General features: G+C 41.0%; 9 protein-coding genes and 1 long non-coding RNA gene across 23 annotated transcripts; 5 read left to right on the top strand and 5 right to left on the bottom strand.

Moving 5' to 3' along the window:
• Positions 1–1,329: 1,329 nt before the first annotated feature.
• On the bottom strand, positions 1,330–4,724 carry LOC145444305 (uncharacterized). Its single transcript, XM_080322248.1, has 4 exons — positions 4,282–4,724; positions 3,457–3,722; positions 2,902–2,985; positions 1,330–2,173 (listed from the first exon to the last, which is right to left on the bottom strand). Exons 1-4 carry the CDS (start codon positions 4,611–4,613, stop codon positions 1,392–1,394), a joined length of 1,464 nt encoding a protein of 487 aa, XP_080178374.1. The 5' UTR covers positions 4,614–4,724; the 3' UTR covers positions 1,330–1,391.
• Positions 4,725–5,709: 985 nt separating this feature from the next.
• Positions 5,710–7,066, top strand: LOC145445379 (uncharacterized). Its single transcript, XM_080323570.1, has 2 exons — positions 5,710–6,191; positions 6,255–7,066. The coding sequence occupies exons 1-2, from the start codon at positions 5,905–5,907 to the stop codon at positions 6,325–6,327; spliced, it is 360 nt and encodes a 119-aa protein (XP_080179696.1). The 5' UTR covers positions 5,710–5,904; the 3' UTR covers positions 6,328–7,066.
• A 986-nt stretch (positions 7,067–8,052) lies between these two features.
• On the bottom strand, positions 8,053–18,344 carry LOC145445314 (5-hydroxytryptamine receptor 3A-like). 3 transcript variants are annotated; one of them, XM_080323505.1, is made up of 11 exons: positions 18,014–18,344; positions 17,743–17,924; positions 16,031–16,145; positions 14,881–15,068; positions 14,582–14,734; positions 14,250–14,312; positions 14,079–14,177; positions 13,733–13,894; positions 13,476–13,671; positions 10,881–11,085; positions 8,053–9,969 (listed from the first exon to the last, which is right to left on the bottom strand). In XM_080323505.1, the coding sequence occupies exons 1-11, from the start codon at positions 18,171–18,173 to the stop codon at positions 9,615–9,617; spliced, it is 1,878 nt and encodes a 625-aa protein (XP_080179631.1). In that variant the 5' UTR covers positions 18,174–18,344; the 3' UTR covers positions 8,053–9,614. The 3 variants fall into 3 exon arrangements, with proteins under 3 accessions (XP_080179631.1, XP_080179633.1, XP_080179632.1); XM_080323507.1 differs by having other exon boundaries at positions 8,056–9,969; positions 18,187–18,339; XM_080323506.1 differs by having other exon boundaries at positions 8,058–9,969; positions 14,079–14,162; positions 18,014–18,342.
• A 4,463-nt stretch (positions 18,345–22,807) lies between these two features.
• Positions 22,808–23,870, top strand: LOC145445564 (uncharacterized). Its single transcript, XM_080323750.1, has 2 exons — positions 22,808–23,461; positions 23,546–23,870. Exons 1-2 carry the CDS (start codon positions 23,310–23,312, stop codon positions 23,664–23,666), a joined length of 273 nt encoding a protein of 90 aa, XP_080179876.1. The 5' UTR covers positions 22,808–23,309; the 3' UTR covers positions 23,667–23,870.
• Positions 23,871–26,858: 2,988 nt separating this feature from the next.
• Positions 26,859–78,637, bottom strand: LOC145444856 (uncharacterized). Its single transcript, XR_013916809.1, has 2 exons — positions 78,226–78,637; positions 26,859–27,002 (listed from the first exon to the last, which is right to left on the bottom strand). It is a non-coding gene; the product is annotated as an uncharacterized LOC145444856 (long non-coding RNA).
• On the top strand, positions 32,698–136,417 carry LOC145444853 (dynein axonemal heavy chain 1-like). 3 transcript variants are annotated; one of them, XM_080322891.1, is made up of 78 exons: positions 32,698–32,929; positions 33,450–33,548; positions 34,919–34,991; positions 37,287–37,464; positions 40,075–40,364; positions 41,172–41,333; positions 44,031–44,166; positions 45,282–45,404; positions 45,479–45,636; positions 46,217–46,320; positions 46,381–46,491; positions 49,007–49,346; positions 50,054–50,258; positions 50,531–50,629; positions 51,429–51,654; positions 52,839–53,041; positions 81,777–81,918; positions 82,363–82,518; positions 84,544–84,742; positions 85,513–85,661; positions 86,823–86,972; positions 87,426–87,593; positions 88,865–89,029; positions 89,109–89,230; positions 90,498–90,603; positions 90,663–90,876; positions 91,513–91,697; positions 92,383–92,579; positions 92,985–93,222; positions 93,465–93,635; positions 95,145–95,234; positions 95,313–95,424; positions 95,943–96,164; positions 96,779–96,951; positions 97,243–97,382; positions 98,393–98,525; positions 99,292–99,465; positions 99,999–100,118; positions 100,211–100,267; positions 101,458–101,616; positions 102,748–102,873; positions 102,976–103,116; positions 104,370–104,501; positions 105,482–105,668; positions 105,949–106,122; positions 106,968–106,997; positions 108,251–108,432; positions 109,008–109,136; positions 109,499–109,603; positions 110,145–110,341; positions 111,210–111,554; positions 112,187–112,356; positions 112,508–112,704; positions 113,271–113,390; positions 113,456–113,632; positions 114,921–115,082; positions 115,147–115,307; positions 116,153–116,310; positions 116,996–117,198; positions 118,622–118,843; positions 118,914–119,087; positions 119,237–119,397; positions 119,721–119,946; positions 125,088–125,283; positions 125,346–125,461; positions 126,206–126,358; positions 127,443–127,607; positions 128,354–128,575; positions 129,287–129,418; positions 129,943–130,113; positions 130,328–130,507; positions 130,983–131,159; positions 131,949–132,119; positions 132,183–132,313; positions 134,016–134,289; positions 135,608–135,685; positions 135,747–135,922; positions 136,062–136,417. In XM_080322891.1, the coding sequence occupies exons 1-78, from the start codon at positions 32,780–32,782 to the stop codon at positions 136,240–136,242; spliced, it is 12,801 nt and encodes a 4,266-aa protein (XP_080179017.1). In that variant the 5' UTR covers positions 32,698–32,779; the 3' UTR covers positions 136,243–136,417. The 3 variants fall into 3 exon arrangements, with proteins under 3 accessions (XP_080179017.1, XP_080179019.1, XP_080179018.1); XM_080322893.1 differs by lacking the exon at positions 100,211–100,267; XM_080322892.1 differs by lacking the exon at positions 106,968–106,997.
• On the bottom strand, positions 53,383–68,307 carry LOC145444854 (uncharacterized). 3 transcript variants are annotated; one of them, XM_080322895.1, is made up of 13 exons: positions 68,009–68,307; positions 64,817–64,992; positions 64,051–64,165; positions 62,400–62,587; positions 61,854–62,006; positions 61,738–61,785; positions 60,544–60,597; positions 59,060–59,116; positions 57,439–57,525; positions 57,038–57,199; positions 56,781–56,976; positions 55,371–55,647; positions 53,383–54,612 (listed from the first exon to the last, which is right to left on the bottom strand). In XM_080322895.1, the coding sequence occupies exons 1-13, from the start codon at positions 68,172–68,174 to the stop codon at positions 54,198–54,200; spliced, it is 2,094 nt and encodes a 697-aa protein (XP_080179021.1). In that variant the 5' UTR covers positions 68,175–68,307; the 3' UTR covers positions 53,383–54,197. The 3 variants fall into 3 exon arrangements, with proteins under 3 accessions (XP_080179021.1, XP_080179020.1, XP_080179022.1); XM_080322894.1 differs by having other exon boundaries at positions 59,033–59,116; positions 68,009–68,306; XM_080322896.1 differs by lacking the exon at positions 59,060–59,116 and having other exon boundaries at positions 68,009–68,302.
• LOC145444855 (14-3-3-like protein) lies at positions 114,310–154,583 on the top strand. Its single transcript, XM_080322897.1, has 8 exons — positions 114,310–114,319; positions 139,175–139,311; positions 143,454–143,569; positions 145,437–145,628; positions 148,124–148,256; positions 149,352–149,515; positions 151,474–151,572; positions 154,026–154,583. Exons 2-8 carry the CDS (start codon positions 139,299–139,301, stop codon positions 154,074–154,076), a joined length of 768 nt encoding a protein of 255 aa, XP_080179023.1. The 5' UTR covers positions 114,310–114,319; positions 139,175–139,298; the 3' UTR covers positions 154,077–154,583.
• Positions 154,584–162,164: 7,581 nt separating this feature from the next.
• Positions 162,165–165,334, bottom strand: LOC145445381 (L-proline trans-4-hydroxylase-like). Its single transcript, XM_080323572.1, has 6 exons — positions 165,199–165,334; positions 164,086–164,211; positions 163,818–164,000; positions 163,612–163,763; positions 163,384–163,513; positions 162,165–162,367 (listed from the first exon to the last, which is right to left on the bottom strand). Exons 1-6 carry the CDS (start codon positions 165,202–165,204, stop codon positions 162,239–162,241), a joined length of 726 nt encoding a protein of 241 aa, XP_080179698.1. The 5' UTR covers positions 165,205–165,334; the 3' UTR covers positions 162,165–162,238.
• A 10,086-nt stretch (positions 165,335–175,420) lies between these two features.
• LOC145445274 (protein phosphatase 1 regulatory subunit 12B-like) lies at positions 175,421–219,342 on the top strand. Of its 8 annotated transcripts, none has more exons than XM_080323448.1 (24): positions 175,421–175,711; positions 177,258–177,388; positions 179,380–179,498; positions 181,154–181,328; positions 181,396–181,540; positions 182,505–182,620; positions 186,122–186,440; positions 187,493–187,568; positions 188,259–188,362; positions 189,016–189,101; positions 189,525–189,632; positions 189,954–190,046; positions 191,507–191,914; positions 193,836–193,892; positions 196,585–196,712; positions 198,966–199,066; positions 199,483–199,684; positions 200,632–200,774; positions 204,169–205,098; positions 205,420–205,479; positions 212,399–212,575; positions 214,387–214,581; positions 215,752–216,739; positions 218,182–219,342. In XM_080323448.1, the coding sequence occupies exons 1-23, from the start codon at positions 175,466–175,468 to the stop codon at positions 216,598–216,600; spliced, it is 4,968 nt and encodes a 1,655-aa protein (XP_080179574.1). In that variant the 5' UTR covers positions 175,421–175,465; the 3' UTR covers positions 216,601–216,739; positions 218,182–219,342. The 8 variants fall into 8 exon arrangements, with proteins under 8 accessions (XP_080179574.1, XP_080179573.1, XP_080179576.1 ...); XM_080323447.1 differs by having other exon boundaries at positions 193,833–193,892; XM_080323450.1 differs by lacking the exon at positions 191,507–191,914 and having other exon boundaries at positions 175,422–175,711.
• The last annotated feature ends 11,279 nt before the right edge of the window (positions 219,343–230,621 follow it).

The raw sequence follows: 230,621 nt of genomic DNA, 5'->3' as shown, positions 1-230,621 counted from the left end.
CTCGAAGCATATTACGTGATTCAGAATCGAATCACTCAGGTACTCGATTTTGCCCAGCCCTAATAAACACCCGATCTCTTTCGAATATCATCAGACTCATTTTATTACGCTACCCGACGTACCTATCTCTGCTGCACTGCATCCGCACCGCGTGAAACTGTGGGTTAAGTAGTCGCCAACCTAAAGACAGCCAGCAGTCGCCAGTTCAGCTACCTGTTGCTCCAGACACGACACAGCCTTCAGTTACACCAGCGACCGATGAATCGATATTGGGGCTAGCAAGAAATGTTGCTATCTGAAAGACTATCTCATCCTAAAGATTGATCTTGTTGGGACGTCTTGTGCCGTTTTCTAAGCGTATCGGTCTTGGCAGTGTCTGGGCCACTGAACGTGCACGTCGACGCAATACGCTTCTTGATATTAGCTGACTCTCCATCGATGGAATGCTGTTGCCATCGACGAAGCCGTTTCGGCTAGTGTGGAATAGTGTTGTTCGGCACAGACGAACAGCTCATTTTGAAACAACAACAATAGTAATATGGAGCTGAAATCTATTTCATCATTTCAATATGCATTATTTCGCGTTCTTCCAAAATCACAAATCAGATCGCCGGGCGCGAAAACGTTGACCCCTGGTGTAGTACAAAACGAGCCAAGCTTGGTGTACAGACGTTAGCCTAATCATTCTCATGGTTATCGGAAAGCATTGTGATTTGATATGAACTGATTTTAGCTGTATTTATTTCCCATTCACGATTTCTTTCAATTTCGAAGTTTCTGCGAATTCAGTAATTATTATTATTCTAATGTAATTTAAAAAAAACAACTGTGTAGCTCTAATTTTAATCTAATTTGAAAAAAGCTGTGTAGCTCTAATTCCAATCTAACTAGGAAAAACTTCTATAGCTCTAATTCTAATCTAATTTGGAAAAAAACTTTATAGCTCCAATTCTAATCCAAATCTAATTCAGAAAAGCTCAAATTTTCCTAGTTGTCCAAGTCTGCTCCAAAAGGCATGGTTAGTGTTAGGTGATTTGTATTTGCTTGGCTCATTAACTAGGTTACCATATTTTGAGATCTGCAAATTGGGATACTTCCGCAAGTCCGAAAAGACGAAGTATCAGCCATTAATACAGTAAATTTTACTGAACATATTGTCGGGTTGACTAAAAAATGGTAATTTTTTCCTACTTGACGACTCGGGCATGAAAAATTTGATTAATCCGTTACAATTCTAACGCAAAATCCCCTCTAAGGGGGAATTCTCTCCGGTTGGGAACCATGACACTGCACTAACTAAATACTTTAATGATAACTTACACATCGGGCTTGATTCTATACATCATATCCTTTATACATTTATGCATAGCCGGATATAGATATGGAACACCCTAAGTAGGCAAATTTGTGCTCGATTTCGGGGTGCTGAAATAATTGAATGTTCTCCGCGTCGTTGGACAGGATAGCGACTGAGGAAGTAGTGCAATTGGTATTCGATGAGGAGTATGCGGGCCACGTGTGACTACCTTCCTCGTCAAAACTTGGTCTCTCCGTGGCGGTGCACTTGTGATTCTCGCGTTTGACCGATACTCCTTCCACGTACATCGCTGGATCATGATAGCAGCTACTTCCTTCCTTCTCAATGTTGATCGCAGTGTGGCGAACTCGACCAGCTGTTTCTTGCGAAAGCTCGTCAGCTTCCCGGATAATTGTCGGTCTTCCAATCCGTCTCTGTCAACCTGGTTCCATTTAGCCACGCTTGACCCCTCAAATTCATTAACATCCACTATGTTAACGCTGAGCTTGTTACGCACCATTTGTAGCATCTTCAATCTTATCTCCCGGCTTGTCAGGCCGTTTAGTAAAGGATAAATTGCGTAGACCGCTAGCCAAGTCACGCATAAAATATATTCCAAAGCTGGATGGTTAGTGCTCTGCGAAGACGAACAAGTAAACGTGCTGCTAACTGTAATGACAAAGGCTGCATACGGTCCGTTGAATACAGAGAAAATACAAAATGTCGTAGCAACGGTGATCAGAGCTTTGAAATTATGTGCTGGAGACGAAGCCGTCCGCTCTACCCTCGTTCGCATTGCTTTTTTGATTCGTGTTGTCCTGTTACGCTGATTTGAAAATGCGCCCACGTTACGATTGCGGCCTCGGACACGAACGTCTGAAGTGAATATTGCAGAATAAGAGATAGAATTCGTCATGTAGTTGGATCATTATTTTTTGTCTTCTAACCATACTTGGCCTCCACCGTCTATATTCGACGAAACACTACAATAGGTTTATCTAGGTTCTTCCTCGCCACGTGATCCGCATAAGCGGTTGTCTTATAAAAACGCCTAGGCGTGGGCCGCGCTACAAGTCGGTAAATACAGAATCTAAAATAAAGTATATCGGCCTGGTTTAAAAGGACCAATGTAGTCGAAACACCATGAATATGATAACAAACAGACAATGTTGGGTTACCAGTTACAGTATTTTGGAATCGGAAAAGGACTCAAGGAGGACACTTTTTCAAACCAGAAAAGTTATTTGACCGAAATTGAAAAAATAGAGTTTGGAATATTTACTGGAAATGTTGTTGTGTTGAAAAGGTCATCACTTTGACGCAAATCCCGAATTACCCTTTTTACTGTACGTATCTGGTGTTAACTAAAAAAAGGTCAGTTTTCAGATTTTACTACCGTGTAACCCATCGTCTATTTTTTTTGGCCAAAATTTAACGTGTTTCGCATTTTAGGCTAAAAATGAGTATGAGTACAAATTGTCAGAAAGGAGGATATTTGGGCGAAGGGAGGACATTTCTTCGAAAAGGAGGACAAATCCTCTTGAAGAAGGACTTATGGTCACCCTAGTCGGCCCAGTGTAATCTCCATACTATATCTATCTTACTTTCTGTAACTTGCACGTTGGCTGGCGCTACATGAATTGGGTGAACGACCGAATGAGACAGTTTGCACGAGATTGTCAACATGCCTGCGAAAGTAAATATCTATTTAACGTCTTCGTCAGTCGTTTCAAGCCCGGCTGAAACAATATGCGATTCCGCTATGGACTTAAGAATCTCTAAATCCTATTCACAAGCAAAATTGTGAATCCACCATGCCCAGAACAATAACTCACATCGCCTGTATGCTATACAACATATATGCAGGTTTCGGCCTACAGAAGTTTTCAGGCGGTCATGGGTATCCAGGATTATGGCAAGCGTGAGGCAAATTCAAAAAACAATGTTGGGGACGTAGTGAAATAGATATTTTATTGTATATTAAAGAATATTATACGTAAATGTACCGGGTCAGTTATCACGTGGATATCAGTTGAATGGTGAGGATCTGGGAGTTGACTTGACATATACAGGTAGCCAATATCAGAAGAAATTGCTACATTTGCTGGCTATATTTGTCTATCTCTATCCAATACAGGAAATGGAAATAAGCAACATACCAACTCCAGCGCATATCATCACGATCCAGGGGACAACAAATGTCAGGAAGACGTCCACGTAGCCAATAATAACAAGAGCTGTCGTCTTCGGAAGTACCATGCAAAGCGGGGCGTGGGTCAGCGGCCCATATGGTATCGCAATAACAAAGAAAGGACTGATGGATAGTATCACGGGCAGCAGTATGGTAATCGCGCGCCACAGCTTGGAAAGTTTGGTGGTGTCTTTTGAATACCGCAATTTCATCGGATGTGCAATCGCTTGGTACCTGTAATAAGAATTAAATATTCCATAACAATGGTTATAAAAATGCCAATGGATATTATTAGCGGTCTGTGATCATATTGGTGGAGACGGTGATGAAGAACTTATAACTGCTCGTAATTTTCCTTGATCATATACCATGTGTTACTGCGACTAAACTTAAGCCAATACCAGAAAGTACAACAATCACTTCTTTTAGGTAACATATATAGGAATTTGAGACGGGCATCTTTCAAAGCCGTTGGTATAGAAGGGAATCATGAAACATTGGGATGCAATACAGATTTTACCCAAATTCTATATAATCTGCGCGACAGACAGCCTAACAGCCTAACAAGATTGTCCTCATTACTGTTCACTACCGATTTTATAAATAAAGAACACATGATACCATAAAATTGTTTTGAAAAAATCTCAAATCAGTATTTCAATATTTTCGTCCAAATATCTGGCAAAATTCCCCAAAATATACGATGTATTCCTCCGTCGAGGGTGCGGCCACTGCACCCCTACCCCTATATATACACAATAGGTGATATTTTTCTGTCCAATTTATATCTTACCTTTCATAATTTATCGCACAGACGTTGAGCATCGAAGCACCGTGAAGGGAATTCGTAAACACGCCTGATAAACTGCAAAAGGCATTATTCGTGGCGACTTCACTCCAGACAGAGATAGCAAGCACCATCGGTATGACAACCACGCCAGCAGCAAGATTAACGCAGCACATTACTTTCAAGTGACCGTTGCGATCCAGGTGACTATCTTTGAAGACAGTCACCAACATTGTGAGGTTGCACGCAACCGTCAAAACGATGCAGACAATGAGAAAAAGCGGCAGAAAGGCGTTATCTTCCGAGTACGACTTGTAGGATGTCGGACAGGATGTCATCTTATTCCCAAAACGTCCAATAAACACTTTCACCCGGTTGCGAACCTGTATTGAATCTGTATGCTGCTTATTGCTTATCCTAGCACAAAGAAGATGGGTTAATGACGCGATGAAATGTAACGTCTGATAGTGAACGCATTTGCTATTGATTATATATTGCGTTGTAATAACAAGCATTGAGCAATCGTTTCTGTAGTTAGTAGAAATCTGACCTGTGTTTATATCTAATTCGAAACGAAGAATTTCAAGAAATCGATGAACGTTGAATTGAAAGCAGACGTGCGATATTTCGATTACGAAAAAAACATGTAAGGTTGGTGCGTAGAGGCATATTTTGCACTACTACAGGGGGTATAGGTATTAAGTATATGTAGTGTAGATGACGAACTCACATTCCCTCATCATATAACTATGGAGCAGTGATTCCCAAACTGTGTGTGCCGCCACGGATTCTCAATTGTGCCACGAATCTTTCTGTAATTTTGAAAATTATCTTCAAAAGTTTTAAAATGGGGCATGCAGGTGAACACTGAACATGTGCGACTTGAAAGCACTCTAACTGCTTCATGGCTGATAGCTATACGAACATGTGACCATTGCAATGGAACTGGTCATGACATTGCCTATGAGTTGGCTGATTGCACGTCATAATTGGGACGCTAACAGTCGAAGAAAGTCTTTCATTCGTTTCGCGCTTCTAATGAATCATCATCATCATCATCATCATTGGTTTATTAGCAATTTTATCAGTTCAATACACCACAAAAAATGCGATACAATGAAAAGACAGGAAGATGTCGAAGCGACAAGGAGTAGTCTATGGAAACTGACACCCACCTTGGCCTAGGCGATGTAAAGAGGAGGCATGCACACTGAATGAAAGTAAAGAAGATAGTTGTAGTAGCGTGACTGACGGTCTGTCTAATATACGAGACGTGAGTCCTCAAGCAGCCATGTATTCAGTGACGACCAAGCACCGAAGCACCTGCGATGTCGTCACACCCTAGTGGCGCCATAGAGCTACCACTACATCTCCCTTCTCGGGACAAGCACAAATGCTTATAAGCAGCACAAACATATACGACGAAAGCACAGAATGAAGACAATAAACAATCCGAATTGAGGCAGTTAGCGGTACAAAGGTATGAAGCAATTGGCAGGCAAGAGGTGAATGAAGAACACAACATATTTACACACACTACTCCTATAACTACATCAGTATTCAGTACTCCTCGATGTATCTGCGAGGTGCGGTTCTGTTCCGATCCGACCGTCGGACTATCGCCGCCTCATGATGGTCATCACGATCGACACTAGTAGCGCTCGAACTGCTATCTCCTCCCTGATCGGGAAATTTGAAGAATTCAGCTGCCTCACTGGCGGTAATGTCGACGCCTTCTTGCGGGGCATTCTCCGTCTGGTATCTCCGCACCATTCGGCGATTTCTTCTGAAGGTGCCACGCCCAGTTCTGATAACCAAGGATCTGGGTTGAGTGTCAGTGTCAAGTTTTTCCACAACACCTTGCGATTTGCAGTCCGGAATCCAGACGCGATCTCCCACCTTGAACTCATCTCCAGGTACTACTCTGTGTCTTTTGTTGTAATCACGATGAGTAACTCTGCGTCGGTAATCTGCTTCAGCTTTCTTCACGGCGGTTCGGTCGACAGACTTGGGCAGAAGATCGTCTGGATGACACGGTACTCTTGTTCTTAGTTTGCGGCCCATGCTCAATTCTGCCGGCGAGTAGCCGATAGCCAATGGCGTGTTGCGGTATGTGAGTAGCGCCAGATATTCATCGTCACATTTTCGCAGAAGGTTTTTGATGGTCTGAACGGCACGCTCAGCCTCCGAGTTCCCCTGTGGATATCTAGGTGAGGACATGATATGTTCAATTTTCCAGCTTTCGCAAAATGCCGCAAAGTCGCGGGAAGAGAACATAGGTGCTCCATCGGTGACCAAAGTCTCGCAGATGCCATGCCTACAGAAAATCTTCTTGAATTTCAGAATCGTCTCTGCTGCGTTCACTGTTTTGGAGACTATGCAAATCTCAATGTCCCTGGAGTAGTAGTCAACGGCTAGCAGGTACATGGAATTCTGGTATTGAAAGAAGTCGGCACCAACACGGAACCAGGGTCTCTCTGGGAAGGATGCTGACAGCATCGGTTCAACCTTTTCTCGCTGATGCTCCGTGCACTTTTCGCAATTTCTGACGGTTTCTTCAATGTCCTTAGAAATTCCAGGCCACCAGCATGACTGTGATGCATTGAGTCGGGATTTTATCACCCCTTGGTGAGCATCATGAAGGTATCTTAAAACGTCTTGTCTCAGCGTACAGGGGATCACCAAGCGATTCCCTTTGAGCAGGAGTCCTTCATAAGTAGATAAACAGGCTCTATCATTCCAGTATGGCCTTAGTGGGCCATGCAGCGTCTCTTTGCATTTCAGCCACCCTGAGGATTTAAAGAGTATCAGAAGAACCCATGCTGGCATGAAGCGCCCAAGGCTGTAGAACAGGCCGCACTTCGGTGATAATTTAGTTTCTAGGGACTGAATATGACTCTTCCAGGACATGTTCGAGTCCAGTAAAACTCCGAGATATTTGGCATTATCTGTGTTGGAAACGGGCTGACCAGCGATATTAACGGTTAGGTTATTTTTTGAATTTACTGTCAGCAATTGCGATTTCGAGGCGTTTATGCAAAGGTTGTTCTGGGCCGTCCACTCATGGACTTTGGGCATTTGGTCACCAGTCAGGGCATCCAGCTCTGCCGTCGAAGATGCGGAAGAGAGGAGGTGAGTATCATCAGCGAACAGTGTGGTGTTCAATGAGGAGGTTTCAAAAATGTCGTTGACATATAAGGTGAAAAGGACCGGTCCAAGTACTGAGCCCTGAATCAACTCATAAACAAAAATTACTCCGCTAAACACGAGGTCACTGACTGGACCTTCCAGGATTTGTTGTTCACAACTTCAGACGGGTATGTTAGTCCATTTGGAAGCAACGAATCAAGCAATCTTTCTCATTGGGCTAAGAAACGTCCCGCTTTTAATCGCTGATGGTTCCCAAAAAATAATGAAGTTTTGTGTGTCTCCTTCAAAATCCTATACCATGATAGGCACAAAGGCACGAATTTAATTGCCACATGCATCTCTATGACTAGGTGAACATATTTTTTTGGCTGATATTTGAGCCTGTACACGAGAGAGACAGCTTGGAATTGACGACGAAATGCGGGTCTGTTTTTACCAATGCAACCTCGTTGCACGTAATAATAAGAATAGCCGTCTCACTACCGCGTAAATTTTACTTTTATGAGCAACTTTCTTGTGAGTGTGCCGTGAGTGTTTTATTCTTCTGCTATAGCAGTGGTATCCAAAGTGGGTGCCAGCTCCCCCCTGGGGGTGTTCGCGAGCGGGAAGAGGGCACTGGCCATGAAACGGGCGATTAGGGGCGCTGGATATAAACTTAGGTGGTAGGGGGCGGTGTGAGCAAATGAGGCGGTGTGGGTTTAGAAGGCAACTGCTGCGTGGTGTAGAAACGATTGATAAATAAGCAGCTACATTCGCAGTAAATAGGCTATGCAGAATCGATTCAGCCAGGGCAGTTTAGTGTCGTCTGTCTATTTATTCAGCTGTACAGGAAGAGTCCATTGTTACTTAACGATGTTGATCCTGCCGTTCAATGAGCTAATTTAGCAGTCGGCAGTAGTATCCCTGAAAAGCGTGGTTCATTGCGTGCTGTGGGAACTACGAAGTATTTAAGCAGTTATTGGTCACCGCAAGGTGTGATGGCTTTTTACGAGAAACTGTCTTGCGTCATTTTATTCTCTGTTTCAAACGATTGTGGATTTTCCACTGCGCAGTGCGCATTCGACACGGCACGACATGAGGCCTCCGACACGGCGTTCTTGTTGCGAGAAACGATATCGCTTCTACTTGAGGAGCATATTTTGCAAAATTTATGAGTAGAATATATCCGGTCATAGCAATGATGAAACCTGATGAAGGTGAAAACGGCACTGTCGGGATTCAGTGATGTTTTGCGACACGTGAACTGCTCGAACTCTCAAGCTTGCATGAGCTATCGGTCCAGCTCGAATACCCGATTTTGACGGAGAAACATATATCAATTATTTCAGAAAATTGAACGATGATATGGTGATTTGCTTCCAGGATATATTCCAATTAGAAATTCCTCATTGGATAATGAATCTATTCTGTGAAGTTCCCGAGCACGAAATGATTGAGGAGCTGATTAGATTGTAGCGTAAAACAATTTTGAGTTAAACCCGAAGTTCTATGTCTCCAATCATTCGTACCGGATGAGTTCCATCCCGCCCGTACCATAAGCATATAGCTGCACTGAAGTTACCGGAGTTTTTGCACGGGCATTAGGCCTATATTCTAGTTCAGGATGGATAAGCTACGGCCTGCGTTCGAAGCAATTTAACAAACGAAAAGTCGGAGATTGATGCATCGATCTCACCAATAAATTGGTATTTCTCCCACGGAAGTCTGAGATAAAGAAATATGTTGGCTATAGTTTGACCCACAAACAGATTCAGATTCAGCCGTCCAGCTGAAATTATGCACTCTCCCGTACCTCGTAACATTCTATATCTATAACCTATCACTTCTCTAAAAAGTTATCGCATATTCATATCAATATGTATGGCTCATTTTTACGGCGTCTTTACAAAAAGCCCAGAGATAAGACCCGATGAACGACATATAGACATGGAATCGGACGAAAAACGCAAGGAAGAACGTCTAAAGAAGGACAGCCGAAAGATCAAGATCGAATACTGTGACGTTGGGTACTAGGCCAAGAGACCGCAATTGGTCGTTTCAACATCCTCTAATCTGTTCATTATATAGCATTTTATCTTGTGCATCGCATGTTACATTTTGTGTCTTGAGCAGATGAGTATTAAATGAAATAGGTTTGCAATTGACTGTTTGCATGCATATATCTAGCTGTTATAGATTCATCCCGATAGTCATGCAACACCCGATGCCAGATTGTTATCTCCGCAAATGGCAACTATGCCCAAACCGACATAGCTCGCCAGCAGCATGAAGATGTACACTCTGAAGAACAATTTATCGACCATTCTGGCTACACTTTTCCACTCTTGCCGTTCTTGTTTCAGGCTATCTTGATATTCTTGATCGAATTCCTTCTGCGCCCTGATGTCTTCCATCACCTTGTCGACTTGTGATCGAAACTTGCCAAAAGCTTTGTGTACTGTTGTTTTTTCGACTGTCGTTGCATTCGCACCTTCGTCAGTTACTACGCCAGCCCGTGCGTCTGTGGGCCGCTTGCCAAGACCCTCGGTCACATAATCCAGATCACTGCAAAGTATAGTGAATCTACTATGGTACTGTTCATATCAAAGAAACGTCACCGAAAGGAAAGTACATGTCATGCAAATATCATCCATAGGGGATCACGATTTCGCTGGTGCTAGACTATGAAATAGGAATAATAACGTAGTGGTTTTTAATCAGCAGGCAATGGCCCACTGGTGGGCCATGGGAGCTTTTTGGGATGGACCACCGCTACCGCACCATATTTGAAAAATGACGTAATTAGTTATGTTTGTTCGCCGTGCTGTAGTAGCGCAAATTTCTATGGATCTGACCAGGAATGTGTTTCGTTATGGTAACACAACCGTGATGAAGCCACCCGTATGGTAGGGATTCGCGAAGGTCTTGATATAAGGTTGTTGTTTTGGCGACTAGCGGGTAACAGCTGTGCGGTGTGCAATGTGCATATAGACAGAGCGCCATCGTGAAAATCACGCTTACAGACACAGGACGTGGATACATGAATACTTCTCACGGTTTATTCTTCTACTTAATACCAAATATCGAATTGTTTTCAAGTATCAGAACGAATTCGCAGATAGTCCTAATCGCGTATATAGCAGGAATAAGAGGTCGACTCAGCGAAATGCCGCAAATAATCCACGATTAATCCATGATTATAAATTGCACTAGTTGACTATAAATATTACTTAAATAAACCTAAAGGATTGGTGACCCCGAAACTCTTGTTCCGGTTTAAGGCAAGTCTTGACTTGTCCGTCTTACGTCATAAAGAGAGAATTGCTTAAAATATTTTGAATGTTTCGAAGAGAAGTAGGTGGCCGTGGAATATTTTCCCAGTGGAAAGTGGGCTTCAACTACAAACCAGTTAAGAAACACTACATTAACCGATATTGACAAGCTGGCAACGGTCGTCCACTTAACTCTGAATTAACCTGTTTTCGATCGAAGTCTTCATCATCGCTTCACCATTACTTGTACCAGCTTTGCGATCTGCTGTTCCTTCGTGAATGCTATCAGGGTTTGAAATCGGTAACATCCAAGCAGCTTCATCATCCGCCACACCGCATATTTTTGAAAGAAACTGCAGAATGCGGCGATATCGCACAGGTATTAGACTCTCTCCCTCAAACGTTTCCCCTGGCGAACGCAAACGTTTTGTATTTGAGATCAGTTTGTACGGGACCATTAACATTCCATCTTAGCGTCAAGCAAATCCAGGAAAATGCTATATATCAGCAACGTTTTCACGGAGTTTACTGCGTGTTGTGGAGCTCTGGCCCCTTCTCTCTCCTATCTGTTATGGTAATGCTATATCACGTGACTTATCGCTGGTATATCACCTAGCGCATATCGTATAATTCAGTGGTTCTCAACCTTTTTCACCTCGCGGACCGGTAAAATTTCAAAAAATATTTGGCGGACCGGCGGACTTTTAAAAATTGAAATTAACCCAAAATGTAATGTATTCAACAGTTTTTGCAAGCATATGGTGCTAGAGAGTGGCATATTGAAAGTTTTGATCGTACTTAATTATGTTCGTGGTGGTATGCATATGATTGTACGGTAGTGATTCTGCTGAGTCGAGGTAAAATTACCTTGCCCAGATAAACGTGCTGTTGCCGAAAGTCGTTTATAGTCTTTCGCGCCGAAGGTCGTGGATTTAACCGACCACACTAATTCGAATAAGATTCTTCTCTTCGACAATAGCGAGAGAAGAATTGTTACGGAGTCGAAACAAGCACCTTGTCGTGGTACCTTGATTATTGCCCACTGCCACCAGTCGTAGGCTACTACGAATACAATGCATCGCATGAAAACACCTGGCAACAGCTATGCCTGGCCATCTGTAAATTCAGGGCCAAAATGCACTTTGTCAGTCCCCGAAAAACATTGATCTTGGACCACCCATAGGGTGATAAACCAAATTTGTGGGGGTTTCCCCAAAGACTCCACACTCACAGTTGTATGGATGTTTTCACCAGTACTTGTGAGCACATTCATTCTACTCATACTCTGCCTATAGGCAGAGAGTCTATGTCACCTAATCGCACCGAGCGTGAAAATTTTCTATAATTCGTGACTGAATCGGTCAATAGTATTGATAATTGCATATATGCTGCCATATTTTTTTTATCCTTTCAGAATTATCAAATGTTCCGATACAGCTGAGTGAGGTGTTGGCTTCGAAAATTTAGGGTGTGTAATTATTTATTAAACATATCCGGGAGGGCCTGTTATTATTTCGTGGCCTGCGTTATATGGTGAATAGATATTGAAATTCAGTTCTAAGCTAAAAGACACACGCGATTCCAAATTGCTATTTCTTCACTATAAAATAATTTTTTTCTGTGGTATGGCATTTGTCCTGTGGGACACAGATTGCCAGTCGGCGAGATTCGGCGCCAGCCATTTAGGCGAAGTTTTCGGTCAACAAAGGTCAGTCGTTTTAGGCCAAGGTTTTCTCGCTGCCGAATTTTTGGCACACGTTTAGGAGTCCCATGTCATTCTAAACTTCATTATGTGTTGGTGCGTCGTGGAGCGGTAATGGATTACGCTAAAATTCTTATTTCTATAAATCATGTGTACCGTATTTCTTGGAGGAAGGGCACCCAATAATGAAGACATTTTGTGATACTAAATGGCGCAAAGCGAGAATTTTTTAAAGTAGTAGAAAGTTTCAAAAGCTACTATATAATTTATGTTCATTCACGGATTAATTTTGGACCCCTTCAAACACGGTCCCGCTCCAATTGGGGGGTTTGGGTGCGGCAGTTACTGTCCCGCACAAAATGAATTTATCGAAAATGAATAATTGTGCAAACTGCGCGATTTGGTGAATCAGCTCATACTAGTCGCTTACATGTCGTCAAATGACGCGGCTCGAACTTCAAGTCAAATCGAACATGTTTCCAGACCTAATATGCAACCTCACGAAGCTCTGAATCAGTTTAAAATTTGATGTTTTATTTATTTTATAAACGGCTTGTCCTTCAACATATTTCATCTTGAAATTAAGGTATAAAATTGCAATATACCTGGCGGACCGGCGGTTGAGAACCACTGGTATAATTGACTCATATTGAAGAGACTCATGTACGCTGTACTGTACTTGCTGCTTTAAGTATCCTAATTACTATCCATCGTACAATATATCTGGAAAAGGCAATTGTTGTCGTCTATTGAACTGCAGTCAACAACTACACAGAACACAGGACGTTCGTGTCAGCTACGGCGGAAGTGCCAGTTAAGTATAAACTGTAAGCTGATATATCCGTAGACTACGGACTTGCCGTATACTATCCCAGACTAACTGACTAACCCTATCGCAGTGTATAGCCTAAATCATGTTTGAAACCGTCTACTACTACTACTACTACTACTACTACTACTACTACTACTACTACTACTACTACTACTACTACTACTACTACTACTACTACTACTACTACTACTACTACTACTACTACTACTACTACTACTACCACTACTACTACGTTTTGAGTGCGAGAGAGGCTATTATTACACACCTCCCATGATGAACCAACGCGATCTTTGTGACATCCACGTCGACTTATTTCTAACGCATGGCTTGAAATGCAGGTGCAGTACAAAGATCGTCATTGCGATATTGACTCCAAGTTGAACCATACTTATTACGAAGTAGACGCCTATGTATGGACCGGTAGACGCCGGAAACATTTCTCCGACAGTCAGCAAGAAAACCTGCAACAGACTATATATTCTTAGACAGGTATTCGTTGGAGTATTGTCGATAAAACATCACCATGAACGTCAGCAAGATGATGATTTGAAGACCAACTCTCTCGCCGGAATTGGGAGGTAAGTAAAATCCGAATACCGCGACAGTTGTGAGTGCTACGCTGGGAAAGAGCATACTCTGCAGATACAGGGATGGGTTTCTTCGAAGCATTACCGCGAACACCAACTGGAAGATCAACAAATGCATAACCGATCTACTAAAATCCGCCGATATAATCAAGTAATGCACTATGGGACATGGTCCGTGCCTACTGTCTATGACTCTATATGCCAATGCCGATCCAATTAATTAATTCAACGTAGGCTAGCCTACGTTGTTTGCAATTCACACTGCGTATTTTTATATTTACCTCGGCGTACATATTATGAGTCAGGTTCTTGCCAACATGAGCAGCAGTAGTTCTTTGGGTAGGTGGCATCTTTGCATAGGATTTCTGAAAAGTATAAAACTATATGTCACTTGATACACATGTAATATTAAATATATGAAGTCGGACAAAAGCCAGTTTAGTTCAACTCACTTCTGAAACTTCGTTCCCCGGAGATTCGCCGGCGCGTTGTATGACCGTATAGTAGGTTGCAATCTGTGAAAATAGCTATACCCTCACATTCTTGAATACATTCAAATGTTTAACACACATTGAGGAACAAAGCATGTTCATAGGACAAATCCACTGTATTCTTATTAATTATGTTTTTAAAATTTAATTGTCTAACGGACGACTAAAAACAAAACTTGGGTGTTGATTTTTGCACTCGAATGCTACTTAATTATCACGACATCGTTTGGAAATACCGGACTGTTGAACACACACACGCGCGCACACACACACACACACACACACACACAAACCTGCTTCGTGATCCAACATCTTTCAAGAACCCATTCTCCGCTATTAATGAAAAGTTGACGCGACTCGCTGTCCAATGCTTCCGATTTTCTCCTGGCTCTCACGTCGATGTTCTTAACGGTTTGCGTCCACGACACAAATGTAATGTAACATATCTGGGATATAGAATGATTCAGCTAACGCCTGTCTATCATTTACGCAGAGGTAAAGGCCAAGAAAGATATCAAATCATCGTCAGTTGCATCACAAACATATCACGGTATTGTCAATTTTCTAATACGTATTAATATATATTATATACCTGAGTGTCGAATGGGAAGAACGCTGTGTTCACGCTGCATGATGTTTCCAAGATAGTGGGTTCAGCGAACATTATTTCCCCGGTGTGTAACACACGTACGAACGGCAGTCTGGGAGTTAAATTCCTGGCGCTGACTTCTTCGTATACAGCTATGTCAGGCCGCCATATTTTCGTTGCTGGTATGCTGACTAAAATGCATTGGCAGAGTTTACCGTGATTACTTGATCGATTCAGCATTCGTTTATGATCAGTTTCACGGATTCTAAACATCACAAGATTGCGATGCAACTAGCAGATGAAGGAGTCGAAGTGACTTGGTGAAATCAATCAATGAAATTTCCAATTTGGCCTGTAATAAAATGGACGAAAGTGTTGAAAACAGGCATGCACTTGCACACTCAATGAGAATTCGCTAACAGTATTGCCGATAGAAAAGGACTGCCCTTATGCTGACCCAAAACTTCGATAATGTTTAATTGTCCGTGCGCCTAAATGGCTGGCGTCGAATGTTCCTGTTCTGGCGATCTGAACCCAACAAGACAAATGCCATACCACAGGAAAAATTAGTAGCCACTAAAGAAATAGCAATATGAAATCGTGTGCGTCTTTTAGTTTATTAAGTTTGGGCGATTTCAATATCTTTTGACATGGCAGATAGGAGGTCACGAAATAGCATCATGTAACGAAGTCATTATACCAACGGATCCGCCCGAAGATGTTTAATTATTATTTAGGGGTCTTACTTTTTCCAACACACCTTACTCAGCTGTATTACCGCTAAATCTGATTAAGTGAATAGAGAGAGGATAAAAAATTAATAGCTGTATATACGCAATTCTTGATCATATTGACCTATTAAATCATGAATTTTAAGAAATTTTCGCGCGTCGTGCATTTATGCGGTATCAGCTAACAGATTAAACAGTACTCCCAAGTCCCAATGTCGCTGATAAGTAGCGACAAAAAGCGTAGAGCCTGAGGGGGGTCTGGGGGCGACAATTTTGTTGCAAAAGTTTATTCTTCATCGGCATCGCTGTTGAGTATTGAGTAAAATGTTAGATTGATAGCCTTCTTGGGTGTTTTAAAATCATAATAGTATAAACAATCCGGTTTTGATAAGAGAGATAGCATATAGATACAGAAACTGTACCGTGCTTTATTCCTTCATATTCTTTCGGTTTCCACTTCAAGTTCGCGTCTGTCCAGTATTGCCGGTACCAGATCAAGCTTTTCAAGACTTGATTTTTCTCATTCATATCGATCACCTAAATTATGCAATGTCTTGATTTCAGCGCTAATTCAATCATCGCAGAACGCATTGGAATTTATGAGTCTATAAGAGTAAGGGTGTACCCAGGACCGTAACTCCCGCACCCCAAACCCCCCAATGCGGGGGGGGGGGGCTGGAAGGGGGCCAAAAATTATTTCGTGAATTAGGATAAATTATAGAGTATTTTTTTAGTAATCTATGCAACTTTTCAAAATTTTCAAAACGTTTCCAAATATCTTGGTTATTGGGTGGGTACTCTTCCCCCAAGAAAATATACGCATGATTTATAGAAATGGGCGTTTCGGCGTCGGTCATTACCGCGCCATGACGCACCAAGACATATAAAGTTTTAGACCTTGTAGCACGCGACTCAAAGAAGTGTGCCAGAACGATTAGCAGCGATTAAACCTTGGCCGAATAGGACTGCCCATGCCCATATGCTGATCGAAAACTTCAATATACAGGCTACATGTATGTTTAATTGTCCAATGTCCAATGTCCATAGGCGTCTAAATGGCTGGCGCCGAATTTTCCTGTCCTGGCAATCTGAGCCCCACAAGATAAATGCCATCCGCAGGGACGAATTAATTGCCAGTGAAGAAATAACAATTTCAATATCTTTTGATATAGCAGACAAGAGGTCACGGCATAGCATCATGTAACGAAGTCATTATACCAATGATGGGTCCGTCCGCCCGAAGATGTTTATTGTTTAATTATTATTTACGGGTCTTGTATTTCCAAGACTCACTCACTCACTCAGCCCTATCATACCGGTAAATCTGATTACGTGAGTAGAGAGGATAAAAAGTTGATAGCAATATAAATGGTATTCGCGATCCTATTGACCAATTCAATCATGAATTATTGAACATTTTCGCGCTTCGCGCGCTTAAGCCGACTCACCAAAGAGGACAACAAATCTTGGTGATAAGTAGCGAGAAAAACGAACAACCGAATAGCGGGTCTGTGGGGTGAAGCCCCCTAGATGTTCGGTTTATTACCCTATGGGGGCCCATGACTAACGTTTTTTTTTGGGGGGGGGCTGACGAAGTGCTGTTATTACGGTACTGGGTGTACCTCCATGCTACATGGATCGGTTGATTCAGGATCAAATTTGAATGGGGAAATCTATGATGTCAGATGTACGGAAATAGGAACACCTCTTACCAAATATCAGCGTCATGAAATTTGAGCGGCCGAAATCATCATTGGCGCCCCTGACAACGTCTTCGTAAGAGTAACAGTAGTTTACTGATTTGAAAATAATTCTGAATTATTCAGTCTACAAAAACGTAAATGCTATTTAGAGAGCCTAAGTGTTAAGCGGCTAAGATAAGGCATGCTAGTCATTTAATCCCGAACCCGAAGTACCGGTAATGTACTGATTTAATCCTATTCTGGAATTGGGCTATGAAAGAATTCGTAGGGTTCTCAACTGCTCAACATGCATTACCAACGGATAAAGCTTCATATGATAAAGCAAATCGCACAATGTACGACGTACGTGTTGTATATTGTACGAATAGAGGCCGATAAGATGCAATGTATAGTTTGAGATTGCATAATTTCGGCGTGAATGTAGCTGTCACCTGTCTGTACGTGAGATCAATTTGAATGTCAATGTCATCTTGATGGTTTAATATGGGTGGCGTATCTTTATCGTATCCTTTGAATAAATCACGAATCAATCGTTGAAGCACCGTGATATTTTCTGCGGTATTGACTTCGTCGACCCTGTCTTTAGTGTATATCCTGCTGGCATTGTTGTGATCTGAGCAGAGTAATAATGTTGAACTGGTTAAAATATACAGACAAGCACAATATACACACAATAGCACAATATATTATTGTAACTCGTACCATATCTTTTAGTTGTGATTACTGGCTCGTCAATAGTATCATTTCCAATACTAGCTTTCTCACTTTCCGCCGCGACATGTTTGCGGTATAGCAAAGGCTGAAGGAATATACTAAGGTACATCCAAAGCACAAATCGGTCTCGGCCTAACTTGACTTTCATTGCTATTGCTTACCGCTGCGGCGAAAGAAATTTGCAACTGCTTGTTAATCCGAAACTGAAGTACATATACGTACTACGCGTATACAAGGGAAATGATCTAGGAAGTGCGAATCAAATCTTGAGTTAGTACAAGTACAATCTTCTACTGGTATTCATAAGGCATTGAAACACAGGGTTACGCGTAAGCATAATACCCTACATCTGTTCGTATGTTATCGCATGCCCATTGCACAGTGTCGCCTACTGTCGAATTATGTACTCGAAATTAGATTACGGATCGATGTATTTGTGATTGCGACGGACTAAAAACCATGCATTCGCATTCGCTCAGTTATTCGGTAGTTATGCCACATCTGACCCGAGTGCAACTAACATAGTTATGTGCGGGAGTATTGCATAATACATTGGTTACTCCCACGTACGGTAGTACGACTTACTGAGTTGTGTCTAATCATTTGGTTTAATTTGATTACGATACCCACCATAATTTGTGGCATCACATTGCAACCGGGGATATATTTATTATTGATAAGATCTTGCCCTTCAGAGTTTCTTTCTGTTGTTTCTCCCTTACCGCGGAGCGTGATGACCGGAAAAATGAGAATGGAACATTCGGTTGGATGACCTTTTACATCATTTCTAAATGTTACGGTTACATGTTATCGCGGTGACTAAGGTAAAGGCATCGAAACGACATTCTAGAGTGAAATACCCGATACCATCTTCCTGCGATTGTACGAAAACCCCAAAATGTAGGTCCTGCGGACAACAGACATGCACGTTTGCAGTTACACAAAATCGAGCCAATTAAGTCGTAGCGTAGCCGCAGTGCTTCCCAAACGGTGGTTCGCGAGGCTCAGGTGGGTCGCGAAGAATGCTTAAATGTTAAAGTTTATTACATTTGCCAAATGCTCCAGACACTTATCTTCTCAAGATTAGACGAGCAAATACACGTTCGTCTCTAAATTAAATTGCACCCAATCACCCCAAGGTACGTCCCTGTGCTCGCAATAATTTGTGTGCCAGGTTTACATGACAGTCATTTTGTCTGATTTGTCGTTATAATCAGCAAACAATTGCCGCGACGCAAGCTACTCACAACCACTTTGTGTTCGATGTAAAAGACAAATTGCTGATTGGATAAGCGCTTTCCCGTTTCTTGTTGTTTGTGGTATTCATGATGCTTTACGACTACAATGGTCATTTACACCAGGCCTATATTCTTTATTATGAATCCGCATATGCCGACTGGGAGCACGGCTCACTTCCAGGCTTCTTTAGGACAATGCTTATACGCAGGCCGGATGGCGAGGAGGAGCCTAGAAATACCGTCCTCGTTTGTAATCATATGTTCCATGCCGCGCCACATACCGAAGGGGGTGTCAAAATGATCTATTGAATCAACATAAATTATGGGGTATTTGTTGGAGTAATATTCAACTTTTTTAAAATTTAAGTCGTTAGATGTCTTGATTTTAATACGGGTACACCTGCCCCTAATGAAAATTACACATAATTTATAGAAATAGGCATTTCGGTGTCAGCCATTGCAACGCCACGACACACCAAGACGTATGAAATTTGCGACAAATAATCACTAACAACGGGCCCGCCCGAAGATGTAATTATTAATAATAATTAATTATGTTCCCGGAATTTTAAAGACATCACCTCCTTCTTCAGCTTTACCGGTAAATCTGATCACGCGGGCGGAGAGGACAAAAAACTATAGTAATATATGCAATTGTCAATATCGTCGACCAGATTGAATCATGAATTCCGGAAAATGTTCACGCTGGCCGCGACCAGATAACTGACAACATAAAAACTAGACCACACGAGCAGTGGTTAAAACGTGAAAGAGGGGCCTATTGGGTCAATGGTACAATTTGTATAATAAATTATGTTACCACAGGGGCTATTATGCGCAGCAGCTGGTCTGGCAATTCACTCACAAAGGCGATGTAATCATACGTCGAAACTACTTTTTATTTTACAAAGTACAGATTCTGAAAAAGTAGCTAGTGTCGCCTACACTAATCTGTTAAAAGTATAGAAATGCCTAAAAAGCGAATCACCTAAATAAGTATCACAAGTAGGCAAAACCTACTTGAGTACTCCTTACTGCCATACAGACTTTTAGACGAAAAATAATTATCTAGTGTTCTAGAGACTAGACGGAAAGATTCCGCCAAGATCGGGTTGTCATTTTTGCCAAGGTATTATAGAGTCAGGTATAGTTTTGGCAACGCACTCAATGACGTCGCATGTTGACCGAAACTTGGTGCGATAAGAAAATGTTCAACGTTGATCCAACCAATTCGAAACACAGTAGCGTATAGCAGCCACATGTAGGTTCTGGCTTTACGCCAGGGGCGGCAGGCTGCAAGGGGCGGCAAAATGAAGCTGCACAATGCACATCTGCAGATGGCTAATCACGAGCTAATTTTTTACGATCCAGACTGGAATCGGAGTTGGCTGTGGAAATTGACAGAATTAAGAGGCTGGTGCGAAGCAGTGACATCACGTTCGATCGTAATGCAACATCGTTTGATGTTTTACAGGTAAATCACACCTACTAGATTCGACACCATATTTATGCCTGTGTCTGACACGTTATCTTATATACCAATGGTGTTTCCATTGCGAGCTGTGAGAAGAGTTTATCAAAGCTCAAAATGATAAAGCCGTATTCAATTTACCATGAATGATCAATGAGCATCGGCTATCAGCTCCATCGATTCTTTCTATAGAAGGAGATTACGTTCAAAAAATTGTTTTTGGGGATATTATTGCGGGTTTTGCTTCGGCGAAAGCTCGAAAAGTTCAATTTTGAGGCGGCTATTGATCTTTTATTTGTCTAATACATTTTTTTCCATTTTTTGTCATGTACTTTTGGCCTCAATATAAGACAGTGATGCCTCTTTCTCAAGCAATATAGAACTTCTGATGCTCGGTACATTATTTGTATATATTTCTATTGAAAAGATTGCTTGAACATGAATTTATTTCAAAATTTACTGCGGTCTACTCAGGACGGCATTTTCAACGAAAGCCAGGGGCGGCAGCACATGCTCCCATACGCCACTGACCAAACATACTTCGTTTGTTTGTTTGTTTTATTAACACAATTGTCGCTTATCAACACTTGGGTCATTTGCGCCCGCACAGTAATTTCATAAGTTCGCGTCTTTTGAGGTCTTTTTCCGCTTTCTTGCGTCCTTTTTCTGGTCTCTGCTGCCATCTCCTTGAGTTCGGCTCTCTATTCCTTCTGGCCTTTTGAAGACGCTGTATTTCGGCCTACAGCGGGATCGGCGATGAGGAGCCCAGATAAACCTCCGACACATAGAAACATGGCAGAGCCGAGACCAAACATACTTGATTTATCTTGATTTGCGACGTAAGTTTGGAAATGAAGTAAGGTTTGCAGTTGTAGATTTTTAGGGAACAAATAAATTCAATATGGTCGTGTGGTCCATGTTCATTGTTCAACTATCGATTACATCACGCAACGAATACAGGCTACTACAATTACCAAGTCTGAAATTGGATGAGGGCGGCAGAAGCCTTACGCACAATAACAAGATGATATCTTCCATTTTGTCAAAAACTCACGGTGTTCATCTACCTACAATGTAGATCCTACATGTATTTGCTTGGCAGTGAATTTGACCATGCGACATTCCCATGTCATTCTACGTTCGAATAGCAGAAATTAAATCGAATATGTTGGCGAGAAATGGGTAGCGTCAAACTGTAAACATGGTGCCTTCGCTCTCGGTACGACGATCAGTATAGTTAATAAGTCAAACCTTATTGGCTATCAATAATGATCTGGATCTGTTAAAAGGATTTTCCCTGATGTACTGCTAGTAAACATATATGTTCTGCAGCGGCAATGATATATCATTGGTATCGGTAACAACTAGTCAACAGACAAATTTGCTTTCGAAACGAATGCGGTCAAACCCGGCTTATTTGGTGCTGCTGATCCCGAATATCAACTTGAAACTCACATATATGCATCCGGTGTCCAGAAATGCATAAGAATCAACTGTTTTCCTATCAGAAGCAAATGACGTTACAGTGTAATCTTTCGCTAAATGGTCGGTCGCAGTTAATCAATAATCATGAATATTCGGGTTACTATCGCACAGTGCCCTTCATCGCATTGAAGCACATTGGTCATTGGTATGGTAGGATTTTATAACATACGCCACACGGGTTTGAGAAACCATCGGTATGGGTAGCGAACGTAAGTATAGATATATTAAGACATGTAAATATAAAAAGTATAGAAGCGACGTATCATCACGTCACCAAATCACGTAACCATAATAATGAAGGAGTTTTCGGTGTATCTTTAAAATGTATCAACATTGCCTGCTATATTAGATCATCCAGTCGCACTCTCACTCCACATTCTACAATCCATATTTAACCATCAGCTTCAAGCAGACCTCACCTGATGTCGCAATGCTAATACTGTATCGCATGGTCATTGTTTAAACTCATTGCTCAGTATTGCTCACCGAAACATTTGTAGGGGCGGGGAACGAGCGACGGAATTGATTGGCCAATGTTGACTGGTCAGATATAGTGCATATAAGATAATAACAAACTGCGTGCACTGTGCAGTGTGCAATGTGCACTGTGCCCTGAATCATCACATCAATCACATCTGGCCACTAACGTATTACAACGCAATACATCGATAGAGAATGGCGGCGAGGTCGATAGTGTTGAACAAAAATGAACATGGGTTAAGTGAGAATGAAGACTGTAGTGGATATTCTCATGGATTTGAGTAGGCTAAACAGTACGCATACACGAGATATGAATGAAATATGGCGAGGCCCCAAATGATGTACAGAAAATGAGCCGGAACGGCGGATACTATTAGGATAATATCAAAACCACAATGCGAGTCTAGCAAAGGCAGCAATCATTTCTTCGTAGCATTGGCTACCTTGGTCGGCCGTGGTCTTGCATGGAAAGAGTTATTCATTAACTCGGCCCGCTGAATAGACGCATATAGCATCTATTAGGCGCATAGTTAGAGCTTATAAGCTCTCGAAAACTTTTGTCAGGGGTCGTGCAATTGTCATATGTATCAAATATAGCCTATAGTTCAAGATGTCGCTGTTTGCATCATATTATGGATTTATTAATATCGCCTACATGTTACTATTCATGCATCGCTACAGAGAAGGGCAGATTGTAGTCACAGATTACAGGGCTACGACAAATATTTTGCTTCTTTTCCTACTAGTGCAGCCGCTCTGCAGGTAAGTTGACAATCCTAATCAACTGACCTTGTCTACAATTCGATTACGCAGCACTCGGACTGTAATCTGTTTGGAAATTTTCAGAGTAATTGGCGGATTCGTTGGAGTCGCACTATTTGCAGGGAGCTGCATGTCGAGCATTATTCTCATACCAACGGCTTCTGGCGATAGGCGAGAATCGGAAAGACACGCAAAAGCGGATTAATGACACTGGAATGACAACGAACTGAAAAAATGAAATTAATGAAGCAGCGATACTGCCGGGGGCTTAAAGATTTTTTTACGCAAAAGCACACTGGCCCGATTTGTCGAAGACATCGGCTGATGATATGAAGATGGCAATTGATGAGTTATAGATCTATAATTGTATATGGTAGGCATATACATAAAGAGAGTGTGATGTGTATAATCAGGTCACTATCACTGTTCTTGGCTACCTGTGCTGAATTTTCTTACAACATGTAAGATGCAAGTTATGTAACGATGTTTTCCCGTAGATATATGTGAAATATTCACGGATACCAAATGGTACAGCTAAATATACGTTTTTATTAAAAAACGGGTGTCTTACTTCTAGGGCTGGCACGATGATTCGAGTACTCGAATATTAATTTTAATGATTCGAGTCGAGTTGTACAGTACAATACATCTGAACAAGCTACACATACAACTTACAATGCAATGTAACGAACAGATAGGAGGATGTCGAACGACACGCATCAGTAGCGATCCTTTACTCAAACATTCACCTCGGCCTAGAGAGAGAGAGAGAGAGAGAGATATGATATTCTTTTTCGCCTGCACCATCGAGATGCTTTGACGACGGAGTTGCGATACGGCCCCATGAGGTCATCTAGTCTGCGCCCCCGTTTTTTTTCTCCTCCATGCTATCCGTGACTGCTGAGCGCCTAGCAGGATAGCTGCGGATACCATTTTTTCGAGTCTTTGGTATGACCCGGCCGGGAATCGAACCCACGACCTACCGCTCGAGACGCTCGAGAAGCCGGACGCATAACCATTACACTATCTCGCTCGGTGAGTGCCCGATGTCACAGTTCTTTTTGTATGATGATCTTTTTTGAAGCCGTGGCCCTTTCTACTAGTTATTTCCATTCTTTGTCAGTGCTTTCTTTGTTCAGGTCTTTTTTCTGGGCTTTTTTGTCGCCATAAGAACGGCGACAGCGGGGGAAGAGGAGCCCAAATGAACCTCCGACGGGAATCGAACCGGGAAGACGATTTTTTTCGAGTACTGAAATTATACGCTTCTCAGCACTGAAGGTTAATTTATCAACGAAAATTATAGTTTCGATACTCTTTTCCACTGTGCAGTGTGCAAGCCTTGAAACCTTGATTACGCGTATCGCAGCACACGAAACATACCACAAAGCTGCCAACGTTACTGGAGATAACACATTTCTGAAGTCATGATCATCCCACAACCTTGTCACAAAGTAGGCCTACAATAAAATCGGTATGGTCGAAAAACATTAAAGTACTTTTAATGTGATGGATAAGAGGCATTATATTTTTTGGGTGGCATAAAAGGTACATACTTGAACTTTCCATTTTGCATTCTGGTATGACGTCATTATGAGTAATACTCAACTCGACTCGAAGCATAATACGTGATTCAGAATCGAATCACTGAGCTACTCGATTTTGCCCAGCCCTACTTACTTCTTGATCAAGTGTAGTCGAACTCAAGGCTTTGGAGCCGGAGCCCGGAAGCCGTGCATTTTTAACGGGGTTGGAGCCATGAGTTGTACGTGAAATTCAAATGGAACTACCGTGGTAACTGCGGACATTTGTTTGAAAAATAACTCCGGCTCGGATGTATTTCACAAGATACTATGCTACTATATAAACAGGGTTGCCATCGACATGGGCCCCAAAATAAGGACAATCGAAAAATTAGATTTGCATTAAAAAGCGTTTTTGCACATACGTTGTATTTATACGAGCCGTGGCATATCACATCCCATACTTTTCGCCAGAAACAACCTGCTCGAGCAACTCCTTGTTATTAGAAAGTGTTTCATGGATCTCTCGACAGCTCAGGTCTAGGTTTACATTTGCTCTGGGCCAAAACAGCACCTTGGCAGCCCCTCCCCAAAAAAACACGATGGTCTTGGGTCCCCCATAGGGTGACCAAACTTTTCACCAGGTTTGATACCTTTGAATTCTCTCCCATAATCGCCGCGAAAAACGTTTGTACGCCTGCTCATTTTAACTAAGCAGATTTAGTCTTATTAGTAGCTAAAGCTATATGTACAATATCATTTAGATAAATTTATCAATGATTTATAGCTTTACTACTTTTCAACTCAAGTGTCGACTGCACTGCGCCCTTTTTCAGTTATACGCAATAAATGCTGCCTTCCCCACCGCTTATTCTGCTTCAGAAACCTGGTACTGCTGTTTACTGCTAAAATGGCGTCCGCTGCGATAGCTTGGTACAGCCAAAACTGCTACGCCATCATGCACATGCCCTAGCTATCTATCTCACCACTTCGAGGTCAAAGCCTGTGCTGTGTACGCCATCGGAGCTCCTTTCATTTATGATGTCATAAAATATCGACGTAAAAGCATAATTTTATAATATTATGCAACACAGATACTGGGCAACGATCGAAGTTTTATAGTTGTTAAAACTAAGACAAAATAAGGACGCAAGTCGAAAACAAGGACATTTCTTAGAAATAAGGACAGTTGAGTTTTCTAAGATGTGGCCCTTCAAAATAAGGACAAATCTTAGAAATAAGGACGGTATGGCAACCCTGTATATACAACTGGGTCTCAACCAAGTCACAAGTCAAGTCGGGTCATTTTCAATTCACCACTGAGTCAAGTTCAAGTCAGGCAACAATGGGTCGTGTCCGAGTTCCAGTCATAGTGTTTACTGCTACGTTTCTAGTTTAATTCATGTTCAGCTCACTTCTGTGAAACTCGTAAGTGATACCGAAGTCCTCGAATTCATGATATACTGAATTCTCCAACTCTAAACATGTTGATTCAAACAGATAAAACACAGTTTCAGGGACTATTTTTCAATTATCCTAATACGTACAAGACTTGAATAAGTAATACAGGTTGTGTCGAGTCATATGTCTTGATAGAGTCATGAGCAATGACTCTAGTACAGTGGTTCCCAACGTGGGCGATATCGCCCCCCAGGGGGCGATTTGGCGGTCTAGGGGGGCGAAAATAACGAAGGGGGTCGGGACCGTAACTACCGCACCCCAAACCCCCCAATTGGGGGTGGGGCGCCCGAAATCGAAGGAAGCCCAAAATTATTTCGTGAATTAACATGAATGATAAAGTAATTTTTTAGAAATTCATGCGATTTTTTCAAGAATTTTTCGCGCCTCGCGCGATTTCACATCTTCATGTATCTTCATGTTGGGGTCCCCGTCACCCAACAAAAGTACGCATGATTTATGGAAATGGGAGACTTCGGCGTCGGCCATTACTGCGCCACGACGCACCAAGACATATGAAGTTAGAGGCCATGTAACATGCGACTCCGAGAAGTGTGCCAGAACTATCATCAGCGAGAAGACCTTGGCCGAAAAGGAATGCCCGTGTGCTGACCGAAAACTTCGATATATATACAACATATATGTTTAATTGTCAATAGGCGCCTCAATGGCTGGCGTCGAATGGTCCTGTCCTGGCGACCTTAACCCTACAGGACAAATGCCATCCCGCAAGGAAAAAATTATTTGCCAGTAAAGAAATACCAATATGAAATCATGTGCGTCTTTTAGTTTGACGATTTCCATATCTTCTGACATAGCAGATATAGGAGGTCACGAAATAGCATCATGTAAAGAAGTCAATATAACAACGATTCCGCCCGAAGAAGTTTAATTATTATTTAGGAGTCCTACCTTTTCCAACATACCACATCGACCATATTGACCGATTCAAACATGAATTATATAAATTTGTCACGCTTCGCGCGCTTAGGTGAAATACGGTGACTCACCAGACAGTACATGAAATAGGGTATAGCTGATATGTAGCGACAAAAAGCCCACTGACTGAGGGGAGTCTGGGGTTTGTTTTATCACCCTATGGGGCCAAAGACCAACATTTTTTTCAGAGAGGGGGGCTGACGAAGTGCTGTTTTTCGGTTCCCAATATTTGGGGGGCGATGATCGGTGTGGAGCTTCAAAAGGGGGCGATGAGTCGAAAAAGGTTGGGAACCACTGCTCTAGTACAAGTCGATTTAATGCAAAAATTGAGTAGAATCGAGTCGAGTCATTTTTCGTTTTTAAGAAAATGACTCGAGTCAAGCTGGGTCAACCAAAAATTGCTACTCGAGTCATCACCACCCTGTTATACAATTGGCTGAGTTCACATTATTTAACAACAACCCTCCAAAAAGTTAACAATTGTTGCCTATATTGACGCCAACTTTTCTAACTAATCGCGTTGCTGGGGCCTTCCAAATTGAGCGTTCACTCTTAAATCTATTATTCAGACCTGTTCTAATGGTCAGGTGTGGCACTGGTACGGACAACAGGACAGTTACAAATCAGTCTATAATAATGTCTATGAGACATTGAGCACGGCTTGCAATGTGGCCTGCTCCGGGCATTATTGGACTCGAAAGGCCTACCATACAGTGTTGGGATGACTCGAGTCTTGACTTGACTCGCGTCAGATTCGGGTGGCAATTTTCGGTGGACCCGACTTGACTCTAGTCTTTTTACTGAAACTCCACAAATAAATTGACCGCAAACGAAGTAATTGCAGCTCACTACGTACGTTGTCATTAACTAGTAGGAAAGCAATGTAATAGCAATTATCATCCTGTCTGTTCTTTAGACTGGTCAGTGGTCATGATGCCCGGTGCTCCCCCTAACCAAACCTCTTGTATGATTTAAATTGAGTTCGAAAATAGTTTATATTACTCGTCAACCATTGACACATGCTTAAATTGCAACCCATGGACATGCCGGCCTACTTAGGTAGTGCATTACATAAATTCGTCTCAAGTATCTGAGGTTTCGTATTCTGTATCATTGGTTTATTAGCAATTTTATCAGTTCAATACACCACAAAAATGCGATACAATGCGATACAATTTTGGAGGATAATAATTATCATGAGGGTTACTTACGTAGTTTAGCAATTCTACGCAAGCGTGAGCTATTATGCGTGAGCTATTATGCGATTGGCAATTTACGTTGCGTTCAGATTGCTGAGAAGTAATTCCCTCCGAGCAAGCAAGCGTGACGACGGGTGTTGCGTATCTATCCGTAGGTTAGTTATCTATAGTTTGAAGCTAGTCCGTGCTCAAGATTACCGGACCACGACCTGACCCATCGATCTCGCCTTCCGTGACATGCCACTCCTTTTTTGTCGCTTGCTGTTTTCTGTACTATCTTCTTTTACTTTTCATTCAGTGTGCATGCCTTCTCTTTACATCGCCTTGGCCAAGGTGGCTGTCTGATTCCAAAGACTACTCCAAGTCGTTTCGACACCTTCCTATCTTTTCATTGTATCGCAATTTTGTGGTGTATATTGAACTGATAAAAACTGCTAATAAAGCGAACCGAAGCTTCATATAAGGCAGGGGCGGGCAACTTCTCCAGTCGGCGGGCCGGATATAGGAAAATTAGGAACTTGGCGGGCCGGATTGCTGAATCGATACATTATTCGCCCATTTATCTACATATACAAGGAATAAATCGCATTTAATGAATCTATTTTAACGATAGCAATGTAACTTTAAAGCCATTTCTCGCCAATACTGACGAGGACAATGTGGATTTGAGAACAGCATTGTCATACATGCACTACCATGTCTGCTTCTCTCTGATCAATCAACACACGGTGCAATTCTTAATTAAGATTTCAAGGCGTTCGATAAGCCCGGTACCCCAAATTTACCAAGATATCAATTCATTAGGGTTTAGTAGGTGACGAGATAGCGTGGTGGTTTAACTATGTGGCCTATTTTATCTCGATAATGAATTCATGCGACCTGCAGCCTCCACGAATTTGAAAGTGGTCCCCGACCCGTTTTGAGTTGGCGACCCCTGGCATAAGCGGTGTCTTACAGAAGCCTAGAAGTGTGCCGTGACCGTGATACAACTATACAAGTCGATGGTTTCGGAATTAAAATAAGAAATATCGGCCAGATGTAAATTACCATGGTAGTCGACTTACACCATGATTACCACAAATGATATTAGGGTTGAGTACATTGTAAATGCCGATGACGCAATAAGTCTTCTCGCTTCGACGAATTTACGCGTAAGCTTCACCCTCGGTCGCTGCGCAGTGCGCATACATGTGTGTAATGACTAGGGCAATTCTTTTTTGACCTAAAAAACGGAAGATTTTGACCTAAAAAATCAAAATTTTGACCTTTTTTGACCTAAAAAAACTGAAATTTGACCAAATTTTGACCTCACGTATGCAAATTAGGTGTTTTCGCCTATAATGTTAAAATTGTACTACTTATCTTCATTTCTGGTTGGAACTGTCTGTCCTTACAAAGTAGATTGGCCTGAAAAAACGTTTTTGGCTCAAAAACTGACAGATTTTTACATGAAAAACTAGTATTTTAACGAAATCTGGCCCTATGAAGAATTCCAGTAGTTACATTACGTATTCTGGTGGAAATAATAAAAATTTGTTGTAGTACAACGAAAGATCCTTTCCTACATTCTCGGGTAGAAAGTGTCTGTCCTTACTACGTAGCTTGCCAAGAACGGAGAAAGAACGTTCAACAGTAGCATTTGTTGGCTGACAACACTCAAGTTGTGTGCACACTGCTGGTGACAAACCGTGTTGCTTCATTCTGACAATGTTGTCTATATCACAATTTTTCAGCTTGCGCTTCTTGATATAAGAACCATGCAATGTCCAAGCAGTCTTGCTTCAGCTAGGATATTGCGGTACGTTGACCATAAAACCATGTCACTATTTGTTTCATTTGACCATTTATGATTCACAATGAGCAGACGATGGTCCGTTTACAACTGTAGGCCTATAAAGTAGGCTACAAGCTGCAAAATATCAAATGACAAGTTCACTGACAGCGCAAAATCTACGATACAAACGAAATGCAGAGGTCAAAAAATGTTTGACTTTGTAAACAATTTTGACAAATTTTGACCTAACGCTACAATTTTGACCTAATTTTGACTTTTTTTGACATGTCAAAAAAAAATTGCCCTAGTAATGACATATATAGTCACTAAAATTTGACGTATGTAAGCAAGTAGTGGGGAATCTCAGAAGACTGTGGCCGCGGGCCACACTATCATGTAAGACAGAAAACTGTCCGCGGGTCGGACAAAATCCGTATGTTGCCCGCCCCTGATATAAGCAGCACCGTAACTGCCGCACCCCAAACCCCCCAATTGGGGGGGGCCCGAGCTCAAAGGGGGCCCAAAATTATTTCGTGAATTAGCATAAATCATAAAGTATTTTTTGAAAATTTATGCCAATTTTTCAAAATTTTTTCGCGCTGCGCGCGAATTCAAGAAGCCATTTATCTTTATTATTGGGTATTAGGCCATTACCGCACTACGACCCACCAAGACCTACAATCAAGTTTTAGGCCGTATAACATGCGACTCCAAGAAGTGTGCCAGAACGATCGGCAGCGAGAAAACCTTGGCCGAAAAGGTCTATGCCCTTATGCTGACCGAAGACTGCGTTCTATATATAAAATACACATAGGTTTAATTGTACATAGGCGCCTAAATGACTGACGTCATGTTCCAGTCTTTGCAATCTGAACCTCACAAGACAAATACCATCCCGCTGGGAAAAAAATTATGCCAGTGAAGAAATACCATTTTGAAATCGTGTGCGTCTCTTAGTTTAGAAGCCTACGTTTGGGCGATTCTATATGTTTCGATATAGCAGACTGGAAGTCACGAAATAACATCATGTAACAAAGTCATATCAACGGGTCCGCCCGCCAGAAGATGTTTAATTATTACTTACGGGCCCTCCCGTTTTCAAGACACTTCACTCAGCTCTACCGGTAAATCTAATTACGTGAGTAGAGAGGAAAATAAATTGATAGCATAATATATATGCAATCGCCGATCTGATTGACCGATTTTATCATGAATTATCGAAAATTTCCGCGCTTCGCGCTGGCTCACAATACAGTACAGATGATTTCGTGACAAACGCGAACAACGTGATGGGGGAGGGTCATTTTATCATCCTATGGGAGCCCAAGACCAACGTTTTTTGGGGCCTGACGAGGTGCTGTTTCGTTCCTGCCAACGGGTATACGCCTGAAGATGTTTAATTATTAATGGAGTGGTCCTACCTTTTCAAACACACCTCACTCAGCTCTACCGGCAAATCTGATTACGTGAGCAGAGAGAAGATAAAAAGTGATAACAATATAGGCAATTCCCGATCATACTGACCGATTCAATCATGAATTCTGGAAATTTTTCCGCGTTTCGCGTGCTTTGGCGACAAAATCTGATTCACTAAACAAACTCCTAATGAATATGATAAATAGTGGTAAACAGTGTATCGCCGGAGGGGGGTCTGGGGGGGGGAAGCCCCCCATAAGTTAGGTCTATAACCCTATGGGGGGCCCAAGACCAAAGTTTTTTGGGGGGGGGGGGGCCTGACGAAGTGCTGTTACGGCCCTGGATATAAGGTAATGTGAATATTACTGGAATTGAATAGTATATTCAAATTGAAATGAGCCCGAATATTTTCGGCTGACACTCGTCAGGGGTAATCGTCAGCAACTAGTAGAGAATTCAAAAGAACAGCGTATATCAACAATCGTAACACAAAATATTACTGGAAATGAAATATTGTATCCTATGGCCAAGGTGGGTGTCTGATTCCAAAGACTACTCCAAGTTGTTCGACAAATTCCTATCTTTGCATTGTATCACAATTTTTCTGGTGTATTGAACTTATAAAAATTGATAATAAACTGAACCGAACCGAACTTATCGCAGATTCATCCGTTTTGCTTTTGCTACTTCTCTTGCTTTCGCTATATTGCCACCTAGCGTACGACGTAGCGTATTCAACAGTCCAATAGAGCGCGTGTTTACTGTTTCATTGATTTTAAGATTGTTATGGAAACCAAGCTATGCCCGAGCAGTGACAAACGTTTGGAATTATGTGTGTAGTGTTCTGCACCTCAATGCTGGGTTGCGAAATTACAGTGGGATAAATAATGGCTGTCAGATGCTTTTCTAGCGGTTATTGGATAATATAATCTCTCGGTACGCTTGCCAATTTAATCCTAATTATTTGTAATCAGGGTAGGTTGATATTAGCTGAGAACCCCTTCGCCTTACAATGAGCGGAAACTTCAACGGATATCCTAACGGGTATCCAGGAGGAAGCAGTCATGGCTTCCGTACTCCACACCCACCTCGGACTTCGGCAGAAAGCCGGAGAAAGTTACAATCGTCCGGTTCACAACACACGTCCAGAACGAGAACTCAAGTAAGAGAAACTGGGTTTTCCTATTTTTAATTGAAAGATCTTAGCTTTTGCAAAAGGATTAAAATGCAGATCGAGTTGCTATTTATTCTGTATCGAGTAAGGAATAAAGAGTTAATTATACATGTTAAAGAGCTTTTATTGCCAAATGCCAACTAAGACATAGAACTGCTAAACTACAGAGGAAACTGTAGGTACTGCCTCAACATTCATCCAAAATATAGGATAGAATATGAAACCTAAGAAAGTTGAAGCCTGCACCATTTGTTGACGAGTAATATTAACCCTTGTATAAAACTACATCCATTTGATTGGTGTTTTGAAATAATGAAATTTCTAAATAAACGAACAAACAAACTTTACATCATACAAAAGGTTAGTTGACTTGAGCACTTGAATCAAGTCTAGTCTTGGGACAAAATCTTATTGAGTCAGACTTGAGTCGTCCCAACACTGATAATAACCATCCAAGAAACATCCCAATCATTCAGGTTCACGATAAATTATAATTCCTCTTTTCCAGACGGCCGCGACCGCAGACCAAGCCACCAGATATTCTATGATGAAACAAAGAGGTTACTATTCCGATGTCATCAACCCTGGCGCTTCTGATCAACTGATGGTGAGGCTAAAATCCAGGGCCGTAACAGCACTTCGTCAGCCCCCCCTCCCAAAACGTTGGTCTTGGGCCCCCCATAGGGTGATAAACTCAACTTCTGGGGGGCTTCGCCCCCCAGACCCTCCTCCGGCTATGAGCTGTTTACCGCAACTTGGCATCTACCTTGGGTGTGCGTTCAGGGGGTTAGCTTTACTGGCCTAAACGCGCCAAGCGCGAGAAATTTCTTTAATTCATGACTGAATCGGTCAATATTATCGGGAATTGCATATATATTGCTATTCATTTTTACCCTCTCTCTGCTCACGTAATCTGGTTTACCGGTAGAGCTGAGTGAGGTGTGTTTGAAAAGGTAGGAACCTTCAATAATAATTAAACATCTCCGGGTGTATACCCGTTGGCAGGAACGAAACAACACTTCGTCAGGCCCCCCAAAAAACTTGAGTCATGGGCTTCCGTAAGGTGATAAACCGTCCCCCATCACGTTGTTCGCTTTTGCCGTTTCGTGAGCCAGCGCGAGGTGCGAATATTTTCGATAATTCATGATACATCGGTCAATAAGATCGGGAATTGCATATATATTGCTATGAATTTCTTGTCCTCTCTACTCAGATTTACCGGTATAGCTGAGTGAGGTGTCTTCGAAACTGTAGAGCCCGTAAATAATAATTAAACATATTCCGGCGGACAGACCCGTTGGTATGACTTCGTTACATGATGGTATTTCGTGACCTCCTGTCTGCCATATCAAAAAATATAGAATAGCCTAAACGCATCAAACTAAAAGTTCACACGATTTCAAATTGGTATTTCTTCACTGTCATATAATTTTTCCCTGCGGGATGGTATTTATTGTCTTGTGAGGTTCAGATTGCCAAGACAGGAACATTCGGCGCCAGTCATTTAGGCGCCTATGGACAATTAAACCTATATGTATTTTGTATATATAACGAAGTTTTCGGTCAGCATAAGGGCAGTCCCTTTCGGCCAAGGTTTTCTCGCTGCCGATCGTTCTGGCACACTTCTTGGAGTCGCATATTACATGGCCTAAAACTTTATATGTCTTGGTGCGACGTGGCGCGGTAATGGCCAACGCCGATTTGCCCATTTATATAAATGTTGCGTATTTTTTTGTTTGGGGAAGAGTACCCAATAATAAAGATATTGGGCAACTCTAGATCTGAATTTTTTTGAAAAAGTTGCACAAATTTTCAAAAAACACACTATAATTTATGCTAATTCACGAAATAATTTTGGGCCCCCTTCGAGCTCGCCCCCCCCCCACAATTGGGGGGCTTGGGGTGCTGCAGTTACGGGCCTGCTAAAATCGATGGACTATCTTTCAGACTGGAATTAACATTTCAATTGCAATTTAGGATGTCGACAGCGGACCCACTGCATATCAGGATTTGCTGTGGAAGAGTCTTACCAGGAAGCACCTTCCAGATAGTAAGTACGGACTAAATAATGGTGCATTAAGAGGAAAACATGGTGATAGGGATACTTGTATATAAGTAACCAGAATCATAATAGGATTGGTGATGCATCCAAGCATTGTGGTTTAGGTGTCCTTGATTTCAATTTATCTAAACTTGTGAGCTTCTCTGTACTAGAGGGAAGACATTTATGTGTTGTTAGGGCTGTGGAGTCGGAGTCTGGGTAATTTTGGCTTGATGGAGTCGGAGTCGTGGGAAAAATACTGACTGGAGTCGGAGTCGGAGTTTGTGAGAATGACCCTGACTTCGACTCCGACTCCGACTCCAACTTCTCTATCATGAAAACATTTGCTTTCAAAGAATTTTCAATAGAATTTTTATGTACCACCAATCACTGCTATTAATAACCATACAGATCAGGTGCGGCCAGCCCGTGGCGTGCAGGCCAAATTTGGCACACGAGAAGGTTAGGTGTGGCCTGCGAGGTAATTCTCGAAATTATTTATGACATCAGGTGCAATTGCAAGGCCAACCAAAATTTGATTAGCAGGACCGCGAAATTTGATGATGACTGAAACAACAGTTCTGACGCATTGACGTATTCAGGGGCCAGCCACATTTATCCCAAATCTTCGTATATATGACCATAAAGTAAAATATTTTATTTGACTTGAAATTTTTCTCGGTACTTCGCATGATTCATTGTCACTAGATTTCTTGCATTCAGTATTTGAGCCCCTTTCTGAAAATTATAAATACATATTATTCACAGAATTGAGTCTAACTATATTCGCAATTAGGAGATAACGTGTCGTCCAACATGCGGCTTCGCTTGTGCACTCGCAGCGAGATCGTCTACAAAACATTTGCACAAAATGATAGAGGCATGTTCACTGATACCGGCGATTTTGCCATGTCTAAACGTCGAATAATCCTGTCCTTGCCAAATGAGCCCAGTGGTATACAGATGCGACCCCCAATGTATGTTAGCAACATATTTATTGATATAATTCAGTCATTATCTTGCAAAAAAATTTCGCGCTTTGCGCGACCAGGGCCTGATTGCACACTGCACAGTTGCATGACATGTTGTTATCTATTTTAGAGCGTATTAATGTAAGTCTTGTTTGAAATGTTACCTAATTCGGTTCGCTCCTATCGGACGACTAAAAAAGGTTACCAACATTCCAGTTGCCTGCGCAATGGTTCGTAAATCTCATGTGTCCCTTTGGCCGAAAAAGTTGCCCACCCCTGATATAGATAAAATTAGACATTACTTGCAAATTACAACTCAGTTGCACAGGGGCAGAAAATCGCAATATGCGTCTTCGCGATGCAGTCAAAATTGATGCAATTTTTGGAATTATACCATGATACTGTGACAGAGAAAATGCATCGGCTGGTGTTGTAAAATTGTAAAAATGGTGTAAATTTGACCAAACGATGCTTCCCACTTGACAAAATTAAAAATATTATGTAGTGTAGCTTAGCTGTTTGGGCCGAACAAATGATTAAGAAAGACTGCAAGTCCCAATCCTTGAATACTTGATTAAGTACATGTAGACTAGACAATGTCTAGTAGACATAGGCTATGGTCTTTGACTACTTAACTAAATTCCATTTTATGACCAATGTATATTAGTAGTAGGAATGTGTGTGCTTGTAATCAGTATAGTGTGCAATGACAAATTAGTAGGTTCAATCTCTTTATTAGTTGCTGACTCATACACAAGAGCTACACTTGAATTTTTTATCTACATTTTTATTATATAGGATTGGATATCTGCCATATTTGAATGATTCATACATTTCAGGATATTAGAGAGTCCATGTTATAAAAACCTGAAAAAGGAAGGATATTTAGGAAATCTTTCTGTCATGTTAATTGCATAGTGGATAATTCCCTCTGTGCCACAGTGAAACAATTTAGCATGCCACCGTTAATCATATGTTTGCATATGTTTAATGGTTGTATGATAGTCATTCAACCGACAATTTGACATATAACTTTCGAAGTAAATTGGTAATAATGCTGGAGTCGGAGTCGGTACGTTTAAAGACTCAGGAGTCGGAGTCGGTATATTGAAAATGTGTGGAGTCGGAGTCGGAGCCTGAGTCGGTGGTAACATTTACCGACTCCACAGCCCTGGTAAGTAGTCCAAGTAGCTGTAAAAGCTTCTTCAGTACTCTGAAAAAATACTTCATTGCTGACCAACTCTGCTACTGAGTTACAGAGCACCTTCCTATGATAGGCTACTATCGATCCATATGATCTATGGCCATTGGGTGATATTGATCATCCTTACAGCTGCAAAGTTTGAAGCCGATGATGAGGAGTTCGATCGCCAGATCAAGAGACAGAAGTACGGACCAACAAGCGAGCTAACTACCAAAACAGATTTCCCCGTGCAAGCATGGCAACCCAAAGTGCAGACTCCGTATTATGTCCCACCAGGACAAACTCCACGCAGAGTAGAAATAGAAAGGTATTACTAAAAATTTCAATACATTTGTATTCTGTCTTGCATTATATCAAATCATTCGAGCGATTGGTCTTATTGAATTTTTAATTCAGGAATGTTCACCTGATTTAGTGTACCGAAATTTAATGTTAGATGAAATAGTAGTGGTATGTTTGTTAGATCATTTGTCGTGATTTTTTGAGTGAAACATGTCCATTTTAATTTCAACTTCAAATCGTTGTGATTCAAGTACTAGGACGAAGTAACAGCAGATTTCATATCTTTTCAAACATTATTTAATTAGTCTCACAAAATTGTTATGATATGAGTAGGGCGATTTATTGTTACCTTAAAAATGGAAGATTTTGACATTTTTTGACCTCATGTATGCAAATTAGGTGTTCTCGTTTGATTGTACTACTTATCTTCATTTCTGGTGGGAACTGTCTGTCCTTACCAAGTAGCTTGCCTGCCAAGTCAGTCAGTATGCTTTATTCATCTCACCAACAAACACATGTAAATTGGTATAGATTGGGAGACGACGGGGGACCGGTAGGTCTTAGATTCAGTCGCCACCCAGCGGAGTTATAAATGAGTAAATATGGCAAGATCAATACTAACGATAATGACAGTTAACCAATGGACATAAAAATAAACAAAAGATAAAAGTCATGAAAAATCAGCAGTAAGCATCCGAGCATAGTACTGGTATACAATACACAGTGTGCACAGCAAAAATATGCAGCAAAGCAAGGACAATGAAGACGAACCAAGTGGAACAGTATTACATCACAGTCAATGCAAATCATGGACCATGACAGTATTTTTCAACAACAACAACAACGACAACAGAGGAAGGTGTAGCAAGTGGAACAGTATTACATCACAGTCATTACAAATTATACCTATTTCAGTATTTTTCAACAAGAAAATTGCGGTATTTGATCTTGAACTGGTTGAACTGCATCGATCTATATTCTTCTGGAAGGTTATTCCAGACCTTGGCACCCTTGAAGTTGAAACTGTTTTGTGACAATTTCTTAGAAACTTGAGGTAATGTTATTTTACCTTGGGAGCTAGATCTAGTGCCATATGAGTGAACCGAAGAAAATGTATGGAAATAGTTCTTGAAAAATTTCCTATTAGAGTAGTATATTTTATGCATCATTTTGGCTAGCTCGTAGTGATATAGATCATTCAGTTTTAGAATGCCAAGTTTTTTATAGCCTGGTGACAATCGTTCACGTCGACCAAATCCACAGATGGCTCTAACAGCATGGTTTTGCAAAACTTCTAGAGGTCTAAGATAGGATTTACATGCTGAACCCCATACACAAATTGCATATTGCATATGACTATGGAATATAGCAAAGTATACTAGCCGCAGAACATGACAAGGCATTAGTTTTCTCAATCTATATAAGACACCCACAGCACCAGACAGTTTGGTACAGAGAGCATCAATATGAGGTTTCCATGACAAGAATGGAGAAAGAACGGTCATCAGTAGCAGTTGTTGGCTGTCAACATTGGTGACACACTGTGTTGCTTCATTCTGACAGAGAGAGAGAGATATGATATTCTTTTTCGCCTGCCCCATCGAGATGCTTTGACGACGGAGTTGTGATACAGCCGTGAGGCGCCCCCGTTTTTTTTCTCCTCCATGCTATCCGTGATTGCTGAGCGCCTAGCAGGATAGCTGTGGATACCAATTTTCGAGTCTTTGGTATGACCCGGCCGGGGATCGAACCCACAACCTACCGATCGAGAAGTCGAACGCATAACCATTACACTATCTCGCTTGGTGTTGTTTATATCACAATTTTTCATCATGCGCTTCTTGATGTAAGAACCAATGCCCACGCCGTCTTGCTTCAGTTAGGATATTGCGGTACCTTGAGCATAACACCATGTCAACCTATTTGTCTCATTTGACCATTTATGATTCACAATGAGCAGACAATGGGTCGTCTACAACAGTAAGCCTATAAAGTAGGCTACAAGCTGTAAAATGTCAAATGTCAAATGATAAGTTCACCGACAGTGCAAATATCTACAATAAAACGAAATGCAGCTTGCAAAAAATTTTGACTTTGTAAACAATTTTGACAATTTTTTGACCTAACGCTACAATTTTGACAAAATGTCAAAAAAAATCGCCGTAGATATGAGGGATATCGAAGTATGTTATATATAGATAAGTTACAATACAATACATTGGGTTATGATTTTCATCTGGACAAGCTACACACAATGTACAAGGCGATAAGACACAATGCAATGTAACGAACAGATAGGAGGATGTCGAACGACACGCATCAGTAGCGATCCTTTACTCAAACATGATCATTGATTATAACAGGGGTACACATCAGACTTTGCTTCCAATTTTATAAGTTTTCTACCATTATTAAATTTCTTTTTGATTAACGTTTTTTAGAACCAGATCATTTAGAGACAGTCTACTTGTTTATTGCAGATGTGATCTGAGTAGTTGACCTTATGGTCATATTGATCATTCCCATCATATACCGAATACTGTACATACATTTTTTCATATAATTATTATTGCTGTCTGTTTGTTATCTATTTCGGTTTGATGAAAATAAAGATTCTCTCCCTCTCTCCTATCAGGCAAAAGAGAAACTACGGAAGACAGCGACTCGCAAGTCTCCTATCCAAAGAAGGCATAGACAGCCACAAACTGATGCCCCAAAGACAGCCCGAGGATCACAAAGTGATTCTCAACAAATCCCCGGACCCGGCTCCGTTTCCCCCCTTTCTGCCGTTGCATATCTTCGACAACTCGGAATACGACCCGAGGACGCCACACGAATGGCTGTCGCTCGGATACGACACGCCCACTTTGCGGCATCCAATCCCAGGGAAAGCACTCTTGCCTACTGTGGACAAATATAATCAAGGTAACAAAACTGAAGTTTTAAAAATACTTGGGAAATTTCAAATTTTGTCGTAATTGTATAGTATATTCATATTCAATATGAATATACTATTCAGTTGTATATTGAAGTTCTGTACCTCCAAGAAGCTCTTCAAATTTTGTCGTGTGGAAGTAGGTAATTATTGGATATATGGGCAGTTGGGGATGTGCAACATTTATATTTTTATCGACTCCTTTGAAATAGTCACGGCGGTTGAGCAGTATATAATATACGCTATATTACAGCACATAAATGAGTTTCGAAATGAACCGTTTTCAACGACATTCTCTATTCTGGATATGGTCATTGGTCATGGTATATTGCAATGTGGCAAAATAATATCTGATAGTCTGGTGCTATCCCAATCTACTTTTTAAAGGTCAATTTCCTAGATACTTCACAAGCCGCTGATTTTTCAGACTCGATTTAAAGTCGTTTTGCCTGCCACAGACGACACTGCTTGCACCTTGATTTATTTGTGATGATATAATAGATTCCCCTTCTCTTATACTTGAATCAATTTTTATCACACTTTTACTGGATAGCATCTGGTGTTATGGAAATAAAAAGGTATTGCCTGAAATGTCCATACCCTTGTATTCTGCCTCGGATTATATTCACTTATTCAACTAGGTAATGCCGCAGACATCATTACTGGTACTTAGATTTATATGCGGTGATATAATGAATTCTTGGGCGACCTCTGACCACACCCAGGGGATGTTATATAGACGTCTTTGTAACATTGTTACGGACAGGAGGGCTAAACCAACTTATGATGTTTTGTAGAGGACCCAAAAGACCCAAGCATTGTATACAAATGGTTTAACGTGGGCGTCCTTGATTACGACGAGACGTCAGAGTTATGGCTTGTGCAAAAACTGGACGATGACGGCAGGGTGCTGGATGACAAAGCTCAACCGATTGTGAATGGAGGAATCAGAAAAAATGGTATTCATCACCCCTTGCATGCAACACTATTATATATAATTGTTGTGCATACTGCATAGTGGTAAATCATGCGAATTACGACACGGCGAACTGTTCATATCTTGAATTCTACCTGAAGATATTGGAAATCCCCCCTCCACCATTATATGTGTGTACTGGGAACGTGTTAGCTTAGATCAGGGGTTCCCAACCTTTTTGTCTTCATTCCCCACTTCAAATTTATTCCGAGCCTTCATTCCCCACCAGGACGGTAACAGCACTTCGTCAGCCCCCCCTCCCCCCCAAAAAACGTTGGTCTTGGGCCCCCACAGGGTGATAAATCCAACTTCTGGGGGGCTTCTACCCACCATAACCCCCCTGAGCCTGTACGCTTTTTTACTTTTTACATTTTCTACTTATCAGCTACATTGGGTCTACTGTTTAGTGCGTCGCCATAATTCGACTAAATGCGCGAAGCGCGAAAAATTTATATAATTCATGTTTGAATCGGTCAATATGATCGGGAATTGCGTATATTTTGCTATCAATATTTTACACCCTCTCTGCTCACGTAATCAGATTTACCGGTAGAGCTGAGTGAGGTGTGTTGGAAAAGGTAGGACCCCTAACTAAGAATTAAACATCTTCGGGCGGACCCGTTGGTATATTGACTTCGTTGCATTATGCTATTTCGTGACCTATATCTGCTATGTCAAAAGATATGGAAATCGCCAAAGCTAAAAGGCACACACGATTTCAAATAGGTATTGCTTTACTGGCAGTAATTTTTCCCTGCATGATGGCATTTGCCTTGTGGGGTTCAGATCGCCAGGACAGGAACATTCGGCGCCAGCCAATTAGCCGCCTATGAACAATTAAACATATGTGTATATTGTATATATATCGAAGTTTTCGGTCACCACAAGGGCATTCCTTCTAGGCCAATGTCTTCGCGCTACTGATCGTTCTGGTACACTTCTCGGAGTGGCATGTTACATGGCCTGTAACTTTGTATGCCTTGGTGCGTCGTGGCGCAGTAATGGCCGATGTCGAAGTCTCCATTTCTATAAATTCTACGTATTTTCGTGTGGGAAGGGTCAGGGTGCCCAATAATCAAGATATTCGGCAATATTAAATCGCGCCAGCGCGAAAAAAGTTTGAAAAAGTGGCATCAATATACAAAAAAATCTATAATTTATGTTTATTCACGAAATGATTTTGGGCCCCTTCGAGCTAGTGTGGGTGCGGCAGTTACGGTCCTGTTCCCCACTACCCAACACTTTTGTCATCACAGAGCAGCTACTTGCTGGTTTGACTACACAAGACACACATCCACACCAGTACGCAAGACAATCGCCTATAACTGCAACATAAAACGTATTGTGAACCGATACCAGTTACGCTGAAAATTTCGCGAAAGCGTTATTCCACGTCTAACTAGTCGTGCCGGATGCGTTTGTGACGCCATCATTGACCATCCAGAGTTACAAATGAGGTTTTGTAAACCACACGAAATATAATTATCGATACGTACATTGCAGAGCAGTTAACTGGTAACGATAATTACGCATGTGTCTCCGTGAATATGTAGAATGTCCTGTATATAATTTTGAACAAATATGTCTATTCCCCACCTGAAACCATTGAATTCCCCACCAGTGGGAAATTCCCCACCGTTTGGGAACCACTGGCTTAGATGCATGGAAAAAGAAAAAATTCCTATAGTGCTGCAAAGCAATCACTATGATGTCACTATTACCTATAATATATTCAATCATATGTATTTAATATAGTAATATTCAAACTCTATGCAGCTACTCGATATTGTTGTGCAACTTCTTTATCATACGTATTTGGTTATTTATTTATTTTGATATTATCTTGTGCATATGACTACTCATAATCTGCTATTCTGATAACTTATCAATTTTTCATAGTAACACTACAATTGGAGATACCATACACACTACACAGGTAGCCTGTATGGATACTTCCAGGCCTGCATTGTTATATTATGTTACTGTTTTTGTATATTCGTGAAAGGACGAACTGAGTTCTAATGTATTCATCTAATTTAAGTGTTAACTCACATCACACCAGATTCGACTGGAGGTGCGTCTAGATCAGTTGTTCCCAACATTTTTCGACTAAACGTCCCCTTATCAAGCTTGACACAAATTTTAGCCCCCCCCCCCCCCCCGCAATATTCATGGAGGACATATATACAGGAAAGTTATTCACCTAACCCTGATCGCTGGTGAATTGACTAAAAAAAGGTCATTTGTCCGAGTAGGTGCTCGGAGAACCGGTTTCCGGGTCTACTTTCAGTTGAGTTGACCAACTTTTCGAGTGATGCAGAATAAGCCGTCTTCACGTACATTTTTTGGCCATGGTAATTAAATATGTTTCACAAGACGTTTCTGCCACATATCTCCCCCTTTGATATTTTCGCCTCCTTGTTTCTCAAAATCGCCCATTGGGAGAGATATCGCCCACGTTGGGAACCACTGGTCTAGATGTAGAGTACTAGAGTAGGGCTGTTTATTTACCGAGTTGGGTGTCGTACGACAGCTAGATTATTGAAAAAAGTAGGTACAATATGACAATGGTTAGTATTTCGATTCATGTATGAAAAAAAACGATGTAAAATAGAACATTTGAAACATGGGACTTATCCCGTGTAACAATTTCACACCGTTGTTTGTCAACATTCGATAGGCGAACGGATCAACGTTTTGGGCCAATACTGGGTTCCGAGAATCAGAGTGATGTTCCGCGCTGAAGATCCAGCTGTCTTTGCTCATCGCGTTGCGGAAGCTTATCGTTTACGGAAACACACCGAGGGTTTGATCAGGTAAATCAGGATTCTCAGATCCTACGTCAGCTACGACGCTGGTCGTGATTAAGATTGCCAACTCAAGCGATGCTGTTCAGTTCAGTTTATTAATAATTTCATCAATTCAAAACGCCACAAGATTGTGATAAGTTAGAAAAACATTACTAAGTCAAAACCATTCAGAATAGTTTTCAACCAAACTCCTACATTGGCCTGCATCTGTTATTAAAAGATCATAGAAATCTTAACCGCTGTTCCATGTGACTTCATGACTCTTGATTTTCCTAATTAGAAAGTAGTTTTTTGATGAGTTTGCTTCAGTTTTTTGAATGAAATTGTCCTACGAACCTCATGAAATAGCCTGTGTGTTATGATAACTGGATAAAGGAATATATTTCAGATAAATCTACCTATTTGTAGTTGCCTATTATTAGCCTCTTTTGAAAGTAGTACTGCAACAAAACAGAGTTATTGTTCCTGGGAGTAGAAGTATAGCTAACCAAAGTATGATAGGTTTAGCTGGCTGACTACTTAACCTGGAATCCTGTATCTTGGTGAGATCTTCTTAAGATGCAGATATACACAAGACATACGAATATATTTCAGACGTTGATACCAGTAGGTTTAGCAAATGAGTCTGATTCTCTTGAATCAGGAGTTTTATACTATAGGCAAATTACTCTAGGACAGGATGTCTCTCGGTTACGAGATATACATTTCATGGTTGGACGATAACAGGGATCTCCTGCGCACTCCCTTCATTTAAAAGGGGAAGGGAAAGGGGAACAGGGATCTCCTGCAGTACCAGCGATTAACTGTTAAAAATATGTGACCTCTCAACCAATCAACTTTTAGAAACTACTGACTTGAGTTCTTTCCAGACCTTTACTTTTATTTTCCAAATTGAAGTAGTTTTGACGTGTCTAGGGGAATTGCTACTCCTACTTGTAATTGAGAAGAAATTGACAGTGTTTTTTTCTACTTGAATAGCAACACTGACTACTTTGCCAACCTCTACATGTAAATGTGATTATTGGCTATAACTCATTTCTTATGGCTTAGAATGGGTGTATGGTATACCTGCTGCATAGACGCCGGGCTGTCATTTTTTAATCGCTGCGCACAATTTACAGATACAATTTATATGTTGACTGTATGCCTCTGGATAACAATGTCCTTGACTTGGACGAGAGCATGTTTCAAGAGATGGCCAACCGGGCACTGTCCACACCGTTGCTACGTGCCGACGATCCTGTGTGAGTTTGTGCATGTGCATTGTGCAACCTTTGTTTCGTCACAAAATTGGGATGTATTGCGTTGTCGTTTTTAGAGTGCTGGAGTGCGTCGATAATCTGAAGTCTCAGGTGAATGTGGACTTCAAGCGTACCATGAATAAATTGGTGTTTGATAAAATTGTTTCGAACAACGAGAAAAAGTATGCCTACATCACAACGCCGGAAGTTGAGGAAGAAGTCGTTCCGCTCAAAGGTATGTGACAATCGTTACAGGTATGTCATAATCTCTGTAAGATAGCCTACCTACTGAATTTCACTGGAAAACCTAACTACCATTCATGCTCTCTACCTTGTACATTGTATCATCTTTATTTTATATCTAAAGAGTTATGTGTTTCTTTAAATAGATTTCAGAAACAGTTGTTCTTTTTCAACAAAGACGATAGAGATATTTTGTGATTATATGTAATTGTATCCTTTCTATTGTCTTGATTTGAGCTATATGTCGTCATATCATTCGCAGCATCGATTATTGTGTAATCAAATATAATTAGGTAAATTATGTGTCATTATTTATGAAATGAGTGATAAGTACATTTTAAGGTCTGTGTATATTGCTTAGTATTTGAATTTATAAATTTTAACCCTTGATAATGTTTGGCTACATTAAATCTTTATACACACAAAAATTACAAACATCAAAAGTGCAAAAAGTAAATATTGGCAAAGACTATATGAAAACAGTACTTTGTTACTGACCACATATATGCCTGTCTCTTATAAAGCAGTATATACTATAAATTAGGTATTTAGATATAATCTTTTGCATTTAGGTTGTGTTATCGATATCCCCGAGTACGACTTTGAGGACCAGCGTGACAGCTTTGCGTTCAATTCCATATGGACCAGAGTAGAAGCCATAGTCGCGTCCGGCAAAGTAAGTATCTCGTTAGACTGGCCCACGTTGTCGATAACATCCTTTCTCAATTACGTACAGGTGCATACGGAATGCAACAAGGTGAAAGTGATGTCTCTTTTTAACACAACGTTGACAAAGTCGCTGAAATTGGAAGAATTTGAGCAGACTCAATCGCAAGCTTACACCCAGGTGAGGTTACTTATCAGGGGGAAACCTGGAAAGTGGACGCCGCAGTTATTTTGTAATCGGAAAACTGTGCTGACTTGCATTATTTTGCGTTAAACTTATGGGTTAACCTACTTAGCTTATGGAAAGTTTGCAGACATGTTGATGTACTCTTTACTTAATTATTTGATTCCGTCTCATAATCATATCAATTTGTTATTATGCCACTTGCCTACGAATTGTTACTCGTTCTGCTGCCTAGAAACAAAATCCTATCCGGCTCTTAGGTTGGATCCTAGAATTGGGCGCAGCTTAACCAGGAAAGGGCCTTACTACCACGACTTGACTACAATCCGGGTTTGGCCAAAATTCTTCAAACCCAGTCTATATCCACTCTGGCTCCGGATGCATAATAAAATATATATGATCTGACGTGATATGAAAATGAATATTATTATAGTGCAGTGGTTATTAGCCTTTTTATAGTCGAGGTCCATTTTGAAGTCGCGCCATTTTCAAAATAGTCGGTAGCAGAGTTGGATCAATTACATTATTTCAGTTCAATTACAATTACAATTACAATTACTTTCATGCATGTTTCAATTACATTACAATTACAATTACTCCATGCTAAAAATATCAAATTACAATTACAATTACAATTACTCCTCGCAAGCTTCAATTACATTACAATTACAATTACAATTGCTGCTGTTGAACATGTAATTGAATAATCATAAATTCAACCGTGCTCCTTGACAACCGTAGCATCGTATTTAACAACAATTCAAGTCTAGTTCAGATTGTGTAGTAATAAATGCGTTTATGTGCGTACATTGTATGCTATGTAAGGTGTCATTGTGACGTAATATAAGCGTGTTTTGTATGCTCGGTAATTATGGCTCACGTAATTGGAAATGTAAAATGTTATTTACCTAATTTCCCATGGGTTAGGATTAAGGATAGGGTGCAGTATGTCGTTGAAAAAGTATTATAATATATACACGTGTTGGATTTGCGTATATAGTATATACTTAAAGAAATAATATTATTTTTATCGAGGGACGTAGGAATTAGGATGAGGAGTAAAAACAAAACCGTGCTTTGTCAGATAAGACGTTATATAATATCCAGTGGTCTGGTTAGTTAGCCAGACGAAGTAACGATGCAGCATCGTGATCTGAAATCGCATTGTAGATTGCCAACCCACGGATAGATGCGCAAGATGTGAGTCACGGATGAACGACCGACGAACGTACTGCAGAGCCGGCTAAAAGCAGCAAACTTTGTAGTGCTAGAGCTGGCGATCCATGCGTCCGAATTTGATGCATCTGGTCTTTATCGTAAGCTATTGATGTACTAATTCCGAAAATACAAAACAAATTCTTGTCAGGGCAATGTAACTGGTCCAAAATAGCCGTTTAAGGCCGACTGTTCTGAAAAGTGAGAGCGCTGCAGCAGCATGACCACAACAATTACCAATTACGCCCAGCGATGGTTCAGAACAATGCCGATTCCCAGACTTTCACGACTATTTTGGGGTGGTACCACTGCCTGGAAATATACTTTTATTGCGGAATCAGTGCGACACTAGCTTCCGATTAGGACCATTCAAATCAAATTTCCACGCTTGGATCGCCAGCTATGGGACTATCAATTCTGCTGCTTTTAGCCGGCTCAGCAGTTCGCTTCTCGGCGTATTCAATCGTGAGTCTCGTGTTGCGAATCCATCCGTTGGTTAGTAATCTAAAAATTGTATACAATGGCAGCCGAGGCCAGCATAGCGGTAAAAATGAAAAAAAACTTCGCCCGCAAGGGCGCAGTCAAGGGCTTCCGCGAATGGATCCACCAAATTCCTTGTCGACATTTAAAGAGAATGCATTATAAGTCAAATATTTTATGTTGTGCTTGTCAGGTCTCAATAGCAATTTAATGTAATTGAAATTGTAATTGAGCAAAATTTTTGTCAAATTACAATTACAATTACAATTACACAAAATAAAAATGCTTCAATTACAATTACATTACAATTACATTGAAAAATGTAATTAATTACATTCAATTACAATTACAAATTACAATTGATCCAACTCTGGTCGGTAGCCCACCTCGAAATACAGAATAACTATGTTTTGTGATGAAACAGTGAACGGTATAGCACCTACGACCAGTAGAATAGCCTATGCAGTCCCAGGTCCCGTAGAATTTCTTCCAGTTGCTGTTAACCGTGGGTTGTAATGTGTCATTCACATGACCTTGTGTACATGTCATAATTTCATCACATTCATCTTTCGCTCTCTACATTTATTTAAGTTCGCCCGTAATGTGAGTCAGCCGTAAAGCTTAAAGTAGAATAAATTTGACAATATCAATATATATTTTTACGTATCCAAATTTCAATACTTAAATGCTCTGTGGGCCACCAGTGTGCCATGACCCATCGGTTAGAAACCACTGTTATAGACATGTAAGTAGAAGGTCGACAATGGTTCTGCACCACAACTTTCATGGCTAAAACGAGTCTCTATTTTCCACCTAGGTCCAACTCTTCTTGAGGGACTCGTGGATCTCCACCTTACGAGCTGCGGTGCGAACGAGCTTCCAGTACGTCGGCAAAGGATGGTTCAACCTCCACGAATCCAACTGGGAAGTGTACCGCATTTCCAAGCTCCGCAAGTACATGGAAATGGTGAAGTTCTGCATGCAGGACTCTTTGCGTTATCTGGTGCAAGACTCGCTCGTGAGCTTTACGCAAATGGTGCTGGACGCTTGCATTCAAGTGATGGACTGTGCGGAGGAGATGGATTGGGGGAAATCGTTGACCGTTTCCGAATATAAGCCGAAAAAGTATCCCCTCTTTGTAGTTGATCTTCTGATGGGTGAGTCAAGCTTAAGGCATGATTACTCGCTTAACATAGGGCGTACTCATTTCACGAAGTCTTCTTTCACCCATACAGGGACTCAAAATTTTTATCAACATTCATTCCCATCAATTTTTAGATTAGGCTAGTTTGTGCACGAACTGTTTTATTGCTTAGTAAGTGATAAAATCATCCAATAATTATGATAGTCTGTTTTAATGCTTCTACTTCCTATTTCTAGCAAGTGATTTTGTTTTAATTACGGACTCAGACTGGTCAAAAATCTTCCATATTTTTATTTTATTGAGTAGCTTCATTGCAAATAAGAACTCATCTTCTCTTTAAGCTTCCATACAATATTATCACAACAAACAATACGTTCATATTTCCATATTTATTCTACTGGAAGCTTTACTACTGACTCTCATCAGTGTGGTTAACAAAATTTAATAATGACAAGCACACAAACTCCTAAACCGTATGTAACAACGAGCAGTTACATTATAACAGATACGAATTTGGTTGTAGAAATAATTTGGTTAACTGCATTCACTGACGTTTGCTCCTGTTGAGAGTCAGCTGAAAAGCTTCGAGTGGAGTAAATTTGGCAAGGAGAACGTTAGTTGCGATTTGAAATTTTGTACCTTCAGACACCTATTTAAAAGATTATCACAATATATAACATATATAACCTATAACATGTGCATAACTTTCCTGTTTTGTAGATGGGGAAGGAGTTCATTACAACACCTCTTACGACTCGTTCGAAGCGGTTTTAGTACGCCTTTTTGACAACGCAATCGGATCCACACAGCACGTGCCCCAGTTAGAACGGTTTGTGCTGTTGGAGCTGTTCTGGAAAGGTACGTTGCTGCTGGAATCTGTTGGTGCACACGAGCCCCATGTCGAAGAATTGAGAGACACAGTCAGGTGAACATGCTCATCATTATTGAAACTATTGGTAAAATAGTCTTTGAGATGCAAACTTTGACTGGTACGTTAACCCGATTCTTGATACCACTTCTTGAAACAACCTATATTTGAGTATAGCTCCGGATGTTGAGTTTGTATACAGATCAGTATTCAATGTCAATATTATTCGATCAATAGTGTATATACTTTCAGAATTAGAATAGATCATTGGACTCGTCTATTTATCGGCACATTATGGAGTTTAGATGACGATATTTTCCTGCTTTTAGAACCGCCATACGGAAAGCGTTAATCCCATTGCGAGCATACGCAAGCTGCTACATCCCATATTTGGAACTGTTCAACCTCGATATTGAGAAATACATCGCGTAAGTATATATGCTTAGTGTTTACCCAAGAGATAACCTTGCGTTGATCTTCTGACTGTAAATTTTCATAATTTCCATGGAAGTCCTAAAATTCATCATGCAACTGTGTTGTGGGCTTGTTTAGATAGTTTAATTAAAAATTAGGTTAACTAGTAGACCGCCATTGAGTCTGCACGTTTGTTATGAATATCGAAAGCTTACGTGCTAGTGCCAGGTGTACTTTGTCATCTCGGGGCCACATTTACGTATTTTCATGTCTTCGCGGGCCCACACAAATTTATAGGTGTCAATAACAAAGTACTTCTCTGGTACGGAGGGCTTAAGCAGTTTGGTTTACTTGCACAATTTACTTACGTACTATTGTAAATCTACTTCTACTTACAGGTTTTGTAGCCGAATTAAATACTTTTCACCATGGATATATCCCTACTTTTGACATTTTAAATTGTTTCATGTACAAAGTAGTGTTTGGAGGGATTTTCATCACAATTTCAGAACAGCCGGGTGATGTAGCCGATACTAGAATATAATTCCAAAATCTGCATCATTTGCAATAGTAGTCATTTTTATTCAGTAGCAAAGATTGATGGTTGCAATTTTGTAAACTGTCAACCATATCGACAGTCCCTTTTAGAATTTCCTACTCTGCAGTCATATGCTCTTACGCATTGTGGAACTGAATTCGCTATAATAAGTTAATGGAAAATTGAATATCTGTAGCATGCGTAGTGCTTATTTAACCACTCGCCACACCATTGGAAAACAATATTAAGTACACTTACACAACTTACTTTCAAAGTGAGTTTGACGCCCAGGAGCATACCGCTGCTCAAGTGAAGGCCGAGGTTGACATGCATTTGGCTGAGAAGGAAAAATTGGAGACCACTCTTCCGTCCAGCATTATCATCGGGGCATTTCATGTGAACACTGAAAATGTACGGCAGACGCTTGCCAAGAAACGGAAAGCTCTTGCCAACGCAGTTTTGGAATTGCTCGCGAAGAAGCTGAGAATTCAAGCCACTGAGGTAAGGCATCTCAGATTTCAGTTCGATAGGCCTACCTAGTTAAATGTTAAGATAGATGAGATAGCGTTATTGTGGAGCATATGGCTTCTCGGTCTGTAGGTTGTGGGCTGGAGCCACTACTGGGTCAGACCAGATGTGATCAAAGTATTCAACTACTCAAGCGGAAGTAGAACTAACATTTGGAATTTCAATCAGTTACAAGTAGAATCAGCAATTCAATCACTCAGGTAAAAATTGAACTAATGTCATAAATTTCACTCATTTCAAATAGAAGTAGCATAATGGTGGAGCGTCCGACTTCTCGATCGGTAGGTTGTGGGTTTAATCCTCGGCCGGGTCAGACCAATGACCTGATTAGTAAAAATGATATCATGACTTCCCGCTTGGCGCTTGGCATATCCCAAATAGCATGGAGGGATGGTGCAAGATTTAGAAAGCCTTACAAGGCTATTTCTGCACCTTCCTTGACCTGCGGCACATGCACATCATTCACTCATGGTATGCATATGCACAGATCGTGTGTATGTATATCATGAGTTGGTGTCTACGTCGCAAAGAAATCAAGGAAAATACTTTATAACGTCCTATTCCTGTGTGCAATTTACGAAAATATATTCAGTTACATTGATACAAGGGCTCTTTCGCCCAGCTGTCATGATAATTTAATCCATAAAACTGATGCAGACATATTCCAAAAACGACTTTAAAACTACTCTACATAATCTAAAGTATAAAAAGTGTGTGTGGATTTGTCTGAAAAAAATGTTGAGTAGAAATGAGAGTAGCCTAAAATATAACCACTCGAGTAAGAGGTACTAACAGGCAAATCCTACTTGTGTAGTCAGAGAAAGTAATCATACTTTGTTACTGACCATCCCTTGGTTAGACCATAGACTCGCCGGTAAAACTGGCATTTGCGGGTTTCCCTGCTAAGCTCTCAGTACTCTGGCATAGCATAGAGAGAGAGAGATCATTGTGCATATGTGTTTGGGTATTTTATGTCTGTATTGATATTAATATTCCGGTTGACGAAGCAATAAAATCTCTCACTCTCTCTCATAGAAAGGAAAAATGATGGCACTGAATCGATCATTCAACTGTTACTTCTCAACTGCAATGCGCGACTGCGCAGGTGAAAATAATCTCTCGGCCCTCAAAAGTTGAGAATATTGCACGTTTTCCAGGCATGCGAGGAATGCAAGCTCATCAGCAAAAGGCTCTACGACAAACCCAACAACATCGAGGATCTCGCCGAGATGCGTGAATGGATGAAGACTGTACCGGAACAGCTGATACACCATATCGACGTGATAGAACATGCCACTGTGGATTATGAACTGATTGAAGAATTCAACTATAACCTCACCCAGGATGACTTTGTGACCAAGTAAGTGAATGTTTTCTGTTCATATCTGATGGCAAGAGGAGAATTCACCTTCAGAGATTTCAATTGCCCCTTTATGTAAAGCTATTTATTCATGCCTTTTCTGATCACTTTTAGCCATCAAATTGAGTGTTTTGTAATACATGGTTTCCAATGCCACAGGTTTCCAATCAAAGGTTGTCATCTACGACACAGTCCCTAAATGAGCTCACGAACTTGCAAGGTGTTTGAATGTGTAATGATATAAACTTTTTAACTCCGCATGTTCTTTTTGAGAGAGCGATTGTCATATATTCATATTGAGGGATGATGCTTTTAATCATGACACTGCATTGCTAGGAAAATTACAAAAAGAGAGCTCTTTTATTGACGCGTTAAAGTCTCTTCGAAAGGTAAACATAGATGGTTGCAAAACTGATAACAAGCGAATAGCAAAGCGCATTGAAACATTATGCGGAAAAATATCTACGTATGCAGAATATACAATAATATGATGTGGCTGTGCGACTTGTAATCTGGTAAGGAATGGTCTGTGCCCTCATAAAATGGTGTCATAAAGGCCAGAAATTGGAACGCAGTGCTTGAGTGCAGCTTATGATACTAAGCAGAGCTTGGCACTGTGATTTGAGTACTTAAATTGTACTCCAATTTCCAGTTGGAGCCACATTATCGACAAAAATTATAGTTTTGATACTTCATTTCCACTGTATCACAGCAACGGAAACACGTAGTAATATCTATGTATGTTATTGGAAATAGTATTTCTGTGAAGTCATGATCAAGTAACAACATTGTGACAAAGCACTATGAAATACCTAAAGTCAAGATCACATAAAATAATATTTGGTGTGGTGTTACTAGCATTATAAAGTTGCATGTATTTGAACATTCCAATTAGCACATCATGATATGATGTCATAATGAGTGACACTGGAATACACGGCCGGAAGCCCGGTGGCCCAATAATACGTCTTGAACCTTGAGAGTGCAACAGGTTGGCGATATAACCGAGACGTAAGCTGGTGGTAAATATTACGCGAGGGATAATACTGATATTTAATGATTCAAACACAATTTTTATTGCTTCAATCACGGTTGATGGGGTATTTGCAATTGAGGTATCTCGTGGCACGGCTTATTTGCGATTCCGTTGTTGCTTCTAATTCTCTAAATCAGACATGACTTCGGTGCGTATGGCGACTCCGGCGAGACTGACGTAGCTGACTACCATGATAAAAAGATACAGTCTGAAACATAATTTATCAACAGCCCGTGCCACGCTTTTCCATTCCTCCTGTTCCTTTTCCACGCTCTCTTCGAATTCTTCATCTAACTCTTTGTCTTTGCGCTTTTTCATCTCTTTCATCTGACTTTTGAAGCCGTGCAACATTTTTTGTATTTCCTTCGTTTTTGATCTTTTCCTCGGTTTGTCGGTTGCGGAAGGCACTTCTTCACCTGCATCTGGTGGTGCCGGGCTCTTGCGGCGTTTTGCAAACTTGGAAGCGAACACCGCTACTTTGGGATCCAAATGTTTTTCTGATGAAGGTGGTTCGTTTTCGTCTTCCTTGCCGTTACTGTAAAATTTTTGAATGTAACGTTGGCGAAAGTAAATAGTATTGCAAGCTCAAGGGAAATTTCGAAGCCTGCAGACTCTGATAATACTATGCTGGAATAGTTTACTGTAGTACAAATGGAGTAGTTCTTCCTGAGGCATGCCGTAATAATTTCGAGTAGATATAAATGCGAGGGTTTTGAGAAATACTCAATTCGAGTAAGTGGCTTGGAAAAGCAGGCTTGAAGGTGTGTCCTGAATACCTTATGTCAAATGCCTAGCATATGCGGTAATGTGTGGAAATCTTTTCATGGTACAGGGTTGACTTGTCCGGCGTTGGTCACGATTTCGTTCATAAAACAATGAGAATTTATCCACAAATTACTTAGTAATTGACTAGTTTGTGTTGTTATCTTTCATAATCATCAATTGATTCAGAATATGAAGCATAGCAGTGACAATTCTTTAACTATATCCAAAGAGTGGCTTTGATTTAAAGTGTCACGTTTGAGAAAATATTTTTGCAAAATCACACGATATCATTTCAAACATTATACACCAAGTTTAGGTGTGACACATTCATCATGAGTTGGACGGTCGTGATTGAGGAGTGTCAGCCGAAAATATTTGGGTTCATTTCAATATGAATATACTATTCAATTGTATATTGAAGTTCTGTACCTCTAAGAAGCTCTTTAAGGTCGTAATTGTATTGGAAAAGTTAGGTTCTCCTATCCCTCTGATTTGAAGTAAGATTTTAATGTATTTTGGCGCAATTACCTTTCAGCTAATGAATCTACAGACGGCGACAGTTGTCCATTGGTGCTGCTGGTCGACTCAGTAGCTTCCTCGTTTTCCTCCAGTATAGAATCACATTCGGGGCCCTCAATAGCGGTAGAGGGTCTTTTGCTGGTTTTGTGGCTTTCGCTTGTTTCCTGGTCTGAAATTGGCCACATCCACACCGCTCCGTCGTCGGCGATGTTGAAGTACTTTGCAAAAAATTGCAAAACTCTACGGTAACGCACCGGTATCATACTTTCGCCTTCGTAAATTTGACCTGAAAATGGTTGTAACAATAATAATTTCCACTAGTGGTCAGTATGATGTACGTCCTCTGTTTGGAGTACTCAAGTAGGTTTTGTATTTGTGTTTTATGACTACTTCTGTAACTACTACAGCTTTTTTTAGGCAAAACTACATACTTTTTAGTCTTTTAATTTTGTTAAGTTTACTAGTTTTGGGATGTGTCCATCACGTTTATGACTGAAATTATAACAGCTACTGGGCTAAATATCAGGGTGTAACCAAGTCACAAGGTTCCGAGTCACAAGTCAATTTAACTTTTATCGTATTGACTCGAGTCAAGTCGAGTCATCTTCAAATCACCACCGAGTAAAGTCTGAGTACAAGTCAGGGAGCAACGGGTCGAGTCCAAGTCCAAGTCATGGAATTTACTGTTCAGTATCGAGGTCAAGACAGGTTCAACTCACTTTCTGCAAAACTCTACAGTGGTATCGTAGGTCTCGAATTCATAATATACTCATTTTTCTCACTCTAAACAGGTTTATTCAATCAAATAAAAGACAGTTTCTAGCCCTATTTTTCAATTGTCGGTCCAGATATACGAAACTTGAATAAGTCATGTAGAATGTGTCGAGTCATATGAATCAGTCGAGTCATGCGCAATGACTTGAGTACATGTCCGAGTCAATACACAAATTGACTCGAGTCGAGTCATTTTACATTTTTAAGAAAACGACGAGAGTGAAGTCGAGTCAACGAAAAATCGCAATTCGAGTCAATTTGACTCCAAATAGCCCCTGTATCGTACAGTAACTGAATATATTTTTGAAAATTTCCCAAATGTGTAGTTTCATTAGTCATTTTACATTTATCTCAAAGGTCCGCCATGCTATTACTGTCACGAACTTCAATTCTACTTCTTCTTCAAATCTTGGATAATGCTAGTTCTACTTGTAATTGAATAGAAATTTACTGCATTATTTCTCTTTATACTTGAGTACTTACAATGACTGCTCTGACCACCTATCAAATTTTTCCTCAAGCATAGTTGTTCGGGTAACTTTGCATGATCTACAGATCTGTTCATTTGTATTTGCGGGCAGTCTATATTGCTTAATTTGAGCTGATTCTTCATTCTTTCAACTTCAAGAATATCTGCCTTCTTACCTGCAACAGTGTACCATTGCGGCCTTTCCGATTTCCATGTCGATTTGTCCCTAATGCATGGCTTGAAGTGCAGGTGCAGAACAAATATCGTCATCGCAATATTCACCCCCAATTGCGCCATACTAAGTACAAAGTATATGCCGATATAAGGCCCGGTAGACGCTGGGAACATTTCTCCTACTGTCAACAAGAAGACCTGGAAATTTGCAGAGACATTTTAAAATTGAGTTTAGCTCCACGATCTAACCCCGGAGTACCATGAAAGTTAGAAGAATCGTGATTTGAAGGCCCACACGTTCACCGGAATCAGGAGGCAGATAGAATCCAAACAAGGCAACCGTTGTGAGTAGTATACTTGGGAACAACATACTCTGCATATACAGCGATGAATTCCTTTGTAGTATAATCGAAAACATGACCTGAATGAAAGAAAATAAAACTGTGAATTTTGTAATATCTGTTGTACAAGAGATGAGGCTAACATAGCACTCTGTGGATGGCCCTCGGTCGAGTGTTTGAGGTTTACCCATCTTAAAAAAAGTTTTAGTGGACGATTTGGACTGCGTTATTCACCGACTATCAATGTGAAAGGTAGTGACTTGTTATCAGCACTTGTATGTGCAGTTGTAAGTAAGATCTTTGAAAATGGAATACTCACCTCAGCATACATCTTGTCTGTCAGTTTCCTGCCAATCTCTTCTTCTGTTGTTCTATGGGTGGCAGGTATCACAATGTATGATCTATCCTGTCAAATGTTTCAACGAATTTAGAATTCTCTTGTCACTTTGAAAGACTTCAGTCCTGTTGCTGTACTATTTGACGATGATGACGACGACAAATGTCTCGACAATGAGTATATTGTACACTGCGGTCCATGCCATTCACCCTTGTCTGATCATGCACTAAACCTACACTGCGTTGTATGAAGTATTATTTAAATCTGATTGGCGCCATGCATGAAAACCCACATTTAGCTCGGTCACAATCGATTTGCTTGAATTTAAAATTGCAACCTATTTTTTCATAGGTAATGCATTTTTTATACTAAATCCGATCCGATTGTAGGCCGTGGAAGTTTTAGTCTGGAGCCATCGATTCACAATGATGACAACATTGACGTGTTGTCATTTGTCCATGAATAATGAATTAAAATGTATGGTTGAATAACGGACCGTTTTTTGGGTTGATATTCTCATACCAAATTGAGAAGTTGATTCTATGTACCGGTACTTAATCTGATGCAGAAAACGATGTACTAAAAATTAACCAAGATAAAAGAACATGCAGTTATTAACATTGTCGCACTTGAGAAAATATTTTACTCCTCTGTAATAATATACATGCCAATATTCCTAATCTCAATTGCACCATGCACCTGTGTGATCATGCCGATTATATAGATCAAAATCCCTAAACTGTTCAACGTTATACAACCGGTTTCTACTCAGAACCTAGTACCTGTATAGAAAAGCAAAAAAAAAATTGTCTAGCCACGGTTCTATAAGTACTAGTTGGTTTGGCAGGCTAGATCAAATGGCATAATTTATAGTAAGGTCAGTTTCAGTGTAAATTCAGCACAGCTGCATTGTTTGAAAAATATTTGACCCTTCCAGGTCAAACATTATAGGGAGTGTACAATTCCGAGATGGGGAAGAATTGACAAGGCGAATATCTCTTAAAAATTGAAAGAGAGAGAGATATGATATTCTTTTTCGCCTGCACCATCGAGATGCTTTGACGACGGAGTTGCGATACGGCCGTAAGGTCATCTAGTCTGCGCCCATGTTTTTTTTCTCCTCCGTGCTATCCGTGATTGCTGAGCGCCTAGCAGGATAGCAGCGGATACCAATTTTCGAGTCTTTGGTCTGACTCTGCCGGGGATCGAACCCACGACCTACCGATCGAGAAGCCGGACGCATAACCGTTACACTATCTCGCTCTTAAAAATTGAAGGTGTCTAGTGTCTAGTGCATAAAGCATTTACCAATATAACCGGATTATAATGACAAATATCAATTCACAGGTCGGCATTCATCAAAACGTATATAGATGAACGAACCAATGATAGTCTTGCATCAACACCCTTGTCCGACAGATATTTTCCATGCGATGACGTGTTAGTAAAGCTATGCAATAAACAAATCCATGCTAAGACTTATAATTATTGCATGAGTTCACCGAGGCAGTAGCATGCAACATTTATATCCTCCAAAACAGAAAATTAATCATGCTTCGTCTTGGGATTAGTTTACCCCAGCGTGATTGTTTTGTATTAACACCTCATCGTCTTGAGCTTCTGGCACCTGAGCTTCTGGCACGGTACCACTTGTAACATTCTAAAAACGAACCACAAATGATGAATGCCTGAAGAGGGAGTTTTTAATAACAGTGGTGTTATATACCATGGTTATAAAATCTTGTGCATTATAGCTATGGCGGTACACATGCTCAGAATGAATGATTTGCGCTCGTCATTGTGCTACATCTACAACTGCATTTACGCCCTTATTTTCTGAGTGTCCTATTCTATGTTTATAATTGATGAACGGGATGTTGAAGTCGGAACCGTTCTACTGGACATGAACGTGAGAGCTAATCGCAGTTAAATGTCAGGAAGAGGTCAAAATCCCAAGAAAAAGTACTAAGGCGTGTTGCATTATTGATTTGATAATAAAGATTCAGGCTGTCTAGCTATTGGTTTTTAGAATAGAAAAGACATGTTTGTAATCTTTTCAACTTACAAAATCCTTGAATAATATGTTGCTGGACAGAGGTGGTCAGTGAAGAAGTATCTTCTTTGTGTACTGATATATGTTTCAAATGACCACTTCACTATATTAGTGGTTCGGTTTTTAACTACTACCACTTTTGCTTCAAGAGATTTTGAGCAATACTCTGTTTTATTCCATTTGAGATTTTGTCAATTAGAAAGTAGGCTACTATTAGGATAGATTCATGATATATAGATATCTTTCGTGGGTGAAATTGCTGTATCAACTTTGTCATATAATACCTGTAGTACGATAATGGAATATCATGTTGAAACTTTCACCTATTTGTGGCTCTATTAATTATTCTGCGTTAGTCGCAAAGATCGATCTTGCAATTTTAACAGCTGTTGCCGCCGATTCACTAAGATGAGTCTGTGGCCCCTATCCGCCGTCATCTTGAGGAATTATCATTCCTTTAACGTTCTATTTCTAGTAGTTTTATATCTTGAAAATCCATACTAATTAGATTTGGCAACCTCCTTGACCACATCTACTGCTAGAGTAATCGAACTTATTTGCACGCCGAAAAGCCCTTCGCTGCTTTGACTTGTTACGGCCAACTGTCAGTAACTATCATGTTAATCGTATGGATAAACGAAAATATCCAATTAAATTCGATAAAGCAATTGAAATTTAGGAATGATAATCTGACTACCGAACATTCTACTGTCTACAGTTTATTCGTCACAATACAGGGATGAAGGAATATAGAAGTTATTCTCTCAACTTCATTCTTTTCAACAGATCCTATACATTTACGGCTTTGCAGTACCATATGGGCAACTGGCATGCAGATATACCAAAAAACTGCAATATCCCAGCATAGTACTTTTTACATCCAAGTTTACATGAAATACAGCTCTGAATCATTGTACATCACATCAATCACCTGTTGGTGATTGGTGACACCACCATGCCAGCATATTAGTAACAATTTGAGAAGCAATGCACTAAGTGATCATGGGGAATACCGGTTACAAATGAGAACTTACATTTAAAGTGTCCAAGTAGTTAGTAACATTTGGCATGTCGGTTGAGGCTTCATCCTGAAATGCATATAGGGATTGAATTTCACAAAATATAACGGCTGGAGGCAATAATCGTTCTTCTAAGGAGGTGAGAGGAAAAATAATACTAACTAGAGGGGACATAATTGTCTATTAGATAAATCTCTATATGCAGAGAGTGTATATATACCTAAAATTCATTGATATTGGCTTGAATTCTATTAGGTAACTAAAGATAATTTTCGCTAATAGGACTCCGACTGAAAAATGACTTTATACATTCTACGTGCGCGAGGTGAAATAGATCTAGAATATTGAAAATCCTCAATTTGTAATTTTGCATTAACTACTTTTTTTTTCACCATCAATGCAAAATCTTAAATTGATTTAGGAATTGTTTACCTTACAGATATTGTGAGATGTGCACTGCAATAATTCTGTGGAATTTGCAAATGTAAATTTTCAGCTGGTGTATGGTCGGTATTTAAGAATACAGGTATCTGACTTATAGCAGAGATGCTTAATTCGATATGATGGGACAATTGGTTTCAGTGTAATTCATTTTCATAAAAACCTGGATGTGCATTGTGCAATGGTGGTAATTAATTCAACGTGGGAATCGCTATGAATTCAAGTGTAAAAATAAACGATTCTATTTCAACATGAATTATATAACTTGTCATGAAATTTAATTCTATTGCAGTGTAAGTTGAATCTTCTTTCTTCAATTGGGATTGCAATGGTGTAGGCGTATTGTGTTTTAACCGTAAAAAAACACTAGTAAATGTAACTTGATGCCGTTCCACTTAACATTTGTTTCTGCAACTCTTTATTTCTGTAGAACGACATCAGTCATCATAATTGGCTACTATTTTTGGTTAACATCATATTCAATCAGTTGACAATAGTTTTGATCACATTACAATTTGATTAGATGTGTTCCAACTATGCCTAACGTTTTATTTCTTAACTGAAGTGATGTCAGGCAACTTTAGCTCCTATACCTCGTTCAGTTCAATCAATTCAAAAATTTTGTTCATTATACCAGCTTTCCGAGCAATGTTCCTCTGATTGATTTATCTGCTAGATTCACAGATCTATTTCCAGTGCAGCTGGTTTGGTATTTAATTACTCAATAGAAAATTGTAGATGTTGACGACATATCATTACCGAGCTTACCTCATACGAGTCGATCTCAACAACTTGGATTGTATCGTATGTTGCGATCTGAAAGTTAAAAAAGTTGACGCCACAATTTTGCATGATGTATCGCATCATTGTGATCTTTCACTTACCCGCTTTTTGAGGCTAAATTTTTTTAAAACCCACTCTCCAGTGTCAACGAAGTAGTCCAAAGACTCCCTTTCCAAAATCGATTCGTCCCTTTGAGCCCGCAGATCGATATATTTCACCGACTGTGTCCATGACACGAACGTTAGAGTGCATTTCTAAACACATGATTGTGTTTAAGTTTGACGCTGTGCAGAATTACTATTTTTTTATGATCAAATTTCTAATATCTACTTGGGGAACATTTACGCTTCAAATTTGAGCACAGTTCAAGCAGGTAGTTCTGTCAAATCAGAATCAACATTGATTGGAGGGTAAAAATGACATTTTCTGCTGGTGTATAAGGTACCATGTTGTATGGTTGAGTCAACACATCAATTCAAAGCAGCATTCAATATATTTTGGTTTAATTCTTCAGCTTGAATACATCTCACGAAACTCTAACAGAGCTAACAGTAATACCAAAGGTACTGGATTCTTTTAATTTCTTTCTCCAATCGAGGTCATTTTATGCTGTACTAAATACCTTACTACAAAATCAACAACTGTACCTGCGAATCAAATGGGAAAAACGCAGTGTTTACGCCACACGATGTTTCCAATATTGTGGGCTCAGCGTAGAGAATATCCCCGTCGCTGGATACGCGTACAAACGGCAGTCTTGGGTTCAAATCTCGATTCCCAACCTCTTCGTACACTGTTACATCCGGCCGCCAGACATTGCTGGCTGGTATACTGACTGAAAATATGGTACCGTTTTTCAAACGCGCCTTTCACTGTCACGAAATGAATTGAAATTGCTTATAGCTGAGTAACGGTGGTAAACGGTAATGAACTGAAGGATTTCGTATCAGTATCAGCTTATTAACTAAAATTGTTGGGTCGCAATCGGTCAGGTCCTGGTTAGTGTAGAATTGCACCATTACTCAGATATACAAGAGCAGAAAGTTAATGTGATAGATATGGTTGTAATTATGAACATATTATGAAGACTGAGACGAGGTTGCATTATTGAGAAGCATCTCACATTTTGTTGTCAATTCCAAGCTGTCTGTGTCCATGTCTTTCTCCTATAGAGCTTTAAATTTCAGTCAAAATTGAAAAGCCATGTTCACAAAGCCACGAGGTTGCAAATAGAAACATAGTTATGATTGCTTTTGCACCTATCGTAGAAAAGATTCGGAAACAGTCTGCCAAAACTATTTTTGTGGAATCAGTGTTTCAAAAAAATGGATCTTTTCGTAAATCAATTACTTGTTCTTCTGCAGAAGAACTGCTTGATTCAACGCGCTCGAATGGACTAACTACCCATCTAAAGTTGTTAACAGGATGTAACAGTAACAAGAACAGGAAGTTGTGTTGCAGTTCAAGCTAAAGTGCACACAATGTGCTCATGGTTTGCGGGAGAATTTCCTGCTGATGAGTTGACTCATTAAAAGCGGGAAGTAAATCAAAGACTGCCTTTTTAAAAATATTTATGCAGTTGCTTTCCAAAAAGTTTTGCGGCACACCTTAGCATCTGTGGTGGCACGCAGTTTGGGGATCACTGATTTAAGAGATAAAACTCTACAAGGCTAGCTGTGCCAGATAATTTGTATTGCGAAAGTGAAATCGAAGACTACAAAGGGACAAAATCGAATCACAACCTAGTTTATTCGGATTTGAGTATCCACACCTGGATTTGTGTCGGAGCAAATCAAGCATTCATATTTTATTATTATCCTATTCGTAACCACTTGAACACATAGTGCAAATAGGCACAACCTACTTGAGTAGAAGTACTTCGTTACTGACCACCTCTTATTGTAACCCAAGTGCTGTGGGCTGCGCAAATTGCCTATGTCAATGTCTGTACCAGTGTAGGGCACTACGGTGTCACTACCACCTGGGAAAATCGCTAGGATGAGGAAAATCATGTAGGCAACCGTCGCTGTAGTAGCGCGGGCTGCGGAGGAAATTTGTGGATGATATCAGTTGAGTTCAGACCGAGCTTTCTGAAATCCGGCCGGTTGCTGCGGCAACTTGACGTTATGGTACGTTATCCACGTTAATGTGTACACTGTATGTTCACATTTCGAATGGCTATACAACGCTTTGGGCTCGAGATGCATATGACACAACGTGATTGTTTGTAAACACGCCGATCCTTCCGTCATCAACTGATTTCTAGTGTGTCGCAATAATGAAATATTCATTTCCCACTTTGCGTTATCCCGTCGTAATCGGCCGGCGACCACCGCAGGTGCATGTCCCTCCAATACTGCCGATACCAAATCAGGCTCTTCAGAATTTGATTCTTCTCATCCAAATCAAGCACCTGAACATGAGCGGTTTCGGTTTCAAATCGTGTCGGTTTGCCGCACTGTGTTGTGATACTGTTTTTCTAATCTTGCGCGATCTCAGCAGGTCTGAGTGAGGCTGCTGGGGAACATTCAATAAGAATATCGGCACGATGCGGCATGATTACCAAAACAACAACGCACTCGCGTACTTGCCGACAGAGACAACTACAAAAATTTCAGATTTCACAAATAAGATTTGAATTAGAATTACAGCTACAAAGCTTTTTTCAAATTAGAATAGAATTACAATTATAGCTACACAATTATTTCAAATTAGATTAAAATTAGAATTATAGCTACACAGTTTTTTTTCTCCAATTAGATTAGAATTAGAATCACTGAATTCGCGAAAACTTGACATCGAATTAAGTTCCGTTAATATGACATCACAGTTAATTCTCAGGAGCTTGAGAATAGCAAATGTATATACAGATAGCTTTGTTCGTTTCGCACTATACAGGTCTCCTGTAGCATTTACAAGAAAACTAGAAATTCGATTAGAATTAATATTAGAGCAATGAAACATTTCACAAAATAGATATCAATTAGATTACCGACATTTCGCAGTTAGTCTAATCCCTATAATGAGACAGTTAGAATTATCTATGGTTTTCCAAGTCGCATACCTGTCTGTACGTTAAATCCACTTCGACATTCACGCGATCTCTGTGATCCAGCACTGGCGGCGATGACCTTACATAGCCCACAAATATGTCGCGGCTCAGCCGGTCCAGTGCGGTCAGGTTTCCGCCGTCAATTCCTACGCTGCTCTCGCTACTGTAGCTCTCTGCATTCGAGTCATCTGTACGGATGTAGGAGAGGTTATTGGCTCCGAAATCGTGGTGGACTTGATCGTCATATAAAGTGGTAACGAGAGGTCAGTGTTGCTTCGAAAATTCGCGGAAACATGCGATGAATCGGCGTTATCTCGAAGGTTACGCATCAAGCGAATTGTCCTCGGACCCGGGACAGATAGAAATCCACCAAATATTGCACACCCTTGATGTGAACATTGAATAATATAGTAATGTAATAACCGCCGACTGCGCATAGTTAAAGGTGCAATTGCTGCCTAGCGTGTTCTCAACAAACACAAAATCACAATGAAAGAAATTCAGGCTTCCGACCGGAAATCGAACCCAGGAATCCTGACCAAGAGTAATAAGTTCTATGGATAAGTAGACATGCGATTCTACGGTACAAGTGCTGCTTTGAACATCTAAATCATACGTATTGTTAACTGCGCAAGACGAAATGACGAAAGTTATTCAACCCTTTCAAATAAATGTGATTAAGTGATCACGGATCTAGCTTGGTCGTGATCGATGAATACTACCCCAAACTGTCCAGTGCACTGACGTATGCGTAATTGCGTATGCATCTTTGCTGTCATCGGATCAAGAACATATTATGCACAGTTCAGTACTGCTATGCAGCTAAAATTTCAGAGGGATATCGTTGTCACATATCCATACCAAAATCTTTCTTAAAAAGTTTTCCTGATGCGATCAACTTTCCACAAATATATCTATCATACGGACCTCGTAAAATCCATACTTCTATATTCGATCAAATGGTTAGCGTTGTGATTTTCAGATCGGTCTAGAACAGGGTTAGGTAACCAAGTCACAAGGTCCCGAGTCGCAAGTCGACATTTTCTGTCTTGAGGGAATATTTAACAAAAGTGTTTTCTTCCAAACAAATCAACATTTGTGACAAAGGTGCTGGATAATACAAGCATTTTTCAATGTACTCGGAATGGCTTCGCGGGCAGGATAAAATCGTCTGGCGGACCGTATCTTTGACATCCCTGTTGTAAACTCATTTCAATTGCCAATAGCCTACTGATACAAAAATATTGCTATTTAAAGATGTCTTTATTGAGGTTTCTTAAAAAATAGTATTTTCTCTACTGTGTCTCAAAAAAGAGATTAAAACCTCATCACGGAATCCATTTTCTCCTGTGATATGCATAACCACTATTCCAGAATATCTTGAAGATGAGCTGCTATATAGAAATGACAAGTCTGGAAGTGATAACTTCATTGAATAATCTGGAAGTGAATTTGCAAGACACGACCACATATTTCAAGAAATAAGTAATACAGTTGCAGAAGTCCCTTGGAAATAATAAAAGTATATCCATATTTCTACATATAGTATGATATTATTTTCAAAAAACGGTCATTTAGTTGCTGTTTATCACTAGCCTTGAGTTGATATTTGAACAAGACAGATGACGGTTGCACGATAATTGAGCTAAATTTGAACTAAAACTTGAGGGGGTTCGCGGAAGTCTGTCACGGCACAAAAGGGATCCGCGAAGACAAAAGGTTGAGAATCACTGGTGTAGATTATGTTAACGGCACTCACATGCACCAAATGTTGACTTCGCACCCATACCAACGGATGAAAATGAGTCCAGGGTTGCACATGTAACAGAACCCACTACACCTCTGGAATATATCGCCATAGCGATTGGTGTATCTGACTCATTTTAAGTTATTGAATTGGATGCGAAGGCAAAATTGGCTACCAGAAATTGCCGTTTACCTTACGCTAGGGCAGGGGTGGGCAAACTATGGCCCGCGGGTCGCATGCGGCCCGCAACACCGTTCTGTGCGGCCCGCGAGAGTCTAAAGCCACTTCTTAAAAATATTGACAAAATACGTACTAAAAATCGAATTATTGCAGGGACCTGATTAAAATTTTTCTTAGTATATGTCACCATGATAATTCTCACCATGGCTCTCAAACTGGGGTCGTGAAAGCATCTGAAGGGGGTCGCGAAGCTGAGCTCAACTGAAAATTTTTTCTCGCTTCACGCGATTCACATCCGATCCATAACTATTGCTCTGTATTTCGTCTGAATTTCATATTTAAAAATCTCTCATCCACACTCCACACTCGTAACCTTACATGCCAACAAACTATCCGTTAGGTTTGCTAGCATCCTGGTTGCGTTTTGTGATATGACGATAAGGGGGCGCGAAATCTTTCACCATAATAAGGAAGCGGGGCGTGTCTTAAAAAATTTGAGAACCACTGTTCTGAGGTAAATACTTCCTATATTACTTTTTTGTTATGTTTTACTTTCTGGCGCGACAGCCCGATCTCAAGGCCCACGCAGTTTGAAAGGTTTCAATAGCTAAACATCACAGAAATCCTAAACGACATAATTCGGATCACGAGTATGATTTCAGATTGGCCACTGTCATTTTAATTATTTCAGAGATGTGCTTATAAAAACGATTCGTGCGTGTCTTAGGTAGATTCGTTCTCTATATAAGTAAAATTAGGGTATTTATATTTCATCTACACATAGTAGAAGCGTGTTTGAAGCTAACATGGTTATGATGCTGTCAGCATTGTGTGTTCTGGAACTGAATCAAAAGTGGAATTAGTAAATCTATGAACAGAGCGCTGCTCACAGATTTAAATTTCAATCCTGTTCTAAGAATCGACAGTCCGACATTCATCTCGATAGTTTTCACAAACTGGTTGTGGAGGTCGACCAGTCTATGAAATCTCGCCACAGTTTCTGACGCGTGTACGATATCACCACGGCATTGTTTGGCTTGTTTTAAATAAGCATATATATTATCTCCATGTCTTCACTATACTGAAATTCCGAAATTGTGTTTTGGTTTATAATCACAATTTTATATAGTGCGGCCCGCGAATGGATTCAGATGTTGAATGCGGCCCGCAAGCTCAAAAGTTTGCCCACCCCTGCGCTAGGGTGTAAGTCTGATAAATACAATCAAGTTCCACCCACGTATTACAATTACAGTGTATAGTAATTACATTCCCGTTACCTTGCGAGGTCGATCCGCCTCTGGCGACTTGCGTTCCTGTCGCCACAAGCCCACTTCTCGTACCTGTCTTCTTGGCCGCGACCTCATCTCGCGGCACAAATAGTTGAAGAAACATACTGAGGTACAGAGCGTACACCAGTCGACGCTGGCATGACCTAATCAGCATTTCGAAAGCTAGGCTAGGCCTATACCGATCGCGATAGTAAGGCTACCTGAAAAAGAACATTGAAGTTTGTTGCTGAAAAATTGCCTGGCTTGCTTAACTCTCGTAGATCCGATTCGGATGCTATACACAAGCCGCTCTCCATCGCGCCTACAGGCTTGCTAACGGCGTGCGTTATGCGTTAGATACCATCTTCAACATAACCACAACAGCCGCATAGTGGTCTTTCACTTTCTAAGACAACGTTAATTTTGTTATATTCGATAATCGTGATCATTTTCGAGTACGTGTGTTACTGTTACATGCCGCCATCGTTATTCGCGATAAGCCGAATCAATAATGTGTCTTGATTGTCAGGCTGTGACATAAGTAATCGTGGCGCTTTTCAATTTATGATGAACGTTCTTCTAATATCTGATGAATGATTTGAAATGACAAATGTTTTCAACACAGTTACGTCCGGTGTAATCGAGCCGGGGCTGGATTGAATCGGGCCAACACTTTGAAATGTATCGTCACGCGTAAAGTATCGGCTGTCTCCATTGCTGTCAGTACTGTTAGTTCCGATATCGTCCATGCGGAGAACTAGAATTTTGGTAATCCGAACAAGTCTGCTAGTACTGAAATAGTTACAACTCAATCAATTTCCGATTTGAACAGTAACCAAGTTTTCACTTCAAGGACTAAACAAGGGCGCATCTTCTAACAATTCTGTCGATGTTCTATCAATATTGATATGCATAAGTGCATAACAGTCGATGTGCTGTAGCTATACTCCTATTGTCATTGATGGAATATTATATTAGGTGAGTCGCTCTAAAATATCGTATTGAGTATACACAAACACTGGACATCGCTGCCATGATAGTACACGGACATTCGCACGCTTCGAATATCTTGATAAAATAATATTTGGGTGATTGTATTTATTTCCTATTTAGCAATCGATCAAGCGACCGTATTTGAAACTCAAAATAGAGACAGATCTTCTCTACCACCTCTATTCCCGAAATCTTCTTATAAAAGTTATATATTGCTGGAAAAGTAACAGGAAGCTCATCAATAGCTCATTAATATATCACCATAGGAATACATCGCATTCAGTGTCTCAACTTAACGTCTTTTCAAGATGGTTTAACATAGTGTTTCTTAACCGATGGGTTATACGGTAGGATTACCATACGTCCTCTTTTAAGTGGATTTGTCATCTTTTTAAAGTTTTTCGAAAGCGTCCTCGCAGGACGCCGAAATGTCGTCTTTTTTTGAGAATTTGTCCTGTTTTTGGAAAATTTTGGTTGAATGTATGTGAAAATTGGACTGAGTTATAGGAAACCAGCACTCAAGTAACGCTCCGGCGGCCTTTCGGGAGTTGAGCCAGAAAGTTGACCTACTGCAAACGTCATAGAAAGTGGGTATTTCAGGAGTCGAACCGGAAAGATGACTTTTTTTAGTCATCCAACTACGAACTCGGATTAAATTTACCAATTTTTCAGGATTTTTCACCGGTATTGTAAGTCTGAAAATTTTGAAAAAAGTCTTTTCAGATTTCTAAAATAAGGTAACCCTACTATACGGGAGCATCAGAACTTCAGTTTGTTCGCCTAACTGTTTCAGAAAACTATACATACACATTGCGAAAGTTATTTTCTCTATATCCCATTTACCGAGATAACGCCGACATTGTTTGGATGTGGCCCGGAACGTATTTCGTATTCGCAAGTAAAAATGACCCAACCATGATGGAGCGAAGTACCCCGGATAATTAGACAATGCGATTCTCCTTCTGCTTGATACCAACTAACAAATTTGTATCAAAACATCCGAACGCAATTGCAGACATCCTTCTATTCGTATGGCACTTAACTGGAATGTCTTAAATATTCGCCGCTTACCACCGGGCTGCTATCCGTACTATCCGCTCTATCCCGTACAAGCTAAAATTATAATAATTGACTGTTATGTATATCACTAATATATCAAATGACTTTAGTCGCGTAGAAGGTTCCGTCCCAGTCAATCTGCGTTCCAGTGTAATGGCAACTTACGCCACAAAAAAATCCTTTCTATAATTCGAACAGAGCAAGGTGGGAAGCGGAAGGTGGGCCATGGCTATAATATGTTAAGAACCACAGGGAGATGTTGGTAATCAGAGATGGATTTTCGATGGACTCCACTACTTCATTTAAACTCTTTTCTATCGTTCCATAGCATCGCAGCCGAGTCCAAACAGTCACGTGTATGGCTTGGATTAATTTCGAAATCCCAAGGCAGCTATTTATTTTGCATCGGTCGCGGTTGCGACGCGTTTGCGCTTGCCACTAGCGCTATAGGATAAACGTGACCTTGGTAAAGTTGTTTTTGTTGCATTTACATTTGTCACCGAACTTAAAATCGGAGTGAATTATTTATAGCCGCTGACACCCATCGCGTTTAAGCCGCACGATGAAGTTTAAGCTTCTTTTGAAGCAGTTGCAATCATCTATGATCATTGATCATAGCAGCGTCGCATATTCGTGCATATTCAAGAGAGTTCAACATAATGTCAACTTACACATCATAATTGGGATTTTATTAGATTGAGCGTTGCTAAAGGCCCTGGTTTAAAAGCCAATATTGTAACATGAAACGTGTTCATCGATTTTGAAGTATACTATCCAGCCGATTGCGTTACATGGAAATTTTTGCTTTGGGCTAGTTTATCAAGCCCGCTTATACTTGACCCAAGTATTTGTAATTGGTACTTCGCCTGTCTATCGTTGTAGTTCAACCGGCTAAGATGAACATCATTAGCACCATGTATCATACGAGTGATGTAGCATGATAAACCAAGGCCACGCGAATATTATCTTTAATATCATCTAACATATAGGCTACCACTGTATTATTGGCTTCATTATCAAATGTCACAATCGGTCTGTTTCCGATTGAATTATCGTCCAATTGTGCGTATCAGACAGTAGCGTACAGAAGTAAGCAAGTTACACCAAATTTTGAATCACTCCTCTATAACAATGCGAGCGCCTTTACGTTGTCGCGATTGTGGCGTTGAATCGAATTGTAGTTTATTTACAGATAACCAGGTGTATTTTCTGAATTTTATTTCGACAAGGCCGACATGTTTCTCGATACCTATCCCACTTGTCTGATCTTGACTTCACGTATCGGTTGACTTGACTTCAAGTCAAGGATTTGCTGTCGCAAACATGTGCCGAAGTAATTTGTAATTCTAGCGTTTTGAAATATGTGTGATAAAGTTCACCAAATTCCACTCAACTGTGTGAAATGCAAACATCGCACCACCTGTGTATTTAATGTTATAATCATATCAATATTTTCGCACCATCTATATCAGAATAATATCAATATCTTTGCACGATTTGTTTTAGAATAATAATTTTTTCTTACATGCGAACGGCGAGCTTTTGGTTCAGTAACAATAGCGCTGTTTTATATGTGACGGTCACGGTATTATCGAAAACACTCGATATCTTGCAATACTTCGGAGGGTGGCTTTCCATTTTTTGTATCCATTTGGATACGGTGAATTATTATAGCATAAATCCGTTTCGCTTCACAAGGATCGCACCGAGTCAATGAGACAACATGATAGCACACCTTCACCCCTGACAGTTTGAATTTGGCTCTTGATTTTGTGAGCAGTTGTGGTAATTTTATACCATTGACCTAACGCAGCAATTGCTGCGAGGGCACTAAACAAAAAACATCAACACGGCCCGTAAGGCAAATTATACCGAATGCGGGCCCATGCGATTCTCCCCAAACAGAATCCCAATGACAAACGGTAACAAATTCATTATTCCCATCCGCAAATGTGGATCGACGGGCAGGTCCACGGGTGGAGATCATAAAGTTAGCTGATCCGGGAGAATGCTAATCATGTGGTTAAAAACTGCTAATCGTGGCGCATTAAGGCGGAGATCATAAAGTTGTCTGATCTGGAAAAATGCTAATCTTTTGATTAAAACTGCTACTCGCGACGCATTGAAGTTGGACAAGGTTATTCGAGATGATTACTTGAGGCGTCCCGAGTTTTCAATCAAGTGGTGTTATCTGTTACGTTATAATGACAAAACGTGTCATTGGCTGTCAGCTGTCAATTTGTTGAATCATAGTGTCCTATATGGTGTCGACACAAGCAAATCGCACGGTTCAATGAAATTGTATCACGTCACAGTTTCCATTTGGCTACAGGCAATTTGACGGTGATTTTTGACCGACTTGCCGAGCATCAAATTTGATAAAACGGGTATCAATCGAAAGCTGCCGCCGTACTGATTACGTAAATATAAATTTTATTCCGCTCGCGGCCCTGGAACCCCCACAATCAGCCTCTAATTTTTCATTGTTATGGAGATTGGCATTGGGACGCAACAATGCTGTCTGGCGAAACGACAGACGCAACAATACTGTCTGGCTCCCTTTTTCTCGAGCACCTGTCTCGTTTCGCTAGACAGCATTGTTGCGTCCCAATGCCAATCTCCATAACAATGAAAAATTAGAGGCTGATTGTGGGGGTTCCAGGGCCGCGAGCGGAATAAAATTTATATTTTCGTAATCAGTACGGCGGCAGCTTTCGATTGATACCCGTTTTATCAAATTTGATGCTCGGCAAGTCGGTCAAAAATCACCGTCAAATTGCCTGTAGCCAAATGGAAACTGTGACGTGATACAATTTCATTGAACCGTGCGATTTGCTTGTGTCGACACCATATAGGACACTATGGTTGAATGAAACGGCAGCCTGCAGATACAGCGTCGGTACAGATACGGTATTAGGTAGAATTATCGCCATTGCGAAATGAAAGTAGCGTGTTATCAGTACGGACTGCGAAAAAACGGATAAAGATAGAATATTGATAGATGTATCGTCCTGCAATGGTGATTATATAATTCGTTAATTGTCTGATTGTTTAGTGAAGCCATTACCTAGGACAGTGCTCTTCAACCTTTTTCGTCGAGGTCACCCTTTTAACGTTTACTCAAATCTCGTACACCCTTGACACAAATTCCGTAGTAAGTCTAATTTAGGGGTGATTTAACCTTATTTGCAATTCACGGCCATATTTCGAATACATATATAGCACATGGCCGCATCTCAGTGGAAACTCGTCATGACCTATCTGGACGACAAATACTCGTGTTAAATTGACTACTGGAAACTTCTCACCGTAGAGAGCCCTTGTGGTGTTCTGTGCCATCACTGATTTCTTGACATATACCTTGAGTATATAAAAGTTTCTAATTGTAGAAGCAGAACACCCCTATAGGATTACTATGTACCAAAATCGCGAGTATAAATGTTAGGAAAGGTGATTGGGACTCGTTTTTAGGGCTGGGCACAATGATTCGAGTACTGTATCCTCGAATCTGAATCGAGTACTAATTTTATTGATTCGAGTCGAGTAGTAAAATACGATTTTTTCGAGTACTGAAATTATACGGTCCTCGCCACTGAAAGTTAATTTATCAACGAGAATTATAGTTTCGATACTGTTGAAGCCTTGATTGGCGGTATCGTAACATACGAAACATATAGCGCAAAGCTACGAAGGTTACTGGACGTAGCACATTTCCGAAGTCATGATCATCCCACAACATTGTAATTGTAGAATGAAATCGGTATGGTCGAAAAAATACCAAAGTATCTTTTATGAGATGGATAACTGACATCATATTCTTTGCGGTGGCACAAACGGTACACATTTGAATTTTGACGAAATACATTATGTTATGACGTCATAATGAGTGATACTCGATTACTCGACTCGAAGCACATTACGTGATTCAGAATCGAATCAGTCAGGTAGGCCTACTCGATTTTGCCCAGCCCTGCTCGTTTTCCAGTCGCGCCGGGCGCGAAAAAATTTTCAACCTCGTGAATGAATTTCGTCGATAACATTGGTAGTTTCACATATTACTGTCAAATATTTATCCATTCACATCAGATTAATTTTGGGCACAAAATTAGTGATGATGCACTTCCGTATTTTATAACCCCTTTGTTGCATGATGTTATTTCTTGACCTCCCATCATGATTGCCGGTATAGTCAAAATTTATTGGAATCGCCCGAAGGTACTAGAAAAACCTTTATTCATGAGACGCACGCGATTCTAAGTTAGTAATTCTTTATGAGGCGCAATATTTCCCTGTGCGGTTGGCATTTGTACGGTGGTTTCAGATTGCAAGGACACTACGAAAAATCCAAGTCACACTGAATCGCGATGAGCGTAAATAAGAAAATTTTAAAGTTGAATTATAGTCTCTCAAACATTCCGTAACCACTTCGTTAATTCAAATTGCATATTGACGGTTATTTTTATTTGACTATGTGTAGACGGTCGCATGATCATTGTTTTACGGCTGCATGAATGCAGCAGTATGTCCGCAGATTGGCCACCCTTATGACCTAATCTAAATAAAAATGAGCAAGGCTGCAACGTATAGAAAATGCTAAATACTAATCAAGGCTCGAGGTTACCGCAGCGCGATCTAACACAGTGATTCTCAAATCGACTCCCAGGCTGTGTCTCCGCAATTATGTACGTTGCGCTATTTATAAGCATCTTGCAGGAAGGACCAATTCAAAATGTCTCAGCTATCGCTGCGGCTTCCTCGCGAATCATTATAGACAGACATCTCAAGCTGAACACATGTTAAACCCACCCTGTTCTGCTGTAAAAGGAACCAATACGTTGAATGATGAGAAGCATCTGCTTGATATCACGAGAGGAATGTAATTTACAAGTTGCGTACAGCTGATATGAACAAACTGTTCTGAAGCATAAACTTGCTTTTTTCTTGAGATAGCCAGTCATCGGTCCATTTTAATGCCTATCTGGTACGCCCCAGTACGCCCCATCCGAGTGGTACCCCCTTTCCAAGTTATGGTACAGCCTGGGGTGTATGATACACCCGATTGAAGAGCCCTGACCTAGGAGACAATCGTCACTGTCATTATCGGATACATATTGTGCGCCGGAATGTTACGCAGTGTTCAGGGGATTCACCGTATAGTTCGTTATGGTTTGTCAAATCAAGAGATTGAAACTATAAACCAAGAGATTGAAACTGACTTTATGCGCTGCGATCAAGCGGTTCCCTTAATCCTGGGTTGTTAAATCCTGATGAACGTGATAATCGACTTTATCGATAATCCAACTTTATGATCTCCGCCCTACATTGGAAGAAATCATCATTAATCATCACAATCGCGTCGATCACTAGCGTGTGGTTGCCGAAAGAAAACGTCCTGATCAATGTTATTTTTTAAAACTGTAACATCCGTAGTCCTTACAATTAGGTTTACCATACGTCCTCTTATAAGAGGATTTGTCCTCTTTCTTGACTTTTTTTTAGTCAACCAATCACAAACTCGGGAAAAATTTAACATTTTTTCCAGATTTCACTCGGGTATTGTAATTCTAAAATGTCCTCTTTTCAGATTTCCAAAATATGGTAACCCTATTACTAACCACCACGTTTTGAAAAATTCCTTCGATGATTGCCTGACACGTTACACACTTGCCTGTACTTGCGTGTATACGGCGCGTGGCTATGCCGTGGGCCCGCGTTTGCATTCACAGAAAATAGTTCATGCCTAATTAATCTTCAGTTTGTGCAGTCTGGATGTTGACAAATAGGTGTCATCGCCGATTTTTAACCGCCGTTTCCGAAAATGTTACGCAGAATTGCGATGTCAATGAGCTATTGCATCAATAACTGTCAAATAACCACAATGTCAATCAATGTTGACGATAGCTCCGAAATGACATGGTTGTCAGCGAATGGCATACTTGTTAACACAGCATAAAGACACGTGCAGTCTCATCTTTATCGCTTAATAATAGGTTCAACTAATGATTGCACTAAGTGAGGCCAGACGACATCCATCACATTTCAATTTTGATCATAATCGAAATTAGGTGAGACTAAATAGCACACTTCCCGCCATTACCCGCCACAGTAAATCCCCTAAAATACACGTTTGTTGCACGTGAGACAATTGCGAATAACGAACCAATTTCTACGAATTCTCCTGCCATTACACATGTGCCGTTGCTCCTCTCTCTTTAGTCACATTTCGACAAACACGTTTCTGCGCTTCTCGAAATAACTACACAAAATCTACGACGGTCCCCGTCTATTGTATATAAAAGGTTTATGCTTGGCGGTTTTTGTGGCAAAACTATTATTCCTTTTATTGTGAATCCTTAAGCTTTCTGGAATATAGTGCTGCTATTCAGAAATATCTGTTGAACAGCCGCTGTATACAACATAACAGTCTATATATACAGTTTATAGCAATTAGCAAGTTCACTGAATCGACGTAATTCTCCTGTTTGCTGTTTTGACTTGTCGTGAAGTATTTTTAAGTGGATGCCTATCGGAGAAAAACTGCTTCAACCTCTTGCAAGGATAATAATATACTTCACCGCGGTTTTTCATTTCTTTTTTCGGCAGCAAACCCTATAATCGCGAATGTAGTTCTCTTCGTGTTTTTTTCTCTCTCTCTCGACGAAATCATTCCACATCGGAAATTCTTGTCGCTACGCGTGACCTACTCTTTCGAACTCTATTTGGCACTTGCTTACAATATATATGAACAGTCGCATCTTTAACCAAAGTATTTCAACCACAAAACCACCAAACTGTGCCAAGTGTTGTATACAGTTCTTCAAAATATAGACTCACGCAGTGTACGCGTCGTTAATCCCTTTTGGGCGTACGTGCGAGTACATCTACTCATGGTGTAACCGCAATGCATACTGCATCGCTCGCGTTATGTGGAACGCGACGGTTCATTCCAGCGTGATTTAATGAATTGTTGTTTTTGACGTTTTCCGTGTATTCGAAAGGAAGTCGAATGCTCCGATATTGTTTAAACCAGAGGTCTCAAACTCAAATGTGCTCGCGGGCCAGTTTTCCAGTTTTGACGACGCCGCGGGCCGCAGAATTTTTTATAGGTATTCTATGTCTTTCCAAGTTGGCCTTATTTGGTGGGAATGAATTGTCCTATTGAAAGTGAGCCGATCCAGCTGACTGGCAGTAAACACACATCGTGAAAATGTGATTTACTCTTCTATCAATTTAGGCCTGGCACGAATAGAATCATCACATTTATACCTATTTGAATAGAATTGTTGTTGTACTTGATATATATTAATTATAAGATATAGACACCATATGGGTGGACAAATGTATGATGCCATCATAAAAGCTATCGGGTTATAATTTTGCAGCTACTGTGAATATTTTGAATTTAACAGATTGATAATAGAGACTGATCTGATATCCAAACATTTTTATGTTGAGCATTGTAATTCCAATCCAGGATTTGGGTATACTTCTGATAAGTAGGTCTAGGCCAGTGGTTCCCAACCTTTTTCGACTCATCGCCCCCATTTGAAGCTCCACACCGATCATCGCCCCCCCCCCCCCCCCACAACCCAAATGGGAACCGAAAAACAGCAGTTCGTCAGCCCCCTACCCGAAAAAAAACGTTGGTCTTTGGCCCCATGGGGTGATGAACCAAACCCCAGACCCCCCTCAGCCAGTGGGCTTTTTGTCGCTACATATCAGCTATACCCTATTTCATGTACTGTTTGGTGAGTCACCGTATTTCTCCTAACCGCGCGAAACGCGACAAATTCATGTTTGAATCGGTCAATATGGTCGATGTGGTATGTTGGAAAAGGTAGGACCCCTAAATAATAATTAAACATATTCGGGCGGAATCGTTGTTATATTGACTTCTTTACATGATGTTATTTCGTGACCTCCTGTATCTGCTATGTCAGAAGATATGGAAATCGTCAAAACCTAACAAACTAAATGACGCACATGATTTCTTATTGGTATTTCTTTACTGGCAAATAATTTTTTCCTTGCGGGATGGCATTTCACCTGTAGGGTTAAGGTCACCAGGACAGAAACATTCGACGCCAGTCATTGAGGCGCCTATGGACAATTAAACAATTAAACATATATGTATAATTGTATATTGTATATATATCGAAGTTTTCGGTCAGCACAAGGGCATTTCTTTTCAGCCAAGGTCTTCTCGCTGCTGATCGTTCTGGCACACTTCTCGGAGTGGCCTCTAACTTCATATGTATTGGTGCGTCGTGGCGCAGTAATGGCCGACGCTGAAGTCTCCCATTTCCATAAATCATGCGTATTTTTGTTGGGTGACGGGGACCCCAACATCAAGATACATGAAAACATAAAATCGCGCACGGCGCGAAAATTTTTTCAAAAAAGTCGCATGAATTTCGAAAAAATTACTCTATCATTCATGTTAATTCACAAAATAATTTTGGGCTTCCTTCGATTTCGGGCCCCCCACCCTCAATTGGGGGGTTTGGGGTGCGGTAGTTACGGTCCCGACTCCAATATAGTCGTTTTAACGCACCATCACCCCCTATCGCCGCTTCGTTGTTTTCGCCCCCTTCGTTATTTTCGCCCCCCCCCAACCGCCAAATCGCCCCCTGGGTGGCGATATTGCCCACGTTGGGAACCACTGGTCTAGGCTATTTATTAATCTCACGGCCAAATATTTTCAAATCATGTAAATATAATAATGAATGTGTCCTAGTGGTTGAAATGTCGAAACGCCGAACGGCCCATTGTTGTTACATATCGTTGGAGCGCACCACTACCTTTAAGTGACCAACTGACCATACATAATAACATGGTTTAGCGACCGAAAATGTGTAACGAACAGATTGCCAATGGTTGCCATAAATGCTTGCTTAGATAGCGAAATACCAAGCTGCGACCTTCTGATCTATTACTGTTCCCCTGATACGCGATTAGTTGTGTTGCGTCCATGGTTCTTATGAATTCACGGCATTCCGAGTCCAGTCGAGTCATTTTCATTTTGCCATCGAGTTAGCCCGAGTCTGAGTAATTCTAAGAAAGCTCGCGTCCGAGTCCAACTCACAAATTTCGGTCACGAATCGTCTAAGGGTCAGGTTTTGTCATCATGAATTGGAAATGTGACGAAATAGTGAATCTTCCACAGCATGGTAGCGCTTGCATTTGATTTGATAGTGAAGTTTGATGAATAATTTCAGGCTTTCGGGGCAATATAAGAGGAAATTTTCACTTTATATTGTCAAAATAATAAAAATCTAAATTGTCGTCGCGGGCCGCACAAAATGGTCTGGCGGGCCGCATGCGGCCCGCGGGCCGCGTGTTTGAGACCTCTGGTTTAAACCATCGCGAGTCTGCACTGTGCATTGTGCCGTAACACTTGCCAATGATATCCATACCCGTGTTTTCAAGTTCGATTAATCGCCGCGCATGTGATTTTCAAGTCTTTTCGTGTTTTCGTGCCGCTGAACCAACGCAAGTTTTAACTCCTCACTAACGTCAATTCAGTTTATTGTGAATAAGTTTCCTTCAAAACAACGCATGATTGCGGTACAATGAAAAAATAGGTCTTTATAGGACGTCGTTATGTCTGAACCCTTTTCCCTCTCCCGTTCTAGTTGTTGTCTCCCCGTGTTTTGTGTCCTCAGGGCGGATGCTGTACGCAAGCAGGCGTGCGCCACTGCTCCTGTCGTGTTGTGTCAACTGCTACATTTGATTGGTTCACTTAAAGATTGGAATCTTCAAGATACAAGTTTTGCTGCATATCAATCACTGATTGCTGCGAACACTAGAACACGGTAGAAATTATCTCGCAAAAATCGCATGTGGCGGATGAATGTGATGTCCTGTTAGCCACGATACCGTCGGTGTACTACCGATCATATGTTTATATGCGGGTACCACGACTTCGCAATGCGCGTCTTGATTTTAATACTGAGGAACTTCCTAAGTCGGTACGCATTAAACTTTAATACCTACGAGAAAACTCACAATCACTGACTCTGTAATGGATGTCATGCGACTCATTCTGAGATCAGGGAATATTGATAGCAAAGGCCCGTATTCCTTAGCAGACGCCGGGGAATGTACTTTTGCTCTCGCAATGTTATTTTGCCCATCTCGCATTTATCCTCATCACTGATGACTTCGTTGCATCTGCGATTTCCGAACCTGTGGTTCACTGTGCGACTTCGCGTTAATGGCGGGTTCTTTATTCTTGCGAATCAAATAATAGCAGCCCGCGGTGTAGAACATATATGAGCATTCATTTGGACTTGGACACATAATTTCCACTAATTTACAATTTTCAAACTACTTTTACATGGAATTACCAACAAGATGATTATTGGATCTCAAATCAGCCACAAAATTCGGATATGAAAATAGTGAGTTTCAGACGCTCGTCTGCGCGGCAGCACGCAGGCTAACGATACTAATGAACATAATGATACTGCTTAAACCCGACGGTTCATCATGAATATTACGAGTCTTCGGGAAACTTATCCCTGTTTATTATACAATTACATTGCGATAATGCGGCCTGGCGTTAAACTTTAATGATTTCATCGTAATAAACTATTTTTTCTCTGTCGCATGCAATTACCTGAATATCGCATGATAAAAAGTAAGTCATTGACATCCTATATCATCTTGCGTTAAAACGACGTTCACGCGGTCCAGTAATAAACTCCATCTGTGCGAACGCTGAACAGCCAACACGCAAGCGATAACACCATTACGCGTACGCGTAACTGCCTGACCGGTCGACCTCAATCCAAACACGCGATTGGTAAACCACTAAAAATTCGGCCCGCTCGATGTCGTGATTCACGATGAAATCGCAGATAATACGCACGTAAATATACGCGCAATACTGAAATCTTTTAGCGATCGCCGGATTATGCTTTACATTCATTTTTAAGCGAGATCAGTAAACAACTAGACGCGATTGCGTTTTCTCTAGTGCTTTTGGCTTATAACTCTGTGTCGAGTGCCATTTCGCTTTGAAAACAGACTGATACTATCGACTTTCGACTCTCGAATAATCGTGTTTTTATGAATTAGGTTTTGTTTTCGAAGATAAGTACGTCGGTTTGTCTATATTCGCAGCGCAGCGTGAGCGTAAATTCTCGGCAAAGCAACTGCCGCTGTCACAATTGTTTTCCCACCGTAGGCGATATCTTCTGATCAATCGAATGCATCCGCCTTGGTTATTTCGTTTGATGATAATTGATTGTAATTGCAACGCGCCGTGCCCCGCAATCAACATTCAATCGTGATAACAGATTGTGAAACTTGAAGACAGAACATTGAGTGAGAGTCTCCCAAATACTTGATACTTGGTGCTTACTTACAAGACGCCTGCCTGCTGTAAGATATTAAAGTTGAAAATCATTGGAAGGAATAGGACTTTGTATATTTTTGTCCTTGATGATTTTGAGGCGTACACACCGACTCATGATCTGCGCATATGCATACCATGAGTGCATGATGTGCAATTATACTTATGCCGCTAGACAAAGAAGGTGCATACATAACCTTGTAAGGATTTCAAAGTCTTGCACCAGCCCTCCACATTATTTCGGAAATGCTGAGCATGCATGGCGTTGCACGTGAATTCAGTCAAAAACGCGGGAACACCGGTATGCCATGGTCTGGGAGGTCTAAGTAATGGCCAACAAGGCATTGAAACGTGAATTGTTTTCAGATGGACCGCCATCGGCTGGCCAAAGAAACTGGAAGACCAAATGGACGCGACCTACAAGCAGCTGGACGAATTAGAAGAAGTGTTCCACAAACTGCAGCTGTCCGATCAAAACGCGTTCCAGGACAAGATGGATACTTTGCAGGTCAGGGCTATGGGCCGAGATGGGATTTAACGTGGAAAACATACTTTTTGACGCACACATTTGTATAGAATTTTGCCGACTACTCCTATTTTGGGTTACAAACCAAGTTAATAGGACAGTGGTTCTCAACCTTGAATAGTTTGAGTCACTCTAGCGCTAGATCAACTTCATGAGTCTGTCATGAGGCTTCATCATCTACTAACGTACTTGAGTACTTCTCATATTTTCGATTTCCCACTTGCCATTGATGTAGTTCTGACATGTCTTCGAAATTGCTACCTCTACTTGTAATTGTGTATATTTACGGTGTTACGTCTACTTCTACTTGAGTAGTAGCGCTGACTGCATTGACCCCCAGTGTCTGTTACTAACCGTCAATATTTTCTGATATGAGAACACCACACTGGCACAGATTTCAATCACACCTGTATTTTTGATATTCAGATGATGGTGGCTGGATTCGCCGCTCACAACGAGATCCAAAGAGCGCACGAAGTCGCCAATGAAGTGCGCCGTATCAACAAGCAGCTCAAGGACTGCCAGGAAATGGCTCAAGTCTACAATCAGCGGGAGAGACTATTCAACATGCCTGTCACAAATGTAACCAACAGTTGCTTTCTAATAACCTCACGACTTACGAAAAGTGAAAAGTGTCTTGTATAATAATGATTTCATGTTGCAGGGTGAATTTTATGGGCATGGAAACTGGACTTAGATTGCCTTGAGTTGTCTATAATAAACATCACTTAATTATAGGCGGTCAGCAACGAATTAGTTGTACTTTTTTGGAGTACTAATTATGTTTCGTCTACTTACACTACTGCCTCAAGTGGATATGTTTGTAGACTACTTCCACTTCTTATTGAACAGTTTTTTAGCAAAATTACTTACTTTTATCAATCTGGATTTCGTGAAGTACAAATTAGTTGTGGGATAAGTTAGCATTACTTTTGTGACTGAAGCTGCCATATGAACCTCATGAAATAGCTCTTGCATCAAGGTAACGTAACTGAATATATTTTCGAAGATTCTATCAATTTATAGCGTCATTAGTGAATTTGTGTTAGTCTTGATGAAAAGGTACATCTCATAATTTTGAATTAAGTCACCTCCAATTAACTGCTGTAAGCATCCGACCCTCGGCCAAATCTACTTTTGAAACTACTTACTGTAGTACTCTTCAGACCTTTCTTTTTGAAGCCTCCACTTGAAGTATTTTTGAGATGTCTTGGAATGGAAATTGCTAATTGAATAAAAAATTAGGTTACTTCTTCTTCTATATGAGTTGCACTGCTGACAACTTTGACCTCCTCTGCTTTATTACTACTTAACGCGACAACTATCAACAAATTTTGTCTGCTACAAAACACTACAGCTCAAGACATTGAAACGCGGTATGTCATTCGCCTTGGCTCAGTTATTTCCGAACCCTTCGGAGGCAGTGATCGCAAGCCCTATTGGGATACCCAATGCCCGGTTGTGAATCAATTTGCTTGTCTAGCGTTATCCTCACAAGTAGGCTGCATTGCTCAATATTGCCAAGTAGTCTTTCCTGGATTGTGCAATGGCGCCATCTTGTGAGTGTGTGCCTGATTTCCCAGTCATCATTTTGAGTTCTGACAGTAATTTATTGATGTTACCAAAATATAGCCCACATTGCTACAGTAAATTAAAGCCACCTTCACACTCGTGCTCATAAGAGCATTACCGATGCTGGCTTGGCCTGATATCAATGGAATTAATTAAAGTGACTGTGAACTTCGGTCGATATCAATATCAGATGAATTATTATCAGAACCAAATCACACATCCCATATTTAGATTCCATCTAGTAGGTATACACTGTAACCATGCTCGTCTGTGTCTTTTGCTATGGGAATGTACTAGAATTAGCATTGACTCCATTTCATAGGTGTAGAGGGTTGAGACAAAATTTTCATTGAATTCTGTAACATTTGTTCTCATTAGAGCAAGTGTTGATTCAAGTTGAAACTAAGACGAAATTATTTTCGTGACACGTAATATAACCAATTATTTTTTGTCGAAATCCGCCCTATTATTGCACTTACACCCAATCTAGACATCTCTACACCTATGCCTTCATCAGTAGATATAAACCAATGCCAATGATATCACTATAACATTGTGCATCATCTTTGCTAACATTGCTGATTAGTACGTTAGCATTATGTAGCCTACATCCATTCTATGAAGATCACAGGTATCATGGGTGGCACTCCACCTAACCTACTGTGCAGTTACTCTGTCAAGTTGCAACACAAGTAACAATGATGGAACGAATCCAAATCTTGCATAACGTTTGCTACAATCCACCATGGCACTTTGATTTGTGTCGAATCTAACTCTGGGACTCGTCTTATCACGGATATGATATGATATGCATCCACCTTGTTACTGATTGTTACATGTAGCTTATCATGCTCTACTGTATTTTTAAGTTACTTATTCTTCTACTTCATCAGAAGCTCTAGCTACTTGGCCACCACTGGAATTGTAGTAGTAGAGCCTATGTCTCATAGTGGTCTTTTGTTTTCATGTATTTCATCAACTTCACGCATGATCTCCATCATCAACATCATCCGCTAACCCTATCACCGCACACAGTACGATAAGCTGGCCAAGCTAATGAAAGATTTCCAACCGTTCCGCGACTTGTGGACGACTACTTCCGATTGGCTCAGATGGCATGAGTCGTGGATGAATGACCCGCTCACCTCCATCGACCCTGAGCAGCTCGAGAAAAGCGTCAACGAAAGCTTCAGGGTACTGCACAAGTGCGGCAAGCAGTTCAAGGACATACCCGGTTTGAGTTTTGGATTATATAGACTAATTTTGAAATGACTTGACTTGACTCGAGTAAAAATGTCCAGTGACTCAAAATGAGTTGTGATTCGAAGGTTGCGACTTGATCCTGACACTGGTATTTACCTAATGTATGTTTTGCAAATATTGAAGCTACAGACGTCAATGTGCCACGACTGCATTACATCACCGTGTTCTGTGCTCAAAATGACCATTGCCACCATATAATAAATCATGGGTTTTGTTTCTCAACCGTGCTTGCAGTTTGTGCCAGATTCCATTTTGCTGAAGTTCAGTATCAACGCTTCATGGCAGCAATTTTTTGTATGTTTTAATCTTTCCATATTACCTTGAAAATCGTTATACACAATCTATTACTAGTATTAGCTTTTATATCTTAATAGATGGGATTCGAAAAGGGAATGACTCTTCTCTGTAAATATAGTCTGAATATTGATAATCTCGTGGTGCATTTTCGTAGTTGAAAACACGAATGTGAACCTTTTAATTTACTTTGATATGACAAAGAAATTTGTTATCTTTCACAAGTTAATGTTTAGCTCAGGTTAAGTATCATTATAAAAAGTTCAATTCCCATGAAAATTGCAATAGATCATTTTGGTGCACAGCTAAGTCATATAAAAAGATGTACCAGGGACTCGATTTTTCCAATCGATACTGTAATCGATTGTCAACGTCGCTTGAACAAGGAGAAATGAAATGCCAATGCTTGCAAGCTGGTTAACACTTCCTTTCTTGCAAACATAACAGGAGTACAGCAGGTTGCTATGCAGATGAAAGGAAGGGTGGAAGACTTCAAGCCGTTTATTCCGCTCATACAGGGTTTGAGAAATCCTGGTATGAGGATTCGACATTGGGACTTGCTCTCAAAGGAACTTGGCTTCCCCGTACAGCCAAAGGTTTGTAATGGTTGATTGAGTTTTATTCTGCACTGGAGAATTGGTGGTCGCTAACCATTGTTGCAGTAATGATTTTAGCAAGGGTTGAATCTGGCATCAATGATAAGTTTAATAAATGGATGTAAATTGCACTTGCTATTAACACAACCTAAATATACCCCTATTAGTATCCTACAGCATACACCTGAATTACTCGCGGCAATGACTGGTGCTGAGGGCGAATTTCACTCTGATTTTATTGTTGTACCAATATGAAATGACATAATACTCACTAGCGATGGATCTTGTGTAGAATTAAATAGTATATTCATATTGAAATGAACCCGAATATTTTCGGCTGACACTCGTCAGGGGTAATCGTCAGCAACTAGTAGAGAATTGGAAAGAACATTGTATATCAACAATCGTATCACAAAATATGACGTCACCAGCATGAAATTTCGAATGAGAGAGCGTTCAATGTACTATTTTTAGGTGATACACGAACTCCTTTTGTTGACAGAGTTTTGGTTGGTGTAACTCTGTCAACAAAAGGAGTTCGTGTATCACCTAAAAATAGTACATTGAACGCTCTCTCATTCGAAATTTCATGCTGGTGACGTCATATTTTGTGATACGATTGTTGATATACAATGTTCTTTCCAATTCTCTACTAGTTGCTGACGATTACCCCTGACGAGTGTCAGCCGAAAATATTCGGGTTCATTTCAATATGAATATACTATTTAATTGTATATTGAAGTTCTGTACCTCCAAGAAGCTCTTCAGATCTTGTGTAGCTTAAATGCGATAAAATAACAATGGTAGTCATTGATCTGAGTCAACTTGTAGCCAATTTCCATTTCTTTTGATTTGAGGTCAAAACCCTAAGTCGTGTGAGGGATTTCACCTTTTCCAAAAAAACTATTCCGTGAATTCAGTCTCTCAATTTATCTTATGATTGTGAAACTACTCGGAAAATTTACGTACCAATATTCAATGCTTACTATATTAAGCACATTTATTTTGTTAGAGGTATCCATACCTTACTCTACGCTTGCGTGAACTCTGAGTGGAGTATGGTCCAAGTTGAAATATATCTCCAAAGACATCTGAATTTTGTTACCGATCTCTCATTGCGCAGTTTTTCGATACCGTGTCAACTCTGCTACCAAATTACAGGCTGCACTGACATTCAGCAAATGCTTGGAAATGAATCTTGCTGACCACATCGATAAAATCGCCAAAGTCGCCGAGGTTGCCGGCAAAGAATTCTCGATTGAACAAGCCCTCGACAAAATGGAAAGTGAATGGGAACCCGTTCAGTTCGAGGCAAGTATTAGCAGAGAAAGTAGTTGCGTGATATGCTTGCATCTTTTTATGGGTGGAATCGTCATGAAAATTGAGCGAAAGTGCCCCTGAATCACGGAAATTGCACCTATCTTTAGTGTCAATAACCCTTTGGTGCTAGTACTTGCAAAGATGCACCCGCAACTTCAAAAGCGGTCACCTCCAATTGACTGCTAAGTAGTTTTACATGACTTTGAAATTACTGGGTAGCCCAGGTGGGTGTCTGATTTCAAAGACTACTGCAAGACGTTTTGACACTTATCTATGTATTCATTGTATCACAGTCTTGTGTTGTTTTGAAATGATGAAATTATTAATAAACTGATACTGATACTACTTCTACTTGCAATTGAGTAGAGATTTACAGCATTACTTCTAATTTTACTTGAGTAGCAACGCTGAGCACTTTGAATAAATCTACCTCTAAACCCTCAGGTTAAAGCGTACAAGGAGACCGGCACCTTCATTATCAAATCTCCCGACGAGGCTTCGCAGCTGTTGGACGATCACATTGTGATGACGCAGACCATGTCTTTCTCGCCTTACAAGAAACCGTTCGAAGAACGCATCACTTCGTGGGAAGGAAAACTCAGACTTACACAGGTGTGTTTGTCAGTGTCAACGCCCAGTAATTTGACCAGACCACTATAACTTGTCTATGGCAGTGGTTCTCAACCACCGATTCGCATGAACTTTCCTGTCGCTGTGCCAAATAGAGTACAATTTTATATCTCAATTGCAAAATGCAAAAAGTCTGAGACTTGTCTGCTGAATAGAGAAATGATACATCACATTTTAAATGGATATAGAAATTTCGAACTCATTTTTGTTCAACATGTCGTAACATAGAGTTCATGGTCAGCTTCGGTCTTAGCGTACATCACATTGTAGCTTACAATTCGTTAAAGTTCAATCATATGTCCAAGCTAAGAAGACTTTTTTTGAAAATATTTTTCACGCTCCGCGCGATTTACCTTCATTTCATTGTTTGGCTCTGTGTATAGTCCAAATTGCATATTTCAGAATTCTCTTGTCAACTGTCATAATCGTCCATGCCATCAAATTATTCGCTGGGATTGCTAGCATTCTGGTTGCATTTTGTGCTATGACGATAAGGGTGGGCGCGAAATTTTTCACTATCATAAAGGGGGGCGCGTCTAAAAAAGTTTGAGAACCGCTGAGCTAGTGGAAAATAAACAAATGCTGCCATCGCATTCAATAAATTGACGTTTGTTGTTTGCTGTTATTTCATTATGTTGTTCTTCTTGTGACTGGTGGTGAAAAAACAATTCCATGCATCCCTCAACTCTGGCTGATAATGCCTAGTTTAATAGTATTTACTATTACGCCTTGCATAGGTCAAATGCGTCATTTTGACGTCATAAATCACGGAAACATTTTTGACGGCCTTCAGCGCTCGCAACTTATGTAGATGGTACGCGAGCACTGCACAAAACCTCGAAATGGTACGTGGGTGAAAAAAGGTTTGGAACCATTGCTCTAATGAAACCAAACAATCAACATCAAGTTTGTGGTTTTTAACAGCAGTTCGCTTTGAGTACACCACAAGTATTTATAACACGAACCATGTATAACACTTGTAATATCAAAAAGAAACAGTGTCAAATTTCTCATTGGATTAAATTTTCAATATTTCCTTTTGAATTGCATACATCAGTTGAAACTATATTATGGATTAATTTTTGATATCTAAAGGCTCACTGTCACTAAGCACCAAAATTTGTTTCCAAAATTTGCCAGTCCTCAGACTAAAAAGATTAAAAACAACTGGTCTATTGGATATCAACTGATTTTCTTGTAATCACATCATATCATTACTAGCAGCTTGTTAATCAACCTATTTCTATTTCCAGGACGTGCTTGACGAGTGGCTCGCGTGCCAGCGATCATGGCTCTATCTGGAGCCCATTTTCAGCTCGGATGATATCAACCGGCAACTGCCAGTCGAGGGGAAGAGATACCAAACTATGGAGAGGATGTGGAGAAAAATCATGAAAAACGCAAACGAAAATACACAGGTCGGTAGAGCTGTGCTGAAATTGAGTGTTTCCTATGCCATTATGATGATGCATCTTGGACGTTTTTGTTGGATAACAGGTTATTTCGCTTTGTTCCGACTCGCGTCTGCTTGAGAACTTGAAAGAATGCAACAAGCTGCTTGAGCAAGTGCAGAAAGGCCTCAGTGAATACCTGGAGACTAAACGAACGGCGTTTCCAAGGTTATCTATTCTGCATAAGTTTGGATGAGTTACGTCTGGCTATGTTACCGGCGCAAAGAATCTTGAATTTGGTTTCGAATTCGGCCCTAATCTGGTAGCTTTTCTGGATTTGAAGCTCTTTGAACATTCGAATTTATAATTTGGAATTGCCAAGATAGATTGTAGCAGATGGTAGGCTACTCAGTTCGGATTTGGAGTCTGACACTGTGGTGTGCTATATTTCAGTTGACGGCGAATCGTAACATTTTATTTTAATTCGAAGTGTGAGCATATGTGATCTGCTTTCTGGAGGCTTTAGAATTGCTCTTAATCGTGAACCTGTTGACTAGAAAAACAGTTCATCACTTTCGATCTGTCCCAATGATGGATTCGTCACTATCAAATTCTGTTATATTTCTCGCAGAACGCAGTAGATTGGTGTTGATCAGTGTTGGGATGACTCGAGTCATGACTTGACTCGAGTCACCTTTTTCGTTTGACTTGACTTGACTCGAGTCACTTTCCTTAAATGACTTGACTTGACTTGACTCGGCGTATCAGAAATGTGGATTGACTTGTGACTCGGAGCAAAATTACCTTTACCGAACCTATTGTTTTATTGAAATAGAAATCAAATATAGTTCATATATACCCCTCAACCATCGGCACCTAGCGAAATGCAATGACTTAATCATGCTTCATACTTCGAAAAAGCAACTTGACTTGAATTATGACTTGACTCGTGACTTGACTTGACTTGAGTCGACTTGACTCCAAAAATCGAGTGACTTGACTTGACTCGAGTCACCTACGAAAATCGATTGACTTGACTTGACTCGAGGCAAAATGTGCAATGACTCGAAATGACTCGTGACTCGAAGGTAGTGACTTGATCCCAACACTGGTGTTGATATTATGCCTTTCGCCTATTGTGAACCGTGATTGAACTGCTGCGCGGTCTGTCAAATGAATCTTACGGTACCTCATGATATACCAGTGGAAATCGCATTTTCACAACCCCTGGATTGAACTCATGGCCGGCCAAAATAACATCAGAAAGTCTTCTTTCAAACTGGCGGGGATTTAGAATATCACTTGTTTCGTCTGTCACCATTTCACAGTCATTATTTCACATGGTCACAGTACCGGTAATAATTATTGATAATCAAGGAGAACTAGAACTGTAGCCAGTTTAGAGCTAGTACTTGCTCATTTTGCAAAGTTTGCCAGTAGCGGCGTTAAGCTACTTACCTTTTCAACCTCCTTAACGAAATGTTCTAATCATCAGATTCTATTTCTTATCGGACGACGAGCTTCTCGAAATTTTATCTCAAACCAAAGACCCGACTGCGGTACAGCCGCATTTGAGAAAATGCTTTGAAAATATCGCCAAGGTAAGTGCCGTACGTCTATATCGAACCGATCAAATAAACATTTCTGTTATATGGCGCAGATCAAATTCGAGGACGATATGAGCATGACGCAGATGATATCTGGCGAGGGCGAGTCCGTCGATTTCTCCGAGAAGCTCTACCCGTCTGGTAACGTCGAGAATTGGCTCGGAGAAGTGGAGCGCGTCATGAGAGAGTCTGTGAGGGAACAATGCGAAAAAGGCATCAAGGCCTACCCGGAAACGAAGCGTACGGAGTGGGTGCTGAATTGGCCAGGTAATAGATACTGCTTACTGATTAGTGCCCAACGGTATATCTGCTTCTGTAGAAATATCGGTATCGACTGACACAGGTGATATAATCTGCCTGTCATATATGGGACAATTGTTGCGAGTGTCACGGTCTTCAGCAAAAGTGGTCAGTAACGAAGTACTTCTTCTTTTTTGAAGTACCAAAGTAGATTTGCCTACCTGTACTCATTACTCAAGTGATTATGTTTTCAGAGTACTGCGACTTATACGAGACATCTATTGGGGGCAAAGTCACTTATTTTTGCACTTTGAGTTTATGAAGTCGAAATTAGCTAAAGGATAGCGCTTTTATTAAAGGAATTGTCATGACAACTAGGCGAAAAGCCCTTGCATCACGACAACTGAATGGATTTTTGAAAATTTCATCTATTTCTTTTGTTGTTTGTCATTTTGCATTAGTCATAACGCTACACCCTATTATTTCGACCTCTCGAGTAAGTATTGCACGTAGGCAAAACCAACTTGAATACTCCAAAACAGTAGAAGTACTCCATTACAAACCACCTCTGGTTACAAAAGTTACTCAAAAGTTTGATGTCGATCGGGACCCAATACTAAATACTACACAAGATGAGGACATGAGAAAAACCCTCCTTTGCAGGCCAAGTGGTCATTGCCGACTCGCAAGTGTATTGGGCTTCTACCGTCGAAGAGGCCATCGAAGCTCACGATTTGGTGAATTTCTATGAGAAGCTCGTGGGGATGTTGAACGATCTGGTCGGGCTTGTGCGGGGAAATCTCAGCAAACTCGGACGTATGATCATGTCCGCTTTGATCGTAATTGAGGTAAGCAACGCTTAGCTGCCTCCAGTCTGGACAGGAATTTGGTTTGTTGGAGTGAACGGGAACAGAAGGCACCAGTGTTCAATTTTCAAGTTACCTGTTCACCACAAATAGTTGAATATACATAGAGCGCATTGGCGATGCTAAACTTCAATATTACTTTCAGCACCGCGCTCATTGCAGTATAATGTATCAATGATTTATTTACAATAATGCTGGGTTCACTGTGATTTCAAAAAACTGCCTTTTATTTATCTGTATTAGAATCGGCGATTATTAAACTAGACGGTCAATATTTATGCTGACACGAGTTCCTTTACAATCTTAAAATATTTCATTGTGTTATATGTCCTCCAACGTTTTCCTGTGTAATTCATGATTTGATCCTCGCGCATTTTTAGACTACTTCATAGTTACCGATGTAGCTAGGTTTGTCTAACGATCATACACTGCCAAATTGGTTTTCATTTGAATATCTGTTCATCTGTTTATTGTTACATTAACTCCTGATAAATTAACACAAGAAATGGTTTCAAGTTAAATAAATGATACCACAATAAATGTTGTCCTGAAAGAAAGCATCATATATTGATCTCCTCTTGGTGCACATTTTTAATTCTTGCTGAGGATGTTCACGTCGCTTGCGCGACGCACAATGTACCATTATCAAACGCAATCCTATTCTTAGGTCCACGCTCGTGACGTGGTTGGAAATTTGCGAGACGAGAAGGTTCAGACCGTCAACGACTTTGAATGGATCAGTCAGTTACGATATTACTGGACCAGAGACGATATGTTTGTAAGGGCCGTCAACGCTGAGTTTGCGTACGGATACGAATACCTGGGAAACACTGGCCGTCTGGTTATCACTCCGCTCACAGATAGGTACGAATATATAAAACTTTTCATGTATATTTGACGTGTAATGGTATTAAGAACTATAATTTTGCAAGAAACAATAAGTTCATTGTTCATATTGCCAAATTTAATCCGTTCTATGCTTCTTGACTGAATGTGATACATTGTATTATGTCTTGTGCATCGCATTGTACATTGTGTGTCGTGAGCGGGTAAGGATAATAATATAACCGCCACATTTACCAGTTATACATATTTGTGATGCATTCAGCACAACACAAATGCCGATCACCACAATTCCTTGGATATTAGATTATCCCACTTTCGATATTATATAATATTTGATGCCATACTGGATCTGCGGTTTCCGATAACAAATCGCAATGCGAGCTTTTGCATTTTTAAAAATGAACTCCATGGTGTTGCTTGTAGGTGTTATCTCACTCTCACTGGCGCGTTGCATTTGAAATTCGGCGGCGCCCCGGCTGGCCCCGCTGGCACGGGGAAGACAGAAACCACGAAAGATCTCGGAAAGGCCCTCGCCATCCAAACAGTCGTCTTCAACTGCAGTGACCAACTTGATTTTATGGCTATGGGGAAATTCTTCAAAGGTCTTGCTAGTTCCGGGGCATGGGCTTGCTTTGATGAATTCAACAGAATCGATATCGAGGTGAGAAACTTTGCCAAATTACTGAGAAACCGCCCGTGTGCAATTGGGTATGCACAAAAAACGTCCGTGTCACAACAAGCTCATGTATTCAGCAGCGTTTTGATCATTAATATGTCGCAATACCAATGTCATTCTCATTTCAATTCGAATAGGTCGAATTCATGTTGTGTTTTTGAGTGTTTGGACAAGTTTTTCAGTGTCTTATCTCGTCATTTGTAATTGGCACGAATCCCAACTCACAGGTACTGTCGGTGGTTGCCCAACAAATCGCCACCATCCAAAAAGCGCAGCAGCAAAGGCTGGACCGGTTCATGTTTGAAGGGGTGGATCTCAGCCTGAAAGCGTCCTGCGCCGTCTTCATCACCATGAATCCGGGCTACGCAGGCAGGACAGAACTGCCCGATAACCTGAAGGTAAGATTTGCCAGGATGAGATCGCCAGTTGGTTTTAAAATACACCGCCATCTGGGCTCCAACCCTTCACCGTTGTTTTTGCGGCGTCTTTACAAAAAAAAAAAGAGTAATACCCCACGTATGACAAATCAAGTATCATTCTACTGATTCGAGTCGAGTAGTAAATGATGCCTTTTCGAGTACTGAAACTATACACTCCTTGCAATTAAGAGAATTGAAATTTTATTTTCGATAGTATTTTCCGCTGTGGAAGCATCGAGACATTGAAACGTTGATTAGCCGTATCCCAGCATGGGAAACGTGTAGTAAAAAGCCACGAACGTTAATCCTGGATTCAAGATGAACCAATAGCATTATCACAATGAAATAGGCATGGTCGAAAAAACACCAAATTATGTTTCACGTAATGTAGAGCGGGCATTATATTATTTGTGGTAGCATAGCAGGTACATAGTTGAATTCCATACGTCTTTCATGCTGTTATGACTCCATAAATACTCGATTCAGAATTATAGTACGGCAAATTGGATATTAGATATATACCGTAATTTTCCGAATATAGTGCGCCCCCATGTATAATACGCACCCTTAAAATGACGTGTATATTCTGAGAAAAAGCCTGTACCCATGTATAGTACGCACCCTGTATTTGCAGTACACGAGTACATGATTAGTTGCGGTTTAGTATTCGATTTTATTCTGTTTTGCGATGTCACTGTCGAACAATCATGACATAATGATCGCTTATCGTAATACAATTAATGGCATTGAATCTAAACAAGAGTAGATAGTTGCCAAAGCCTGTGACGTCGGCGATGCGATAGTTCAGGCTAGCGACACACGACATCTTGCGCACGAGGCCTATTACAATTACAGATGCGATTGCTCGGGTGAACGGTTATGTTGGGCGCACCAGTCCTGTTGGAGATGCAACTGATTACGAAAGCGATTATATCTTGCGCACATGGCCTCTTGTGTATGCGATTGTTAAGGCCTGTCGTTGACGCGATGAATCAACAAGGATTGCCGCGCACGCTTGTAGCAATCAGCAACCTGATTTCACTCGCGTACAAATGGCGAACCAACGCAGCAAGAGATCGCGTGCTTTGCAGACGACTCTCGTTAATTAGAAATACGCTTTTCCTTAATTGGCAACACGTTACACTCTGTTATATGAATTACGGGGTCCAATGGCTAGAGGTGATGCGCGATTTAAACAAACATGAAGAAAAGTGTGATTTCAAGTTTTTGATCGAGGGATTTATTTTTCAAGGCTTGCTGTACCCATGTATAATACGCACCTCCCTATTTTAGGGCAAAAAATCGGTAAAATTTTGCGCATTATACATGGAAAATTACGGTAGATTTATCTTGGCATAGTCCTATGTGTTTATTATATCGCATTTTGTCTCACATTGTACATCGTCTTGAACTGACAGAAATAATAGAATGCCTGATTACGATGTAATCACGGTATTATTGTTATCATATTTGTGATCCATTTCGCAGGCTCTTTTCCGACCCGTTGCCATGATGGTGCCGGACTACTCCATGATCGCCGAAATTTCGCTGTACAGCTTCGGATTTAGCAACGCCAAGGTTTGTCGTGCTTTTACTTTGTTTTATTATAAAAATCTGGTCACTCTGGTGTGACTAAAATCCTGCATTGTTTCACAGCATCTTGCGAGGAAAATCACGGCGACCTTCAAGCTGTCTTCAGAACAACTCAGCTCACAAGATCACTACGATTTCGGCATGAGGGCGGTGAAGACTGTGATCTCAGCTGCCGGTAATTGAACGTGTTTTATAGCGAGGTGCCCTTGTTGAGGAGGGGTATAATAGATCGCCCCTGCTTTGCAGTAAAGTATAGATTCTAAGCTTTTGTGACGTCGTATCGGAACTGTAGATTTCACGGTATTCTAGCGTCTGCTTTCCTGCAAGGAGAATTTTCATCAGTAACAAGTTTTTTAAACACCGCTCGTCGTTACAAAGAGACAGGAAGATGGAAAGAAATAGAAGATAATTTGACTGTTCTGCATTATCATATATTTTATCGATTTATGATAACGACAACGACCCTTTCACTTTCGCAGCTTTTTTTTCAGCCTTGTCTTTATCGGCAGTGAATGCCACAATTGCACTTTGCACTTATATTCAGCGCTAACCGATTACAAAGTAGCTTTTCCATCGTCTTTAACCTAATCAAAAGTGGTCATAGACCCTGTGATTTCCATTTCAAAATCAATGCTATCCGTAGCTAGTTTCGTTCCCTCTAAATATGAACAATGCGCTCGTCCTCTTCACCAGGTAACTTGAAGCGCGAGCATCCCGATATGAACGAAGAGCTCATCTGTCTGCGCGCTATCCGCGACGTCAACGTGCCCAAGTTCCTGCTCGGCGATCTCAAGCTCTTCCGCGGCATCGTTTCCGATCTCTTTCCCAAAATCAAGGAGGAAGACATCAATTACGGCGCACTCATGGACTCGATACAGTCGGCTTGCCCCAAACTCGGCTGCAAAGACGTGGACGGTGAGGCTGAAAGGTTTTCCTTTCAAGGCGATAGGAGTATTTCGAAATCTCGAATATAACAGTCGAGTAGCGCTAATCTGTCACATAATTGGCCCTGTTTAAGGCACTGCTTTTCACATAAAACGATTTGGCTGCGATAATTTAACATCTATTTCAAAGTCCAAATCTTTAAATTCAATCCCAATATTAAAATGTGATATATGATCAATGACCCAACGATGTTATGTTAATTGAAGAAGTTTTTGTGGCTCTAGCACCCTTCAAGTCGTCGATAGATTGTCGACGGCGTCTTTTTTGTTCGTTTTATGGCATTTTTGTGATTCGTGACATATATTTTGGCCAATCTTTTTCATTTTTGGACTTTTCTCGGGCGATTGACAGTATTTTTAGTGCTTGTACTCAGATTTTGTCTCAGATGGGAGAATAGAGAGCCACCAAACGTTGATATGCGCTGTTAGCATTTAATATCAAATCCGTTTGCAATTGAATATTACATTCATGTTTATTACCTGAAACTTTTTGATATGGCACTCATCCTTTGCATATGTTGTGTCATCATGACGCATGGCTGTGCATTATTTTCAGCTTAACTTATCTCAGATTACTTCGTTCAGGTTTCGTCACAAAATGCATCCAGCTCTACGAAACGACGATTGTACGTCACGGTCTTATGTTGGTCGGCCCGACGTGCTCTGGTAAAACGAAGTGTTCTAACGTGTTAGCGAAGGCTCTGACGCAGATACGAGGCCAGCAGTCAGTCAGCGGGGGAACTTACGAAGCCGTTCACGTAAGATTTTATTGGTGATTTATTACTGTCATGTAGCTGCTTTTACTCTGAGGTGGTTAGTAACCAAATTCTACTACTTTCATCAAGCTATATTTCACTTTTTCAAAGTAGACCTACTAGTGAAAAATACAGATAGAGAACACTTCACCATAAGTTTGTCACTCGGAGGGTTTTAAAATACGTTGTCATTTGATTGTACTTGAGTACCGCCTATGCAGAAATGAGCATTACGCAATACGCATTGCACTTTCTGTTCTCTTATACCCAACCAATTAATGCATTCCATTACAGACTGAGACGTTGAATCCCAAGTCAATCACGATGGGTCAGCTGTACGGTGAATTTGATCTGATGACCCACGAGTGGACAGACGGTATCTTGTCCACATTGATCAGGCAGGGGGTAGCGTCAACTGATGAGGATAAGAGATGGTAAGCTTGCATATACCGAAAATCAAGCAGCTAACGAGGACATCCTAAACTGCAAATCGATTTGCCAGTTCCAAAATCTCCTTAGCGATGCTAGTGTTAGGGCTGTTGTAAATTATTTTTCCTGATTCCGGGGATTCAATGATTAAATTGTTGGGTTGCCTGAAAAACACTGCACATCAAATTTGGCTCGATTGTAACTTGTAGATGTGAGTGCGCAGTACTTTGAAAATTTTGAATTTACTATAAAATTTTTTTTTTAAATTCAAGTTTTACTGTCAACCCCATGACATTGTTGGGTTGTCTACAAAAACGTCGCAAAACAAATTTTAAGCAATTCCGAGTGTATAAGCGAAGTTATTTGAGCTTTACATTCATAATTCTGAAATAACCCACCGTTCCGGCTATTTTTGCGAATCCAAAATTTTCAACTGCAATAACTTCGCTTCTACCGGTCAGAAGTGAGCAAAAATTGTTAAGGATCGTTCTTTTAGACAACTTAGCAATTTCATGGGGTTGACAGAAAACTATGAAGTTTCTTTTATAAACTTTTTATAATAAATTAAAAAATTTCAACCTCCTGTACGTTCACATCTACCAGTTGGTGCCGATACTTGTATAGAGCTATGAAATTGAACTGCTGATTACTTTTTTCAATGCATCATTTCAATTGTTAGCCGTATAAGAACTAAGAACAAGTGCTTAAGATAGTGCTTCTCTATGGATTATAAATAATTGTAATTCTGTCTCATAATATTTGCATGGTTATGTCGATAACTCAATCAGCGGGGCGATCATGATTTTGGCAAATCGTTTACCGTATGTAAACAATTATATTGGTCTTGAACCCAATTTCCGAATTAATTGATTGGAGACATCAATCAACTCCATTTGTGTAATGAGGTTCACAGTTTGTTGTATATTGATGACTCAATGCCTGGCGGTTGTTTGAGCTATGTTTAGGAACTTGCCTTTTATGTCTGTTTCAAGGTGTTTTTAACTGTTAATTTCAGGTACATGTTTGATGGCCCCGTGGACGCAGTCTGGATTGAGAACATGAACACTGTGCTCGATGATAATAAAAAGCTATGTTTGAGCAGCGGAGAAATTATCAAGCTCACGGAGCACATGACCATGATGTTTGAGGTATGATTCTTGCTTCATTTTCGTCAAAGTTACCGAAAACTATACACTTGGCCAAAGTTAGCTGACAGTTATCAGTGTTGTCGCAGGCGTTATAATGCTGAACGATGGTTATTGTCATCATCTTGTTATGACGTGACTCCAGCATGCTTCTTGTGCATGTGAACGACCTTAGCTCGATGTTCCTCTGTGGCCTGTCTTAGTGTCTTGTACATACAGACATTCAGACCGCGTTGATTTTCTCCACGACGTATTGTGTTTATTGAACGAATTGCAAATTCAAATCTGTATACTATTTTAGAACGACGCATACATATTTTATACAAATACAAGACTATTAACCACGTAGCACTATATCTATCTATATTTTTCATGGCAAGCATCATGAAAGTCTCAATCAAACTGATATCAATGTTAACAATATAGTCTCAGCAGCCGTATCATTCCATAGTGACCCCTAGGGCACGATTTGATAGTTAAAATGTTAGGATCTTGGATGGAACAGTTAGAAGCAGCGGTCCGTCCTAGTATCTATTGCAGCTGGAAGAAGCATACTTGAGAATCAAACTTAAGTAATGTTTTGTTTCTGACCAATTACCATCATAGAAATAGAGCACCATAATTGTATGTGGTCTCAGTTAAACTCTACCCTCTTAAAGTAACATAATTGATGCTATTTTCCAGGCTGTCACCGAGTCCCAGCTTATAACCTATTGTGTCAGAGTGAGATTCGCACATTTCAATGCATTACTTATGGCATTTATTTTAGGTTGCCGATTTAGCGGTAGCGTCTCCGGCCACTGTGTCCAGGTGCGGAATGGTGTACCTCGAGCCGGGATACATCGGGCTGGCGCCGTTCGTTGAGTGTTGGATGCGAAAACTGCCGGACGTCCTTCTGCCTCACCAGCAGAAATTGCAGGGGCTGTTCGACCAGCATTTGGAAGTACGTCCACAATACGAAATATCAAATTCGTTCAAAATTGCGAATCTCTGGCAGAGATGAATATAGCTTGGATCTAGGTCTGATGTTTCTTAGGCTGGGTTCAGATTTCGGCTCAGACTCAGACTAATGATACTCATTATAGGACTTGGACTTCAATTTTGATGTGATTATAAAGAAATTTTGGATTTGGATTTTGACTTAGAATGGAATCTCGTGCATTAGGTTGAAAATATGAAATCCGCACATCTCTGCACTTCTTGTCCCACAGCTCGATTTAAAGATGTTTTGCCTGATGTTTGGATGTTTTTGAGGCTGGATTGGAATTTAGATATATAATTTCTAATCTCCAGTTTTCATGCAACTTTTGAATAAATTTCATTCAGTTTTGGACTTGACTCAAAAGTAATTCTGTATTGACACAGATATGAATCTCAAACATGGAAGGGATTTGGTTGTGAAAATATGAAATCCACTAATCTGCACATACCTAGTCCCACAGCTAATGCGATACTTTACTTTGCAATCTATTTCAGCCGGCTATTGATTTCTTGCGACACAATATCAAAGAAGTGGTGCCTTCGGTCAACGGCCAGTTGGTATTCAGCTTCCTATCGCTGCTCGACTGTTTTTTCGCGCCTTTGATACCGAAAGAGGTTTGTTACCACCATTTTTGCTCTTTCTTCACACCTTACTTACCAACCAGCTAGCATATTCGACTTTATTAACGTTACCATTATAAACCAAGGGAGAAGCAAAGCCAAAAGTTTCAAAAGACTCGCGCTTCGCTAGATTTATGACGCCCGTAAGTGAGCATGGGAAAGCCGAAATGCTCGAATCGCATGATATCAAAATTTACAAGCAAATCCAATTGTGAAATTGCGGTATCCTGTACGCGCCAATCGTTAATAAATATGCCTGATGCTATGCATGTACGTACAATGTACATTTTAAATCAATCGTAGTGTTAGCGCGGTCCATTTTTCGTTGCATAATTTTCAAAAATCTGAGAATGCTGCTTAGAGATTATGATCAACGCCATGATTTTGTTGATATATTGTGCATTTTAGGACTGGAATATTTTACATTAAAGTATACAGATATTTATTGTAGTTGTTTACGTAGGCCCTTGCCATGTCTAATTGTCCATATGATATCAAATCTGATTCTGACATGCCATTGTAATACAACTTGTTATCACGATACAATGATTAATGATGCCGTAACATACTGTACCACAACTGTGCTTGGTTTGCTTCAAAGTAAGCAGAATGAAGCTAAGATTCCATTCAAACCCACTGAGTCCTTGCTAAATTGCAAAGCTTATTTAATTCCTTTAAATTGCTCATACGATAAGATTTCATTAATGTGACATGTTATTCCTAGCTCCTCTTTGATGCATGACAAGCGATTAAGATTAGCTTTGATAGCATGTGGACCCATATTGATTTTCTGTAAACTGTTTGATTGAACTTAAATTAAAAATGTAATTATCTATAGTGCGCTTGAACAGATTTCTCTCTCTCGCCGATATAAAGTGACAAATATATCAACTTAGATTGTCTTGAATTGTAATTTATATTGCATGGTGCTTTGGTCAGCCTCACACAATGAATCATCTGATTCCTTGAATCCTGTGATAAAATATCGAAACTAAATTCGCTGAAATTCTACATTTTGAACCCAAATCGATGATTTGTCCCATTGCTATTGATCGTAGAGACGGGATAAATCAAATTTACTGCTAAAAAATTTGACCGAATCTACAATCAATTTTAAGATTCTTTCTGAATTCAGGATCAGTATCGTCTCTAGCTGTTGCTGTTTTTCGTCACTTCTCGTTAAATTCGATTCCATTTTTGGATGTTTTGTCGTAGTGAAAGCATGTGTGACATATTATGTCCTATTTTGTAGATTGTAGCTGCTATATCCATGTTATCTACGTTTTATGCTAGGAAAGTTTTCCTTGTTTTCTCATACCGTGCTTTTTATTAGGGCGAACCGTTCTTGAGCGACGCTCAATTGGCCAGAATTCCGGAACTTATCGAGCCGTGGTTTTTCTTTTCCTTCGTCTGGAGTCTCGGCAGCACGTGCGACAATGACGGTCGCGAAAGGTTCTCCAATTACGTCCGAGAAATTATGAAGAGCAGCAACGTGAGTTTGGGGTGCAGTTGGTTAATTCCGTGTCTTCAGCGTTAGACACTACGGTTCAAATTTCCGCTATAGCGTGTTTGTGAATTTCAAAGTAAACCAATCAGGGTTGGTGTGGTCTTCGCGACTAACACAAAAATACTAATGACATTACAAACAAGTGCAATCTTTGAATATATATTTAGTTACCACAATGCGGGGGCAATTTATTTGATTCATGAAATAGATCCAAAGTTGTTCCAACTTTTGCTTCTACTCAAGTAGAAGCCTCTGCCAACTGACGTAATAAATTGTCGCGAGATCTTAGCCCTACTTAGGGGTATTCCAAACATACTTTTTTTCAAATTATACTTGCTACTTGATAAAATTGTTCGGTTACCTAATTTAGGCCTACACACCAAATTCGGTTCCATTCCAGCCAGTAGTCGCATTGCTACAGAAGAAGAAAGTTTCTATTTATAATTTTAAAAATAAATAAACCAAAACTTCAAAATTTTCTACTCACCCCATGAAAGTGTTAGGTTGTCTATAGAAACGATATTCACCAAATTTGGTTCAATTCCAACCAGTGGAAGCAGAGTTATTGCTGTCAAAAATTATTAATAAAATAGTATTTGCGGTGACCAATTCTTTAATTATTTATTATGGGTGTGCCCGCTCCGCTTCCGCAGGTTGGAATTGAGCCAAATTTGGTGAACATTGTTTCTATAAATAACCTAACACTGTCATGGGATGAACAGAAAATTTTGAAATTTGGGTTTATTTATTTTTATATAATAAATCGAAACTTTCTTTTCCTGTAGCAATGCGGCTACTGGCTGGAATTGAACCAAATTTGGTATGTGTTCTCAAATTAGGTAACCTAACAATTTTATCAAGTAGCTAGTACAATTTGAGAAAAAGTCATTTTTGAACACCCCCACCCTACATGCGGTGTATCATATGAGCATTGACTGTGTTCTCATCAAGTTTCTGAGAGAAGACAGTTGATGGTCAGATCACATGAGACGCCACAAATTTTGACATGTTCACAGGGAACCCTGTTTGGCGATTGCCATGATGAACGCTTCTTGTGGATAAGGAAGTACACTAGACCGCCTATTGCAACATGGTATAATCTCCAATCGTTTGCAGGTGGCTATACCATTCCCAGATGAGGGTCTGGTGTTCGATTACCAGCTCGACGAGGCCGGCATCACTCAAAAAGAATCAGCTGGTGATGCTGATGATGAAGATGGTAAATCCGCCGAAAATTCGCAGGTTAGCACTATTTTGTATTGTATCTACCAAGTTAGTTGGTTGACAGTCAACTATTTACCGTTTTTAGTTGCTCTCGTACTAGTTATTCTCGATCTTGATCAGGTTCAATGGAAAAACTGGTTGACGCTGAGCCCCGGTATCGAGATCTCGCCGTCCACTCCGTACGCCGACATTATCGTACCGACGATTGACACGATACGTACGGCGGCTTTACTCGAAAAATTGGTGGTGCATAAAAAGCAGGTGGGTCTCATAGATAGTTGGAGAGCCAGAAAATTTTCAGCGTTTCCAAATCATATTAGAATTAAGATTTTTAGCTACACGTTTTTTCAAATTAAATTACGATTAGAATTACTGGATTTGCAAATCCTTGGGAATTGTATTATTATTCGAAAGAAATATCACAAAAATCAAGTATATTCCATCAAATCACAGTTAATTAAGCATGATAATGACAAATTTCTGTGAACCTAGCTTGGCTCGTTTGGGCGACACAGATCTCCTGTAGCATTTTCAGGAAAATCTGTAATTAAACTAGAGTTACAATCAGAGCATATAAACATTTCACAAATTAGATTACAATTGGATTACCGACATTTTTCTCCATTTAGTCTACCAGACAACAAGAATTATCTAGTTCAAGGCCAGTTGCAGATATTAAACATGTGTTTGAATTTGAAGATTTCTGCTTGATTTGAACCAAATGTAGATTTATTTACGACGTTTTCGAACCCGGGTTTAGATAGGAACAGGGAATCTCTAACCATCACCGATTTCGTGCGACTTTGAATATGTTTCAATCATTAATATAGCACTTGGACTTGTGTATGAAGATTTTTGCCAAGATTAAATCGAATGTGCATCTATTTTGCAGTTTTTGAAGGCAGATGAGGACCTGGACATGGAATTCCTAATCGTTTCCAATTTTCATGCAACTTTGAATAAATTTCAATCATTTTTGGCAGGGCTGCCATTGTCACGAATGACAAAATAAGGACAGCCAAACAAACCGTGAAATTATTACCTGATTCAATCAAATATTTTGTAGTAACAAAGGATTTGCCAGCGTTTTTGTGACTATAAATGGTCACAATGCACTTTTTCTCAGTCCTAATGTAAGCAGTTCGTGGTCCTTTTGGCGTTGGCACCTCATTGCCGAAAATAAGGACAAACTTGCCGCAAATAGGGGTACAAAATATTATTTTCAAGGACACAAAGCTGAGAAATAAAGATGATGTGGCAACCCTGATTATAAAATTTGAACTCTGATTTGGATGAGATTCAGAAGAAATTCAGAATTTCCTTTTCGATTTTGATTTCAATCATGAAATATTAATTCCGTTCATCGCTGCGGTGTAGGAAAGCTTCTTGTCAATATTTGAAAATCAACGGATATACAATAAGAATAGCCATTCGAATATGCCGTGAATTGATTGATGGAAAGGGTTATATCTTTGGGCAATAGCGGTGTTCTGATGATATTTATTACTTGACAGGTTATCGTCATCGGTCCCACTGGAACAGGTAAATCCGTCGTTGTCGGTGACAAATTGCTGAAAGGCATGGCGAGCGAGTTTGTGCCCAACTTTATGATGTTCTCGGCGAAAACGTCTGCCAATCAGACCCAGGTAAACGGTAATATCCACTATGTATGCGTGCAGATGTGTCAAAATATAAGCATACAGCTTTATGAAAGCAGCGAGCAGCATTGCTAGTCTGAGCATGAGGGTGTGTCAGAGTCGTCAGGTTTGTATTTATGTAGAATTAGAAGATACGTCAAAAATTTCCACTCAATTACAAGTAGGAGTTGTGATTTCCAAGACATTTAATAACTATTTCAATTAGAAGTAGGAATTCAAAGTCTGGAAAGTGTTCGAAAATACATTTAGTTTCTGTGATACAGGGGCTTTGCAAACCTATCCTAAAACTGCATTTTTCTTCACAAATGGTAAAATGGAGGTATTTTTCAGGGTTGTAATGACTCGAATCACACGATTTTCTGATGACTCGACTTTACTCGAGTCATTTTCTCAAAATACGGAAATGACTTGACTTGAACTCGAGTCATTGCGCATGACTCGAACCAAGTCATATGACTCGAGACTCATATGGCCAAGACCAACATTTCATTGTAATTTCTAAGAATAGTAAAGGAACCGCACTATTAGGATTTCGTCTATTGGTACTGGTACTTGAAAATGCGACCAGAAACTGCTAAAAGTGAGGAAAATTAAGATATTATAAATGCGAACCATTCGATATCACCAAACAGAGTTCTAAAAAGTGGGTTTAACAAGACTTAGCTGGAAACGGAGCAGTCAACATAATGACTTGGACTTGAGTCATAATATCATGACTCGGACTCGACCCTCTGCTCGCTGACTTGAACTCGGACTTGACTCAGTGGTGAATTAAAAATGACTTGACTTGACTCGAGTCAAAACTGTAAAAGTGAGAGTGACTTGTAACTCGGAGCCTTGTGACTTGGTTACAACCCTGGATTTTTGCCTAAAAAGTGTAAAGTAGAAGTGGAAGTAGTCTGACTCACGACTCAAGCTCCCAAAATTAAATTCCATACTCATCTAACATTTCCGTCTCTATTCCACAGGATCTGATTGACGGCAAACTGGACAAAAGAAGGAAGGGCGTGTACGCCCCGCCTCTCGGAAAGTACGCAATCTTTTTCATTGACGATCTGAACATGCCCTCTTTGGAGAAGTATGGAGCCCAGCCTCCCATCGAGCTGATCCGGCAATGGATGGACCACAATGGATGGTACGACCGAAAAGTCATTGGTACGAGAATAATTCTTTCCATTTCGCAATACGAATGGTTGATATTGGTGTTGGTTTGTGACCGATTTGTGCCCGAAAATGAGTGCAAGTTTTATATCTTATATCAGTCCAGTGCAGGAGTTGTAAAGACTCAAGCCATGACTCGAGTCTTTTTTTCAAATACTCGGTACTTAAAATGACTCGACTCGTACTCGAGTATAAGCATGACTTGAGATTAGGACGGTAGTGCGATAGTCATGTTCTTACAAATTTCAGAAACGTATCTTCCGTATTTTCGCAGGGGACTTCCGACGCTTGGTCGACATCTCATTTGTATGCGCAATGGGGCCACCGGGTGGTGGCAGAAACCCCATCACACAACGGCTGCTCCGGCACTTCAACTACATCTCGTGCACCGAAATGGAGGCCACCAGCAAGATCAGAATCTTCTCCACCATCGTGAAAAGCTGGCTAAGTACGACTTACAATCAAAAATTACGGGGCGATGTGTCTTGCCCAAAACCAACAAAATATGAATATTCTCCACCATTGTGAAAAACTGGCGTAGTATGACTTATCATCTGATACTCAAGTCTCATATAAGAGACGATATGTCTTGCTATAGATGAAGAATCAGGGTAGAGTGATGTAAGACAGAAATAGTCAAGGGAGCTAGTCGGTTATTTGAAAATTACGAAAGGAGAATCTTGGAGTTACTGAATATACAATGAATAGTATGTTCATTTGGAGAAAACCCGAATTATTTCAGCATCCACTCCACTGAATATATCACATCCAAGAGTAATTGCCTCTAGTATAAAACCCTTATTCGAGAGAATCAGCTAGACTCATTTGCTAAACCTTCTGGTGTCAACGTCTGAAATATATTCGTATGTCTTGCGTAATATCTGCGTCTTAAGAAGATCTCACCAGGATACAGGATTCCAGGTCAAGTAGTCAGCCAGCTAAACCTATATTACTTTGGTTAGCTATATTTCTACTCCCAGGAACATAATAACCCTATATCAATGCAGTAGTCAGCAGCAACCAGTGTAGAAGTAAGCCTGCTCGTATATCAACAATCGTATGACCAAACACGCCGTGACGTCATATTTGGTGATACGATTATTGGTGTACAATATTTAGGTTTATTTTAATATGAATACACCATTCAATTGAACATTATGAGACAGTGGCATCTTTGTATAAGGAAATATTTTGAAAACATTCATTGTCACTGCAAGCCATTGTAAGAACAGATATTAAGTCTGTGTAGAGACAAACGGGACGCTAATTGGTTATGTTTTTATTTTCTTGCAGATGGAAATTTGAGCCAAATCCCGATGGACAGTAAGTGAAATCAGTAAAAGTAGTAGGTACTGTCCTAGCTAGACCTTCAGCTGTTCATATTCATCATGGCTGACGCTTTCCATTCGCAAATCGTGTCTGTAGTGTTCAACTACAGACTTTACATCTCACATAGAATTCCATTGTAGAGCATAGAGATTCACTTTTCGTGCATCATTTTGCCCGTTCGAAAACATGATAAGAGTGTATGTCTTTGGTACTCCACTATGAAACCGGATTGTCTGTAAGTTTGATGTGTTCTGGAGTTAGATGAGAATAAGTTGTAGGCTTGTACATCTGTGGAAATTGACTTTCACCCTCCCGTTGTGATTTGCAGCTTAGATAGAAAAATTGTATCGTTCTAAAAAGACGTCTGTGGTAGAAACTCTGTCTAGTCAGGAAAGGTTCAGTGTTAGTGCATTGAATGCGTTCAGGTTAGTCACACTTCTGCTAAGAACTGACAGGGATTCATCATGATTTTATTATGCAAGTAGCAGGTAACTTTCATCATACATTCACGTTTCACATGCCTGTATCAACCAAGGATGTTTGTACCCAAACTGAATCGGTGTAACTGCTGCGAATAGCTCGATATCAAAGTATACCATTGAATTATGTTCTACGTAATCATCACACTGTATTCAGAGGTGGTCTAACTTTGTCAACATTGGTGCTAGGTTGATGTAAAAGTATTGACATAAATTTGTACTCAATTACGAGTAGAAGCAGTGATTTTTATGACATGTCAATACTTCTTCAAGTGGATGTAGAAAATTAAGGTCGGAAATCTTAAAAGTGCTCTCAATTGATTAGTTGCAAAAAGTAGATTTAGTCGAGGGATCGCATATGTTTAGCAGTTAATCGAAGGTGGCTAGTTTCTAAATTACAGGATGCATCTCATTGACTATCGGAAAAGGATAAGCAACTTTCTGCTACAATATTCAAAAATATATTCAATTGCCGGGACACAAGGGCGATATACCCCCACTTATATACCAATTTCAGTCACAGAAGTGACGTAAACATATCTCTATAGTGCTTTCTACTTTGTGAAATCCAAAGTGAAAAAATTAATACTGTAACTGTAGGTTGTCTAAAAACAAATTCACTTCAATAAGTAGTGCGAAAACGCAATACCAACTTGTCTACTCCAGAAAAGCAGAAGTATTTCGTTACTGACCACCTCTGTATTACATTGCAACTCGACGTGAAATGCTTTGTCAGCGTCACCAATCAAACCCGTTCTACTTTATTAGAACCAGCTCCAGAAGAAATCCAGAGCCTTTCAAACGAAATCGTAGAATCCACGATACTGATGTATGACACGATTACAAACCAACTTTTGCCCACGCCGGCCAAATCCCATTACACTTTCAATTTGCGGGATCTTTCCAAGGTCTTCCAGGGAATGCTGATGATGGACATTACCAAAGTCGAGGTGAATTATGCGCATGGGAATGCCTAACAGCATATAGACCTGACTATATTGTGAGAGAAATAACGTTTATATGATGAGGATTAATGAGCATAGATAAACCGCATATAAGCTGGACCACAATCCCGGCAATTGGCCAGGATGTTGGCTTCATTGGCCAGTTTACTTGATATCCGATAATATATTTATTGTCCCGTTGTGATTTTTATCATTCTGAAACCCATCAAATCGCAACATTAAGAAAAGATAAAGTGGCGAGACTCTGTTTTGTCAGTTTTCCACAGTACAATTTACCTCGCAAAAGTATCAAATCGTCCACGTTTCTGAAGTTTGCCACGGGCTGAACCTCAGTATAGTGGGATCTCATCATGAGCTTTTCTGCCAGAGCATGATTGAGAAGTTATTTCCAATGATCAATTAGGTTGTAGTATAGCATATGCTGTTATCGCAAGTTTCGGATTGGGATATTACTCGTAATGCTGCTGCAGAATCCGAAGTCATAATTTATTCCCGTAACCTAACAAGTGCAGTGTATGTTCATGATTATCAATTGTGGACTAACTTGCTATATTATACAGACGAAGGAAATGCTTCTGAGATTGTGGTATCACGAGTGTTGCCGAATATTTCAAGATCGTCTTGTCAACGACGAGGACAGGAGTTGGTTTGCGAACATGCTGGAAGAAAAAATTGTGAACAACTTCAAAGTACGTAACTCTCGTACACCGTTTACTCTTTATCAGCCACCCTCATTTGTCGTAAATAGTCCTTCTGCTATCATGAATAGGATGCCGTTTTTAGTGAATATGACATTGATATTGGATTTGTAAAACATCTGTATTTTCTTTGTGCGACATCATGCTTTGTCAAAAGGTGTTACAACTCTGCCGGCTTATTTTGCTAACTGCCCATCCTGTATGACTAGATGGAGCCTTCCGTATCAAATCTGCTGCCTCTTTTGGTCATGGTCTTATATATAATAGTATATGATGGATGTTTGTTGAGTTAACATCGTCCATCATCAAATGACATTAGCAATGAAGCGCAATAATTAAGCTTTTCTTTCTAGATGCCTTTGGAAGAGGTGATCCCATTGAAACCGGTGCTTTTTGGAGATTTTATGCAACCAAACTCCGACAATAAGCTATACACTTACATCGAGGACCACGCCAAGGTATGTATGTCTTCAAAATAGGACATCACTGCTCCACAATTTCACTCGATAATAATAATCAGAGTATCTCCAAATAATAGATTATATTTGTAACTTATTACAATGTAATTATACTTTTTAGAATGCTCAAGTGGGCTTTTTCTTCCTCCACTACGTACTCAAATGATTACAATTTTTGACTGATTCCACTTTTAGTTCAACAGCTTTTGAAGTCAAACTGCTCACTTGACTTCTTACTTTTTATTTTGTCTAGTAAAAAGTAGTGTAAGAAGACATTCTCATCACTTATTGAATAAAATTGCCATGACAACTGAGCGATACAGACCCTTTCGATAGTAACAGATTATAATTTCACAAATTTCACCTATTTTCATCGCCATTAGTTATTTTGCATTAATCGCAAAATGCATCTCGCAATTTTAAAAATTGCACCAGCAATTCACAAACAAAGGTTACGGTATTGCTTATATTTGTGCCGGAGTGGCAACAATGGCTAGTTTGACTAACTGCTAATCTAATGAGCACTGGTGTTTACTCACAGATGGTGGGGGTTATCGAAGAGTTCCTCGAAGATTACAACCAAGTGAACACAGCTCAGATGAAACTGGTGCTTTTCTTGGACGCCGTCCAGCATATCTGTAGGATTTCTCGAATTATCAGACAACCGCTCGGAAACGCTCTGCTGCTTGGAGTCGGTGGCAGTGGGCGACAGAGTTTATCACGACTTGCCACTCATATGTAAGTTATGCATGCAATTGCGGGTTCGTTGTTCCAAATTTTAACACTAAGATACTTGAAGAGCTTCTTGAAGGTACAGAACTTCAATATACAATTGAAAGTATATTCATATTGAAATAATCCTGAATATTTTTGGCTGTCACTCGTCAGGGGTAATGGTCAGCAAGTAGTATAGAATTGGAAAGAAAATTGTAGTTCAACAATCTTATCACAAAATATGACGTCACCGGCACCGATCATTCGAAATTTCATGCTGGTGTCGTCATATTTTGTGATAAAATTGTTGATATACAATGTTCTTTCCGATTCTCTACTACTTGCTGACGATTACCCCTGACGAGTGTCAGCCGAAAATATTCAGATTCATTTCAATATCAATAGACTATTCAATACTAAGGTGGATGAAATACCGCATGTAGGTCAGAGTGGTAAAAGGTATCATATTTCAGACCTAAGGCAAGTGAAAATTGTGTCGCAGTAGAAAATTAATGACTTTGCACTCACATAGTATCGTTAATGCCAATTTGTTAGATCTATATAAGGTTAGCATTACTTTTACTCTTACTTTTAAAGCCTAAAAAGTTTGTAAGTTCGCCTAAAAAGCCTCCGAGTAGTAAATTGAAGTGGTAAATTGTGCAAAATGTACTTGGTACTGTGGAATTAGAAGTACTTCGTGACCAAGAACCTCCGTTATCCACTGATACTTTAGTAGTCATTTTATGCGGTTAGGTCACCCTGACAATTACTTTCACCACCAAGGCATATTCGGTCATCTTTTCTCAGTTTTCATAAGACTACATTCTACCATTAGATGTATTGTTCTATTAGTAGCTATGGCTTCCAAGTTATTAAACCATAATTCTGGCAGGGCTGATTACGAATTATTCCAAATCGAACTGGCGAAAAACTACGGCATCAACGAGTGGAAGGAAGACATCAAAACGTGCATGCTCAAAGCCGGCCTGCAGAGCCAGCCTATCGTGTTCCTGTTCTGCGACACGCAGATCAAAAACGAGTCGTTCTTGGAAGATCTCAACAACATTCTCAACTCGGGAGACGTTCCGAACATCTACAACTTTGACGATCAGGACAGAATTTTCACCGCGATGAAACCCGTCGTGTTGGACTCGGGATTGCCGCCGACCAAGTCTAATTTGTTCAACGCTTTCACGAAACGAGTCAAGGCGAATTTGCATTCGATCATCTGCATGAGGTAGCGTATCCAGATTATTGTACTGAATTACAACCTAATTTGATATGAAAATTACCCTTTGACGACTATATAGTGTAGTATGGGGGATTTGGAATGCGCGTTGCATTAGCATCTGCTTTTGTACTAGCTGTCCTGCTTTTACCAACACCTTTGAAACTGAGACTCTTTGCAATAACGATAAGTAGAACATGTAGCATACAAATGAATATTATTTAAAAAAAGGTAATCTGAATGTCAAACAAATCCGGACAAAATACCAAGTGTCATAATAGCGAGTGATTCAAAATAGAAAGGCATTAAAGATAGTGAGTATGATAATAGCAAAGGTTAGGTTTAGGTTTATATTAACGTTAAGGGTCAGGTTTTCTAATGTTAGGGATAGATGAAAGTTTAGGTGTAGGTTGGGATATTTTGAATGACACGCTATTTTGAGTGTCTCGCTGTTACGGCACAAGCTATTTTTAAGGTTTTTCTATTATGGCTCTACTTGTTATGACATACCTACTGTTTTGACAGTCTCTATTTTCAATACCGCCTTATCATGACACTCGGTGTTTTGACACATGTCGCAATAATCTCGTATCTGGACGGTTTCAAAGTCAGCAAACTCACAGTTCATTCCATTTCCGCAGCCCTATCGGAGAAGTCTTCCGCGCCCGCTTGCGTATGTTCCCGTCTCTCATCACGTGCTGCACCATCGATTGGTTCAGCGAATGGCCGAAGGAAGCTTTGCAGAGCGTCGCCAACACTTTCCTTGGCGAAATTACCGACATCGACACTTCCAACCAGGACTTGATGCAAGGTATGTGTCACCGTCCGTGATTGGGAGATAGGATAGTTTAACATTCATTTATCAAACGGAAGCTTCCCATGTCTGGAATATTATACGATTTGAAATATCAACTAGATCTAAAAATGCTGCACCACTACATATATTTCTTGTTACTGTTTAGGAATGGTTTCGATGTGCGTCGAGATGCACCAATCGGTGGCGGGCGCGTCAAGGCGCTTCTTAACGGAACTGTCGCGTCACAACTACGTCACGCCCACTTCGTACTTGGAGCTGCTCGGCATTTTCGGCAAGCTGATCGGCATGAAAATCTCGGAGCTGACGACCAACCGCAACAGAATGAAGATTGGTCTCGACAAAGTGAGAAGTTTTTTTAATCCTTGGCGTCCTTTTTGGATGCCAACAACAGTGCATTTCATGAACGGGGCTCTCATTCCCGAAAAAGTTTATAGGATGATTACACGAATAAGTATTTTAATAATCGTTTTTCGTCTTGAATGTTAAATTTTGAATGTAAAATGTTCCGCATAATCTGTGCCTTACAATAACTGAGCTGTACCTTGTTGCCTTGTTTTTATTTTGATATCGGGCGAGACTGAGGACTGACAAGACTCAAATTCCTTGCGTTATCTATTTTTCATTGAATCTTATGGACGTATAGTTGTAATGTATTTATGCACCATAAACTCCGTTGATAACAGTTGAGTTGATTCTTGAATATGGTCATATCGTTTTGATTATCTGCTTCAAGTATCGGTGCAAATTTGCTTTGAATGAAATAAAATCTCTCTGTCTGCCTACAACACAAGTGGGCTATGCTGTTAGTCAGCAGCTCAGGAATCATAATAAAGAACCACATCACCAATAGCATGACAACTACTACTAATCAGCAATTATCACTGGTAGACACCTGTGTATTTTAACAGCTTCTGAGCACAGCGCAAGACGTTGCGAAAATGCAAGAGGAACTGGAAACAATGCGACCTCTGCTGGAAGAAGCCGCCGTCGAAACGGCAAACACTATGGAGCAGATCAAAACAGACACGGTGAGAAAATTCAGTCGGCTCAACGACACAAATTTCGATTTCAACGGCTACCCGCAAATACGCAGGTCGTCGCGAAAGAAACCCAAGTCGTCGTACAGAAGCAGGAAGCCGAGGCGTCAGTACAGGCGGAGAAATCCAAAGCGATAGCCGAAGACGCGCAGAGAGATTTGGACGAAGCGTTGCCTGCTTTGGAGGCTGCTTTGACCAGTTTAAAGTCGCTCAACAAGAACGATGTCATTGAGGTATATAACTCGGGTTTGAAATATCGTAAACACAAGTGTTTCACGCATAGGAACACCATTTTGAACAGGTACTTCTAACTAGCGGCAGTGATTAGAAAATATATCTCGCAAAAACTTCATTTATGTACAATAAAACTCAAACCATCCAACAGGTTTATTCCTAGTTCAGGAAACATAACTTTTTATCATTATCATAAAGAAGTGAACACCTGCAGTCATCAGAAAGCATTCCAACAGTACCGAATACCCTATCACTTGGACAATTGCAGCGGTGATAACACATGAATATATTTCAATATCTCTACAGACAGATGTTGACACGATAGATCGGTCATGCTCTACTCATAACTAGGGGGATTTTGTTTTTATCTAAAAAGGGGAGATTTTAACCTGAAAACTCAAGATTTTGACATTTTTTGACCTTAAAAAACTTAATTTTGACCAAATTTTGACCTCATGTATGTAAATTAGGTGTTTTCCTACAAAATGTTAGAATTGCATTACTTATCTTCATTTCTGGTTGGAACTGTCTGTCTTTACGAAGTAGTTTGATCTGAAAAAACTTTGACTTGAAAACTGACAAATTTTTGCATTAAAAAACTGTATTTTAGCGAAATCTGGACCTGTGAAGAATTCCAGTAGTTACTTCATGCATTATGGTAGAAATAATTAATATTTGTTGTATTACAACGAAAGATACTTTCCTACCTTCTCGGGTAAAAAGTGTCTGGCCTTACTAAGTAGCTTCTTGATGTAAGAACCAATGCGCAGGCAGTCTTGTTTCAGTTAGGATATTGCGGTACTTTCAGCATAACACTACGTCAACCCATTTGTTTCATTTGGCCGTTTATGATTCACAATGAGCAGATATGGCCGTCTACAACGTTAGGCCTATAAAGTAGGCTACAAGCTGTAAAATATCAAATGATAAGTTCACCGACAGTGCAAACATTTACGATACAAACGAAATGCAGGTGGCAAAAAATTTTTGACTTGCTAAACATTCATTCAACTTGTGAAGTCTCCATCACTAATGATAACGGCATGATCTGAGTAACGTAAAGTCGTATCCAACCTCAGGCGTTCCTAAAAATCAGTTATCGTTCAATAATAACTACATCTGCATTCAACAGATCAATATAGATGGGTTATTTCAAAACATACAGCACTTCAGTGTAATCTGTGCTTATTCACCCTACTATCTTACCAAGGAAGTTACTAGTACTCGCGCTCCATCTTAATCGGTGGAAAGATATGAAAATATCACTTTGCCATTATTTGTGTCCAGGTCAGAGCGATGATGAGGCCACCCGCCGGTGTAAGGCTGGTCATCGACGCCGTCTCCATCATGAAAGAAGTCAAGCCGAAGAAAGTAGCAGGAGAAAAAATGGGCACCAAGGTCGACGACTATTGGGAGCCCGGCAAGGCGTTGCTGCAAGACCCTGGCAAAGTGAGAGAGCTTCAAAATCCTAGACGTCCGCAGTTCCGCAAATTCCTGCGTTATTTTTTCGCAGTTCCTGGAGTCTCTGTTCAAGTTTGACCGCGACAACATTCCCGACTCTGTCATCACGAAAATTCAACCGTACATTGACAACGACGATTTCATGCCGGCGGCCATCGCAAAAGTCTCAAAGGCCTGCACCTCTATTTGTCAATGGGTGCGAGCCATGCACAAGTAAGTAATCGCCTTTTATTCTCAAGATACGACACAGTCGCTCTCTTTTTCCTGTTGAAATCAACACGAATATACTCGGCTGACACTTTTCTGCCGTGATCGCCGGCAACTAGTAAAATGTTGACGTACAATGTTCTTTTCAATTCTCCGAAAGTATTGGGCTTATATCAACATCAATATATTATTCAGTCGTAAACTGAAGTTCTGTGTCTCAAAGAGTTTTCGTATTCACAAATTTCAACTCAGATCCTAGTTGAATATCAATTGTAATGATTTGGGTCAATTAGGGTAAGTCGTTTATATTGAGTACAGAAATAATATACTGCTGAAATAATATACCATTTTATCTGCAGTAAATATTGTTTTTTTCACCCTCTTTGCATCTTGAAAGGCTCCAAAGTTCGATTAGCATCAAAGACATGTAGTATGGTCCTGCACTTGTTTATGGAGACTGTATTTTTTGCGTAGAGATCAACCCGCAGTGTTGTCATGGGGCGCTTTGCCATGGTTATAGTTTTCAATATGAAAATCTTTATTTTGATAAGGGTAGCTGCAATCATATGAAATTACATGTTAAGAATTTGAAGATCTTCTTGAAGGTACAGAACTTCAATATACAATTGAATAGAATATTCATATTGAAATGAACCCGAATGTTTTTGGCTGACACTCGTTAGGGGTAATCGTCTACTTCAATATGAATATACTATTCAATGTTAAAAATTACATTTCGTTCTTACTATCTATGGCCGTGTAGTTGGTGATGCTCGAATGCTTGACTTGGAATCAAATCAGCCAGATACTTGAGTTTTTCATATAACGGATACGATGTTTGTCGATCGCAGATATCATTTCGTCGCCAAGTCCGTGGCCCCTAAGCGCGCAGCCCTGGCTGAGGCGCAGGAAGAGCTGAAGGCGACGGAAAAGATTTTAAACGAAGCCAAATCCAAACTGGCGGAGGTTGAACAGGGAATAGCGACGTTGCAAGAAAAGTACACGCTCTGTAAGTTAATCCGTAAATAGTCACATGAAACTTTGAGTTTTGAATTGATTTAGAAGTTTAAAACGTATTATTGCATCATGTTGTAATGAAGAGTCCATGGTCGACTTTGGACCTATCGTGTGTCACAATACCGCAAGCATTGTACCAAACTGTTTGAAAATAACTTACCACTCGTTTAAGACCAGTAATATGTGAAAGCTAAGATGATTTCTAAACGGAAAGTCGTTGAATTTCGACAGTACCATCTAGCGATATTCGGTAGTATAATAGAGGTTAGCTAACAAAAAAGACGCAGATCCTTCAAAAGAAACTGAACATACAAAACTAAGTTAGTGATTTTTAAAAGTACTTCGCCTTGTAGACACTTCAGTTAAACCACGTATAACATGGATAATATCGAAAGGGCACCAGCAAATTTCTCATTGAATTGAAGTTTTCAATATTTGCATATTAGCAGCTTACATTTGGCATAATTACTTATTGGGTTGGATGCGATTTTTGAAGGTTCACGAATCTACCTTTTCATTGTATCGGGATCTTGTGGTGTTTTGAAAAGATCAAATTAATAATAATAAACCGAACTTAACTGAACAATCCCAAAGTATGATGGTCATCAACTTGAAAAGAATGAGAACCACCAAACTATTTGCTATCGGGGGGATTTTATTTCACTCTCTTTGCACAGGCGTCAATAAAAAAGAGGACTTGGAAGCGAAATGCAAACAGTGCGAGGACAGACTGATCAGGGCAGACAAACTGATCAACGGACTGGCCGACGAAAAGATCCGTTGGCACGAGACCGTGACTTCGCTGAACCATATGATCGACAACATCATCGGTGATGTCATGGTTTCCGCGGGAACTGTCGCCTACCTGGGAGCGTTCACGGTAATTCATTTTCGTTTTGTTATTTTCGCAACGTAATAGTACAAATGGTATCTTCAATCGATAATATGTTAATAATATGATGCTGATATCAATGGTGGCTCCTTATGCTGACTGGAAACAGTCTTGTATAAATAATGGACATCAGTATTGAAATGCCATCCCATGGCCTGAAATAGATCCCTCTGAGGCCGGAAAAAATGTTGGAAACCACAGTACGTTTTGTATCGGTGGTTATAATTAGAGCAATAATTTACAATAGCAATATCACTGCAATGGTCAGACGCACCCTTTTACAGCACTACTAGTCAAACTGCATTCGATAATTTGGTTTTTACATCTATCGTATGCTTTCTAAAGGAATGATCTTGAACAGTGTCTTGGTTAAATAGTACTCAAATACTATTGAATTCGATGATATTTTCTCTGAATACAGTAGATTAGCTCTGTGAATCTGAATAACAACCATATTTGGTATTTCCCTTTGTGACTCAGCAAAATATCTTGGAATCGTCATCGACTCTAAATTGTCATGGAAACCTCATATTACTCATACCATTACTCAGCTTTCTAGATTTGTTGGTGTAATGACCCGACTCAAGCACATAGCTCCTAGGTCTGTACCTAGGAGTAGAAACTTTTCTGCTCCTATCCACAGTATGGCATTATTGTTTGGGGTAATGCTTGCACCTCACATTGCTCTAAAATTCGAACCCTGCAAAACCGCGCCATGCGCTTGATGGCCGGCTTGTCTCTTCGAACCAGACTATCCCAGTTCTGCCGCAAACACAGAATCTTGAAATTTGATGATATATTTGTATTTGAAGTAGCAAAATTTATGCATCAATATTTTTCGAATGACTTGCCTCCTGTCTTCAATCATTTCTTCGTTCTTGCTGGAAGTGTACACTCCCTCAATACCAGACTTTCTTCCAAGGGCAACATTTATATACGCCCGCCCACCAGTAACCTCACAAAGAAATCAATCGAACATGCCGGTCCTGTTATTTGGAATACTATACCTACATCTATACGAGACCTTCCATACCACTTATTCAAAAAAGAATTATTCAGACACCTTATCTCCTATTACTGACACTACTTGTCTCACAACAATTTTCCATGTTATTGTTATTATTTATTTTATGCTATGCTGAATTTATTGATCCCAACCAACTGCAACCAAATTTATAAAGGAAATCTGTAATTGTTGAATTCAGGGTGTGATCAGACTAGTTGACCCTACCCAGAGTCATATCGATTACACCCTGTCTTACACCGTTAAGTATCTTGTTATTATTTCATGCGTCAATGTTATTTTCTTAACGGTTCAACGAATCAATAAATATTTCTCTCTGTCTCTGATTTGGATAGCTGCGCTAACCATACTTGTGCTGTTCTTAACTATTGTGACCTTGAATTGCAGGGAGAATATCGTCATGACCTACTCACTGAGTGGAAAGCAGCTTTGGACGATAATAAAGTTCCGCGTACTGAATCGCCGACATTGATCAGCACCCTCAGCGATCCCGTGAAAATCAGAAGCTGGCAGATTTGCGGATTGCCCCGCGACAATTTGAGCGTGGAAAATGGTGTTATCGTGCAGTACTCGCAAAGATGGCCGCTGTTTATCGACCCTCAGGGACAGGTGGGTGATACTTACTGTTTATGATGCGTACTTGGACAGTGATCGGAACTTACCGAGCAATTTGTTACAGGCCAACAAATGGGTCAAGAACATGGAGAGAGATAACGGGTTGGACATAATCAAATTAACGGATAGGGACTTCTTGCGGAGTTTGGAAAACGCGGTGCGTTTCGGCAAGCCGATGATGCTGGAGAATGTAATGGAGGAATTGGACCCGGCCTTGGAACCGATCTTATTGAAGCAGGTAAGTAATATTCCAAAGTGCAGACATAGTGAGCTTTTATGCGCAAAGAAACTATTGTCCCTTGGTTATAAGGCAATGTTTTTATGTCACTTAACACTCAACTGTGGAATAATGATATCATCGGTCTGTAATTTATCTTTTCTTCACAGACTTTCAAGCAACAAGGCGGTCTCGTTATCAAGCTCGGCGACGCAGTGATTCCGTATCACGACGACTTCAAGCTGTACATCACAACGAAGCTTCCAAATCCGCATTACACGCCAGAAGTCTCTGTCAAAGTCACAGTGGTCAACTTCACCCTGGCGCCAAGGTTGGAATCGGAGATTTCAAACTTTTACTCCAGAAACATATTTTTTGACAAGCCGAGACGCCATTTTTTCAGAACTTTCACGTTTGGGCAGCCAGTCATTTTTTGAGGGACTTCCTTCTGAAAAACTAAAAACTATGTTCCACAGCAACCGTATTCGATTATTATTACCATTCTACTCCATCTCTTTGTGTGGTATTGAGTTCACTCTTGCTTCAACGCTTCTTAACCCTTTGTAAAATTTATAGCGCGCATTTCTTCAGTTATAATTTCTCAACTCTTCCTCCAAGCCCTCACAGATGATAACAACCCCCTTTCATTTCCAGTGGCTTGGAGGATCAGCTTCTCGGTCGCGTCGTGGCCGAGGAGCGTCCTGATCTGGAAGAAGCCAAGAATCAGCTGATCATAACCAACGCGAAAATGAAGCAGGAACTGAAGGAGATCGAAGACGAGATCCTGTATCGTCTCAGCGCCACCGAGGGCAATCCCGTGGACAACGTGGAGCTGATTCAAGTGTTGGAGGCCTCGAAAATCAAGGCCGGAGAAATTAAGGTCCGCAGTTTGATTTGAATGCGAAATCTGCAAACATTTGCGCGCTGTCAGACATGACGCGAATCTTTGGTTCTGAACCATGCTTAGTTCAAAACCAGTTATTGCGTGCTCTACTGATCTGACAAATCATTGGAATACAAAATCAATGCTTGAATTCAACTGAAAAGTGAGGAAATACTACCTGAATATCATGGACTCCAATGGTTATCATTAGGGCGATTTTGTTTCGACATGTCAAAAAATGTCAATAAAATTTCGTCAAAATTGTGGCGTTAGGTCAAAACATGTCAAAATTGGTTACGAAGTCAATATTTTTTTGCAACCGGCATTTCGTCTGTATCGTAGATGTTTGCACTGTGGGTAAACTTATCATTGATATTTTACAGCCTGTAGCCCAATTTATCGGCCTACCGTTGTAGACGGCCCATTGTCTGCTCATGGTGAATCATAAACGGCCAAATGAAACAAATAGGTTGGCATGGTGTTATGCTCAACGTACAGCAATATCCTAACTGAAGCAAATCTGTGTGGGCAATGGGCATTGGTTTTTTATATCAACAAGCGCTTGATGAAAAATTGAACGTTCTTTCTCCATTCTTGGCAAGCTACTTAGTAAGGACAGACACTTTCTACCCGAGAATGTGGGAAAGTATCTTTCGTTGTACTACAGCAAATTTTAATTAATTCTCCCGTAATGCGTGATATAACTACTGGAATTGTTCATAGGTCCAGATTTCGTTTAAATAAAGTTTTTTCATTTAAAAATTTGTCAGTTTTTAAGTCAAATAAGCTTTTTCAGGCCTAACTACTTCATAAGGACAGACAGTTCCAGCCAGAAATGAAGATTAGTAGTGTAATTCTAAGATTTTGTGGGAAAACACCTACTTTACTTGCGTGTGGTCAGAATTAAGTTTTTAAAGGTCAATAAAAGTCGAAATTTTGATTTTTTTTTAGGTCAAAATCTGTCATTTTCTAGGTCAAAAATCGCCCTAGTTATCGTCAATTTCTGGCAGTCTCACTTAATTTTGTTTTGACGTGACATGCTTTTGAATCGGGCCAGTTTCCAAAATGTTCAGCAAAACTGTTGGTTTTACCATTTCCCTTTGAATACTGTTGTATCTTCTAGTAAAATACATGCTGAAATCTGTTTCGCTTTGTCGTAGTGGAACCAATTAGCCCGCCTTTGGTGTTCATTATCAATATATTCACTGGTATATTATGTTAGGTGTATCATAATTTGTGAAGGAAGGTTTGCACGGAACTGGTATGAAAAAATTTATATTTTGAGTAATGTTACGCATATTAATCTAATCCAGTGGTTCCCAACCTTTTTCTCCCCGTTACCCAAAACCAGACTTTCCAGACAGGTTTTTACCCCCCTCTTCCATCAAAACCACGTTTCATCACTAAACACTCAAAAACGATCGTCCAGTCCAGGATGGGAGTTTTACCTGAGGGAGAGACCGACCTGAGAAAAAGCGACATCAAGTTTGAAAGAGAAATAAATTGGTTTATCAGTGGAAAAAGGCTGCAGACGTTCGTTGCCAAGGAACAAATGCAAGCAAGGGATAGCAAACACCAAGACAACTGTCGTGGAATGACAAAGATAATATTCAATCAGTGCGAAGGTTGAGCTTGCATATCTACCACTAGCTTTGCAATTCTGGGTTTGGTTGTACTGAGGGCAATTCTTGCGTCGTTTTCGACATCCAGGCGATTCCGCTTTTTGGTTTTCAACCCTACAATGGTCGAAAATCCTTGTTCGCAACGATATGATGTCGAAAAGGAGATGAGAACATTCAATGCCCGTGTGGCCAATGTTGGTGCATCCTGAAGTCTTTCTATCCAGAATGCATCCAAATTCTTTTCTTTGAAATCAATTTTCAAGGCCTCACTCATTCTGAGGGCGATGAATTCCTCCTTGGCGGGAAAGTCATCGTCGTCCACTTGGCTGTCAAGACACCTGAACGGTTCAGTTAGCCATCCCATGTTAGTGGTGTCCAAATCCGGAAAATATTCTTCCATTTTCTCGACTAGCTGTCCCAAGTGGTCAGCTATGTTCCCTTTCAACGCCTCTGTGAAGTCGGGTTCATTCTCTGTCTCCAGGCCTTCGAGATACATGTCGAGCGTTGGAAACTGTGCCAGTACACCTCTGTTGACCCGCTTAATCCACAACTTCATCTTCGCGATAAATGCTGCTACAGCTTCTTTCGAGTGGATCACAGTCACACACTTGCCTTGAATTGACAGATTCCCTTTGTTCAACTCAACAAAAATATCGGCCAGGTAGCCAAGCTGGGCAATCCAATGGGGGTCTGAAAAGTATTCGGCCAAGCCCGACTTCTTTTCTATCAAGAAAATCTCAACAGCCTCACGAAGTTCAAACAAACGGGTGATCACTTTGCCACGAGATAGCCATCGCACCTCTGTGTGGTACAGTAATGCCTCATATTTTTGCCCCATCTCCTTGCACAGTTCCTTGAAAAGACGACTGTTCAACTCCTTCGCTTTTATGAAGTTTACAACCTTCACTGCTTGGTCGAACACTATTTTCAAGCTCTCCGGCAGAGATTTGGACGCAAGCGAGTAGCGGTGCAGTGCGCAATGATCCACATGAATGTCCGAGTTTTCCCGCTGCACAAAGCCCCTGAAACCGCGGTTTCCACCCATCATAGCGGGACAGCCGTCAACAGAGATTTGCTGCACATTGTTCCACTCCAAACCGTGCATGCCCAAGAAATCGTTCACAAGGTTGAAGATATCTTCTCCTTTCGTTGTTGTCTTCAAGTTCTTGGCAAGCAAAAATTCCTCCTTGACAGAGTACTCGTGAATGTATCGAACGTATCCGAGTAAAACTGCGCAGCTGCTTACATCCGTGGATTCATCGAACTGGAGAGAAAACATTTTGTGAGGACTTGCCTTCACTTCGGCAACGACTTGGGCAAGGATGTCAGCTGCAAGATCATCAACCCTTCTTCGAATTGTGGTGTTCGAGACTGATACTCCTTCCAGCTTCTTGGCCTGATCTTCCCCACACATTTTGGAAACGATCAACTTGGTACAAGGCATAATAAGGTCTTCTGCGATTGTGTGGTTCTTGGAACTTTTTGCAATTCGGTATGCCACCTCGTACGAAACTTCAACAGCGGCCGTTAGCTTCTCCGAAGCCATGCCACCTGATCCAAATTGAATGCCTCGAAGTTGCTTCGATTTGCCCTCAAAGTATCCTCGACTCTTTCCGGCCAGTAGCGGATGACGCTTCATGAGGTGCTCGTTCAGTTTTGACGGCTTTAGGCTTTCGTTGGTCAAAACTTTGAGACAAATGACACACTGTGGTCGATCGTCACCATTCAGTTGTGGTGTGTTTACAAAGCCGTGATTCAAAAACGCCTCTGCATAATGTCGCTTCTTGCCCGGCATAATGACAGTTCTTCTGAGGAGCGTAAAAAGCGGATGATTAGAGTGCATCAAATGCTAAGGTGAAGTAATGTGGTAATAAGGAACTTTTATCACACAAAGAATAAAATCTCTAACAAACTCAATTATAAACTGACCTATGAGCTATGAGAGCAGTCACGGAGGAAAAAAAACAACTTCAAGAAGTATAGGACCATAGCAATTTACAGCGTAGCTGGCATGGAAACTCCGTAAGCAATGTTGCGTTTTGCACTGCCTCCAGTGGTGGCGTACAGATGCTGCTGCTTCAACCTGCTTTAGTGTGTTTCTGGGTAATCTTCCAGCTGGGACCAGAGCACAAAAGTAAATGAAACTGGTATCAATCGAAAGCAAATTTCGCACTGATTCCAAAAACATAAGTGGAAATCCGGCCCGGGAACTGAAACCCTCTGAAAATTGACTTCAAAGTCTTAAATCGTCATTGTTTCACACAATGGGGTCGCCGGCCGACAATCGCCGATTAACTTTTCGTATGATTGTGACGCCACTGAGCGGAGATGAGCCGTGCTGTAACGCGTATCCCAATACCAGTACGGTAGTTCACGTCGTTGCGCAATGCGCATTTACACAACCGTCGATAAATACACGGTATAACACAGAAGCCTCCGCATATCATCGTAGAAGAAGTTACTTGACTATTTTTGGAAAAATGATGTCACTGATCTGTCAGCGTATGGAGTTGCAGTTGGAATTTCAACTTTTATAGTTAGGTCAGCAAAATTTGCACTCATTCTTGGTTCACATATTGTCAGTCTGTAGTTCATACATAAGTGCTCGGACTGCTCACTGTTCAATCAAGTTGTCACATTATGGCCACTGTAAATATGTTCTTTCTGGAGTATTTGCAATAACTGGATATAAATATACAGAATGTAAAAAATCAGGCAGGTTCCACTCGTTGGAATAATGTACACTCGGAATCTGCTTCAGCAGAATAGATGCAGTCATCACACAGAAGAAAACATTGCTTTTATATATCCTAATTTAGCAACTATTGAAATGATCTCCACAAGTATCGGAAGACAGCGTTAGTACGGCTAATGTTTACATCTCTGTTCTGAAATCTGAATGACGGCTAAAAAGTATTACGCTAGCGATAGGTGTCGCTGTAAACCACAACATCGATCGTATTCAGATGGAACTCTCCATGCCAGCTACGCTGTAAATTGCTATGATAGGACGGCGCCATTATGAAGTTTGGAAAAGCTGTGCACACCCACTGACGAAAGTCACCTTTGAATTTTTATATTTTTTTTCACAAAAGTACGAAGAAAACAATGAATACAACAATTATTTTTTTACTTAAAATCCGACCCCTTTTTACCCCCCCAAAAATGCCAAATTACCCCCGGGGGGTAATTTACCCCCAGGTTGGGAACCACTGATCTAATCCCAGCACTGAAGCGTGCACTGTACTTGCACGTGCTTGAAATTTCGTGACCCCTGGAAACACCGCGATTTCTTATGTGTAACTTCTTCCAACATATAAGATATAGGGTCGTTCTTCTACTATGCGCTGCACATATATGCGCGTCAAACGTAGGGAGTCGCGGTCTACAATCTACGCAAACACTCTGTGTCTAGTAAGCCGGTATTTACTAGTTCTCTACGAGAGCGTGCAGTAATTGCTATATCATATTATTTACTGCACGAGACTATATTAACAACATTCGGTGTTTCTGTAGGCAAAAGTGGAAATCGCGGAGCAGACCGAAAAAGATATCGACAAGACCCGGTCCCAGTACATTCCAGTCGCCGTCCGTACCCAGATTCTCTTCTTCTGTGTGTCGGACTTGGCCAACATCGATCCCATGTATCAGTATTCTCTCGAGTGGTTTGTCGGAATTTTCCTGAACAGTATCGCTAATGCCGATCGCGCAGGTGTGACAGATTTTTGTTTCTTGCTATTTGGAACAATTTTGGAAAGTTCCATACGGTTACAGATACGGTGGAAGAGAGAATCAAGAATATCAACGAGTACAACACATTCAGTCTGTATTCGAACGTGTGCCGTTCCCTGTTTGAACGTCACAAGCTCATGTTCGCGTTCCTGCTTTGTGTAAGTAGTCATCAGACTGACGATGTGCCGGGTTGTAACCTAGTCACAAGGCTCCGAGTCACAAGTCAATCTCACTTTTGTAGTTTTGACTCGAGTCAAGTTGAGTCATTTTCAATTCGCCACCGAGTCAAGTCCAAGTCAGCGAGCAGAGGGTCGAGTCCGAGTCCAAGTCATTGCGTTGACTGCTCAGTTTCAAGTTAAAGTCTTGTTAACCAACTTTTTATAACTCTGTTTGGTGATTCGAATGGTTCTCATTTATAATATACTAATTTTCCTCCCTTTTAGCAGTTTCTGGTCGCATTTTCAAGTACCAGTACCAATAGACGTAATGCCAACAGTGTTGTTACTCTTCTTCGAAATTACAATGAAATGTCAGTCTTGGCTGTCTGAGTCTCGAGTCAAATGAGTTGGTCCGAGTCATGCGAATGACTCGAGTCCATGTCGAGTCACAAATAGGTTTTGCCTTCTTGCACTACATACTCAAATGGATATGATTTAAGACTACTTCCTCATCTACTTTTCGGTTTTTGAAGCTAAACTACCTACTTATTCACACTTTGGATTCTGTAAAGTAAAAAGCACTTTTGGGATAGCTTTCATCAGTTTTCTGTATTATACACATGTCCGGTTTTGGTATTAAAAATGTGTTATTTCTTCCATCTGCGACGCTGGCACCAAAATGTTAACATCGTATTCTTCCCAGAATTTTTGACCGTTTATAGTGACCCGCTGCTATTGATTCAGGCTCGCATCCAAATGATGGAAAATCTGATCGACATGGACGAATGGAGATGGCTCTTGGCCGGTGGCACCATGACGCTGGAAAAATTGAGCAACCCCGCGACGGAATGGATCTCGGACCGTTCTTGGGGAGATATTCTGATGCTCGCGTCTTTGGTGAGACTTTGACTGGATTTGTTACGTAGCAGTGTTTTGATGTGGTGGATAATTGTGGATTGTCATTGCTAAGGATGAGATTAGATGCAAACCTGGCTATTTTAATATCGATTGAAACAGATTATGATTTTAGAGTACTTCCACTACTACATAACAGTTTTCAGTTCTGGAGGTCCAACCAAAATACAAAACAACAAACGGCAATGATGGCAGTACAGAAAATATGCATGCACAGTATTCGGTATTAGATAGGAATGATCGATACGACCTTAAGGGTCAACTAGTCTGATCACACCAGCATCAAACAGTTACACTTGACTCTATACAGTCTGGCTGTAAAACCTTTTAGTTGAAAAAACGAAAACAAAAAGAAAAGTAAACGATGGTAGCAAATGATCAATGAAGCAATGTCTGGGCGAGGTAGGGCAACAGTGTTAATATAACGACAAAAGGTGATTAAGTAGGTCTTTTTTTAATATATTAAAAGGCAATTCACGGATGTATGGTGGTAATGCATTTCAGATGATAGATCCTGGGTAGTCGATAGATCTCTTGGTCAGATTGCTATTGGGTGGGGGTAGGTAGATATTTCCCTTCGACGAGGATCTCGTGTAGTGCGAATGGACATTTTTAGAAGGTATGAAAAAGTCAACAAACACAGGAGGCAAACTATTGAAAAAATATTTGTGAACAACTTTTGCTACTTCGAAGCGATATAGTTCGTCAACTCGCAGAATTCGATGCTTAAGGTGGTAAGGCGATAATTTGGTACGTAAAGGTACAGATGAGATCAACCGTGTCATACGATTTTACAGGGTTCAAATTCTGCACAAAAATATTGTGCATGCATTCCCCCATACTGCGATTCCATATTGCAGGTGAGCGCGGAAAAGAGAGAAGTAGATGGTTCGTAGTATTGATCTAGAAACGAAAGATTGTAGACGGGTCATTATTCCCACACACCAAGCTAGTTTTGATATTGTGAATTCAATATGCTGCTTCCAAGTCTAATGTAGCAGAATAGCTCCAATTTCTCATATTGAACTGAATGTCTCCATCGCTCATACTCGATAATTTCTTTTAGCCAAAGTTTGCGGAATTCGCAAAAGACTTCAAGAACCATCTGGACGGTTTCAAAAGAATATTCGATTCCGTGGAGCCGCACAGAGAACCCCAGCCGGGACAATGGCACGAGGACTTGGATGACTTTCAGAAGATCATTGTGTTAAGATGCCTTCGTGCCGACAAGGTAAATGCGGCCATCGGTAGATTCATTCTAAGATATGTATTGTACAGAAAAGATGGGGAAATCCAAAATGAAGGTGTATCGCAGTGGTTCCCAAACTTTTTTTGACCCATTACCCCCTTATCTTGGTTTACATATGCCTATCGCTCCCCTCGCACTGATATATCGGGATCTATATGCAGCGGAGTCAGTGAAGAATAAAATTTCCGTAATACACAAGTGTACTCTATACGCGGGTTATCATGTTTTAGATTACTTTTTACGTAAATCTGCCTACTTTTTATGCTTTGGATTTTTCAAAGTAGAATGTTTGAAGAGTTTCTTGGAGGTACAGCACTTCAATATACAATTGAATGTTACATTCATATTGAAACGAACCCAAATATTTTCGACTAACACTCATCAGTGGTAATTGTCAGCAACTAATAGAGAATCGGAAATAATATTGTATATCAACAATCGTATCACGAAATATGACGTCGGCTCATTGCAATATGAATAATGAATATACTATTCAAGAGTAAAATGTAGTTTCTGACTCTATCATTATACACACGGGGAGTCAGTTAAAAATTAGTTCTATTTTTTCGAATTACTCAAGTTTGTTTTGCGTACTTGCAATACGTCCAAGTGTCTACATTTTTAGATTATTTTTTGGGCGAAACTATTTACTTTTCATGCTATTTATTTTATTAAATAGAATGTAGTTTTGGCGTATGTTTGACCAATAAATTGTTTTCTCGGTTTAGGTTACAAATGCCATGCAAGACTACGTCTCAAAGTACATCGGACAGCGGTTCATCGAGCCGCAAACCAGCGACCTCAGTCAAGTGTTCAAAGAGTCGTCGCCGGTAACTCCGCTCATTTTTGTGCTCTCATCCGGAACCGATCCAGCGGCGGACCTGTACAAATTCGCGGAAGAAATGAGATTCTCCAAGAAGCTTACGGCGATATCGCTCGGGCAGGGGCAGGTTCGTGTTTCCGTTCTTGTTTTAGGTATGTGTCAAATGTGTTATCGTAAATTGATCCTGACATCGAAAAAACAATAGCTTGTGAGATTTTAACACTGTTATATAGCTACCATGCAGAGGTAGTCAGTGTAGAAGTTCTTCCGCTATTTCGGAGTACTCAAGCAAATTTTCACTGCCTCTAGTGCACTACCTACTCAAGTGGTCAAGTTTCTAAACTACATCCATTTCTACCTGAACAGTTAGTAGACAAAATCAATTATTTTTAATGTTTTGGGTTTCGAAGAGTAGAAAGGAGTTTTGTGATAAGTTTGTATCGCTTTTAAGAGTGAAATTTTCATTGGAACCGCGTGAAATAGCCCTTCCATCATCGTAACTTGGTATATTTTCAAGTATTTGTACTTATTCGTAGCGTCATTAACGTATTAGTCATTGCGTATGCTCCCCCTCATCCAAATCCACCGTTTTGAAATTATCATCTGCATACTTAGTAGTAGTTGTAGTAGCGTACAGATGGACCCACATACGGAAATACAGCAACTTGAGACATCCTGCCTGAATACTTTGGAAATGTATAATTACTTTGTTTTTGACCATGCTTCATTGCATATATATATCTCGCGTACTGGTTTTTGAAGCAACACACCCAGCAGTCCACTTTTGCACCCCCAGAAAAGCCAGCACCCCACCTAAACGATATTTACTCTGTCACAGGGTCCGCGTGCCGAGGCACTCATGCGCAGCGCGATGGATCGTGGAAAATGGGTCTTCTTCCAAAATTGTCACTTGTCGCCGAGTTGGATGCCCACGCTGGAAAGGTTGATCGAGAATATCGATCCCGACAAGGTAGCGTGTTTTGATCTCGCTAAAATCATGCACCATCGTATAAAACATTGAGTTTTTGTACTTTGTAGTCAAGTTACTGTCGTCCAAAGACTCGAGCTGTCAATCTACCATCTCTCTGTTTTGCGTATCTCAAATAACCATTCCATATAACACCAGCCTACATCATATCACCGTCCAGTTACTGTTTCGCGACAGATTCTCACTGACACCAGTGTCTAAAAATCATAAATAATAAAAGTCACGCTTGATTAACACCTGTCGCTCCAAGTTTTGTGTTCTTAAAATTAGTAAAATTAAAACATTGAAAATCCAATCATCGTGGAACTCCTTAATTTCAAGTCACATTCAACACTATGCTCATTTACTAGCGCCTATACAGCAACAGTTTATATAACCCATACATGAAAGTATTTAACCTCCTTGCATCAGATAATCGAAACGCGTTTTTAAAATGTTCCAACCGACCATTTCAAATCCTACTCCTTCAAATTCCGACTTGTTAAATTTCGCATTTGCATTCTCAGGTTCACCGAGATTTCCGACTGTGGCTGACGTCCATGCCCAGCAACCAGTTTCCAGTGTCGATCCTGCAAAACGGCAGCAAAATGACCATCGAACCGCCGAAGGGTATCAAAGCCAATCTGCTGAGAGCGTACATGTCGCAAAACGACGATTTTCTCAATTCTTGCTCGCGGGTAGGTGCACGATTTATTTGTGAAACCGATAAGTGGGCAATAACGTTTCTGTGGAGGACCTAAAAGTTTTGTTGTTGACATTCTTCGCAGTATTAGTTGTGTTGTCAACGGCGAATGTAGCTTCACTACTTTTTTCTTACCATGGTCATAGCTGATAATGATATTTCCCCAATTTTCTTTCACACGAGTTACCGAGTACTGTTTCCGTCTTCAGGTCAGCGAGTTCAAGTCGCTCTTGCTCTCGCTTTGCCTCTTCCACGGCGTCGTGCTCGAGAGACGAAAATTCGGAGCGCTAGGGTTCAACATCCCGTACCAGTTCACGACCGGTGACTTGAGGATCTGCATTTCGCAGTTGAAGATGTTTCTGGATGAGTATTCGGAGATACCGTTCAAGGTGAGTGAAATCCTTTTATTTAATCTACCAGATAGTTAGTACGTTGGAGGTGTGGTTGGAGGTACGAAATGAGTCGAAAAGCCTTGGAAAAGTCTATCAGCATTAATAAAAAGTCGCTACCTTCCAGTCACAAGTCATTTCAAGTCACTGCAGATTTCGACTCGAGTCAAGTCAATTTTGTCAAGTCAATGGTCGTGTCACACAAATTGCCAAAGTGACTCGAGTCAATTTTTGATAAAGTACTTTCAAAATCCAAAGTGTAATGTGTAAAGTTAAGTAGAAGTGCAACTAATTTGTACACTTGACCACTCAAGTAAGTACTGAAAACATAAAACCTACTCGATTACTTGGAAAAAGTGGAAGTACTTTGTTACTGACCACCACCTCTGGCCGTTATGTAAAGAAAGGACTAGTGCTTGCGTGAAATCTGAAATTGAAGCTCTCACACTGTAATGTTAACTTTGCCGTCGGGCAGGTTTTGACGTACACAGCCGGCCACATCAACTACGGCGGTCGCGTTACCGACGATTGGGATCGGCGATGCATGATGAACATTCTGTCGGATTTCTACGACTTCAACGTTCTCAAACCGGACCACACCTATTCGGAAAGCGGAATCTACAAGCAAATCGACACCGATCTCGATAACAATGTAAGTGTGGGCTTCAAAATCATGATTCCGGTCAGATATGTATTGGCTGACCACCTGTGTAACGTCTTCTATATCTTCCAGTTACAACATTCTCGATAATGATGTGCTCTGGCACATGATTATCTTGGATCATAAAGATTCATAGCCCATAGCTTTCTTCGCGCGTAAGAGAGCAATATTTTCATATGACTTGTCGGGATGGACCATTTCGAAACACTCTCTTAACTTTGAGGCCATCATACTTCTATCAGCAATCACCTTCCCACATACAAAGCGCTGTAACTTTTGTAGCTCAACGCTGTGCTAGATGAAAGTAAAAGCGAAGGAAATATATCAATCACTTATACTTACTTTTTCTGACAATTCTTGATAAGGGATGATACGTTAAGTCTAAGTTTTATTGACCTTGTAACAAAAGCACCCGTGAAACTAATATACATACCACCAATAAGAACCCCTGCCCTATAGTGTTCACAAGAATACATGACATCTACGACTATCATTTCCTTAAGTTTGCTTGTCCGTGAGCTACTTTAAATAACCAACAAATACCATTGCATATGTATGTGACATGATGGTTGCTTATAAAACAATCTGTGGTTACTTTGATATAGTGTTACAACGATGTGGCTGCCATGTCTATGTAGTACTATTAATGACTCTGTGTGATTTTGCTAACCTAAGTTTTTCTTATCGATATTGCTATTTTCTCAAATGGGTTGACAGTCTAAAGTATTTATCGCGAAGCAGTCTTTATACTTATCGTAAAAGCATTTCATATTTCACTAGGGATATATTCAATACATAAGGAGCTTGCCGATCAACGACACGCCGGAGATATTCGGAATGCACGACAACGCCAACATTACCTTTGCGCAAAACGAAAGCTTCTCCGCATTGAACGCCTTGCTCATGCTGCAACCGAAATCTTCGAGTGGAGGAGGACAGTCTAGTGAAGAAGTGAGAATTCGGTTTGTCTAAACGCCATCATATTATCCTCGAACGCGGTACATCCTAATTCAGCTCGTGGAGATAATTGCTAAGAAAATTTTGGAAAGCGTACCCAAGCCTATTGATATCGAGATGGTGATGAAAAAATATCCCGTCATGTACGAAGAATCCATGAATACCGTCGTGGTTCAGGAAGTGATCAGGTACGCATGGTGCTTTCTCTGTATTGTGTTCGAGCGTAACTATCGGTGAAAATTCCCTTTCATTTAAAGAGAGTTTAGCAAATAACGGTATTATTATAGGAGTCAAATGAAATTTTTTTCCAAAACTTGATCCAATTCGCCCAAATCACGTCTATTGTCTACTATTAGACAGAGTCGCTTTCGCGCTATTACACAGAGCTGTTCAGTAATCCAGTACTTGTACTTGGTACTCAAGTAGTAGTCTGGTGCAAGCAGGGTTTTAATAACTCTAGTCATGACTCGACTCCAGTCCGACTCGAGTCACGATTTTTTGATGACTCGACTTGACTTGAGTCATTTTTTCAAATGCGTAAAATGACTCGACTCGAGTCAATTTTTGTATTGACTCGACTTGTACTCGAGTCATTGTGCATGACTCGAGACTAGAACGGCCGAGACAGACATTTCATCGTAACTTGGAAGAATAGTAAAGTTACCACATCATTGGTATTTGGTCTATCAGTCGTGATGCTTCTAAAATAGGGCCAGAAACGGTTAAGACTGAGGAAAATTATTATATTATGAATGTGAACCGTTATATATCACTCGAGTAAAGTTGAGAAAGTGGGTTGAACTGAACAGTGAACATAATGACTTGAACTCGGACTCGAGTCAAAACACTATGACTCGGACTCGCCCCTCTACTGGCTGACTTGGACTCAGACTTGACCCGGTGATGAATTGAAAATGACTCAACTTGACTCGAGTCAAAACTATAAAAGTGAGTGAGTGACTTGTGACGGGGAACCTTGTGACTTGGTTGCAACCCTGTTACGTAGTGATTTTGTGTCAGTCACGAAAATGCACCCAACAATTTCAAAAAATTCACTGCTGATAGTATCCAACCCCTCGGCCAAATCTACTGCTTGAAGCTACTTAAGTACTTTTTATAATTTTTTTTCTACGTCCACTTGGAGTAGTTTTTAAATTTATTGGAATTGGCTACTTCTACTTCTTCTTAAGTAACAACGCTGATTACTTTGACCATCTTTATATATACCGAGTACAGGGTTGTAACCAAGTCACAAGGCTCCGAGTCACAAGTCAATCTCACTTTTATAGTTTTGACTCGAGTCAAGTCGAGTCGTTTTCAATTCTCCACCGAGTCAAGTCCGAGTCCAAGTCATTGCGTTGACTGCTCAGTTTCCAATTAAAATCTTGTTAAACCCACTTTTTATTACTATGTTTGGTGATATCGAATGTTTTGAATTCATAACACATCAATTTTTCTCACTTTTAGCAGTTTCTGGTCGCATTTTCTGGTACCAATACCAATAGACGAAATCCCGATAGTGTGGTTACTTTACTATTCTTCGAAATTACAATGAAATGTCGGTATTGGCCGTCTAAGTCTTGAGTCATATGACTTGGTTCGAGTCATACGCAATGACTCGAGTCCAAGTCGAGTTAATACAAAAATTGACTCGAGTCGAGTCATTTCCGTATTTTGAGAAAATGACTCGAGTCAAGTCGTGTCATCAGAAAATCTGGACTGGAGTCAGGCAATTGCATGACCTTCCCACATTACAGCGGTATCTTCAAACAAGTAGCCGGTATTTGAAAATTTGCTGGCACATTTGTCAAGATTTCCCGTGATACTCAGTTGCAGCTCTCCCAGCCCTGTTCTCTACGCCTATGCTCTGACCGCTGCGTAAATCTTCAGATACAACAAATTGCTCAACACAATCCTTCAGTCGTCTCGCGACTTGCTCAAAGCCATCAAAGGTCTGGTGGTGATGTCGGAATCCCTCGAAAAAATGTTCAACAGCCTGTTCATCAATTCCGTGCCGGACATGTGGGCCGGCAAGGCTTACCCGTCACTGAAGCCCCTCGCGTCCTGGATCGAGGATTTACTCGAGAGGATGAAGTTTATCCAGGGATGGATCGACAACGGGGTGCCGACTGTGTTTTGGATATCTGGGTTTTTCTTCCCACAAGTACGTATGAGTGTGCCTGCAGTAAATAGATCTAGTTGAGAATGACATAATTCTACTTTTTATTAGTATTCAAGTGGTACTGGTTTTGCTTTCAGACTGCTTCCACTTTTACTTCATTGATTTTTTGCAGCCAACTAATGTTCTAAAAAAACTGTTATTGTCAAGATCGTGTAAATTCGTTACGAAAATCAGACACTCAATCATTATAAACAATGCTCGACTTGGATTTGACTTCATGAATTGTCGTGCCCAGCCTAGCTCATCACTCTCTGCTCTCAAGATTTTACACTTGACATGAGTTTATAATAGGGTTACCATATTTTGAAAATCTGAAAAGAGGGCACTTTTTCAAAATTTTCAGACTTACAATACCCGAGTAAAATCCGGAAAAGCTGGTCAAATATACACTTTTAATTGAATTCTCCATTAGTTGACTAAAAAAAAACTAGGTCACCTTTCTGACTCGACTCCTGAAATACCCGCCGGAGCGTTACTTCAGTACTAATTTCCTATATCTCATTTGGATTTGAACATACATTTAGCGAAAATTTCAAAAAAGAGGACAAATTCTCAAAAAATAGGACATTTGGGCGTCCTCCGAGGACGCTTTCAAAAATGTCAAAAAAGAGGACGTATGGTAACCCTAGTTTATAATTCAACCGAAATCTCTAACATTGCGATTCGCAAATACCTATACAACACCGTGCATGAACCCGCAAAATGTCATAATTTAATGACAATTACTGTAACTGTGCCCAGCTTACTGAGCAGCGGTGAGGTTGGTGATTACATATGCCACTGTTTGGAGCAAGTCTCTACCTTTTGGTCCAAGTCATTTCAAGTCACTGCAAATTTTGACTGGAGTCACTTTGAAATATATGGAGTCAAGTCACAAGAAAGGTCGGGTGGAATTTTAAAGTGACTCAACTGAAATTAAATTTCCCGATTTCGAGTCAATTTCAAGTCATAAAATATGTTCAGTTTCTGCAGTTTGATTTTAATGTGCGGCTACACATGCATAATTTTATGTAGGCTATACCTCGCCGAACTAGTATAACTTGGTGCCATGCCATTTCTAATATAATAAAAGGATATGGGTCACCACGGTTAATTATGTAAATCCACAGATAATGCTCAATAAAAAATAGTATGGATTACTGAAATGCTGTATGAAGACCATAAAGGCAGTGTCGAAGTCGACCTCGTATATGGGCGAGGAAATTCCAAATGTTTTTAAGGAATAGGATATAAATATAACAACGAATCCACGAAATGTCATAATTGAGCGCATATTATTGGCTTTCTTGACCTATTATAGGCTTTCTTGACCGGAACGCTTCAGAATTATGCCAGGAAAGAGATCGTCTCCATCGACACCGTGTCATTTGATTTCCGGGTATGTGATAATATTTAGTAGATGAGCTCCGCTTTTCGGTGACACTCGTCTCGTGTGGCAGGTTATGCTGGAGACAAAAGACGACCTCAAGTCTCGTCCCGCTGACGGTTGCTACATCACTGGGCTGTTCCTGGAGGGTTGCCGGTGGGACCCGGAAACTCAAATGCTAGCGGAATCCAAGCCAAAAGAGCTCTACACCGACATGGCTGTGATGTGGCTTGTGCCTGTTGCAAATAGGTGAGGAAATGCTCAACTGTTGACACGTTGATGCGTATGTTTCCCTTGGTGGTGAGTCGTGTCTTATTTGAGGTCATCATTGGCCTGGTCATGTTGAGAATTACGTGGATATTACAGCGAAGCTTTGCAATTATTTCAGAGTCCAGCCGAAGACTGGCATGTACGTATGTCCAATCTACAAAACCTTGACCCGCGCCGGAACTCTCTCGACCACCGGACACTCGACCAACTACGTGATCGCGGTCGAAGTTCCCACTGACAAGGCACAGAAGCATTGGATCAAGCGAGGCGTAGCCATGATCTGCGCCCTTGATTATTAGGCCTTGTGTGTTTCATGAAATGTCTTGTAATGTTTTCATTTAGAGAGAAATCTATGATTTGCTAAAACGCATGTTCGCGTATTTTTTCGAGTTATACCATAGGCACTGTTTTTCTACAAAGATTTATTGACCAAACATTTTGTAAAAAGCCAAATACATCGATATCGACATTTGATTCTTCATCTGAGTTGTAGTAGGGCTGAAAGGGGTGCAAGTACTGGCTCATTGTATGGAGATATCACTGTAATGTGAGAGTGTAATTGTAATATGTTCGCTTGCTTTTGTGGATTTGACGGCGAAATATTGATCCACGATGTGGCCCGTACTACTTGATACGGCGATTCGTTCTGTTCTGATTCGTGGCGATTAAATGGTAATTGGAAGAAGTCTAGTTTCCTGTTATCTGGTATGTTTAGATCACCAAAGCTTTTGAGATGGCGGCATTCGCTTCGCTTAATACCATTCAAATACAAAATGTCCGATTTACATATTTCTAAATCCTAATGAACAAACATGGGGATGAAAGGACAATGTGTCCAGTATTCAGCAGGTGAGGAAAATACCGAGCCCAGTATTTTTAATTCGTGATGATTCTATCAATCAAATGAGCACAATAAGCATATCAGTTGCAGTAAAATAATTTATTCAATCCATCATTGTATTGTAATTTATATCAGATCAAAGGCCATGCGATAATGAAAAGATAGAACCGTGTCGAGCGACTTGGGACAGTCTTAATATGGCGTCCGTCTTTCATTAGTTTCGTGACTTGATTTTGCGGAAGTTATACTCTTTTTGATCATGACCATAATCGTGTCGTATCCATGGAATCCCATATAGTGATTTTCTAGTTTCGAACCAAGTTGTTAATATTGAATTGAATTCGACGGACCCTCTGTTGCAGCAAATTATCGTGTTGTTCCATCACAACGCGTATGCGGGGCCGGGGTCACCCGATACCTGGTGATAGGCTTGGTAATGGAACGAACTGCAGAGCGAAAGCGATTTGGCATCGTTTGACTGATCCAACCCACTAGCAGTTAAAGGTTCGAATCCGTCCTGCGACCAAAATTGAGTTGCTGTTGGGCTGCCGCTATTTCCTTATTGGTATCATTCGACAATCAAAAGAGCTGTCAGTAAGACTCTGACCGACCGCTAGGTTGCACTGGCGATTCATAACTTCGCATACCATCAGCGATATCGGTTTCTGATCAATGAAGCGTGATCCTCAGATAAAATCGGGACATCGTGTGACGTCACCTCGCCAACACCCAAACGAAGCGCGTCGCATGAGTTGGAAAAGAATGAGACGCAGGCTTATTCTTGACTGAGTTGTTTGTGAACGAAGATGCATAAGCTTGTGCGTCACATTTCGTTATTGCGGAAGTCAGACAGCTCGAACGCGACATGGAATGAAGAGTTATTCAGCAAGACACAATTCAGCCAGTATAATCATGATTACGACTTTAAACTCGTATTTAACTTACATGGCTCAAATTATGTGTTTTTAAATCAGGTGTTTACGAGGTCAAGTAAAAAGTCAGCGTTCTCCATTTATTTTCAGAAACAAATATTATTCGTAGCGAACTGTGCTAGTGCTACATCAAAGTAAGGAACGGCAGCTCATGTAATACACATTCCACAATAATAATCATTTTGCTTTGACGACAGCAAGTGACGATACCACGCCTTCCAGTTAATCGCGTAATTCAACATCCAATTGTTTCAATGAATTAATTGCGTATAAATGTGATGTTCTACCAAATCTATAATTTGCGCTCTAGCTAAGGACGCTGTGATACATTCTTGCAATACTTGTATATAATGTACAATTGCTCCGGTTCGTTGGTGATATACGTGAATGACGAAGAATTATATAGACTTCATTCGATTCGTGTCATTGCGATCTGACTAGCGACTAAGGCACTTGTGTATTATTGGATACGAAGTGAAGTGAGCACGAATGACTGAGACTGCGACACATGAGATCGTTTTTTATATTACCTGAAAGAGTTCTTATTCGAGCGATATGTTCTGTGCAATGTAGTGTGGTAGTTGTAGGTGGTAACGTTCGTCACGCAGTATTAGTCATCGCGACGCAAGACTTCAAATCATCTGATTGCGATGCAATTTTCATTACGACTGTAATGTCTGCGTTGGTATCGATTGCCGTTTCCACTGTTGTTCTGCTGTTTCAGCCGTTGTTGGATTCGTGACATCACTGGTCATTCGTCGCTATCCTGGAATACTGTTAGGATTACGTTACTGAGCAGAAGGATTGTTTACGATTTGAACTCATGAATGCTTCAGAGTTACACGCACATGATGCACCGGTTATAGTCGATGCCAACGAGCGAATTACGGGCTTACGGCTGGGTTTTATCACGTGTTAGTGTGAGCACGCGCAAATCATTCGTATCAGTCAAAAACGAAAACTATACCAGAGAAAAGATATGCCGCGGGGAATACAAGCTTTAAACCCAATCATGCGAAACAGAAGTCAAGTGTTCAGTTCTTGTCGCTCGTGAGAATAGCCCATAGTAAAGGATCGCCTGAGATCTTGATGTAATGTATAGGCATCGGAGAATGTGCGCGACGCATTAGATTAGTTTTTTTACGCAAGAGCGGTATGGATGGATTGAATTTTTTGTAATTTCCGTGATATGCCTGTTGAGCGAGACAAAGTAGCTTAGATTTGTTCCCCGCAATTCGACCCAGTCGAAAACTGGTTAGATGAGACAATAATATACTCTGTACCGGCGCAAAACAGCTGCCGAGTCGTGATTGCTATCTTTACCCGTCGTTACGCATTTCTAGCGTGCCTTAGCGGAAATACCGTTCTAGAGGCTTGCTATTGATACATCACAAGTCAGCCAATCCACGCGTAGGCATCTGGACGTGATGAACGCTTTAATGTTGGTGTGTCTTCTGTAGGTGTAGTTTGGTAGAGCGCTCTAGTGTTTTTGGCAAGGACTTCATTACCGGTTGATTGCTGCGTTTGACCCTTCTGGAGACCTTCTTTCAGCTCTCGCATCATCGGAGATAAGACTGCAAAGATGTCTGAAATGAGTGAGTGTCGATGGCTGGCTATTAGTGCGATTATATTGTCGCAGTCAGGGCTGTTCATTTTACATTGTTTGGCTATTGTGAACATTCCTATTCGATTCGCGTGCGCGTGACAATGACTTGTACAAGTTATGCTTATAAGTTCATAAAATTATACGGGAATGTATACTGATCACAACATAATATAGCGTGTAATTTTGACTGCATCACGCAGATCAACTCACTTGACAAGTCTATGCGAGGATTAATTATCGCCTCCATTCTCGATAGCGCCAGTTCTGACTTTCGAGTGACCCGCAGATACGTTCAACAGATCGTTGACACTCCAGTATCTATGCGATACTCCAGTATATTGGGTATAGTCTGTGAATGACATGCTCATTGTATGTGTGCAACCGGGGCCTACGATACTTAGTGCAAATGGACAGGGGTAAAGTACCAACAGGAAACTTGTATTAAAAGTTTGGATGTCGGATATTCTAACGTCCCGAATTGATTACCTGACTATATATTGTAAATGTAACCCCACTTCATTGACGGAAGAATTGACCCCATCTAATTTACGTTCGAATTTTCGGTACTTGCCCCTGATCTTAAATACACCCTCACACGAACACGTCATTTGTCAATGCAGTGCAATACAATTGAAAGCTTCAAAATATCCCGGATGATGATTGCTACCTCACATGACGTCATGTACGCTAATACGCCACCTGGTCAGTTATATAGGCTTTGACTGAACGCAGGCAATAGTTACGTTTTTTCCATGATTCTACTCGCATCCCAGCTCACTGAGCTCAGTCATATGCACACGAGAATTGGATGACTTTGACAGCAGTAACGATCAAGTCGTTCCGGATGAGATCAAGATAATGCCTTGTAAATAGCAACGATTATTCGCTAATAACCAAACCTCGTGTACGTGTAAATAAACAAAGCGGGGTACATCATTATCTAGTATCCGTTTTCGAGACTCGCACTGGATGTGTATGTATATTGTATATCTAGTTAAAGTCAGGTCAGAGATTACTCTTGTCAATCGCCATGAGCGTGGTCTATCATATTCATATTCATGCGAAACCCGATATAAATGTTCTGCGCCGCGTAATTCTAAGCTACCGTGAACGCCAGCTTATCCCGATAAGTAGGCTGATAATGTGGCAATTTATCCGTGACTCATTAAAATATTCAATGCTGCAGATGGTATCGGTTTTGTTGATCGTTTCGTTTACGATTGCGTCTCTCCGCCAGGTTCGGAACCATTACGTTACTTAGCCAAGCACGCTCTGTCGGTCTGTCGTCCGTGTGATGTGTAATTAATAATTATGCAATGTGCGGTACATTCAATATTGAATCGTTATTACCAATTGAGAGAACATAACATTGCCGCAAAATTTCGCTTTGCCTACATTGAGATAGCTGGAGCTCATTGATCAATACCGGGATTAATCCTCCGCCAGATGTGCTTTTAATCGGTACAGCCTCGCATGGCTATAGTCCAGGGGCTGGCAACTTCTCCAGTTAGCGGGTTGGATATTGGAAAATTAAGTACTTGGCGAGCCGGATTGCTGAATCGATACAAAATTCTCCGATTTATCCACAATTCACATATACAAGGAATAAATCGTATTTAATGAATGTATTTTAACGACAGCAATGTCACTTCAAAGCCATTTCTCGCCGATAATGACGAAGACATCGTGGGGTTTGAGAACAGCATTGTCATACAGGCGCCGCCATGTCTGCTTCTCTGATCAATGAACACACAGTGCAGTCCTTAATTAAGATTTCAAGGCGTTCAATAAGCCCGGTACTCCAAATTTACCAAGATACCAAATCATTAGGGTTGAGGACATCGAAAATGCCGATAATGCAAGTCTTCTCGCTTCGACGAACTTAATCGTAAGCTCCAATCTCGTACGCTGCGCAGTGCGCACACACTAATATAATAACATATCTTCCTTGAAATTTGACTTTTAAGCAAGTAGTGGGGAATGTCAGACTGGGGCCGCGAGCCACATTATGTAAGACGGGAAACTGTCCGCGTGCCGTATGTTGCCCGTCCCTGCTATAGTCAGTAGTCACCCAATTGAGTACATTAGCCTTGGGCAAGTCGATTCTTTTTGTGATATGATATAGTATTATGAATAATCCTGCCTGGTCTTTAACACTGTCGGACCTGTCACTAAATGGCGGTTACCAGGGACTCGCTCTCAACGACGATTGATTTCATATACGCGAACCCAAATCTTATATATATTTCATCATCGGATCGAATTCCTTATCCGGTGCTTGCTCAAATCGAGTCGCCGGCTTTCATTGATCACTGAAACAAATTCGAATCGGCAGTACCATGAAAGTGCTCGGTGTTCGTTGAGTTTGAATACATGTCCTGTCCATGTCCAATTGTCCATGGTATTCGAGAATTGCTGGACTCCGTTCATTACTCGTGTGACTGAGGTATACAGTTATTTTCTCCGGGAAGAGCATCATTTTGAATGTATGCTAATGTGGCGTGCTTAAATCGAAAGATGTGCTACAGTTAGTCAATTTCCCTATGAGTTTGTCTTAGTAAATAATGTGCCGAACGGTGCCCTTGCCTTACTATATTACAGAGAAACTATCTTCACTACTGTAATATGACGTTTCGTATGCATAACGTGGTATTTCGTCAGTGTTATCCGGCGATAGTTCTTCGCAACGTAATGGATTCCTAAAACTACCATACAATCGAATCGTAGCGACATATTCATGCTCGTAACGAGAAAACGACTGAAATATAAATACATGAACGTGAACCCATCGTGATCTTTGAACTGGTACTGCGGTTTATGTCAGCAGTACCGCGGAGGAAAGAAGTTGGTGCGGATTGAAATGTCGATACGATAAGAACTATTCAGCGGCTAATTGTGGCTATGAATAATGTTGAGTAGAACCAGCCATGTCTGTCACTCATAGATTCATTGCGTAGGGTTACTTTGGCATGATATATACTTCTCCATCTGTCCCGTAGGTTTAATCAGGCTGCCCCGACAAGTGTGGGTATCGTGATAACACAGTGCTTTTACGGGAGCTGTTTACTACTCATAATGAATCTAAAACGGACTGACCGTTCATGGTACCTTTGTATCAAGTGAAAAGCGTTCTATGACTTTCGTGGATCGTTTATTTGAAGGAAATGAATCAGTTTGGTGCTATAAACGTAATACTCTTTCATTGAGTTGACATGATTACGCAAATGGAGTGGCGAATTCCGATTCGCCGTGAACGCCATCCAATGCTAATTTACCAACTTGGTAAAATCCAGAAAATATCCTTGTGCGGGATCATCGGCGTGGTGTAATACATGCTCAACTGCGTGCATTATCCCGCCCAGTTCCATTATCGAATTTGCTCAACGCCTTTCTGCGTGCTCACCATCACAGCCAAGCGCCGGCATTCCGACTATTGTAATACGATCCTCTTCATTCTCAACGCCAAACGCCGGCATTCCAGCGATTGTAATACAATGCGCATGTTGCATAGACGGTACCCAGCCGACATAACACGAACAATACATTGAACAGCCAGGTTACCGCCAGTTTTGCAGTCGGCGTATACCAGCAGTGTGCCACGGTGTAATTTTTGACAGTGTATTCTCGTGCTAATGAATACCTTTGACCTTTTCCCGACATTTTCATTATCCATAATTTAGCCACCCGCATTGCTACATTACTGCTGACCCCGGATGGACTTTGTTGTGTAATAATCGCATAATGTGCGAAGACTACATTGCCAGCTATTGAATTTCTCGCACTCGTGCCCTAATGAGCCGCTTAGTACTATCATTCAGACTTGGACAATTACACAATTTCTGGATTCTCGAAATTAGATCACAATTAGAATTACAGCTACAAATGGAATTGCAATGTCTGTACACAGTGTACTTGTACATCAAGCTTGGCTCGTTTCGCACTACACTGTTATCTTATAGCATTTACAGGAAAACAATAAATGATATTATGATTACAAGAGAGCATAGAAAGATTTCACAAATAATGTTAAATAAAGATTACCGGCATTTCGCCCCAATCAGGCAACTAGTATTATCTAGGTGTCCAAATCTGCTAGTAATTCTTAGAGCGTTGCTTTATTTACCCTCACAGAATCCAAAGAAGATTTGGTGACCATGGCCAAGCTTTCGGAACAGGCCGAACGGTACGACGACATGATGAAGCAAATGAAAGACCTGGCGAGATTAAAAGAACCTTTATCTTCCGAGGTGAACCAATCTGACTTCTCGAATCGATAGCTGCGCAAGTGCGCAGCATCAAAATACCCGTTATTTGAGTTGTATCACGCTTGTCGCATCATATATGCCATCGCTGTCGTGTAAAGTGCTTCGGATGCTATACGAATTAGATAGATCAGCACTTGGGAATGGATTGTTTTTGTATTACGCGACGACGGAAAGCGCTGAATCGCAAATATGTAAATAACTTGTTGTGTTGAATGCTGTCGTATCTGTGAGATAATATCATTATTCAGTACTGCGCGCCTAGCAGTGATTAATTAGTCACAGTCAAGTTTTGGATGCATTGTCGCGTAATACAAGTGCAGTATCATCGCGCGGCGGCACTTCTATTCATAACCAAGACGCGCGTTACGCATACCATTCCGAGCGTACCATTCTTGAATATGATCACAGTTTTGGTCTGTGACTAAATAAATAATGAGGAGTTACTGTCGAGCGTTCGAGCCAAGCAAGGAAACTCGACTCATGCGTCATTTCCGGTGTACGCTAAAAAATAGGCCTGCGCTGCACGCCGCGGTTAAGCTTGAAAGGCGAAAATCGATGGAGCCAGCAGCGCGATTGAATTTATTACCTTCCCGTGCGCGCAACAGAATAACGATCTTGGACGGATCTCAAAAAGCGATGGCGATTTTGGACGTGTAATCGATATTATGACGTGGCGTTTCGGTCTGCTGCGTTGGCGTATAATGGAGTTGATATTTTCGGGAACCCGACCCGTTCCCCTATTTTCCCCTAATCCGTATTCTTCAAGGGGTTTTCGTAAGGGTCAGCCGGTTCTCGATGCCGCAAATTTCTACCATATTACAAGCAGAACTAGCGGTTTACAATACCGGTCAAATGCCAAATGACACTAAAAATTATGGTTTTCGAAAATATATGCAGTTACCCTGATGCAGGGTTCGTTTCGCGGAGTTGCTATGGCAATTTAACTCGCGAAAGTGACGCAGACATCCCTCGAAACTGCATTCTACTTTACAACATTCAATATGCAATTGCCTAGTATGTTCATATTGGAATGAACCCCACTATTTTCGGCTGGCTCTCGTCAGGGGTAATCGTCAGCAACTAGCGGAGAATTGGAAAGAACATTGTATCTCAACGATCGTATAACGAAGTATGACCATCTAAAATTAGTACACTGAACGCTCTCTTGTTCGAAATTTCATGCTGGTGGCGTTATATTTTGTGGTACGATTGCTGGTATACAATGTTCTTTCCAATTCTCTACTAGTTGGCTGACGATATACCCCTGACGATTGTCAGCCGAAAATATTCGGGTTCATTTCAATATGGATATACTATTCAATTGTGTACTGAAGTTATGTACCTCCTAGATTCTCGAAGCCCTTTAAAGTTTAATATGTACATCGTTGGCAGTTCTTCCTAAAAAAACTTCAGTGGTATTAGAAGCAGTCTAAAAACGTAGCAATATAAGTATAGCGTTCGTAGCCAATGCAGGCAAAATCTACTCGAGTAGCCTATTCGTTGCCGAGGTGGGTGTCTGATCTTGAAGGCTACTCCAAGTTGTTTCGACACCTTCCTATCTTTTCATTGTATCGCAGTCCTGTGATGTTTTGAAACGATGAAGATATAAATAAACCTGATTGACCAATGACCACCTCTGATTACATCATTGGTAAACAGCTTTTTGGGCAAAATTACTTCTTCCACTTTAGATTATGTAAAGTAGAAAATAGCTTTGGGTGAAAAAACTGTTGAATAGAAGTGGGAGGATTAGTCTGAAAACATCAGCCCGAATGAATAAGCCAGAAAACGCCGTTCCGCAAATTTCATCAGACCTGCCTTTTCAAATGAGTGAAACTTTGCGTTTTAGGAAAGGAACCTATTCTCCGTTGCCTACAAGAACGTGGTGGGCGCGCGCAGGTCCGCGTGGCGCGTGCTGGTCAGTATTAAGCAAAGGGAAGACGAACGGGGGACGGAGGAGAGCAAAAAGCGCGCCCAGCAAGCCGACGATTACATCAACAAGATCAGCAAAGAGATCCAGGAGATTTGCACCGAAGTCGTGGTGAGTATACGCTGCAAATACGTGGAGAATTAGAGGCGGTCGGTTACGAATTACAAAAAGTTACATTCGCGGACGAGAAAACTTGGTCATTTGGAAATTTTTACGGCTAATGTTATTGGGTTGACTAAAAAAGGTCTTTTTTAGTTAACCTACCAGCTATTGTTGCTTCCTATGTACGTTTCCTGCTAAATTACCTTCAATTCCGTGAAATCTGGTTTTCACTTCCTTCTATAGTCGCCCAACTCTCAAGGACATTTTTGCGTCCACGGAGGGAATTTTACATTTCTTGAAAAATGAGGACAAATCCTCTTAAAAGAACATATGATATCCATAGAGTTCGTGCACCATCTTTTTGCGATTTTGAGGGGGGTATATGAAAATAGGGCTCGGTCCACGCCTTGGCTATACAATGTATACATCTCCATAAGGATTGATGCGTTTGACTCGTTTCGCTCATTGGAATCCCTGTCTATCGGCGGATCGTTTCTGATCATGATCTATGCAACCGACCCTAATAATCAGCCGCGATGTCTTCAATCACCGCATTGTCGTAGTGAAATATGTGCTGATCTACGTGCTGCTGATTTGGTAGCGGTGTGTTTTTCTTCGGTTTCTGGTCGAACTTGGAAATGAATGCGGTAAGAGCGACTAAACGCGCCTGAAAACATGTTCTTGTAACATCGGACAGGGTGTTATCAGCAGCTACATCCTTACCTTACATTATATAAAATTCAATGCTTGATTTAAAATCCATAAACTGTTATGTGTATTGAGTTTTCGAGCGTAACTACGGATATGTTCATGGGGGCTGTTCTACTTGCGAAAATGTCACAACTTCAGTCGGTCGCGTCGGCGCGCAATTATTTGCAACACGTTAGCGATTCATCTATAAACGCGCGCGATTTACGGAGATTGCCATCGATCATGACCTAGCATGTGATTTCGACAAACACAACTTGTGCGGGTAGTCGCTGTTCGCGCGCGTTCCAGCGCCTCGGGGCAGCGGTAATTGCTGTCGTGTACGCGGCGTTAGGTTACTCAATCATTGATTCTGTGTTTTCGCCCGTTACGGCGATATTGTTTGTATATATTATACCGGTGTAATTTTGTTACATATTTGGAGATTCGCTTGTTTCCCGTAGGCTTAGTCCCGCTTATGCTGCCCGGTTTGATTGTAGCGTTAACTTGAATCATTCCGTTTTCGATGGTTGTAGTGATTGAATTTTTTGCCTTATTTGGGTGTGTCCTGTTGGCGAGAATCTAGCTGATTCCAAATGCGCAATTGCGCATAGGTGATATTAACTGTCAGGGATAATTTGGTGTCGGTTCTGCGACGATTGTGCCGGATTGCCGGAGCTAACTCGGAGATTGTTGAGAAATAGAGAATACGCCTTTGCTGTGTGGGTGCGATGTATCTTTCGGCTTGAGTTAACGCAGCTGTGCGCGCTAAAATGAACCTGTGTGGTAATGAGTTATACAGGACAATTGTCAGCGACGACGGTCACCTTGACTTTATTATGACACCATAATCACGTCGGCAACTATTTGTTTGAAAACCGGAAATGTTCGATTTTTCTCGTGAATTGGAGTGGTACCACAGAATTAGGGTTAAATTACCAAATGTTACTACAAATATTATGAAATTTCCGGTATTCATCACGAAATATCTGCGTGTTTCGGTCTCTCCATCATATCGCTATTGGCAATTGCTTGACTTGACTATTGGATATTTTCGAATAGAGTTTGTCGGCGTATCATTTTTTAGTTAGGTTGCTCACATAGCGACAGCCTCCTGTTCGAAATAAATCGAACGGTGCTTGGGCACGTAAAGGTCTGACCCTGCCATGTCTCCTCTGCACCTAAACGCGAAATCAACATCAGCATCCAATATACATTCATGCATTCTTTTATTAATACCTGTATTGATTTGAAGCACGATAAAATCAAAAGATAGGAAATAGTCGAAACGAATTGTGGTGTAGTCTTTCAATCAAACACTTACCTTTGACTAAATTAGGTTCTCTTGCTTTGGGGTTCGAGGACTCGTTTTGTAACGGGTCCGTGAAAGGCCCATCTTATAAGCACAACAAATTGCACACCACCTGGTAGTCACGCTGTGTCGGCGGCTGCTCGAAAGTGATGACTTTTCCGTCGTTTTTCCGGCCAAATGCAAACGAAGTCGTGATTAGGATTAGGACTGTCTTCTTAGTCACCAGCTGCCCAAATTTCGCGGCTAGGCTACTTGGAATTCAACCGTGCAGTTGCACAATGTACATGTACAGTTAAACAATTATATCGGTCGGAGGAAATTTAAGAACCCCTGGCCTAGATCAATTAATAAGAGAAATGCACATTGAAAATGAAACGTATACATCTGAGATGACATGAAAATAAAGTGGCATGTGACATTATTGGCGAAGACGTTATGTCAGTTTAGGATCCAGTAATCTGGAGGGTCTACTATAGTGGTTATTCGTTACGACTCTTGTTTCCAGGGGCTCGTTGACGAGTGCTTATTGCCGAGCGTGACAGCGGACGACGACTTCGAAAGCAAGACCTTCTACCTGAAGATGAAGGGAGACTATTACCGCTACGTCGCCGAAGTCTTAGACAGTAAAACTGATAACAGTAGGTTCATTCTGCACTCGCGCCCGATCAGAATACATGCGGAATTCTGAGCATATGGCGTCTTAAGCTCAAGGCGGCTATGCGCAATTGTCTTTGATTTTCTGCTGACGTCAGCGTATTGACCGTGCTTCGCGAATCCCTGAGGAACCTTTTTTGTTTGAGGAAACAGTCCTTATTTTCGGAGATGTTGGCCGTGGATGCGGTGGTCGCTCGACGTGATGTATTAGATTACGCGAAAATAATGTGCGTTAAAATCCGTACTTAAAGTCTCCTGGGTCAAGTCTACGAATGGAAAGATGATGCATTGATTTGAATTTTGCGATTTTTGAATCTCGGCATCCCTGAAAGCTGTTGACCATATCGAGTGTTTATCTAACTGGCGAATATGCAGATTCTAACAAGGTGTCCCTGGAAGATTGGCGCTTCATAGAGTATTTGTCAAAACTTCCCAATCCTTGAAACCACGGGTATCAGCGCGTTTGAACTTGAACTAGAGTTTAAACAAGCTCGTGGTGCCTGGAGGGGTGGTCGATCACAGGGATCGTTAGGCATTTCCATATTATTTATTATTACTGTTATCCTCATTTAACTCGGGAATTCAACAGCTCACGGCCCTATCCGTAGGTAAACTCGAAAACCCGGTACGGATAACAGTATATGTAATTTAAATCAAGCATCCTGTAGGTGTGTCGAATGCATTTTACCGCCGCATCGAAATCGAAATCGAAATATGAATCATATGGTTATTCATTCGACACGGTATTCAAAATGCGATTCGAAACGTATAGGGTCAGGCGCGATTCGAACAATTGCTAATCGCCCATCCTTGAATCGATATTCGACTCGAGTATACGATCGATCGTGATTCGAGCAATTACGAATAGTCCATCCTCGAACCTTTCAGATTAGCATTTCATGGATTCGGTATTCGAGATACGACTCGAATAGAATAGGATCAGTCATGAATCGAATATTTCCGAATCGCCCAGTTGAATCTCCGTTTAAACACGCGTTCTGGTGCAAAATTCGTTCCCACATTCTCCGAAAATGAGTGTTGGATGTTGCCCTTGATTACCTGCCGGTTTTCCTCCGCAGCCAACTCCGACGCGGCCCAGAGCGCGTACAACGAGGCGTATGAGATTTGCCAAAAGAACATGGACCCCGCCCATCCCATCAGGCTCGGCTTGGCGCTCAACTTTTCCGTGTTCTACTACGAAATTAAGGAGAAGCACGATAAGGCTTGCTCGATCGCGAAGGAGGTGAGTATTGGCGATTAGACTTGGGAAGTTTTTTTTTGGCGAATTAGGTCGGCCGGTGTGCGTTGACTGGATGTCGCTGCTTGTGGTCATCCAGTTCCAGTTAAAATATTGTTTCTGAAAGCGTGCAGAATTGGGTTCCCCACTGCGAATAACCCGTGGCCTGTTCAGAGGTGGTTAGGTACTGTTAGTCGGCATTGTCACTGGAGTATAGCAGTGGAAGGAATGCGATGAGTATCTATTCAGTCACGAGTACAATTATATATTTCCTGGGAATGCCTGAACTAATTCCTGTAGAATTAAAAATGCTAGGTCAGAAAAATACTCGTGTAGTTTAAGAATAGATTATGTTTCACTTAACGGTAGTATTTCGGAGGTGGGCTACTTTGTACAATATACATCCAACAACTGATGACGCTCCCAGAAGTCTCCGTGACCCATGATGATGTCCCTATAAGCATCAAAACCTAGTTGAGTACTTCTAAAAAGTATAAGTACTTCGTCACTGACCAGTAACCACTTTTGGTCTGACCTGGAGTTATGACTAGCATGCAAGTCTACCTTTTCAAGGTAGAGCTGCTGCGAGGTGCAATTTCGTAATTCCCTTTCGTACGAAACGCATCCCCCTTCGAGAAAGCGGCGCATAACTATTCGCACGGCACGTTGTTGTGATTTTCGTCGCGAAATTTTGGGTTAAATCAAGTAAAAGAGCTAGAAAGAAGGGCGATTATAGCCGTTTGACTAGATTAATCAACTTGAAACATCGTTACTATATACTATAAGTTTTCGCATGAAGGAAAGCTGTGCTGCATTGCCGTCACATACCTCGGGTGTATGTAGATCGCAGCTCATTAATATTGCATGAATTATTGACTAGAGAAACCGATTAGTGTGCGATCTGATCAAAAGAAACGGTGCCGTTCGGCTATTTACTCCACGCGTGTCCCCAGCGGGTTACCACGACCCGAAAATTCGTTTTCGGACCTTCCGCGGCCCTTGAACTCGGTGTACGATTTCGCGATTTGAAACCGATCATTGTGACGTTTGTTGTTCCTGGAAACTTTCCAATCGACGACCTGGTGAGGTTGTTGCTACGCACTTGGAGTAGGAACGCAGGATTGGGTTTACGACATCGATACGGTTTTGCGTTGGGCGCGTGGCCACGGTATGGCTAAACATACCTCTGACTTCTTGTTTGAATTTAATCATTGTGACATCGGTTCCAAACAGTAACGTGATTTAATGCCCGCAGAAAATACGGTACGCTTTTAGATGATGCAGTTTTTTTTTAACCGAAATGGTCATAACCGGCCATAGTATGCTTTCAATCCTGGCTGTGTCCTTGAGCAGATCCAATTTCTTCGTATTTATAGCACCTTTATTATGCAGGCGTATCTCGCGATTTTGAAATTGATCGGTTCGACTCTATGACATATTCAGAGGTGGTTAGTAACGAAATACTTGTACTTCTTCGGGGCACTAGAGCAGATACTGCTTACTGAAAAGGTTATGTTTTAGAGCAATTCCACTTCTACTTAACAGATTTTAGTTTTTAAAGTTAGGCATAGAATAATTGATTTTTTACTTAGTTGGAGATCGCTACGCGAGTGCCAACAATGATAACTTCGACCTCCTCTGATCTGTGATCAAACAATTGACATATTGATGTGAGACCCCGCCTATATCGAGACACGTTATGATACTTGGCGCCTCAAAGTTCGACTGTATATCTCGTTGAATGGACCGGAATCAGAAATCCACAATTTTGCTGTAGCTTGACAGTCAAACTTGACAGTCGGATCGAACCGTCTAAAATCACGCACTTGTCAATCTCGCTTCAATTCGCCGGTGAATGAAATCGAACGAAATTGACGCGACACAAAATGGAATCTATCGCCGTTAATCGCCCTCCTAAGATATCCGTCGTACTCGTGTGTCAATCGCGTCTAATTTCATCGCAGGCCTTCGACGAAGCGATAAAACAAATGGACGACAACCCCGACGACAAAAAGTACAAGGACAGCACCCTGATCATGCAGCTTCTCCGCGACAACCTTTCGGTGAGTGATCGCTTCTTTGAAAAACTTATACATACATTTAAGTGAACTGAACACTAGCGATGATGCGAACACCTGGAACACACTGATTCATGGCATCACGGGCTTTTATGATTGGTTCTCTGTGGATACTAACTTACGTGCTCACGTGGCATAACAATTAGGGTCCGATTTATTCGATATCCCACTTTGAAATAAATATCAGTATCGGCTATTATAGGCATAAATATCGGCGATTTTCATGACGTCATAGTAGTAGTTGGAAGTCAGAGCTATACTCCGCAACTGCTACACTGGTCATATTGATGTAATCGTGGTAGCTCGCGGGTATCCAGATGCAGCATTTCCAGTTTATGTCGTATCCGAGCGCAGAAATGGATGTTAAGCTGTCCTGATAGTCTGAAGTTTTTGAAATGCGTCTCAAGTTAAATGCCTTAACGTTTCAGTATCGGCTGAATATATCAGGTCTATCGGCGAAGGTGTTAGTTATCAGTATAGCGATTTTTTTCTGACCTCGAAACGGAAGATTTTTACCAAAAAATCAAATTTTGACATTTTTTGACCTAAAGTATGCAAATTAGGTTTTTCCCACATAATGTTTGAGTTGTACTAATCCTCATTTCAGGTTGGAACTGGTCTGTCCTTACGAAGTAGTTTGACCTGTAAAACACTTTTTCGAGATCTTAACGGCCTTCCTGTGAGCTTCTTTCAGGCTCAGTGTCGTTTTTTATCAATAATCTATAGAATAAGACATCACAACGGAGGATTTGTAAGATTTTCCAAATTTTGAACAACCCTAATGCGTATTCTTGCAACGGATGTTATGTTGTGATGGAAGCAATCACAGTTTGTGGTGAATTTCCTTTGCTATTTCATAAAAGATGTTGGCAGTATTCTCACCGTCCCAATGAACAGTTGAACACACAGCCTCGGCCTGACACCCAAGTTATGTTGTGTCACTCGTGATTACGAAGGCACCGGCAACGTGTTTAGCAATGGATTTGATTACGTTACGGATAACGATCGCATTTACGCGTAGGCTGCTTGCTCCGCCCGCGCTGTTTAGGTGTAAGCGTATGATTCGGTTGCGCGAGCATTAATTATTCATTTCTGGACGAGACAAGAGTAATCACGCTCCGTTGAGCGGTAGGAATGGCAAGACCGCGGTTTGAGATTGGGAGATGTTTGTGCGTGAATGGAGAATGTATTGGCTGTCGATTCTCGGAGTTATTTTCGCATATTGACAGACTCGGCTCGAATTCAGTCGCTATTGTTAACGACGGGTCGAGTCTACCGTTCATTGTGAAATACCTGGAATAAGTCCGGGGTTTTTGAACTTGGGTCCACGGACTAGTTTTAAGAGGTCTATGCAGGGACAATGTTGATACTACAGCTATAAACTATAAACCTAGATTGTATGTCCTTGTTGAGCATGAAGAATCGCTCTCCAATTGGTAACGGCCCGTGACGAGATCTGGGCCTAAATGATAATCATTTTTTATTATGTAGGTGTTGGGTGACAGTTAAGACCTTCAAAGTCATAATTTGCGACTGCCCCTAATTTTTCATTCACGTTGGAGAACTCTGGTTTTGTGGTCCAAACAAATTATGGGACTAAGTCACGATAGGGCTCTCCACCATAGTGTCCTAAATGGTGTGGACACAAGCAAATCTCACGGCTCAGTGAAATCGGTATACGTCACACTTTCAATTTGGCTACTGGTAATTTGACGGTTATTTTTGACCGGCTTGCCGAGCGCGATATTTGATAAAACGTATACCAATCGAAAGCTACCGCGGTGCTGATCGCGAAAAAATAAATTTTATTCTGCTCTTGGTCCTGAAACCCCCCAAATCAGCCTCGAATCTTGCATTGTAACGGAGTTTGGTATTGTGACGCAACCATGCCGTCTGGGAGGAGGTTAGGAGCAACGCAAACCGCAAGCGTATTGGCCATTGTTGCGCAACCGATTTGAGCATTCACACTCTCACTGTAGTGCGCACTTGCTCCTCACCTGCTCCAAGACGGTATGGTTGCGTCACAATACCAAACTCCGTAACGATGCAACATTCGAGGCTGATTTGGGGGGTTTCAGGACCACGAGCAGAATAAAATCTATATTTTCACAATCAGTACCGCGGTAGCTTTCCATTGATACCCGTTTTGTCAAATTTGATGCTCGGCAAGCCGGTAAAAAAATTACCGACAAATTGCCTTTAGCCAAATTGAATGTGTTACGTAGAACAATTTCACTGAGCCGTGAGATTTGCTTGTCCACACCGTAGAGTACACTATGGTGCCACGTAATGAGACAATCATTACCGTTCTACAGGAGCTTTTTCGCCGAGCCATTCTGAAAATTTCACTCGTGAACGTTATGAAAACATTCCCAAAACACTTTCTATAATAAGGTGGAGGTATATCGTTATTAACCGCCTATGTATTTATTTAACAGCTGTGGACCGCATCGGAAGACGAAGACGAAGGCGAACAAATGCAAGCCTAGTGTTCTCGCGGCCCGCGGACTTCCATACCTTTTTATTAAAGTCTAGAAATTTTTCGTAACACAAAGGCAACCGACGCCCGCGAAACTCTGCTATCGCGAGCGTTCCCGTTACAAATTTGTTACTCGCCGAGGCGGACTGGACCAAACCCCGTGTCTGTCGTGGTGTTATTATTATTATTATTATTCGCTCGCTTCCCCGTGTCACTTCCAAGCACGCCGATATTGCCCACCTTGCAATAAGATTTCTCTCGCCTTACACAGTCCGGTATGATCGCGCTTTGATATTGCCGCGTTTCTGGCTGGATTTTTGTTTCGTTGTCCTCGTGGTTGAAAGGGGTCTGCCTTGTGCGGGATGTGCTCGTGGTACGTGTCGTCTGTACGCGTCTTTTGTGTACTGAGACCCCGCCCTGTTCGAAGTCGGACTGTCGAATCGCGGTTTTTTGATGGCGGTGTTTTCGAGTATGGAGCAGTATATCGTTAATAAATGAAATAGACGGATTATTCAAAGTGCGTGTTGAAATGCGAGGTGGTGCTCAACTGCTCATTTGTGAGTCTGGAGGATGACGTTGCGTATCTCGGATACGCTGGAAGCCTCGATTGGTGATGCGTCCGGTTTCTTGGTCGGTAGGCCGTGGGATCAATCACCGGCAGGGTCAGACCAAAGACTCGACTGGTATATGTGGCCGTCTCGCTCGGCATCCACGGATAATAGCATGGAGGAAAAATGGTGGTGCAGACTAGGCAGTGGTACTCAACCTTTTTGACATCGCGGACCAGGTACTCCAATCTGCACAGCCCTGTCGCGAATAGATTGCAGTGATAAGGCTTACATGTATGAGGTGGTGCCATCGCCAACATGCGTATTTGCGTAAGCTAGAGATGAACTGATTGTATTTTCCTACTCGGTGAAATCCAACCCAGATCCTATTTCATGACACTTAGTGTTAAAATCCTGGTCAAAAAATCCTACACAACGCTGAGCAGTGAGCATATATGACAATAGCCCTCCATATTATCTGATACCTCGACAATGCATTTGGATTGCGTTTTAAGGATTCTACGTACAGAACCCAGACCATATACTATACAAAGCATCCAAGAAGGTCTACACATCCAGAAATTCACTGTAGGGTTTTTAAGGTGTCTTTTCGGCGGTTTCCCAAAATTTGGACTTGCAACTACAGTAGAAAAGTAATGGTTGTCTCTCGCTATGTCTTTTCGATAATATGAATCGGGGCCTACGATACTTAGTATCGTTGGCCTCGTATGAATATATCCTACGATCAATAGCTCGCGTCCAGATTCGATTCCCCATTCCCTCTGGACTCTTCTTTGACTGAATATTATAAAAGTTATGATGTCATAAACGTAGTTTTTGGTATTTAAATGAAGCACTTGCGGTCACTCAAGCCAAACCTTCAAACAAAAATGGTCACAGTGTCATTCACTAGAAAATTCGAATCCTCTCCAGATCCGGCAATCATGCAAAAATTTGATTCCCGATCCATTCCTGTCCCCGAAAAACTTGCCTGATTCCTCTCCGGCTAGCACCCCGGTCCTGCAGATCTCCACATTGACTGCTGTAATTCTCCGACGTTGCTGTTGCGATGTTAGCAGGCTAGACTATCGGTATAATTGACACACGCAGGGCAGCTAGAATGTGATCTTTATTTTATGGCACGTTTGCAGCCGTAGCATTTTTATCCGAAGACGAATTCATTCGCCTGCGGTACCCGCCGTGCCTAAATCTCGCTGTTGCCGAACCGTCCTGAAATTACCTGACTGATTATCGCCAGTCGGTGTCACCGGTGGCAAGGTGTTGCTTGGATACCAATGTTCTGAAGCCTCGCATTGGGGGTACTCCTCCCCCAACAAAAAATACTCAAGATTTATAGAAATGGGCATATCGGCGTTGGCCATTACCGCGCCACGGTGCACCAAGACATATCAAGTTTTAGACCATGTAACATTAGACCCCAAGAAGTGTGCCAGAACGATCGGCAGCGATAAAACCTTGGCCGAAAAGGACCTCCCTTATGCTGACCGAAAACTTCGTTACATATACAAAATACATATAGGTTTATTGTCCATAGGTGCCTACATGACTGGTGCCGAGAATGCTCTTGTCTTGGCAATCTGAACTTCACAAGACAAATACCATCCCGCAGGGAAAATTATATGCCAGTGAAGAAATACCAATTTGCAATCGTGTGCGTCTTTTAGTTTAGAAGCCTGCGTTTGGGCGATTCTATATTTTTTGATATAGCAGAAAGGAGTTGACAAAATAACATCATGTTACGGAGTCATACCAAGACCAACGGGCCCTACAGTTTCCAAGACACCTTACTCAGCACTACCGGTGGATCTGATTACGTGAGCAGAGAGAACAAGAAATTGATAGCAATATATATGCAATTCCCGATCTTATTGACTGATTTTGTCATGAATTATCGAAAATTTTCGCGCGTCGCGCTGGCTCACTAGACAGGACGACTAATTTCGTGGTGAAAGCGAACAACGTGATTGGTGGTAGGTTTATCACGCTATGGACGCCCAAGACCCAAGTTCATTTTTTTTGGGGGGGGGCTGACGAAGTGCTGCTTCATTCCTGCCAACGGATATACGCCCGAAGATGTTTAATTATTATTGAGGGGTCCTACCTTTTCAAACACACCTCACTCAGCTCTACCAGTAAATCTGATTACGTGAGCAGAGAGAGGATAACAATTGATAGCAACATATATGCAATTTGCGACCATATTGACCGATTCAATCATGAATAATGCACATTTTTCGTGCTTCGCGCGTTTAGGCGAGAGAAGCTGACTCAGTAAACGGCCTCCAACGTAGTTTATCAGTAGGCTAGTGGGAAAAGAGTGCAGCCTGAGTGGGGTCTGGGGGGCCAAGCCCCCCCAGACGTTAAGTTTCTCATCATATGGGGGCCCAAGACCAATGTTTTGGGGGGTTGACGAAGTGCTGTTACGGCCCTGTCCTTACGCTACTATTTCCCTAAAAAATACATTTTGCATGATCGTAACCCTGCGGGATCCAAATCTTCACTATTTTCAAACCACGAACGAAGTCGGGGGTGTGGAAGACGGAGCAGTTCAAAAATATGCCGGATGTCATACGACCACAAAAAGTCTTGCTATATTCATAATTTCTAAAGAATAGCGAATATTTGGCAACCGGGGATTATAAGGGATATAGCGTGTTTCTCAAACTTTTTATCATCACGTACCACTAATTTGTTTTTACCACACGACGTACCGCTAACTTGTTTTTCACGACATGGCGTACCGTACTTGAATGTACCGGAGTTTATTGGTTATTTCTGTTAGTACTATACCGCAAAACCATTGGATAGAACGAAAGCAAGCATCATTTTATGAGATAATTGCAACTGTTTCTTATGCAGAAACTCGCCAATCTGAGGTATGATGACATTACTCACAGCAGTCTTCACGTTCACGTATAACCTAAAAAGCTCTCGCGTACCACGTACAGTCTGAGAACCACTGGCCCAGTCGAAATGACACGATTAGCCTACTCAAAAATGTAATTTCCAATCAGATATGTCGAATTTCTTTGGCGCGCATCGGACCAGCGGTTGCCAACCTTTTTTTAGTCGTACACCCTTTTAGGAATATTTAATATTTCACCTATATAACAAAGAACTTTGAAAAATCGACTCTTACATTCATGTACAATAGCAGAGTTTGAGAGCAATCGTGTATATTCACATTTAAAATTCAAAAATGTTAAATTAAAGAATCAACAGAAAATTAGCGCCAAAGGAACACAGGAAAATTTCATAAAAACAACATGACAGAAGTGTGAACAAATTCTAATAAGCATGTTACATGTTGTTGTCTTGTTGCATCGAAACGCAGAACTGGTGTCGGGTTTGTTGTACGTCATGTCGTAGATCCAGGGAAATTATTACTTTGGTCTTTGGTGTTAATGTTATTTAATTCAAGCGCGGTCACATACCCCAGTAACCTTATCACGAACACTCCATATGGTGAGCCCCAGGCAGGGAACCAATACTATTATAGATGCTATGTGCACTGTGTGCAACTGTGCATGCAGTACGAATCGATGCCTGGCCCTATGCCAATCTATCTATCTGCTTAGGGAAGTGATTCAATTTTCGAATTATAGAGCCCAGGATGGCATCCATATTCGTAAGGCTGATACATTAGCTATTTGATTACGTTTCATCGGTTCCATCATAAGGTTCGTCATGGCAGTTACCGTTGACATGCATTATGGGTACATGGGCAGATATAACACGTGGTCGATGCGGGTTTTTGGAAAACCTGGATCTCGTTGAGTACAAAAAGCCAAATATTACACTGGATAGATTAAGTGATATATGCATTATAAATATTGATCCATACAAGCAGTATGGCACTTCGTGTTGCGAAAAATATGAAGCTATCGCTAATAGTATAACATTTTCCGCGGCGTAGAACAACGAGAACTTTGAGGTTGACCATCTTTTGGTCTCATCAACAAACCAAACTAACTGGAACCAGAACAATAATGATATCAACCCAACAGGATATAACGATAAGCTACCAGGCACTGGTAATATCATCTCGCTACCATACATCTGATATGACCCGTACAAGATCAAAATTATGGTATGAATCGCTAAGAATAGAGACGACCGTGATCCCAAGTAAAATGAGAAATATACGAGTATAAGAATTCGAGATATTGCAGCAAAAGCCTTCGTTAGATAAATCAACACGTCACCAATCCAATCCATATCTCCCGCAGAGTCACCATTTCGAGTCTTATATGAGGCAAACGTTAAGCCCAATAAAATGCCAATTCCGGAAATCCCTGCCGAAACGTATTGAACCAGATATTTCTCCGAATCACATGATGACAAAGCAAAGAGGTTGATCATAAGCTGCGGCACCGATTGGAAAGTTGCTCCAGCGCTTATCAATACAGTCATAGTCCCTTTCGGAAAAGCCTCTCTTTTGATAATCTTTGGTACGGCCCATATAAGCACACCTGCCGCTGATAGTCCTGAGAAGCCGGATATAATTGTTGATGGTAGCGATATCGCGATAGGAAAACTTTCCCAGTATCGGACAACCGTGAAGCCATCGGTGCAAATATCGCACAGCCATACGATGAGAGCCGATGTCGATAATAGCACGGCCATCTACAAGCAATTCTGTCTAAATAGAATAAATAAATCATACTACGAATTCGCACTTCAAGAATACTGATCACAATAATTAAGTGTAAGCGTTGATTAGACCTACGGTCGTGAGCGAGTCCTAAAAGTCGCTCATGATATTTATATCTGGATCTTGGGTTCTATGATGTTATCTACTTCGTGTCATCGGAGCAAAAACAGCATCGTTCTCTTCTGTCAGTCCACCCTCATGCAATATGCATTTTATATTATATCTAAAACTATTCGGGAGCACCAGACCGAAATGCTTTAATATGATGATGATTATACTGAGCTGTCGCTTTAATGAACAGATTGCCCACTGTAGAGACGTTTTGCTGGACTTGTCCTGTGTGAGGTAACATACCTATTCGGGAAATCATTTTCTCAATTATAAAATGACTGGAAAGCGATCGCTTCCATGGCGAGAAATGGAAGAAAACGACACACAAAACCTTTAAATTAAATCAGACATTGTCACACTAATGACAAGAACCAATGCATTCTTGTACCGCAAATTTTATTTTTCGTAGGGTCCTACATTGCTTTTTTTACATCGTCACACTTAGAGTCTAAAAGTAGCAGACACCTCGATAAAATACATATAGGATGTAGATTGTAGAAAATGGGGCAGCGACTCAATTGATTTCCGGGCCGCAAGGTCATCAATCATTTTACTTCGTCGCGGCAGCCAACCAGACTCAGTTAAATCTGGCATCACTAAAGTGAACAACTGCTATCCTGCACACACAAACATGAAGAGGGAAAGAGAGAGGGCTTCTTTATTTTTTATCCAACCGAAATACGTGACAAACAGACAGTATAAATTTATGATACCGAAGAAAAACGCATACGCAGTAGGGATGGTGCGAATTTCCGAATTTTAGAGGTTCACGTTCACAAACGAACCTTGGTAGGTTCTGCACTGTGAACCTTTTTCCCATATTACAACTTTCTCATCGTTTTAACATCTTTGGTTGACATTCATTGCATTTCAACTGCGGGCCACTCTATTAATGGCGCTGACAGCATACAAAAATCAAGACTAACGAACATGCACCTTGACAATCTCAAAAATTTTACTTGCTTTGTTACAAAAGTTTGCTCGAAATATCCAGCTTTCCGTTTGTGAATATTGAGTGACTCGTATCTCTGCTGTGAGCTTGACCCGCAATCACACAACATCACGAGCGAAGTACACTACATGTAGTGAGTAGTCAGCGAATGATGCTTATTCAGCCAATCAATGAGATTGATATTGTTGTCTGATGTAAAAAATCTATCAGGCGTACGGGGTCAATCTTGAATTCATATGTTTACTGTATCATAAAAACCCAATCCGTGTTGGTGTTGGCTACTGCTGTATAACTTGTTAATGGGGTAATATCGGTATCAAGTATAGAAACCCGTTTTACACTCTGCTCGGTATCAACGTAGCAATACGCAGACGCCGAATACACTGTCCGGTCTGGTCTAGACCGTTAAGGCGTTAGCTTATATGACCTACCCTTGCAAGTCCTCGTCGAAATTGTTGGCAAAGCGACGGAATATATTGATTTTATAGGATTATTATATTATTTGATTGCCTCAGTTGATACATTCAGCAACGTTTAAAACGTCAATATTACTTCTGCAATGTGGAATTATGTGGCCCGAGTCGTCGCTAGGTATCGTATACATTAATATAGGCTATCAATTCACTGAAATATTAGGTTTGAATTAGCAATATGACGTCACGGGACGTCATGAGGTTCGCGTTCGCGTTCACACAGAACCTTTCAAAAAGGTTCGCGTACACGCGAACCTAAACCTTTCAGAGGTTCCCACCATCCCTAATACGCAGTATTCGGTATCGGATAGAAGTGATCGATACGACCTTGCAGGTCAAATATATAGTCTGATCACGCTCGCATCTATCAAAGCACACTGTCATTATCTAATTAACTGCAACTAAAATTTAAATGTGGATTTCTAAAGTATATATATTACTAGCTGTTCTGCTCAGGAAACTTATTCTACCTGAAGAGTCCGTACAGTGAACAGGTGGCGATGAGGTTATTACTAAATTGACGCTTTTGTAACCTTAATGACCTTAATCACTCACAATAACGATATTACAAAGGCCTGAATTGTAAAGAATGTGATCGAATAGAGAATCAATGATACGGGAGTAACAATGCCACTGCAGGCAGAGACTTCGGAGAGCTCCAATACGTCTCGATAAAGCCACGTTACGTTGTTTCATATGTTGTTCACTGGGTATCGGGTTAAGATATTTGGGTCTGGTCTCTATATCATATGGTTGCGTTCACTGTTCAGCGATTTTTGTTGCGGTCGCTTTTGTCTGCGTTACTGGTCTATGTTAAACAAATCGATTTGGTCTCAATAAAGATGCCATATCTAGGACCGCGAAGTCCAATTACAATAATAACTAGGCACAGCCTGCATATATCTGCATGATTTTTGTCTTGACTATTTCAATGTGGTTGGGAAACCGCGTATGGCTACTCATTCATTCATTCGCACAATGTGCTTTGTGTCTAATATTTAGGGAATTAAATTCTCTATCTCTTTTTGAGATGTCAGGTGACTGATTCGATCAGAGTCGAGCATTTGAGTGCCATGAATTACGACGTCATACAGTGTAAGGCCGAATTCCATAGTTCAAATACGTACCTTTCATACGATATCACAGAAAATAATGCCGAATTAATATGATGTTTTTGTGTTTCCAATTTGCTTATTAGTGACCTTGGATAACTGCTTACGTTGTCTAATTTGTATTGTAGTGTAACCGCCATTTGTAATTGTTATCTCATTATGGCGTCCTTTCATACAGTGCATGCGCTTGCGCATTGGGCATTTTCATTGACGTAAGACCAACAGACGACAAGCACCAAAATTTTTGTTGAATAAACCCTCAACTAATTATAGAACAGCATCCAATATTGGTGGTCTTTGTTCACTTCTTCATTTGTTCTGTAAATCCTGGATCCAGTGCGTCCATACTGATATTTTTATCAAGCGAAAAGAATTCCTTGCCTGTCATGGAGGCGCCTGGCTTGCAGTTCATAATCGCAGAATTTGGCACCTGTGAACGTAAAGTTTGGAAACATCCATTTTTAGATGTCCGTTCTGCGAGCGCCTTCGATGTGAAACGTAACGCGTTGACGTTAGAAAGTAACTGTAAAGACCGCTTCGTTCAGTTACAAGTAGGGAAATCTTTTACCTTAAAACGGAAGATTTTGACGTGAAAACCCTAATTTTGACAAAATTATGCCCTCATGTATGTAAATTAGGAGTTTTCGTACATACTGTTAGAATTGTACTACTTTTCTTTATTTCTGATTGGAACTGTCTGTCCATACCAAGTAGTTTGGCCTGAAAAAACTTTTTGACATAAAAACTGACACATTCTTACACGAAAAAACTTAATCTTAACGAAATCTCGACCCATGAAGAATTCCTGTATTCATCACGCATTATGGTAGTAATAGTTGAAATTTGTTGTCGTACGACGAAAGACACTTTCCTACATTCTCGGGTAGAAAGTCTCTGTCCTTACTAAGTAACTTGCCAAGAATCGGGAAAGAACGTTCAACAGCAGCAGTTGTTTGGTGGAAACACTGAAGTTGTGCGTATACACTGCAGGTGACACACCGTGTTGCTTCATTCTGACAATATTGTCTACATCGCAATTTTTCATCATGAGCTAGCGCTTGTTGATATAAGAACCGACGCTCATTAGTCATTGCCCACGACTGCGGTACGTTGAGCAGCATAACACCAAGTCAACCTATTTGTTTCATTTGACCGTTTATGATTCACAATGATCAGACAATGGGACGTCTACAACGGTAGGCCTATAAAGTAAGCTACAAGGTTTCAAATGTCAAATAACAAGTTCACAGACAGTGCAGACAACTACAAGACAAACGAGATGCAGGTAGCAAAAACTTTTTGACTGGGTAGAGAATTTTGAAAATTTTTTGACCTAACGCTTCAACTTGGACAAATTTTTGACTTTCTTTGCAATGTAAAAATCGTCCTACTTATAAGGTAATGCAAAAGCTTATATACACTGGAAATGATCGCTGTTTTGTTTACCTTGCCCAGCGGTGAGTACTGAGAATGATGATGCTTTTTGTAAGGATTGTTGTCGGCTCTGTTGTACGCGATTAAAAACGCCCATCTGCGGTCATCGCTGTTATTTTGTTCGCTAGTGTGAAGCAGGTTGCTGAGAGAAGAGGTGTATTTGTCATTAGGTTTTGCTACCTTTTAGCCAAAACTAGATATTTGCATTCTTGTTCCATGTAAAATATCACTCTCGCTAACCAGTGGAAAAATAGCGCATCTCCTGGTTTCATCTCCATTTCATTCAGCTCATGTCTCTTCAAGATTTCATCCAATCGTTCACCGTGCACGCCCGCTTGGTCGCCTATTCTTGTATGGTCTAGTCTTCCCATTTTTTGAGATTTCGCCAGCACCTAAATAAAACTACAGATGTCAGAGGCCTTCTTTAAAACTCAAGTCATCCTCACCTTTAAGCAACCATTGCCCGTATGTGCCTTATCAATCGCGATAAATACAGTGCCCATAGTGGGGTGTAGGCAACCGTTGCTGTACCAGTATCCATAGTCTTGATGCCAGACATGCATGCCTCCAGTATGTGCGTCCTTCATTACAATCTTCGAGTGATAATGATAGACTTCGCCGCCTAATAGCTGTAGAATGATCAATCACCAACTGCTTGCTTTTCATCATATGAAAAATGTATCTAGATAAATTTATAAATCTGAGTTCCCATACTTGCTCCATGGTTCCTGCAACTTTTTCAGATCTTGATATAGCTCCAGTTACATCCTGTCCTGGGTCATTCCAGAAAACAACACGAGCTTTACGACCTTTACCGTCATCTCTGCCATATGCGTGTTGCTATGCAAATATATGAGTACGATAAATACATGTTATATACATCGGGGGAGATTCTGATTTACTGCATGGTTTTTATAATTTCCTTCCCGATATTGGAATGAAACACCAGGTCTATCTAATTTCAAATTTTGTGATCTCTTCTCGTATTCAACTATTTTCATTGTTATTTTCTCGTTTCACATAAAATATGCCCCAAAACAAGCGACCCCCAAAACAATCAGGCGACCCATGCGTTGGGAACCACTGCTCTACTGTAATTCGTATATTCGACTTGCACATGCTTTCAAGTTTGACGCTTTACCACTTGCTCATTCAGCGTTTTCCATTGTCCGCATGTCCATCTTTTTGCGAAGCATCAAAAAAATACATATACCAAATTTGATATAGAATCTGATGAAATTGGGCTTGAAATCACCCCGTGGTTCTGGTCTAGAACGAAGATCTGTCTTATGTCGCAGATTCAACATCATTTCTGTGCTATTTGATTAATGACATCAAAGCATAGGCGTAGCCAGAATATATATATTTTGGTTTCACAGTAACATAACGCCACGAATATTAGGCTAAGGTTTTAGCCTGGTGTATTGGAAACGTATCCATCCATTCGGAATTTTATGGCACCTTGCCACTTCACCGTGGCTAATAGATAGGTCAACCCAAATAGATAGGTCAACCCAAATATATGTTGCACGGTGCGATAAAGAATGTATGTAATTACAATACGATGATTTTACGGTACGACTCAAATTTCGTGGTACGAATAACGATAAATTTTATTGTGCAGAGTGCAGTGCCATATCTTACCAATTCTCTGACTTCAAACACATGTTTTATACGATCATCTGGTCAGGGTAATAGATCCAGTCACTTACAGGCCTACGGCAAGGAATGTATTCATCTACCTCTCAAACTGACGTTTACGCCGACATCCATTTTACCGCATGCAATACACATAAATATATATGTATCCAGACGACATTAGCTTACCTTCATACCATCATTTTTTTTCTACCGTGGTCTTTAGGAGTTCGACTTCTTGAGCGTTTAATAGCGACGGAATTAAAACAAAACCGTTCTCGTTAAATTTATCTCGTACGCATTTCGTTATTTTAGGGCTTCCATCCTTATCGGTTTCCCATCTGCAGCCTGGAATTTTGACGCAATGCATTATCCTACATTGTTATATTTAAAGGCCTCTACAGCGTTATAAACGATATGAATATAGCCATTAGGCAATGCCGACTCGATTCGAGGTTACTTCAAAATAAGTTCACCCACTTGAATCCATAGTCGAGAGTACCTTGAATTCGTTGCCTACCGTATTATTATTACAATTAACTCTCTGGCACCTTACGGTACGATAATAAGCTTCAGTGAAAATTAAGAGAAGGGGCAGGCGACGGGAACTAACAGCTTGTCAAATATTTACCCAAAACGGCTCATGTCAGTGAACTCATTTTTCCGAATTTCATTAAACAAGTGGTTAAAGCGGTAATATTGCAATTAGGAATTCAGATTATTTTTTAAAATAATATAGCCGTGGTTCTCAACCTTTACTAAGCCGCTGAACACTCACGCTTATCAAAAATTATTCGCGGAACCGCAAATAATCGCTGAGTCATAAATAACAAAAATCTACTACAATACGCATCTCACTACACATCTGTTACAATACTACGTATTGCTGCTGGTGAGCAAAATGAAATGTGCAACAACAGAATGGTAAACTAAGAAAGGCATAAAAATGTGATTTCCACGTGAAACGAAAACATTGTAATATTGTAATAAACAATTATAACACTGGTCAGCACAATGAAAAACAAATTTTTGGCAGCGCATCTAGGATTCGTCTCTGGGGTTTTCAAGGCCGCTGATTACGAATATCTCATTAGTTTTGCCAGATTGAATCTACATACCACTAAAAAGATCAAATTACGGTATTAACCACATAAATATTTCATCTGATAGAAAGTAAATCGTAGATTTTTTACTTTTAAACTTTGACTATACAGAGCCCGCATGTCGCTCTCAGTTATTCCATCACTATATTAACATGACCTGATGCGAGATCTTTGTTTGTGAAAAAAGCAGTATATGTGAAGCCTAACAAATTATACTTTCGCACATCAGAAATATATTTTCGCCTGTACCAAATGGTCATTCTACCAAGATGAAAGAGGAGAAAAAGCTATCAAATATATCCTTGTAAAGCTAAACTACAATATTCATAAGAGTCTCATCGATTTGGACTAGTGAATGGAAAATTTTCTGCTGAGCCAACAAAATTGGTATACCTAGTATTCCTATCAAACGAGAAGCTTAAAGTCGGTATCTTTGATGGACCTCAGATTCGAATACGGATGTAGGATTCCAATTTCATATTAAGAAAGGAGCACACCGAATAGAATTCATTCTAGGATGTAGTAAATAAAACTTTTTGGAAGATCACAAAGCACCCAACTACAAACACTTGGTCTGAAAATTGGTGCGTCCATATGGAAAATTTGGAGCAAACATGAGCAATAACTTCCATTCCTGTTCAGTTATATTCATATATTTCCTTATCATAATGATGATTAATGTGGAGAACAAGGGAAAGGTTCCACCAAGACATCAAAACAGCAAAAGAATGATACCAGGGGGGTACACCCTTTTGACGCTTACTCAAAACACATACACCCATGACGCTGACCACATATTGCACCGATTCCGTAAAGTAAGCCTATTCCAGGAGTGCTCAACCTATCTGCTATACGCGGGCGCATTTCGATTACATATATAGAATTTATTAGCAATGTAATTCACTGCTTTCAAATTAGGAATAAAAATAATACACTGGAGACTAGCTAAAATTGTTGACTCGCCAACGCATTTTATGCTTCTCATTTGGCCCGCGGAGAAAAATAATTGCCCACCCTGCTATATAATATAAGCACCCAAATCGCGAGTATAAAGCTAAGAAAATTCATTAGAAGTCGGTTTCCAGTCGCATCGTGCGTGAAAATGTTTTACCATCTTGTATGAATTTCGTCGATAATATTGGTAGTTTCACATATTACTGTCCATTGTCCAATATTCATCAATTCTCATCCCGAGGGATCAGATAAGAATGAGCAAGGCCGCAATGTATCGGAGATAATAAATACTAATCAAGACTCGAGGTTACCGGACCACCATCTAACACAGTGGTTCTTAAACTCGAACCCCCGTCACCCCGTTGGCTAAGCCCCTGCAATTATGCACACTGCGCTGTTTATAAGCATCTCGCAGGACGTACCAATTCAAAATGTCTGAGCTATCCCCGCGGTTTTCTCGAGAATCATTAGAGACGAATATCGCAAGCTGAACACGCGTTAACTTCACACTGTTCTACTCCAAAACCAATAAGTCCATTACCAACGGTTAAATGATGAGAAACATTAGCTTATGACACCACCAAAGGAATGATATGAACGTACGATATTATACATCCGGCCAACCTGCTCTAAAGCATAAACTTGCCTAATTATTGTGATGGCTATAGTCATCGGTCCATCGTAATGCGGATCTGGTACAACCTAGTACACCCCATCACAGTGGTACATCATATAAAAGTCATGGTACGCACCCTCCTAGGGCAGGGGTCGCCATCCCAAAACGGCTCGCGGGTCACTTTTCAAATTTCGTACAGGACGCGTGAACGTGACGCGTGACGCAAAAATTCAAACTCAAGATAAAATAGGCCACACAGTTTAACAACCACGTTTTTAAAACTTTACGTCAGTACGACGCTATGCTCTGTAACATGAGCGACGAGAATAGTTACCATAAAAGAAAAAATATTCTACTAAGCAGGGGCGGGCAACATACGACCCGCGACGGGATTATGAGCGGCCCGCATAGGGTTTCCGGTCGTAAATGATAATATGACCTGCGGCCACAGTCTGCCGCAATCCCCATTACTATTGCTTATTACGTCAAATGATGGTGACTGTAGGTTATTCTTTAGCGCGGGGGTTCTCAACTTCCCTCGTATAACGGGCCGCATTTTAACAGCAAAATACGCTGTGGGCCGCAGAACAATGTTACCTTGTATTCATGGGATACTATTAAATTTAGGCTATTGAAGCCTATTTACCAGTCGTATACCAGCATTTAGTACATTTATATGCATTATTAAGTAATAATGGACAGCGTTCGTAAGTTTCAGCTGCTGCTTGTGAGAATATGTATCTTCTAGCGGCGCATGTAAATCCCTTCATGGAGCGTGCATTACATTCGTTGTCAAGTCGGTATATGCAACTTCAAATCCTTACACCAGAGAGCCGAACTCTCTGTTTCAATGCGTGGGCGAGCCAGTATAAAATGACGATAACTTTTGCGTTACAGAGGCCATTATCACATTGAGCTCTGAATGATATGAGAAGAAGTCTGGTGTTTGGGGGCATTTCTGAGCAAACCAATCAACCCTTCTCCATTCCGGTCATGCCTGGGGCCCTGTACCAATAGTTAAAGAAGTCAGCTTTGTCAAGTTGATATTTTTCGCTGGTCCCCTCCCCACGTTTGCCCAGCCAGCATTTCTCTGCATATATGTCCATTGTCCACTCTGATAAAATTCAACCAGATAATTATAGTTATGCAATGTCGGTCAAGGCTGTGTTTAAGTAGTCTACGCGGCAACGTGTTTCAGAACATGCGATAAAATATTGACTGATATTGATGTTACTCGTCTGGTCACGATTGAATCAGACGATTGTATCTTCGAAATTTGTCAGGTGATGTCGTCCTTGCTGCTAAGTTCCGGAAACAGCAAATATTCGCAAAGTATGTTACGATTTTATTGAAATCACACCTTCTATATCAGATTTCTAGGGTTTAGCGATATTCGAAGCAATTTTAAACGATGCGTCTGTAACGTCGTCGGCAATATCAACAGCCGTTCGCAGTGAGTCTAACACTCTTTAAAAGTGTAGGCCTAACGTAGCGGGATTCTCTTGAACCAGAGTTTAGCCGAATAACGATTCAAAACAATAACAATCTGAAGTCGAGCACATATCAAGAAACGAGAACACATTGAAGCAGTGGTTCTCAAACTTTTTTTAGTCACGCCCCCCCCCCTTTTTGTTAGGGAAAAATTTCGTGCCCCCTTATCGTAGGGTTGCCATATTTTTGTGACACAAATTCCGGACGCTCTTTAGCGCCTACTAGCGGATTTCAAAACGAGGTATGAGCACATTGTCGAACAATATGACGTCACACCAGCAAAGTTTTGTCTATCGACTAAGTCAGTGGTTCCCAACCGGGGGGGAATTCCTCCCTTGAGAGGAATTGTGAAATTTTTAGGGTGAAATCTGGCTTAAATTTTTTAGGGGGGATCTGGCTTTGGCATTGTATCGGAAGATACACTGGGTTCACAAGGTTTTTAGATTTTTATGGTATGGAACTAAGAAGAAATGAGTTCTTAAGAATTGTATGTTTCTTTGGCGGATTTCAAACTAGGTGTATGTTGAAATGTCTTCCGTAGATAATACACCCCCCGATAAATGGAGGCTCACGAGACGATTTCGTTGGGCCCGCGACAGCCTCTCTACCAAAGCAGGAAAACGTCAAGCCGAATTCAGCAAGAAGGCCGCTAGTGAAATTGTTTAACTTTTTAAGCCAACATATGAGCTAACGTGAAAAACATACCAAATTCATCGATTCAATTCAAGTCGATAGCAAGCGGACTTGTTGATTTATTTTTCGCCAGCGGCTACATGACCGGTCAAATTTAACTGTACTTTATCAAAGTTTAGTGCGGTCCGCATTCGACATAGTTCGGACATATCTGAATATGTTTGGCCATTAATTGCTCAGTCAACAAATGGTTGCGCGTTAAAAAGCACATTTTTTTAGTCACAGGCAACTTTTCCATAAGGGGGGGGGGGAATTTAAGCTCAAATATCGGCCAAGGGGGGCACGAGACGAAAAAGGTAGGGAACCACTGGGTTAAGTGGTCACGATTCGGTTCAGGAATATGTGGTTGTGTGTTGTAAGTTGTAACCAGTGCCGAAGCCAGAAGCCGCATCCCCCCTCTCCCGCCCAAACATACACTGATCTTGGGCCCGCCACAGTGCCATCGATGCAACTTCTGGGGGGGTTACTATATGCATCTGGTCGGGAAATTATTTCAATGAATTATGTCAATAATATTTGTTCCTACATATATTACTATATATTTTGATCCTCTCTCTGTCCACGTGATCAGAGTTAGCGTTAGAGCTGGTGAAGGATGATGACTTCAAAAATACAAGGAGCCTGTCTATAGTTGAGTCATTTTCATGTCACGCCGATAAAATTATTTATCAGTCTAATGCCGATGCGCACTACACCACTGAGCTCTATAAACACTGCACATCCGGTGGTTTCCAACCTTTTATGGTCGCGACTCCATTTCCAATTTGAAAATGTTCCGTGCCCAGCTCCAAATTTAATGAGCTGATCAACCAATCAGGTTTATTAGTATTTTCATCGTTTCAAAACATCACAAGACTGCGATACAATGAAAAGATGGGAAGGTGTCGAAACAACTTGGAGTAGCCTTTAAGATTAGACACCCACTTTAGCCTAGGCGAAGTAAATCTAGCATAAATGTGCCCCAAAATAATATTGATTATGTTGATTTACGAAAAAATTATGAGCTTACTTCAAGCCTTCAAAATCCCGGACATTTTGGCATAATTTAAAAATTCCTCCCGGACGCAGTTTTAACAGTGAAATTCCGGACATGTCCGGGAAATTCCGGACGTATGGCAACCCTACCTTATCGTCATATAGCAAAATGCAACCAGAATGCTAGCAATACAAACGGCTAGTTTGATGGCATGAAAGGTTATAGCCGTTGATTAGAGAATTCTCAAATATGAAATTTGGACTATACACAGATAAATAACTATGAAATGGGAATAAATTGCGCTCAGCGCGAATTTTTTTTCAGTTGACCGCAGCTTCGCGCCCCCTTCAGATGCTTCACGCACGAAAGGGGGCGCGCCCCCCAGTTTGAGAACCACTGTCTTCAAGAATGAGTAATCAAACGAAACAGAGACGGTGCGATAAAAGCTATTAAGTATCAAAATTAATTTGTAACAATACCGTGTCATTAGTAATTGCGTTTATAATGAAAGATGTCGCGGGCCGCAAAATATACGTCTGCGGGCAGCATGCGGCCCGCGGGTTGAGAACCCCTGCTTTAGCGTGTGTGTGTGTGTGTGTGAGTAGAGTGCGAGTGTGGAGTTTTCGCGTAAGATTGTCACCACGAAAAGGATTGCAATACCGGCATCTACGGCACGCATGTAGCCTACTCAACCGTGATGAATTGATATCTTGGTGTATTTGGGAAAATTCGAAGCCCTCGTTCGCATATACATTATGCCATGGGCGTGCAACACACGGCCCGCGGTCACAGTCTGCCGCAATACTTCACTACTTGCTCACTACGTTAAATTATAGATAACTAACCTACCGTAACCTACCGTAACCTACCGTAACCTACCGTAACCTACCGTAACCTACCGTAACTGCCAGGGTAGTTCCTGTTCATAAAAAAGGCAGCAAAAATTTGATGTCTAACTACCGTCCTATATCGATTCTGCCAAACCTTTCCACTCTATTTGAGAAATTGCTAGATCATAGGCTCAAGAAATTTTTCGAAATGCACTCAGTATTCACTCCATCCCAATTTGGCTTCAGAGCAGGCCATAATAACAACCATGCCACTCTATCAATTGTGACGAACTACTACCAAATTATTAAACAGAAACGGGTTGGTTGCAGCATTTTTATTGATCTCAGAAAAGCTTTCGACACTGTGAACCACGAGATACTAATAAGTAAACTAGAGCATTATGGAATTAGAGGGATTGCCAAGTCCTTACTCATGAACTACCTCGCAAACCGTAAGCAATTTGTGAAACTGGGTTCATCAAAATCAGTAGAAATGGAAGTTGAATGTGGCGTTCCACAGGGCTCAGTTTTAGGGCCAACCCTATTTCTGATCTATATCAATGACATCATTAACTGTTCTTCCTTTTATACCACACTGTTTGCAGATGATACACATCTTTTCATTTCATCTGATAATGTAAACAACCTACAAAGTACTGTGCAGAGTGAACTTATTAAAGTCTCTCAATGGCTTGCTGCCAACAAACTGAGTTTAAATACTGATAAAACTGTGATGCTACTCTTTAATACTGCCTCTGATAACTTTACTGTGAATCTGAATAACAACCGTATTTCCCTCTGTGACTCGACAAAATATCTTGGAATTGTCATTGACTCTAAATTGTCATGGAAACCGCACATTGCTCATACCATTACTCAGCTTTCTAGATGTGTTGGTGTAATGACCCGACTCCGGCACATAGCTCCTAGATCCGTACTAAGGACAATTTATTTTTCACTTTTCTACTCGTATCTGCAGTATGGCATTATTGTATGGGGTACTGCATGCACCTCTCATTGCTCTAAAATTCGAACCCTGCAAAACCGAGCCATGCGTTTGATGGCTGGCCTGCCCCTTAGAACCAGACTGTCCCAGTTCTACCGCAAACACAGAATCTTGAAATTTGATGACATATTTGTATTTGAAGTTGCAAAATTGATGCATCAATATTTTTCGAATGACTTGCCTCCCGTCTTCAACCATTTATTCGTGCTTGCTCGAAGTGTACACTCCCACAACACCAGATATTCTTCCAAGGGCAACATCCATGTACGCCCTCCCACCAGTAACCTCACAAAGAAATCAATCGAATATGTCGGTCCTGATATCTGGAACACTATACCTACATCGATCAGAGACCTTCCTTATCACCTATTCAAAGAAGAATTATTCAGACACCTTATCTCCTATTACTAACACCACTTGTCTTACCCTTTTTTCCATGTTATTGTTATTGTTATTATTTATGTTATGCTATGATGAATTAGATGGTTGCCAGTAAACTCGCCCCAAAGTAAATTCGGCCCGTCGAATTCGGCCCTCGGTCACTTTGGCCTTCGGTAAATTCGGCCCTCGGTAAATTCGGCCAGGGCCAGAGTAACAATAACAGTTACAATACCATTACCTAACCTGAACCCTAACCTAACTCTAATCCTAACCTAACCCTAATCCTAACCTAACCCTAATCCTAACCTAACCCTAATCCTAACCTAACCCTAATCCTAACCTAACCCTAATCCTAACCTAACCCTAATCCCAACCTAACCCTAATCCTAACCTAACCCTAATCTTAACCTAACCCTAATCCTAACCTAACCCTAATCCTAACCTAACCCGAATCCTAACCTAACCCTAATCCTTACCTAACCTAACCCTAATCCTCACCCTAACCTAACCCTAATCCTAACCCTAACGCTAATCCTAACCCTAAACCTAACCCCTAACCTCCAAATCACTTGATAATATTATAATTATGTAATATAATACACATCATTAGATTAGTTATTAGTTATTAGTAGGTTTAGGATTAGGATTAGCATTAGGGTTAGGATTAGGGTTAGGTTAGGTTAGGATTAGGGGTAGGTTAGGATTAGTGTTAGGGTTTAGGTTAGATAATATTATAATGTAATATGTAATTATGTAATTATGTGTATGTAATTATGTAATATAATACACATTATTAGTTCGTAATACAATTTCACACAATGTTCTCCGAGGGCCGAATATACCGATTGAATTCGGCTGTCGGTAAATTCGGCCCCGTAAACATCGGCATATATACATACATAACATATATATATTTATACGCATACCCTGTTCCCGAAATCACTTGATAATAATATAATTATGAAATTAATTCACATTAATAGTTGGTAATACATTTTTATAAAAAATTCTCCGAGGGCAGAATTGACCGAGTAACCAGTGAATTGACCGGTGAATTCGGCCGTCGGTAAATTCGGTCCCCGTGAATATCCGCGCTATCTCCCGTGATTACGCGATCTACGCATACCCGGACATCCAAATCACTTAATAATAATATAATTATGTAATTAATTCATGTTAACGGTTGGTATTACATTTTAATACAATAGTCTCGGTGGGCCGAATTTACTGATGTAATGGCCGAATTTGCCTGGGCCGAATTTACTTTGGGGCGAGTTTACTGGCAACCAATTAGATAATCCCAACCAACTGCAACCAAATTTATAAAGAATATCTGTCACTGTTAATGCAGGGTGTGATCAGACTAGTTGACCCTACCCAGAGTCATATCGATTACACCCTGTCCTACACCGTTAAGTATATTGTTATAATTTCATGCGCCAATGTTATTTTTCGTTTCGGTTGGACGAATCAATAAATATTTCTCTCTCTCTCTTATCTATAGTTAAATTATTGTGACTGTAGGTTATTCATTTTTTCCGACACAGATAATAGCGATTCTTAGTTATTCTTTAGTTCTTAGTTTTATCTATATTCGACATTCAGCCAGAGTTCAAATAACCTGTTCACAACTTTGATAGACCACAGATGTCTCATTGACTTCAACAGCCATTGAAATACATTACATTAATAAATTCATTAAAAATTGTTTTGGTTTCTATGCTTCAAACTTAAAATTTACAAATAATCTCTCTATTGGTATCGATTCAGTAATCCGGCCCGCCAAGTATGGGAGATGTGGTACTGATGGATCAAAAATTGCAAAATGATATCTGGCCCTCAAATCTTCAGCCGAGAATAGCAAATCTTTTGCTGTCTCAACACTTCGATACAAGCTCTACCTACCACGGATATTTATATGAATATCCGCCTTTTCAAAAAACATTTATGAACTTTTAAAATTTGTTGCTCTAACGTATCATCGGTCCCCACCCGGTGGGTCCAAAAAGGCACACGACCATGTGATCTATGATACATACGCCTAAAAACTAAAATTTGTCAACTTGTTTTGTTGTTTAGAATGTTTACTGTGTTGCCCAAAGCTTGAGAAAACAAACTGGCCCTCTGCTACCAGCTGCTGGTGAAGTTATATTGTATTCTCAACTTCTCTAGTATGATGATGTGTATTTATGACAATTTAGCCATGTTGAAATGGAACTGAAATTAATTTTATTTTTGCTCGTCAGGTTGAATCATTTTACGCGTAAATTCATTCTGACTGTCCTATCGCGCCGTCGCTCCTTTGTCGCCCTACCCAACGCTGTCACCTAGTGTTTCATCTAATGAATTTGTTGAGGTATGCGAGCCTTGATGACGTAGTTGCAAGTCTGTGTAGGTTGGGTCAAGATGGAGGACGGCAAGCCTCTCAGTGCAAAAGAAAAGAGGCACGAACAGATAAAGCGATGGCAGAATTCTGCAACGGATTTGGAATGTGCAACCTACGCTAATCCAAAAACTAGAGTAAAGTTTGACGACGGTGCCGTATTCTTAGCGGCTTGCTCTGCCGGGGATCTAGATGAAGTCAAAGCCCTGCTGGATGGTGGAGCTAATATTAACTTTGCAAATGTGGACGGATTAACCGCATTACATCAGGTTGGTTTATCTAATACAGTTTTTATCTCCTAAATTATCGATTCAGGCAAATGTTTAGTGCACTGTCCCCCATTTCTATGATTGAGGTCATTTTCATGTTGCACAGATGTGATATATATAATATTTACTGTCCACATCACAGGCATCTGTACCACAGAGTCTAAGAGCATTTTTAATGTATAATATGATATATGATGTAGATAATAGTATATTTTAAAGATAGAGTATGAGCTGTAGTTAGCTTTAAGTTTTTCAGCTTGAAACATGTGATTAGTTTGGTGTTATGCTTTGTGAAGACTGAAGACTAAATGCGAGGGATATAGGGAAAATAACATATAAACAATGTTGGGAATTCAAAATAATCTAGTGTGACATCTTTGTAAAGATTTATAGATATAGTGTTCTGTTGGAATCTGAATGTAATTTGTTGATAATATAGTAAGGTTTGTACAGCTCAGTCTTTCCCAGCTTGAAATATTCTATGTCAATTGAACTAAATTGTCACTATTAAGCTAATAATTGTGGAAGAAGCAAGGAAGTTAAAGATGTATTACCATGTTGGGTAGACCTGACATAGTCATCATATTATACTCTGAATGTGGACAATGGGATATCTATAATTCATAGCAATATCCTTTTTACTTGTATTCACATCACACTGTGCAGCAAATGTGAAAAATTAGCTATAGCATTCCTATTCCATGTTGAAGTTAGGCATTTATATTTCGGTGGTTCTCAACCATTTATATGAGCTTGATGACCAGTAAAATGTCGGTTACGGCAATTTCTGGCATCTCAAAAACAAATCTTATAAACTTCAATTTAATGATAAATTTTCTGCTACTGTTTTGATATTACAAATTTGATATTAAGTGGGTCCATTGAAGTTTCTGCGAGAGGAAGTGCTGTTGAAATCCACTGACACAATTATTTCATCACACTTGGCGATTTAGTGTCAGCGATTTGGTGTCTTGTTATTGCTACCCCCTTCTTGAAAAATATGCATCAATTGCATATATGAGTCTGACTGTATTTTTGGCTACTTTTATACAGTTTGGTAAAACACTTGCAACATTGTGACTTACGCTCAGTCCAAAGTAGACCATAAACTCATTTACCACCCGAAGAAAGTTATATAATTGAATGATATATTCATTTTGAAAAAAAAATATATTCCAAATTTATGAATCAATTCAAAATTTGGCGTTTCATTTGTCTAATTAATTGACAAGCTTCAAACTTCTTGCATTTTGCAATTGAGATATATAACTGTAGTATATTTGGTGGAGCTGCATTGGTCTGCAGACCGATGGTTGAGAAGCAGTGCAATATAGGATATATAATACAGAATAACTCAAATCGGGCCCGCAATGTTTGATATCATGGACGCTAAATTCTAGATGACGGTTTATGTTATTGTCAGGAGTAAAAGTTAGGTGATAAAGATACCTTGACGCCTTGCAACAGGAAAAAGCACTAGTGGGATTTTATTGTGTCTTCTCAATCCATTCCGCCTGGCCATAACAATCATTTCAATTCATTCCAGGCATGCATCGATGGCAATTTGGAAGTCGTCCAGTTTCTTGTTGAGCAAGGAGCTGACATAGATCAAGAGGACAATGAAGGCTGGACGCCTCTGCACGCCACGGCGTCCTGTGGATTTATGGATATTGCCAAGTATGATATTCCTTGATTTGATATCCTGGCCTGCTCTGTAATGAAATATAGTCTCATCGTGATTGCTTGATGGTCCATTATTGACTGAATGCTGTTCGTTGAACTATGTTTTTTACTGCATTTTTATGGTTTGAGATGAAATGGATAATGGTAAATTTCCAAATCGGACCATTAAATTTGATGAAATTTGATGAACCTGCTCATTTTTCATGCAATGTATGCCCCCTTTATAATGGGATGCGTGAGAATTACTCTTGTCTTCAGTTTTTTAGTCTAATTTATACTCTGCTGTAGAAATGAATGAAGTTGAGAATGACAAGTTGTTAGCCAGTTAGCTACTGCAACAGTGTTAAGCATATGTACGTCAAGCCTGAATGTTCAATTTTTTTTTGTGTGTGTGTCCATGTAGTATTGTGCGATGAGGAGTTGACTCAGCCCATGTATAATCGTACTGCAATGAAATTGAAGCTTGATTATTTTTAATACTGATGGAGATTGACATCTAACTAAATCTGATACGAGCCATCGGCCAATTATGCTTTTGAAATCTCTGCAAATGGTGTCGTTTGGTTTACGAGTTTCGTGTCGGTAACTTCAAGACCTAATTGAATGGTTTTTATATCCTTATTTTGTGGTGATTCCGTGACTCTAATGACGTGAGCCTAACTCAGATGTATGTTTTGGTTAGAGGTTTTTTGTCAGTAATATATCTTTCGATAACTGGGTACGGATCATCAATTTCATCGAAGCATATTAGTGAACACTTACCTAACCCTCGTGTACATGATTTCAGCTATGTATAATTTTGTATAGATTTGGTGCAAAGAAAATGCAATCTCGATCAACTTTTCTTAGCGATGGGGTAAAATTAATCGGAAATAGTGGTAGAATATGTGATACTGTGAAAGACTTACATATATCCTCGTTATGAAATATTACAGACTGTCTCTAATCATCATTAGAAAGTTGGATGGTAGACGAATGTTTTAGTTGACTTTTGTAAATATCACCACAGCCTATTTATGTGAAGCGTGCATAAAAATCATGAATCAATATTGATATTGATGGTTCTAAATTTAGAAATTCGTTGCACAACTTGGAACTTGATATGCATTAAATAGTATATTTAGATGAATACACATACTCATTCAAACCTGATTATATTTTGTTGTTTCACTTTTACAATTTGATTCCGGAATTCCTCACTAAATTTCGTAGTCAAATGCGTTGATGAGAGTAGTGTTATAAATTTTGACTTCGCAGTGTCATAATTTCTTGACAAAACTCACCAGTCACCAATCGTATCGGAAAGAAGTTGGTCTGGTAATTCGCATTTAAGATGTAAAAATCATGTCAACTATAGATCTAAAGTTCGTGTGATGGATATCAATTGGTTTCAATCGATCAATTTACTGAGATTTGTGATAAATTGAGAAATGCTAACAATTGGATAAAATTTACAGAGATATGTGAAATTAGCCATTCGTATGCACCGTTCCTGGTGATGGTGAATCGTCCGGCTTCTTGATTGGTAGGTAAAGGGTTCGATCCCTGGCCGGGTCAGACCAAGGACCTGATTGGTTACACTGGTATCCATGACTTCCCTGCTGGGCACTCATGCATTAGCCTACTGGGATAGCATGGAGGGGTGGTGCAAGACTTAGAAAGCCGTACAAGGCTATATCTTCACCTTCTTTGTCCAGCGGCATATGCACATCATGCACTCATGGTATGCATATGCACAGATCATGTGTATGTATATCATGAGTCGGTGTATATGCCACAAAATCATCAAGGACAAAAATAAACTACGTTATTTCCTTTCCTGTTGAGTAGTTTCATTATTTGCCTCCTGGAAGCTGTGGATGTTTTCGCTGTTCTGTGTTGGTCTTGCGTAGTTGACCCTTTCAAATCTGTGTAATAGAAGATCAGAAGATTGCTCTCAGTGAGAGTATGTTAGCTGCAGATTAGTGATGATGGGTATTTCACAGGTACTTGGTCGAGAAAGGAGCTAATGTCGGCGCCGTTAACAGCGAAGCCGAGCTCGCGATCGACATTGCAGAAGAAGACGATATGATCGATTATCTGCAAAGTGTAATTGACAAGCAAGGTAATGAGCTCGAATTCAGATATGATCTTTGCCGTCGTGTATATAAAATGAACAGCAAATATATTGCTCATCTCCATGCCTATATTGCCTATATTCCCTGTGTTACTTTTTGGGGTGTAAAATGTGATGATGGTCCACTTGAATTATTGATGTGGCAGCCTTGGTTTGCAGTACCAAACTCATTTTTGAACACGACATCGGCATTATGCTTGCTATCAAAATACAAGATGTATCTTGTGCACTGTCCTGAATTCAGTATAGACTGGCTTTTGTAGGTCAACTGAGGGCCGAATTTTGCCCTTCAGTTTTATACCTACGGCTTCCATAGATGCACAGTGTAGTCCAAAGCCAGGAGTCTTAACCACCAGGGTCACTGGGTCAGTGCAATTTGTTACGATTAATCTCTGTCGGTTTGAATTGCTAACATACATTCATATCAGTTACTTACAAGGAATATCAACTCGCGCATCTGGAACAAAGTAATGAGCAATCCAGATGCCCTCAGTGTTCCAATTATGTTAAACCAACAGTAAAGAAGTACTTCTACTTCTTTGAAGTACCCGAGGTGGTTTTTCCTGCTTGCACTACTTCCTCAGGTGGTTATAATTCTAGAATACTTCTACTTCATGGGTTTCAATTTTTTTGGCAAAACCAGGCCTAGAATGCTTACTTTTTTACTTGTTAATCCATGCTTCTACTTAGGCTACTAGGGTAAAAATTGACATCATACTTCTTCTTAGCACCCAACCCACGATGAATAGTTTGACCCACCTCTGTTCTTAAATTGCATCCTATTCCAGTAATGTTTCGTCCATACTTATAGCGTGCAGCGTAAAAAGTTATCTATATGTACTCGTTGATTCACTGTATGATTTACGGCGTTAAAAAATTTGAATAAATGCGACGCTATCAAATCTTTCTTTTCTTGGTCTTAGTATATTCATCTTGAAATGAACCCAAATATTTTCGGCTGACACTCCTCATGGTCAGCAACTAGTAGAGAATTGGGAAGAACATTGTATGTTGTGATACAAAATATGATGTACAATGTTCTACTCGTTGCTGATGATTACCCCTGACGATTGTCAGCTGAAAATATGCGGGTTCATTTCAAGATGAATATACTATTCAACCGTATAGCCTACTGAGGTTCTGTACCTCCAAGAAGCTCTTTAGCCTACTAGTTCTTTGCATATTGATTTCAGTTCCAGAATCCGAATCGAGTAATAATTGTAATGATTTGAGCCGAGTAGCAAGATATGATTCTTTCATGTAGGCTGCTGAAATTATGCACTCCTTGTCACTTAAAGTTACTTTATCAGCAAAATTTCAACAGTAAAATCCTCTATGGTAGCCTTGAAACCTTGATTGCCCGTGACATAGCATGCGAAACGTGTAGAACGAAGCTACACACTTTAGTGGTAATTGCATGTCTCTGTCAGGTCATGATCAACCCAGGGTCTAGAAATACCAAATGATCTTTAATGTCATGTAGAAATGGCATTGTATTTGTCGGGGTAGCGTAAAAGGTACACGCTTTCCACATCGTAACGAGTGATGCTAGAATGCTCAAGTCGAATTCAGCCTAAAACTCGATTCAGAATCCACTGATGAGGGTACTCTATTTTGCCCTAACCTTCATTCGATTTCTCAAGGTATCGACGTGGATCGGGCGAGAGATATCGAACGCCTGGTAATGTTGGAAGACGCGAAAGGACTGCTCGAGAAATACCAAAACGGGGAGAAGGTCGACTGTTACTTCGGACTGCAGAAGTCCGGGGCCACCCCCATGCACATCACGGCCGCGAAAGGGTACAACGACGTCATGAAGTGAGTCGCGCGCCGGGGGTTTGTTCGAAGGCGGTCGCGGATCGTTATGATTTTTTGTCGCGTTTAGGATATTGATAAAAGCCGGGCTGGACGTAAACGCCGTGGATAACGACGGGTGGACTCCGCTGCACGCCGCGTCTCATTGGTCGCAGGAGGAGTCGGCTAAGATCTTGGCGGATAAAAACGCAAATTTCAAGGCCAGAAGCAAATTGGTGGGTTACCGTCTGACCTGGCTTATTCTACTTTTATATTAGACTAATTAGCGGTAATCTAATGGCGGTAATCTAATTGTAACATAAATTTCTTTCTACTTCGGAAAAGTGTTTGCGAACTCTGTAATTCTAATTCTTCTCTACTTTGGAAAAACTGAAGGTATTCTTCTAGTTGTACAATTCCGATTCATTGTGTTGGTTGACGAGCCGCGAGATTACTACTTTTCTAAAAATCTGATTACGCTGATGACATTGATAATTACTTAGTAAGTGGCACAATGACGCGATGTGGAGGACTCTGGTCTATCTGCGAAGCGAAATCGAGTGAAAAAATTATCTTTGTTAGAGAAACATAACGGTGAAATTTTCGAGCCAAGTGTAGCGTCAGGACAATAGGAATTGATGTCTGCTGTTTCTACGTACAAGATTTAGCAACGACGAACGATTATGATATTTGCGGGAGATTTTGGGGATTCCAGCGCCCGGATCTGATGTTTTTCCTATGTATTCGGAACCAGTCACGGTAGCATTAACACAAGATAACAATGTGGTAACAAAGGGGGAAAATCTATATTTATATAGATTGGATTCTTACGAGAGAGTGGACATAGTGGGTCGGTGTTGAGCTATCCACACTCCACAGCACGATTTGGCTGAGGGGTCACCCTGGTCGTTTAACTGGACTTATGATGTCATTTTTTCTGCACTGCTCAAGGAAAGTCAGCTAGAATCGGACCAGCGACCTCTTGGGCTGCGTAAACTGTGGCTTACCCACTAAGATACTGTGACGGTGTCTGTATTTATGATTAGAGTTGAAATGATTTAGGACAGCCTAAAAGAAATGGGCATTTTGTGAGGGGTGGAGCTGAAGTGATCTCGCGCCCAGCTGTACTTCCGCTTGCCGACCTGTGACTAAGTTTCGGTTTCTTCACTGTATAGACGACTCTGTTTTTTTTCCTCGCAGGGCCAAACGTGTTTTGACGTTGCCGACGAAGAAATGCTGGACTATTTGGAGGAGTTGAAAGCGTCGCAAGAGAAGGACGCGGTCATCGAAGAGCCGCCTCTCGAGAAACGAACAAAGTATGTGCTCAAAACGATTTCTGTCTTAGCTATTTGTTATTTCGCTGTGGCCAACTTGTGTGGTAGTTAGTTGTTTGTGAAGCGTTTTACTGGTCACAGGCTATTATGAGCTGTAGGCTATACATATATGATGCCGGGATCGTCATTTTTCAAGGTGTTCTAGTCTCCTAGATTAGTGCCATGGACACATGAAACTACTGCAGAACACCTGAATGATGCTAGATTTGGCAATGGGTATTTGGCCGTATAACGATCCTGGTCACAAGCAACATCTTCGTTTACCATTATTTAGTAAACATATCAAAGGATGACTAGGATCTGTATAGAGAGAATAGCATTGTTATCTAATTTGTAGCTCCAGTTTTCTTGTCCGATTTTCCGAAGCTCTTTTGCTCCCGTTTCGTTTGGAAAATAGCCCGTTCCGAGTGCTCGATATCTTGCGATTTTGCTGCGCTCGGAACAAATTCAAAAACTTATTCATTATTCAAAAACTATTTCAAAAAGCGTGCCTTTTGAAAAACACATTTATAGATTTTTATCGAAGTCTAGTTATCTGCTGGGTGCGGTGCAGGGTGTTCGGGTGGGAATTGAGCGATTGCGATATCTCTAAAACACGTTCCGGCAAGTCTGGTCTCGTAGTCCGGATGCTTCTAATTTAAATTCCGTTCTGCCCAGCCCATCCCCTCGAAATTGGGCTACGCTCACTTGCTAGCGATCGCCGAGCGGTTCATTAAGTGCAGCTGGTCGGCACCGATTGAAATTTGTCGTTTGTTGTGAGGTTTTATTTGCTGATACGCCGTTGATGTGTCTCCGCCTTTATTTGGTCCGTTATGTATTCGTTTGTAATCCCTTTCGGCGATGGCTTGACGGTATGTGTCACGTTAATATTGACGGATAGACTGCTGCTGGTGTGGTGCGCACATGTATATTTCTTGCTTATGGCAGTGTGATTGAGGCCGTCAATTGGGACGAGCCTGTTTGGATACCAATAATCCACGCCGTTCCATCGCTAATGAGCTGTGATCGTGTTATGCTGGACGTTGTAAGCCGCGTCATATTTCGCGTTCCGTATTAAGCTTTTGTGAGTCTCGGTCAATTGACTATCTGTCTTCGAGACGGCGATACGTGAATTATAACATGGACGGTAGCGTCAAATCGGATTGAATAAATGGCTGCTTGTTTTTGGCATCTCGGTATGTGACTAACCTGTAATTTCACTCTGGTAATTACTATGTCACACACTTCGACGATAATCCGTGATCCAGACGCTTGCCGTGCGGTGCTCCAGCTAGCGAATAAAATATGGCATGTTGGTTTTGCTTGGTTGTAAGCTTTTTTGTCACGTGCTTTAATGGTCTCATAGCTGTACTGATGCTTATTTCTCGGTGACTCTGTGTAGAAGTGTAACCAGGATAAGATATGTTAGCAGTTCAAAATGCATTTGCCGGTACAATATAATGTCATGAACTTGAATATTTTATGACTACGGCGGGTCGGAGGCAATACAAGTTGTCATTATACCCGGAGTGCAGGAATAAAAATGTTTCGTATATTTTGCGGACATTCGTTTCAAGAACTACTATGGTAATTTATTGTTGACCCTGTGAAAACACTATACGAATATAATGAGTTGAGAAATGTTCTTTGGGTGTCACGTATGTTATGGGGTACATATATCGATAGGCAATAATTGAGTGATGAAAAATAAGTCTATGTCTCCATAAAAGCCATAAATTCTACTATCAAGTGGATAATTTGCTAGTATGATCAACTGCTCATGATTTAAGATCCAAGAACTAAAATATGTATGATTGAATTGTAAATTCATATTGAAATCATTGAATATATTATTGAATGTGTATTGAAGTTCTGTACCTCCAAGAAGCTATTTAAAATATGTATGTAGTTTAATTGAACGTTTTTGAATACTTTTCATTCAGCCAAGTGGACCTAACGATTGATGGCAGTGCCTTGGGATTTCTGTATGTTAGTGTGATCATAGATGGCATTTGATGAGAACACTTGACAATGTCAGTAGCCGAGGACAACAGCTGCTTATGTTCCATTTCATACTTGGCAATGGTTTACAATAATGGAGAAAGCAGTGCTCCCCTGGTACAAAGACGGTAGCATATTATGCTTGAAACGGGGGTGGTTTGTTATAATATCAACCGCGAATGTCTGGTTTATGATAACATCCTTCAAGGCACTGTATACTTTTGCATGCTACCGTGCGATAAGGTCATACAAGTATCTCTTCATTACACTTAGCACCTTTATTTTCTGAGATTGGAATGTGTGGCTGGCTGTAATACACAGCTGTCATTATCGCCACTGTGAGAGATTATCTCAATGCGTTTTGGAAATGCTTGAACCTATCGCCTCGTCAAATAGTAACAGCTATCTTGTTACAAGAAAGCTTGGTGCATGCAATGGCAGGCACATGCTAACTGTATGTAAAGGTATAGGAGAAAGTGTTACGCTTTGATATGGGACCCCACATGACCTGTGTTTATTTTACATTTTGGTAATGCAAATTACTGATACGATGCATGGTGTTTAAGGAACGAATGCCATGAGTCTATCAAATTAGTTGTGATGAATCAATGTTGTTCTTGGTTTTTGTGCATATTGAGAAAGTAAAGCAATTATCTGCAAGCAGCCCACGTGCTTGCAGTAATTTCAGAAATTCTGTAACTATTCGTTTTCATTAATCCGAATTCCATTGAAGCTGTCCCCTTTCCTGCATACTATGCCCGGGTCGAGATCAGAAATAGTAGTCTAAAATTTGAAATTTGTTTTTCATACATAAACGGCGCAAGTTGCAACCTGATTTGGAGTCTGGATTAACTATCAGTCTATATAGTTCAGCTGCTCTCTGCCTTACAGAAATCGAATGAACCTAAAAAGTAATCGCAACAAATCCATGCTATTAGAATAGAATACAAATATTGCAATTTTTTTTGTTTAATTTGACGAGAAATTAGCCGCTTCCTTTTTGATATTACCAATGTTATATGCGCTTCTTGGAGGTACAGAACTTCAATATACAATTGAATAGTATATTCATATTGGAATGAACCCGAATATTTTCGGCTGACACTCGTCAGGGGTAATCGTCAGCAACTAGTAGAGAATTCAAAAGAACAGCGTACATCAACAATCGTAACACAAAATATGACGTCACCGGAGGAATGTTGAATACGAGAGCGTTCAGTGTACTATTTTTAGATGATACACGAACCCTTTTTGTTGACACAGCCTTGGCTGGTGTATTTTGATAAAAGTCGACTCCAAGGCACACAAATGAAAGTGTGAGCGACCCTTGCCGAGTATGCGAAATCTGTCGTCTCAATGTATTGTATTGTATTGATGTATCGTTCGATGACAAATCTTGAGCAGACTTTCCGACAAATAAACAAGTTTCCGGCAAGTTTCTCCAGCAATTTGCAATATATCGTTTTATTTATCATTCAATTGTCGATCATTATTCAACCCCAGGTACTCTCCGCCTTACACGAAAGACCCGACGGAAAAGACTGACGCCAACGAGAAGCCGCCGTCCAAAGCGTTGGAGGCCACCTCCACAGAAGAAGACGCCCGGGTCACGAAAAGGACCACCCGTATCGCTTCGACCAGCGAGATCAAGTCCTACAAAACCGAGGGCAACAGCGACGATGCCGGCGACCGTTACTCGAGGCGGAACAGGCCGGCTTCACTGCAGTTTACTTCGTCCGAAGACAGCCATCGGACGGTGACCTCCACCAATAGCGAAGGCGGGTCGAAGCCGGTGGCGCTCACCCAGCCTGTGCAACCTGTGGTGAGTTTACTGGTGCTGTTGGACAGGCTCACTTTACCACAGACTCCAAAAACATTTTCAATACGCCTCCTACTGAAACTTGAAACATTCTGACTACAGGGTTGTAACCAAGTCACAAGGTCCCGAGTCACAAGTCAATCCTACTTTTATAGTTTTGACTCGATTCAAGTCGAGTCATTTTAATTCACTACCTAGTCAAGTCAAGTTCAAGTAATTGCGTTCACAGTTCGCTGTTTGGTTTTGAGTTCAACTCCTGTTCAACGCATTCTTTACAATGCTGCTTGGATGATATCGAATGCCACGCATCCCTGTTATTGTAATTTTCCTCCTTTGCAACAGTTTCTCGCCCTATTTTTTGAAGTTTTAGTACTGACAGACGAAATGCCAATAATGTGGTTACTTGGTATTTTTTCGAAGTTACCGTGAAACGATTGTCTTGAACTTGAACGTCCGAGTCTTAAGTCGTATGACTTGCTTTAGTCATGTGCAATGACTCGAGTACAAGTTGAGTCAATACGCAAATTAACTCATGTCGACTCGAGTCATTTTCAATACTTCAGAAGTTGACTCGAGTTTAGTCGAGTCCTCAAAATAACAGCGACTGGGTCATTATTTTCCTCACAGAACTCTGATTCCGGAAACCTTGAACATATTGACTCTGTCTCTAAAAGTCCTATACATCTATTATGTTTTTGATGTGTGTGATTCGCCGAAATTTAACAAAATTGTGTTTGCAGAAACAAATTGAAGTTTGAAGGTCCGCCACTGATTTTGTATCAGCAAGCGACACGTTTTAGTAACGTTTGACGACGTTTGGTTGGATTTTGAAGTAGTCTTGAATCGAAGCATTTTAATAAACTCGTATACTCTGACTCCAGCTAGTAGGCCTATGTGTTCTCCCCGATTCCGACTCCCAAGTGTGTTACTCAATTTCTGTGACTCCAACGTGAGTAAATTCAACAAAACTACGATACGGACGCCATTGCCCTGAAAATGTTTTCATCTTTCGGTAACAACTGGGCTGTGTGGGCTAACAATCGGTATTTTTACAGACTAGAGATATTAAGGAGAACGGGAAAACATCGGCATACGGCCGGGATAAGGACACCGTTTCTTCTTGGCGGATAGGTAAGGCGGAGAGTGTTCATGTTGCTATTTCCTCACATATAAGACAGGCTTTGCGAAGAAACCTCTCTCCGACAGAGGTGCGTTTGATACAGTAGCTCTCAATTGTGGCTCCGTGAGTCTATAGGAAATTGATGGCATAAGTAATAATATTCGATTTATGCATGTAACACAAGAACCTGTAGGCAGTGCTGCGTCTATGGCCGCAATAGAGGGTGCAAAGCTGAAGGGGTCCAAAATTACTTGTAGAGTTCACAGAAGTGTTTTGGAGCGAATTTTAACAACTTCGGAATTATTTTCGCGCTTTTCCAATGACTTCGTGCGCGGTAAAGCTTTACTTTGAGTGTCAAATATTTTTGGGAGCGGCTGTTGTCCTGTTACCGCCCTATTTGTAGAGCCGCCAATTGTAGCACTTAGGTTAGCGTTGTTTGCAGAATTTTTAATAACGTTGTTTAGTGTCAGTCATGAATATGTAAAGGGTCTGCAAGCTGGGTACTTTTTGGAAGGGGTACGTTACTGGCAAAAGTATGAAAAATCAGTAGTTTACGTATCATGTACTGTTCACAAAAAAATCACCAAAAATATTTTGCCTTCTAGCACGGTGCATAGTTTTGTCAAATTGTTTAAAATGCCCTCGTGTGCTATCTGTCTGCATTGATGTTGACGGCAGTGAAAATCTATCGTCTCTTGAAGGGTCGCGGAGGCTTCAAACTTTTGAAGATGACTCCAAGTCGACCACGAACTCGGAAACACGGAAGCCGCCATATTCGTCTCGGAACACTGATGAACAACCTAAGGTAGATTCGTGATTAATAGCAGAGCAAATTCGTCGTTGAATTTGGATATAGAATGCTAGCAGTCAACTTGGGTTCGCACAGCTTTTGTCTGCTTGCCACATTCGTGCACAAAAGGTACCGACTGCGAGACAGCAATTGAAATAGTTGACGTACGAACTTCTAATGAATGGGGTTACTGCATTGGTCACCACTCAACAGTATTATGTTTGTATTTTCCACACTCTGTTAAATGTGTGATGATATCTGATTTTGGGTGGTAGACTGATACAGTAAATTCTCTTGAAAATATAGTTTGTGCTTAGCTCTTGAATGTTTCACCCACCCAGTAAGTGGCATGGTTAACAATTATAGAATGGCACAAACCGTTAATGGTTGAAATTTTCCCCAATGGTCAGGTGTTATTGTTCAAATTTCAATAAAATAACAGTACCGTACTTCATACTTTGCTGTGGATTTGTTTTGAATATCATACTATCGATGCTGCCGCCATTGTCGGTAGGCGCTGGAATACATACCCCTACTCTCTGCCCAACAAGTATCTCTGTCCTAAAGATTTTGAAGTTGGATCGCTACAGCTCATCCCAGAAAAACCTGGGGTGTATTGTATACATGTCCGTTAAAAACCGTAGTAATGTTCACTTGTTTTTTTGCAGACTGCCCGGGTTTCGCCGCTATTCGATTTGAGGAAGAACAAACAAAATGAGACTGACAATACTTCAACTAACGATGGTTCAGCAGGGTATGGAAATTTCCTAGTCGCTACGAATGTGTGAACTGTTGTCATAATCGGCGGCTGCCAGATATTTCTGTAATCATAATAACAATTGATTACATTGATGCAGTATTCGCGTTTTGTCCGGTGCCCACATATTTCACTGTTTGAGGCTGCTTTTTTGTAGCGTCATTGGATTTAGTTGCATTCTGTAATATACAACTTTACTTTAAGTAGCTCATACGAAAGCTGCATTCTTTCGGATTATTCGAAGTTTTCTGTATTCATGGCGAAAATAATCGCAAGAATTTATTACCGACCGAATTGAATTATTATCCGGGCAGTGTGAATTATGAACGTGGTTTAGTTGATACAGTTCAAGTTAACCTATTCTAATCTCGTGTCCTGAAATAGTATAATCGTGAATTATTACAAATGGCTTCGTTACAGTTATAGCCGTCCGCCTTTTATGCGGAAAAAGCCTGGGACGGACGCTGTCTCGGTTGTTACCACTACTGATCCTACTTCAGAACAGACGGGCTCTTCGTTCAAACGCAGGTAGGGTACCCGGTTTCTGAATTAAGAATTCGGTGCGCGAACTTGTCTTATCTACGATTGGCTTGTCTTGTATACAGGCACAAGTAAATTCTAACGGATTTCTGTTTCTCTTTAAGCACCATAGATGCTAGTATCTATTAGCCTCATAAATTCTCTGGTATTTTTTGGTGGTAACCAGGCATAATAAAATATGTTGGGCGTAGTGTGGTGATAGTGGGTTGCAGGGTTGTCTAATGCTGGAGCAAACACATCCCTGTGGTGTTAATGGGGATGTCGTTGTATGTGCGCCACTGGTAGTTCTCAACGGTCCATCGTTTCTAGCGTTTCTTACAAGCAAGCCGTTGGTCGCGTGGAAAGCCTCGAACAAAATGAGGATATCGGTAATGCCGTGTCGAGGCCGTCTAAAACGATCAGGTATTCTTGGTTTGGATGCACGGCCTTGGTAGTGTGGCACTTTTAACACCGTGTGTTCCATTCTTTTCTTTGGCTAACGCGAAGCATACTTACCTACCTACTATGGGTGTTTCGTAAATTCTCTTGTGATTTTGAAATTTTCTGTCTCACTGTGGCAGCTGATTTAGATTGTTGGCGCCAGGGATTCATGTTCAAAAGGATTTCAAATTTTGCCTGATGTATGTATGTATATATACTGGCATAATTTTTAATATGTAGTACAGTAGCAGTAAGAGGGGAGGATTGCTCACTATAGCACTGCTGTTGGTATTGTTTGTATATGCAGGATTGGTTGTGCATCGTCGGCTTTTGTCTGGGTATTACCAGAAGGATATCTGTGTATTTTATATTGATATGAGGCATTTTGCACTAATTTATGTGGATTTGTTAGTTCTGTTTTGATTCTGTTCAGATCTATATCTGGAGTGCGTCACCGATTAGGGCAAGGCTGAGATATCCTAAGAATCCTAAGATATGAGTCTCTGTTATGGAAAACTAGCCTGGAATATTTGTTGTATTTAGGCGTAGATGGTAATTTATGTCAACTCAAAATTCTGCTGTCAGAGTTTCAAGTAGTGAAAGATATTTGTGGTTATCATCGTACACATTTCAAAGCTGTAAGGATTTCGACAGGGAGCTATCATCTCTTCCACTGTTAGTCGCAGTATAATGTCATTTCCCTGAGCACTAATGAGTAATGGGTGTGCTGGTGAGATCACAGGATACCGAATATGGCCGCGGTGCAATGCATATATTTTAATCCTGTACTGTAGCCTACTGCATCACAAGAGTGCTTGGTAGATTTTTGTCGATTTTCTCAGTTTATTGGTTTGAGCACTTGTACTTGCTACTATAAATCGGAAAAACGACCATACTCCACTCTGAAAAATAGTGAACTTGAGCCAAAATACAAATGATTTTGAAACAGTCCGAGAGATAAATTCTTTCAACTTATGCTCTGGAATGTTTCATAATGATACCCATTGATTCTGCATTCCATTTTACAATGTAGGCCTACTACTATATCCCTGCAAACTATAAAGTCGAACAAAGTATTTGGGAATGTGACAGCTTAATTTGACTATATTGGATCTTTCTTTCTCCGTAATCATGGAATAGGCTAACATTTTTTCCACTTATATGTTCAGCATTCAGAACCTTCCATTTTGCTGTAGCTTACGTAATCAGAAATTTCTTGTCAAGTCTAAGGCCGCCGCGGATTGGCCCTGTGCTTTTGACGGATTGAAGAACTTGATATTGTTACTGAATGGTAGTGCCGGGAATGTTAGATACCCGTTCTTGGTAGCTGTCTTCAGCCATCTTCGGTAGTGTTACTAACCAAATAGTTGTGTGCTGTGGGGACTGCAAAGAAATCAGTGCGTATCCGCAACTTTGTCCAATCCTACGACTCGTCCTTCTAGTGATTCACGCGACCCAAAAAACGAGGGATTTGTCGGTCGTTTCAAGCACTCCACGGTGGAAAGGTCCAGCTCGCTTTCGCCCACCTTAACGCGGCCGTCCAACGAGACCGGGGCAAGGCCGAAAAGGCCGATCGCAAGGAGGTGGTCCATTGACAAAGAGCTGCACGGCATCAGGCCCGTGACCGGCCCGGCTTCAGTGGTCGGCGCAAATTTGCTCCGGGGTTTCCGGCCGATTGCAAAAAGCAACGAGACACAGCTGGCCGCGTTGAATCGAGTTGATTCGCCGCAGCGGGGTCGGCCCTTCAGAAGGGTTAGATTGAGACATTCCGTCGATGTACCGACGAAACCAGTGTTGGCCTGCCGTGCTTTGCCAACCGCAGAGCAGGTGGAATCGGCAGAGAGTTCGAGGTATATCTTTGCGTAGGGCTTGAGATGAATAGTGTGAAGTCTAATGTAGCGTAGATTTTTCCAACTAAGATATTTTGGGAATGGATGCTAACTCGCGAGTGGGGCTGGGCTTGGAATTGAGTACTAATTGTAACGATTTCGAGTTGAGTACTTGAACGGTAGTACTGCAGTTTCCCAGTCAAGAATTTGAGTACCATTTGTTATGACGTCATCGTAGTTATAACCAGAGGTGGTCAAAGTATTCATCGTCGCTACTCAAGTAGAAGTAGAAGTAATGCCGAAATTTCTACTCCAGTAGAAGTAGGAGTGGTGGTTCGTAAGTAAGTAAGTAGGTATTATACGTCTATTTTTGCCTACAAAACTGAAAACTGTCAAGTAGAAATAGAAGTAGTCTAAAATCATAACTACTTGAAAAGTAGTGCGAGTAGGCGAAATCTACTTCAAGTTTTCAAAAAGTAGAAGTACTTCGTTACTGACCACCTCCGGTTATAACTACATGTAACGGTGAAATAGCTGCCTCTTTGCGACCGCAAGTAGAGTGATGCTACGTGTCCTCAAAAATAATGATATACTTACTGAGCGTGATTATATCAACGTCCTCTGCAGACGTGCCAACAGTTGATCGCAGATATGTGAAGGCTTCGACGCTCCTGCAGCGGGAAGAATGTATCGAAACATTTGAAAGTATAATTCTCGTCAACAAAAATTCTGTACTGCCAAGAGCGTATTAATTCCGTTACTTGAAAAGATATGTTCTCTGTACTCGAATCATTACAATTAATACTCAAGTCGGAGTTGTGTACTCGAATTGAATTGCTGTGCCCTGTATAGTTGATTCTGCAACAGAATCCGGGTGCTGTAGCTCTAATCGCGCGCCGTTCACTATTTGATGAGTGATGGAATAGGTTTGACTGCGATGTGTTGCATCCAATAAAACTGCAGCAATGTGAAGGACTATCCTCCCAAGGCCTCTTCAACTCAGTACTGTAGCACTAACAGAAAGATGGTAGACACGATGCGTTAGTGCTGATTGCGTAACTTGTGATTGTGTTTTGAGATTTATCTTTGACTGTTGTTTTGACTTGCATGGAGTTGCCACATCCGTCAGTATACTGTCGACTTTGCATCAACGTTAGCTCAAGGTATCACCACTAGTACGGTGGAAATACCTCTGTCCAACATAGCATTGTGTGGTCAGGAGCTTCAACTTCTGTGAATTTTTAGATTAACTGTTTGGATGTGCTCCTTATCTAACGATACTTGGTTCCTACATCTTCTTTCCTGTTTTCTGTAAAGTACTGGTAATCGCTTGGTAGACTCTGACATCCAGGGAAGATAGTTTTTTTTTACCTTGGTTTTCTCTTTGTCTACTAGCCTTGCGCAAATTCCTGACAATATGTAGTTTGAAGTGGGCTATAGTCGGTAAACTTATAATGATATAAATTGATAACCTCCAGAACAAGGTAATAACATAGTTTGCATGGTGTTTTTATATCTGGTGGCAAAGGATTTTGATTTCGTGACACGAAGGCAGAAACTGCGGTGTGTGTCAGCTTACAATCATTCTTACAATCATTTTATGGTGTTTATCCATTAATATACCTTCTGATAGCTGTTGAGACTGCAGTGAATTAACATTTTAAACATTTTTTATCGTACTGGTAGGTGTGTCTTTATAGAAAGATGAGCCTTTCATTTACAAATTGCCAACTAAATGTAGTATTCAATGCATGCCAGTGTGGTAGCATTAGCCAAGGATACATGCCGCTTGACAGAAATAACCAATTCATTCATCTCTGCTGATGTTATAAGTAGATGAAATTCCTCGGTCATACCTTGACTGGGTTTGATGAATTTTTTTTTATATAAAATTAACCCCAGCTATAGTCGATTTCTAATTTATCACTTTTCATTGTAGCAGTGTGTCAGAAAACCAGAATGAAAAGCCCACAGATATCGCCAGCAACAAGATCGCCGAGTGAGTACTTACTCCTTCCTATCTGTGTCATTTAGGGTTTGTTTTCCTGAAAAACGGATAACTCATAAACCCGTCGTAAAACATACCTTTTGAAAGACTTTTATGCCAGTACATGATTTCTTGTTATCTGGAGTCATTGACTATGATGCACACATGACCGGTAAGCGTTGGGTAAACACCTATATGCGACCTGTTGTTTCTTATCGATCGTCAGAAACTCGCCATCTCAAGATTATTTAGCCGTTGAAATTTCAGTCAGCTGTTGAATCATATGATCAATAGGGTTGTCCATAATTTGGAAAATCTCAAAATTTATGCGTATCCATGACTCATTCTATAGATTATAGTTAAAAAACGTCAATGAACCTGCAATAAGCTCACGGGAAAGTTTTTAACATTTGTCTAAATGCGTTTGAAAGTAGCTGCCGTAGAGTGGGCGTGTCAGCGACCATAGTACGGCAAGCAGACTAGTAATCACGAAATCACGGCATTTGATTAGCTAATCTGCTACGCTTCACTGATCACGACATAGGCGGCTTGTTGATCAGCTGGTCAAGGAATCGGCTAACGGCGGTGATTCTGTAAGCGCATTGTAGGTTGGTCCGCCAATCATGATTTAGGATTAATTCAGAACATGTTGAGTAACGAGACACAAGATGAACAAAGAACAGCTGCTTCACAATATCTTTAAATACATGACATGATGGCGTATTGTGAAGATAACCGTTGTAGCCTGTATATGCCTTGATTTCATTGATGGAAAGCACAAAAACAAGCGGAAAAATATTGCAAAGGTGCTTATACAAGTGGCAAACGAATTTCTAGTTACAGAGGGGATGTACCATCATTGAATACAAATATAAAGCTTGACATTGACACTACTTTGTCTGATCTTATTAGGCTGTTGTCGTGGTATATAATTGAAGTCTTGAATGCTGTAAGGGCTGGATGAATCTGTCATTTATGCTTGACACTTGTCAGATTATTGCAGCATAATGAATCATACCCGCAAGTGCTGTAGAAGTCCTCAATGATGCCGCGAAAAGAGGTCTAAAGATAAACACAGACTATGCTGGTAGGACCAGCAAAAAGACAGTTTGCTTGCATTGCATAGCATGTCCTTAATGAATCTTAGATCATTACCGGCTCCATCACGACTATAATGCTTGAATCAAACCAGACATGGACATAAAAATGATGTATTGAAGCGGTGTGGTAGTTACAGTCTTCTTCAGAAATCCAATATAAGCTACCTGGTCGGCCCACATATCTTCTGAGCATACAGGATTGTGTCCAGAATCCATATCACATGGTATGCTACACCAGTTTGGCGATGTCTAATACACCTTACCTGCACCCAGAAAAACAGGACCACTTGATGTAATCTCAAGAATATCAGATATGTAGGCTATTTCTGGTATCTATGCTTACTTCTATAAGTTCACAATCATTCGCTGTTTCACCTCTGTCATGCCTGCAATAGGTTATTGTTGCACTAAAGCTATCGGTACCTAGTTTTAACACTAAAACATTCAATGACCAGATGTCTTATTTAATTATTAAATCACCAACGTACAATGCGCTTTCAGAATCATTGCCGTTAGCGAACTTCTTGAACTAGTATAAGCACATAATCAGCAAGCCGCTGTGGTCGTGACCATTCAAGCATAGCTGATTAACCAATCAAGAGACTTGATTTCGTGATTGCTAGTCTTCTCGCCGTTCTATGGTCGCTAACACGCCCACTCTACGGCAGCTATTTTCAAACGCATTTAGACAAATGTTAAGGACTTTCCTATGAGCTTATTGCAGGTCCATTGATGTTTTTTGTCAATAATCTACAAAATGAGACATGGATACGCATCTTTTTTGAGATTTTCCAAATTATGGACAACCCTAATGATCAATCACGAGCGATTTCGATAATGCTAGTTGTTTTTTTGATTATGATGCCATCCATCTTGTGACTTGTTGAATCTATCGTAATAGGCTAGTGAAACGGACACTTTGTACGTATAGCCATTACTATTCTTCCACTAGAAAAATCAAAAATACCTGGCAATTTGCATGATAATGCCTAGCCTTTAGATATTAGACTGTGATGTTGTAATGTTGATATTATGAATCTCACTCTTTGCTCAATAATGATGAAAGTGCTGTTGCGTGCCTTGTCTCGCATTTGATTAGTCCGAAGTTTCGAACACTCTTCTTCTGTGGTTAGGGCACTGGTCTTGCAATCTGCAGGCCTGGTTCCAAATCGCACCGGCGACTGACAGCCCTGTGGCAACACCTAGCCACTGGCAAGCTCGATCCATGACAGTGCCGGACCCTAGCCCTTGTAGGGTTGCGGCAGATCCGACATAGGGTGGTGAACTTCGGAAATGAAATTACTTGAGGCAAAGCTCCTGTCCCAGATCTTCATAGCGGCTGCTAGGGGTATACTGTACTCTATGATGTCAAACCAGCTGCGGGCCGCAGAATATGACCACCAATTGGGTGCCCCAGCCCTATCCCGACTACATTATTACACTGGCTTACATACCAAGTGCAAAGAGCAGCGAAACTTATATTTTCGCATTGATAAATGCAGCATTGATGTTCTTTCGTAATAATGATGCAGTAGTTATTTCATTTCTGTTAAATTCACTAACAACTGTCGAAACAGCGCACTTATTTTATCTGTTTTTCATAGGGAAAGCGAAGCGGATAAGAGACGCTCGCATCTTCAGCCCGTTGCAGACGAAGAGGCAGAAGCCAAGAGGAGAATCCGTTCAAGGAGGGAGAGACAAACTCGGAGATCCACTCAAGGCGTTACTCTAGGTGCGTTAACCAGCGACATACCGGTAGCAAATCATGTGCGGCATGTCCCCGTATTGGTGAAAGGTGTTCGCCCCGCCAATTTCCTCCACTCGAGTCTGTATCCGTTCCTTAGTTTTAATTCACGGATATAAAGTCATCTTTTTGTTGCTTACAAATTGAATCTCCGAGTTAAAAACCGAATACGTAAGTAGAATTAGTCATAACTTGGTAGCAGACATGGGGTGATTACTTCATGAATGTAATCGATTACGATTACTTCTGAATCACGCGATTACGATTACAATTACAGCAAAATCCGGAAGTAGTCGATTACGATTACATTCATTTTGCTTCTCAGAACTAATCTTAGAAGATATATTGGAAGACAATATAAGGAATTAAGGATTGCGATGAAAAGGCCTAATGAAATAACAACTTTATTCTTTATAAATGAGACGTCATTTGCTTGTTACGTCATAATGTACTCATTGCCCCCATAGCGAACGATTTATCGCACCCAATGATTTGCATTCTTCCTGGTTCGTAACTGTCGCACCCCAAACTCCCCAATAGGGTTGGAAGCGAGCTCGAAGGGGAGTCAAAAGTATTTCATAAATCAACATAAATTATAGAGTATTTTCGAGAGATTATATTAACTTGGGAGTTCTCTTTGATTTAGTGTCTCTAGATGGCTTGATTTTGAAATGCATACCTCTCCCCCTCAAGAAAAAAGCATGACTTATAGGAGTAGGCATTTCGGTGCCGGTTATTACCGTGCCATAACACACCAAAGGACATATGCAGTTTTGACTAACATCCGACTCCACGAGGTGTGCTGTCAAAGACCTTGGCCGGAACTTTAGGTATGTGTGATGTGTCCTATGCAAAAGTCGCGCTGGGTGGGCGTGACGAATAGTACTGTCATTCCCATCTCAGCCCCACAAATCAAATGTCACCCGGCGCACCCCTAAGGAATGAAGACATGACAATTTGTGTGTGCGTCTCACGAAAGTTTTTCTTTTAGTCTGCTGCGTTTGGGCGACTACAATATCTTTTGATTATGTAACAGGTAACTAATCAACAACATACAATAATATAGTTAGAACAACAAACCAGAAGTTATAATTATCAATTACGTGTCCTCAGCTCTTCAGGTAAATCCGACCATCGGGGGGGGGGGCGGGCTGGGAGAGTAATGATATAATGGAATTACCAATATTATTTACGAAATGCATTCATCAACTTGAAAAATGACCAGGACATTCCTATGGGGCCCAAGACCAACTTTTAGAGCGGGGGACGAATTGCTACTTTGGTCCTGATTCTAGCTATAACCCACAATTTACCTAGTGTAGAAGCGGGTGGCTATGGCGGCAGGTTCGAATGTTAAGTAAAGAATTGCGAAATATTGATTGGCGCCCGTTTCAGTCATATGAGAATAAGATAAAGCTAACATACTATTATACCGTCCACCTAATACATATACTACAAGCTCTGTTATGATATACATCAGCAGCTGTTGATTTAATGCTTCGTTGTGGAAATCGAAATGTTTCATCTGATGAGTACAAAATTTCAAATCTTTGTCGGGCGTTTTTACGTACGTACGTAGGCCTACTGCTCGCCAACCAGCAACGGTCAAACTGCGTTCAACTATAGATTACTAACCTACGGAAGCCACCGGTTAGTAATCCAAAGCGTAATTAAGCATAACCTAGCATCAATATATAAGTTACAATTTGGAACTAGGAAGAGTGGTGATTATTATCCTGCAGCGAGGTAGTGGCGTCTGGGGTGTATTGATAACCTGATATGCGGCATAGCGAGTATTCTTTCAATCGCGCTACAGTGTGCATCGAATAACTATTTGCTACATGTAGATACGTCTTACGCAATGACGAGCAAGGATAATACTTCTGACGTAATAATGACCAGTGGCGTTTGAAAATCATACGTTTGTGCTATCACTAACGTGGCAAAATATCTCTTCCATGTTCACGAATGTTCAGTTTATGTCATAATCCTTGTACAAATAAAAAGTAATTGTTCTTTCACAAAGAAATCGATTAGATATGGGAAGTAGTCGATTACGATTACGATTACTTTAGAATTTTTTTGAATGTAATCGATTGCGATTACGATTACTTGAAAATGCTGTAATTGTAGTAATCGATTGCGATTACTAATTGCGATGACCCCATGTCTGCTTGGTAGTATGCTGCTTTTGCCGTTTTGCTGCTTCTGTGCCATTAACTGGATTGTCTATTTTTTCAGATGTGTACGAGGAAGCAATGAATTATATCGGACTCATGAAAACAAAACAACATTCTGTGGACAAGGCGGATTCATCATCGGACCTGACGAAATCTAAAAATGTAATTATTTTATTATATTCGACTTATTCGTTCCATTGCTTTTGGTAGGGTGTCGAAACTCTCTATTTTGAGTTTCGATTAGGGAAAAAGTTTGCTGCCTACTCCAGCGGTAATTCTATTTGAACAGTGTCGTAAGCCAAGTACTCGTTGCTTCCCAGATTTTGCGGAGTTGAAGGTACTTATTGTACTCGGACTTATTGATTTATCATAATACTATGACTCGAACTCGACCCTCTACTCGCGCTTGACTCGGTGGTGATTCGAAAATGACTCGAGTCAAACCTATAACAGTGAGATTGACTTGTGACTGGGACCTTGTGACTAGCTTACAAGCCTTCGACCAAAAGGAATTTCCTCCAACTGATGCAATCTCGATTACGGCACGGATATTTCTACATTTTCTGTCTCGTCTACAGGACTCCACGTCGAATTTACAGAAGCGCGACGATGCTCAGTCGTCAACGACTGCCGGCGCTGGCACGCCGGTCGCGGCTCTACCGTCGGGCTACATACCGTCAGATCAGAGAGTGAAAAGTAACGACGCGGCCGAAACGAAGACGTCGAGTTTACCAGTTCCGAGTATTAATGTGGAAGCAACCGCTTCTGATGACGACAAAGGTGAGCCAGCCCGTCTTCTTTGCGGAAACGATCGAAAATTTTTTGTTAATTTATTGTGGTTTTGTCGGTAGCTTTAATGGTGGCACAAGGATTTGAGTAGCATAATCTGAATCCATTATTAATTCAAATGATTCTAGATACACGAAAACTATAGTTTCTGTAGTATTTTCCACTGCGGGACCCTTGAAACCAGTTTTCCCTCTAATTTTTCACGAGTCCGCGAGCACTCACCAACTCGCTGCGCGGTCCCTTGGACAACAGTCCGTAACGACAAAAAAAAACGGTCATCACTTTGATTGGATTGTCGAACTACCCACTTTTTTTTAATTGTGTGGTGTTGACTAAAAAAGAAAGGTACGCACGCTATCTAAGTCTTGATCAACTTGCAGCATTGTCAGATAGTAGCCTACAATGAAATAAACATGCTCAAATAATACTTAACTATCTTTAATGTGATATAGAACAGGCGCTATATTCTTTGTGGATGCATAAAAGGTAGGCCTGCATGTTTGAGCTTTCCACATAATTCATGCTGCTATGACATCATATTGAGTGATACTCGAGTCACTCCGGTACTCATATTTTCCAGCCTTGGTGGCAAGCTGTACTTATACAAACTACACTTTTCCACGACTCTCGAACACACCATTCGTTATTTCGGGAAAGAAGGAATATCGTAATTAAAAGAGCGATTGCTCATTGTTCGTTGATCTCATTTCGTGCTATTGGATGAAATCATATCGAAAGTCGGTGTGCTAATATTGTGTAGGCCTATATTGCTGATGTGAAACACTGAAAACTGGACATCCGTCATCTGTGTATATGTTTTGAATGTGTATAGTGTCTACTGGATTAATTCCAAGGGTATGCAAATACATTCGTAGTGATGATGAGTTTACATTGCCGTATATCCCCAGTTTGTGTCAATGTGTCCGCTTTTTCGTCAGGAGACACGTCGGCCTCGGACGCCAGCGCAACCACCGCAGCTAACCGCAAGTCCGCCGCGCAGCAACGCAGGAGAAACCGGAGCCAGCGACGGTCGACCGGGATACCCGACGTGAAGCCGTCTCTGTCATCCACGGAGCCGGAGGTTCGTCCTCGTAAAAATGTTCCCGTTTTCTTGCGAGTGTTCTGCCCGTGTACTATATGAGAAGGGGCCCCCCGCCTATAGAAAACTCGCGATGAGTCGTAGGGTCGACTGCAGAAATTTCAGATTTCACTCGTTAGCGTTTCATTATTGTGCATTGACGGAACTGGACAAGACGGGATGTTTTTCAAAATTCCTGTTTTCGAGTGTAGCAACGAGCACATCGCGACGAGCATATTATAGTGACGAGACCACGTATTTTTTCTTGCATTAATTATATGATTACCACATTTTCAATTTGCTATTTTATGGTTTACTGGTGAATTAGGCATTAGAAATATAATAACTGTCATTATTATGAAAATATGAAGTAATGTTGTATAACTAACTTTCAAAATGAATGTGCACTTGGTAAATTTGGCACTTGGTATGTATAGTATATAGTAATGCCGAATTCACCAGTAACGTATGTTTAGTCGGAGCGCGTGGATACGTGCGCCAAGTATTTTTAGACAAGCCTACCTCTTTGTACTCGGAAGACCACCAGGTTCTCAGTGCTTCCTTACCTTTTCTCTCTACGGTCACGCAAGCAAAACAGGTCTGCGCTTTGTCAGGCGATTTTTTTTCTTCTACTCATCCATCGCAGCGGAGTGCATGCAGCTCGTAATACACACTAACACTAACAAGTTCTATTAAAAAATATTTTATTAAAAATTCGATATCTAATCCATTTCCTGCGCCTTTGTGTGTTGTTGCGGTGTTTTCATGCATGACTTTGCCTGGGGTTGTTTCGTGGGGTTTTGGGGTTACGCCGGTGGTCCTGCTGAGGTTTCGAAGCCCCTGACACGCTTGCTCACGTATCACAGACGGAGAACGACGCCGTCAAAGACACTGTTGTCGGGGATAATACGGAAGAGACCAGGTTTGACGCTGTCGCGGGCAGCGATTCTCCGAGATTTCGAAGACGCCGGGTCCCGCCCGGCCGGCCTAAACTGCCGACGGAGTTTGCCGGGGCAGTTGTGTATAAATCGGACCGGGCGGTGTTGAAGAAAGGCGTGCCGGATCGAGTGCGGGGAAAGGGTGACGGGCGGGCCGGGCGTCCCAAATTGCCAGACGCGTTCCTGTCCGGGGAGATTTACAAGAGTCAAGGCGTAGACTTGACGGGGCAACGAAAAACTCCGCTGGCCGAACGGGTGAAGAGAATGGTCCGGGATGTGGAATCGTTGGAGGATGATGAAAGGCATCGACGCCTTGTCGACAGATTGTCGTCGCGTATTGGGAGGAAAAACGAGAAAAAACAGGAAACTGGATCAGAAATTAAGCAGAGAGAACAAAAAACAGATGAAATTATACCGCAAAAACCTGTGAAATCGAATCTACTCGCTGTCGAGCATTCCGACGAAAACAATGATCACAGGACCGCCATGGAATTGGACCAGCCTCCCATACCGACGATGAGAAGAAGGGCGCCGCCACGTTCAGATCTTGTGAAAATGTTTGCGTTGCACACCCCGGGCGCTGAGAAATCTCAAAATTTAACTCACGGGGCGTTTGTCAGTGGTGCGAACACCCCAACAGTGGCCGTTGAAAAATCTGCAGAAAAGGGAGCGGAAATTCGTAAAGACGACAGTGTCACGACCCCGTCTCCCGTCCGGCCCAGTGTCGAATCCGTTAGCGCTAGGGTGGCGGACACGGGTGACAGCGACCCTGGCTTGCTATCGAAAGTGCTAGCTGGATGTGTGGCTGTGTGTGTTGTGTCGGCCGCGGTCTACTATGCATTCATGTGAAAATTCGGTGTTGGTGTGTTTGCGATAAGTTTGTTTTTTCGCTTTGTAATAGCATGCCTGTACTCTTGATTCCAATCATACTGTGCACTTCGATGTCGCCACGCGTTTCATCTGTCAGGTCGAGATGAATCGGGCATCAGAACTGAATGCGGGCCTTGAAATAAGATTCTTTCCGATCCGGGCTCTCGCTAATGATAATTTTGTTGAGTTGATGAAGATTTCAATTGAAATCGGATTGAAATCCGGACTCGGGCGTATACTTTTCTGAATCGGATTTATCGGGTCCTCAACATTGATTGTGTTCCAGCGACCCCGTCAGCACACGAGTTTTAATTAGTTATTTACTCGATAATTTCTGTCATCTTTGCATAGTTTTTTTTTATGTTGTCATCTTCAGCACCGACGTACAGGCACTAAGTTGCATATCGAATGTTGCATGGACACTCGTCACACTACGAGTTATATCGCTGTGATGTTTCATTACTTCTAACCGTTGCCACTACGTATTGCACTGACCGGGTCCGGGCCTATCAGCTTGCGTGTTATAGTCGATAATTTAGATTTGTATTTGTATTCACGGAAATGGTAGAGATTTGCGTGGACTTCATTCTGTGCTGAGACATCCCGCCTGATATTCGAGCTAACAGATTTGCTTCTACAACTTCCCTTTTTTATGAAATGCTGATTTTTGTGTGTTTTCTAATCGGACATCTGTGGCGTCTATTTCCATCAAGACTCGTACTATAATAATCCCGATAGTATTTGTATTCGGAAAATAGATTTCATATCCCGCCCTTTATTCTTCTAATGAGATTTGTTTCTTCAAAGTAGTCGATTCGATTGAGCTCTGCTAGTTTGAGCTCGCTGCCGTCATACAATAGTACTGCGTACCGTTTTGCAATAGGCTGCCCGCGCATGCAATCATTTGTACATTGTGCTCCCATCATTAAATGTGCTGTGAAAAAAAAGTAGCGGATTGCCGAGTGATTGGGCTTGAATTGGTGAATTAGGTGTGTTGGTTCACAGCTTGGCGTAACGAGAGTTGGTGTTTGTCGTCGAAGCTTGTGGTCCGTTGAAATATCTGTGATTCGATTTTACCGATTACCGATATTTTGATTGGAGAAAACGACATTATTTTCGGTGACTCGAACATTGATTGAACCCGTTAGACTTATTGCGAGCGGAATGTTTTTCACAAGTTTTTCGTCATTGAATCCCAATATTCAGACAGGGACTCTGGTAATGTGATGTAATGTTTTTGTGGTAATTACCCCGTACCACTGCTGTAGGAGATGTGTTCCAGAGGAGATAAGTCTTGTAGGTATAAATTGTGTTGTATGTTCCGTCGAGATTTACGCCAAAATCGGATTGCCTATTATAAACTGGTACGGTATACGATTTTCGAGCCATATTCTTGGCATTTACTCGGTTGTTTTCAGGTCTAAGAAAGCTCGTCGAGGAAAATTAATTTAGACGAATGTGTCTTTTTATTTATGATTCCGTGGATGAAACTGATTCCCATCGCATGTGGTTTGATTTATTCCTTTGATTGATCACACATTCTTCCTATTCTGTCATTTCCTATCTCCAATTGATATCATTACCCGCAGGTAGCAAAGCTGAGTGTTATCGAAGAGACCACTGTCAAAAAGAAAGGGGGGATTGCCTCGCGAATTTCACCTTTCACATCGCCGGTGAAAAAGCGATTTTTATCACCAGAACGAGATTTAGAATGGCTGAGGAATTTGAAGAAAGTCACCCGCGGTCGTAACGCCGTACATTCGGCCGGTAAAACCTCCAGCGGTAGACGGTTTACGAACAAAGATGAGTTTAAACGCAAGTCTATAGAGTGTGACCTGCACCCGACAGCTTTGGCAGCGAGAAAGGGAATTAACACACGAGATTTGAGTCCCGTCAGATCGTCCAGTGTTAAGAAACCGTACGGCGGATTGTTCAGCAGGAATTCTTTGTCCACAGAGAAAGGGCCAAGGCACAGTATCTCGAGCCCGAGTTCAACAGTAGGTTACGTTGGACTAGACGAGACTCCCAGAAGACGGCTTAGCTACGATTTAAACTCTCCTCTAGTCAATCCTTACAAAAAATTGAAGGCCCCGAGTCATGATAAACCAGGGTCAACGCCGCCTACCACTGAAAAAATGCTGAGCGTAAAGAAGTCTGCGAGCATGATCAGACAGATAGCAGGACGTTTCCGGTTAGATTCACCTAAAACGAAGTTTTCTGCCGACGTTGGAAACGATAGCGGAGGCAGCGATTTGTTTGAGTTTGAAGGCGTTGCTAGTTCAAGCGGTGACACCCCTAGTAACATCAAGCCGAAGAGCGACAAGGGGTTCAAGCATTCGATGTCGAAATGCAAAAAGCGGGTGAAGCAGGCGTTGTGGCCACCTGTCAGCAGGCTGTATGCGCAGAGCAAGGAAACAAAGCAATGCAAGGTTGACTTGGAGGTAGAGGGCGAACAGGATGTCGTAACCCCAATTGTGAAGGCGGTGAAGGTAGAGAAAGGCTCGGGAGACTGCGTCAAGGTGCCTCGCTTATTATGTGTGATGTGTTGTCTTCTTGCACGCTGGTTTTTGTTCGTGGTTTTGCTCGTGATATTGTTTTGGTTTTGATTTTTTACACTGGCTATTATTTTTATTCTGCTTGCAACCAGTAATTATTCGCGGAATACTTGCGTTTCCTAATTTTTGCCTCCCTGGCAATCATGCCGGCTGGGGGAAAGGCGTGCGGTTTCTGGGAGGTTTTTCGTTACGCTCTTTGACGATTCAGCTTTACCTTTCCTGTCTCATCACATTATTGTTTTGTCACAATGTCTCGTGCATGGTTTCATCCTCGGTCATTTTCAGAATCCCGAACAGGACGAGGAAGAGACGACCGGCAAGGAAGAATCGCAAGAAGCGTCTAAGGTGTGTGGGTGTCTTCTATCTAAGTGGAATGGGATTTTAAGTGGAGAATGCTCGTATCAGATTCTGGATTTAGAGCTTTGACTGCATTTCATCCAGACAGTTGTTTTCAAGTACTAAAATTATACTTCTCTTTCAACTAACAGTTTTATTGTCAACAAGAATTATAGTGGAAGCTTTGGTATCTCAATCAGTCGTATCACAATATCAAAGATACAAAGCTACAGTTGTGATCATACCGCAGTACTGTTACAAAGTGCAATGAGGTTTGGTCGAAAAAATATCAAATTTATCTTGTGGCATTTGGCAAAACTGGCATTTTTCCTCTGTGGTCGCATTAAGAGTACACCTTTAAACTTTCCACATCAACCAAACTCGAGTCAACTCGACTTGAGTCCAATGCTGGATTCAGAATTGAATCACTGCGGCACTCGATTTCACCCAGCCTTGCACTTGATACTGAGCACATTAGATATTTTCATATCCGAATCATGATCTGACTTACAAATGCCGAATTCAACGTGCCTAATACCCCATTCATCCAGTTCCTAGTTATTGCAAACTGCATGTCCGAATTCTGTTTGTAGGAATTTTATTTCAAAGTTCTGTAAAATTCTTCAGAGCCAATCTTTCAAAGGTTAATCCATTCCTATCTCAGATACTCTGCGACTCCGTAGGTACGAGATGTTTTCGTGTGATTACTTCCTAAAAAAATGATCAACACTAGGGTTACCATATTTTGGAAATCTAAAAAGAGGACACTTTTTCAGAATTTTAGACTTGCAAAACCGGAGGAGAATTCTCAAAAATTGGTAAATTTTACCCACTCAGTGGTCGGTTCACTAAAAAGAAGAAAAAAAAAGGTCATCTTTCTCGCTTGGTGCCCAAAATACTGTTTTTCCACTCACATTGTCGGGTGGTTGACTAAAAAAAAACAAGGTCAACTTTCCGCTCAGTTCCCGAAATGCCCGCCAGAGCGTCACTTCGGTTCTGATTTACGGCATCCCAGTCGGATTTTGCTATGTATATAACCAAAATTCTCAAAAAGGAGAACAAAAGGGCGTCCTCCGAGAACACTTTCAGAAAAGTCGAAAAAGAGGACAAATCCTATGGTAACCCTAGTCAACGCCCCTCCAAAGTTGGTTAGTAATGGCGTACTTCTACTATTTGGAACCATACCAATGTTGTTGTGTTTTCATCAATTATATAGTTAACTTGAGAGAGTGAGAGCAAGCATATGTTGATTCATGACAGGTTAAAATCTCCATGGCAGTGTCATCTAGGAGTTTTCTTATATAAGACTTATTTATATAAATATATACACAGTACACGTGCATTAAGTTCCATACGATGATGACAAGCAAAAAATGATATTGATAAGTTGGTGTAATATTGGTATGTCAATGAATTATATGAAATGTCAACCTTATGAACTTATCTGAGATGGAATTATCAAAGGACGTCTAGATAAGGATTGAAATAATTAATAAGTGAAGGGGAGAAAATAACGTTTTTCGGATATATTTACTTCATTCTGTTGAGGAAATAGTAATAAGGTAGGGCAAGTTTTTGTTGCAGTCAAATCCGTGGAAAGTTGTATTTATTTTCCTCAAAAGTTGCACTAAAAAGTTGCATTTATGGACAAGTTCCTTGAAATTATCGGGGATGAGATACCAGAACCGATCCGTTTGCAAGGCACTGTCGCAAAACTCAGTGTTGGCAACTTCAACAAAATCAATAGCCTGAAAAAATTGACCTAGTGAAAATACAGTTTTTGGCGGTCTAGCCTAAATTTATGTCAAACCATAAAGGACCTCAAATTCAAACGACAGTGAAATATTCAAGCGATCTATTTACATATATTGCGAAATATTTCCAGTAAAACATTCTTAATGCTGCATGAAAAATCGAAAAAAGTGGTAAAAAGTTGCATGAAAAAAATGAAGAAAAGTTTCAATAGTTCGCAATATAAGATACCTCCGAACGACTTAAGACACCTTACTACATAACTTCTGAGTATTTAGGTGGCTGATGAAAGCTGTAACAAAAAAGTTGCAAGAACTTGCCCTAGTAATAACCTTCGTCCAGTTGAGCACATGTATCACCAACAACGAGAATGGTTTCAAAAGACACAAATTAGCAGTGCCATTAGCCGTTTAGTCAGCTTGATACAGGCTTGATTTTTAATGTTGCCAGAGGCTTTCAAGGGGTAAGATCCTAATAATCGTTTCTGATTTTATGTTGAGTAATCAAATGTTATTGAAATTATACGAAACGATGGGCACTGCTGGCTCAGGCGTTTCTTCTACCGGGCGGAGCAAGACTGGAGCGTTTAGCGTTGCCCCCGCTGGGATAGAATTTATCTTGGTAGGATCAATCAAGCCAAATAATTCGTAATCTCGAGGCTTTAAGTTACGGGAATTCACTCTGGCGCAAATATATTTCCTAATCCAAATCCTAGTTAACAATATTTATTCAATACCAAAAATATCCTGTAGCATTTCAAGTGCCTCGCGCGGGTAAATCCTCGAGAATCGATGCCGCCGGTACGTTTTTTTCCGTTGTGCTATTCATAACCCCCGCTGCGGCGCGGCTATTACTCACACAATATACGGCAACGTTTTAGTTTTGTGCGTTGCCCGTAATCCGGCCTCGATGATATCATCTAAGTAGGTCAGCTACGGTTGCGGCGGAGTACGATCCGCCACCTGTTGTGACGCTTTGTGCGTCGAACGCGAATTTAGCCAGGAGCGTTGTCCGAGAGAGACCAGACAAAATTGGCTTCCTGCTTTTGGGCAAGTAGCGAAATTGTGGCAATCTGATGGCTACCTTGCCGTGGTGTTTACGATCGTAACGTTGTGGCGATGGGCTAATCGATGTGTCTCGTCGACTTGAGCAAGCGTCGGTGTTTTGAAGTTGGTAGAAAAGCGTATTTTGGATGAAATTTATTGAGAGAAAGCGGATTTGTTATTTTGAGAGTCATTGGCGAAAAGTAGTAAATGCGAGCAATTATACCGACTCGGCTTCGTATTTCAGTTCAGTTCATGCGCGTCGGTTGAATGACATTGCCAGCAGTTGCGTTGCCGGAGGAAGAAACGCTTTTGGCTTCTGTCATTATGACGTCGTATCCGTTTGTTAATTCGCGGGGATTTGTGTACTGCGATGTGATGTCGCTGTTTCCTCGCTTGGAAATGCTCTTATCGGCAGGCCGCAGATTGCAATACGGGTTGTCAGTTTCGTATTGGCAGTGTCGTATTTGCAAGCCGGTAACGAAGTGCTGGTACTTTTCCGGAGTACTCAGTACTAGGTTCTGCCTGCTGGCACTACTCAGCTTTTGATTTTTCATTACTACGACTTCTACGTGACAGTTTTCAGTGAAGGAAAATCTAAGCCTACAATACTCACTTTCTTACTTCGCCTACTTCTTGTACCTGAGTGATTTTTCAAAATCACGATCCACACTTGTAATATGGTCAAATGATCATCGGTTGCAGGACGCGGCTTGGGCCTAATACAGAAACTGGTCAGTGGTCACCTCCTCAATGGGTAGGCTACTTTATTACCTCAAAGGTGTTCGGTTTGTGTCGATCTAAATAGCCAACGTAGTCAGGCCGCAGAGTACTACTCAATTACAAGTAGAAGTAGCAATACCCGTGATATGTCTTCTCACTTCCTACTTTTCAGAATTCAGAGGGTAGTTAGCTAGCATTTGAAGTAAAAAACTTCGGAGGAAAAACTAAAGTAGCCTAATCTAGAAAACTCCACCATTCGAGTATTACATGTAGGCGAAAGCCACCTCAGTGCTCTTGAATAGTAGAAGTACTCCGTTACAAAACTCCTCGAATTCGGTTCGCCCGGGTCCAAATCCGCTTTTGCACGCAGCCGCTGTAAACCGCGGAATTCTGTCGAAAACTAAATCCGTCTCCCGGCCGATTTTGACTTTGTCGCTTCGCCGCGCTCTGTTTGCTTTGAGGCGCGTTATTGTTTCTATCGCCTCGGTGAAGGGCCCTCGACGGCTCATCTCGATATTTGGAAACGCAAGGTTCGATGGCGTATTGCCGTCGCTTTTCGGCACTTCAGAGCAGACCGCGCCGTGTCCGGCTGCGTGGACCGTGGGCGTTTTATTGTATTGATTTTGCGCGGCTTTGGACTTGATATCCCGCCCGAAGTCGGTGCCGCACGTATTGTTCTTGATTTTGCACTGGTTTCGTAACAGGGGTTTATAGGGAATACCAAGGTAGCCAGATTCATGTCGATTGTTAGAGTGTCAGCGACTGTTATGAGCGGGATAATGACCGAGAAGAAGCTTAATATGTCAAATTTTCAGTTTGAGTTGAATCAGTACTAAGAGAGAGTGAGAAAGAGAGAGACAGACTTTATTTTCATTCAATCGAAATATATGAACAGTCAGCGACAATGATGATGCAGAAAGAAAGAATGTCAAACGCAGTACTCAGTTTCAGATAGGAATGGTCAACTAAAGTCTGATCACACCCACATCAAAAAAGTACGCTGTCTCGTGTCTCTACATGACTTTGTCGTGACGCTGGAAATAGTAATCAAAAAATTGAATAACAGTAATTCTACGCAGCTTAAAGCAGTGAGCGTATAATATTGGAAGTAATCTACGGGCTAATTAGGGTAAGAGTGTGATAGTGAACACCAGTTCGTCGAATTTCCGGTTTGAACGCTGTTAACGCTGTCGCCGATAATTCCAAAGCGCCGACTGCCAAGCGGTCGATTCTCGACTAACCAACGAACTAACTAAAACACTAATAGATTCAATTCCCGAAGATTAACATGACTTAGGAGGGTTTCTACCCCCCTCCAAACCCACCCCTGGCTACGTTACTGTTAGCAGTGAAGCAGTGATGACTCAAGGCTAGCAAAGGCTTGCAAGAGCATCGCAGAACAGAACTATGGTATCACGATTCACGTGTTTTCTGGATGTTGTGTTCAGAAACTGGAACTAGAACTACTCAGCGGTTACACTAGTCGTCAGTTAACCGCTAACTAAACTAGATCATTGGTTTGTACGAGTCTGTTAGCGATCCGTTCGATTGGTCCGAATTTAATTGCGCGCAGCCCGCGTGAGGTAATCGACACCGCGCTAGCTTATTCAGGCCGCGGTAATCTTGTAACGAAGACGCCCGAGCCTGGCGGTTTGAACTTCCGCTTCAGCCTGCGAGCTACAATTCGCCCGTCAGTCGCGGCGCGCGCTTCAGACGAGTGTAGTTTACGGTCGAGTTGTGTTCGGTGCTAAAAAAATGTGTTGCCGGCGACAGCGTACCGTTGAGCATTTAGATTTTAGATGCTGAGGTTTTCGGACGAAAGATATACTTTACGTTGAGAATGAGCTACGCGTAAGCAGGCATCTAGAACAGTTGTAGGCATCGCAATGCAGATGTCGATTTGACGCGTTGCGATTAGCATCTTGTGTTCTCATTATTCTCGGTTTATTAGGTACAATCCGAGTTCAAATCGATGTGTGGGGCATTATGACGCTTCAATTTCCAGCAGCGTCGAGCAGATGCCACGAAAATATGCTACAGTAGATTGCCTCGCGCGGACAATAATTTGCTGCTGGCTGTCGGCGGCGTATAAATTCCTGAGTGTTTACACGTAGGCTTTCGCCAATGTCATGCACGCGCTGTCAGACGCTCGATTGCCTTTTACGTGGGCTGGCATTTTGATTTGCCGACTGCTATATCTTATTACGGGTCTTGCGCTAGTCGCCTTCATTGCTCTTTTGATACGCTGTTTAGCTATAAACATGATCGGCGCATATTTTGGTGTTCGTTATGTCGCGGTGTGCTCGCGTTGGCAAATCAACTCTTCGGATTGTAGCAATAGAGAATTTACATGCTACCGTTTGCAAACGTGCTGACGCGGTTTAGAAAAGCGTATTCGGAGTCCTTTCAGAGTCGCGTTTAATTACAGCTGTAATTTAGCAAAAACTTAGCCGCGAGGAATAAAATCGCATTCGCTCGTATTTGGTGCGAATTCATTGTTCTCAAGTTCTAATGATTGCTAAAATGTGCATTTGCTCGGATTAGGTATAAATTCATTGCCTTGAAGCTCTAATGGTTGCCAAAATAGTCCAATCATCTTTTGCTAGAGTTGCTTTGCTATAAATCGCGCAGTCGTAAGACGTCCTACTCTCGCTAGGGAATGGAATGGGTTTGTGACGTAACATGGGATTTCGTAGTGGCGGGGGAAGTCGTCTGTTTCCGCCTGTGCGTCTTATCGCGTGAAGCGTAATCGTGACCTTGCGAACGATGCCATTCTGTGATGTGATCTAACTTGTCTCCACTGAGAGTAATCGGCACTCTGTGTTTGATTATCCCGAGGGCTTTGGAATTTGCTACATCTGTTTTGTCGGGACTCTGGTTTCTGTAGTATTATGAATAACAATCAACTTCAAATATGAGTGTGTGTGACAGTATACCTTATGATTCAATATGTTGTAAAGAGTCGGGGTGATTAGACATAGTTCAATTATTGATTCAGGTGGTGATAGAGGAAAATGTGACCAAGATGGATACCGATGTCACCTTCAGTGTTGGAATCGATCATGTTAGTTTATCATGTCTAAGTTGCATTTGCTGGTGGCGAAAGACATTGTATAAATAGGAATTTTGAAACTGATATTAAACTCCACTGGATTATCTTTTTGCAATAGACTTTTATCATACTGTATTCCACATGGCTTATAAATACTCTTCTAGAAGATTACTAAGTACTCCCAACGACGATTCTGTCGAAAGTTACCGGAGGAGTCCGTCCCCAGCTAGAACCTCTGTTGTAAGTATTCGGATTCTTGTTCACATCAAGAAGTACACCAGACCTCATCACATCAGTACTTTGTTGATAATCTACGAACATAATATATTTTCTACGTTAAACTTTATATCGCTTACAGGGTGATAGATTGCGGCAAAAGATTGACTCGTCCTCATTACCGGGCCGAACAGATCGACACAGAACCAATGTCAGAAATAGTGATTCTGATTTCCCGTCCAAAATATCGCCTGCTGGAGACGACACCTCGTCATATTCTCCTAGGAGCCGTAACGCGGATACGCAAAACTATAAAAAAGTGAGAGTGCCATTGTCTATGCTTCAGTGGTGCATTAGAGCGTGGCCACCATACAAATTTATGGGGACTTGTGCACGTTTGCGAATCAAAACAACCCCATTTTTTTAAGGTAGTTATAACAGGATTGTCTTCCAAGCACTAATACTTGACTTGACTCGATGTTTTGTGTCGTGTCTATGCGTTCCCTGTCAAGGTATGAATGATTTTGTTCTGCCCCATTTCCATTGGTTTCGATCTCAAAGCAATTTTACCGTGCAAACTCGCTTTAGATGTGTTGTTTTAGTGATTATCTGGTTTTAATGTGCTTTGATCTTAGCCTTGGTATAGAAAAACTGTACCATGGCGTGCCTGAATAAGGTATAAGACACTACTCTCGCCTCACTGGATGGCTTGCTGTATCATTCATTGGAGTGGTTGGAAATAAAGCACCTGAATATATATATAGGAATGAAGCCAATCGTATGCCTGGCAGACATCTGTTATTAAAGGGGGGTTAAAATTCATTGGTTGCTGATAGCAATGTTTGATTGTCACATAAAATACATGCCGGATAAGGCTTCTGATAGGGTTGATTTGATTTTATATTTCTCCCATTACCTGCTGACGTGTTGTACATTCTATAGTAATCATTTAGAATTGATGCAGATACCAATATAATATGCTGCAATATTTGTTTTTTGGTTATAGACTGCATTCCCTTTGTGTGCCGTACATTGTTGGGTAGTGATTCGAAATTGATGCATATATCTGAAATGTAGGCACCAATATTTTTTTGGGTGCCTATGCTTAGTAGGACGTGATGGAGTTGGATTTAAAGTCGATCAAAGTGGCAATAGTTTGACCATTGATAGGATAATTCTTTTTCTTTTGTTTATCCATCTTGTTATATATTCACTGCTTACATAGGCAAACAAACACGGTTCAAAATCACTTTTAGAGGTGATCATCGTTATTACTGAAGCAAAAGTAACTTGATAAATTTCTACTCAATTATAGGGCTGGGCACAATGATTCGAGTACTCGAATCTGAATCGAGTATTAATTTTAATGATTCGAGTCGAGTAGTAAAAGATGATTTTTTCGAGTACTAAAATTTTACGCTCCTCACCACTGAAAGTTGATTTATCAACGAGGAGTTTATCAACGATCAACGAGTTTATGCTAATTTCACTGTTGAAGACTTGAAACCTTGATTGGCCGTATCGTAGCATACGAAACCTGAAGTACAAAGCTACGAACGTTACTGGAAATAGCACATTTCCGAAGTCATGATCATCTCACAATATTGTCACCAAGTGCAATGAAATCGGTATGGTCGAAAAAAATAACAAAAGTATCCTTAATATGATGGATAACAGGCATTATATTCTTTGTGGTCGCTTAAAAGGTACATATTTGAACTTTGACAAATAATATTCTGCTATGACGTCATAATGAGTGATACTCGATTACTCGACTCGACTCGAAGCATTTTACGTGATTCAGAATCGAATCACTCAGGTACTCGATTTTGCCCAGCCCTACTCAATTACAAGAAGTGGTGTTTTCCAATGCATGCCAAAACCAGATTTAGAATGGGAAAGTCTGAAGAGTACTCTAAGAGTAATTTCATAACACTAGATTTGGTAGAAGCCGGAGTACTCTAAGAGTAATTTCATAAAACTAGATTTGGTAGAAGGTTCGCGAACTTTACCAGTTAGCCGGAGGTGGCTACTTTGAAATTGTGAGATGTGTCTTGTGATGGCTGATGCATAATGTGTAATGATGCTACGAATAGGTGTGATCTTTTAAACTGAAACCTTTCTCTGCAGTTGTACGAAGATAATTTAAAAGAAAACGAACGCCTGAAAACGGAGTTAGCGGATGCACAGCGCAAGATAAGCGAACTAGAAACAAGGTTAGAGAAAGCCGAGGAGGGCTCCACGCGGAAGCAAGCACTTGATAACGAAAAGAGAGAGAGAAGGGTACTAGAACAAAAACTCGCCGAGATGGAAAAGGAACTACAGGTTCGTTACTGTGATTTTTGTACTGAAAATATTTTGTGTCTTGGTAGCTTGTGCCTCGTAGATTTGTAGATCAATGTTCTAACACTTTCTGGTCTATGTCTGTGCAGTGTGTAGTTCTTGTCTTTCCTGATATTGGAGCGGGAGCAAGTTTTCTTTCTGACGGTGGAAAAATCCGTTTAGTGAGATTGATGGCGTTCGATTAATTCATCCGTAGAATGTATAGTTTTGCTCTCCTATGCAGGACGTCGTGGCGAGAGCTGGGCACAATGATTCGTGTTGAGAGGCTATCTTTTTTGTTTCAGTGGAACTAAGATATATATCAATGATATATATAGTTTCGATGCTTTTTTCTCGACGCTGACGCCTGTAAACTTGGGTTAATTGTATCGCAGCATCCAAATGAGGTAATAAAAAGCTACAAACGGTTAGTGGAAATGACATTTCTGCGAAGTCGAGATCAACTCACTCTCACAAACAGTGATGAAATAAGATAATTTCGAATTTTTTCAGCCATACTTACGTACTGCTGACAATATTTTCTTTGTGGTTGCATTAAAGGTACATTTCTGAATTTTCCAAGTCATCCATAATCCTACGACTTCACTGCAATTATAGTATATTTATGGCTCTATTTGTTATGTTTCCGATCACCCAGTGTTGCCACGTCTGCATTTTTTTACAAATTGTGACTGTCAATGTGTATTTTATTATTTCAACTAATACCATACAAGCGTCATTTTCACTGGGACAGTGCCGTACACAATTTGATAACTGTAACTTTGCTTTAGTTTTCGAAATTTGACATTTCTATTACTTTCTACGGTCGTTTCCAATAGGAAATAATACTTTAACCTGGCCTGGTCGGTGTCATTTTTAAGTGGTAAATTTTTAATCTAACTCAATTGGGGTCCAAGCCTGATCCTCTCATGGCACAACGACACGTGTGCCTGATGAAACTTCGGAAATGTTCGGGGCTGGTGCGCTTCGGCTCGGTGACTCGCTAATAATTAGATAACTCTCTCTTTTTTGCACGTACCTACCTGTCACCTCGCACCGTGCCTTGCGCCTGCGTTTGCACAAAATTGGACGACGCGGCGGTGTTAATATCCAAAACATGTCTCACGGTGACCTATGGGACCGAATATTTTCTCGAACCGGCCCTCGTTCCAGAAGTATGACGGTGCTGAGGACTTGAAGAAAAGCAACGGACATTTGAAAGCCGAGAACGACGCCCTGCAACGCATTGTCGAAAAGCTGGGGGGCGGGGTCACCCCCGATGTCGACCGACTGCTGGGTCACGGCAGAAGCAAAACGAGGCAAAATAATGACGCGACTCCTGGGAGTAGACACCGGTCGGAATCGAGCCCAGAACTGATCGAGGTGGTGAGCTCGGTGGACCGCGTTAAGGGTTCACCCCCCGGAAGCCCGGCCCCATTGTCGCGATCATCATCATCAACGTCTCTGTCTGAAGGAGAGAAGCTAGCCGAGGCGCGGAGGGGGTCAGGGGTCTCATCGCAAGGGTCCGATTTAGGGGTGGGACGAGCTGGCTCGTCGTCGTCCGCCAGTTCGTACTCGTTGCGCAGAGATCGAAACGACATTGGATCAGCATCACCCAGACGACCTTTGACCTCAAATTATGGGAGTGCATACGACTCGTCGCGCTCCAATTACTTGTCGTCACGGTACGGCACGAAAAACGATAGTACGACAAACTACACAACAGGTTACAATTCGTTACCGCGAGCATCGTCTTCGTCACGAAGGGATTACTCTAAGTCAACCACTGCACCCACCACAGGAAGCACTAGTACGTCTTACCAGAGATCAGGTTCCAGTTACCGGTCCACTCCGGCACCATACAGTAGCACCGGGTCAAAATCGAGCTACACCACAAATTCGCGGTCCAGATATACTCCGTCGACCGCCGGGATTACTGGTACATCGTCACCGTCGAAATATTCGTCGCTGTCCCGATATGGCACCGGGCAGGGCTCATCTAGACGCCCGACCAAGTTTTGACACCCGCCACACCGAGATCCTCCACTGCACACCCATCCCTCCGCTGTACATACGTCTCAAAATATATCCCACTGGTCTTTTTCATCATTTTTTTGTTCGTTTCCCGGAGGATCTGGCATTTTCGGACCTACACAGCAAGGTGAATACGTTTCCGTCAAGTTTGGCACACTGCACGAGGCACCCCGCGGGCGAATTCTCGATGAAACCCGTCGCGTTCTGGCTCTCTTGGGTTTTTGGCTTTGCCGCGCACCCTCTCTCTTCTCATGGACTCGTGCGTCATTTTTGCTGGCTTGAAATCGAATTTTTATATCAACTGCATGCCGCACCCTGTTTTCGAGCGGGGAGAGATTTGCGATTGCCGTTATTTTCTGCTCTCCGACGCGAATTTGATTCCTGTCCGAGACGTGCTTGCATGCCGCGCGCAATGAGAAATAGAACCGCGCCGACTTGCGCGGGTTTAATCCTCAATTTGTGATTTGCTTGCGATTCATCAGACCTTTCACACGCCGTTTCTATCTCTGAAAGCAGCAGGCCTGCAGTGTAGTGTAGTGTGTCTCGTATATACGGAGTTGCGTTTTGCGTGCTTGGAATACTTTTCAAAGAGTGCTGTCGGCATGATTTTCCGTTTAATTTGCGCGGTCGACGCTTGACGTATATTTTGTTGAAGTGTTAGGGGATTTCGTTTGCTTGGAAAATCGTGGAGGCGTCGCCAGAGATTATTATTGTGTGACCAAAGGCGGTCGGTAATGAAGCACTCATACTTTTTCGGAGTACTCAAGTCAATTCTTGCGCTACTTACTCGTGTGGTTATGTTTTAGACTACTTCCACACTTTAAAGATTTGCAAACGTAGATGGTGGTTTCGGGATAAATGTGCTATGTGTGAAAGAGTGAAACCGTCACAGTAACTTCTGTGTATATTTTAGAAGATTATACCTATCTGCTGTGTCATTGGTCATTTTGCGTTTGCAAATTGAAAATAGCTACTGCCTAAGTAGCAAAGCTTTGACCATCTCCGCATCTGACAAGAGAAGGACGTTACAATTCTGATGTTCGGGGTTCGCAAAAACCATTTGTTAAAGGTGTTTGGAGTAGTCAACGAAGCTACTTTCATAGGAATAAGGCCTTGTCATTAGTAGAAGTAGAGAATGAAATTTATGAATAGTATTGAAGTAGTTAGAAAAGTAAATTTGGTCGAGGGGATCGCGCATTTTTAGCAGTGTTTCTTCTCACCGAATGCAACTAATGTCTACTACATTACATATCGGTAAGATGCAGGGACTGCTTCAACGTAACAATTTCGTAGCACTGATCCCAGCAGTACTTCGTTCTGATTAATGTTCAAAATTGTTTAAAGCAAGTAATTTTTGCATGGAAGTAGTGTAAAAATACGACCACTTGAGTAACCGGTGCAAGCCGGCACAACCTACTCGTGCACGGTACTATACTCCATAAAGGTAGAGATGCTTCGTTACTGACCGCCTCTTTCCATTTGCATATTCGTTCTGTCGGCTACACCTCCCCCCTGTGATGCGTTTTCCGCAATGATGCCTTTCTCACGCTCGTCTCGTTATTTTTGCAGGGTATTTCCGAGTTGAAAAACGATAATCAAAGGCTCAAGGACGAAAACGGTGCTCTTATCCGAGTTATCAGCAAGCTGTCGAAATGACAGGAGCTTGCCGATGGCGCGGCAGCAAACTCGAATGGTTCCGGCCGTGCCCGAGATGTATCGGACTGGTTTTGTTCTTGCCGCCCGGAAACTGTCACCAAAGTTCCTCGGATGAATTGCGAGCTCTAGGTATCCTTTCTGTACAATGTCGCTAACGCGTCGTTACGCGAGCGGACTTGTAACCCGAGCGGCCACACAACTCATCTCAGTACTACCCGACGCGGAGCAGACTATTTTACCTCGCATATCTGCAGTATTACTTTGCAAACGCCATTTGAGTGCCTCACCCGGGCTGTCTGTCCTCTAGACGCGCGGCTTCTAATTGATACCGCACGCAAACACTGAACAATTTGTCTCGTACGATATTGCACATATGAATTTTTAAGGATACGCTGTCGCGTTTAGGGCTGTCGTCGGAGAAGTAATACCAAGGTTAGCGGTATTGAGTATCGAAAATGCTGTTTTTGTCGGGGCTCTGAGCCTGTAAGAATTTGATGTGTTGGGATTAGACGTCAGGCTCTGTGACGTCGCATTTTTCAAATTAGGAAGGAGTACAAGGGTGCTTTTGGCTGCGTCTGTGCTAGCCTTGAAAGACGTACCGACGCTGGAATGTTCATTTAGGGTTTGCGTGGTCTAGGTGTAATCCGTTTAAAAATTGGTGCATGTGCAATTTTTGTGTCGAAAAAGGTTCACGCGATTGGCAGGATGCGAGAATGCGGTTCGAAGTCTGAAAATTTTCCCCCTAGTTGATATTCCCAGAAATGTTATGTTGTACCTTTTTGGCTGGCCGTCTCAAGTACGCTTCGGGCGGTGTGACCGTTTGGCGAGCTTGAATCTCATACACAGCATGAATCGCATGATAAATTCTGATTACTTTCTCGTTTCCTCTTTTCTACCGCTTCTGATTCGATATTTCTTTTTTGTTTATTTAATCAAACTTCATTATTACCGATTTTTGATATTATTCCGTTGTTGTTTTTCACATAAAAAAAACACTTTATAGGCATAATACGCGATGAATGATAACACGATGATCGGTGATTTACCCCAATCAAAATGAAAATTTTGTGTGCAGCCGCCTGTGTGTTCAGTTTTGCTGCGTCGGTGGGTAATGGCATAGTGCGGTGCTACCGTTTTCGTCAAGTCTTGAGAACGGATGTATTGAGCAGAGAGTGGGACTGCCGAGGAATTATTGCGCTGCTCTAACTGCCAGTTGTGGCTGCAATGATCATTATCGACAGTATGACGCAAGTACAATCCACCCGTTGAGATTTGGGGGAGACTGTAATAGGGCTGGTGCCGTGGGCACTTGGCAGAGAGTTGATGGAAGTAATAGGTGCGCTACTGAGTAGTGTATGCAAAATTGCAAAAAGTCCAGAGAAGAAACGTAATTTGTTGCCTGATGAAAGAGAGCTCCGTGGGCTTGCGAAGAATTATGAATTCCAACTGGCCATACCTCACGTTCACAATCATCTCACGTGGAGAATTGCGGTGACAGTAAGGATAACTCTTTAGTTACGGAACATGGCGTAGTTTATTGACTGTAGAGCAGTGGTTCCCAACCTTTCTTCATTCACTTCCGACTTCTGAATTATTTCTAGTCTTTATTCCCAACAATCTAAAACCCCTCGTCATTTGTCCAACCCTTAAAAATGCTTCGAATAAGCGTGAATCCTAGGTGGAGATAACTATGGTATGATTTTCTTTTAAATCACTGCGTTTTATAAAACTACAAGTTCAACAGTGTGAAATGGCTAATGTCCAGAACTTCTTATGTACCAGAGTATATCCGGTTGGGAACCACAACCACTGCAATATGGGATGTGTGTACCAGATCCTCTACCAAGCAGGGGTCGCCAACTCAAAACAGGTCACGGGCCACTTTTCGAATTTCGTACAGACCGCTGGTCGCATGAATTCAATATCGAGATAAAATAGACGACATATATTAGCGACAACGTACAACGCTGTGCTCTCTAACATGGGCGACGGGAATAGTTATCACAATAGAAATAATATCTTATTAAAGAAATATCACTACAACAGAAATCTTATTTTCATCACTTTCATTCTTGTCTCAACCATGAGCGGCCCACGATACCTGCTGACACGGCGGCTAAAATCAATAATCGTTAGATTCTTAAAGAATAGATATTGCGGTTATATAGACATGATATTTACTGGAAATCGTAAAAACTATCTCCTAGCACGCTGGATCTTGCGGCGAAGCCCCAGTCGGTTTTATGTCTGGGCCATTACACGTCAAGGCATCGCCCCCAGTCATATGAGCTAATTCTTCCTCCGTGGAGTGCTAATACCACAGCTGAAGCAGTGAAGCCGTCAGCTAGTGAGGGATAGTGGTGTTGGGCACAACAGAATACCGTAGCTTATTTTGAAACTGAAATCATTTTTTTTTACTTTGCGTTCTTTCGAAATTTAAAATCAGGTCGCGGGCCGCAAAATACGACCTCGGGGGCCTCATGCTGCCCGCGTGTTGGTGACCCATATACGATCTATAGTTTGACCACGCGTGCGAAAGTTGCAATCGTAGGCTGCTGAACCAGTGTATTTGAATTGCACTTTATATCAATAGAGGTATAGTGTAGGCCTACACTCGGGCATATGCGTTGTTTGGAAACCATTTTTATCAGCACATCTAGCATTTAGCAAAATAACTGCATGTATGGGACATACATAGAGAGAGAGAGAGAGATTTATTTCTTTGTCAACCGGAATAAACAGACTACTCATAACAAAACAAAAAACACACAGTAATAACAGCAACACATACACAGTAATAATAGTGTGTAACTGGCTCTATAACGGTGTAGACGGGTGCCGGCGATATGATCCTTACGATCTTCATGTCAAGCCGGAACCTAGGAGATTAGAAACAAGTATATAGAATAGATAGATACATACACTCATGCTTACTAGTTATGGTGGTGTGTAAAAAAAAAACGAAAATAGAAAAGCAACAACGAAGTACACAGTGGATGCCTTGATGCAATAGTACATGGGGAATACATCCGATGGCGATTAGTACTTACTGAGAAGTAAGTCAAGGAACTCCGCCTTGAATGACGGAAAACTCATACTTTTCAGTCGTGGGGGCAATTTATTCCACACATCGATTCCAGCACGCTTCAAGGGAGGAAAAGCATTGTCGGAATTAGACATAAATAGGTTGGAAGAGCTCTTAGATCGAGTACCGTAGTTGTGTATATGCATGCAGTATTCAAATTAGTTTACAAGTGAATTTGGAACTTCTTGTTTGTTAAACTTATACATGAACTTTGCTAATTCAAAAATATATATGTCTTCAACCTTAAGAATGCGAAGTTTCTTATAATACGGAGATAAGCGATGATAGATGGTCAATCCAGCAATGGCCCGAATGGCTTTATTCTGCAGTACTTGCAATGCTTTCAAAATAGTTTGGGTTGCAGATCCCCACATAATAATACCATATTGCAAATGGCAGTGAACGATGGAGAAATAAAGACTTCTGAGCATAGGCCTAGGAACAATTCTATTTAGTCGCCACAAGACACCAGTATTGCGAGAGATCTTTGGCCGAAACATGACTTGTATGGGTATTCCAACTGAGGTCATGGTCAATAAAAATTCCTAGATATTTCATTGATTTGCAAAAGCACATCGCTTGACCAGTCATAATTAATTTGGGATTAGTATTGGAGAGTTCTGTTCTCCTTTTTTCTTTGCCTATTGGTAATATTTGGCTCTTACTAGCATATAGGACACAGATGTTTAGTCGTAGATTTTACGACTTATAAGATGCATATGACATGCCTTTCACCCACATTCGGAATCGACAGATTATGATTACCACCAACTTGGTTGACTCATAATATCTTTCGTGATCATCTTCATAGGGATATAATCTTCAGGCTATCCGATAAATATTTTACTTCATATAATATTCTTCCGTATCAAACAATATTCCAAATACCGTCAGAAACATGAAGCCAATATCGCTTCGACAAAATTGATACGTTGTGTCGTCACAACGATCCAGAATGAACTCGTTGAGGCGTGCCTAATTAACTTCCATCCGGAAACGCTTTTGTATATTTATAGTTTCGTCATAAGCGACTCTTTGCATGCTACGTAGCCCGAGCAGAGCATACAGTACAAATCTAGAATTCACTCATACATATAGGCGTTGGGTTATAGTGGTTGGTTTCGGGCAGCGAAAGGGGTGGATTGGATTTGCGGTTATGTTATAGTAGGATTAACATACATCCTCCTTCGGGAGGATTTGTCCTCCTTTTTCTGGTTTTTGAAAATGTCCTCCGAGGACGCCTGAAATGTCCTCCTTTTTGGCTATTCGTCTTCCTTTACAGCTTTTAGAGCTAAGATAATGTATAGATTCGAGTGAAAATCGGCATAATGACGCTAAATAGGAAATACTCGGTTCGACGGAAGCGACCTTTTTTTAGTCAACCGAACACGATGTAGGAAATTTACCATTTCCCCCGATTTTACTGTAGTATTGTAAGTCTGAAAATTTTGCAAAAGTGTTCTCTTTTCCCGATTCCAAAATATGGTAACCCTATAGGTGGTTCTTAAACTTATTAGAGCGCGATAAAAATCCGAGTCCTATTTACATCTCGCGACCCACACAGTCACATGAAAAGAAACGCGTTTCTAACGTTAGTATGTTGCGATTATGTCGACATGTTGACATAGAGTGCGTGTACAGAGCCATACGCTACTCAGTTCAATGGCCAATTTCTTCCCCTGGCTACGCCTATGCTCCTACCTAGCTACTAACTTCCACCAATCCTTGACGTAACCAATACCCAGTGGTGACTTTTGGTGTGGGCGAGGTGGGCGGTCGCCCGGGGCCCCCCTGGTCGAAGCCCCCCCCCTCTTTGGTTTATGCGATTTTTTCAGGGATAATAGCGGATAAACATGGAAATCCGTGTACCAAGCAAGAATATGATTCCGTACACATGTGTCAATCATCATCAAATCTCTGCATTTGTTAGAAAAGTCCCGTATCCCTATAATCATCACGTTTCTGCATGCGGTAGAATGACTTAGTTTTGATGTAGTCCATCCTTGCACACATGCAATAATAGATATGGCCGAATCCATCATCTGGCAAAACCTTGATGTTATGTTCGTGTATTTACGTTGGTATCGTTTGACTCTATCCTGTTTAGGACTAGTGTAATTAGCGCCAATCATTATTTCCTCGTGTGCCTTGCGTTGTATTTATACCCTGTGTTCTGTTGTCTCGTTGTCTTTTCATTTAACTGCACTCTGGATCGTGTCGCTGCCTTAAAGTCATTCTGTTGTACAATATACTGATTCTGTATTGCAACCTCGTCGCATTGAGTTATTGTTCAAACAAGATCAAGAACATAACAATTGGTGTCAGAAGTCGGATTCATAGTTATTTCTGCGACGAAGATACAGCATGGATTCAGGTATACTGAAGCTGCTCGAGAAGCAGCAGGAAATGATGGCGGAACAACGCGCACAGCACAAAGAAGAAATGGCACAGCACAAAGAAGAGTTGAAGCAACAAGCGAAGCAGCAAGCAAAGCATGACGAAGCAATGGCAAAAGTCATGACAGAAATGGCGCAATTAACGCAGAGATTGAATCCCGGTGCATCAACATCTGAAGCTACCGCTCCCAAGTTCGATTCGTTCGTAAAATCAAAGGAGAAATGGGACCAATATCTTCAGCGATTCAACCATCACCTAGCAATTTACGGCATTTCCAATATGGAGAAGAAAAGAGCGTGTCTACTATCATGGGTTGGACCTGAAACGTACTCGCTCCTACGTAATTTGTTTGGTGCTGCTGATGTCAGTGCGCAAACTTTCGACGCGTTGACTGAGAAGTTGTCTACACACTTCAAGGATTCAATTCATGTGCAAGCAGCCAGGTACGAATTTTACAACTGTAAAATGCAACCGGGACAGTCATACGCCGATTGGATCGCTACTCTACGCGGAATCTCCAAGGATTGCAACTTCATATGCTCAAGAGATGGCTGTGATCAGAGCTACGTTGATGAGCTAATGCGCGATCTCATCATTAAAGAAACGCCGCACGCGGATGTGAGACGGCATTGTCTAACACAAACCAATCCATCCCTAGACGACGTTCTCAAAGTAGCCGCAACATACGTGAGAACGCTGGAAACTGATAGGGTTATCCAGGGCGAGAGTTACGGTAAAGATACTTCCATCGTCAACAAAATGACGGGAAGTTATCAGAAGGGGAAAAAACCTTCCAAATCCAACCAAGGCAACTTCCCGGAAAGACTGAAATCCTGCAGCCGCTGTTTCATCGATCACCAGAGAAAAGACTGTCAATATCGACATTCAGTATGTCAGAAATGTGGTCGTAAAGGTCATATCAAACCTGTGTGCATGTCTACCAAACCTAGTATCACGCAACAGGTCACATCCGTCAATTTCTGCTCAGTGCCACTCCTCTCCTTCGACATCGATCAACTATATCGACGCGTAGGAAACCAGCTCTGGATCAACTCCAGCATCAACGGCATTCCGTTGCCGACACAGTGGGACACTGGTGCACCCTCCGCCATGGTGGGATTGACTGGGTACAGAACTTTGGGCTCTCCGAAACTCTCAGCATACCAGTGCTCTTTCGTAGCGTATGGCGACAAGCCATTGAAAGTGAAAGGTATTTGCACTGTAACCGTGCAGGTGGGTTCGGAAGTTCGAGTTGGCTTAAAATTGGTGGTTCTTGACGAACACCGTGGGCAAAACATTTTTGGTCTCGATTGGAACGATGCTTTCTCCATGACCGCTAAGGGAACGTCTGCTTTGGATGCAATTTCCTCGCAGATGGTCGAATCGCAATCATGTAATACTATTGACATTTCTGATTCGAACGACAAATTGGTATCTTTTCAGTCCAAATTTCCCTCCGTTTTCTCTAATGTATTAGGACGATGCACCAAGACAAAGGTGACAATTCACTTGAAACCTAATGCCAAGCCCGTATTTAACAAGCCACGTCCTTTGCCGTTTGCAAGGCAAATCGCTGTTCAAACCGAATTGGATAGATTAGTCAATCAAGGTATTCTCGAACCAATTAATTACAGTGATTGGGCAGCACCAATTGTTGCCGTCACTAAATCAAATGGGTCAGTACGCATTTGTGGTGACTTCAAAGCATTGAATCAACAGATTCAGATAGATCAACATCCCCTGCCCTCCTTAGATGAAATCCTTCACAAGTTACAGGGTGGTTGTATTTTCACGAAAATTGATCTTGCCGATGCTTATTTTCAGCTAGAATTAGATGATGATGCGAAGAATTTGTGTGTCATCAACACGCAATTCGGTCTATTCCGGTATCGACGCATGTGTTTCGGAGTCGCATCTAGTCCCGCAAATTTTCAACGCTGTATTGATGCCATGATCGCCGGCTTACCCGGTGTTGCTAGTTTTATCGATGACATAATCGTTACTGGCATTGATGAACGCGATCATTTTCGCAACTTATCGCTACTCTTTGAGCGCCTCACCGAATACGGTTTCACCGTCAACTTCGCTAAATGTGAATTTTTCAAAAGTAGTATCGAGTATCTTGGTCACATAATCGACAAGGACGGCAAACGCCCGTCTCACAAATCCGTTGAAGCAATCAAACAGTTGCCTAAACCTCAGGATGTTCGCCAGCTACAGGCATTCCTGGGCAAAGTCAATTATTATCGCGCGTTTATTCCTAATTTCACGAATAAAGCCGCTGCCTTGTACCGTCTTCTTCAAAAAGACGCGAAATTCATTTGGAATGCGGACTGTGATGCAGCATTTCGCATTCTCAAAAACGACGTAATCGACGCTACGCAGTTAGCTCGTTATGATGTAAACAAGCAGCTCATTTTGTCAACTGATGCTTCTCAATTCGGAATCGGCGCTGTCCTCTCAATCGAGCACAATGGCGAAGAGAGACCGATCGCACACGCGTCGAAAACACTTTCCGATTCGCAGAAATCCTACTCTCAAATCGAGAAGGAAGCTCTGTCAATCATTTACGGAGTCACTAAATTTCGTCAATTCTTGTATGGTAGAAAATTTACGCTCGTGACGGACCACAAACCGCTTTTAGCTATTTTCTCGCCGGACAAGAAAATTCCCGTGATTACAGCGCAACGCTTACAGCGATGGGCACTAACGCTCATGGCTTACCAATACGATATTCGCTATAAACCGACTGATCAGCACGGAAACGCCGACGGTTTATCTCGCCTACCAAAGGGTCCAGACCCTGAGTTTGACGAACTGGAAATTCGTGAAAACGCGGAGATCGTTCACGCTATTAATATGGCATTCGATGGCTTACCGTTAACTCGCAATGAAATTCGCGACGCGACGCTGAAGGACAAAACCATGAAACTAGTAAAATTATCTGTCACTCATGGTAATTGGAATCCAAAGGTGCACATTGATGATTTTTCTTGGTTTTCGACTCGCAAACATTCGCTTTCTCTGCACGAAGACATAGTCATTCTCAATATTGACGGTTTTCAGCGCGTAGTAATTCCGCAGTCACTTCGCTCGCGAGTCTTATCATTGTTGCACGAAGGACATTGGGGTATCGCGAAAATGAAGCAGATGGCTCGACGTTACATCGCATGGCCTTCCATTAACCGCGACATTGAAAATCTCGTTAAGAGTTGCGACGCTTGCCGTAAGGTAATGAAAGCGCCTGATCGTCAGTACCGCGAATGGCCTAAAACTTCTGAAAGCTTTGAACGAATTCACTTGGATTTCGCAGGTCCTATGAACAATAAAATGTTTCTTGTCATCGTCGATGCGCATTCGAAATATCCTTTCGTTAAAGTAATGAATGTCGGTTCTACCACAACCTCGTGTGTGGTCAACGCTTTGAGGGAAGTCTTCTCTATCGAAGGCTTGCCCATAACAATTGTCACGGATGGCGGGCCGCAATTCACATCGAATGAATTCGATACGTTTTGCTCTAATTTGGCAATCAGCCATATCGTATCACCGTCTTTTCACCCTGCCTCTAACGGGGAAGCGGAGCGTTTCGTCCAGACTCTGAAAGCTGGATTGATAAAAAATTGCGACGGGGGAAAAGATCTCAACTTTGCGCTCCAAACACTTCTCGCTACGTACCGATGTGCACCGCACCCGGGCATAGACTGGAAAACGCCTGCCGAGATTTTACATGGTCGACAGCCGCGCAATTTGTTAAGTTTGTGCTCGCCCTTCGACAAATCGAAACCCGTTACGCCTGGACAAACAGTCACTCATTTCGAGATTGGTTCCTCGGTTTACGCTCGCAGTTACCGAAGCGGACCAAAGTGGGTTGCTGGCGTGGTGACGGAAATACTGGGGCGTGTTGTGTACATTATAAAAACGGATCATGGGTATTGGAGGAGGCACAAAAACCAACTCCAACCACGCTTAATTTCAGCTGGCAATGATACAGCCACACAGGAAGTTGCTCAGCCTCAACAGTCCCAAGCTGAGCAACCATTGGCCAGGAATAGGGCACAACGTCATGCAGCTAGTCCTGCTCCTACGTCGGGTAGACGTTACCCCGTTAGAAATAGAAAACAAACAGATTTCTATCGGCCGACGTGAATCTCCTTGTACCCTTTAACTTACAGGGGAGGACTGTTATGTTCGTGTATTTACGTTGGTATCGTTTGACTCTATCCTGTTTAGGACTAGTGTAATTAGCGCCAATCATTATTTCCTCGTGTGCCTTGCGTTGTATTTATACCCTGTGTTCTGTTGTCTCGTTGTCTTTTCATTTAACTGCACTCTGGATCGTGTCGCTGCCTTAAAGTCATTCTGTTGTACAATATACTGATTCTGTATTGCAACCTCGTCGCATTGAGTTATTGTTCAAACAAGATCAAGAACATAACACTTGACACGGTGAAAGACAGATAAATTATAACAGAAGTTATGGTTAGACACTTATAGGGCCCCCCCCCCCGGTAAGTCTCGCCCGGGTCCCCCCGTTCATAGGGCCACCACTGCCAATACCAAACAATAAACCTCCATCATTTACCCACCCCAATATATTACACTTTCAACGCATCCTAACGCACCAACAACACGCCAAACCCGCGTGACATTATCTTCTCTAAGTCCTTGCATATTCTCGAATCCTCATCATCATTCATCAATACTATTCTCATCGTGTACATAATTGTCGGTCTCCACTATTGCCATGAGTGATACTATCGAATGTCACATTCGATAGTGACACAGAACGAAAGTATATTGTGACATTGCTATAAGCTTTGAGCACAGAGGTTTACTGGCGTTTTTCAAGCTTCGGAATTCCAGACACGTTTTTCTGGGCTGAAGTCATAAACTCATTCACTTTGTAGCCTACTTAATACGATACACACAGCTTCCAATCGATGACAATATCAGACATCGAATTATAGAAGACGAGTAGTAGGCTACGTAGGTCAATCATAAATTAGGGGCAGACTCACTGGTCTGGTGTAGCGACGGAAAATTTCAAGATTTGACAGATGTTTCCAAATGTTAAAAATTGCAATGAGAATTAACTCGGTAGGGCTGGGCAAAATCGAGTACCTGGGTGATTCGATTCTGAATCACGTATTACGCTTCGAGTCGAGTATCACCCATTTTGACGTCACAACAGAATGTACTATGTCAAAGTTCAAATATGTATACCTTTTATGCCACCACAAAGAACAATGGATGTTATCCGTCACATTAAAGATACTTTTGGGTATTTCTTCGACCATACCGATTTCATTGCACTTCTTGACAATGTTGTAATCATGACTTCGGAAATGTGTTGTTTCCGGTAACTTTCGTAGCTTTGTAATTGAATTTTGCCCTATGTTTAACCAAAATTCTCAAATACGAGGACAAAATGCCAAAAAAGAGGACATTTGGGCGTCCTCCGAGGACACTTTCAAAAAGTCAAAAAATAGGACAAATCCTCTTAATAGAGGAGGTATGGTAACCCTAGTATTAGGCAAATAAATGACCAATAGTCGCCTCAAAATTGAACTTTTCGAGCTTACAATTAAACGGTTAACTGTACAGGACTGATTCACCTTCCACAGTTTTCTTGATCTGCGGGACCAAATCGTAACCGTAACAAATTAGCTCATGAATATAAGCCATCTATCGTTGCTGTGTGCACTGCGTAGGGTGCATGTGCGCTCACAGGGCTGTTCAAAAAAACTTTTCTTCCCGAATCTTGCTGGCTATGTGATTAAATCGTTAGGTTGCCTTAAAAAACGACGCACACCAAATTTGAATTCATTCCAACCAGTCATCGCGGATTTCGTACAGTTTGAAATTTTTGAATTTACCCAAAAATGCAAAAAAAAATTTTTCAAATTTTTCTGTCAACCCCATGAAATTGTTGCGCTGTCTTCAAAAACGATGCAAAATAAATTTGACTCAATTCCAACCCGTAGAACGGAGTTATTTAACTTTTTCATTGATAATTCTGGGATTCTCCTTGATCGGTGATTTTGCTGCCTTAATTGTGGCGTACCCCGAGCCTCAGTACTTGGACCGGGCCTCTTCACTTTATCCGTCAACGACATTTTTCAAACCTCATTGAGCACCACACTGTTCGCTGATGATACTCATCTCCTCTCTTCCGTATCTTCGACGGCAAACTTGGATGCCCTCCTCCAAATCTCAAATTGCTATCAGTAAATTCAAAGGCCTTATCTACAGCCTTAGCAGAGGTGGTCAGTAACGAAGTACTTCTACTTTTTCGAGGTACCCAAGTAGTTTTCCTCTAATTCTGGTTCCTACTCAAGTAGATCTTTTTTTCGCTACTTCTACCTTGTAATATTTTGTGAACTACTTACTTACTTTTCGCTATTTTCAGTTTGTCAAGTAGATGTAGTTTAGTCCCCAAATAAGAAAGATTGCTTAAGGAATTTCGGTGCTCTTTTCACGTAGTACCAACATTTAATTTTCATAAAAGTCATGTAATACCCAGAGTTTTCGTTGCGTTTCGCGCACAGTAGATAAGGAGTGACTAATATGTTTTAACGAAAGTATCGCTGATTATAATTTAGATACAGGGTTGCGTGGTTTCGTACACACCGCATTGTCGCCTATATCAAATATGTCATCACAGTAAGTATGGCCCCCATCACGTTTGAAACTACCGTTTCGCACTCTAGCAATTACCTAGCAGCCAATGGCGTGTCCTAATCTGGAAAAGTGGAATTTGACTTTTTTTAACGTTCATAGACCTGATTTAGCAAACTGCCGTTGAAACTTTCTGGACAAAAGACATGAAACATATCCTCCGCATTCTAGAAGTAGTATTTTTCTTTTTCTT

The sequence above is a fragment of the Botryllus schlosseri genome, chromosome 8 (assembly GCF_051294905.1).
Source record: "Botryllus schlosseri isolate E-star chromosome 8, Bs_hap1, whole genome shotgun sequence".
Classification (NCBI taxonomy): Eukaryota; Metazoa; Chordata; class Ascidiacea; order Stolidobranchia; family Styelidae; genus Botryllus; species Botryllus schlosseri.
The sequence above is the reverse complement of the archived record's forward strand: the minus strand, read 5'-3'. Positions and strand labels throughout refer to the sequence as shown.

Excerpts from the sequence above, each read along its gene's own strand:
- LOC145444305 (XM_080322248.1), bottom strand. The coding sequence starts at position 4,613 with ATGACATCCTGTCCGACATCCTACAAGTCGTACTCGGAAGATAACGCC. Across the intron at positions 3,723-4,281 it reads TGTGCGATAAATTATGAAAG|GTACCAAGCGATTGCACATC; the intron begins GTAAGATATAAA and ends TTCTTATTACAG. Across the intron at positions 2,986-3,456 it reads GATGATATGCGCTGGAGTTG|GCATGTTGACAATCTCGTGC; the intron begins GTATGTTGCTTA and ends TTACTTTCGCAG.
- LOC145445274 (XM_080323447.1), top strand. The coding sequence starts at position 175,466 with ATGGAGGACGGCAAGCCTCTCAGTGCAAAAGAAAAGAGGCACGAACAG. Across the intron at positions 186,441-187,492 it reads CCCAGCCTGTGCAACCTGTG|ACTAGAGATATTAAGGAGAA; the intron begins GTGAGTTTACTG and ends GTATTTTTACAG. Across the intron at positions 214,582-215,751 it reads AGATGGAAAAGGAACTACAG|AAGTATGACGGTGCTGAGGA; the intron begins GTTCGTTACTGT and ends CCCTCGTTCCAG.
- LOC145444854 (XM_080322894.1), bottom strand. The coding sequence starts at position 68,174 with ATGCTGATTAGGTCATGCCAGCGTCGACTGGTGTACGCTCTGTACCTC. Across the intron at positions 62,588-64,050 it reads TTACGACGGGATAACGCAAA|TCAGTATACCAGCCAGCAAT; the intron begins GTGGGAAATGAA and ends CCATATTTTCAG. Across the intron at positions 60,598-61,737 it reads TTGAGATCGACTCGTATGAG|GATGAAGCCTCAACCGACAT; the intron begins GTAAGCTCGGTA and ends TATGCATTTCAG.
- LOC145445379 (XM_080323570.1), top strand. The coding sequence starts at position 5,905 with ATGATGGTCATCACGATCGACACTAGTAGCGCTCGAACTGCTATCTCC. Across the intron at positions 6,192-6,254 it reads CACCTTGAACTCATCTCCAG|CTTTCTTCACGGCGGTTCGG; the intron begins GTACTACTCTGT and ends AATCTGCTTCAG.
- LOC145444855 (XM_080322897.1), top strand. Across the intron at positions 145,629-148,123 it reads AGATTTGCACCGAAGTCGTG|GGGCTCGTTGACGAGTGCTT; the intron begins GTGAGTATACGC and ends TCTTGTTTCCAG. Across the intron at positions 151,573-154,025 it reads TTCTCCGCGACAACCTTTCG|CTGTGGACCGCATCGGAAGA; the intron begins GTGAGTGATCGC and ends TTTATTTAACAG.
- LOC145445564 (XM_080323750.1), top strand. The coding sequence starts at position 23,310 with ATGTCGCTGTTTGCATCATATTATGGATTTATTAATATCGCCTACATG. Across the intron at positions 23,462-23,545 it reads CTAGTGCAGCCGCTCTGCAG|AGTAATTGGCGGATTCGTTG; the intron begins GTAAGTTGACAA and ends GGAAATTTTCAG.
- LOC145445314 (XM_080323505.1), bottom strand. The coding sequence starts at position 18,173 with ATGAAAGTCAAGTTAGGCCGAGACCGATTTGTGCTTTGGATGTACCTT. Across the intron at positions 14,313-14,581 it reads GATGTTGGATCACGAAGCAG|ATTGCAACCTACTATACGGT; the intron begins GTTTGTGTGTGT and ends CTATTTTCACAG. Across the intron at positions 9,970-10,880 it reads AAGACTTCGATCGAAAACAG|TGATCTGGATTATGTGACCG; the intron begins GTTAATTCAGAG and ends TATACTTTGCAG.
- LOC145445381 (XM_080323572.1), bottom strand. Across the intron at positions 164,001-164,085 it reads TTGCAGGAACCATGGAGCAA|CTATTAGGCGGCGAAGTCTA; the intron begins GTATGGGAACTC and ends ATCATTCTACAG. Across the intron at positions 163,764-163,817 it reads CGGGCAATGGTTGCTTAAAG|GTGCTGGCGAAATCTCAAAA; the intron begins GTGAGGATGACT and ends AGTTTTATTTAG.
- LOC145444853 (XM_080322891.1), top strand. The coding sequence starts at position 32,780 with ATGAGCGGAAACTTCAACGGATATCCTAACGGGTATCCAGGAGGAAGC. Across the intron at positions 37,465-40,074 it reads CGCAGAGTAGAAATAGAAAG|GCAAAAGAGAAACTACGGAA; the intron begins GTATTACTAAAA and ends CTCTCCTATCAG. Across the intron at positions 84,743-85,512 it reads GCAGTTCAAGGACATACCCG|GAGTACAGCAGGTTGCTATG; the intron begins GTTTGAGTTTTG and ends CAAACATAACAG.